This window comes from Carettochelys insculpta, chromosome 1 (genome assembly GCF_033958435.1).
Source record: "Carettochelys insculpta isolate YL-2023 chromosome 1, ASM3395843v1, whole genome shotgun sequence".
Classification (NCBI taxonomy): Eukaryota; Metazoa; Chordata; order Testudines; family Carettochelyidae; genus Carettochelys; species Carettochelys insculpta.
In genome coordinates, this window is record NC_134137.1 from 284,942,257 (window position 1) to 285,180,518 (window position 238,262).

The 238,262-nt window shown below is 43.8% G+C and overlaps 3 protein-coding genes and 1 non-coding gene across 11 annotated transcripts; 1 reads left to right on the forward strand and 3 right to left on the reverse strand.

Annotated features, from left to right (window-relative positions):
* The first annotated feature begins 18,900 nt into the window (after positions 1 to 18,900).
* Positions 18,901 to 23,139, forward strand: LOC142007318 (cytoglobin-1-like). Its single transcript, XM_074983929.1, has 3 exons — positions 18,901 to 18,995; positions 21,307 to 21,538; positions 23,011 to 23,139. The coding sequence occupies exons 1-3, from the start codon at positions 18,901 to 18,903 to the stop codon at positions 23,137 to 23,139; spliced, it is 456 nt and encodes a 151-aa protein (XP_074840030.1).
* Positions 23,140 to 38,262: 15,123 nt separating this feature from the next.
* On the reverse strand, positions 38,263 to 104,351 carry LOC142021549 (putative RNA-binding protein Luc7-like 2). 4 transcript variants are annotated; one of them, XM_075010533.1, is made up of 11 exons: positions 104,083 to 104,351; positions 103,449 to 103,575; positions 76,731 to 76,825; positions 59,364 to 59,462; positions 56,119 to 56,229; positions 54,399 to 54,542; positions 52,927 to 53,103; positions 48,902 to 48,993; positions 45,639 to 45,668; positions 44,526 to 44,714; positions 38,263 to 39,245 (listed from the first exon to the last, which is right to left on the reverse strand). In XM_075010533.1, exons 1-11 carry the CDS (start codon positions 104,218 to 104,220, stop codon positions 39,053 to 39,055), a joined length of 1,395 nt encoding a protein of 464 aa, XP_074866634.1. In that variant the 5' UTR covers positions 104,221 to 104,351; the 3' UTR covers positions 38,263 to 39,052. The 4 variants fall into 4 exon arrangements, with proteins under 4 accessions (XP_074866634.1, XP_074866613.1, XP_074866605.1 ...); XM_075010512.1 differs by lacking the exons at positions 103,449 to 103,575; positions 104,083 to 104,351 and adding exons at positions 78,451 to 78,521; positions 90,760 to 91,111; XM_075010504.1 differs by lacking the exons at positions 103,449 to 103,575; positions 104,083 to 104,351 and adding an exon at positions 90,760 to 91,110.
* A 3,521-nt stretch (positions 104,352 to 107,872) lies between these two features.
* TRNAR-CCU (transfer RNA arginine (anticodon CCU)) lies at positions 107,873 to 107,945 on the reverse strand. The gene has a single exon. It is a non-coding gene; the product is annotated as a tRNA-Arg (tRNA).
* Positions 107,946 to 116,079: 8,134 nt separating this feature from the next.
* Positions 116,080 to 210,287, reverse strand: UBN2 (ubinuclein 2). 5 transcript variants are annotated; one of them, XM_075010553.1, is made up of 17 exons: positions 209,853 to 210,287; positions 205,799 to 205,888; positions 196,301 to 196,402; positions 183,839 to 183,976; positions 182,650 to 182,762; positions 175,464 to 175,962; positions 168,279 to 168,349; positions 167,089 to 167,218; positions 166,434 to 166,552; positions 164,787 to 164,900; positions 162,397 to 162,540; positions 154,424 to 154,474; positions 152,285 to 152,327; positions 148,844 to 150,382; positions 120,807 to 121,053; positions 119,674 to 119,763; positions 116,080 to 118,266 (listed from the first exon to the last, which is right to left on the reverse strand). In XM_075010553.1, the coding sequence occupies exons 1-17, from the start codon at positions 210,285 to 210,287 to the stop codon at positions 118,217 to 118,219; spliced, it is 3,975 nt and encodes a 1,324-aa protein (XP_074866654.1). In that variant the 3' UTR covers positions 116,080 to 118,216. The 5 variants fall into 5 exon arrangements, with proteins under 5 accessions (XP_074866654.1, XP_074866663.1, XP_074866645.1 ...); XM_075010562.1 differs by having other exon boundaries at positions 120,807 to 120,975; positions 205,799 to 205,891; XM_075010544.1 differs by having other exon boundaries at positions 205,799 to 205,891.
* Positions 210,288 to 238,262: the final 27,975 nt, after the last annotated feature.

The following is a 238,262-nucleotide window of genomic DNA, read 5'->3' on the forward strand; positions in this document are numbered from 1 at the left end:
GGGAAAGTACAGAATCTTGTCATTGTGGTTGCAGAAATCTGCATTCTTGATCCTGGATTGAAATGAGCCAGTATTAGCAAACAAAAGTATGCCGTGTCTGGCTACAACCACTGACAACAGGAAGAACTCTGCAGGCAAGTTTCACAACCATCTGTAAAATGAAACTTACATCTCCTGTTAAACATGCTGTGGTTACCCACTGAGTTCCCGTTACCCAACATACCTGCAGGTCTCTCCATAAGCCTGCGTTCTGTGAGCTAGCATCTTGCCCCGTGAAGCATCTGGCTGACTTCTGCCAAGTGTAGGCAAAGTGCTTTGCTCCATGTGTCTATCAGAATAGAAATGTTGCTTCCCTATAGGAGGGGACAGAAGGGAGTGGAGTTGAGTGGAAGCAGGTCCACAGTAGTGTGAGGAACAGCTCCAAGTATCAAGCTCTTTCTTGTCTGCACAAACAAGCAGGGGAAACAGCTGTAACTAGACCACTGGTGTTTTTAAGATTCCTAGTAGCTCAAAATCTCAAGAATTAGGCAGACACATCATTGGAGAATGTAGGCAGAGAGCCCTGGCTCCCACTGCCCTCATCAAAGTTGGCTGCCAGGCTCCTCTTGGTTCAGTCTCTTTCCACATTCACTCATTTATGTCAATTTTGTGCACTGTACTTGGTTCAGTGATTCTGTCTCCTTTCTGTTTGGTTTTATGAGAAGTGATCCCATGTGAGGCACAACCCTTTTCCTGGCACAACTAGACCCTTGCTTGCTTTAAGTTATGATAAGAGGAAGCTGCACACCAAATTCAGTGGTCCTAGCTCTGACCATATAGGAAGATCTCTTGAACAGATAGACAGACTCTCACAAATACACAGGTATGCTAGCAAAAGCTATTAATAAGAAACTTAATGGTCTGGTGCTCTAGACAATGATCTTTGAATAGTCTTGTTCTTCTTGTAAGCCTGCACTGTGGTTGGTCCTGCTGAGACATATGGCCAGGTCACCTGATGCTGGAACCCATTTTGAATATGGTACTTTTCCATACAGAGCATGAAAGTGTTGAAGCTGAACACAGAGGATTCCTGCCCTGGGCAAAATCTATTTATAGGCAGGGAACCAGACAAGAGGAGGCTGGCCATGGGGAGACACCAAGACCTTGGCCTACCACCAAGAGGCCTGTTGGAAACATTTAAGACTGAAAGAGGGGGAAGGATCGGACCCATGTTAGCAGGCTGCCTAGTATGTGAGAAAGATGGTTAAAACTATTGTTGGGGGTAAGAAGTTGCGGATCCAGTACAAGCCTTATCATCAGGCATCTCCAGGGATACAGGATAATAAAATGTGCAGGTTCTTTGGCCACACAACCAGCCTTGTGGCAGCCATGGGAGCCAGCCCCAGCCAGTTAGCCAGCCTGCTGGAAACTGCGGCAGCCTGTCCCAGATGGTCAGCCAGTCCTATCAAAGCTGTGGCAGCCAGTCCTGGCCAGGCAACCTGCCCTGTGGCAGCTGGCCCAGTTGTTGCCACCAGCCCATGACTGGTAGCCCCAGCCAGTGCACCGGTTAAATGAATGGGCTAGCTATCTGGGTGCCAGACAACATGGCTTTCTTTGTAATTAGTTTCTTAAAATAGTAAGCTTAGCTGGCGTGCTTTGGTTTATTTTGCTTAGTAATTTACTTTGATCCATTATCACTTGCAACCACATAAATCCTACTTTTAGATTTAATAAAATCACTTTTGTAATTGCTAAACCCAGTGTAAATGATTGTTACCTGTGGGGAAGAACAGCTGTGCATCTCTTTTTCAATGAAAAAGGGAGTGAACAACTTAGGCGTTTACTCTAAATAAAACTTCTCTACAGAGTGAGATGGCATTATCTGGCACTTTGTTCCCACTGGGGCTGTGCACCTGGGGGCTGTGCCAAGCCCCAGATCTGAGCTGCTCGCAGTGCCTGTATTGCTCTGCTCTGGGCTGTGACCCCACAACTCTGTGCCTTTGCTTCTGGTTCAGCAGGACAAGGCAGATGGCAGGTAGGTGGGCTCAGTAATATGATTAGCCCATGAGGTGACAGTCTCAAGGGGCTCATCACGACCCAGCCCATCACGCAACTGATTTAGGAAACTAATCCAAAATCTGCTGAGTTGCACTGTTAGGCAACACTGGCTTACTTTCAACAGAAATTACCCTTAACCCAGTTTCTTTTTACACATGCGCACAGAGAAACAGAAGCATAAGTTTCTATTTCTCAGAAACTCACCCTGGGTGGGGAGGGTCAGGAAGGGCGGTCAGCAGCAAACAGGGGCTACGTCTACACGTGAAGCCTACATCGAAATAGCTTATTTCGATGTAGCGACATCAAAATAGGCTATTTCGATGAATAACGTCTACACGTCCTCCAGGGCTGGCAACGTCGATGTTCAACTTCGACGTTGCGCAGCCCAACATTGAAATAGGCGCAGCAAGGGAACGTCTACACGCCAAAGTAGCACACATCGAAATAGGGATGCCAGGCACAGCTGCAGACAGGGTCACAGGGCGGACTAGCGCTTCCGGGGCAACAGCTAGCTGCTCCCTTAAAGGGCCCCTCCCAGACACACTCAGCCTGCACAGCACGCGGTCTGAGGAGCCATAGGCACACAGACCCCGGGCGATGCAGTCATGGACTCCCAGCAGCAGCAGCAGCAGCAGCAGCAGCAGCAGCAGCAGCAGCAGCAGCAGCAGCAGACAGAGGTCCACCCAGCCCTCCCGGCAGGAGCAGGGCTTGCCCTGCTCCATGCCATGAGGGAGGCAGCTGAGCACCTCCTTGCTACACCGGAGGAGGAGCTGCCCCCACGGCAGCGGGGCTCAACCCCCAACCCTGCAGCACCCCGCCCCCCCCCGCCTCACATGCCGGCGGCTGTGGAGCTACCCCACCAGCACCGACTGGTGGGAGCGGCTGGTGCTTGAGGAGTGGGATGACGACCGCTGGCTCAGGAACTTCAGAATGAGCCGGCAGACCTTTATGGAGCTGTGCCAGTGGCTCACCCCCGCACTCAGGCACCAGGACACCGCTATGCGGCATGCCCTCCCAGTGGAGAAATGGGTCGGCATCACTGTCTGGAAGCTGGCCACTCCGGACAGCTACCGATCCGTGGGACAGCAGTTTGGTGTCGGCAAGGCCACCGTCGGGGCTGTCCTCATGGAGGTAAGAGAACCCACGGGGGGAGGGCAGGGCAGGGGAGGGGGGCCTGGGCAGAGGAGGGCAGGGGAGGGGAGGGGAGGCCAGGGCAGGGCAGGGGAGGGCGGGGGAGGGCCACGCACACCCTATTCACCCCTCATTGGTGCTGTCCCATGTGCTTTCTCTGCAGGTTGTGCGTGCCATCAACGCCATGCTCCTGCACAGGCTCGTGAGGGTGGGGGACCCAGATGCCACCATCTCGGCCTTTGCCACCCTGGGCTTCCCCAATTGCTTCGGGGCTCTGGATGGGACTCACATCCCCAGCCGCGCCCCACATCACAGTGGAGAACGATACCTGAATCGCAAGGGCTACCATTCTGTGGTCCTCCAGGCCTTGGTGGACAGCCGGGGACGTTTCCAGGACATTTATGTGGGCTGGCCTGGCAGCACCCACGACGCCGGGTTTTCCGGAACTCGGGCCTGTGCCACCGGCTGGAGGCGGGGACCTACATCCCCCAGCGGGAGATCCCTCTGGGGGACACCACCATGCCCCTCTGCGTCATCACAGATGCGGCATACGCCCTCCGGCCCTGGCTCATGCACCCGTACACGGGCCATCTCTCCGCTAGCCAGGAGCGCTTCAATGAGCGCCTGAACCATGCGCGCCAGGTGGTGGAGCGCTCATTTGGCTGCCTGAAGGGACGCTGGAGATGTCTCCTGACCCGCCTGGATGCGGGCCCCACCAACATCCCCCTGATTGTGGGTGCCTGCTGCGCCCTGCACAATCTGGTGGAGAGCAAGGGGGAGGCCTTTTTCCAGGGCTGGGCTGTGGAGGCCGGCAGGGCCGACGTGCAGCCACCCGCTGCCCCCAGTCGCCAGGTGGACCCCGAAGGGACCCGGGTCTGGGAGGCCCTGCGGGCCCAGTTCGATGATGAGGCCGCGGGGTGAACTCTTCCAGGCCCCCCACTGCCTGCCCCTTCCTCCACCACACTCCTGCCCCAACGCCCACACCATGGAGCACCCAACCGCACCCCCCCTCCCACTTTTCCTGGACAAATGACAGCACGCACTTGTGGCTGAACTTAAACTGCTTTTTCTTTGAGAACTTTTTTTTTTAACTATAAATATATAAAACAAGAACAAACTATATACAACATGTGGAACCAAAGTAATATGTACAAATAAAACAATAGTAAGAAAAAAGTGTTCTCATTAATAAAAAGAAAACCAGGGAGGATAAAGGGGAGAACTATTTACATGGGGGGGACGGGGCAAATGGGGGGCACAAAATAATAACCTCAAACTATATACAAGGGGGGGGCCACGTCCTGGGCCCCTCGCCCCTACAGTCCGGCACTGGGCGTGGGCTGCCAGGAGCCCCGCCGCGGCCGCAGCCCTGTCCGGGGCTGGCTGGGGGCGGGCCGGACCGGAAGATATGCCCGGCAAGTCTCAGCTGGCTCCAGGGGTCCCTCGGCGCTCCGGCCCTCGGCGGTGGGTGGCGGGGCGACGGCGGACGGGACGGCGACGGGAGGAGCAGCTGGTGGTGCGGCTGGTGGAGCAGGCACGGCGGGCGCTGCGGCGGCTGGCGTGGCATGGGGGGCCAGGGAGACCACCAGGCGGTTGAAAGTCTCCATGTAGGCCCCCCATGCCTCTTGGCGCCAGGACACCGCCCGCTCCTGCAGCTGCAGGTGCTGCTCCGAACCTCCAGCTGCCGACGGTGGATGGCCAGTAGCTGGGGGGGGGGTCCGTCGCCGTCGGCTGTTGGTGGTGCTGGGTCCGCCATCTAGCCCGCTGTGGGGCCGGTCAGTCCTCGGCCGAGGGGCTGGCCTGGAGCAATGGTCCCGGAGGGCTCTCCGGGACGACTGACGCTTCGCCAGCGCTCTCTTCCGGTCCTTCTGATGGTGCAGGTGCGGGACACAGGAGAGGAGGGGGGGAAGAAGAATGGAGACAGGCGTTAGTGTGGGCCCCGAGCCGTGGCCTTTGTCCCCCCAGCCCTGTGCTGCAGGTTCCCCATCCCCGTCCCCGGGAGATGCTGCTGTGATGGATGGGGTTCAGGGGTCCCCCTGCCCTGCACCCCGTCCCCTGGTGGGAGCGACTCTCACTTCACTCCGCAGGGTCTGACAGCAGGAGAGGTTTCTTAGGCCACAGATGCCCAGTTTCTCCCAGGAGTGACAGCACCAGCTGTCGGAAGAGACAGTCCTTCCAACCCGTCCTGGGGAGAAGACCCCAAGGGGTGCCCCTCAGGGATGCAGCTTTCCCCCTCCTCAGGCTGGCTGCCTTCTAGCTCTCCCTTCCCCTAGCCTCTACCTGTGGCCCCCGCCCTCCCCCCCCAGTTCCAAGCCAGCTCGGCTCCTCCCTCCTCTTTGTTCAGGGCAGAGGTGTCACCTGCCAGCTGTAGCCCCAGGATCATCCTTTGCCCCTGGGAGCTATTCAGCGCTTGTTGCTCATATGTAGCCTGAGTCTCCCTTTTGCACTCCGCCCACTCCATCACATGCTGCTGCTGCTGCTGCAGCAGGGTGTCCCACCCCCTCCTCCCGGGGGCCCCTCGAGGTTCCGCTCCCCCCTGCCCCGGGGATGGGGCATGGCACTGTCGTGCGGGGTGGCGGGGGGCAGGGGCTGATGCACTGCTGTGAGGGCCATGGCCATGTGAGCATGTGGGGGGCCCTGGACACATATCTATTACCCCCACCCCTCAAGCCCAGGGGTGTACACCAGAGGGGGGTACATACCTGTCGGTCCACTCCCACGGTCTGGAGATCCCCGGGGGGCGGAGGCCCGGCTGCTGCTCCCGGATGGCAGGAGGAGGATCTGCAGCCCAGATTCTGTGGAGGAGGAGCCCCCCTCCTCCTCCTCCTCCTCCTCCTGCCGCGATGGCCCGGGGGTGGGCTCCGGGGGGGGCCCCCGGGGTGCGGGGCTTACCTCCGGGGCAGACTCCGGCTGCAGGGCCTGCTGGGGCTCGTCGGCCGAAGTATCAAGGGTGGCCGGAGGGGAGGAGGTGTGCCAGGGGCCCAGGATGTCCCTGAGCTCCCTGTAAAAGGGGCAAGTGACGGGGGCGGCCCCAGATCAGCTGGCCGCATCCCGGGCCCGAGAGTAACCCTGCCGCAGCTCCTTCACCTTACTCCTGACGTGATCAGGAGTGCAGGCAGGGTGACCCCGGGCAGCCAGGCCCTCGGCCAGCCGAGCGAACACATCCGCGTTCCGCCTCTTGCTCCCCATTACCTGGAGCACCTCCTCCTCGCTCCAGACCCCCAGCAGGTCCCGCAGCTTGGCCTCTGTCCAGGAGGGGCCCCGCTGCCGCTTGCCAGCCTGGCTGCCTGCCTGGCTGGGCTGGCTGCCCTGGCTCCCCTTGGGGTGGGTCCCCTGGGGGGGCTGCCGGGCAGCCATCGCAGCTGGGTGGGTGGCTGTGCTGGCTGAGGGACGTGCAGGCTGGCCGCGTGTCTGGGCTGCCGCCTGCACGTTCCCTCAGCTTCCTGCACAGGAAGGGAGGGGGAGGGGACCTTTAAGGGGCCGCTCCATGCAGCCACCATTGAGCTGAGGGGCTGGAGAGAGCGTCTCTCAACCCCTCAGCTGATGGCCGCCATGGAGGACCCCGCAATTTCGACGTTGCGGGACGCGCAACGACTACACAGTCCCTACTTCGACATTGAACGTCGAAGTAGGGCGCTATTCCTATCCCCTCATGGGGTTAGCAACTTCGACGTCTCGCCGCCTAACGTCGAAGTTAACTTCGAAATAGCGCCCGACGCGTGTAGCCGTGACGGGCGCTATTTCGAAGTTAGTGCCGCTACTTCGAAGTAGCGTGCACGTGTAGACACGGCTAGGTTGTGCTCGTGATTAAGCAAGGACCACTTTCTGGCTACGCAGTTTTAACAGCCATCGAGTGCCAGGCTTCCAGCACTTTTCTCCTTTAGCTCTGGGGACACCACTAACGCCCCAGGCACTTCAAGAGGCTGGCTGGCTTTCAGCAGCTGTAAGTTCTGTCAGGGGCAGGGACCTCAGGAAAGAAGGGGAAGTGCCAAAGGTGGGAGTACCTGTGACCATCACACACAGTTATAGGTTCCGTTTCCTTGGCAGGCCCGGAGAGGGGACCAACAAGGATCCATATTATCCACTCTCACTGGCTAGTCCCCAGATACAAACCAGTTATCTAACCCTGAGAGCTCACCCAGGAAGCTGTCTTCCCAGTGCTTCCGCCCCTTTATGGCATGGCTGTGATGGAACTGAATTTGGATGTCCCATTTCACCCACAGGTAGCATACCTGAATGGCCTTCCTATTGGGTAGTGACACTTATTGAATTGCCACACCAGAACAAGCCAGTGGCACAGTGGAGTCCAGTATCCCTTCCCAGAAAATAATTAATATAGGCTATTTCAGAGGAAGCCACAATAAACTCTCCTTAATGCACTTATGCTACATTGTGATAGATTAAGGATGGGGGGGGCGATATCTTTCTGATCCCAGCTGACCAGTTTTCCCGTAAAAGATGAGAAGCACCAGCACAGTTAAGTGTCATCCTAGTTAGGATAATGGCAGAAATTATTCTTATTCATAAACACGTCTAACTGCTCTCAGCTTGTCTGCATCCAACCTCCCTGCAGTACCTCTTCCCCCCGCCCCACCCCAATGGAGAGACATTGCACAAACAGGGAAGGCTCCTTTGGACAATTTTAGCGTCATTAAGAGAACAGTTGAAGAGCTTGGGAGACAAACAGCACAGGTTGGCTTTAATTTGCCCACAACTCTCATTCAATATAGAGTGATACAAATTTGAGAGAGAATTGCAAGGGAAAGCTTAGACAGGTCACTTTACAGAGTTACCAAGCCAACTTTGGGCAAATGCTTCCAGCTGTGACCAACAGAATGAAAAAGCCTATTTTTTAGACCAAGGCAAAGGAGAGGTGGCAGTCTGAAGTCTACCCATGAGAGGGAGATAGGGGTGAGATGTATAACTTTTGCTTTTCTTGCCATTCTTTAACAAGAACTTGGACATCAGAGGGAATGGGGAAAGAGGGCACAAGAGTTACCAGCCTTATGAAAAGATGAAGGCTCCCCCAGGGACTGTGTCACTATTCCAACCTATTCTCTCTCTCTCCCTCTCTCTCTCTCTCTGTGTGTGTGTGCGCGTGCGTGCGTGCATATATATATATATATATATATATATATATATATATATATATATATATAGGGAATAAGGTGCAGAGCTAGGTTGGGACACAAGTATTCTCCTTAGAAAGATGTGCAGGAAAAAATCAAAACCAGTTTGTCCAAAGCAGTAACTACAACAGTGAATGATGAAGAGACACACAAAGGATGTTTCAGCAGAAGGGATGTTGATCTCTTCCGAACATCAGTGTCTAATAGCTTTCCAAGAGGTGTCATGTCTGTCATTATAATTAGGGTTCCATGACTGTCACAGAGGCTATGCACTCCATGACCTCAGTGTCTTCTGCAGCAGCTAGAGTGACTGATCCCCAGCACCACCCAAGCAGCTGGCTCAGGGCACGTTGCAGAGGTGGCCCTGGGAAAAGACAGTTACCTAGCTTTTGTAACTGTTGTTCTTAGAAAGATGTTGCTCATGTCCATTCCAACAGGTAAGTAGGTGTGTGTGTGTGTGTGCACGCGCACGCACTGCATGCACAATCATTGGAAAGTTTTCCTCAGTGGTACCCGTCAGGTCGGCTGTGGTGCTCACTGGAGCAGCGCTAGTATAGTGGCATACATCTGCCACTGCCAATGTGCAATTCCTTCTTGCTGGGTCACTCCGCCAGAGAGGAGACAGGCAGGATTTGGAATGGAAATGAGCAACACTTCTTAAACACCACCACTTATGAAAGGTAGGGTAACCGTATTTTCTTGGAGTGATTGCTCATGTGCATTCTGTTAGGTGACTTACAAGCCGTGCTCCTGGAGGAGGGGTCGAGGTTCAACGGGTCGCTAATTGAAGAACTGCCCTACTGAAGGCAGCATCGTTCCAGGCGTGCTGGCTGATGGTGTAGCATGCCGCGAAGTCCTGCACGTTGCTGCCCTACAGATGTTCTGACTGGGATGTGTGCGAACAAGGCCACAGATGATGCCTGCGCTCTTTAGAACGTGCTGTCAACGGCAGAGGAGGCACCTTTGCCAAGTCACAGCTTGTCGGAATACAGGGTGTGATCCATCTCGCCAGGCACTGAAAGGAAATGTGGAGCCCCCTCATCCTTTCAGCAATGGCAATAAAGAGCTGAGCTTTGTGGAATGGCTGTGTGTGCGCAATAGGGAATGCCAGGTGCATCTGACAGAGAGGGAACAACGCGCTGCCTGTTGTTTGCATGGCGTTCTGCTTAGAATGTGTGGAGGAAAATGTCTTGATTAATGTGAAACTGGGACACCACTTGAAGGAGCAAAGTGGGGTGGAGGTGCAGCTGTACCTTACCTGTATCCAAACATATATTGGGGCTCAGGTATCAGCACCCTTAGCTCGGAGACCCACCCAGTGGAAGTCATTGCCACCAGGAATACTGTCTTCCAGGAAAGGTAGGAAAGAGGAAACGTAGCCATGGGTTCAAATGGAGGACCCATTAATTTGGCTATGACCAAGTTAAGATCCCACATGAGCACTGGTGGATGCACTCATGGGTTGAGCCTGTCCAGCCCCTTCAGGAAGCAGCTGACTGCGAGTTTAGCAAACAGTGGTCTTGCCCCCATCCCCAGGTGAAAGGCAGATAGCCACCAGCTGTACTTCGACTGATGATATTGTGAGTCCTTCTTGGTTGAGGGACAATAGGTAATTCAGGATGGTGGGTGTGGTTGCCTGTTGCCTGGCTAGTTCCTGCAGCAAGGAACAAATGGAAAACTAGTTTCACTTTGCCAGATATGTGGCATTGGTAGAAGATGTCCTGCTGGCAGCAGAACTTCCCTCACTGGGCTGGACCCCTGGAACTCAATGGGCTTCAACCATGGAGTTTCCACACTGTAAGGTGGAGGCATGCCAGGTTGGGATGTCAATGCCCCCCATGCTCCTGATTAAGGAGGTCCAGGCATAGCAACAGGGACAATGGTGGAGACATTCAGCAATGTGAAGGACCAGTGCTGATGTGTCCTCACCAGCACTATCAACATCAGAAATCCTCTGTTCTGGCAAACCTTAATAAGGATGCTGAGTAGCAATAGGATGGGTGGGACAGCATACAGCAGGTGGTTTGACCATGATAAGTGAAAGGCAGCCGCTATAGAGCCTGGGCTGTGGTTTATGAAGGAACAAAACCTCTGACACTTGGAATTGTTGCATGTCATGAATAGGTCCATGAGGAGAAGACCCCACTGCTGGAAATTTGACCGGGCACTTTCAGCTTCAGGGACCATTCGTGACTGAAGAATGAGCAGCTGAGATGATCCACCAACTGGTTGTGGGCTCCTGGAAGGTCTGAGGCCTGTAGGTGTAACAAGTTTATGATGCACAACTCCAAGAGACCTTGGGCTCCTCTGCACAGGGGAGAGGAAAGCGCATCACCTTGCTTGTTTACGTAGAACATTGCTGCTGTATTGTCTGAGTACTGCTACGCAGGCCCCGTGCATATGCTCCCTGATGGCTTGTCTCGGTAGTTGCACAGGCCTGAGCTCCCTCACACGATGTGTAGAGCTAACTTGTCGTGTGACAATAGACCTTGGGTCCTGAACTCCTCCCGGTTTGCTCCCAATCTTAGGACCAAAACATCTGTGACTAGTGCCATCATGGGCTGGGGTCTGACGAAAGGGACTGTGCACAGACCACTTGGTGGTGGTGTTAGCCCAAACTAGTTTAAATTATAGTGTTGCTAGGCAGAAGATGGGCTGCCTGCAGAATTCTACCCGCTTCGCATCTGCCATCGGTTTGGTGTAATGAAAACACAGGTAAGTTGGGTTAAAATAACTGGGTTTTTATTAATGACAAACAAAAATAGGATTTAATAACACAAATTAAACTAGGACTCCCTATAACATAAGAATAATGGCTCAGTTGTTAGCTTGGCCCTGACCCTTACCCTAGAACCGAGAGTAAAAGGAGAAAGCCTATGCCATGTCCGGAGTGACGGAAGGACGTGGGAACTGGACACCAGGGACTGGATACCAGGAACATCAGGAACAGGTGTGTTGGTCTCTTCTGCCTTCTGTTCTTGACTCACCGTCCTGTGTGCAGTGAGTGGGCCCTACCTATGTGGTTTGTGCATGTGAGTAAGAGGCAGGATCCCTCTGGTGTTCTTTCCTCTCAGCAGGCTGTCACTCTGTGGGAGGGTTTCTGTGTCTCACTGGGATGACCTGCCAGTGCAGCGTCCCTGGACACGGAGCCCTGACTGAGTGACAGCCACTCCCCTATATCTGCTCTGCAGATTTGCCATCACATGGCACTCCATGTGCCTGACCTGTCCCTATTTTGACTCAAAAAGCCTGGAGGAGAAGGGCCACCAGTATGGAGGGCAAATTGCTCTTTCTCCCATCCGAGACGACAGCCATAAGCAAAATAACAATAATCTGATTTTTCTCTAACTCTGTAGCCGCCATCTTACTGATTGGAGGAGAGTCAGAGGAAGAGCCCAGAGGATCACTGCTGGGTTTGTGCACCTGTGTTAGCCATGCCGGGACAGGCCTGAGACATAACCTGGCATGCTGGACTACGTATGTCCACACTGCCATGGGTCCCAAGAGTCTCATGCAAGTCTGTGCCATTCTCATGGGGAATTGGCAGAGAGTCAGGATAATGTCTTTCCAAGTCTGGAATCAGGTCTTGGGCAGGGAGAGTCTGGCCACCTGTGAATCGATGAGAATTCCCTGAGCCATGCAGGCATCAAAGTGGACTTGGGAACATTGGGCATAAGGCCCAGTTTCAGGAATGCAGTGTGTGTGAGGGCCACGTACTCCTCCGCTTGCTCCTATTTGAGCTCGTAGCTTTAATGAGTGGCAGCACCACCCTGGAGGGCTCTTCTGGTAACAGGATGTTGACCATGGGCTCTGCTTTCTCATCTGTCACCTCTACCGGGATGTTCATATTTTGGGCCACCTACAGAGGAGGCCCTGGTAGCCCTTCAAGTCCATGTCTGGCAGGGAGGTGGAGGAAGCATGTGCCACAGCCTTATCCAGGGAAGAGGATGAGGAGGCCTTCAGTATGGAGTCCTCCTGGCCCTTCAGATGACCACTGCTGGATCGTGAGCTGGGTGAGGTGTGATAGGCTGAATGCCCTCAGGCGATACTGAAGCCACTGGAAGCACTCCGGAGCCTTACAGCAGTGTCTGATCTGATGAAGGAACCGTGGCTGCATGCAAAGCTGAGGCAGCAGAAGGAGAACCATGAGGCAAGGATGCCACAAAGTGAACCTGGAGCCCTGCTCTTGAGCCTGTCGGTCCCGGATATCCGTACTGTGGCGAAGGTGACCATCCCCGCAACAGGAACAGCTTTCCTCCCTGCTGGACTGGACGTGCCAAATAGAGCACCAGGGAAATCCCAGGTGTCAGTGCTGATGGAGTGCTCACTGTCCCCATAATCACCACTGGTATCAGTGCTACACACAGTGCCTCAGCTGGAGCCGGTGGTCATGTTGCTGTACTGGGGTGACCTCTCTGACTGCAGGGGATTTTGCTGTCAACTCAATGAGGTCGCTTGTGGCCTTAAATGTGTCAGGTGTGTAGGGGAGATTCAGGTTCTCCTCCAGTACCTCCCTGACTAGTGATTCAACCTTGGACCTGAAGTGAACATGACTATCCTGGACGACCACACCCGGAGGTCCACAGAACAGGGCGGCCTTCGCGGAGCTCTTATGCCTGGGCTTAGCTTTGGCCTGACCCTACTCCTTCATTTTCTTTGTGTGTGACCCCCGGAGGATGGGCCCAGTGCTAAGTGCTCTCACCTTCCTGAGCACAGGCCTGCGATGATGGTGCCCCTCTGTGGAGTCCTTCTTGGGTGCCAGGAGTCACACTTGAGGTCTAAGCACCGCCTCCAGCAATAGGCGTTTGAGGTGACTGTCTCTTTCGGTTTTAGCTCTTCGATGGAAACTCCAGCAAATGGGGAACTTGTCTGGGTGATGCCCTTCTGCTGAGCTCTTCAAATGGGAGTCATGCAGATCGTCTCTGGGCATAGCCTTCCCACAGCTCAGGCAGGATTTAAACCCCTGTGACTGTGGCGTGTGGTCAGAAGAAGGAAACGTGGGTGGGTGGCTGGGGGGAAACTTTGAGTCCAAACAGTAATTAACACTAATTAACAACTAACTCCTAACTAGAAAAGCCAGGTGACAAGGTTAACTAAGGTGAGACTTTGTGCACTTGCAGAGCAAGGCAGGTAAGTCCAAAGACCATCCCTGGTGCTGAGAAGGAATTGAGAAGGCGTTGGTCCGGCAAGGGCACATATATCCTGCCATATAGGCGCCTCCCCAGGGGGGCCCCCTCAGCTGACCTGGTGGGTAGTGCTAGGGAAAAGTTTCTGCTGATGGTGCACACGGGGTGTGTGCGCGCAAGCACACGTACACACACACACACACACACACACTAATCAGAATGGACACGGGCAATCATTTGAAGAACAGCTGCACTGGCTGTGGCTGGAGCAGCCCTGAAGCCACCCACACCACGCACTGCTTGGGCAGTCCCAGGCAGCTGGCACTGGGGACTGCCTGAGCAACAGCTGGTGCAGTTAGCCCCGGGGATTGCTCAAGAAGCCGTCCCTGGGACAGCCAGAGCAGCTGCTGCTCTGGCAACCCCCTGAAGCTGGTGCCCTGCATCCTCCCCTCCCCCACAGCAGCAGCAGCAGCAGCCCCCTGGGGCATGTCCCTCCAAGGCAGCCAGAGCAGCCAGTGGTCCCTGGAGTAGCCAGAGCAGCCAGGGCTGCTGGCGCTGCTCCCTGAGCGCCTTTACCCCTTGCGGCAGTGGCTGTCCTGCAGTTTATTCAGGTGTATTTATAGTACAAGTCACGGACAGGTCACGGACCATGAAGTTCTGTTTATTGCCCATGACCTGTCCACAACTTTAACTAAAAATACCTGTGACTGAATTATAGCCTGAATTTTAATGAACAGACTAATAGCTCAGGATCGCAGGTTGTACCTAGAAGGCCTGAGGCGGAAGGGGAAAGCCTGCTACCTAAGGAACCTGCTGCCTACAAAAGGCAGAACGGGACAAGCTGGGGAAAAGAGAACACACTCTGGAGCAATGGGTATTGTTTCCGTAAGTGCTCTGAAGGAAATCCATCCAGATGAGCTGTTGCAGAATTTCAGGCTAGATCCGTTGTGCACTCAGGAAGGATGGGTGCTTGTAGGGGAAAGGGTTGGGGTGCAGTAAGGGCCACCAAAGAGGCAGGGTGGGATGGAGCCATCCTCCCCCCTGTGCTGCTGGGTGAAGGAGAAAGCAGCAGGCTGGGAGAGGGTGGTGGGATGGCATGGAGCAGGCTGCTGGGTTACTCTGGTCCCACTGCCCAGCTGAGTGTGACGGTGGGGAGAAACAAGCACCTCCTGCTGCCCTGTGCCAGGCCACCTTGTTATCCTCACAGCTTGCTTTGCTTGAGTAGTGGGCTTTGGGCTGTGACAGAGGGTTGTCCTGCCTCCTGCAACCCCTGGGAACATCCATGGGCATGTGCGGGGGGGGGTCTCCATTAAGCAATTAATTTTTGAGGGAACATAGAAGGGAGGTGCATCTCCTAAGTGCTACCACAAGTCACCTATGTATGCACTCATCACAGTAGTGTCCTGCCCCACTGGAAGAATGACTGTGTGCTGCTCCTTAGGCTTCCTCTCTGCTACAGGTGACCACAGCTAGACAGGATGGTCTGGGTTCTAACCAAGAGAAACACATAACACTTTGGTCATAAAGAAAATGCAGAAAACTGAGAAAGGGGCATCTCACAACATGAAAGAATATTCAAATGGAAAGAAAACTCTACTTCCACAAGTACCACAGAGGTAGCTGGGTTAGTCTGTATCTTCGAGAACAAGTCCTGTGGCACCTTATAGACGAACAGATATTTTGGAGCATAAGCTTCTGTGGGCAAAGACCTGCTTCGTCAGTCTACCTCCACAAGCATGTCTAACTGTTTAAGTTGAGGAAAATTGAAGTTCCCCGTTCTTTCCTTCAGGAGTCCTTCCTCTCAGGGCACCTTGAAAAGAACCGCTCTTTATAACCAGGAAGGATTACAGCCCTCAAGACCCTCCCTGCACCTTCACTTTGTACTTCTCCTAGGCCCAACACCTGACAGGAAGTTATAGCTCTAAGGCTAGGGGGAGCCCAACCTCTCATGTCATCTGACCTGCCTTCCTCCCTTTGAGCTTCCGTGATCACTTCCTCATGCTGTTGGGCAGCATTTCCCTGACCTCGTTTTGTGGTTCCCTTCAAAGACCTATTTCTGCAGAAAGTCCAAAGGCACAGCAGCTCCCCTGGCCCCTCCCCCCGCCCCCAGCTGCCAACCTACAGGAGCTTTCCTGAAATCCAGGACATTTTGCTGAGGATTTAGTACAAGAAAACAGAAGTCCCCATTCTTAAGGCTCTAGCTCAATCAGTTCTTTGTTGGAACAGGAGGGGGTTTTCACTTTCAATAGAATCATTTGAGATAATCCAGAGTGTCCCGGAGCCCTCCCTTCTTACTTGTCCAACATGACCGTATCCCTTCCAGCCTTTAGGCATAACACACCCGCATAGTCCCACACTTTTCCCCTTCTCTCTAGCCACTCTCCACATAGCCTCTAGACACACCTAGCTGTACCCACAAACACGCACAAAGCACACCCCACCCCTCCCTGTACAAAAACCCAGATCCCCGCTCCGAAACACACCAGCTCCCTTTGCCTTCAACAACGAAGTCCAACCCTGCCCCCTTCTCTACCTTTAACATGTATCATCAGGGAGACTTGCAGGACAGAGGAGGGCTTCACCTCACAGTGTGCTGACATCCACTGACAGAGGTGGACAAGTCTGGAGTGGCACACACGTGACCTCTTCTCCATCCCCCTCCAATGTCACTGAGCTGGCATGAATTTACACTGGCAGGCACTGAAGGTGGAGGAAGACACAAGGAAAATGTAACAGGTGAAACTAATAAGCTCCAGAGCTGTACTGTAATGGCTCAGTGGTGGGGCCCTGAGTCATTGCTTCATTATGAACCTTTATAGTCTCTGTTGGTTTTAACACTGTACCCATCACTGCTGTAACCATAGGTGGGGAAAGTACCCAAAAAGTTACTTGAGTAAAAGTGCAGCTGCTTTCACATCTGGATACTTGAGTACAATGAAGATGGGGGGGGTTGTAAGAGAGAAGGTGTGTGTGTGTGTGAGAGAGAGAGAGACAGAGCCAGCGTGCATGTGTGTACTTTTACTGAAGTAGTTTTCCAGAGGGACACCACTGACTTGTACTTCAGTACATTCCTCCCCAAAGCAGCTGTACTTTTACTCAAGTAACTTTTTGGGTACTTTTCCCACCTCTGGTAGTATCTAGACCTGCTTATACCACGACTGCTGGCTGTGTGTTTGGAACTACTATTTCTCTTTGTTTATGATGCCAGAGCCATGTCACTGTATTGCGCCAGACATACTGACACCTGTTTTTCTTATCATGGTGGATCCCTTCCTTTTCCCCCCCACATCCTCCCTTATAAGTAGGACTTTGACCTCATTTGAACAGCTACAGAAACACTGTTTCCTCCACCTCCTCCCACAACATTTTTTGAGTCCTGAACTTTTCCTCATTAAAATAGCTGTCCTAGCATTTTACCTGAATTATTCATGCAGATGCTTAAGCCTCTTTGCTTTCTGTTCTGCCCTAAGTGACTAATAAGAATAGTCTCTGTCCTCTTTCTACCACTTCATGTGAAGCTTTGATCAGATGCTTGTCTGTCTTTCCCTCAGTTGTCTCCCACTTACCCTAAGCAGGTTTCACTGTTGTGTGCTCATCAGTTTTGTTTTTTTTTTAATTTCTCTCAAACCTCTTATGCAGCCATGTGAGGAGGATCATTACTGTAAACCAACAGGATTAGGGTAGTGAAAGGGAAAGAAACATGTATGTGCTGGATTCGTAATGCTGTTGATTTCCTACTGGGCTAGAATTATTTTGCTCACTGGGGTGCGGAGTTCAGGCAATGGTGCCTGAACTTGTAAGGACATGCCTTCAAAAGACAGAGCTGAGGGCCATAAATGGAAAGTGACAGGGACTCTCAGACTCTACTCCAGCAGATGTTTTGCCCATACAGCAGACCTACAACATGGTCTAACGAAATTCTGTATTTGCTCAGTTCAGGAGCCATTAAGGACTGGAATGGCTGGAGCATTAGAAGAGAAGGTGAAAATGTAGACGAGCAGAGCTAAGGTGAATTACCAGAGAAGCGTGAGGCATCTGAGCAGTGGAACAGCAGAAGTGATGGGAAGTCAGGACTATGGTGAGCTGTAGTGCCTAGGATAACAGAAGCCTTTTCAGACTGAGTGACCACCAGCAGCAGAGGGCTTCAGAGCTCCATGTATGACTCTCCCACTGAAGGATGGTCATCACCACAAAAAACCATCAAAAGAGCTGGAGCAGCACAGGCAAAATGAATGTTCAGACCACGTCCACAGGGACACTGTATTCCTCAAATTGGAGGGCTTGGGCTGGGAAAGGCCAAGATGAGAAGCTGGCTGCCTTGGCCAGATTAATGGGGCTTAGTTCAGACGCCAGTCCTAAGCAAGGGGTGAGTTGAGAACAATCCCCTCCTTGTAAGAGCTGCCAAATATCGGTAAACTGGGCGGGCCCTGTTCTGCCAGAGACAGATGCTGTGCAGTGGAGCTGACAGGTCAGGGATACTCTAGAAAGGAATTACCATAGGTTCCCTGACCCGCTGTGAAGGACTGGGAGACAGCTATGATTCATTGACCCTGTGTCTGCCAGTGTGGTTGGTACTTTGCTATCTGTTACATGGGTGTGGGGTTTGCAGGCGCTTCAGGTCAATGATGGTACCATGCCCAGTGACCAATACGCATTACAGGTATCAAGGTCATTTGCAGGTTTGGCCTCCCCAGCTCTGTTCCATAGGCTCTCTAGGAACCCCGAGAAGTGGTGGAGAGAATTGAAGAGGGACAAGGGAAATGGAAAGCGAGGGAGGGACTGAAATCCTGAGCCCTGATGCTGAGGCTGTTCAAAGGCAGAGTTACTGCTGCGGAAACACAGACCCCTCTCTCCCAGATAAGTCCCAAACCCAACTGGACCATCTGATGAAACAAGATTGGTAACAGGTGTGCTATAGCCTGAGCTCCAGCCTAAAGATGGGGTGAATCTCAGGAGTCTACTGAGAGCCATGCGGGTGGTGGGCCATCACTTGGAAAAGTGGCCACAGAGATATTGAGAGAGGAGTCAAAGGTGTAACTTCCCCTGGAATTGTGCTACTCCCACCCTGCTGCGAGTGTCTTTATGGAAGAAAAGAGCCCACCTGCCATGGCTACAAGCGTTTGGATGGGCCAGCCCAAACTCCAGCCTTGCCCTCTGAAATCTCAACTGCTCTTCTCCTTTGTCCCTCCCTTCACAGCGAGACGTATTATGGTCCTCTGCCTTCACAGAGAGCATGCTACCCCTCCCTCTGCAGGTGGTAACCCCCTTTCCTGATTAGAGGTGATTAGACAGCACTAAAACCTGCAGAAATGTGAGTGACTGAAATGGAAACAAAGAGTCCATTCAGGAACCACTAAATCCCAAGGGCAGTATATAGAGAGCTCTGAAACAGGGAGAAAAAGCACAAATCACACAATCTGCACCTCCCTACCCTTCCTCTCTCATCTCACTGCACTCATCTCAACAGCTGTCTTGCCATGGCATTCTCTGATGCAGAAGTGCAGAGGGCTCGTGGGGCCTGGGAGAAGATATATGCCCATGCTGAGGACAATGGGACAACCGTGCTGGTCAGGTAATGAAAGATCTCATCCCATTGCTAGCCAAGGGAGGGAGGAAAAGAGATGAATGGGACAACGTGCTAGGAACTTGTTTGGTGGACTTTGCAGAATTCCTTGTCTTGTAACATTGTTAGCTGTGGATACCTCACCTAAGTGGGAAACAGATGAGACAAGAGGTACAGAGATATAAAAATGAAACGGATGCAGAGAAGTGGGTTTGAAACGATTAGAGAAACTAGGATGATAGCATTTGGACAGAAGAGAGAACTAAAGCATATACAGTAAAAACAGTATAAAAGAGATGGATGATTAGCTAGAAGCTCCTCTTCTTTCTATCCCATAAACAGCTAATAAGGGGACAGACAAAACAAAGGTAATTGACTTCCCTTAGGCCACATACAAGTCTGCGACAGAATCCAGATCCTATGTTCCTTTACTGAGTTGTTTACATCTAAAGCCTCAAAACTTCGTTTCCAGTTCTCCATGACCCTTTCCAGTCTAACTTTCAGCTATTTCATTCCACAGAAATTGTTCTTACTACTAACCTCCTCTGCTGTAACTAACGGATTTGTTTCTAGTCTTGTAGCCTTTGGAGCTCTTCCTCTAGAATCTTAACACGGGTTTCCCTGCTTCCCAAAAAGTCCAGTGTCTTCTCTTCATCTTCAAGGCAGCTGATAACAACCAGCATTTCTCTGTCTTTTACCGACAACTATAACCTTGCCATGGATCTGCCCTCATGTAACTACTTACTGTTTCTGGTGTCTCTTTCACACACTCCTTCCTTCTGTCATGCCATCAACCACAGTAAATGAACATGACGCTCTTCTGCTCTCCATTGTAGAACATTATAAGGTCAGAAAAGTGGTAATTTAAAGAAATGCTACTGTCTCATTTCAAGAAACCTGTTGCCTGTGCAAATTTACTGTAAGAGAGTTAGTACTTTTTATTACTGTTCACTCTATTGGGTCAATACAGCTCTTGAAGAATGAGCTGGAGTCTATTCCTTTTCAGGCAATAACTGCACAATTGAAGATTAACATCTGAGGCAGTTGGATTTGTTTTTAAACCGGTGATAATACATAAGCCAAGAGTCCTGGCTTTAGTGTCAGATACTTGGCTACACGTGCAGGGCTGGACATTGGGGAGGGGGGAGGAGGGAAATCTTTACTTATAAAATGATATGATGGTCACTGAATCACAAGCACACAATGCCATTTTTAGAGTAACATCTCACTGTGTATATCCCCACTCAACTCAGCTATTCTGTGAGGCATTTCAACTACAGCGACCACCCTTAGCCCCACTTCTATACTGTAATATCTTTTGCCCCTTTAAACCATAATCCCTTCTGCCCAAGGAATCTTCCTTGGCATTACTAAGGCCATATTAAATAGATTATTATTTTGATCCACTGAGGGAAATATTGCACTCAAATGATTTGCCAAGACTCTGCTCAGGTTTGGATAGGACTACAGAAAGAAGCCTCATTTCCTTCACAGGTGACTTCAGCCTAAACCAGCTTTTGAGTAAATGATGCCCATGTTACCTAACATTTAAGTGCAAATCCACCTGAAGGCAGGCAGCAAACTCCCATCTGAGCCTTCCCCGAACAAAGAGTTGTTGAACAAAGTCTACGCTAGGCGTTCCCTCCATCTATTCTTACATTTAGAAAGGGTAAGAAACTACCACTTGAGTTTACATCTGCTTGGTCTCTTGCAACCTCCTTGGTGGGACAGAATTCCCAGATTCCAATGGATTTCAGCACTTTTTTGTAATTCGTTATATAAAACAATGTTTTAAGTGGGCAAACTGGACAAGGCAGGATTTTAATCCAGGTGAATGGGCCTCCCAGCCAAACATTCTGGAGGAATTTTTTGTTACATACTTTTATTAAACCGTGAGTGAAACTAGCTCAGCAGATAAGATGACAAGCAGGGTGTGAACGTTTGGTATGAGCAGCTTTGGTCACTGAGCACCTGGCTGGCAGCAGCCTGAGCGTGTTTTAAAGTGTAGTTAATAAGAAAAAAAAATCCTGGAGACAGTTGAGGGGAGAGACTGGCAAACAGGATACTGGTTGGAGTTAGTAGGGATCTGCTTTTGACATGCTAGGAAGGAAGGGAATGAAATCCAGACAGAGCTGACCCAGAAGAGGGAGCAAGTAATGACTACATTTAGGGAGAGACGTCGAGGAAGTACATGAGCCAAAGATTTCAATGTGAGTCCATTCCCATGTCAATGCCTCCCTGCTCAAGAGCTCAGTAGAGAGGGAAAAAAGTCTCCCAATTGTCTTGCATCCCTCTCCTTTTCTTCTCTGTCCCACTGCAGAATGTTTACACAACACCCAGACACCAAGTCCTACTTCACCCACTTTAAAGGCATGGGCACGGCTGAAGAAATGGAACAGTCAGATCAGGTCAGAAATCATGGCAAGAAGGTCTTCGCTGCCATCAATGACTTGGTCCAACACCTCGACAGCACTGATGCTTTCCTGGGGATACTGAACCCACTGGGCAAGAAACATGCCATGCAGCTCAAGGTTGACCCCAAGAACTTTAGGGTGAGTCAGCTGACTTCTCCCCTCAAATGTACCATGTACTGGATGCATGCCTTTCCCGTGAGACAGACACAGAGCTTCAATGATGCTTAGGGATTTTGGGGAGGCTGAGAGGGGATAATTAGAACTGACAGAGGTGCTGCCGCGAGCGTCCTTTCCCTCATCCCTGCGTTCGCTTGCATCTCATTACCCAGGGCTGTAATATAGAACTATACAGAATGTACCTAGAACTTTTAAGCTTCAAAGCTTATTGGTAGCATCAATTAAATGTGAAGACATGCCTGGGAAGTAGGTCAGTACTATAATGGTATTAAGTATGTATTTAAGAAGAGCTATACACCTTTATTAGTTCAGAGCATAAAACATCTATTAGTGAGGATGAAGAGAAATCTTACCTTATGATCAGGTTACTCCACAATTGTTCAGTACCTCAGTACCTGGTTTAATGCACTGCATGCTGCAACATCTAGGACCAGGGCTATTTTTCTGTGGTACGTGCCAGTACTGCATACTGGCATCTCCTCACCAAGGTGCCTGCAGCTGGGGCTGCCAGCAGGGCTCAGCACCTCAGCCGGCTCCCAGGCATTGGGCTGCTGGAGCCCCCACCAGCCTTGCAGCAGTGCAGGCGCTGGGATCCAGAGCCCTTACCTGCCCGCGGTGGCCCAGAGGCTGGGAGCTGGAGCCCTGGCACCAGCACAGGGTCGGAGCCAGAGCCTCAGTTGGCAGCACTGGGGGCAGGAGGCTCTGTGGGGAACCTTGGGAACCTGGCGCGGGGAGGGGAAGTCGGGAGCCGTTCTGGTTTTTTTTTTCAAACAAAAAAAGCACCTGTCTACACTAGGTACAGCTGTGCTGCTGCAAGATTGCCCATCTAGTTGCTGTGTGCCGATGGGATCGAGTTCTCCCATTGACACAATAAATCCACCTCCATGAGTGACGGCGGCTGTGTGAATAAGAGCAGCTCTCTCACTGACATAGTGCTCTCCGTACTGGTGGTTCTCTTGGCCTAATGTAGGTTGCTCAGCTGGGTGTTTTTTCACACCCCGGAGTGACATAAGACCAAAGGAGTGAAGCCATGGTCTAATACTGCTCACAGATAGGATAATGGACTAGATGAACCACTGATTTAGCTGATATGGCATTTTGTATGCTCCTATGACTATGTATACAAGCTTGGCCACAATGAATCCATTAGATATGGGATACACCTAAACCGCATCAAGGGAATAGAGTGGGATTTCCAACACAGCTCATTTTCATTGCCTATTTTCAATTCGGGATGGTACATTTTGCAAAACTGTTTGTGTCCCTTTTCCTTCCCTCCCACAAAAAAACAAAACAAATAAACAAAAAAAACCTCACAATTTGTTCCTTATTAGAAGGCACCCAGTTGACAAAAAAGTAATTCTTATTCACAGATCAAATGGAGGGAGCTCACACTCTTTTCTCAACCTCCCGCTCCCCGCCTTCCCCTTTAGGTAATCTGCGACATTATCTTGCAACTGATGGAGGAGAAATACGGTGGAGACTGCAAGGCTTCCTTTGAAAAGGTGACCAATGAAATCTGCGGTCGTCTGAACAATGCCTATAAAGAAGCTGGCTGGTGAGCAAGTGCTGTGCCTGGGCTCCTATAATCTTTTGCCTGCACGAATATCCAGCACCGAATCACTGACTTTGAACTTCCAGCCACCGCTGAAAGTGAAGAAAAAATATGAAAAGCCAACAAGAGTATAGGAATGCAAATACATATATCAAAGGCAACCAACAAATCTTAATGCACTTTGCACCTAGGGATGCCCAGTTTGATTCTTCTGTCAATATGTTTGTAAGTTAGCAACAATCTTGGAAGCCAATATAACAACATCTTAAGGTAGATTCTTCTGAGTGGAAGACCTCACCTGTTACCAGACTAGAAAGGAGCCAACCTCCCTATCACTTCTTATATGTCTACCTCTTGCGTGATGGAGCAGTATTCCCTTGTCCTCCGATCAGCAATCTGAGAAACCATCAGGGAAATCACCAGACTGGCCTATGCAAGGGTAGTGAGATTTCCAGTTGTATGGGGTGAGAGGCATCATCTGGCCAAACAACAAGGCCATTCACCCCCTTCCTTCACAGTGGTAAATGAACACCCATCTCAAAATACAGGCCTTAACGCAGAATTTGATACTCTCTAGTGCAGCTCCCACTTTCTTTCCACTAGAGGGAAGCAGTATCCAACATGCTAGCCAGTGTACTATGTAACCTGTTCTAAATAATCCAGCTGGGTCTACTTCACCAGCTGAGTGAGACTTGGCAGGTTTGACCTGGATGTAAATCCCTCCACACTCTTCTCCCCTGTCCCTGGTCAGCATTCCTGTTCCACCACGATGCCTCAGCCTGTCTTCAGGAGTAATAACCCAATGCCTGCTTGATTATTTTTCCTTGTGCATAATGGAAGTGGTGAAATCATTAGTTGCTATATGTAACAGCAGGTTTCCTTCTGCTTAAGTGTAACTGCAGATATCATGTGATTGTGAATAAAAACAATTAAAGGAAGTGACCGTCTCTCCTCACTTGTAAAATCAGAGCAGAATACTTAAAAACACAGAGGCCCTGTAACAGAAGGGAGTAACTGGCTGGGTAGCCTGGTTATAAATGGACTGTTGATGGCAGTAATGTGACATTTATACTAATCCACACAGGGTAAAATACCCATGCACTTAGCAAATCTACAGTGCTTGGATTCCTAAAGAGATGGAAGCGGGAGAGTCTACTTTCTCCAGGGGAAGAATCATGGGATAAAAACAAAAATATAAAACAAAATGAAAGCATAACATGACATTTCTCCCACACTCCATAGTTTTGGCCACAGATCCCATCCACTCAGCAGGAGACTCTGCACACCCAACCGCTAAACTGCTCCTGATGAGTGAGGATTGACTAGATTGTCTTTGTTGCAGTGTACTAGGCTGCCCACTCAATTCATTTATATTCTGGGCACTCAGACACTGAAAATGAGTTACCCATGAGGCAGGAGAGAAGAATGATGAAGAGGTTTTGTCAGAGATCAGGGTCATTCCATTTATCACACCTAGTATGAGCGCACACAGTGTGCTACAGAGCAAAAGGAAAGCGAGTGAAATTTTAGGGTAGCTCTGGAAAGTGTAAAGGAAGGCAGTAGCTAAGCTTTAGGACACCTGGAGATTGGAAAGACTTTCAGACAGGGTGTTTGCAGTTGAGATGGCTGCAGAGCACAAAGCTAGAGTCTGGGAGGGGCAAGAGATGGGTTCAGGTCCTTGGCCTGCAGGTGGAAAACAAGAAAGAGCATTAGGCATTTCTGTCCAGGTCACATTACAAACAAGTGTGTATCACTGCATTTTAAGTGTTAGAAGAAACAAAAAGCATGAAAACTATTTATGGTCATAAATGCACCACAGCTGTTACATACAACATTAAACATGTTGAAACATTATAAATTTCTCCTTTATTTACCTGCTACAAGCCAAAGTTAAGAGTCCTATTTTCTCCATGGTAAAATAAAACAGTCCATCATCATCATCAACCATGGGCTTAGCATCTGTTGGTGTCTGATGCCTTGCTCACTATCTCCTTTAGTCTTTCCCTGTCCAGTGTGGAGTGGGTTAGTTTCTGTAGATTAGCTCTGCACTAATCTACTATATCATCTACCCATTCTCCGTGGGGGTCTGCCTCTCCTATTCGAACCATCCATTAAGCTGAATACTTGCATTGTATAACGTTCTGCAGTAGGTTCTCTTTCGGCTGTATCTTCCTTTCACGTTGGTGACCTCCTGCAGCCATCCTATTCTCAGGATATTTCTATAACAACTTCTCTCTAACCGCAATATTCTTCTCTTCGAATCTTTTGTTATCGCCCATGTCTCACATCTGTACAACATGCTGCTGAATACACACATTTTCAAAATGCTCAGCTTCGTTCCTAAGCTAATCGCTTTGCTTTTCCAGATCTTATCCATCACCTTCAAACTCACTATTGCTTTCACTAGCCTAGCCACTATTTCGTTTTTACAGTCTAGATCATACGTTATGTTGCTCCCCAGATATGTGAACTTCTCTACGTTCTCTAATTCAAACCCACCTACACTGATCTTCCTTCCTATTTCCTTATCTCCAAATACCATTGTTTTTGTTTTATTGATGTTCATAGTCAGTCTGTACTGCTTCCCTTCCTTGTTTAGCACCTGCACCATTTTCGCTAGCTTCTCCTCCTCTTTCTCAATGATGACTCTATCATCCACTATCCTCAAGTTATTAATTCTTATCCCATGCACAGGTAACCCCTTCTACCTCTTCCTTGATCTTGTCTATTGCTCTCTCTAGATGCATGATGAAGATACCTGGAGATATCTATCTCCTTGTATCATACCTCTACTCGTTGTAAACCAGCTTCCCAACTCTCTGCACGTTCTCACTGCTGTCTCCGCGTTGTCACTGATATTCTTCAACAACCTTATCAGTCTGCTATACACGCTGTAAGACTCCAAGAGTCCATGACATACCTTATATGGGCAGAACAACAGATACAGAGGCACAGAAGAGACTAGAACTTTAAAACAGTGGTTTGGGTTTCAAGGTGCTCATTTTCAATGCTCCTGCTGCACTGGGGAGGGAAATGGGCGGTGAGGAGAAGACAACAGAACACACAAAGAATCCCAAATTCAAGGCCTAGCAGGGACTTATTTTCAACCCCTTTGATTAAAAATGTTAATAGGGTTGTAATTTAAGATATGTGTATGTGATGTGATGAGGGGTGTACGGGGTGTCCAGGGAGGGGCAGCACCTCTGGTGTGGGGACTTGTTGTGTCTCTTTGGGGCAGTTCGTGCACCTTTGGTCCCCACCTGGCACCCAGCTCTCACCTGCGGCCCCAAGAAGCTGTACCATGCAGCGGCCACACCCTGATAAACTGCTTCGACAGGCGGGCTAAACCAGGTGAGGGTGGCTGGCAGGGTCTGAAACCTGCGGTGAGACAGGGAATTGCCTGTCCCAGCATCCAAAGTTGGCCTGGGTGGACTGGGCGGATGAGATCAACAGCAAGATCCAACAACCAGGAGGGCGGTTCTGCAACACTCTGTGGAGAGCGAAGGGCACGACAAGGCACCAAAGACGGCCTGGCCGTCCACTGCGGCCTAAGAAGTCCCAGCCGTGACGACTTTTTGTACCACTGGAACCAGGCTTCTGAGGTCAAGAGAGTGGAACTGCCCCTGTGCAACGGCTTTTCCACTTTAAACATTCTCCCGCACATGTTCTTTGCACATTCTCATCACTTCTGTCTACCTCTAAGTCCTGCAGCGATGGCAGAGGGGCGAAGCGACAGGTGGAGGTGACCACTGGGAGTCGTAGCTCCAAACCTGCACGTAGGCGGCCTGTGGACTTTGGTCACTCGACTCTGACCCTGGAACGACAGAGGAGTTTGTCAGCATCCCAGGGCGACTGAGCAGACCTTTTTAGGAACAGCACCGCTCACCTTCAAAGTGAGGGAGGGGACTAGAAAAGGTGTCCCAAAAATTGCTTGTCCCAACCAAAATGGCCAGCATGTCGCAGCTGGCAGTTTTACTCTCACAGCGGTCGAAAAACAGTGAAAAGAAAGATGATATTTGCAGCATGGAATGTTCGCACCCTCTTGGACAGGGAGAATGCTATGAGGCCTGAGAGAAGAACAGCCCCCATAGCAAGAGAACTGGCATGTTATAACATTGACATCACCGCCCTGAGCGAGACCAGACTGGCAGAGGAAGGATCCATCTGCAAAACAAAAGGAGGTTACACCTTCTTCTGGAAAGGCAGGCCAGAAAATGAAGACAGAATCCACGGAGTGGGACTTGCCATCGAGATATCACTTCTGCACCAGCTTCCTGACTTACCAACTTGCATCAGTGAGCGTCTGATCAAGCTCCGCTTCCCCCTCAACACCTCTCACCACATTACAGTCATCCGCGCTTACGCCCCCACACTGACTAGCAGTGACAAAGCAAAAGAAAGTTTCTATGAGGAACTTGACCATCTTGTGAAAGTAACTCCTCCTAGTGACAAGCTTCTCCTGTTGGGTGACTTCAACGCCAGGGTCAGCAAGGGCTGTAGGACCTGGAAAGGGGTGCTGGGGCATCATGGTGTTGGTAACATTGAATGCTAACGGCCGCCTTCTGCTGAGCTTGTGTGCAGAAAACGACCTGACGATTACCAAGTTTCGGAGGGGTAGCTGTGTTAGTCTGGATCTGTAACAGCAACGAAGGGTCCTGTGGCACCTTATAGACTAACAGAAAAGTTTTGAGCATGAGCTTTCATGAGCACAGACTCACTTCATCTGAGCATCTGATGCAGCATCTGATGAAGTGAGTCTGTGCTCACAAACGCTCATGCTCAAAACTTTTCTGTTAGTCTATAAGGTGCCACAGGACCCTTTGTTGCTGCTGACGATTACCATCATTCTCTTCAGGCAAGCCGATAAATACAGGACCACATGGATGCACCAGAGATCAAAACAGTGGCATCTGATTGACTATGTCATCAGTTGCAGGCGGGCCATATGAGATGTTAAGATCACCAGGGCCACGTGGGGAGCTGAGTTGGACTGATCATAGACTCGTCAGATCAGTCCTTAAGCTGCACATCACACCACTGCACTGCAAGAAGCTCAGGGTTGTCAGACCCTCCTTCAACATCAGGAAGCTGCAACATAGTGGTCATCGTGAGAAATTCGCAACCTGCCTTGATGAAGTGCTGACGTCCCATGGACCTCTGACTGGAGACCCAACACAAAAATGGGACCAGTTCAAAACCCTGGTGACAGAGTCAGCCAAGTGAACACTAGGACTGAAAAAGAGAGTTCACCAAGACTGGTTTGATGAAAATGACGAAGCCATCACAAAGATCTTAGAGGGAAAAGAGAACACATTTCTGCTATGGCAAAACAATCAGTCTTCAATCTCCAAACGTGATAGTTTCAAACATCTTCAGAGCCAGGTGCAAACGGCACTTCACAAAATGCAAGATGAGTGGTGGGAGAGTAAAGCTGATGAGGTCCAGTACTACGCTGACACCAAGAACTCCAAGATGGTCTTCAGTGCTATCAAAACTATATATGGATCTTCAAAGCCAAGTACTACACCTCTCCTGTCTGCAGATGGCATGACCCTTCTGAGGGAGAAGAACAGCATCAACAATAGGTGGAGAGAGCACTTCAGCAACCTTCTCAACAGACCCTCCATTGTCAACCCTGCGGCCCTAGACCAGATCCCTCACAAACCCACAATAGACAGTCTTGACCTGCCCCCTACAATGGATGAGGTCAAAAAGGCCATCAGCCAGACCAGCTCTGGCAGAGCCCCTGGGATGGACAGTATGCCTGCTGAAATTTCAAAGTGATAGGATCAGTGTCACTTTGAGCCTTTCACAACATCTTGATCAGCATCTGGGAAGAAGACGACATGCCCAAAAGACTTTAAGGATGCCACAATTATCTTGCTCTTCAAGAACAAGGGCAACAAAGGTGACTGGAAATTACTGGGGCATCTTCCTTCTCTATACTGCTGGAAAGATATTGGCTCAAGTCATCCTCAACCATCTGATCACCAGCATCTGAGAGGAGAACCTAACAGAGACACAGTGTGATTTTCGCCCAGGCCACAGCACCATTGACATGATCTTTGCTGTTCGTCAGGTCTAGGAAAAGTGCATAGAGCAGAACTTGGATCTGTACATCGTCTTTATAGACCTGAACAAGGCATTTGACACCATCAACAGAGAAGCTCTGTGGATTATCCTTTCAAAACTTGGCTGCCTGAGAAGATTTGTTAACCTCATATGCCTGTTCCACAATGACTTGACTGGCTTTGTTCTTTCAAATGGCGAGTCCTTAGATCCATTTGAGATACCCAATGGTGGGAAGCAAAGGTGCGTGCTGGCTTCAGTGTTATTCAACCTCTTTTTCACGTGCGTCTTCAGCCACGCAGTTAGGGACCTGGACCATGGAGTCCACATAAAATACAGACTTGATGGGTCACTTTTCAACCTTCGTCGTCTGAATGCTAAAACCAAGAAGTTTGAGAGGCTCATCCTTGAAGCCCTTTTTGTTGATGACTGTGCACTTATGGCACACAAGGAATCTGATCTCCAGCTCATCGTCAACAAGTTTGCTGATGCCACTCGCCTCTTTGGTTTGACCATCAGCCTAGGAAAGACCAAGGTACTGTTTCAACCTGCTCCAGGATCTGCTGCTCTCCCTGCTTCAATCTTTATTGAAGGAACAGAGTTGAAAACAGTAGAGGAGTTCAAGTACCTTGGCAGTGTGATAGCCAATGATGGCTCCCTTGACAAAGAAATCAATGCCAGAATCTGCCAGGCCAGCCGGCACTAGGATATCTGAGAGCACAAGTGTTGAATCAGCACAATATCCGACAGTCCACTAAACTGAAAGCGTACAAGGCTGTAGTCCTGACCAGTCTCCTGTATGGCTGTGAAACCTGGACCTTGTACAGAAAACATATAGAATTGCTGGAGTGCTTCCACACACGCAGCCTGAGGTCAATACTGCACATTCGATGGCAGGACAGAGTTACGAACCTAGAAGTCATGGACAGAGCAGGAACCACAAGCATCGAAGCCATGGTTCTGAAAGACCAGTTTCACTGGACAGGGAACGTCATACGAATGGAGGAGTCAAGAATCCCTAAGCAACTGCTGTACAGTGAACATTCCCAGGGCAAAAGGAATCAAGGTGGGCCTTGCAAGAGATATGAAGACTGCGTGAAGGCCAACATCGCTCATGCTGGTTTAAAACCAGATCAGCTAGAGCAGCATGCAAAAGACCGAATAGGTTGGTGTGCTCTCGTACAACACACGTATGACAACTTTGAAGAGCAGCGACGCATACGCCTCATTGATGCTCGTGAGAGGAAGAAACAGCCAGCAGCAGCTGCACCAACAGAGCCAGGACAATTCCCCTGCCCCCACTGTGAACACCCATGTCATTCAAAGCTTGGACTCCTCAGCCACATGCGAGTCCCCAGTGATGAGCTTGTGCAAGCTCAAGACTTCATCATCAGACACGACGGACTACCTACACGCATGTGATGTGAATGAGACCACAGAAACTGTTTAGGTTATGCAGGTCATTTTTAAGAGTGCTAGGTTTCAGGTAACTACCACAAAACACGACTGAAGGACATCATCAAGGTACTGGATGGGACACTGACGATCTGGTTTCAAATCTCACCTCTGTCTTTCTTAACTTCAGTTCTTTATCTGTAGAAGGAGGATAATAGTCCTTCATCACCTCACAAGGGCTTCCATATACCAGTATTTGAGGATCAAGCCATATAAAGTTATCTATATCCCGGTGAATGAATATCAATAGGCACATTTCTAAAAACTGTAATCAGTATGGAGAAAAGGTTATGGGGAAAACCGCACATCTAAACATAGCAGGGAGAGAATTTTATTTTTGTGGAACTATTCCACAGTATGATTGCAACTTTCTTGTCTAGTGGCATGGGTTTCACGTAACCCAGGGCAGGAAGCTTTTCAGGAAAAGATGGCTAAGCTGTTAAAGATTATGGCTAACATGACTTTTTACCATAGGCCACAAAAACAAAGTTATACCAGTTTTGTGCCACATAACAGGGTTTGCATTTGATAAGTTTCTCTCCCAAGCCCATGGCCACAATGGGGAAAACAGAACAGAGCACGAAAACCATAGGGAAAGAAGGAATAATCAGAGGACTGAAATCTTCACTTCAATCTCAAACAAAATGTTTTGCCAATAATATTTCTCTTCTTTCCAATAATACGGAGAGGGACCGCATTGATTCTCATCTGCTCTGTAAGAGCACATCACTTATTGGGAGTAATGGTGTGCTACTCTGGGATGCACAGAGAAACCAGGCTGTCAGATGTGGCCTGGGGTGGAGCATGGAACCCTTGTTCTGGGAGAGCAGGTCCGAACAGCTGGGAAGCAAGTAAGGAGGACGAGACAGGTGAAAGAGTAAAGGAAACCAGAACCGTCTGGGCCATGCTGGAGCAATGAGAATGGTTCATGCTCTGTCTGGATTTTCCTGAGGTCTCTGGCGATCAGAGGAATGAAAGGCACACAGGAGGTGAGTATTCCAAGAGAGGAGAAAGGCATCTCCAAGAGATATGCACCCTTTGCCTGCTCTCGAGCAGTACTGACTGCATTTGAAATTCTCCCGTATTGCAAGAGATCTATAGCCAACTGGCCCACGTGTGGAAAAGGCGTTGAATCACTTTGTGGTGGAACGCCCATTCGTGGTCCAGTAAGAAACGGTGACTCAGAGAGTCTGTGAGTGTGTTGATCTTGTCCAGCAGGTATGATGCCATGAAGATGAGGCTGTGACCAATATACCAGCTCCAAAATGTTATGGCCTCTGCACACAACCAGGCACCTCCCTGACAATTAATATAGAACTTCGTCATGGTATTATCTGTGAGAATACGGATGCTCTTGTTTTAAATGTGCAGCAGAAAATGCTTGCAAGCATTGAAAACAATACATAACTTGAGGGGGTTGACATGTAAACTCTGTTCGTCCCTGCTCCATCAACCCTGGAGGTGATACTGTTGATAATGCGCTCCCCAGCCAAGAAGAGAAGTGTCTGTTGTAATTTGACAGGATGATTTGGCCCAATGAAAGGGGACCCTGACTAGGGTGTTTTGTTCTTGGGTTCACCATCGTAAGGACTCAGTTACCGTTCAAGGTAGTGATACCTATCTGTACATTTGACACCTGCTGGGGGTACATACTGATGCCAGCCAATGCTGCAGGCAGTGAATGTGCAGGCAACCATTGGAGACAATGTAAGTGGTGGCTGCCCTGTGACCAAGGACGTGAGTCATTAAGTACAGGAAGTGTAGGGCTGATGGTAAATTGTGATATCAGGCCTTTTATAGCCTCATGGTGCTGAGTAGGGAGACAAGCTCGAGTGGTTGTGGAGTCAAACTGAGCTCCTATAAAACTGATACATGCGGTAGGTTCCAGGGTTGACTTGGCAATGTTTATAAGGAACCTCAGGGATTGCAGGAGATGTTCTGTGGATTGGACCACGGCTCTTGTGAAGCCCTGAGATGGTCCTCAGAGGAGGCAGTCGTTGACATATGGGAATATGGTGATACCTTCCCATCTGAAGTGCACAGCTACTGGAACAAGGACCTTGATGAATACCCTGGGGACAGCTGAAAGTCTGAAGGGCAGGACTCTCTACTGGTAGTGTGCTCAGAGGGCAAAACGCACAAAGTGTCCGTGAGCAGGGTGAATGGTGATGTGGAAATAAGTGGCTTGGAGGTTTAGGTCTGCAAACCAGTCCCCCTCCTCCAGCACAGGGATTATAGAAGACGGCATGATCATCCTGAATCGCTGTTTGCAAATCTATTTGTTCAAACACTAAAAATCTAAGATGGGTCTCCAGCCCCGTCTTCTTTTCTGTTAGAAAGTAGCTTGAGTAAAATCATTTTCCTTGGTACTTTTTGGAACTTCTATGGCTTCGATTTGCAAGAGGTGTAGCACTTCAAGCTGTAGTAGGTTCTTGTGGGAGGGGCCCCTGAAGAGGGATGAGTGAGGGGAGGGATGTTGGCAGGGATGGAGAGTAGAGGGATAGTGTAACCCTGGGGGATGATGTCAAACACCCATCTGTCTATGGTTATTAGTGTCCACTGGTGGTAGAAGAGACATAAGTGGTGGTAGAATATTTTAAAGTTGTGCACTGGAGCATGGGAGATTCGATGAGCCATCAACCAAAACTTCAAACCTGCTGTTTCGAAGCTGGTGGAAGCGCAAATGGTTATTCAGGCTTCGCACTTCTGATTTCTTGACTTTATATTGGTAAGCTTTGTGGGATTGTCCTGCAAATGACTGATCCTTGCAAATGTGGCATGCGTGTATCATTTTTTGGAATAGAGAAGCGTATGTCCCCAAAGTACACAAGGTAGTTCTTGTGTCTTTGCTAGAATATAATAGCTCATCCGTTTGCTGCAATTTTATTCTGTCAAAAGGTAGGTCTTCCACATTTGCTTGGAGTTCTTTTGGAACACCTGCTTCCTGTTGTCAGGAGGATCTTAGAATATTAGCGCCCATGGCTCTGGCTGCTGTATCACCTGAGTCTAGTGCCATCTGCAATGCTGTTTAGCTGCAGCGTGGCCTTTCTGAACTATAGATTTCAGGGTAAGTCTTTTGTCCTCAGGTAGATGAGAAAGCTTAGAGTAATTATCAAAGCACGATTGATTAGTAGTGCTATATGTAGTTGGAGCACAGAAGACGAATAAATCCTTCTACCAAATAGCTCCAAGCGCTTATGCTCCTTGTCGGCAAGGGCGTTTTGCATATTGATGATTTTGCTCTGTGGCTGGCAACATCTATCACTGGAGAGATTGGTTTTGGGTTCAAAAATAAAAAGTCCATGCTTTTTGCTGGTATAAAATATTTTCTCTCAGCCCACTCGTTGGTAGATGTGGCTGTGGCAGGGTTTTTCCAGACCTCATTTGCAGTCTCCAGCATAGACTAATCAAGTGGTAGGAGGTTGTAAATTCTTTAAAAACTTGTGTTTCAGGTCATCAGGAGAAGGCCGGTGAATGGGTGAGAGCTTCTCCTTAGGAGACGGCAGATTCAACTGGTGGTCAGTCCAGAGGAAGTTGTGACTCAATACCACCTGGCAGGTGGGTATCAGCAATTCCATTAGTTCCACGTTGTGTGAAGAAATTGATGAAATAGGCAATGGCTGGTGCTGTCAGAGAGCAGAGGGTGCTTGTGAGTGGCTCGTAATTGGACTGTTGTAGCAGCAGGGTGACCAGTGTAATTGGGACTGGAGACGTAAGGTTTGTGAGGATGACGACCATGGTGACAGTCATAGTAGCAATGTGCTGCCCAGGTGATACTCAGGGACAAATGCTGTGATGAGAAGGTGCTTCTACAATCAAATTATCTGATAGCCCTAGAAGAGCATAGCCATGTAAGGGCTTCTGGAAATTGACCACTTCTTCTGGGTGAACTGTCTCTATAGTCTGCAGAATGACAGAAGCAAAGAGAATTACAGTATCTCAGTGACCTGTAATGATGGTGGCAGCTACTCGCAGTGTCCCCGTGGCGGTAGGGTGGACTGGGGCAATGTGCTATAAGATCCCCGGGGTGACCTGGTTAAGCACCTAGGGTTATGGTTCCCTGAGGGAACTGTTCGTTTTTGCCCAAGCTTTCCGTCGTGCAATGGGTGAGTGCTGCTGCTGTGGGAATTTGGCTTTGATCCACCGGTGCTGGGAGAGAACGCAGCCCCACATGCTCCTCCAGCACGGGTGCGGGCTGAATGTCCACAGGTGCTAGCCACACGCTCGGCACAGTCATCACTGCCTGCCCTGTCAGTGCAAGTAATGGCTGCGCTGCCGTTGTAGGTGCTGCTGATGCCAGGGAACATATAGCCGCTTTTGTTGAGGAGCAGCTTTTAGACTTGGCAGCAGAAACTGGTTTGGGCTTTTGTGTGCCTCAAGTGCCCAGTTTGTCTCCTGTGCTCACTTTGAACGGGGAGCCTACTAGGGACAGCTGTGAGTTCCCAGTGAGGGAGGGGGAGAGTCCCTGACAGCAGGGATGCTGCAAGTGTTGACAGCAAGTCCACCAGCAGCTAGAGAGCTTTGTCAAACCAGAGTATTTTCAATGGGAGCTCACTGTCCTTCCTTGCTGTGGCAGCTAAGCTCTTGCAGTGAGAGCATTTCAGAGATGCATGTCTCTCTGAGGCAGTGGATATATTCTGAGTGCCTGTCCGAGGCAGCCATAGGCTCTCAGCATGTCAAACGCTTTTTAAACCCAAGAATGAGGCTGCATCTATGCTACAAGATAACTTTGAATTTAAGGTAGCTAGCTCAATATTACCGCATGACTGTCTTCACTGCAAATACCATTAGCTTGACTTTGGGAGCACTGATATCGAGATTACAATATCGCAGTTACCTGATGGGTGTAGCGTCAAGCACAAATTCAGAAGTTCTATTAAAGGCCAGTGTGGAAGCCCCACATCTTAAAATTGAATTTATTAGCCTCCGGAAGTGTCCTCCACATATCCCACAAAGCAATGCGCACTGCACCTGACTACTAGTGGGAGCTGGGAAACTGACCAGGGCTGTTGCATTCCTGTGGCAGGGGACCAGGCACCCTGCAGCCAGGCACCCACCCCGCAGATGGCCAAGGGCACCTGCCACCAGGTGCTCCCAGCCAGTGGGCTCTAGCAGCTCTTCCACGGGAACTGGTGAGTGGCAGAGGTTTTTTGGAGAGGGTTTTTTCTGGGGGGGTATGGGGTTGTTTTCAAGAGGTTGTTTTTTGGGGGGAAATTGGGGTTGGATTGGGGCTTGGGGAGTAAACTTTCATATTTAACCAGACTAATAGGAAGAAGGGACAGCCCTTTCCCACATTAGTATGTTAAATGGAAGGTTTACTGTATTAGCAGGAGCCAAAAAACTGACCAGGGCTGCTGCGCTGTCAGTTTCCCAGGCCCCCCAAGCTGTCAGACCCAGGACACTGACAGCACCGCTGCACCCGGCTCCTGGCTCAGAACGAGGGGCTGAGGGAACTGTGGGACAGGTTCCCACACTGCACTGCTGCAACAGTGGATGTTTGGTGATTTCAGTGTGGAAGCAATATGTTGAATTTGTTGGGAGCCTGAGGGAAGGGAGGATACTCAAAATCTAATTAAAAAATGGCATTATAAAATCAATTTTAATAAATTCAAATTTCTCTCTCAGCATAGACATAGCCTGAGACAGCTTTAGGTCTTTCTTTAGCACAATAGTTAGTTCTTTCTGTTCTTGCTCGCCTCTGCTTTTCTTGTTCTCTTTTCTTTTTTTCAATGGGTCATGGCAGCAGTCTATATACAAAAGGCAAGTTTCCTCTCTCTCATACCTTTCCTTTTCTTTTGATTTAAAAAAAAACAAAAAAACCCTCAAATATATATGTTATAAAGATGGGAACAGATGTACAAGAATCAATAATTAACTATGGCCTATTTCCTATCTACAGGTGTGAGGGAAGAGGACAGCCATGCTCCAAATGAAGGACCTGAGGAAAGAGAGAAGGGCTGCACTTGCTATCCATACTGGCATGAACGGAGCAGGCTGGGTAAGTGCATGTGTAGCCCCACTCAGTGCTGCTTGGAAAAGTCTCCATTCTGCGGCTCTGTGCAAGCCCAACACCTACTGTTGAGCACCCCTGTGGACAGCACTCAAAGCATCTCCCCCTTTTACCCTATGGTCCTGTGCAGCAAATTGGATATACCTACCCTACGTCACAGGGTTGTTACAAGGATAAATCCATTAGTGTGTGTGAGGGGCTCACGTACTATAATGAACTCCATAGTAAAGCCCATAAACAAGGAAGAAGTCTGCATTCAATCACCTTCTTACCTGTCCCATAAGAATCTTTTGCATAATGTAACCTTTCCATTGGATTCTGCTAGTGATGGTTTGGAGCAGATAAAATGTTGTTACATTAAACAACTACTGCAAGATAAAAATCAGTGACATAAGAATTAATTCAGTCTCCAGAAACCATGAAGCCGGAAGGTTCTCTCAGCCTTGTAAGAAAACATTTCAGAAGCAAAGGACATAAGGTGGAAGTGGAGTGGTACTTTATAAGATGCTATTCAAACTCTTATTTGGGTGATATGTCATTACCAATAATGCCATTCTTTAGCAAAGATTTAAGGACAGGTAGATTTTTGTGCTAGAGGACCAGATGTTGGTGATCTGTATTTACAGTGCACTTTGCAATATATGCACATTTTATGAAATGTTCCTGATGGATGAACTGTATTCTCTAGATTTAAGAATGGTTTCGTGGCATTTTAAAAACTGTCCACCAAACTGCTGCAACACTTTGTAAGTTCTTGAAGTCATTGACCACAAAAGGATGGAATGTTCCACACAGGGTACAAAAACAATTTCAGTTCTTTGTGAGTATCTTTAAACGCACACATATAGTTTAAGTGTGAATGTGTCCTGCTCATACTGTCTAGCCTATTCTAAAATGCTGCTTGAGCTACACCTGGTTAGGACTGAGCAAATTTGCTGCCCACTGCAGGACTGGAGTACAAAATGAATGGTACAGTAACCTAGTGAAAAAGAAATACAGGCAGTAACAGCCAAATGGTATGAGGGGGCAAAGATATACTATATGTCTGCATTGCAAGGGCTCACACATGCCCTTACCTGAAGGCACAAAGAACACGATGTACTACTTTTTCAAGCTACAGTACATCACTATCACTGTGAAATTCAAGGATGCTGAAATTCAAACAACAACAAAACTTATGTTTCTAAAGCACCTTTCATTGTGCAAGATCCCAAAAGGATCCGTTTTTAAAAAAATCATACGCATGCTAATGACATGAAGCTGCCTCTGGGGTGGAACATAGATAATAATCGTGTCAACAACATAATCCTCATTTTTAGGAGAAGTAGAAACTAACTTTTCCAACTTGAAGCTGCTAAAAAAGGTATGTATTGGTAACGTCCAGGACGCTGATTGTAAGAATCTGTGTGTCTTCATAACCTCAGAGTACTCATGGTCTGTTTTATGTCTCATCTGAAAGAACTTCCAGGAGTAGAATTGTGTATTTAAAACATTTTCCTTCAAATGACAAAGCACTGTACTGCTTCTTTTTGTATAACTGACCTACTAAAGAACATAGACAAATAACAACCATATTGATCTTGAAAGACTATGCAGTTTACTTTTCAAACTTTTATTTATTTTTACAATTAAGGATGTACAGTTTACATCCCACAAGAAAAAGCAGAAAAAGTCCTTATGGAAAAAACCCAAATATACTGAACATATACCAATCAAATGGTACAGAGAGATGGGACTGGCTTTGATTTCAAAATTTCAGTAAAAATTAAAAAAGATGTAATGCAACAGCTGTTCAATTCCCCAGTCTAAACAGGCACTGTAAAATGACATTTCAGCTTTCTCTGGCACATGACAGTCTAAATTCTCTGATTGTAACCAACTCCTAGGTTCCCATACCATCCCTGGGAAACAAATTTAGAATAAAAGTTTAGAACCCACCCACCCTCTTAAAAAAAGGCCTTCAAAACCCTACTGTTTTGACTGGAACAGAATAAGAGACTTTTATAAAGGTTTGAGAGAAACCCAGACAAATAGGACAATATAATTTGTTCACTGTTTAACTTGTTTTGAAAAGGAGAGTAAAACATTGAGATCTGCATCTTGGTACATTTAAAAAAACAAAAAAAACAAAAGCCTTTCATTCTGGATAAAGAGAAATTGTTCAGAAAAGTTTTACAGCTTGGTTGAAGTCAAGGACACAGCTTTAGGCATCATCAAGTGAAGGGGTTCAATTCAGACTTAGTTATAACCACTTTGATATACTGTACAACTACCCTAGTTGGATCAGTTTCTGGAACTGTTCACTGGTGTCCCTTTGAACAACTGTAAACTAAACCATAGTATGTAACTCCATAGGAAGTTAGAGGGTCTGGGGAATGTACAGCAGTTATATTTCCCCTGCTTCACGCTCCTCTGAGCTCCTCCTGTCTTCTGATTGGCCATTAGCACTTTCATATGAACGTTTCCTGTCTTTGTTATCACGGGGCGACCTCTCTCTTGAGCTCCGCTCTTTGTCACGTGATGCTCTGTCATGATCTCTTGACCGTTCTTTGTCTCTGGAAGATCTTTCTTTTGATGCTCTGAAAAGTGCAATACATTTGAGAACCTAAATTACACAGCAATCTATTGCTGCCACAAACATGTTGAGTTAAAATTCTGTATTTATACTTAGCAAACAGACCCCAGTTTGGCTCAATATAGACAGACATATGAGAAGCCATCAAGAGACACATCCGTGTTTCCAATTTCAAAACAGCAGAGACAGCATTTTGAAGTACATTTATTAGGGAGCTAAGCAAGGTCCCCAATACGGTATCTCATGGCAGGACAAGGTCCCCAACAGCGCAGTGCTTGAGAGGGCAGGCACCACCTCCATGTTCACCCTTCTCAAGCAGAGGCATATGCGCTGGCTGGGCCATGTCGCACGCATGACCAAATACTGAAGGACCTCCTCTTCGGCAAACTGGCATCTGGAAAGAGGCCGAGAGGGCAACCTAAACTGTGCTACCAGGACACACGCAAGCATGTCCTCAGCGCTCTCTCTATCAGTGTGAACACCTGGCATTCGCTCACCTCAGACAGGCATGCCTGGAAACAGGAAGTAAAGGAAGCTCTTGCTATGTATGAAACTTCCTTGGTGAAGGAAGCAGAAGACAGGAGAACCCTCCGGAAGATCTGTGCCCGTGATACTAGAGCAACATCTGCCTACTGCTGCTTACAGTGCAGAAAGGACTGCCGCTCTCGGATTGGATTGCACAGCCACAGGAGACGCTGCTCGAATCAGTCCAACTGGGGCGCAAACCCATGATCCCTTGGGATCGAAGGATGCCTACTACTAAGCTTACGGTTGCAACTTTCTTCTCATTAATCCTGATTTTGACACCTTCCTTTGAAATTTTCCTCAAAATTTTCTGCCTGAAATTTCTGATGCATGGTCTCTTGTTCAAGGAGACTCGTCAGGCCGTTTGAGACTGATCAAAGAGCAATTTTAAAATGAATCTGAACATCTTTTCTTGTCTTTCTTTTAAATGAACAAAAAGCAAACTACTGAAGTCTTCTCGTTTTTGGAATGTTCTCTCAAGAACAGTTTGGTTTGTATTCCAGAGTTGTTTTATTCATTTGACCTCTCATGAAAATAAGTAGTTGAGTCATTTTAGCTAGGTGTCAGATGACTATTTGAACTTCCAAGTGCTATGCCAGAAAGAGCCACAGCAGTTTTCCAGTACAGCTTTAATCAAGTACAAATCCATGTCACAGATTCCCAGTCCTTTATAATGGGGTTAGTACTTTTCTTTCTAAAATACTTCGACTCTACAGATGAAAAGGCTCTTTAAGGCTGTCTCTACATGGGCACAAATCTTCAAAATAGCCATATTTTGAATATTACTAATGAGGCACTGAACTGAATATTCAGCGCCTCATCACACGGTGCTTCAAAAAGCACCGCTTTCGAAAGCGCGTGGCTCAGCGCGGCTACACAGGGGTCCTTTTCGAAAGGACCCCCGTGTAGCCACGCCAAGCCGCACGCTTTCAAAGCACCATGGCTGGAAGCAACCTAATGCTAGTGAGGCGCTGAATTGAATATTCAGCGCCTCATTAGTAATCTTCGAAATGCTATTTCAAAGATTTGTGCCCATGTAGACACACCCTAAGTGACAGTACCACTGAAGCTTCAAAAAAATAAACTGTAAAGGAAAATTATAGTGGTCAAGAAATTCTGGGTACTTAAAACTAGGAGGCTGCCCCCTCTCCACTAATGGAAAGATATTGAGTTGTCTTAAATATCTGAATTCTTCAAAGGACAAGACTAAGTACGATCTACAATCCGTTCCGGTTTTGATGCAAACTGTTTTTATGAGCTTGTAGAAATCACAGCCTCAATTCCCTCACCTGTAACACAGTAGTCTTGTGAAGCTTAAAATATTTTTAAAAAACCTCCTGAACCCTTCATGTGGAGGGCCATATAGAAGTAACCAGACAGTCTGAGTTACTCTCTGTAACTAAGAAGTAATAAGACTTGAAACAACCTGGCTCAGTTAACACTCTGTATGGTCATTCTTTTATGAGTGGATCCAATCATCACATCTCATTCTGTTTCTAAATCAACTGGGTCTGAGTATAATCTAGTTACTGTCTCCAGCTTAGGACTACAGATACACTCAGGATACTATCAAAACAAAAAAGCAGTCAAGTAGCACTTTAAAGACTAACAAAATAATTTATTAGGTGAGCTTTCATGGGACAGACACACTTCTTCAGCCTGCTGGGTGATGGCACAGAAGTGGGTCTGTCCACAAAAGCTCGCCTAATAATTTATTTTGTTAGTCTTTGAAGTGCTACTTGACTGCTTTTTTGTTTTGATAATATATAGAGTAGCACGGCTGTCTCTCTTACGACTCAAGATACTGTGACACCCAGACCTGGGATGCCACCAGAAGCCTTAGACCCCCAAAATCAAGGTCTGACCCCTACTGTGCACCTCACACCCCAGTTGCTTACACACTCCCCAGAACCCCACCTAGCCACAAGCTGAGAGTGACTGCTAACTCAAGCCTTCTTGGGCCACGAAAGCAAGGAAATGAAGAAGGTTACTTACCTGCAGCTGGACTTCCTTGAGATGAGTCCCTGCATAGTCACACTCACGAGAATCATGGCATCTGTGCTGTGAGCTTTCAGTACCTTCTAGAAAGTAGCATTTGCTGGGGGTCATTCAACCCTCAACCCATCCTGGAAGGTTCTGAAGGTGGAAAGAGAAACCAGCCCTAACTGTTCTCTGGCTCTGTGCACAAATTTGTGAATTCTTAACCTGGGATATTGCAGGGGGACGAAATGAATTTGAGGGATGAGTGCGTGTGAATATGCAGAGACTCATCCAGAAGAATTCTGGTTACAGGTAAATAACCTTCATTTTTTTCTGCGCACTCATTTGTACGAGATTAGCAAGTAGTGCAATCTGAAAGAAGGTTGGTTGAGAAATTATACGTAAACAGACAACAGAACACTCAAACATTAGCTCTGCATAGAGTGAACAGATGTGATCAAACTCCCTTGTTTTTTTTAAATGAGTTGCACATATTCATTCCAGTTCAGATGCGTCCATGCCCTGAGGACAGCTTCCAGAATTTTTTCTCCTAGTGGTATCCATCAGGTTGGCTCTATACCTGCACCAAGGGACTTAAAGGGCCCTGGCAATCCACCTTCCCTATTTCTTCTTACCAACAGACTATTGTGAGAAGGTACTTACAGTGGGTTTTGGAATGGACATGTGCAATGCATCTCAAAGAACAATAGTAACAGAAAGGTCAGTAAACCTTTGTTTTTTAATTTTAGTGCCTGCATGTGTCTGTTCCAATTTAAGTGACTCGCAAGCAGTTATATAGGAGATGGACTTAGCATTCAAGGACAGGTTAAGTGCAACACTGTACGGCCAAAGTTGGTATCATCTCTAGCCTGCTGGGTGATGGCACAGTGCATTGAGAACATGTGCACTGATGACCAAGCTGCCACTCAGCAGATGCCCTGAATAGTGGCTTGTATTAGGTAAGCAGCTGAAGAAGCCTGCAATCTTATGGAATTAACAGTCAGGCTAGCAGGTAGTCAGGCACCTGTGAGATCATAACATGACTGGATGCATGAAGTACACCAGGTAGGGACAGTCAAGTTAGCAGAGTGCAGATAAGTTGATTCTAGCTATCTAATTCCTGGAGTTACAACTGCATATCTGCAGTCAACTTACTCTGCCAAGTATAGACATAGTCTAACTTCTCTCTTATGACCTTTTCCTCCTAAAGCTCAGAATCACTACTCCAGTCTCCTGCTTGACCTCTGAGTCCTTTGCAACACCACTGACCACACTACACTTTCTGAAACCATGCCCTCCCCGGCTCATATAACTCCCTCTCCTGACTTGCCTCTTCTACACCTCTAATAACTACCATCACCTCTCACCACCTGAGAAGATTCCACGACTCCTTTGTGCCCTCTCTTCTCTCTTTACACCTACTGTCTAACCTCATTGCAAACATAAATTGTTCTACTATCATTATATTGATGATTCATAGGGTCTCCTTTACAAACTACAATCTAATCACATCTCTCTAACATCTGGAGCATGTCTATCAGCTCAAGCCAACATAGCAAAACCAGAGCTCCTAATCTTTCTCCAGGACTTTCCCACGGCCTCCCTTTCTTGATCTCTCTGAACACTACCACAATCCTGTCAGTCAGGCTTATAACCTGGGCATTTCTCATTCAGACCTCTCTTTAAGGTCCTCACATCTAGGCCAAGTCTATGTTTTGCAGATTTTTTTGCGCACCTGTAACATTGCCTTTCTTATCCATCGAAAAGTTCAGACTCTCACCCAAGTGCCCATCTTCTGACCCAATTATTGAAACATTTTCTTTGCTCTTGAAAATGCCGTTTACCTTGACGAGCTATTCAGAATACTGCTGCAAAGATCGGTTTTCTAGCCAGCTGCTTCAACCATATTCTTTGCAAGCTTACACTGGTTGACTGTTCTCTACCACGTTGCATGTAATTTGTTTGTATTCACTTTTAAGGACCATCTATCACCATCATATCTATCATCTCTCATTAGAAAATGAGATGCTGAGCCTCACAAGTTGACAGCCTCCATCTCCCACATATTAAATATTGTAATAGGCATCTCTGTGCTTTCACCTACATGTTTGGGAGGAGCTCCCCATAAATTTCTTCAAAACTAACTGCACCTCCTCGTTCCCAACCCTTTGCAGAGCACTCCTTTGGCAGCAGAAAAACCTAATCATTATTTGGGTACTCATCTGCTGAGACTATTTGCCTGTCAAGCCAACCAATACTACCTCACTGTTTCCTTGTATTTCTGTCTGCCTGTAACCATCTGTTGTCTCTTGTTGTATACCAGACTATGCTCTCTGAGGAAGAAGCTGTTCTGTGTTTGGATAATGCCTTGCACAATGGGGTCCCTAGTCCATAACTAAGACTCCGAGGAGCTATAATAATACAATTGCAACAGATGGATTTCAGCAACGGTAGTTCACCAAGGTATTGAGGAATTTTCCCAGGCAGGACACCTATCTGGAATGCAATACAATAGGTTATCTTCAGGGATGTTCAAGCTTATGTTCACCTCACAGTGCAGCACAGGGTTCACAATTTGATAAATGTATATTGAATTTTGTCACAGCAGTTACCCTATTTCTGTATCACTGCCCATGCTAAAATAATGTGTTTAAAACTACTACACATCCTTGATAAACAACTACATTTCTACCCTGAGTGTTCAGAACCAGTTACAACCATTTTCTGACCAGTGTATCAGGGAATGCGAAACTACTGCTCTCAGTAGGCAAACATTCACCTTTTTTTGCGCTCTCTGCTCCTGTCCCTGGAACTATGCCTGCTTCTCTGGTGGCTGTGGCTCCTGCTGCGGCTGCTGGAGCGAGATTTGTGACGGTGGCGTTTCTCACGGGATTTGGAGCGAGTTCTTCTTTTTCGTTCCCGGGAGGCGGAGCGAGACCTGTGCCTGCGGCGATCTCGGGACCTGGATCTGAAAACAAAGAAAGGACTTATGGTGAACGAGGTAGTTATCCAGCTGCTCTATAAATGCAATTTAGTGCTCTACACATAATAGAGGGTCTGTGCAGAGATCAGGCTCCAATAATCACAGCTATTACATAATTCTACAGAGACAGTCCTGAAGAAGGAAAATGGGAAATCCACCAGAGTTCCTTGTGACTAGTCCAACCAAATTTAGTGCAGATGACGGGAAAGACATTATGTCGTTGGAGCTTTACTAACTCCACTTCCAGGTGTCTATTTGGCAGCATCTATTTAACAAACAGCTAAAATTACAGAATGCTGATGTTGTCAAAGATGCAGTGACAATCAGCCTCTGGGAGGCAGTTTACGGTGCAGTTCTGTCTATGAAGCTTTCTATTTGAAGTCCTGATGTGCTCCACTGAAACAGATCCATGTTTAGGGTCATTAAAATTAGCCTATACCTGCAGGCTTTCAAACACCCCTGAAGTTTTATTGTTATAAAATTCTCTCTTATAGATAAACACAACAGTACAAACTAATGGCTTTCAACTGATGCTTAATAGGCACAATACATTTCCTAAGTAGTGAAAGCTCCAGATGGATTATCCATGGGACCTCTGGATCTAAAAGCACAAGTATCTTAAGGACCTGGACCATTAACTTGCAAGCAGCTGAGCCTTTTGATACGTTCTAACAACTACTACAGGACAAAAACCCATATTGTGGTAGCCACAGGTGAACACTTGTGCATACACAGTCCATTACCACAGAGATGAGTGCAGTATAAATCTGTAGAGAATGGCCAGTATCAATGGTGCTTTACTGCTAATCTACAATGCTGTAGCCCAAATGCTTAATAATGAAATGTAAAGGGTTTAGCTTTTAAAAAGCTGGCTTCACTGCTAGAGTCCTGCTCCTGTAGCTTATATACCTTCTGGGATTCTTGCTATGGGATCTGGACCTGAAACAAATGGAAAACGGCAATCAGTTTTTATTACAGGTCACAATTAGAAAATGCAGAACATTACAATGAGAACAAGCTAATTAATTACTTATAACATTTTTAATTCTCTGAAACTGGTAAGATAAAGTCCCTTTCAAAATGTGAGTTAGTCTCTTTTCATTAAGATTTTCCACGCTACAAAGATCTGTTTAAATGCTTGTCTTTTTTCTTTGAGTATAGTGTGACTGACTCCCAACCCCATGCTTTATGAAAACTGGCTTGTGAATACAGACATGCCTCACTTGGAGATGCTTAGGACGAAGTGTCATATGTAATCTATCAATTTGAACGTAACTATCTGCTGGATCTGTATATTCTATTTTGATGCATGTATCCATCTGAAGTTAGAAATATTACATGTAAGACTGTACAGTTTTAAATGTGCTAATGGCTGCCATTACTGATGTTCTCCAATGCTAAAGACTGATCGATCAACTTAATTATTTGTACACAATCTTGTTTATCCTGCAAGTCTAAAAGTGGTTGGTGCTAGAAAGATGAGACCATACCATCCAGTATTGAGAGCCACTTTGAGCCAGCGTTTTTCCCTTAAGAGGGGGCATAGGAGAACAAAAGTTTCCTGCCCTCTGGGACATTCTATTTAAGCAATAGGAAGCTACCAGGTGCCTTTAGTCTTCAGCCTACTTTTGAATTTGCTTGATATACCCTAAGAAGAAACAAAACTGTAAAAGACTGTTTACCCAAGTAAGAGGAAAAGAATAGCTCTGGTTTGAAAATTTAACCTGACACAAGAACACCTCTTTAGGGTAAGAATCTGTATGCTGTAAAAGTCTCTTAGGAAAGTTAGAACTAGCTATGAGTTTTCTTCTCATTTAATTTTTGTAACGACTTTAATCAGTCTGTTTTCGCTTCCAACCACTTAAATCCTAATGTTTTTGCTTAATAAAACCTTTTGCTTATAATCAAGCCCAGTGTAAGTAATTATTACCTGGGGAGACAGAAGGACAACACTGTGCATATCTCCCTTTCATTGATAAAGGGGGCTCACCTTCGGTGAATTAGCCTCTTTACAGAAAGACTTCCTAGGCCACAATGATCTGTTTAAATGCCGCTTTCCTCTCTCTTTTTTTTTTTCTAATTTTTGCACAGAGACTGATTTGGGAGTTTGATCCTTTTAGGGGATCCTGGGTACTTTGCCTTAGAACTCAACCCGCTCAGAGCTGAAGTAAATCAGTGTCTGCACTGTTGTGCAGAAGGGTGGTAACGCAAACTCTGTACCTTGGCTGTGGGAAACCAGAGGATCTGGCTCAGCAGGATAGGAGCCCCAGGGAGGAAGGAGGAGTGTGTCAGTAGCCTGATCCACACACCAGGGAACATGTCCAAGGGGTCTTCTGTGACAGTAATTCATCAAATATAGCAAGCATAGGCCCACTGACATGAGGCTGTTGCTGTGGGCCTGGCAATTCCAAGAACCAGTAGTCAGCGCCCCAGGCCCTTTAAATCACTGCCAGAGTGCTAAGGGATTGGGGTGGGGAGGAGGTATGCCATGGTACACTCTGCATGGTGATGAGGGTTGGCTTCCTCAGCCCTGTCCCCTTCCCAGAGTTCTGAGCTTTGCCCCTTCCTGCCCAGAGGTCTGTAGAGGCTAGGCTGTCAGCTCCCTTGAGCAGGCCCCTAAATGCCCTATTTAAACTCTTGACCTTAGGCTACGTCTACACGTGCACCCAACTTCGAAATAGCTTATTTCGATGTTGCGACATCGAAATAGGCTATTTCGATGAATAACGTCTACACGTCCTCCAGGGCTGGCAACGTCGATGTTCCACTTCGACGTTGCTCAGCCCAACATCGAAATAGGCACAACGAGGGAACGTCTACACGGCAAAGTAGCACACATCGAAATAAGGGAGCCAGGCACAGCTGCAGACAGGGTCACGGGGCGGACTCAACAGCAAGCCGCTCCCTTAAAGGGCCCCTCCCAGACACACTTTCATTAAACAGTGCAAGATACACAGAGCCAACAACTAGTTGCAGACCCTGTATATGCAGCACGGACCCCCAGCTGCAGCAGCAGCAGCCAGAAGCCCTGGGCTAAGGGCTGCTGCCCACGGTGACCACAGAGCCCTGCAAGGGCTGGAGAGAGAGTATCTCTCAACCCCCCAGCTGATGGCCGCCATGGAGGACCCCGCTATTTCGATGTTGCGGGACGCGGATCGTCTACACGTCCCTACTTCGATGTTGAACGTCGAAGTAGGGCGCTATTCCCATCCGCTCATGGGGTTAGCGACTTCGACGTCTCGCCGCCTAACGTCGATTTCAACTTCGAAATAGCGCCCAACACGTGTAGACGTGACGGGCGCTATTTCGAAGTTACTGCCGCTACTTCGAAGTAGCGTGCACGTGTAGACGCAGCCTTAGAGAGATAAGGAAAAGTCTTCTGATGAATGGAGCACCTTAGTATATGTGGATTTAACAGCTGAGATGTGAGCTCATCAATGTTGTTGTAGAAAGTTTTTCTGGACTTAAATCCACAATATCATACAAATAAACAGCAGCTTGAATAAGTCTACATGTGAATTTCTAGAAACAGTGATTGCATATTTCACTGAGAATATTCAAGGGCACTCAAATCAGATGGTCAACCTCTTTTTAGGTTGGGTTTGAGTACTGCTGGTACTTTTTAATCTATGCTAGGTATTTTCCCTAGGTGACAACTAATGTGTAATTTACTTGTAATTTTCTCTGATAATAGGTCTGAAATCATACCGAAAAGTCAATATTTGCTCACGTGTATACTCACCAAGTTATATCCATTACTTACACAGAAAAATATCAGAGAGGCAGCCGTGTTAGTCTGTATCTTCGAGAACAACAAGTCGTCCTGTGGCACCTTATAGACTAACAGATATTCTGGAGCATAAGCTTTTGTGGGCAAAAACCACATTTGATGAAGTGGGTCTTTGCCCATGAAACCTTATGCTCCAAAATATCTGTTAGTTGATAAGCAGCCACAAGACTTCTTGTTGTTATACAGAAAAAGTATTCTACTAGAAACAAGGAGTTATAGGCTTGAGAAGAGCAGTCAAGTAGAAATAACTTTCCATTCATGTTCAGCCAATGCAGTCTGTTCTGCCACTAAGCATGAAGATGGACACGTACAAAAATATAGTGTAAATAGATTCTAAAATGGCTATTTAATGTATGCTGCCAAGAAGAGCGCAGAACTCTACCTCCTTAGCTTCTCCCTTTCTTCTCTTTCCCTCTCTTCTCTGCGTTTCAGGCGTTCCTGGTTTCGTTTTTCCTGTTTATCAGCCACAACCCTCTAAAAAAATAAAGATACTTTCAATACGTCAGACTCAGATCTTCAGCTGAAATATGATACAAAGTCATCTGAAGAGTTAACATTTGGTTCTTTCACACTTCTTGTGCATGTAATATGCCCACCGCCCTTTTCATTCTCTCAGCATTGTATTTGACTTACTTTGTTTAGAAAGTGGCTATTATTACAAGAGAGCCACAAAGAAGAGAGGTGTCAACACAAAGACCAGCAAGTGGTAGAACTATACTCCTTCAAAATTCTTCATGGCAGTTCAAAGGCAGTGAGTCAGGATTTCAACGCAAGGGTTTCCAAACTAATTCTGTCATACTTTGGCCAATAGATGGTAAAACAGAACAAGAAGAGCTAGGAACTGAGCTTCCTTCATTTACACTAGAAGATAAGCAAGGTTTCTGTCTACATCAAAAATACTGAATGAGCTACTGCATGCTAATTCTGAGACTACTTGTCTCCACACTGCGAACATGATGGTTGCAATCACAGAAAGAATGCCTTAAAATGACTAGTATGTAAGTTGAACTCATTACAGCTAGGGACAGGGACCTCTCAGCAGAGGGCCCTTAGGTATGGAACTCACTTCACCCAGGTATTCAAAAAAAGCCACGTCTTTACACCATCTGGGGATAAATGAAAGACTGATCTCTTTATAAAAGGTCTTCTGAGATGTGGAAATGTCCTAGACCAGCCTGATCGGATCTCAGAGAAGAATTTGAGGAAAAAGAGGTAGTTTGCTCCCCCCTGCCTTTTTTTTTTTTTGTAGGGGAGGGGATAAATGGCACGTTTCAAAGATTACATGAGGTAACTTTAGAGCAACGAAGGGTCCCGTGGCACCTTATAGACTAACAGAAAAGTTTAGAGCATGAGCTTTCGTGAGTTAACTCACTTCTTCAGATGCTGGATCTGAAGAAGTGAGTTAACTCACGAAAGCTCATGCTCTAAACTTTTCTGTTAGTCTATAAGGTGCCACAGGACCCTTCGTTGGTCTACAGATCCAGACTAACACGGCTACCCCTCTGATACATGAGGTAACTTTGTGAATTTGGAATTATCCAGGGACAATTTTTTCAGTTGGTGGAAAAAAGAATCAAGTATGTAATTTCTTATAGTTTTGATGTCAAGTAACTCCTTGTACAAGGATGGCAACTTGCTTATAATTAAAATAAAAACATCGATTGTAACTGCTGTTCTTTGAGATGTGCTGCTCACCTCCATTCCATTCTGCAGGCATGTGTGCCCCTATGTGCAGTCATTGGAGATTTTTAACTTACAGGTATCTGTAGGACCAGCTGTGGCATTTACTAATACATTGAGATACATCAAGCCCTGCCAGCCCTACGCCATCAGTTCCTTCTTGCTGACAACTCCAAAGGAGGGATAGGAGACAGTTAACGGAATGGACATGAGCAACAGATCCTGAACAAGCTATAAACGCAGGTAACAGTTTTTCTTCAAGTGCTTGCTCTTATCGCTTGCATGCTAGGTGACTAAAGAGCAGAATCCTAGGAGATGGACTCTGACTTCAGACTTGCAGACTGTAGAACTCCTCTGCTGAAGCCAGCATAATTTTGAGCTTGATAGGTCAGAGCACAGTGTGAAGCAAATGTGCGGACAGAAGACCAGGTCACAGTCTGACTGATTTATTGGATCGGCATCTGAGCAAAGGGAAGGCTGCCAAGGATGCCTATGCCCTAATCAGATCAGCTGTCACTAACTGGCAGCAGGGGCACCTTTGCTAGCTTCTAACAGTAGCAGATACAAGCTGTGATCCCAGGTGATGATCTCTGGGCAAACACCCAACAGCCTTTCATCCTATGACAAGAGCAAATAAATGCGGTGACTTACAGCATGGCTTTGTTCTCTTTATGTAGAAGCCTAGTGCCTGACTGACATCCAGCATTTCCAACCTGCATTCTTTATCTGTCACAAGTCTTTGGATAAAGACGAGGAAGTATGTCTTGACTAGTATGGAATTGGAAAAATGACCTTGCCTAGAAAAGCCAGGTGGAGACAGAATCACAGGGCTGGAAGGGACGTCAGAAGGTCATTTAGTCCAGTTCATTGCTTCAAGCAGGATCAACCCCCACCAAGTCATCCCAGCCAAAACCTTGTCAAGCTGGGACTTAAAAACCTTGAGGGATGGAGAATCCACCACCTCTCTAGGAAACACGTTCCAATGCTTCACCACCCTCCCCGTGAAGTAGGTTTTCCTAATATCTAACCTACACGTCTCCCTCTTCAACTTCAGACCATAATTGTCTGAGATGCAGCTGGATCATCTCCTTGTAGAAGGATGTATATGTCTGTGCTCTGATTTCAGACACTCAATGAGCCCCAAGTTAAATAAACTAGGAAAGAGACCTTCCAGGATAGGAAAAAAAAAGAGGAAACAGGAAGCTAAGGGCTCGAAGTGGGGACCTGTGAGCCATGGTCTATGCTCCTGCTAAGCGTGAGACTGCACAGCTTCTGATTACGCCCTGTGTAGGGGCTTAGGGCTGAAGCAGGGAGAAGTCTCTCCCCAAGCCACATGGTTTCTGCAGTCTTGCAGAGGAACCTCCTAAGAACTGATGTGGTGATCCAAGGTCTTGGCCCACATGAAGTTGAGAACTGCTCCAATAACCTCTATGCATTAGACTGGTGTTGATGATGATGGCGGCCAGGGAGAGCATGCAGAACTTCAACTTCTTGAGATCACATACGTCCAGAATGGGTCTGAGGCCCCCCCTTAGGCCTTTGGGAATAAGAAGTAGCACGCAGAGAATCCTCCTCCTTCCACGTCCCAAGGAACCTCCTCCACAGCCACCAAGCCCAGGAGCCTCTTGACCCCAGAACGAGGAGCTGTTTGGGAGAAAGATCACTGAAGAGGAACAAAAGGGGTTGCCAAAAATGGCAGGTTATAGCCCTAAGCCACTGTTCCCAAGACCCAGTGTTCCAACATAGCTTAGGACAGGCTGAATGGCAAGGGAAAAGGCGGCTGAGGAAAGGATGGGAAGGATCCAGGCAGATTGCTGGTGCACTGATTCTCGGCACACGTTCATAATGAGCACTTCTGGCCCCTTGGTGCTTTGCCAGGCCAGGCTGTGCAGAAAAGCAGGATGACAATGGACTCCTTGTTATCTCTAGAGTGTGCATCCCTAGAGAATAAACACCCGCATGCAAGCTCCAGCTTGCAGTCACTGGATCTTATTATGCCTTTGTCTGCTAAATCGAAGAGTTCTTTAAAACCAACATATTTTGGGAGAGAGTGGGGTTGTGATCAATATGCCTCAGCCTTTTTTTGGATACATTATATAGACAAAGCTGCTTTCATTTCTCATAGTAAAGCATGACTTCTTGTTACTTTTCTAGATCTCTTCTGGATAACGTTCCCTATTTCAACAACCTTACTGAAGCAGACTCCAGAATTGGAAACCATATTCCAGTAATGGTCCTGCACATGTTGAACAGTGAAGAAATATCACCTCTGCGCTGACTAAATACTCCCCCCAGACTTCTAAAGCCAAGAATCGCATTACATCTCCCCATCACAGGACCATGCTGACGACCTGAGTTCAGTTCATTATCCACCACGACCATCAAGCTGTTTTCAGTGTCAATGCCGTCCAGGATACAGTTCCTTCTTCTGTAAGTATGACCTACATTCTTTGTTCTGAGATGTATGACCTTGCATTTGGCTGCATTAAAATGTAGGTTTTTCATTTGAAACCACTATACCAAGTGACCTGGATCATTTTATATAACTGTTCTGTTATCACCTTTACCTTCCCACTCTAACTTGTAATATGGGCCTGCTTCAAAAGTTATAAATATACAAGATTAATAAATTCAAACATGATAAAAAAAAACTTTACACTAAAATCATCTCACAAGTCACTAAGTAGTCAGTAAAAGAGAAAGAAAAATAAGTTATAAATGATTTACCCTGAGCTCCTCAAGTTTCTCCCTTATTTCGATAAACCCTAAGTGCAGTTTTCCTCCAAAATGATCAGCAAGTCTCCTGTCATTATCATGAAGCCCAAGGTAGGCAGAACACACTTCACAGACACGGAGCTTCTGCTGCTGAAAGCTGGAGGCAGGCATTGAATTCCTGTACACTTCCTGGAAGAAAGACATTAAGAGATTCCTAGTCTTTGATCCATTAAAATATGCACACAAGGACTTCTTACAAGAAGCAACATAATTTACAAGTGTAACTCTAAATGTAAAATGTAGATCTGCTTTAGTATTAATTTTAATTTTACCCATAGATGGTATATATAAAATGTCTCCAACAAAACAAAAATTTCATTTTAAAATGTAACATTTTTGGACATTTACTCCAAGAAATAGGGATATGGAAAATTGTACTTTCAAAACCAAAAACACCCCACAAAAAACAACAAAAACAAAAGACAGATCTGTTCTTAATATTTATACCACAGTAGGCTGCTTTGGAGGAATTCAACATTAACCATCAAATATTAGCAGCAAGCACTGTATGTATGACGACTGCATTGACTACCATTGTGAATCTGTTTACAATGCCAATAGCACCCTGAAAAGACATCGTTCAGTCTTGAGTTCCTTTTAATTGAGCAAAATTTGGGAGAAGGTACAAAGTCACACTTGAGCTTCCATTAAAAAAAATTGCAGTTATTTTAAGCTGTTCAAGCATAAAAATGACTCAGACAGAAAGTAGAAATCTGACATGGAAATAGCTCTCTGTGAAAAGATCCTTTTGAGAACTCTGGCGAAAACCTGCTTGCCTTGTTATCAACTCAATGCATATGGCTTAAAACTAGTCTTCATACCAGCACTAACCACACCACCAACTGGTGTAACAATGGAATCGAATGCAATCTCCATAGAAACTACAAAGCCCAACACAGATCAAACTTAAGTAAAAACTTCACCCATGGAAATAAATACACTTAAAATAGTGCAGGAATACCAAAAAGGTTTTATGTTATCAACTGCTTGGGAATACCAGCAGCCTCCCCAGTGGACTGAACAATGGACTAGTGGTGAAAATATTCTGATATAGGACATCTAACTCTGCGTAAAGTTAGTTTTATAACTGGTTGTCTCATATCCTCAACCAAAATTAAGGAAGTTCTCATGACTTACTAGAAATTGACAAAATTTGTGTTATTTTTTGAATGCCCAAAATATTTTAGGTGATAAAATACACACCTCTAGAAGAAAAAAAAAATCCTCTTTTGTAAAAGTTCAAGTCAAAGACACTATTTCCATTTTGGCCAGTACAAATACAGCTAAAAATCTTTCAATACATATTAAGCATTCTGAACCAAAATGTTCAGAGAAATATGCTTTAAAAGATGCTGTCTCATCTCCTAAAGACCATGTGGAATGAAGCGTCATTGAATTCACAGCTGTAAATACAATATAATTACCTCTGCTTCTCTCTTCTTTGCCCTAGCTTTCTCCACTTCATCCATGACTTTCTGGGACTCCTCCACATTTCCATCAGCTCCCAGCTGTTCTACTTTGGCCAACAGCTTCCCAATTTCTTCATTTAGTTCATGAACTCGTTCAGCCTTGGAAAAAGAAGGGGAGCTCAAGCAGGATTTCAAGTATGTAAGATTTGGTTTTCAAAGAGAAGATAGACTGTGCTTGTTGGAATTAATATCCAGAAGTCAATGCCATATGAAAGAACTTTTCAAGGTAGAGTCAATGGAAACACGTAAATCACACGTATTTTTATATAAAAAGTAGTGTATTCACCTTCCTGTATTCACCAACAAGTATATTTTGTACCTGCATATTCACAAGTAAACAATTTTTCAGGTTAGGATTTTTCTACTGCTGCCTTTGGGTTTTTTATGATAGCTCTTATGACAAGACTCATGCTGCTGAAAGGGCTCCCTGCATTCTACTTGCTTTGTCTCTGGTTATGCTCCACTTCAAGGCTAAGTTTGTTCAGAAATCCTGAACCATACAAAAATAAGGTCATTACTTGGTTGAATAATTAGGTCTGTAAAATTAATATTTTAATATAACCATTTCTACCATCAAATACATGTGCTGATTGGAAAGAGACTGGAATTTTACAGTCACCAAAATCAGATGAGCGAGCTTATCGGGTCATACTCTCTCAACTACTGAGATTCTTGGCAAAAGATGTTATCACTTTCATGGCATCCTCCACCACAGAGACTGATGTTTCCTGAGGGGGAGTGGATGCCCAGGTCATCTCCCTGCTCTTCTCCTTTTAGTCAGTGTTTCTCAGAACACAGGTCCCAAATCACACGTGGGTTGCAGGAATGTATTAGATCTTTAAAGTGGAGCCCAGGCTGCTTGTCAGCAGCTCTCCTTGTTGTCAGTTCCTTTGTTTTGTTTTGTTTCTTTTTAAAAGCTTTCAAAGTCTGATGTTTACAGAGTCTGTTTAAAGACTTCTTACCTCAACTGATCGTTTGGCTGTCTGTTTTTCAAGGCTCAGAGCACGAGAGGGAAATACAACCAGAGCCAGCAACAAAAAGAGAGAGGAACTGAAGTAAAAGGCAACCCCTACATGTGCAGTAGCTGTCACAGGAGTCTCAAGCCTGTGCTCTGTGTGTGTGGGCAGCCAGCTGAGCGGCATTGCTACAAAAATCTTTGGCCCATGGGCACGGCGATGCTGACACACCTAAGGTGGAGCATCCACGGAGCACTTGAAGGAGAATCAAATGATTCATGCCCTGTTACCCATTCCCAGCTTCTGCAAACAGAGGCAAGGGACACCATGCTTTCCCATCCTGGCTAATAATGCTTTTGTCCATGAATTTTTCTAGTTCTTTTTTGAACCCTGTTATACTAGGCCCAGCTCTGCAGAACAGCAAGTCACTGCTGTGGAGTCAGTGTGGGGTAGGCTCACGCTCTAAACCAGAGGTCTCCACTATGTGGAGTGTTCCCTCTAGGAGGATGGGGAGGAACATTCAAGAAGGGCATGGCAGATAAAGGCCAGGCTCCATAAGGGCCAGGAGAAAGTACTATCCAGCCCCTCAGATCTGCTCCAGCTCCACTTCTAGCTGCCGCCCTGTCCCCACACATGGCTGCTTTTCAATCAAGGAAAAATCACCCCAATTACATATATTCCCTTAAGCTGTATGTCAGAAGCCAGTTGTAAATGCTTACTTTAGCTGCAACTTCAGCACTGATCTCTTCTTGAGTTTCTGCTAGTCTTTTCTTTGCCACTTCAGTTCTTCTGTCACAGTCGGCAATGAATGACTGCAGGTGATCCATTGCCTAAAGATGAAAAGATTATCACTACCAGACAGAACAAAGTCAATTAAACCAACAAACAAAAAATCCTTGTCAAAGCCATGGTTGAGAGTGTGTGGGAAGTACCTAATAAAACTTATTTTAGGTCCTCTTCGTCACTAGGAAAAAAGGATCTTTTTAATCCATGTTCATCTCCGAGAAGAGCCTAGAGAGTTTGCCTCACTTGCATCTGATGAAGCAGGTCTTTGCCCACAGAAGCTTATACTCCCAAAAATCTGTTTGTCTAGGAGGTGCCACAGGACTTTTTGATGCTTTTGCGGACACAGGCTAACACAGCTATTCCTCTGATACCTCAACTAAAATGCTTCATCATGGGGATTCTATATTTAGAGTTAATTAACATGGATTAGTTTAGCAAAGGGTACAAATATGCCTTTATTCCTATGGAATAAAAAGGAATTAGGATCTTACAATAGGACTATTCAAAGCACAGATAACTAATCCTGGTACAGTAAAATTCCTTTAATCCAGCACATCCGGAACCGAACAGGTACCAGATTACTAAATTTTCCGGATTACTGGATGTCACCATAACCCCACACCCTAGTTCAAGTCCCCTCCCCACATGGTCACAGCTCACCACCCCACACTCTTGCATCTTCACTACCCCTGTGCATCCCCAGCTTCTTCACCGTTCGCGCAGGCTCTATAGTGCTGCTCATATGTCCAATGGCAGAGGAAAACAGGCACACCTGCCTGCCGCCAACCCCCCCATGAGTGGGGCCCCAGAGGCCTGCAGAGCTTAGCGTGCCCTAGGCTGGTGTCATGGTGCTGGGGACAGTGGCTCCACAGGCTGCTTCACCATGGGGGTAACGGACACCAGAGAGCCAGGCCCCACCCAGCGTGCATGGGGCTGAGCCAGTTAAAAGGGGACAGGCTGCACAATCAGAGTATGCTGAGCAGGGGAGAGGGGCCGGTGTGTTCCGTGCTGAGGGGGCAGAGCCTGGGTAGAACCTGGGCACCGTAGGCTGGGTCAGGCCGAGGCTGCACTTGTAACCCAGCAGCAGGTGCCCACTCTCTCTGTTCCTGTGCGCCCGAGGCTGTCCTGGTCTTTGCATCGTAATGCCTGTACGTGGAGAGAGCAGGCAAAATGGGAAGTATTGCACAGCCAGCTTCTTCACCCCTCCTGCAACCCTTGCGTATCTCAGGGTACTAGAGATGCAGAACCATCAGGATTTCTGGACCACCAGAGGCCGGATTAAAAGAATTTTACTGTATATAATCTGTCACCCTAGATACAAAACAGAAATATACTTTTGATTCTGTGGACAAGAGTAGCACCCTAAAGCCTCTCCTCCAAACATACAAATATTACTCCTAAAGAAACTCTCAGTCCTGTGCACAAGCAGAATTCACGACCCTTCCAAATCTTATCTTTTCTTCACAAAAAATGCATTCTACCAGGGAGGTGCTACAGTTGTGCTTTTTGCACATCAGGGTTTGCTGTGGAACCAAAGAGGGTGGCCACTCACTAGCCTTAACAGTTGATAGGGAGAGAGCTGAGGCTGCCTTCCCCTCAGTGTCCAGCTCACAGAACCAGCTGAGGAGGCACGTATGGGGGAGGTAAAGAGAGTAGGGCACAAGGCACTGCTGCTGAGGAGGGTGTCACTGACTGGGATTCAGAAGGACTGCGGGGGCCTGAATGAGAAAGGGGTGCAAGGACACATGGGGGCAAGGTTGCAGGAACCCACTGGGATGGGAGACAGATTACTACTCAAAGTTTTGTATTAATACAAAAGAACCTCAAAGTTACAAATATCTCAGGAATGGTGGTTGTTTCTAATTTGGAAATGCTTTATACTCTGAACAAAATATTAAGCTGTTCTTTTGAAAGTTTAAAACTGAACATAGACCTTAATACTGCTTTGAAACTTCACTAGACAGAAGAAAAATGCTGCTTTAGCCACCTTTATAAATGAAAAGCGCAGAGGTGATTTTCTTGCCATGTCAAGTTCTTATTTTATATATATATTTTTAAGTTGTTTACCTTTAACACAATACTGTCCTATTGGTCTTTTGGAAGTAGGGAAATCCTTTGTTGCTGCCTGACTGCACACTTCTAGCTCCAAATAAAGGGTGAGATTGACCAGTCAGTTCGTAACTCTGGTGTTTGTAATTCTGAAGTTCAACCACATGCCAAAAAATTTCCTGAATCTTTTTCATTGTCTGTGTTGTTACTGACACATTTATAACACGTATTTTGAAATAAAATTTCCCAAATAACTGAAACTGGCATGATGCTGTGTTTTGACAAATATGCACAAATTTAAAATACTGCACACAGAATTTTTGTTCTCTCGTGCAGAATTCCCTCATAAGTAATTTGTAATTAGCCACTTGTGCACTGTAATGAAAGACAATCAGTTCTGAGACAGGAGTTGGTGGCAATGGTCTGATGATGTTCAGAGTTACAGATAGCAGATATGGGCTACGTCTACACTAGCCCCAAACTTCAAAATGGCCACGCAAATGGCCATTTCAAAGTTTACTAATGAAGCGCTGAAATGCATATTCAGCACTTCATTAGCATGCGGCCAGCCGCGGCACTTTGAAATTGATGCGCCTTGCTGCTGCGCAGCTCAGCCCAACGGGGCTTCTTTTCGAAAGGACTCCGCCTACTTCGAAGTCCCCTTATTCCCATCAGCTCATGGGAATAAGGGGGCTTCGAAGTAGGCAGGGTCCTTCCAAAAAGTAGCTCTGTCAGGACGAGCCGCACGGCGGCGAGGCGCATCAATTTCAAAGTGCTGCGGCCGCCCGCATGCTAATCAAGCGCTGAATATGCATTTCAGCGCTTCATTAGTAAACTTCGAAATGGCCATTTGCGTGGCCATTTCGAAGTTTGGGGCTAGTGTAGACATGGCCATGGAGACTTAATTGTCTAGCCGCAGACAGTACTCATCTCTAGTCACAGACTAGCAATGCAGATTGGAGGCATAGCAATAGTTAGGTAACCATCACTGTAATAATGCACGAGCCCTACCCTTCAAATCTACAGTTTTGTGGACAAAGTTTACATTCACTATACTCAGTACATTACATTTATTGACTGTGCATAACCAGTTGTAATGAAAATAATATATTTGAAGGAAAAAACATACATCAAGCTCAAAGAAAAAGTCTTGCTCTTTGGATGCAATTTCATAATCTGCTCTTAATGCCAGGTCATGCACCTTCAGACATTCTCCAAGGTCCATTCTCTGAAAATAGACAAAAATGATTATTTGGGGGTGGAGTGGAAGAAGAGAAATAGGTTAATTTGAAGCACAAATATTATAGCAAGAGAAATTTGCACAATTTCTTCAACTATTGAAGACTGAACCATTTTTCTTTATGTAATTTATTTTAGTACTGCTACAGATTATTTCGGTATTGCTACAAACACAATGTGGCATTTGAATGAGTACAGCATGCAGGAAGCAGTAGGAGAAGAGAAAGAGCAGACAAATGACCAGCATGGCCAGATCCAATTTGGGCTGTATGTTATGGGAAATTTGTCCCATGCTAGTTTAATATGTTTAACTAAGCAAAGTTCATGAAAAAGACTTTAGCACCCAACATCCCGTACTTAGCTAAACAATTTAAACTAGCTGGGTAATAGATAATCTGCAGTGACCGTTGTTGGCCCACATAAGAAGAGAAATGATTTAGTCTTGATCATCCTTGAAACTGCAAGAATCTAAGCTTAATTATAGCCAAGCATTATTTAAAAATCATTCCTGGACAGGTTAAAGAAGAAGTCCGGACGAAATCTCCCTCTCCCGCAAAGATTTTCATGATGACTAAAGACAAACCAGCAGCTTAAGTGCATGTCTTAAGACAAATTAAAAAACAAACCAAACTGCAGCTCCTTAAATATTTCATCTTTCACCTAAAGCAGCACTACGACTTATGCCCTGGGAAGGTGATGAGCAATAGGAAAGAAGTAGAAAATGAAATGGATGGAGACAATAACCATTTCACCTTATGAAGGAAAAAAACCTGCAAGGAGTAGAGAACGATGCACCAGTCAGGGTACAATAACTAGCAATCAGATTTCAAATCTGAAACAAGATTTAACTACAATAAAGCAAAGTTCTAATGAAATCAGCTACCAGTGGGTATGCAAGCAGGCAAGACAAATCAGTTGGTTCATAACGAGAGAAGGAACAGAGCATTGCCCAAAACACCTTGTTGTCATGAAAAAAAATGAGATTTTGCAAATGCATCTGATCCCTAGATGCGAAAATAAAGAAAAAAAACAAAATAGGTTACCCAACACCTTCACTTACTTGACTAGCCCCCAATAATATTTTTAAAAACAGAATTAGGAGAATTATCTTTACATCAACAACTTAGGATAATGAGAGATATTTCATCAATAAATGATGAAAAGTATCTGCAAAGATGCAATAATTTGTACCATTTAAGCCACTTGTCGGCAGTGGCCATCAGACTGAAAACTTCTCACACATGCACTTGTCAATATTCATGAACAGACATGAGTATGGTCTGAGTGTGGAAACAAGTCACTGCCCTCGTGTAAGAGTGATTTTACATTCAAAATAAAATGTTTAAACCAAGTTTTAAGAATTTGTTTTTTTTTCTTCAAACTAAGCACAGCATTACAAACGGGGGGAAAATTTGAAAGCCACATGATAACTGACTAATTTTCAAGACAATTTCACTTTAACAAGATACCTAATATTTATAGCCAAAGGTTCAGACATTACTGGCCTTGCAAATTACAAAGGTAAAACACTTCAGAGAATAGTCTCCAATAGCTCAGTTCAGTAAGAAGTATGTTTAAATGTATCATTTTAAAACGTTTGTGGAAAAGTAAAGAAAAATATTTTTGGTTAGCTAAAAGAAAACCAAGTTTTTAGTTCTTTACATAGTCATTAATATTTTTTCCCCTTTAGGACTGTATGTAATTATTGGGCTACATAAGAGAAATATTTTCCCTACAATTGCTGCACAGGACTTGGAGACAATCATGGTATTAATTACCACAAGTCACCAAGAGTTAGTGACCATGAAAGTTATTATGCAAGTCTGTTTTCCATGCTAGCAGATTCCAATTCTTCATTTAAACTGGAGTTAAAAGATATGATTAGGAGAATAGTGAATTATGTTTTGACAAATACAATCAACATTAGAAAGTGCCTACGCTTGCAGACTCTCAAAGCACTGCACATTATGTCTACAGCATTCTAGAAATTAGGACTTGGTAGACTATACCAATTTAAAAAAGTTAAAACCTTGGGTTTAAAAGGGAACTACGAAGTTTATCAGCACATTGGACAGCGTTCCCCCTTTCAGGTATATACATGTAACTATCTTGATTTGGTGATGTGCTGTAGAAAAAAAATGACAATATTTCAGCTTATGTCAGTATGTCCAGCATAAGGTTGAATGATAAATCTGAAATTTTTCCAATTAAGAGTACAAGGAAAATTACTTACACTTGAAAATAATATATTAGACTATTAAAGCCATTAAAAACAAAGTTTTGGACATAAGAATACTAAAATTTCATTAAGTTTCTTACACCAACCTTTGCAGACAAAAGCAAAACCTTACTAAGCCAAACCTGATAAGATGATGCACATGTTGGTGTGGCAGACCTCAGCCACATATATTGTGCAGCAGAAAGATACAGGAAAGTCAGGTGGGACATATGGCTGTGCTTCCTCAAGTCACATTTACATTTTGGAGGACCAGAACCCTAAAGATAACCATAATTTTTTAGATCTTGGAATGGAGTTAATATTGGTGCACGGGTCACTCTGGGTGGCTGTTTTTACACAGGGCACTTTCTTCAAAAGTGCCATGGTAACACACAGCCGAAAATATGCTAATGAGGCATGGATGCAAATTCCCTGTGCCTCATTAGCATACGGTCATGTGATTTGGCATCTAGAAGACCATTCTTCAGTACTCCAAAACACCGTGTAGAAGTGCGGCCCCGGGGGAGCTTCCGGAAGGAAGTCCTTCTTCCGGAGGCCCCTTCTTCCCAAACATTTTAGGGAACAAGAGGCCTCCGGAAGACGGGCTTCCTTCCGGAAGACCCCTTGGGGGCCGTGCTTCTAAACAGTCTTCCGGATTCCAAATCACATGACTGTATGTTAATGAGGCGTGGGGAAGAAATGTGTAGAAATGGCCGGTATGTCTACACAGCAAGGTTACTTTGAAACACTGTGTGTTATTTTGAAATAACTTTGCGAGTGTCGACACAATGCAACCACTATCTCAAAATAATTTCAAAATAGCGGTTGGTTTATTGTGAAATTGGTAAACCTCATTCCACAAGGAATAGCATCTCTCTCAAAACAAGGACTGTGCAGAGGGAATAGGAGCTATTTAGAAATAAACTATTCTGGAATACTTTATTTCCAAATAAAGCTGCTGTGTAGACATAGCAGTGCGTCCAGGCTCTCTAAGCTGAATTAGGCTCTATTGTGTGTGAACGCACTATTTCAGAATAAGTTTTGCTTATTTTGGGGCTTCCCTGCAGTGTAGACATATTACTGTAGAATAGCTTATTTTGTAATAGCAATTTAGGAATAAGCTATTCTGGAATAACTGCAGTGTAGACAGACCCTCTGAAACACCAATGAGACCTTTGCTAGACTGACTCGATTCTTCACTGTGCTGAGACTCCAAGGATGACAAAGTTTGGAAGCTTCACTGAAGTTACGACTTTTACACAGGCTCAGGTTTTTACAGCTGTCATATGCCATGAGAACCAGGGGACTATAAAAGTAGTTGAAATAGAACTGGAAATGGAGAAAGAAAATGTTAATCAGGACAGACCTTTTATTGTATGTGTTCTGACCACAAATCACAGATTTCCCATGGGCACAGAGCAAAGTAAACCCTGAATCTAGCAGACCCCATTTTACCTATCATCAATAATAACAGACATCTGCTATCCCCCCTCCAAAGAAAATAGGATCCCCGCAGCTACAGGGTGTCTGGCCCTGGCTCAGAGAACCGCTGCCACCAGGTCCCTCCCATTCCCCATGGCTGGGACTTCCACAGATGCAGGGTTCCTGTTCAGGGCTGGGATTGCAGCTGTCACTGCTGCCAGATCCCCCTGATTCCCTGCAGCTGTGATTGTTGCAGTGGCTGGGTTCCCCCCATGGCTAGGATTGGAGCCTGAGGTATCTCTGCACCCTGCCCTAAGCATGGGTGGCTCAGAGCCAGGAGGAGCCCCCCAGGCTCACCGCAGAGCGTGGGCAGCTCAGAGCCAGAGGAGCCACCACTCCCATAGTAAACCCTCAGATATAACAGACTCTCTCTTTTGAGATTTGTCCCTTCCCCCCCACTACTCCGTTATATCGAGGGTTTACTGTACGTTGTGGTAGTTCATGCTTTGGAGGCTGAAGAAACTTGAGGGTCCAGATGGCTCTGAAGTAATATATAGTTTGCCATCAGATCACACTGAAGGGCTGGGACTGCGTAACCACCTTTTGTTCTCCGTCACTGTTAGTGACCTTTAAATGTCTTCTTAACATCACCCTTATAAGTCATGATGGTTTACAGAAAAATGTAAAAGCACAAACAGAATGGCTATAGCACTGGAAGTTCCCATGTGAATATGATTTCAAATATTCCAGTCACCTGTAAAAGTGCAAGAGACATAAGTCCTTCACCTCCACCACAGCATCTGCTACTTCTCTCACTGAATGTTGGATGGAAGTCCTTTGCTAGCCAAGACCCATGTAGCAATATTGAACTGGGGGCTAGCAACATACTTATATGGTGGGAAAAAATTCTTAAAGGACAAAGCACGTCCTGCTGTGGAGGTCTTGCTTCCAAAACCACAGCTTGTCATCAAATCTTGCCAACAAATATAAAATCCTTCAATTTTTCTAGAAAGATTAGCAAAAAGATGAGGCAGATTATAGGACAATTTCTTGAGTCCTCAAATTTCTTAGTGCCAAGTCAGTCAAGTTTGGGACTTTATCCATCTGTATGAAGAGATCTGATATGTAGGCTCTTTTGGGAAACAGTTTTATCACCCATTTTGTGTAAACATGTACATGAGGCCATGAGAGTCAGTAAGGAAATATGGACTGTATTGAAGTCAATATACTCAACTTTTCATTCATGTAAAAGTAAGCTGGTCCAGTGAAGTGAATAAACCCAATCTCTTTAAAAAGACAAAACAGAGGAGGACAAGCTTGAGTATTAACCAAAACAAAATTGAAGCAGTGATCGTGGGCTGGGTGTGGAACTGAAAGATGAATACAGGTACCCCTCGATGAGGAGAGCATCCACCATTTGCACCCCCAAACTAACTTGTAAAACGATATGATTCATGGCTGCTTTTGGCATTTTAGCCAAGAACTGTAGCTAAAGAGTTTTCCCCAAAATCTGGACCTAGCAAGAGTGACATTTTGGTTCCTTTACAGACTTTGCTATCATTCACTTCTTTGTCACCCTGAGAAAAGACTGATGTAAAACTGCACACTACAGGGAGTTGCAAAAATACTAAGCAGAAACTGGAACTAGTGAACAATGTATACAGTCATGTGATGAGCCAGCCATAATGTAGCAACATATAAACAATAATTCCATGCCCAGCACTGCTTCCTGATAAGTTTCTGGGAGAAGTTCAAGATATCCCTTTCTAGTAAGCCTTAAAGGGATTGATGTCTCAGATATTGTACCTTTGTCTTCTACTGTGGCACTATGGAAGAAAGGAAGTGCTTCTATAAATGAAATGGAGCTTTTTGTGAAGTGTAGTCAATTATGAAATTCAGTTCCAGTTTTGATCCAGTCGAGCCAGAATCTTTTTTCCCCTGGACATACTGGAAAACCCACATTTTCTAGTAGGCACAGGAGGTCCTAGAGACTTGATTTAAAGTTACTTTATGATGTGAAAAGGACAGAGTATCTGCTTCTTGTGAAAGAGGCTACTAACTGGAAAAAGCTCAGGACTTAAAGCAAAAAAAGTATTAGATTTTTAGTTAGGCATCAAATTTAAAATACCCATCTAGTGTCATGCTGACCCACAGAATTAAAAATGCACATTTTACATTTTTCAGATACCTATAGGGTGTGGAATACATGAATTACAACGGCCAATTTTTACCATCCTTCCCTGCCGTATCATACACAGGGTAACTTCAGGACATTGTTGCAAGGGCAAGAGTAAGATTTTACAGCCTTCTGTCTGAATGGTAAGAGATAAAATGGCTGGCCAGCACTCCAAGTGTGACCAATATTGAGCAGGTAAAGTAAAAGTCTAGTCAAAGCTCTGGCCCATTTTAACAATATGTTTTAAGTAATTATATTTTAAGTTATTTTAATTATGCAGCAAAGTATGTTGATTAATGGAATTTAAAGCATAATTGAATACTCTTTTCCCTGCCTTTACAGCCACCAAAATAAACCACAATATTTACCCAGAAATATTAATAGTTTTTTTTTTGCACTGATTTTGGCCTTTATTTTTGTTGTTGTAGTCAGAAACAATGAAATCATAGGAAATGTAAATACAATAAAAATGAAAAAGAGCCATACCTATGTATTAATGACCTTATATTTATTACGTATTGTCTGAAACTTTTCTTATTATTAGTATTCTGGTATTTCATTTATACAGAAATTTAAACAAACTCTGTAAAGCTATGCATAAACTCCATAGGTTTTGATTTGCAAGCCTTGTCTAGTATACAGAGGCCAGTGCAGTGCTTACATTTGCAGGCTGCACTTGTGATCACCGTAAGCGCCATACCAGTAATTACAGATTTAAAACACCACCAACATTGTGAAGAGTTTGTAATTAAGCCCATGTATCAGTTTTTATCTATCTGAAATTCTCCAAGACAAAGTACTGGAGATATAAATGGTCAAAAAAAAAACCTTATACTGCAATTGCTAGTGGGAGAAACACCACTTTTTATTCTGAAAGACTCAAATGGAAAGAGCTGGGTCGATTAATCTCAAACTTCCTAAAAATTCTCTTCCACCTGAAACCTATGGGATTAAGGCCTGCATCCACGGAATGCCTGATGAACCCTGTGCCCATATAATCAGGTTGCAGGAGCAGGGCACCAGTTTGGAAAATGCCTCTCTGAAAGAAGAGATTTGAAGACAAGGGGAAGACTTCAAAACCAGGTTTAGAATGGACATTTTTTATAAACAAATATGAAGTCATTTTCTGGTGAACCATGATAGCTAATATACTACAGCTTACGACATGATCTAGTATAGGGGTCAGCAACCTTACCAAGGAAGGGTAGCGAAGTCTGACCTTTGACCTCTATGTACAGCCCAAGTGGCAGCAATACAATTTAAAGTCACTAATAGTCCTAATTACAACAGTTTCATTAATACAGATGCAGAGATTTACTGTTTAGGTGGTGGTTGGTAGCATTAGCTGGTCTTTTGTTAAGGCACAACTGGCATTGCTTTGAGATGCTCTCAGATGTATGTGGGAGGAGGGGCGGGACTGAGCTCCCAGCTTGACTGCCAATGAAAATTGGCTTGTGCACCACTAGTGGCACATGCGCCAGGGGCTGCTAACCCCTGATCTAGTATCACCTGATAAAAACCTGAAGATTGCTTTGAGTAAACAGACATTCACTGAGACAGAATTTGTTTTGGTTTCGTCCTTTTTTTGGGGGTGGGGGGGGGAGAGTATGTTTAACCTTACTTTTAAACTTTTTCAAACAGGACCTACTATTTTGGCCATTCCTTCAAGGTATTTTCTTACTTCCATTGTTCCTAGAGCAGCGATTACCCAAACATAGATCACCATTAAGATCTTCAATGGGTCACAGCATGGGTGGCTCCGCGCCACATGGCTCTTTAAGGAGCTATTAGCAGTTCCTGCCAGTGCTGACTCCTCCAGCTCCCAGTACCTGTCCTGCCGCACTGAAATGGAACTCAATTTAATTGGTTTGGTGGCCAACAGGGGGGATCTGGCCATTAAACCAATTAAACTGAGTCCCATTTCAGCACAGCAGAGAACTGCCCATGTTGCATGTGGAGGAAGGGAGGAGGGGGGCTGCAGGAGGTGGCAGTGGTCCAGCCAAGGAGCAGCAGGAGCCTGCAGTAGTGCTCGTGTGAGGTAGGTTTGTGTGGGGGGAGCGCGAATCAAGATTTATAAGCTTTTTCTTCCAGGGGAGAACCTCCACACGCGCCCACACCCAGATACATTTTTAAATTGCCTTGGGTCAAAGTCTTACTGAATTGTCAAAATGGGTGGCCATCTCAAAAAGGCTGGGAACCACTGTTAGACTAAGAGAATTAAAAAAAAATTTCTCTTCCCCCTCTCCTATAATGCCAGCTTCTCCTGCTAGAATATAGACATTTGACTGACTGATCCCTCCAGTGGCTTTCAAAGAAGAGCTTGCCATGATTTCTAGGCGAACAGTTTATTCCTCAAAGAGATGTTTTAGGTTGACCAAAAATAGTCATAAATATACTGAACAAAAAGCACACCGAACATTTCAGTAATGCCAAAATAAAACTTTTGTACCAAAAATTGTTCAGACTGTCATTTTGACCAAAGTCAATAAAAGGATTCACAAAACAAACACAGAAGGAGTCTCCTTTGTATGCTTTAGATCACTAGTTAGGGTACATTCACATGAGATGTGGGAGACTGAAGTTCAACTGCACATTCTGTCTAAGGAGCAGAGCTGATGTGAGCTAGTTCAAATCCCTTCACCTCATCAGTCAGAGCAGCAAACTGAATTCAGGTCTCTCACATCCTGGATAGTGCCCCAGTCACTGGCCTAAAGCTTACAAAAGAGGCTCCTCCTCCGGCTGTTCCATGAATCGTTTTCTTTGCTTTTTGCCAAAGTACAAGTCTAAACAAAATTTTACGAGACAAAAAAATGAGACATTTCACTACTACTGAGACATTTCAATTTCAGCTTGAATTTTTTGATTTTTCAATTCAAAATTTTGCTTTCCATTCAAATAAATATTTTTGACCTACTGAAATTGCCAGTGAATTTAAAAAACCCCTTTATTCATCATGGCCTATTACAAAGTTACAGGGACAAAAGATTAGAGAAGCATGTTAATACTCATTTGAATGGCAGGAATGAAAAAGAGATACTGTTTGAATACGTTCTACTGTGTTATTAACATTCTCTCTCTCTCTCCAGTTTAACTCTGACAGCTGAATAGTCATTAACAGAACCTCTCACAATAAACTTTCACCTGGCTACATTAATACATCTTATATACAAATATGAAATTACAAGTAAGAAAACCATTTTTATCCTTTCTCCACCATAGGACTCATCACTTAGCAATAGTTACAGGAAACTGACAGATGTGCTTAAATTCCCTTCCAACAATATGGAAAGATGTAAATTTTAGAGACATCCTGGTCTAACATAAGGAAAACAGAAACAGAGGTACTGGTTTGAGTATTTTGCTTGTATCCCCAATCAAAACAAGATTACAGCTGATGTATAGTGACATCATTTATATAAATGATATGACATACCTTTGCTTTTGTTTTATTAGACAAAACAGAGGCTGCTAGGGGATTCTACACATGAAAACAGGTAAGAGACACATTAAGTCTAAGGAGTTTGTAAACAATATGAAAAGAGGACTTTTCAAATCTCCTGGTTTAGTCATACCAAGCGCTGTTTCTTCCTAATTGCAAAGCCAACAAGTTTGTTGTGGAGTGAGCATTAGCTTCTTTTATGAATTCCTGCTCAGCCTTCAAGTTTTTGTTTAAAGCCATTTGGTTTTAAACAAAATACAGTTTTATACACCTTAGCAACACCAAATACAAAGTTGATATAGCAGCCTGGCTGAACGCTTAGCAACACTGAATGAGGACAGAGATATGAAGTGTTGCCACCTCTCAAGATTTTGTCTTGAGATGAGCAATACTTTGTGGAGTTTGCTGATCATGTTACTTAGAGCACCTGTTCTTAGAACCATTGGGGGGGAGGGGGGAGCTGCCCTCATGGCTGGTCAAAATAGCTTGAAGATACGAGTTCTAAACTAAAAACAGAAGACAGTTAAAAAAATCTCATGGATTAGTTAAGCAACTGATAATTTGGGGTCCAACTTACTTTTGAATGTTTGAGTGCGCTCAGGCAATTATGGAGAAAGAGTCTTTGTATGGGCAAAATCAGAAAAGTCTGAAAATCAGCTTGTCTGAATGTAGAGTCACTTACTAGAGATATACTCACTCACTCTCCTGGCATACAATGGCCACTGACAACAGGGTCAGAACATGATTAATGATTCTACCACTCTGTTCTCCGATATCTTTGACAGAACTCTAATACTCAGTTTTAGGTTGAAAGAAATTAAGCAGTTCCTTGGACCATCCATGGCTCAGAACCACTATCAACATGGATTCAAGGTCATGCATGTAGAGATCTGGACTATTAGAGGACCTGTGTGAATGGTCTTTGATCCTTAAGGAAGTCTATACAGCAGGGTCTCAACATTTGGGAGCGCCACAATCGCAAATTCAATTATTCACAAGTGGCCTCACTCCCCCAGGGTTGGGAGTGTCGTCAGCAGACACCACTTCCCTGGGAGCTCCTAGCCCACTCACCCCCTCATTTGCAAAAATCAACATTTGCAAGGCAGAAGCCTCGCAAATGTTGAGACCCTCCTGCATATTGGGTTTCTGCCAACATATGGAATATTCAGGGATATCAGGAATGCAGGGGCAAGATAAGAAAGGCAAAAGCACAAAATAAGCTCAAACTAGCTACAGGCATAAAGGAAAACAAGACGACGTTTTATAAATACATTAGAAGCAAAAGGAAGACCAAGGACAGGGTAGTCCCACTGCTTAGTGAGGAGGCAGAAACAGTTACAGAAAACTTGGAAATGGCAGAGATGCTTAATGACTTCTTTGTTTTGGTCTTCACTGAGAAGTCTGAAGAAGGAATGCCTAACATAATGAATGCCAGTGGGAAGGGGGTAGGTTTAGAAGACAAAATAAAAAAAGCACAAGTTAAAAATCACATAGAAAAGCTAGATGTCTGCAAGTCATCATGGCTTGATTAAATGCATCCTAGAATACTCAAGGAGCTGATAGAGGAGGTATCCGAGCCTTTAGCTATCATCTTTGGAAAATCATGGGAGACAGGAGAGATTGCAGAAGACTGGAAAAAGGCAAATATAGTACCCATCTAGAAAAAGAGGAATAAGAACAATGCAGGAAACTACAGACCAGTCAGTTTAACTTCTGTGTCAGGAAAGATAATGGAGTAAGCAATTAAGGAAATCATCTGCAAACACTTGGAAGGTGGTAAGGTGATAGGGAACAGCCAGCACACATTTGTAAAAAAACAAATCATGTCAAACCAATCTGATAGCTTTCTCTGATAGGATAATGAACCTTGTGGATAAGGGAGAAGTGGTATACCTAGACTTCAGTAAGACATTTGATATGGTCTCACATGATATTCTTATCAATAAACTGGACAAATACAACTTAGATGGTGCTACTATAAGGTGGGTGCAAAACTGGCTGGATAACTGTACTCAGAGAATAGTTATTAATGGTTCTCAATCCTGCTGGAAAGGTGTAACAAGTGGGGTCCCGCAGGGGTCTGTTTTGGGACAGGTTCTGTTCAATATCTTCATCAACAACTTAGATATCGGCATAGAAAGTACACTTATAAAGTTTGCAGATGATACCAAGCTAGGAGGGGCTGCAACTGCCTTGGAGGATAGGGAGAAGATTCAAAGTGATCTGGACGAACTGGAGAGATGGTCTGAGGTAAACAGGATGAAGTTTAATAAAGACAAATGCAAAGAACTCCATTTAGGAAGGAACAATCAGTTTCACACATACAGAATTGGAAGCGACTGTCTTGGAACAAGTATGGCAGAAAGGGACCTAGGATTTGTAGCGGACCACAAGCTAAATATGAGTCAACAGTGTGATGCTGTTGCAATAAAAAGCAAACATGATTCTGGGATGCATTAACAGGTGTGTTGTGAGCAAGACAAGAGAAGTCATTCTTCTGCCCTACTCTCTGCTGGTTTGGCCTCCGTTGGAGTACTGCATCCAGTTCTGAGCACCCATTTCAAGAAAGATGTAAAGAAATTGGAGAGGTCTGGAAAAAAGCAACAAGAATGATCAAAGGTCTAGAGAACATGACCTATGAAGGAAGGCTGAAAGAACTGGGCTTGTTTAGTCTCGAAAAGAGAAGATTGAAGGGGAACATGATAGCGGTTTTCAGATATCTAAAAAGGGTGTCACAAGGAGGTGGGAGAAAACTTATTCTTCTTGGCCTCTGAGGATAGAGCAAGAAGCAATGTGCTTAAACTGCAACAAGTGAGGTTTAGGTTGGACATTAGGAAAAAGTTCCTAACTCTCAGGGTGGTGAAACACTGGAATAAATTGCCTAGGGAGGTTGTGGAATCTCAGTCTCTGGATCTATTTAAGAACAGATTATGTAAATGTCTATCAGGGATGGTCTAGACAGTACTTGGTCCTGCCATAAGGGCAGGAGGCTGGACTCAATGACCTCTCAAGGTCCCTTGCAGTCCTAGTATTCTATGATTCTATGTTCACATTCAATGCAGAGAAAAGAAATCAGGATGACTATAGCTGTTGATTAACCTTCAGCTCACTTGGAAATTAAGCCAGACAAGATCACACAAGTTCACAGTTCTGCCCACCAGTGAGTTTCTGTGCCTTGGTGCTGCAGGCTTCCTGAGAGGGTCATTTCCCCAGAACCACAAGAAGGTTCATTTAACCTCCTGCTCTGAAAGCAAACAGCAGGAGAGATCATGTCAACTCCTCCCTCTAGGAATTCCTTCACAATTGCTGCAGATGAAGGGAATAAATTACTCAGCTTTTTCATTGGGTTCAGTGCTACACAGTAAGAGACTCTCTTAAGGATTCGGTCTAAATGAAGTAGAAAAAGCATTGCTGATGAAAATGTTTAGGAATAGGTAGCTATGCTTTGAGGGGTTTGGTTCTCCTGTGGTGCCAAATCCTTGGTTAAAAGAGAGGAATGCTCCATGAAATAATCTAACATGTTGGTTCTCAAACTGGGGGTGTGAAGAAATTCCAGAGGTAGGGGGTGCGAGGCAACACAGCCCCCCAAACCTCAAGAAATGCCAAAAATGGAGGCAGCACTAGCTTCCTATGGCTTGGAGGTGGGATGGGGGGCGTCCCGCAGCTGCACGCCAGAGCTGGCAGCTCAGGAAGTGCATGCACTGCTTCTCATCCATGAATACCCGACGTGTTTTCCTGAAAAGTCAGGCTTGTTGCCTGCCAGCGACCTCCTTTTGCCTGCTACCTTCCAGCGCAGGGGAAGGGGGATGCAGTGGCATGCCACGCAGTTCTCAGTAATGATACCTTGAGACCCAGTTGTCTTGAGCAAAACTTGATGAGAAACCACAGCGCCTTGACAGACAAACCAGAAGAGTTTTTGCTGCTAAACTTCAAAATCTGAAATGCACGAAGCTGCACACAACTGGAGCTCTTCGTGTAATATCAGCCACAGCAGTAGAAGCATCTTATGAAACGTCATTGCTCATCGCTAAAGCCAAGACAGCGAGCATAATCAGAACAACTCTTGTGAAACCTTGCCTGTTCAAAGCAGCTGATATTGTGCCTGGTATCAAAAGCAAGAAAAAACTGCCAGAAATTTTGCTTTCTGACAAAATTCCGTGAAATGTTACATTGGAGACCTGGCAAAAGATCTTAAACTTCAAGTTGTAGAGGCAGTGTTGGCCTCTCCTTTTTTTTGCAATTCAGTGCAACTATACCACTGATGTAGCACAATGCTGTCAGCTGCCTGTCTATATTTGATTCATTAACACTGGAACTGTGAAAGAATAATTGCTTTGTGTGAAGGAACAGATGACCACATCAAAGGCTTCTTTTGTTATGAAAACAATTTCTAATGTTTTTGAAGAAAATAGACTATCATTGGGAAAACTGGTTGATGTATATGCACAGATGGTGCTCTGGCGATGCTTGGCTTTTGCTCTGGATTTGTGACATTGGTGAAAGAAAAAAATCCAGCTGTAATCACAAATCAAAATCATACGTTGACAAACATTGGCTGCTAAAACCCTTCCAACCAGGTGACCTACGTGACTTATTGAATTTGGCCATCAAAGTTGTCAATTTTGTGAAGAAAAGCACTATAAATGAGATGTTTTGCAGCTCCTTGTTTAGATTTGGGAGCAGATCATAAAACTCTTTTGTTTCACATGGAGGTATGATGACTTTCCAAATGGAATATGCTTTTGAGATATTTTAAACTGAAAGACAAAGCGGAAATTTTCCTCAAGCAACAGAAAAAGGCAGCGTTATATGATTCATTTACAGACCAAACGTTTCAATGTTCACTGGCACACCCTGGGGACATTTCTGAATCTTTGAACAACCTCAATTTGAAGCTGCAAGGAAACAACATTGGGAACATTATAGAGCGCCACAATGCCATCAAAGCATTTATGGAAAAAATCCAGTTTCAGAAATGTCTAACACAGGCACAGACGCCTAATTTTTTGTCTTTCCTGACATTTTCATCACTCGCTGAAAATGAAGGTTTCCAAAAACTTTGTAAAGAGGATGTAAAGAACAAAATTGTGTTTCATCTGGACTACCTTGGTGACAAATTCATCCACTATTTTCCAGACAAATTTTCTGGCAGCCTCATTCATAAATCAGTACGCAATCCATTGAACGTTGACGTCTATTCATTGCCAGAAGTATTGTAAGAACAAGCATTCAAAATAAAATATGATTCGAGTGCAAAAGGTAATTTTGAAAACTCAAACTTGGAGGAATTTTGGATAAAATATTTCCCAATCTATTTGAACGTTGGAGAAGTGCTAAGTATTATTCTTCCGTTTTCGTCAACGTACCTCTGTGAAAAAAGCTTTTCAAGTTTAGTCACATTAAAAACACAACAAAGAAATTGACTGGATGTCACAAAGCATTTGCGTTGCACACTTATGTTTCAAACCTAGGATTTCCCAACTTGGAGAAAATCCTTCACATTAATTTTTTTTTCTGCTATGTCTGATGTTAAATTATATTTTTATTAAATTTTTGGGCCAAGCAAAAAATATCTGTACCTATTTTTAATTTTAAATAAAATTTTTATACCAAATTTTGGTGTTTATTTTAAATTACAAACTGAATTTTTGTTAAAAGGGGGGTTGGATGATGGTAAAGAAGAGGTGAAGGTGCATGAGAGTTACTCAAAAATCAAAAAGGGGGCGTGATGCCAAAAAGTTTGGGAATCTCTGATCTAATAATACAGCATTTAGAGTAGGGAGGTCCAAAACAAGGCAGAAGCCTTCAAAGCATGGTGACAATGAATGCATTTGAAATCAGAATTAAGCTTTTTCAGTCTTCTTGAATCAGTAAGTTTGGACCACACCCAAAAGGAGTTTTTATGCTGTGTACAGGACTTTGAAGCTCATCTGTAGATTAATGTAAAGCAGGCCAGGAAGGTGCCTGTCAATGTTTTAGAGCTTTTTTTCTGTTTTGCTATGAGGGTGAGAAGGGAAGAATTATCTGAGCAATTAAGTGTTAACAACGTGTCTGAATGCAGAGTTATGGCATAATACTCCAAGCCACAGAGGGGTAACTGTGTTAGTCTGTGTCTTTGCAAAACAAAGCGAGCAATTCTGTAGCATCTTAAAGACTAAAAATTCTCCAAGCCAGTTATACTAAGAGGGATCTGTAAAGAATATCAGACTTGCAGGAAAAAAAACAGATGAGAGAAGCAGGTATTAACTCCCCAGTATTTCCATTCTCCATGTTTCCAAAATAATAAAGCAAGCAGTGGGTAAAGGTGGAGCAATACAAGCCAGTATTCATAGATCATCATGGGTTTCCTGACTCAATGGCACACAGAAGGATTTGAGAAAAAGCGTGTTAGCCATGGTATTCCTGGAGTGCTGCAACAAGTCTGGTTTCTGAACATACCAAAAAAAAAGAATCCTTCTCAAGGTGAGTTAGCGACATGGGGATCAACTGCTTTATCTTTTAGATAACTTGAAGCTGAGGGAGAGAAGGGACCTGTTGAGCTTACTGTAGATTTCACAATGGCTTTCCAGACCAAAACAAAACTTAGTCATGCTGAAGTAAGGAAGAGGTCTGTTTTACGTAATGAGGAAAGACAGCTGGAACACAAATGTTTGTGTAATACAGTGAAGTGACAGATGTAATCTGCATAGGGCCTGTTCTGTTCTAGGTTCACCTCTCTAGCTTTTCTCCTACCAGTATGGAGGGTAATGGATTTCTAAGCCCTCCTAATCACCCCCATATTTTGTTTACTTTGCCCTTTTTCCTTCTCATTATTTTCTGTCTCTGTTTTTGAAAGGGTCCCTCTAGAAAAGGGAGGGAGAAAATTGCTACTTCTAGATCACAAGTACAGAGAACACAAGGATTGCTAAAGGAGAAGTCTGTCTGTGTTTTCTCTGGGAGCCCTTTGTGCAGCTGAGAATACTGTGGAGATGGGCCCTGAAATGTTCTTTGGTCCTCCTTTAGGAGTTAAGGTAAAGTGAACCAGACACCATGGCTACCTGGAAAGTACACTTAAGGACAGGTGAACCAGCCATCAAGTCTACTAATTTCACTTCTTTTAAGTAAGTTCCCAACAAGTTCTTTAATTGTTTCTAAGCTCTATTTAGGAAAGTCTCTCTGAAGGACATGCTTAAATAATTGAAAAAGAATGCAAAGAAAACTGGTGAAGAAATATAAAAACAGGCCCCGCCACAAATGGCCTCACTCAAAAGCCTTTTCCAGAACTGCTACTGATTATCACTCTGAATCAGAAAACATATCCTTCTAGCACTGGGGAAATGCTGCAGGAAATCCATCAGGCCAAAGGAGCCCTTCTTCTACCCTATAATACTTAATAGTTATAAGAGGGAGGGAAGACAGTAAAAAAATCCATCCAGGAAAGAATAAGCAGAGAAATCTCTGGCACATGGAGGCAAAAAACAAAAAAAACAAACAGGATCCCATATGCAGAGCTTCTGAAAACATGGTATATAGTTTTTTGTTCTTTTTTTTTTTTTTAAAAAAAAAAAACAAAACAAACCTCCTCCAAGATCAGTAGAAATGGCAGAGGCAAGCCAAAAATGGAAAGTGCTACTTTGTCTACATGAGACATCACACACACCTAACGACACAGTTTCTATTACAAAATATTTAATACCCAAACATGAATTATTTCTCTCTAACCCTTCCAATGAAATAGAGGTTACCTGAACAATCGGCACATCTCTGTAAGATATAACAGAAATACATGGATGGCAAGTATCTGTCAGGATTATATATACACATACCCACACACATTTTGGCTATGGACAAAACTGTGCCATATTTTGGGCAACATTAGACGGAAAATGAAGACAGACATTTAAAAAAAAACTATCAAGTTAAACGTCAGAAAGAGGAATGGTGCAGGCATATTAAGACTGACACAGAAGAATGGACTTCTGTTTGTGTTCCTGTAAACAACATACAAGATTAAGCTACATACTGTTCCAGAGAGGACATCATGAGGGCAGCAGTTTAGGAGGTGGCTCTTGCATACTCGGTCATCACTGAATTTGATTCGCTGACGGGTTGTGTCCCCTGAAATATAGAAATAAAGACATGCAAGGTTAGAGAAATGGAGGCACCAGGCTGCTTTTGCAAGTTTAATGCTGCAAGTGTTAACAATTCCTTTACCCCAATGAACAAGGAAAACCTAATGGAAGCTAAAATTTAAAAAGGATTAAGTATCCTTTAATTCATAGCCAGACTACGTATTAAACTAAATGTGTTGCTGCTTAAATATAAGCTTCCACTTTTCCCCCCCAAGTATTTTAAATATATTTTTAATGAAAAAGCAGTTTTTTGGGTAAACACACTTGAGTAGGATAGCATCACTGCCATGAAGGTGTGTTTTCTAGATTTTAAGTCAGCTTTCATGATGGATTTGAACTTGGCAGTTAGCATATAACAAACACATAATAATACACACTTAGAGCCTCCATTGAACATCATCTGCCCTTTCTTCCATTACTTTCTTCTCTGATGCAAAGCAGCCCCTTACTTCTGGTGGGGGCAGGGAAAACAGAGGGCAAAAGAATTAAGTTATTTAAACCTGAAAGAACCAGTCATACCAACAGACATTGCCTCTAGGTAACATTTTTACAGAAGCTTGCAACCCGCATGTCATAGATTCCATCTGCTGCATGTTGCTGAACTAGAAGCATTTTAATTCTATTTTCATAATGGTGTAGCTCCTGCATCTCAACAGAAGCATCAACCTGCTTACCACACGATGAGCTCCAACTGCAAATTTAAATAATTCCATCTGTGAACAAGGTTGGGTACTTCAGTTCCAAATAACCAATTATTGAAGGGGGGGAGGGGTAATTGCAGGATTTTTCCTTAAAAAGTCATAATGGAACCGTCGCTATTCCATTTCTGGAAGTGAGGTCACTCAAAGATTGTTTTTTTTTCCTGTAGAGATACAGGAGTTATAAAACATCTCAAAAAAAAAAAAATCTCACAGAGCGCATCTATCTACTAATTAAAATACAATAACCTCCCAAGATCCCTATTAAATGAAAACCTACTGGTGAATTACTGAAGCAAGGACAGCTGTTGGAGTAAGAGTACAATAAGTTCAGTCTGCGACTTTTCCCCACCCCACCATTACCAAAGCACATTAAATAGGGTGGCTAAATTTTTCAGTCATCAATGTAGTCACTTCTCTAGTCTAATAAACCTGATACAGCTGAGAATTTTAAAATCTACGAAATTGGTCACCAAGCCCAAACCATCTGTGTAAGTATACAATAAAATGGCTACAGCCTTCATTCTATTTCATCTTATTTTAAATATCACTGCTATGCACAAAACACTAAAATGTAACATTTTCAGATGGGCTGAACTTCATTCAAGTGTTTAAGTATCTCATGTTTTGGAAATTTTCATTTGTTTAATTTGCCTGTCGGATGCCACAAAATCTTAAAACCAGTAATTCACAGGCTAGAACAGCTTCAGAGCAGTTCAACAATAGGTTTTCTAGAGGCTAAGTCTTGAGTTTTACCAAGTTATTTGTAAAACTAAAAATTTTGAATAATCCCTTATTCAATCACGCCTGCTACTGTGGTAAAAGGTTTTTTTGGGGTGGTCCATGTTTTAAAATACATAACTGCGTTTGTTCCACATTTATTAACACATCTGAAAAGTTAGTTATAACTCACGGCTCGGCGAATGCGGGACCTTTCTGACACTCCCTTGCAGATTGAAGTAGGCAGGCATAGATACATTGAACCTTTATAAATAAAACAAGGGGCCAGATTGTTCAGTTTGTATAGAATAGACTCTGCCAGCAATTTCAACACAGCATCTAGAAATACATGTTGACTGTAAAGATTCTTGTACATAAAAACAAATGAACACCACCAACTGAAATGTTAAAAAAGACAGCTGATCACCTACTAGAACTACTGAGAGGGATACTGAGACTGGAAAGTAGCTAAGGACTTAAGATCCTCAGGTCTAGTCAGATAGGAGTGATTTCAGAGCTGCAATAGGAGCATTCTTTTTACCTTTTCCAGAATCAACAGCTGAGGGTACAGCAGCAAAGTACTCAGTCTCTCTTGCCTTTCCATTACATGGCACGTGAGACTGAGGAAGAAGGGATGGGACAATACAGAGAAAACAGGTAGCTACAAAAATTAATGCATGAGTGACAACAGCTTTAGGAACCTGTTCCACATTTATTTTCTATGCACCACTTATGGACTTTATTACTTCTTCACTTTAGTATCTAAAGGTTTCCTGTGTAAGATGATCTGCATATATTTTGTTCTGCTCTTTCTTGGTTATAAAATACTGGTTTAATATATATTTGGATTTCTTTTAAATTGACACTGATGCCATCATATGACCCTTTTTTCAGCAAAGGCTCTTGCAACAGTCCTAAAGGTGGTTAAGCTCTGAGTTAGTTCAAAGAGGGTTCATTTCGCAGCCGGATCCCTTAAATAAAAAAATACTGTGTCTCAAATGTGTTGTGAACAGGTGCTGTCACAAAGCTGCACAGATGACTTGGAAGAGCATAAAAGGAAACTCAGTCACAGATGTCGCTTGCTCCTAACCCACAGATGACCTTCTGCTTCGAAAAGGTGAGGGCCAATTTATTATGTGCCTTCACTGGGTAAGGTGTGAGAGGGGGGAGAGAAAAGAAACCACCACAGGCCTGTAGCTCAATATGCTGCGAAGAATTATATTATTTTGAGAATTATTTTGTAATGAAACAGATATTCCCTCCTAGAATTTCTCAATGACCAAATAAGTTGGGTGTGAGTAAGCCATGGTTCACAAGAGTTCTAATATTCAAGATGAATATTGCTCTTGGTCTGATTGGATTGATATAAGCAGCCAGAACATTCACATTAACATTACCACTTGAACAGTCACTAAACAATCCTATGCAATATTTATGCATATAACCTTGTATTTTCACAAGGGAAAATCTAAATGCTAGTAGCAATAATTTACAAGTGTTTTAAACTACCTTAATTAAATAAAATTTACTTTCAAAAGGGAACATTAACACTTAGGAAGAAACCAAATTCAGAGCTCACTGCATATACTAATTTCAAAGTGCAGTTATTAAATTAGCTCAAAAGAGGAACTATATTTAAATAGGCTCAGGTAGCTGGTCAACAGACCACTTATTTGGCCCTTAGCAAATATTCCAGCAAAAATGGCCTAACTTTTTGATTGCACCATGCTGCCTTTGGGTGGGAGTTGGGGGAGAGAATTCATTCTGTTGTGTTTCACATTTTTCTCAAATAAAATAACTCAGGTAAGTAACTTATTTTTTCCAACTAGAGATAAAGGTACTGGAGACCAAAAAGCCTTATCAATCTTTGTAACTATTCTAATAAATTTGTCCTTTAAAATACCTGACTGACTATTTTTGATACTGGCCAATTGATGGGGCAATTATTATTTTCATCAGTCAAAACCTATTGTAAACTTTGCCTCTGCAAAGTACAACATGCTTGATCTTCAGGGCTTACACTACTAAATGACCCTTTTAGAACCTTAATAAATGTGTTACAGAGATTAGCATCTATTATATTATCTCTTTTAGTGTTCCTCATCGGACTGTATTTATTCTTTTGTGTTGATTTAAAGTAGATTAATATGGAAACCTCAAATGATTTAATTTAATTCACCTAAAAAAATAGCAGCCTCAGTTTTGTTCAAGGTATCTGACCCAAACCATATTTCTGTGATGTAGTACACAAGGGTGAGCGGGAGATCTTTAAACAGAAATGAAGCTATTCAGTTAAAACAAGCCAAATGTCAATGATGTTTCTCCACCACATTTCCTGAGATGGATGCATACAACACTCCTAGACTAATACACATATCAGGAGGAGATCAGATGCCAAACAAGGGCAGTAATAATGCAATACTAATTTTAGGGAATTGTTTTGCTGCAATAAAAAATTACTAAGATACAAAAGCTAACAGCAAAGACCTAATTATACTGCTGAGCTTTATGGAAAGTCTAAGAGCTCAAAACATCCTTAGTAACCGCAAGCTATCAAGATGAATCTTTGTACGTACAAATAAAAACAAACACCCTCCAAAAAATCAAACTTTGCTGTTAACATCCACTATTTTCCTTCAGTTCATGCTTGAAGGAAGTTATAGTACATTTTGACACTTGATTTTGGCAATATGTTTGCATATAACATATCTTTTGCAATAAAGAACTACCTACAAAATAGTTTCATTCCAATCCATCATCTCTTGCCTGCAGTATTATAACATACTATGGAAAGCAATTTATTTCTTTCCATTTTTAGACACAAATACTCTACCAAGAAGTAACATTCAGCACTAAAGCTTAAAGCAACAATGCACAAGTGCAATGCAACCAAACACAAATGGCAATGTCTCTTTCCATTTGGAGTGCAGGATCGAGCTTAAATTCTTGGTTCAATAAAAAAAACTCTGATACCAAGACAGATTAGTTCCCCCCCGCACTGCACATAACTTATGCACCTAACATCTACATTTAATACCTTCTTCAGTATTTTAGCATAATATATTAATAGGAATAATATATTCTTAGTGCACTACCCTTCATATTTCACACTGTGTCAATATAAAGTTGACATCTATATACCACAGCCAAGAGCAGTGGACTTAAAACTTTCTTCTGAATATGCAATGCATCAAGAGGGAATATTATTCCTATGCATGCCCCAAAAGGCAAGAAGCTACCAATTTACTTTTATAGAGATGTTGTTACAACAGGATCTTCAGTCTTAGATCTCAACTCAGCAACCTGAAACTTACAAAGGTAAGTTCTTAAACATTTTTTATATTTAAGGAGCAACAGCGGCAAGGCTGAGCACAAGTCAACAGCTCAGTCTTCCAATGGCAGATACATGCCATTCGCTAAGTATGACCTCTGCCTGGGGAACCTCCCATCAGTTCCTGATTATGAAGCAAACCTGCCAAAAGAAACAGTCCACTAGATATTAAAAGTGTACACCAAGAAGTGAAATAAAATTAAGCTGAAAAAAACAAAAAAGATAACCTCAATAAAAACACCTTCCCAAGCTCTGAGGGAGCTGTGGGCAGGTGGGAAGAATCCTGTTGGAATTGGTGTCAGAGAAGAACTGCATGCTTCTTTAAAGATTCCATTGAAACAAGCTTCTCACTCCTGGAGAGTTAAAAGTACATGGGATGTCCCAAGAGAGCAAGTCTGCAGAACACATGAAGTCCTGTGGTACCTTATACATTAAGGCTGTGTCTACATGGGCACAAATGTTCAAAACAGCCATATTTTGAAGATCACTAATGAGGCGCTGAATTGAATATTCAGCACCTCATTAGCATTAGGACGCTTTCGAAAGTGCACGGGGGTCCTTTTCGAAAGGACCTGTACCTTTTGAAATCCCCTTATTCTAAATCAATGAGTGGGATAAGGGGATTTCGAAAGGTATGGGGTCCTTTCGAAAAGGACCCCCGTGTAACTGCACTGAGCCACGCGCTTTGGAAGTGCTGCGGCCAGAAGCGTCCTAATACTAACGAGGTGCTGAATATTCAATTCATTGCCTCATTAGTAATCTTTGAAATGGCCATTAGCATGGCTATTTCGAAGATTTGTGCCTATGTAGACACACTTTGTCAGATGCATGAGTGGGGGCAGGTTTCAGAAACCTCCCCCCACTCTTGCATCTGATGAAGCAGGTCTTTGCCCACAAAAGCTTACACTCCAAAGTATCTGTTAGTCTATAAGGTACCACAAGACTTCTTGCTGTTTTTGAAGACAGATTAACTCAGCTACCTCTCTGATACAGAGCATGTGAGTAAGTCCAAAAGCAAACGTGTGACCAGACAGGTTTATAAAGAACAAAATTAAACACATAATGGAGGGATTGCAATCTCCCCTCCTTCCATTATAAGACAGACCTGATCATTAAGATATTGGCCTTGAGAGATCACAGTGACCTTTGTTTCCTTACCAGTCTGCAATGACCAAGGGGATAACAAGGCATCCACCTGAGACGTCAGCTTTTACTATCATATTATCCACACTGAAGGTCACTTATACCTCATGCTGGACCAGGTCTACATCCTTGAGCATTAAGCTTCTGGAGATTTACTGATAGGTTGGAGGTGGTTGAGAAGGGGGATATGACCTATGTGCAAATCACAACAGCAGCTGCTTGCTTGCCACTGTTACATTCATACACAACCAAGCTCTCATTATGAAGAGTGCAGATTTAATGAGCAATGTCCTCTGGAAAGATATACATCAGCTACTTTCAGAACTGCAAGATAAAATAGGTGTGTGGTGGGTCTGCCTGCCTCCTCCCATCAGCTGCTCCAAAATAAAATTCAAGAACATAAGCGTTTCATTGAACAGATGATTTCTGAACCAATATCGAAGTCCAATCGAGCTATTCTATATAGCTTCTGCAAAACACAGAGAAGAGCTTCCCTGCAGAGTTACCTTGATGCTCCTCTCACAGGCTGTGCCTACACTTGCACTCCTCTTTCAAAAGAGGAATGCAAATGAGACACTATTGATCTCTCTCGCTTCAGAAGAGATTCATCCAAAAGGAAAAAAAGCAGCATAGACAGGGTTCTTTTGAAAATAAACCCCATCTTTGAAAGAACCCTTATTCCTAAAATAAAATGAGGAATAAGGGTTCTTTTGTAGACAGTTTATTTTCAAAAGAGCCCCATCTACACTGTTTGTTCTTTTCAAAAGAATCTCTTCTGAAAAGAGATTATGTAAATGAAGCATGAGATATATAAATCAGCGCCTCATTTGCATTTTCAATTTCCCTCATTTGTATTCCTCTTTCAAAAGAGGAATGCAAGTGTAGATGCAGTCTCATGGAAATAAAACTTAGCCTCAAAGAGTCTCTTAGCTCATCATCATAGTCCTGAGCCTGAAAGTACCCAAGTGGCTGCCACTGTTCAGTTCATGAGGAAAGATCTGTCTGGATCACGGAAACTGCCTTGGAAAGCATCAACTTTCTTGTAGTCCGAAGTGCAAGAGATACTTGAAACTGTAGCATCAAAACTGGAGCCATTAAGCACTGAAAGTACTAGCTACAATATAAATAAATACCAATCTACAGAGAGCACTCTGATTATCCCTCAGCTGGGAACCAAAATGGTTTTAAGCTGGTACTAGGAATCTCAAGGAAGATGCACAGAGGAACTGCAGTTATCTGGCTGGTTTGACAAACAGGTCATCAGCGATCCATCAGAGGTCGAGTATGCCTGTCTTCCATAAAATGATAACCAGTTACCACTTGTGGAGCTGCAGGTGGCTGAGACCAAGCCAGGATCCACAGATAATATCAGTAAGAAGAACTTTTCCAATGGAAGAGGCAGGTCTAGATAGTTGGATTCTAGCACATTCCTTCCTGTTTCTCCACTGGATCTCAAGATACTGCTGTCCTTCCAAATTTTCCTTCTTCATTTGTAGAGTCAAGGACTTGAGTTTCTCAGTAGACTATGCTGATACTGTAACTTCATGTTGGCTTTGAGGATGTCTTTTAAGTGCTTCTTCTGCCAGATCCTTGTCTGCAGAATATGGCTCAGTTGTGAGAATATGACTTGCTTTGGGAATTGCTTTTCTGGCATTTGAGGCACATGACCAGCCCAAAAGAGTTGTTGGTAGATGATCAAAGCTTCATGCTTCAATGCTGGTGAGTCTGGCTCAGGACAAAACACTGATGTAGATGTCAGTCATCCCACTTGATTCAGAAGACCTTGCAGAGGCACTATTGACAGCGTTGGCCAAGAACCTTGAGATATCCACTGCATGAACCCAGATTTCAGCACCACACAAGAGAGTGGGGATGATAGGCTGGTACACAGAAGTATCCTTTGATTTTTGATGTCACAGTATTTTGAAGACATTTCTCAAATATCTAAAAGCTGCAGTGGTGCAGCATTTCCTCAATGTCCGCTTTCTGTGACAGATTGCTATTGAAGTAAAGGATGTGCTTTGCATTCTCCAGGATCTCTTATTGATCTTTAGACTATGGGACCAGGATCCTGCTGATGCAGAGGCTGTTGAAACAGTGCTTGCATTTTTTTGACGTTGTGTGAGGCAGAGTTGGTTGTAGACTTCAGGAAAAACTATTTGAAGATCCGCTTTTGAGTGGGAACGCAAGACACACCCATCTGCACATGGGATTTCACTGACTTAGTGATGTTGTCTGTCTTGGATCAGAGGTAACTGAAGCTCAACAGCTTGCTGTCCATTCTGTATTGGATGTCATGGAATCATCAACTCCACCTCAAGAATACGAAGACAAATTAAGTTTGATGATTCCTGAATGAAGTCTGGAGTTTGAGACTTTGGCAACGTGTCAGAGAGCTGCTGATTCTCTCCTACTACCGGAGGGGTAGCCGTGTTAGTCTGGATCTGTAAAAGCAACGAAGGGTCCTGTGGCACCTTATAGACTAACAGAAAAGTTTTGAGCATGAGCTTTCGTGAGCACAGACTCACTTCATCAGATGCTGGTCTTGGAAATCTGCAGGGCCAGGTATAAATAAGCCAGAGCAAGGGTGGGGATAACGAGGTTAGCTCAGTCAGCAAGGGTGAGGCTTACTACCAGCAGTTGATCTGGAGGTGTGAGCACCAAGGGAGGGGAAGCTGCTTTTGTATTTAGCCAGCCATTCGCAGTCTTTGTTTAAGCCAGAGCTGAGGGCATCGAATTTGCAGATGAATTGTAGCTCAGAAATTTCTCTTTGGAGTCTGGCCATTCGGCTGGCTAAATACAAAAGCAGCTTCCCCTCCCTTGGTGCTCACACCTCCAGATCAACTGCTGGTAGTAAGCCTCACCCTTGCTGACTGAGCTAACCTCGTTATCCCCACCCTTGCTCTGGCTTATTTATACCTGGCCCTGCAGATTTCCAAGACCAGCATCTGATGAAGTGAGTCTGTGCTCACGAAAGCTCATGCTCAAAACTTTTCTGTTAGTCTATAAGGTGCCACAGGACCCTTCGCTGCTGTCTTCTAATACCGTGAGTTGACTGGAGCTTGGCAGCAACTGACTTTGAAAGCTGAGGCTCCCAATGTGTGGCAGGGACAAGACACGGTAGGGCACCTGTTGTCTAAGAGCCAAAGATGACACCTGCCAATATATTTGACACTCCTGAACACTGTGGTTCACTCTAGTTGCAGATAACACCAAAAAAAAAAAAAAGCTCATCTGCTACATGGATGTGGTTTGAAGCTTGTGAATGATCTTCTTGGCTCCTTATGTCCTTAAAAAAAAAAAAAAAACAAAAAAAAGAAAACCAAAGTGTTCCACCAAGAACTATTAGGCTCAAATTATGCACCAGATCATAGCAGATGCATCCCAACTGCCAGAGCAGGATGCTAAAGTCATGCTCTCAATTCCAAGAAAACTGCAGGCACTGACACTAAAATATAAGCACATAAAACACGAGGCACATTTAAAATGGATTCAGAAGTGAAGAACAAATGTGAAAAGACCATATCTAAGCGCTAATTGTAGTGTTGCAGCAACTTAGGCAAAAAACAAAAGTACAATTTGAGTCTTGGACCTGAGTGGAAGCACTGGAACACTTCACTATGCAGTGATATTTGACGTGTTTCAAAGAGCCAGAGGAAGAGAGCTGGAGCAATGTCTGGAGAGGTCCCTTGCAGACCACAGTCCAAGAACTGAACTGAAGGCTCCAAAGGCAGTGGTTAAACTCAATAGGATGAAACAGAGGGCTGTCCTCCATGCCACCAGTGATGCCCATATGGACTAAATGTCTTCAAGGGCTTGAGAATTCCTGACAGTCTCATGCTGTTTCTATTAATGGACAATTCCCTTCTTCAGGCAGGTCTAGACTAGACCTGAAAGTCGATCTTAGAAACACGATTCCAGCTAAGATGACTGCGTATCGTGAATTGACATATCTATTTATCAGGCTTTCCACACAGAGAAAGATAAACAGGAGAAACCCTCCTGTCGACTTCCCTTACTTGCGAGAATGAGGAGAACCTGGGTCGACTGTCAAGTCCTGATGGTGCAGTTTAATGCATCCTCACTAGATGTGCTCAAAATCAAACCCCAGGAGACAGAGTCTGACCAGGCTGATCTTCTGGTAAGTACAGATGCATTGATTGTGTACTCTTCTTCTTTTTATAGTCCAATTCTTATCTAAAATGACTCAAAACCCCCCATCCAACTCATTTTAACAGTTTCTTCTACATCACTTGAGGCTTATAAAGAAAATTGGTGATTTAAAAAAAGATCATCAACAGAATACTCAATTTGGATTTTGCATCATCTGTCAGGTTATTTACATACAAGATAAATGTCATATGACTACAACTTGTTACACTTCACCCTAGAGAGAAGTTGGGCTCCATTTGTTCAATATCTTAAATTATTTACCCGGTCACAAGCATTATGTATTTAATACTGGAAATAATTAAAAACTTAAATTTGTAATTACTCAAAGTATTAAATGAAGTAATGACAAAAAACATTATGGGCGATGGGAATAACTGATCAATAAGACAATGGAAGACAAGTTACTACTTTGTCTTAATACTGAAGAACTATTTACATTTCAATAGACTGTTACTGCCTATTTAATCCTAGAGTTCTATTAATAACCAGTATTAAAGCAAAATGAAAACTGATCTTAACATCTTGCTACTGACCATATATGGTCATTGCCAATTTTAGTGAAGGTCCTGATATTCAAATATATTTCAGTTCAAAATTAGAGTGCTTACTCTGAGGACACAGCTACTAACAGCTGCATGACTTAGTGATGTTTCCTTCTAAAGCATTTAATAAGAATCAGCCAACAAAATTTTTTTTTTTTTTTAAAAAAAAGGTAATTTAATGAGCTCAGGGCTAAGTGTTATCAGCCTGAAGGCTGGCCTTCCCCCACTTCCAACAAGCAAGTTTTGAAATACTTCACTTACAACTTAATGCTGATCTTCTCATCCCAATTACTGTTTTGAGATTAAAACCAGCATTTGCAAAGGGAAAAAAAGGCATGCAACAAAACTGTCAGACATTTACTTCCAGCACTAAAAATGAAAATATGAAAATTTTCAAAGTTACCCAAACAATACATACCACTAAATTCAGGAAGCGTCTGTTTTACTTAATACTATGCAAAAATGTATTTTCTTAAACACCTGTGCTGAGGGATACCCATGTGTATCAAAACAATATAATCTAAATTGTCATAATTTAGAGAGAAGGTAATCTAAAATTTAGCTTTTACTTTCTACTAAATTAGGATTATTTAATCTAAGGATGGTGAGCCTAGTCTCAGTTTGCCAGCAACAGGGGATGGACCGCTGTTCTGTTCATTCCCTCTGGGGCACCTGGCACTGGCCACTGTCCAAAGACAAGACACTGGGCTAGACGAATCTTTGGTCTTACCCATTACGGTCATTCTTATGCTCTAAACTTCCATTTTTAAAACAAGGAAGTTTCTAGCCCTTATTGTTGCAAATAAACTTCCTCAATATGAATTTAATACAAATGATTTAACATACCTTGAGCACAAATCTACATATAGTTCCAGTACTTCTGGAACTGGCTGTAGTTTACCAAGCATGAGCAAGACTGAGTTCAGTTTTATTGCTGCTACTTAAAACCCAGAATTGTCAATGACCACATCACTTTTAAGATGTGGATAACTGGGAAACCTACAGAAGAAAAGCAGCACTGCATTATCTGTCAGCTCATCTTCTTTATTTAAATATGAGTTAGTGTCTGACAGTAAACACTAACAACTTGAAAAACCTACCTATTAAGCATTCAGCATTTCAGAAATGGTAATGGATGCTGGAATCTAGTCTGTTGCAATCAGTACCGCTGGTTCTTAAATTTCAGTTGAGGGATTTTGTTATTGAATTTTCAGAAATAAAATTGAATGTGCAGGGCTGGTTGGTTTATATTTATACATATTAATCACTCATTTGCTTGTAAACTGAGAAAATATGACCCACAAGTTACTGGGGCATAGATTCACAGATTCCAAGTTCAAAAGGAATCATTAAGTCTTACTCCTCCCATACAACAGTGTTTTTTAAACTATGTTCTGTGCAACACTGGTGTTTCATAAAAAACTCACAAGCGTTTGGAAAAACAATCCAATGTTTTTCCATAAATAACCATTTTACAATGGTAATAATAATGGGAAATACTGAAAGTTTTATTTGTTTTTCCCCCAAGAGTGGTAGTAGCCATGCAGCAAGGTTGACTAACATTGTGCTAACCTCCTCATCCTCTACTCTTCTAATATTTACATGGCGGCACATGTACTACCCCAGCATGGCGGCTTTGCTGTTAATCAGCTGCTTAATGTCAGCCAATGTGCATGCGTGGCATGTGATGATTTAATGAATTTTTATTCATTATTATTTCTACTAATATGAAGAAACAGCGTAAGTTATACCTTTTTTTTAAAAAAGTTAGAAGTGAGCGAAAATACTACTGCTAAGGAAGCAGTACCATCAACGATGAAAGCAAATTTTCATAGGTATGCCGCAAAAAAGTTTGATGTTCCATGGTCTCAAAAAGTTTAAGATAAACTGCTATGCAACAAGAGCAACAGAACCTCTACTAAATAATTCCTAGATAAGATCTCTCAAAAAAGTCCAATCTTGAGTTAAAAATCATCAGTGATGGAAAAGTAAATTATTCCACTGATTAATTACTCTCTCAATTACAAATTTACATTTCCCGTCTGAATGAAACAAGGCTAACAGTCAAAATAAACCTACCATATTAAAAAATTACAAAACGGGCAACATTTAAGCACTTAAGCACCTAAATCTAAAGCTTTCATTCATTTCAACACCTCTGAAAAATCAGACCACTTACAGTATTTAGTGGCCTATATTTAAAGCATCTTCATTTATAAGCCTGGATTCAGTTGTATTAAACAGTCTTCATAACTGTCAATTTGGTTTTACGTCACTACAACAGCATTTGAACTGTTTTTTTTTAAAATTATGGCATGCTTTGCTACCAACCCCCCCTTTCCACATGTTTTTGCCAACAAGCATTCATAACATGCTTAAAAGCTGAGTCCCTAGGCAATCATTTCTCAACCTCACTCAAGCTGTCATAAAGAGTCTGGGAAAACAGATAAGATTTGCAATGTGGCCTGAAGGTCAAGCTCAGGTACTGATACTTTCTCAATAGTAAAGTATTGCATATAACTTTTAAAATTTCTAAACTGGGTCTCAACAACAGTGCATTATTCTGTCAGCTTCTGACAAACAAACTACTTTAATAAAAGGAAAACTGAATAGCAATATTATCAAATGCAGCATAGGAAAGGTCCTCGCTACAGACTGGTCTGTCTCCTGTGGGATCAGCCTGCAGACGTTAATAATCCCATCTTGTTTCCTGAACAGCTCTCATACGGATGACTCAGCCACGAGGGAGTACATTTTACGAACTTGATTCAAATGCGATCATGCTTCCCGCGTCTTGACTGAAATGATGGTTTGGGTCAGACTTTCCCTGGGCCAGGCCATAACACCAGGGCCACGGCGCCGCACCTGAGGGTTTGAAAGGCTGATTTCCTCTGCCCGAACAAGGCAACCTGACGCGTCTCAGGGCCGCGAGCCAGCAGGAAGGATTTGCAAGTGTTTTAGCCGGCACTGGGGGGTGGGAGGCGGAGACTGACGAGCGCGCGGGCCGGCTCGGAGGCCGGCCGGCAGAGGCAGGACTGTTCCCCGTCCCCAGCCCCGAGAGCCCGCGGCGGCCGTCGGGCGGGCTAGGTTTCAGCGTAGCAGCCCGGCTCCATCCCGCGCCGCCAGTGGAATCCACCCACCTCCGCCCAGCCCCACTCGTGACCTTTAACCCCGCTGGTCCCACCCCGAGCGGCAGGGGGAGCTGGCGCTCGTCCTGCCAATCATCGTAGAGCCCGCTCACTCCCCAACCGTTGCCCCCCCGGGCTGTGACCGCAGGAGCAGCAGCCTCAGCCCCCAGCCGGGTGGCACTTACCGTCCCGGGACGTGCCCATGAGCTGGTCCAGCATGGCGCGCATCTGGGCCTGCGCCGACATCCTGAGCGCGCGGGGCCCGGCCGAGCCGGCGGAGTCTGTGTGAGCTCCGTCAACAGCGGCCTACAGCGCTTCGGGCCTAGTGCGCTCGCCCTTCCCCTCCCCTTTGCGGGGCCGGGCGGGGCCTCTCTCCGCGGCCGGTGGGGGCTACGATGGCGCCTCCGCCTTGCGCTCGCGGTTCGGGCCCGAAGGGCAAAGCGGGAAACTGCCCCGCGCTATCTCGGTCTCGCGACTTCGCGTCCCCCGCGCGCGACCCTTCACGCTTGCTACACGCACGCGCGCCAGCGGTAACGGAAAGCCGCGCGCGCGCCCTCTCCCGCCCCTTTCGACGTCCGAGCTGTCCGCCTGAGCACCCGCTGATTGGGCTAGTCGCCGCCCGTCTCTCTATGACATAAGCTGCTCCGCGGTTCCTGGTTGGATTCTGGAAACTTTCGTCCGGCGGGGCTAGCGAGCGTGCTGATTGGATACGGGGCGCTCGTTCTCATTCTGCGCGACGTCCTCGCCTCGCTGCACCCGCGTCCTCTAGGTGGGCGAACCCAATGGTTGCTTTGCCTCCCCCGCCCCCCCCCCGCCGCCACCAACATTCTACAAATGCTGCCGAACCCGTCTCCCCGCCTCCGTAACTACGGCAATGATCTGAGGAAGGGGGCTCAGTCCTACCAAAGCTCATCATCCAATACGTTATATTTATTGTCCGTCTCTAATGTGCTAAGGGCCCGCTAGTTTGTTTCGATGGTACGATCCGAGTTCCGCTCGAAGAGCAGCAAGCGGCTGCGCGGTCCCCGCACGAGCACGCCGAGGCTCCAGGGCTGCCTGCCTGGGTGGTTACGCAGGTGTGTGGGTGGCTGATCCAGGCACATGGCAGCGCCTGGGGACAGCGGCCCCAGGGCGGCGCGACAGCAATGGGGGCCTTTGCGCGCTGCACAAAGAATCCTGCTGTTACTTCAGAAGCGCAGTCAACTGATTCTGCAACAGTGAGGTAGAGCCCGGCCTGAGTTACGTCGACAGGCTGCGTTAATGGGGACGAACCCACACTAGCCTCCCCAGCTTTGTCCCTCGCACAGGGAGCAGCTCTAGCTACAAGGGCTACGGGTCACAAACAGGGCAAGTCTTTCCTCTTAACCGTCAGGCAAAACCAAATAGCACCTCTTAACCTAGAGGTGCACCTTCCACCTCCAGCAGTAAAGGGTCAGAAGTATCCAAAGTCCAACTCTGTTCATCTCTATCATACGTTCTAGCACTGTACAGAACCCATCTGGCACTTTCATCCAAATACTTAAGATGCTAAACCAAAGTACTGATAATGAGTCAGCCCTGGTTTGCCTTAAAATCATGGAATACTAGAATGGGAAGGGATGTGAAGAGGTCAAGTCCAATTCTCTGCCCTTGTAGCATAGTCAAGCTCCAGCTAAATCAGCCAGGTCAAACTTACATCCAGGGGGCTGCATGTGGCCTGACCAATTTTTTGCAGCCCATGACTACATGTTAATAAAACACCCATGTGTAGGCCACCCAGTGACACAGCCTTCTCTGGCACGCATAAGCTGCAGGGGGTGGGACAAACACTATTCCCAGATCCTCAGGCTGTCCATGTCCAATGCATGCATATTAAATCTCCAGGGAGCCAAGGGGGTTTTAAATATGCATGCACTGGACACAGACAGCCCAAGAAGCTGGGATTGGTGTTTGTCCTGCCCCTCCCCTACTCGTGTGTGCCAGAGGAGGATGTGCAATTGCTCTAAGGAGAGGGGTGGCAAAACCCATGTTGGCCAAGGCAGAGGGGTGGCTGCCTGGGGTAGCAGCACGTAGGGAGCCGCAGGGGGTGAAGCAAGGGGCAGTCAAGGAGTGTGAGGTAGAGTAATATGGGGAAGGGTGCAGTGCAAGTCTCTTTGGGTCTGGGGGTAGTACTTTGGGGGGCAGTGCAAGCCTTGGGGGGCCCGAGGGGTTGGTGCAGTCGGGGCTGCGCTGCGATGGGTGGCAGTGCAATGAGGGCTGCCCTGTAATGGGGAATAGTGCAGGCCTCAAGGGGCCGGGGTTGGTGCAATGGGGGCTGCACTGCAGTGGGGGGAATACAAGCTCCAAAGAGTGAAAGTGCAGTGAACATAGGGCAATGGGGGATTGCAGTGTAAACCTTAGAATGTCTGAGAAGGAAGTGCAGAGAAATTGGGGCGGGGGAGTGCAGTGTAAACTGAAGGGGAGGGAGTTCTCAGAGCGAGAGGGGAGAGCCATATTTCTCCTTTGGTGGAACTGAAAGGAAACTTCCTTTCCAGACTTCAGACAATAGCCACAGAAGCTGTGAGAGCCTCACCCGGTCTCTCTCCCCATCACACAGTCACACCCGGTGCCCTTCCCTCGCTCCCTGCTTCCTCTATGCAGGAAAAAAATGTTGGATTGTGATGTCTTCTATGGCCCACTGAAAGAGAGTGGGGAAAAGAGGAATCTCTAACCTCCATATGGGGAGAGAGGCTGCTCTTGGGGCAGGAGAGGGGTTTCACTGTGTTGTACCCATCCTGTACAAAGGTGAGAGGGAAATACATAAAATCAACCAAAGCATCATTCAAACATGGTCACAACATTTGACAACGCAAACCCTGTACAATAGAAATGTTCCGACTTAAGTATACCCTTAGCAACATAACCTCAGGGGCGTTCCACCAGTGGGCTGGTGGTGATCAGTTTCTCTCAGCCCTGATCTTCATTCTCTGAGTCTGTATAAATCCATTCCCCTCAGACACCACTTCTTTAAGTTAACCCTTGCTGTTGTTCCTTGCAGCCATAAACCTCAAAGCCCATTCATTCATTCATGTTAGTAACTCATGACTTCCCTGTGTGATAAGTTATCCTCATTTTTAGAGATGATGAAACTGGCAGCCCAGAGAGTGCAGAGCTAGCCCTAGAACGCAGGTGTCCTGACACCCGGCTTTGCATGTTTGCTGCAAAACTTCTTGCTTTGAGATGTTTTGGCTTTTCTGATACAGCTTTTCTCCCTAATATGATCTTATCATTAGTGTTTTCTACCTCTTTCTTACCTCACTGCTAGGAGTGTATTTATACTTTTATTAATAGTTTGTAAAATTTGAGAAAACAATAAAATTCATATTAAGTAGTAAATTATAAATTAAAATTATTCATTATATTCAAACAACACTTGAAAAACATTATAAAATATACTGAAAACATAATCTATAATAATAAGTTATTACTACTTTCCAGGAGAAGTACATTTTCTGTGGTGGCCCTCAAAAAAATCAGTTTTCGTTTTTGCGGCCCTCAGTAGGCTTTCAGTTTGACATGCCTGATCTAAATCATCCCTGTTAGATTTTTATCCAACTTGCTCTCAAATATCTCCAATGATGGAGCTTCTAATAACCACCCTAAGCAGTTTATTCCAGTACGTAACCACTCTGACAGGAAATTTTTCCTAATGTCCGATCTAAACCTCCCTTGCTGCAATTTAGACCTATTACTTCTTGTCCTATCATCAGAGGCAAAGAATAATTTTTCTCCCTCCTTCTTATAGCATCCTTTAAATATTTGATAGCTTTTACACTCCTCCTTTTTCAAAAGGCTTTGCACGTCTGGGTCCTGTTGTTGCTGCTCCTTAAGGTTCTACCTGAGCATTTAAGTCAATATCTGGCTGTTGGACTTTTGTCATTGGCAAGGATGGTGTTAAGGCCCACAGATGATCCTCTCCCAGGAGTGTTGCTTCCTTTGACAGGGTGTCAGCCCAATGGTTCAGTCTGGAAACCTCAGTGGAATATTTGCAATGAGCTTTGACCTTGCATAGGACTGTGTCTCCCTTGTGGCCAGACGCCAGCTCCCATGCATGACTCAGGTATGTTACATATTTGTTAGGCTTTCCATCAGCAGACCACATGTTCTGCTGCATCCAGATGGGCATCCATGATGTGAGCGCTCTCACTACACACTGTGAGTCAGAACGAATGCATAAGTACTTGTCTTTGTCCTCCTCATGTAATATTGCTACTATAACCATTACGTCCACAGCTTGTGCTGAATGGCGTTTTACAGTCTCCTGCAGCACTCACTGGGAGGAGGGCTGGCAGGCAGCACATCCAGTTTTGGGGTGGCCATCCTGGTAGTAACTACTCCCATCCACTGCCCATATAACCAAACCTGCTCTTTAGTTTTACCGAAGCTGGATTCAATCTGAAAAGGTGACAAAATGACCAGAGTCATTTGGTACTGGAAGCGGGAACTCATGGACTTCACTCAATAACGTGTTAGGCAGCACACTCAACTGGGGTGGTTTCTGTACTGTAATATCCCTGTTTAAGAGGTTGAGGGTCCAACTGGCTAAGCAAGGGGAGGATACCCGACTCTCATTCACTCGACCAGAGAAAACATACTTAACTGGAACAAAAAAGCAGTCAAGTAGCACTTTAAAGACTAACAAAATAATTTATTAGGTGAGCTTTTGTGGGACAGACCCACTTCATCTGTGGACCTTAACACCATCAGTGGGTCTGTCCCATGAAAGCTCATCACCTAATAAATTATTTTGTTAGTCTTTAAAGTGCTACTTGACTGCTTTTTGTTTTGATAGCACATAGACTAGCACGACTCCCTCGCTGACACTTAACTGGAATGTGGGATGTCATAAGGATGACAGAGGACATTCCCACCAGGTACTCCCCATAGTCAAGTGCCCAAACCAGGGGAAGCACCTCCTGCTCACAGGCACTGAACTGTCTCTCCACCTCACTCAGGACTCTGGAGCTATAAGCCACTGGTTGCAGCCCAGTTCCTTGGTCCTGTAAGAGGACTGCACTGATACCATTGTCCGATGTTCCTAACTACAAAGAGTAACAGCAATCAAGTTTGGGGTAGGCTAAGGCTGGTGCTTTAACGAGAGCCTGCTGAAGGCCTGTTGATGACTTTCTCCCCACTGCCACTGTTGCGCCTTTCTAAGCAGCTGATACAGTGTCTTGGCTATCTCAGCATATCTATCAATAAACTCCCTGGAGAACCCAGTAAGTCCCAAGAATGATTGGAGTGTCACATGCTCCACGTGCTACTGGTCTCATTTCCATCCCTCTGGACTTAAGTGACTCCTCAAGTAAGTTACTGTGTCTTGAGCCACCTGGGCTTTTGCTGGCTTCACCGAAAAGCCCATCTCCTGGATCTGCCGAAGGACCTCCCCAATGCATCTAAGATCTCTTTCCTGGTTGGAGTGGCATATATCTCATCCACATAGCTCAGAATACTACCCTGGTTCCTCAGGGCCTTACACATTGCTGAAACATGTCGGTGGCAAATGGAGGGGGAATTGTGTAGCTCCTGAGGAACCCAAGTAAATGTTAGCTGTTTGACCCCATATTGGAAAGCAAACTTGTGCATTGATGACTGGTGCAATGGGATGCTAAAGAGGGCATTTGACAAATGTAAGACTGAGAAGCACTTGGTTCTTGCTGAGATTGCTGCCATGATCTCATTATACTTTACCACCACTGGAGCCATCCTAGGCATTGTTACCTGCACATATTTCTGTATCCCTTCCACACTTCAGGGACACACACACACACCTTTACCCAATCTGTAGGGCTCAAGGCATGACCCTGTTAATTTAAACTCCCACCCTTACACAATTCCTTGGGCTCAGGGCGTAATTCCCTGCAGGTATGCAGGATCTGTGCCACTGAAAAAGCCTTGCATGGTAATATTCTTATTTTCTTTTGTTTTGATAGTATATAGACTAGCACAGCTATCTCTCTGTTACTATTCAGTATCTTGGTGTCTTTGACAGGGATTTTATTGACAATGGGGTCTCTCCCTGAACAAAGGAAAGAAACTGAGGTGCCAGTGTCCACTAACAGCCTTCAGCTGGTTTGTCCAAAATTCCCGTTGATGACTGCCAATACTGTGGGCCTGCCCCAGGCATCCAGCTGAATGGGCACCATCCTCTGGGGTTGTGGGGATGTTTGACTCCATCACATCAAGTCAGATGATAAGGGCATGGATGTTGCTGCTGGCAGCTCCTTCCTTTTGGTCAAATGCTGCTGCAGCTCCTCGCTTGACAACCTATGGATGTCTTCCTTCTTTTCAAATTGGTGCAGCTGCTTCCAGATCAGGTTGCAAAAATTCTCGGCCTCCTCCTTGGCCAAGTAGCTGCTTGCCAAGCCGGTCATCTTGTGTGACAGGCTTGGGAATTTTGGTGGGCCATGGGCCTATAAAAGTTCACGGGCTCTTGGGACTATTGTGGCCACTGCTTTAGCTGCTAGCTGGTTGCTGCCAGGTGTACTCTCGCTTGCCCATCTCGGTTACCACTGAGATCCTTTTTTTGGAAGCCAGTGGGAAGGCCTCCCGCTGCAGTTCATAAGCCACATTAAGCTGTTCCTCTGGTTCTTTCGGGGAGGTGGCCTGTGGGTATAATGTTCCCACAGCAGTTCTTAGGGTAGAATTTAAACCCTGAATAGCTGCCTCAACAAACTCAGGCATATCACAGGAGGTTGCTCACACCAACCAAATTTTTTCTTTCTGTTTAGGTACCATTCTGGATGCTCTCCTGGGTGCTGATGCTTTGAATAATACCTCCTGACCAGGTTGTGATGGGGAAAGAAAAATCTCACTATGCCCTCGTACAGCCTCAGACAGGAGTCAGCATCCCCTACCTGCAGCTGACATGGCAGAACACTGACATTCCCCTTACCCGTACTCTCTCTGACCAGAGAAACTGCATCCTCTTTCAGAATCCCCAGTAATGCACACAGCTGAGCTAGCCAGTCCAACGCAGTGTCTTAGGTAAGGGGACCCACGCTCTTCCCTACTGCTCGAGGCTGCTCGGGTGTATACATCCTGAGCTCCTGTCTAGTCTCAAGGAGCGTAGCTGACCTCAGCCCATAATTCACAATAGTAGTTGTGATCGGTGCCATGGGCAACTTCGGCCCCTCCTCGCCAGCTTCTGGTGGAGGAGGTGATGGTGTCTGAGAGCAGCTAGTATCCTGCAAGGAGGCATGGCAGAATTCCACCTCTGAGAGGATCGGGCTACTGCTTGCACTCTCACTGGTCTTAGTATTTTTAACAGAGGCCTTATTCAGAGTTTGCAACATCTCTCTCATTCTCCTAAGCTTATCCTGGAGCTTTTCCTTCTCCTGAAGGCAGTTGCTGTGCTCAGTCTGCTAACCTTGACTCAAGCACAATTCCCTCAGGAGCTCCCGGATCGCTGCCTGCGATTCCCCTTGCTGAGCATGGGTAGAAAGCAGTTCCTTCTCCCTTTTGCCCAACATCTTGCTGAGATCTTGGATTTTAAGCTCCAGCCTCTCAACTTGTGATGCTAAGGTGTTGTTCTGTGTTACTAAACCCTCCACCTTAAATCCCAATGTTTCATTCTCGGTGCTCCCATTACAAGTACTGTAATGCAATCTCAAAATTATTCTACATTTGTAAATGCAATTTTATGTATGAAAAACTGCATTCAAAAATAAAACAATGTAACTCTTTAGCGCCTAAACATCCACTCAGTCCTAATTCTTGTTCAGCCAATTGCTCAAACTAGTTCACATTTGCAGGAGGTAATGCGACCTGTGTGGTGATTACATGTCACATGAAAATGAGAACAGGCGTTCACATGGCACTGTTCTAGTCAGCATCAAAAAATATGTACATGCCAGATGTACTAAAGCAGAAGCTGGGAACATTTTTGGGTTGGAGGCCAATGATCCACAGAAAAATCAGTCAGGGTCACATGCAAATGAGAAGCAAAAAACCCACAAACAACTTCACAGATGCGGCCACCAGCTGAGAGGAAGAAAGAAAAAAGACATTCACCTCCCTACTGTCTGGTTCCATCCCAGAACCTAGGTCAGTAGATTGGTGCCTCCTCCCTGGCTATTCGATGGAGCCAAAATGAGGGGTTCAGTGCACAGGAAGGGGCTGCTGGGCGGTGGGCTGGTCATATGGGGTTTGGGCAGGAGTGAGCTTGGAGCACAGGGTAAGTGGGAGGTAGGATGCTGGAGTTGGCTGGGGGTGGGGATTTTGGGCAAGAAAGTTCAGTGCTGAGATGAGATTGAGGGTGCAGGGTTTACGTGGGACATAGGGTGCAAGAGTGGGGTGGAGTTGTGGGGGTCTGGGCATGAGTGAGTTGAAAGTGAGCATGTGTGGGCTGGATGGCAGGGATTGTGCAGGAGCAGGGTCTGGAAGGGATGGGGGGTATGAGAGACAGGTAGTGTGTGATCTGAAAGGGAGTGCAAGAGCAGGGTGAGAGTGAAGGGTCTGGGCAGGAGATAGGGTGCAAGAAGAGGCTGAGGTTCAGGAGCATAGGGGTCTGCAAAGGAGAGGTACAGGCTCCTTTCTGGCACACCTCCATAGAGGTGCAGGGATAAGGGGCTCTACATAATTCTGAATGCTGCTGGGAAGCACTTCCCCCCTCCCCCCAGCACCACCCCATGCCTCTCCCATTGGCCCTGATTTGGGCAGTGGCAGCAGTGCAGGGCAGTATCTGCATGGAGCACTTGCCTGTTGCACACAGACCCACTTTCTCCGTGTCAGGCAGAGCCTGTGGACCAGATCCAGCCATGGCTTGCCTGGATTGGGCCTGTGAGCCTCAGGGCTCCTCCCCACCTCCAGTGGCATGAGCCGGCTGGCACTGGCACTCTAGCCCCAGTGCTCCCCCCAGCCATTCCTGGAGCACCAGCACTGGCTTGAGCCTTTCTGGGCAGAAAAGGGGGACAATCAAGCTCTGAGACTTGCAGGCCAGATCCAGGCAAGCCCTGGGCCGTCTCTGGCCAGTGACCCATAGATTCCCCACCCCTGTGCTGAGGGTTCATATGCCTTCATGCTTCAACCACCATTCCAGAGGGCAGGCGTCCATGCTGATGATGGGTTCCACTTGATGACAATCCAAGGCAGTGCAGACTGATACATGTTCATTTTAATCAGTTGAGCCAGATGCCCTCAGCAGAGGATTGATTTTTTTTTCCAGCAGTTCAGGTTTTTTTAGTTTTCTTATCAGAGTGTTGGTCCTTTAAGACACCTGAAAGCATGCTCCATACCTGGTCCCTCAGATTTTGGAAGGCACTTTAGATTCTTAAACCTTGGGTCACAGGCTCTAGCTATCTTTAGAATTCTCACATTGGTACCTTCTTTGCATTTTGTTAAATCCACACTGAAAGTGTTCTTAAAATGAACAACCTTCTGGACCATCATGCAAGACTGGTATAACGTGAAATACACGGCAGAATGTGGGTAAAACAGAACAGGAGGCATACGATTCTTCTCCAAGGAATAGAGTCACACATTTAATACATTATTTTTTAACAAGCAGCATCAGCATGGAAATATGTTCTTTGAAGTGAGTGTGAAGAAGCATATGAATGTTTACAATATCAGGCATATAAATACCTTGCAACACTGGCTACTAAATTGCCATGCAAACACCTGTTCTCACTGTAAATAAGAAGTAGGCACAATTATCTCCTGTAAGCATAAACAAACTTGTCTAAGTGGTTGGCTGAATGAAAAAGTAGGACTGAATGGATCTGTAGGTTCTAACAATTTACACTATTGTAATTTTTGAATGCAGTTTAAAAAAAAAAAATCTACATTTTACACTTTGCATTCTGTGTTGTGGAAGTCAATACATTTGAAAAAAGTAAAAAAATCTAAACTTAATAAATTTTATTTAGAATTCTAGTGTTTTACAGTGCAATTAAAACTCTAAAACTGTGCTTAATATTTGCAGTTAATCACAAGCTAACAGCAATTAATCAACAGCCCTAGTATATTTATATGTTTGTGTCTGGAGGGTTTCAAGAGATGCAGGAAGGATCACTTCCCCACAAGAGAAAAAAAAAAAACCAAACACTTAGCTGAGAAATGCTTGTCCTAAGTATCCAGTGCTTAGTGCTAGCCAGGAATAGTCAGTTTTAATCTCAATATGCTCTGCTTCTCTACCATTCTATGATGCACCATAAATTTGTCACAAATGCATTCAGCTAATTTACATTGCTGTCTATGTTAATGTGTCACCAAGCTTTTCCATCTGACAAGGAAGATACGGATAGTACAGCTACATTTCATGCCATTCACTGGACCCAGAAGTGAAGCACACTTAATAGCGCTGTGGAAATCAATTACCTTACTTATTTCAATTCTCAGCATATATCCATCTTGGCTATTAACAGCCCTGTGGCAGTCCTGATAAAATCCAAATGCTTATGCTTAGGCAGGGGAAAGCATCTTGAGAAATTAGTGCAAGCTACACCAACCCACACTGTTTATTGCAAATTATGCGCAAATCCTCTCAAATACTGCAACCTTTAGGAGTAGGGGGGTGGCTAAACTCCAGTTGTTTTCATGGAATCAGAAGTAAGAAGAGTACTCCTTTCCATGGGAGTTTGGCTTAGAGATTGCAACATCTCCTCAAATTCAAACTTGGTTAGAGTAATTTGTAATATTTAGACCAGATTACCATAATGAGCTTGGCAGGAGGTTTTACATTAAATCCATTTAGAAGATGAAACTAGAGCAGTAACTGACTTGCTAAATAAAATAGCTTGGCGAGTACATTACATCGGTTGTCTGGGATATGAACACCCAGCTTCTTTGCTTTCAAGTAGTTTGACTTATCACACCCTAAATGCCCAAGGACCTTCAAAATGAGATGGCACCTTGTCCCACAATACTGGAAGTCCTTTCCATCCATGTTTGTGGGTCTGCATATTCACCGTATGCTGTCCTGCACCAACCCAAGCACATGATGCAGCATGCTGCCACTTTTTCAGTGTGTTCTAAGAAAAAAAAAAAAAAAGCGATTGCTAAATTAACACATCCTTAATTATATGGCAAGCAAGTTATGCAGACAGTGATCAAGAGGCTGAAAGCGGGGAAAAGGTGGTAACTTAGCCAGAAAGTTGAATTGTTAGATAAGCTTGTGAGAAGTGGTAATGTGGTCTCAGTAACTAGAATGTATGTCATGAGTCTGCATCATATTAAAAAGGAGAAAACAAATAAGGGACAGTGTTGCTGCAAGTGCCCCAGATTTAGCAAAGGTGTCATGTCTAAGACATGATCTCATAACAGAGATCTCATTAAAGATTGGGTTAGAAAACATGGAGCAAGGATGAGCACCTGTGAATGGCCCTATGATTTGAGAATAGGCTTTGAGCTCGTAGAAGCATTTTGGGTGAGTGTCAGGCACTGAGGGGGTAGATATGACAGTGCAGTTTCATTCACTACAAGCAAGAGCTGGTTTGAGAAATTTAAAAGGAGGCAGTTTACGGAATGTAAAGTTAACAAGGGAATTGGTGTCAGCAGACCATAAAGAAGCAAGGGGTTATCCCCCACAGTTTCTAAAAGTTATCAAGGAACAGGGTTTTGTGCCCCAACATGTTTTCAATGCACACAAAACTGCTTTGTTTTAGTAAAGGGATGCCTTCAGAGCATACCTTTCCAAGGAGGAAAAAACAGCTTCAGGCTTCAAGGTAGCAAAAGGCAGGCTAATCCTGCTCTCTGCTAATATCATGGGAGACTAAGCCTAAGGGCATTAAAGGGAAAGAATAAGCACAGCTTGCTTTTTTGGGGAGTCAAACAGAAAAGGTCTGGGTCACAGCTGATTTATTTTTGGATGGTTCCATGACTTTTGTCTGAGTAGAAGAATATCTAGGTTCCAAAGGGCTGCCCTTCAGAGTGCTCCTCATCATGGACAATGTGTCAAACCACCCACAAACCACTCTGCAATTTGCCCGTCCCCATATGGAAGTGGTTTTCCTACTACCAAACAATTTCCCACATGCAGCCTCTTGAGAATGGTGGAATTGCAGTTTTAAAGTCTATTACATGAGGTACACCTCTGCTCAGATTCTAAATCAGTTCTGTATGAAGTGGATACGTTCTTTACATCCAAACTATTTCTTTTCTCATGGAAGCAAGCTTTAATGTTCCAACACATATGCTAAGCAAGAAACAGTACCCACATTTACATACAGCATCAGTGTCCTTATAACAGTGGCACTCAGGTCTCTTTTGTGAAACATTTAAAATATAGTGTGTAGAAGGCACTAGAGAAAACCCAATTGTATTTTCAGATAAAATTTTTAAAAATCTCAAAATTGTAAACACTGGTGATTAAGTAATTAGTGCTCTTCTCTATGAGGCACTACTGACTGCACGGCCTAACCAGTGAAATTTTTCAGAATACAGATCTGAGTTCTTGACTTCTGGTACTCATTAGGAATCTTCTGCAATTTTTCTTAGTAAGGATGCCTAGAAAGTGTTTGAAGGGTCTTCTAGGAAATACATTAGACAAGTACAACCTTCTCCAAAAATTCAGGAAAATTTCCAGGCAAAAATCAACACTCAAGAGTTGTGACAAGTTTTTCAGAGCATGCCACCTTAGACACCAGCACCTCATAAACAGATTCAATCGCCTTTACCAGAGTCTTTAAGGGTCACAGAAAACTCAAAAGACAAAACTTCGATAAAAGAGTTTCAATAAACCCGACTTTTATTTAACAATAAATAGGAAGTGTAACGAAACAAAAAAAAGTCACTGGTAAGCCCTGGAGAGACAAACCCGCTAGCGGACTTTCCCAGTGCTATGGATCCCATCCTTTCCCCCCGGGCTGCCGAGGGAGTTTAAGGCCCACAAGACCAGCTACTTCCTCGGGGGAGCGCTCTCCTTTGGCGTGGTACTCCCGGTGCAGTGCCAGGTGCTCGCGGACGCTGCGCAGGAGGCAAAGGTAGGTGGCAGCCTGGAAATGCAGCTCGTGCTGGGCCCTGCAGAGCTTCTCGCTGGTGATCTGCAGGCGGGAGGAAGCCAAAACACAGAACTAGGACGGGCCCGGCAGGCGGGCAACCTCCAGGGCCCGCGGCTGGATGAACGCGGCAGCCTCTCGCCCTGCACCCCGAGGACGTGCCGATGCGGCAGCGCGAGGGCACTCGGGCGCCGGCGCCGCTTTCCGCCGCGTGGCGAACCAGCTGGAGACTCCTCCACCTGCTTGAGCGGCGGGCGCCTCGCTCAGCTCCGCAGGTACCGCCCCGCCCCGCCGGAGGAGGAGGCGGCAACCGCGTAACTGGCTAAGCAGGACCCGGAGTACCACCCTCGACACAGCCCGGCTCCGCCCTCCCGGCTGCCCTGGCGCTGCCCCCTCCTGCAGGCGAGGCACGGGCGCGGCCAACGCCCCTTCCAGGCTCCCACTGCAGGGGGCAGCGGAGAGCAGCGGCCTCCCCTGCTCGCGGTGCCGGGGGTGGGGACCGAGCCTGCAGGGGTCTCTGCCAGGGGCGCCCCGCCCCGCCCCGCCCCGTACCTGGTTGGCGCGGAAGGCCTCCCAGAGATACCGATAGGCCGCCATGTCCCGGTAGGGGCGGCCCACTTCGGCGCTCACATAGCGCAGCTCCCGAAGGAGGCTCCGCAACGTACGGAGCGGCGAGCCTAGAGCAGCCATCTTCCCCCTCCGCGCCCGCCTGTCTGTGTACCCTCAGCCAATGCGGGGCGGGCGCGTGGCCATTTAGCCAATGGGCAGTAGCCATGTGGCACAGCATCCGCCTCAATGAGGGGAGACCAGAGCAATAGAGCACCGAGCAAAGTGCGGCATTTTTCGCCGCCGCCCTGGTCCCGGAGGAGGTGGGGCACACGCCGCTTAGTCGCGCTTGTGTGAAACACCGCCGTGGTGCGCTCTGGCGGGCGGCGAAGCCCGACCGTGCCCGCAGGATGGGCTGTCGATCGCCGAGGTGGAGTTGCAATTGGCCGGGGCTGCGGGGCTCCCCGCGGGTTTATCCCCCGCCCCATTTTGGGACGGAGTGGGGGTGGGGACGCGCCACTTTCGCCGACCCACTGTGCTCCCTGCGGTGCGCGTGTCCCTTCCGTGTGCGCACGTGGGGCGGGTTGGGGCAAGGCGCAGCGGGGCGGGGGCTGCAAGGTGGGAGGGTGTCCTGGGGAGAGGTGGGAATAACGCGTTGCGGCCCTCCCCAGGACTCCGGCTACGTGTCTGAGAGCTTCACAGAGACGTGCAGGGAGGATCTGCGCTCCATACCCAGACACGCCACTAGTTGTTCCTGGGCTGTGTAGGTGCAGGATCTGGCACGTGTCACACCCACCTTCCGCCTTAACCCACTTGTAGCATGATGAGAAACGAGAACTCGCCAAAGAGACCTCTCTGGTAGAAGCGATGACAGCTAGAGGTTAAACACCGCCCGGCTGTCAGTGGGTTGGTTTTGTTTTATCTGCCAAAAGCAGCTCTGCCAGAGTGGTGGTGTGGACAAGTAGCATTACACCTGATCCTATAGCACAGTGACTGTAACATAACATTTAATATTCCTGTGTTGGGAAGAACACAGCAACAGTCCAACACTCTGGTATTTAATTTCAAAAAGGGGAATTACACAAAAAGATACCATATTAGAGGCCCAACTTAAATGTATACCCCAAATTAAAAAACACAGTAAGAGACCTAAAAAAGAGCCACCATGGCTTAACAACCATGTAAAAGAGGCAGTGAGAGATAAAAAGACATCTTTTAAAAAGTGGAAGTCAAATCCTAGTGATGAAAATAGAAAGGAACATAAACACTGCCAAATTAAATGTAAAAATGTAATAAGAAAAGTCAAAATAGATTTTGAGGAACAGTTAGCCATAAATTCAAAAAGCAATAGTAAAATGTTTTTAAGTACTTTAGAAGCAGGAAGCCTGCTAGAGAAGCAGTGGGGCCCCTGGACGATAGAGACAAAAGGAGCGATCAAGGAAGATGACGCCATTGCAAAAAAACTAAATTATTTCTTTGCTTCAGTCTTCACGGCTGAGGATGTTAGAGAGATTCCCAAATCTGAGCCATCCTTTATAGGTGACAAATCTGAGGAACTGTCACAGATTGAAGTGTCGTTAGAGGAGATTTTGGAACTAATTGATAAGCAACAGTCACAAGTCTCTGCGACCAGATGGTATTCACCCAAGGGCTCTGAAAGAACTCAAATGTGAAACTGTGGAACTATTAACAGTGGTTTGTAACCTATCCTTTAAATCAGCTTTGGTACCCAGTGATTGGAAGACAGCTAATATAACACCAATATTTAAAAAGGGCTGTAAAGGAGGCCCTAGCAATTATAGACCGGTAAGTCTAATGTCAGTACCAGGCAAATTAGTAGAAACAATAGTAAAGAATAAAATTGTCAGACATGAAGAAGAACATGATTTGTTGAGCAAAAGTCAACATGGTTTCTGTAAAAGGAAGTCGTGTCTTACTAATCTATTAGAGTGCTTTCAAGGGGTTAACAAGCATGCGGACAGGGGGATCCAGTAGACATAGTATACTTAGATTTCTAGAAAGCTTTTGACACAGTCCCTCACCAAAGGCTTTTATGTAAATTAGGTGGTCATGGGATAGAAGGAAAGATCCTTTCATGGATTGGGAACTGGTTAAAAGACAGGAAACAAAGGTTAGGAATAAATGGTAAATTTTCACAATAGAAGAGGGTAGCTACGGGCGTTCCCCAAGGGTCAGTCCTGGGACCAATCTTGTTCAACTTATTTGTCAATGATCTAGAGAAAAGGGTAAGCAGTGAGGTGGCAAAGTTTGCAGATGACACCAAACTCTTCAGGATAGTCAAAACCAAAGCAGACTGTGAAGAACTTCAAAAAGATCTCAGCAAACTGAGGGATTGGGCAGCAAAATGGCAAATGAAATTTAATGTGGGTAAGTGTAAGGTAATGCACGTTGGGAAAAATAACCCCAAGTATACATACAATATGATGGGGGCAAATTTAGCTACAGCAGATTAGGAAAGGGATCTTGGAATTATAGTGGATAGTTCTCTGAAAACATCCACGCAGTCTGCAGCGGCAGTCAGTAAAGCAAATAGAATGTTAGGAATAATTAAAAAAGGGATAGAAAATAAAGAGTATCTTACTTCCCCTAGATAAAACTATGGTACGCCCACATCTTGAGTATTGCATGCAGATGTGGTATCCTCACCTCAAAAAAGATATATTGGCATTAGAAAAGTTTCAGAAAGGGGCAGCTAAAATGATTAAGGGTTTGGAACATGTCCCATATGAGGAGAGGCTAGAGAGACTGGGACTTTTCAGTCTAGAAAAGAGGAGACTGAGGGGCGATATGATAGAGGTATATAAAATCATGAATGGTGTGGAGAAAGTGAATACAGAAAAGTTATTTACTTGTTCCCATAATATAAGAACTAGAGGACACCAAATGAAATTAATCCGTAGCAGGTTTAAAGCTAATAAAGTTCTTTTTCACACAGAGCACAGTCAACCTGTGGAACTCCTTACCAGAGGACGCTGTGAAGGCCAGGACTCTAACAGAGTTTAAAAAAGAGCTTGATAAATATTTGGCGGTTAGGTCCATAGATGGCTATTAGCAAGGGGTAAGGTGTGGTGCCTTTTGTCAAAGGCGGGAGATGGATGGCAGGAGACAAATTGCTTGATGATTGTCTTCGGTTCACCTCCTCTGGAGCACCAGGCATTGGCTACTGTTGGCAGACATGATACTGGGCTAGATGGACCTTTGGTCTGACCCTGTATAGCTGTTCTTGTGTTATGTTCAATGCAGTAATCAGCTCAAGCAGTGAGACACCACACGTCTTTAAAATGAGAAATTCGGGATTATTTTCACATGTGGAAATAAAAGAACCCGCATGTAATTAAAGTATTATTTGAAACCGAACGTCTGGTATGTAAATCCTTGCAGGGGGCATAGCTGGCGCCTCTGTTGCTCAGATGTTAGTCTGTATTCTAACAAAACCAAAGGCAGTCATCTAGCACTTTAAAGACTAACAAAATTTATTAGGTTGTGAGCTTTGATGTGACAGACCCTTTTGTTGGTCTTTAAAGCCCTGCACGCCTGCTCTTCTGCTGTGTTGATCAGGTTCAACAGGGTAGAATGTGTTCTCCCTCCCGGTGGGACAGGCAGGCGCAGGATTACCCTCTAGCGGGCGGAGAGAGGTGTTACCCTTCAAGTGCTCAGAGTTATGCAGAGAGCGAGACGGAGCGCAAGTTAGCTCCAGCGGTTGGAAGCACGGCGCGGTAAGGGTTGTACAACCTAACCTAAGCCATCAAAAGCATGGAGAGGAAAAAACATTGTTCACCCCAGATGGGACTCGAACCCACAATCCCTGGCTTAGGAGGCCAATGCCTTATCCATTAGGCCACTGGGGCTGGTATGAAAAGAGGTTCTTCATTCACATATTTCACTCTGCAGCTTTCCCATTCGGTGCATGCCAACCACTCATTGGTCCGTTTGTCAGCGCTCCTCCCCCCCACCCCTTTGTCAACTGTAAACCGGAAGTTGTGCGCACAGCCTCCTGAGACTCACTCGTCCCCACACCCCCACCTCCTGCACAGCCCTCTGGGAGCGGTAGCTCGGCTCCCATGGAACCCTGGGAAGTGTAGTTTGCCATGCGGCGATGCGTGGCCTCTATGATTGAGTGCGGCGGCCCTGGCCTAGGCGGGAGCTCTGCTGATGGCTAGGGAGGGCAGCGGGTACTCCCTGTAGTAGGCGGGGCGGCGAAGTCTGTCTGGGGAGGCGCCTACCACGTGCGACTCGCCTCTCTCCCACGCTGCTGCGGGCCGGTGGAGCGAGGTCTCTGGCGCACAGGCAGCAGGTCCTGAGCGCTGCGGCTAATTCGGGGCTTGCTCGTCTGCGTGATCGGGCAGGTGCGGTAAAAGTGATGGGACCTAGCAAAGCGCGGTTAGACGGGGCAGACTGGCTGCTGCCTGCGAGACTGGAGCAATGCTGTTAGTCCAGCACTCCCGCCCCCTGCAGAACGAGCCCGCGCTCCTTCAGCGAGAGGGGGTGCAGCGGTAGTGGAACAGGGACAGGTAATACCAGCTGTAGTCTAATATTTCTTCTCCCTCACACGTTTGTCTGTCATAGCCCTGTAGCTCTGAATCCGTTCCAGGTTATTCTTTCCCAAGCAGTGGAGAATTAATCATAGTCCCTGACCGTGGGACTGATGGAACAGTAACTCACTCAGACCATCAGTTGAAATGAAGGCTGTAGGAGAAAGCTAAGAGATATACAGGTTCAACTCTTTATTGTGCTGGGAAGTTCTCTCACAACCACACACACAGCACTAATATGTACATTCCTCTTTATTTAATACAGCACAGACACAACACATACAAAAGAAAAATACACTTATGAAAAAGAACCCTGTCACAATTAAGGGCAGGAAACATCTACACTGAATTGAGTAAGGCTCTTACTTTAGAACACAGGCCTGCTAGCTACACTTGGAATCTCAGCACAGGACTATTGCCAAAAATAGGAGGACCCTATTCCGGGAATTGAAGGGGAGAGAGAAAGCTTGTTTGGAATCTGTGAGACAAGCTCAGAAGATTTAGTTACAACAACAAAATCTGCAAGAATGAGTGCACAAATGTGGTTGTGAGATAGTGCACTTTTTTTTTTTTGCCATTTTATCCTTCAGGGCAAAGCACAGATGAAAGGAATTATGTGCCACCAGCTATTCTTGTAGAATGCCAGCTACACGGCCTGCCCAAAAAAAAAAAAACTGTCCTGCAAAATACAGGATGGTCAACCTGAATATTTGGGAGGAAGGAGAAAACATCACAGTATCCAGATGAAGATCTTTATCAGGAACATCCCAAGTGGACAAACCTCTGCCAGTCACATTTGGGAATGTACACAGGAAACACTAGCTTCCTAGTTAACTGGCTAGCATGTATTAAACTCATCTATAAGCATACACAGCTGGAACTGGTGCAGGCTTTTGTGGCAGCAACTCTCCCAGTTTTCTGCTCCAGCTTAGGATAGAAAATAAGCAGGCACCAGTTCCTGCAGCAAAGAGCCTTACACATAATTTTGTTTAAAAAACTAAAATAGAAAAAAGGGAGACAAGGGTATTTACAAAATCCATGGCTGGTACAGTACATCAAGTACATCATTTTTAAGACACACTAAATGCTACAATCTTTCAGGTCCTGAGATTATTACAAAAAAACTCAAAACTTGTGTTTGGGTCCAGTTTTATAAGGAGAGATAAATCAAAATCCACCTGTTTAAAAATACAGTATCCCTTCAAAGTTACTGGAACGCACCTTTATTAAAAAAAACAAAGAAAAAGCAAAACCAAAGTAATTGGCACCCGTTACCAATACATAGCTGGATTTGGTTAAGGCCCCTCTCCTCAAGGGCTGCTATATATGCTTATTGTCACAGGGGGAAGCATTTTACAGGGAAGTTGATCAGGTAAGCACATAACTTGCTTTCTTCACAAAGCCAAGGGCTCTTCCCTATGTTTTGAAGCAAGCAGGTACTAAGGAACAAGGTGACGAATTTATATGGAATGAATAAAATTAATAGAATCCCTGCTTCAAATGTGTTTGCTGTCTCACAGGAATCCTGCATTCCCTTTCTTGGTATTAAGGATGATCACAAAAATCTATATAGGGACAGTTTATTTTGAATTTAGGTGGTGCACAATAAGCACTCACCTGTCACCTTTTTCTTCTCAACTTGGCAATGACAGAAAGTACCTAGGGCAAGAGCCCTCCACCACCCACTTTAAATCTACATTCTCAAAAGCACCAGCCAGCCAAGTAGAATTAAGCTGATTAACTCTTTCATTATATTTTTAAATGAAACAGCAAACAAAGGCTATTGCAGCCTAAATTCTTTCACTGAGAGGACTGTTCCTGTGATTAGAATAGGCAGCTTTTAAGCTTGAAAGCTCTTCTGTTGAGCAAATGCCTTCACTAGACAGAGGCAAAAAGACTCCCCCATGTCTGTTCACAGGAAGAGTTCTAGCACAGTGCTTTCTCTAAATTTGAAGGACAGATGCCCTCCCATAGTAAGCATCTTTGACTAGTAGCCTAGAAGCTGCCAGATTTTAAGGGTTATTTAACCATAAAATGCATTGGCCCCTGATCCTCAGGGGAAGGAGGCTGGAAGAGGGAGAAAAATCACATAGATAAGGGACTAAATTAACTGCTAAAATATGACAGTGCTCAGCAGAAACTTTTGGGGTGGAAGTAAAGAGGAATAATTGTGTAATGTAGTTTACTTTTTAAAATTACTAGTCCTAAATAAATATGGCAAGAAATAAATCCCAGTTTAAACCTTGAAAATGTATGCAAGGAAATTGCACAAGTTACAGCAAGGTAGAAACACGGACTTTAAAAAGAGCCTAACCTAGTGCTCTTGCCTAAGAGCTGGATTGTTCTTCTGTAACACGTGCAAAAGTGAACAGTGGATGAGAAGGAAGTGGGGGATCCCTATTCTGCCACTATTTAAAAGAGATTCCATCTATAAGAGAGATCCAGTCACTGACTAGCTGAGATTTTCCCTTAATTAGTAGCAGTCAGTTCACTAAACATTGTATTTACTAAATCCTACATCTCCATGGTAGGAAGGGTACAAGAAATCAATCCCACATCTGCCCAAAAGTGTAATCTATATATCAGTTACTTAAGATTACTGTGGTTTCCGGGTCCAGTTCTGCAGAGCTGAATATTGTGCAAGTATCTAGAAAGCTCTCAGAATCAAACCTACTACCAGCAAGACATTTTAGTTTCCCCTCTAAAGCCATTTTATTACACTTCTGACACTAGGGTTTGTACCAGAGAACAGGTCTCTTTTCTTCTTAAATACAAAGTTCATTTTTCATGTTAGAAAAAAATATTTTTTTTTGTAGTACAGACATTCAAAAACTATGCCTATGTTTCTTTGGGTAGAAGTTTAACATTTGTGAATGAGGGCAGGGTGAGGAGCGTACATAACACTGGAACATGTAAAGAATACTTATCTGCATAGTTGATATTCATGACTACTAATCAAACTAAGGCCTTATCTGGAAAAAGCTGAGAATAAAACATTTTTTCCCTCATTGGTGGAAACTAAATCAGTCCCAAGTAAGCGCTGGGTGTTTCATCAGCTACTTGAAATATCAAACTCAGTAGGCTCTCCTAATTTGTTTTGGATGGAGAAAAGCTCTTCCCTCACATCCTTGTGGTGCTGGGCAGTCAAGAACACTGTCAAAGTTAACCAAAGGTAGTGTACCCCACCCGTACAGGACATTTGCATTAGGATTTAAAAATTATTAGCAGCTTGCTGCATTACAGCTAGGAGGGACTGGTGACAGAAGAGAAGTTGCAGTTCATTTCCAAAAAGATGGAGTAAGAAGAAGAGAAAAAAGATTTCCTTCATTCTAAAAATTGCTCTGTAGCGTTAGCGATCACACTGGGTACAAAAAATATAGACCTACATCCTTTTCCTCAGATAAAGTGAGCACAACAAAATCAGGTAGGGGTGCACACATAGCTGGAAGGCACCTTTTTGTTCCCCCCAGTTCTTGGACTGCACACCAGGCTGATCCCTTGACAGATCTAGGAGCAGCTTCATGGATGTTGTAAGTTACCTCAGCTACCAGTAGTCCCAAGGAGCTATTTTATTAGTCAGGGTTTGCTAGGTCTCAGGAAGGGTAGGTAAACCAGCTCTGTAGCTGCTTTGTGCTAGCAGTGATCACTTATATAGATTGGTTCATGATTTAAAACAGGTTAAAAAAAAAACTTTCAGAAAAAAAATCACAGCCATACCCTACTTTCTCTGACAAAACCATACTGTGGTACAGGTTGCACCTTTCAAATCCTGGACACTCATCCATGGATGGTTCCAGGACCAGAGAGACCTGGGGCTGGCATCTTTGGGGCCTGTGTCCAGGGGACTAGCAGGAGCCAGCATCCATGGGGCCCAGGCTGAGGCCAGGAACACTATGTCTGCCCAGCCATGGCTGGCTTCTGGTAGCTTCCTGGCTGCCACACAACCGCGCTCGGCTGGAGGTCAGACCTGGTGTTCCCTGGCTGACCTGTGGCAGTCCCACAGAAGCATGGGGCTGGAGCACAGGCCAACACCAGAGTCCCTGGGAAGCATAAGGTTGTGGCTGTGGGAGCAACATGTTCACCCGGGTGGCAAAAGCCCTGCACCTCTCCTGGTCCAGCAAATTCTCTAGTTTGGCACCCATCAGGTCCTGACTATGCCAGACCATGGAGGTGCAACCTATATTTGACAGCCCACTATGCTCCCTAGACTAACTCTGTTCCTTTTTAGAGCAAACTCAATCCTCTATCTGGTTTCTGGAAGGGGGAAAGCTCACTCTTTTCCCCTCGACACTGCAACGAGAGCAAACCTGTCACTACCTAATAGCAACACCTTACAGAGCTACTATAGCCTACTTAAGTTATCATGGGTTGAACATTCAGTATTAGTCAATATCTGATTTTGGTTTTGATTAGTCAATACTGATTTCTCTGAACATTGTTATGGAAATGTAAGCTAGACATTTGTTCAATTACTTTCAGCATACAGTAAAACCTTGCTAACTTGCATTAAATTACTTGAACAGCCACTAGCAGATTACTTATTAGATAATGAACAAAATTTATCATATGTAAAATTTGATCACTGAAGTTATGATGTACTGTAATTCTTTATCAAGCCAATTAATAGCTCTTTGTACAAGTAATGAAATGTTAACATGACACTTCTCTCCAGTCTGTGCTCAGAGCTGGAAAAATGCATTTTTTGGTGTACAATTTCAGCAGTTTGTGAATTATAGCAAGGTTTTACCAAGACTAATGAGCTGTAATCGTAAGGAAGCCCGCTCCATACATCTATTGCATGTGAGAAGGTGGTACAACTTTGGTGAGTAAGTACTCATGTAAGATAGAGACTGAGGACATGACTCATTCCACGCAAATGTGGATAGCACCATGCAAACTTCCCTAAAATACATCTCAGTTCAGACTTGTTGCAACCAGTATTTTAGCTGAGTCTCTTCTATTAAAGGGGCCTTCAGTTGTGGGGAATTGTGCCAAACTCAAGACGTGGTTGTGAGAGAGACAGTCTAATACCTACAGACAGAGTACCTAACTAATTTCATTTGCAACCTAAACAAGATTCAAACACAAATCTCCAGAGGGAAATACATCACATTACTTTCTCAAGAACCAACTCCCTTCTCTCTGTCTCACACACAGCTACTATCTGTTCCCAAACATCCACCTTTCAGAAGGAAAACAGGATGCTTTGGAGTACTAATGTGTGCGCGCGTGTGAGAGCGAGCAAACAGAATGGACGCCATGGTACAGCAGCTGTAACATATTACACACACGACATCCTTTTTACAAACGGGAAAATAGTATAACAGCATAAAGTCTTCTTGGCAAGTTTAAGATTTTTCTCCCAAATGCCTCCCAGCACTTTAGGATCTCTGAGAACAGTTTAAAGGAAGAGGGTAGGGAATAAAATAAAGAAAAGGCACTTAAACAAAGGACAAAGGCCTGAATCAAGTAAGTCATGGAGGGGTAACAGCCATTTCACCAGAGCTAGGACCAATCAGAATCTACCAACTTTTATTTTTAAACTTCTATAAAATTAAAATTGCATAAAGTGTTAATTAACCAGTCATTTACCTACCACATTTACCTTCTGGTTCATTTTAGGAAAACAAAACAGCAAGTGTCCCTACTGTGATCCCCATCTCAGCAAAACATGGGGAGCTAGAGTCCTGGGTGTAAACCTTCCAGAGCTTTGCTTGACTGCAGGTTTTGCTTTTTCCTGCAATTCCATCTTCAAAGAAAGTCCAAAACTAAAACAGAAGAGGGACCACTGTGCCTTAGCAATGCACTCAGAAAAATCAAACATCCCATCATTCCTAATCCATCCGTGGGCAAAAACTACTTCAAGAACAAACTGTAAACTAGATTAAAATTTGCTAATAAATACAGCCAAAAGTTCATTTTACAAATGTAGCAGCAAATGTGATCAAGTTAGTTGGAGTCCTAAGAGTCAACCCGTGAGGGCTATGCTTTGCGCAACTGATGGCAGCTTGGGAGAGTTGCGGGATTTCTCTGCTTTCATGTCCTCAAGTGTCTTGGACCAAGTGGAGGAGGCATGCGGAGGAAATGTCAGGCAGCTGCACTTGGGAAAAAGGAACAGACCCTGTGTGCCTGCTTTACCCAAAATCTGCAATGAACAGCTTTGACTGGATTCAAACAAAAAGCAGAACACAGGTAATTAAAATTCACTTCTGATTAGCTGAAAACAGATGTTAAACCCACAGCATCCACACTCATGACTCAGTGACACAATATTACTATTGCATTTTAACAGCAGACTAAGAGAATGATAGTAAAAAAAATTATTTAGGCCATTAATATCTTTCTTGGGGAGGTGGCAAAGCAGCAGTCATGAGCCAAATGACCACAAGCTGCAATGTTTCTGGTTCATCTAGTTTAGCTCCTTTCTCTATTTGCAAATATTTCCCAGGAGATTTAAAATTGCTATTTATGCCTTTTGGAGCTTTGGAACATGTAGCAGAAGGCATTACCCAGAGGGTGTTTAGCTTTAAATTGTGTTTGAAATTATTGCTTGCGTTATTTGAGGTTCAGAGAGAGTGTGGTACCTTAGCTCACATACAATCCCCAAATTAAGGTCAGCCCTGCTGCCCAGAAAGACAGCTCTTCTGGCTCTTATTGCTTGTGAATACTGAGGGTTATTTACTATGTACAACAGTTTATATATTATATATATTACCAAAGGCTCTTAAAAGTAAGACTCTAGAAAAACAGCTTAAACAACAAAATGCTGTGCAAGGAGTAGTAAAGTGTATTAGTCTAATTTTGTGTTGGGATTTTGCACCTATCCTTCACTGCATATCCACTCATGCTCCCCGGTTCTGCAAAGATCCTGGGAATTAATCTGTGGCTCAATTTTAACCTGGCCTTTCTGGGTTGAGCAAATAGAGAACACGTACAAAACTGGCATATAGAACTTTTCTCCTCTAGGTTACTTCGCTCTAATGTGGCCTACCAGAGTGGTGGTGGCTGAAAATGCTTCAGTGGCCTACAATAAACGAGTTTGTGATCTCAGTTCAGTTTCACGTCATACAACTATTTCGACAACTAGTTACCAATCTCAGCAAACAGGCCAATGTTTGAAGTGGATGTGGAGACTGAACTCCTCTCAATCCTACAGATGATACCCTGAAAATGAGGCACACTTGCAGAATGGGGAGAATGAAACTTGTGCTGTCATTGTCTGTGCTGTATGGATAAAGGGCTCCAGTCTCCAGGACTGTTAACTGTATACCTGTCACTAGATGTAGCATTTCACTTTTTAAAGACACATGAAAGTAAAGGATAGTAATGAGTGAGACACTTTGAGGGAAGTAATATCGAAGAGGGCAGAATTCTCTTGGGATGGGGCATCTTTTCCACATATTGCTGCTGGGTGGCTCCCCAGCCCCCCAGCTACATGCATTGTTATAAGTGTTGGTATGTTTAGCTTAGGTCAAACTTCTGGCCTCAAAATATCCACTTCCTTCATCCTTTCCCAGCGTAAAAGATCACACAAAAGGAAAATTCAGATGCTACTCTGAATAGTTAATAGAGTCTTGTGCACTGGAGAATTTTCATCTGACTAGGAATGCTATGGTCTGTATGAATCTATACACCATTTTAAAAAATTAACCTTTATGCTAGGAGTTATGATTTCATCTAACCATCAAGCCACCTACAGAATCTTTACATTAGCAGAAAAATATCAATTTGCTTAGTGATACAGGGTGAAATAAAAAACCTAATGGATGTTATTTTGGTTCAATCTGTCATTTACAGAAATTTCTTGTGCAAAATCCTTTATTGCTGGGCTCAACCCAACATTCATTTATTTTTATACTACATATACAATATATATTTTAATTCATGTTTATATATATTTATATATAAAAATTCAAGCAATCTAAATAGAAAAATGAACTGTTCTCTGGTCTTAAGAAAAATAGTTAACATGTCAAAGAAAAGAGGAAGCTAAAAGTTGGTCTAGCAAAAACACTAGCAATTTAACTGCCAGGGTAAAAAGTCTGTACTTGAAGGAGTGAGGTGACTAAGCAGTCACAAGTACAATCTCAGATCAGAACTTTTGGAAAGTTCAGTTCAAATAAGACCAGAATTCCCGTATCTCTGATCGCAAGGATGTACTTACTGGATTTACAAGAGAAAAGGGCCTCAATCAGAAACTGGTGTTCCAAATCAGAAGGTCTCATCCTGTCTTACTCTTAATCTAAGAACCTCTTCTGTTCTATTATCAAAAGTGCAGTATGTGCTAAATGTTTCCTAAACTTTCACATGGACTATCCAGTATATTGCTATCCAAAAATGAAAGCCAGACTTGTAGTCTTGTATTACCATGCAGGGCAGAGTTCAGATCATGAGTATCCCACACCAGCAAGGGGCGGGAGTGCAAAAGAGACTATACAGACAGCCCCAGGAGGAGAAAAGGCACCCCAGGTCGCTTCTGAATGACTCCTCTTTGGCTAATGCTTGAAACAGTATAACCTGGCTCTGAAGTATGCGTGATCCAGCTCTGCTTAGCTGAAGGGTTCCCAACAATGTCTGGCTTTTGAAAACAGTTGGACAGAAGAGGGAACGCATCCAGTAGGGATAAGAATGCCCTGCCCTTGTGCTCTATGAAGGATGTGGATTCCACATTAATAGCAGAGATGCACAAGGAGAACAAATTGAAGAAAACTGAGCAAGTTTAAGAATGGAAAACCAAGGTGTCCCTCTTCCAAAAAAAAAAAAAGTGTTGAAAAATAAGAACTCTGTCTGATCTGGGGGGGGGGGGGGGGGATTCTATTTTACGTAAAAAGACTTTTTTTTTGAAATTCCAATCACTCTGTGCTAAAATTAATTTGGGATTAGAGATTAATGGAAAACCCCCTTCATTCTTCTCCTGCTTCTTCAACATGATTATCTTTTCAAAAGGGAACTCTGTCAAGGGAGTATTGAGACGGCTTTAGCCACAGGACCCAAAAAAAACCAAAAACATGCCTGTATTTCTTAGGCTTTTCCAAAGAGGTTGAACAAATGTCCTTATCAGAAACTATCTGTGCAAAATTAATCCTCATTTATGCCACAGAGCACCCAAGCAGAGACCACCTCTGGTCTGCCACTATATATGATACTCTCAGGGCCCATTTATATTCTTTTACAAGGGCCTTCAACTTGTTAAAGTAGATGACTTCCCATCTCCCAAGACAGATAGAGAAATTTACTCCATCTTCCTTCTTGTTTCCTCCTTATCATTATGCATTACCCAGAAAGAAAACATTGTGCCAATGTGGGTTTGACAACTGAAGCTTGCCAGTCAGAACGGATTTTAAAAGACTGAGTTTCTTTAGGTATGCTCAACCCATAACCAATCTGCATGAAAGCCCTTCCTCCTTTTCCTCCTCTAATTGATCAAGTATTTTCTTTTTCTTCTTTCCTCTCACCACAGTGCTTGGGATCAGAGTATGTAAACATTGACAGAAACAGCAGCCCTGTGACCATGTAAGCATTTTCCCAACTGGGCAGATTCCATCAGCCAATCAGAACCACTTCTTGCTCCCTTGCTCATCCAGAGATCACTGGGGTTTCCGCTGTAACTTAGTGTCCCCTTTACTTTGGCCTCCATCTAGAATTTGGGATGGGGTAGGAGGGAGAAAGAAGAGGAACAAAAACACAGGCATAAATTTCTTTTGTGATCATGTGAGTTACGCTTGAAATAAAGCAATCTGCACTGCAGGAAACTGAACTGCACTCTCGCTGGCTGCTCCAAATACATGCAATTTAGCATTGAGTGGCTGCATAACTGTGACTTGGAGTAAGTGAACGTACTTACTTGCATCAAAGGCTATGAGTGACTGGCAAATTGTCTACAGGCTGTGGGCAGGGTTCTGGGTTTTTAAAAAACAAATTTAAAGTAGGCATGCCCAGATCAAACACTACGAAAATGTGCGGTCTCATGGGGTGAAGGATTCCCTTTTTATCTTCTCGCCATCTTACTGAATTTCAATTAGAATTGCTGATGTTTAACATGCAGCACTATTCTCTCTGCAAAGTAACAGTGCTCCCCCAAGTGACAATTTAGCTAAATCTGACCCTCAGATCTCTTGCACATTTTACTTTGTAATAAAACATATAAAAATCAACCTATGGAACTTACTGCCACAAGGACTTATTGAAGCAAACAGTTGAGTAAGAACACTTGAACTATTTTCACAAGATCTTGAAACAGCACTTTCTTAAAATCTATGGAGCTGAGCATTGTGAGAGTGAAGTAAAAAGCACCCGGAACAACTCTGCCCACTCCCTTTTTCAAGTTCAAAGTAACCAAGAAAATTTTATGTTCCAAATTGCAAAATACTTTACAGCTGTGAAATGACTTTTCAGCCATAACGAGCTTGTAGACTAAAATAAAGATGGAGAATCACTGCTTTAGACCATTCTACCTTAAGAAGATCAATATGCTAACCCTCTCAGAAGGGACAATATTCTTCTGAGCTAATCGTCTGTCAGACATTTTCAGCCTGCTCCGTTATTGGAAGTATGAAGTTTTGTATTTATGAAAAGGATTTAAAGAAAAATTAAAAAGCTAGTGAATGAAAATTCAACTTTGCCTCTGAAGCAGAAGAATGGCTTCACAAGTAACTTCCTCATTCATCTTGTAACCAATACAATTACTATTTACTGGGTACTAATAATTCTTTTTCATTGTAATCGTAGGTCTCCAGCTTGCAGTGCAAGAAAATTCACCACCCCCAAGATTTTTGACCTTTTGAGCCAACAGTAGTGACAACTGATGCACGGAAGGCTCACTCTTCCACTCCCCCACACACAACTACAATAGCATGTTCACCATTTGCCATTACTGCAGCTTGAGAATCTTCTGGTCACTTCCTCCGTTGTCTGATCTCAGAACAATATGAGTCTAGTCCCCAGCAAACAAGCTGAAACCCCGATAAAGTCTCAGGCCAAAAGTTGCTATTTGACCTTTTGGTTTTTAACCTCAGACAGAGAGGAGGGGAAAGGATTTGCTTACCTGTATATGCTTGCTGCAAGTGAGCAGGCAGAGGTGAATGAGACAGCGTCGCTGCATGCTGAGCACCTGGCTGTAAACCCTTCAGTAAATCTGGATGAAATAAAAAGAGTAGAGAAAAGAGCAGGAATTTGGACCCAATTTATACAAGAAGGCTGCCTTGTTTGAAAATAGCAGCCTCTTGTTTTTGGAGCTATGTTGGTGGGCACCACAGAAATAATTAGATGTACAGCAGCACATTCCTGTTACTTTTTTTAAACCATACCCCAAATTAAAATAAGATGTCAAGAATTACACAATAGCATTGTCACATGTGGGTTAAAGGGCCACTGAAGATACATCACAAAAGTCGGTCCATTCAGCCATGGGTTATTCAGTACTGGGATAGGGGCCATGTTACAGATGCAAGCCTTTGGACTATTTCAGGAAACAGAAAGGCTGCATTGCCTCCAATAATAATCCAAGTGAAAAAGCTAAAGAATTTTTCTACATTAGAAGATAATAATCACTATGAACCTGACCAATATTTCCCTTTGCAGTTAAAAATGGTTCTAGCATCAGAGGCCCTGTGTGAGCTGCTAATGAGAGGAGCATGACTGTTGCCTTGACCCAAGTATCTCTGCATTAAACAGAGTGTGTCTGCAGTGTCCTGGTTCATTGCTGTGTAAATCTTATAGCATAGAAACTGCTGTAATAAAACTCTGTTCTCACTTCTAATCCCACTGTATGCTATGGTCTTGAAGAAACTAATTTTTAAAGCATACACAGAGACTTATGTAACACCGTGCTCTGCCCAGTAACAGAGAGGGAGCTGTGCTAGTCTATACACTATCAAAACAAAAAGCAGTCAAGTAGAACTTTAAAGACTAGCAAAATAGTTTATTAGGTGAGCTTTCGTGGGACAGACCCATGGTCTGAAGAAGTGGGTCTGTCCCACGAAAGCTCACCTAATAAACTATTTTACTAGTCTTTAAAGTGTTACTTGACTGCTTTTTGTTTTGAGTTCAGTTTTAAAGTAACTTAAGCAATAGTGTTTCCATCACTGCCTTCCCAATTTGAATTTGCAAGTGGTGAAGTAAGGAAGGATGAAGTTAGCACTGAATTAGACTGTGGTATGAATAACCAGCTTCACTTACTTTGAGCTAGGCTGTGGTGGAAAGCCGCTGAGGTAGATCCCGAGGTGGTTGTTACTCCAGCTGTGTCCGTCCCAAAGCCAAGCAGCTCCAACGGAAACTGAAAGGGCACGGTCACAGGAACAAGGCCACTCAGCATACCAAAGGGAGCCAATGGTGTAGACGTCACATTCTGATTGGTTACAGACAGGGGTGATGTCATAAGAGTCAGAGGTGAGGCATTTGCCAATAATGATGCTCCTGCTGTTGACTGTACAGAAACAGGGGTTACAAATAATAAATTTTAAAAGTATTGAGGTAACACGTAGGAACCCTACTCATGGACCAGACTCCATTGTGTTAGATGCTGTACAAACAGGGAAAAAAAAAAATCAGTTCCTGATCCAGGAGTTCACAATCAAAGCCTTACTGGGGCGGGGGGGAATAGAAAGTTAACAATATTTAAATAATTAAAATGTTTTTATTATATATAGCATTCTTGAAAATGCAAAACTTAACTCCTTGTAAATATCTGCTATCAGTGTTTGGGCTTCCTTCACACCGTTGGCTTGCTACATAAGCAGTGTCCACTCTTGTAAGATTAAAGCATAATGACATTCTTGTTCAATTCTTATGTTTGCTTTAAATAGGCACAGCACCACTCCTTTGTTGGCTGAACACAAGAAAGAGGGTAATCAGAGTTCTAAAGAAATTCCCACTAATATTTTGCATTGTTATTTTTAATCTAACAAGAGTAGCTCGGAATTTTCTTGGAGGTATGCAATCTCTTTCCTTTCAGAAATACACTTTTAAAACACTGAGTCTTCATATGCTAAGGGTCCTGAAAACCACAACTCAACACCATATTTAAAAACAGCTTCCTTTCATGAGATATGTGGCAATGCAAAGTAGTATTCATAATCACCATAATGAGAATTTCAGAGGGATGGCAAAGAAAAAAATCTTGCTTACAGAAAATAACATATGCATAGTATTGAATATCTAAATTAGATTTGTTTTCTCTGGGATGGAAGCAAGAACCACCAAAAATATTTTGGTTGCAATCCTCTCCAAAATGCATTATTTAACCTGCCTTTTAAATAACAGCAACTGTCCAGCTCACTTCCATTAACCAATCTTCCTCTTTCACCAAATAACTTGTACATTGATCTATCACTGTTCATTCAAGACTCAATATTAAAAAAAAAACCAACAGAAACAGAACACAGTCTATTTGAATGGATGCCAACATAGATATGTAACAGGCAACTGAGTCAGAGACACCTCTTGAACAGAATACTAGGAAACAGGATGTTTCTAAATAGTATGCGGATTAAATGCATAACAGTTTTTAAAAAGGAACTTAGATCACCAAGACATAAGGGAACTCTCTCAATTTTAAGTAGTAACTCCAGTAAGAGAAACCAAGTGAGGAAAATTTTTAAAAGAATGCTGAAAGCTTCTGCTAACCACATCAAGAACAAAACTAAGACGAAAGCTGTTAAAGAAAGGCCCATTGCTGCCTACAAAGCAAGCCACTGGAATGCTAGAATACCTGGTGTCCCACGACAAAGAAAAGCCTTGGTGTTGAAAGTTTCACTTGTCCTCATAGCCCTAACAGTGAAAGGCTCTAACTAGAGCGTAGCCTACTGCATTCTACAAGGGGGGGACCACACACAAAAAAAACCAAAACAAAACATGGGTAACAATTGTTTTTTCCATAAAAGTACACATTCCTGCTCCAGAATCTTTAAAAAGGAACGTATCATGTATAAAATCACTTAAGTCAACTATTCACTGCATATATAATTATAATCACTGGTCCTGCAAAGAAACAGAAACCATATTATAATCCCCTGCCCTTACACAGGCGTTAAGCATTGGTGTACCTCGGTCCCTCCTATTCTCTGCTTGCAGCTCACAGATGTTCTCTATGGGCTTGTTTACACTTGTCCCCAACTTCAAAGGGGGCATGTTAATCAGGGTGATGGGAGATTACCCAGATCACCTGTGTTTATCCTACATTTCAGAAGAGAACCGTTGAGGAGTAAAGGCACTTGGAAGTAGCATGGGCACTGGCTACACACATACCGGCACTTTGAAGTTTGACACTTCAAAGTTGCCGTGGGGGAGAAATAGCCTAATGAAGTGCTGCATATTCACCGCAGCACTTCACTAGTAACCTCCCATCACCCTGATCAACATGCCCCCTTCGAAGCTGGGGGCAAGTGTACACCCAGCCAATGAGATGCAATACTTGGTCTAATTTTGGATGTTGGGTTTAGTGAGAGTGTAGGGTGTGTTGGTAGCTTTGTGATACACAGGAGGTCAGGTTAGATGATCCCTCCTGACCTTGCACTTTTTACTCGAATCTCCTGCAACGGTTCTCTTGTGAAATGTCGGATAAACAGAGGTGAGCTTTTCAGCAAGTTCAAAAGTGAACAAATCCAGATGCTGGCAGAGCAAAGGGCAGGGAAGAACATCCCAGGACTGAAGACATACACAATCAGAGCTCCAGCTCAAGTGCCTCTGATCTTACCTACAGCCAGTGCTTTTTCATGCAGGGATTGGTTGGGGAGCTAAGTACCAGCTCCTCTTCCCCCTTCCCAAAAAGCACTGCACATACACCTGCAAGGCACAATGATGAAGCTGAGCTCTGATAATTCAGACCCAAGCTAGTCATTTAGAGTTTTAAAATTCAAAATCAGCAGCAGCTCATGAAGTAGCAGCAGAATGTATCGTAAACTCTTTCATATCCAGCAACCCCTGGACTGGGAGATTGTCAGATATTCAAAAATGCTGCTTAATAGAGGCGTGGCTGCGAAATACCCAGCAGTGGGGGAGAGGACCCTGTCAGCCCCACAGCAGGGACCTGGCTGTGGGGCAGAGCCCTGTTGGCAGCTCCAACCCTGGGGAGCTGGTTTGGGGGAACTGCAGCAGCCCTGGGGCAGGCAGAACTCCATGGGCAGGCAGGACTCTGCTAGCAGCCCAGGCTCTGGGGACCACCACCACCAGGGCTTGCAGCTCCAGCCCCAGGACAAGATAGGTTAACCCCAGCAGCTCCGGGGCCAGGAGAAACCTGAATGCTAGCAGGGGATGGAGCCCTGCTGGCAGCTCCAGCCCCGGTTTTGGCCAGGCTGGGGAACCCAGGCAGCCCAAGGAATGGCAGCTGCAGCCCCAGCTGGGAGAACTCAGGGGCAGAGCAGCAGGGGCTCGTGCTGGTTATTTGAGAGTTCTGGTTTAACAAATACCAGATAAGAAGGAGTTCACTGTATTGTCAACACAAAGCTCCATTTAAAAATCAGGCTGCCTTATTTTGGACTAGCTTCAGCTTTGAATGCTCTCAACATGTAGCCCCCAAATACAGCATGTTATATTATTTGTGTGTCAAGATGACAAAAGCTTAATGGGGTCTATGTCAGAACTAACAAATCACACTTGCTGTACCAACCACAAAAGGGAAAAAAGTTACTAACATTTTGTAACTATTGTTCTTGAATATATGCTGTTCATTACATGCTAACTGTGCGTGCCATGTAAATTGCTGCCAGTGTTCTCTCTTCGGCGGATGTTAGTACCCTTTGGAGCCTTGTGCTTACGTGCCAGTGAGTCTTCACCCTTACAGCTCCTTCTGCCGGTAAATCTGACAGAGGGGTAGGAGGGTGGAGCCATGGAGCACACACAAGCAACCCAGCTCAATGAACAACAATGGGAGCTGTAGGAAGCTGTGGCCTGCTCTGCAGCATTTCCCGCAACTCTCATTTGCAGGGAGTGGTGAACCGCAGACACTTGGAGCTGCAAGCAGACATGCCTGTAGAAGCTCAGGTAAACAAACAATCTGGTAGCCTGCTAGTGGCCAACCTTGACAAACCATACATAGCTAGTATGCCAAAGGTTCCCACCATGAAGATCATCATCAAAGGTGGTTCTGTGTAAGAGCCTTGACAACAGACACCCTTCTGGCTGGGGCAATTGTCACCAGGAAGGCAACCTTTCAGGAGAGACGTGGCAGGGAGCACAATGCTAACAGTACTAAATTTAAATCCCCTGATGGAGGGTATGTTGATTTGCAAATCTGATGACAATCTTTCCAACATCTTGAGACATAAGTCTGCCATCTCATGGGAGAACACTGATCCACTATTCACCAAAGATGGGAATACGGAAAGAAGACTGAAATAGCTGCTCAATGCACCTTAACAAATGAAAGGGCCAGGCCCTGCTGTTTTAGGTGAAGTAAACAGTCCAAAATATATTGAAAGGAAGATTTAAAGACAGAGAGAGAGAGCGAGCATGTTAAGAAGTCCAACAAACAGTGTTCCCAGTTGTCCAAGTAGGTAGCTCCGACAGAAGACTTTCTACTGCCTAGCAAGATCTGCTGTACCAGTTCCAAACAGACCTGTTCTTCAGGGTTCAGCCATGCAGCATCTATGCAATTAGGTGTAGGGAGGCAAGTTTGGGTGAAGTAATTGGCCACGGTCTTGTGAAATTTGGTCTTGATGGGAATGGGAGCAAGAAGGGAGCAGCCACTAAGTCCAAGAGTGTGCTGAACCAAAGCAGTCATGTTGCTGCTATCAGGATAACTTGTCTTATCCAGTTTGATTTTTAGAAGAACATTGTGAACCTAGGAAATCATGGACAGGCATACAGTAGATGGTCTGGCCACAAACAGCAGGGAGGTGTTGGAGAGCCAGTCTGGGCTATATCCATGCAGTGAAAAAAACTGGCATCTTCTGTTCTGCGTGAGGGTGAAGAGGTACAACTGCGCAGACTCCCACTTTTGGGAGATGAATCTGGGAATCTCTGGGTGAAGGGACCATTCATGGAGAGAGAGAAGGATCTGTCAGTACATTCTGGGCTCTCAGGAGATATGATGCTTCAAGATGAAGAGGGATGGTTTCCTGCTTCTGGGCTGAAGACTGAGTGTGTCCTTATTTGGTGGTATAGAACTTTGCAGCTGTATTGTCTGTCAGGACTTGCATTACCTTGCCTGATATCTGAGGGAAGAAACACTTGGCATGGTAGAGTGCACCATAATAAGCTTCCCAATGTTTATGTGCAGGGGGAGTTCCCCCTGGGACCAGAAGCCCTGAGTATCCAGGTTGTCGAGGATGACTCCCCACACTAAGTCTGATACATCCAAGATGAATGATAATGACCGCTGAGGGGCAACAAAGGGCATCCCCATCATTACCAACCTTGGATCTTTCCACGAGCCCAGGAAGGTGAGAATCAAGGAGGGATATTGAGCACTGAGTCCAATGGTATCTGTTCAGGGAGCAAAGAGACACTAGCAACATCTGGAGGAATCTGAAACATCTTTGTGTACTGAATCATGTTACAAGCTGTCCTGTGACTCAGTAGCTCAAGACACACCAAAGCTGTTGTGACTGAGTGGAACATAACCTTGAATATCAGGTCTAACATGGTCTGGAAATGGGTCTCCAGAAGGAAGGCCCTAGCTTGGGTCATGCTGAGCACTGCCTCAAATGAATATTCTCTGAACTGGGACAAGAATTAAACTTCTGCTCATTTATCAGGAGGCCTGGCACTCTGAAGGGCCCGCACTGATGCTGCTCTGTACTTGAGCGCACAATGGACCTCTGATCAGCTGGTTGCCAAGACATACGTAAACTTGTACACCTTACCACCTGAGAAAGGCTGCTATCAATACCATTCACCTCATGAACACCTGCAGGACTGTCAACAGGCCAACAGGGAGTGTAGTGAATTGGCAGTGATGCTGATGCACTCTAAACCTGAGAAACCTTCTGTGGCCATGGAAGATAACTATGTGAAATCATGTGTCCTTTTACTCAAGGGTGGTATGAGGAACACCTCAGGGTTTTACCCCCAGCCAAAGATGAAACATACAGCTCTATCAATCAGTGTCCCTCAGGTCCTTCAATTTACTAAGTCTTATGTCCATCTGCTTGGGGGGGGCGGGGAAGAGATAAAGAGAGGAGTCTTCAAAAGGTCAGGTCCTGGATGGATTGTTGGATCTTGTAGGGAAGGCCTGAGGACTGAAGCCAGGAATAGCACCACATGGTTACCACAGAGGCCACTGTCAGGGCCACCAAACTGGCAGTGTCCAAAGCCACCTGGACATATGTTCTTACCCTCTTCCAAAAGAGCTACAAATTCTTGTCTCAACTCTTGGGGCAGGGAGTTTTTGAATTTATTGTGTGTGCTCCACAGATTAAAATCCTATCACCCCAGCAAAGTCTGCTGATTGAAGATACGCAGTTGGAGGCTACCTGTGGGATAAAGCTCTCTTCTGCAAAGGTCCAATCTCTTGTCATCTTTCTGTTTTGGGATAGCAATTGACTAGCCCTTCCTGTCATTTTTATTCACTGCAGACACCACCAAGGATCTGAACAGTGGTTCAAGTATAGATATTCTAACCAGTTTGTCATTGCATAATACATTTCCTCTACCTTCTCTGAAGTGGGGGCAGAGGAGTTTGCCATGAAGCCTTAACTAGTCCCATCACTACCTTATTGATGGGCAGGACTTCTGTGGATGGAACTGCAGCCAGAATAAGGTTTTATGATGTGTCTGAGGTCCTCAACTTACAGGCCCAGGTTTATAATCAGACTGTTTCAGAAGGCCCTGAAATCATCCTGCAGAAGCAGGCTACTGTTATCTAGGACAGATGTGTCTGGGGACAGGGAGGAGATGGAGGTTTGCACCAGAGGACAGGTTGGGTGGTAACAGAGTCAGGGTCCAATTCTGAGTGGGAAGGAGTGGTAGCCTGTCTTTTGGAGACCACCCCGCAGGAGCAGTGGGAAGAAGGACCCAGTACTGGTGAATGGGGGAGTTCTCCTAGAACTCCCAAAAGTTCTGGGAGGACCACTGCATTGGCTGTGACCTCCTGGCCAGGTGCATGCAGGAAGCTTGGCATTGAAATTTGCTGACAATTAGGTTGGTTAAAGATGGTGGCCCTTTAGCAGAACATAAAAGTTCCCCTTTGGACTCCAGGAAGGATTCTTCTCTTCAAGACAATGGTGGAGAGGTACCTTCTTCCACTCCATATGGTGCTCAGAATCTGGAGCGGTAATGGCCATGCTAGAGAAGGTGCCCGATACATTTTGCTCCCTCCTGCTTCTGGATGCTGGAGCTGGTAGGTGTTCCCCTGGGGTTGGTGGGACCAGAAGAGAGAGAAGACCTTACCTGTTTGAAAAGCCTCTGAAGTTAATGGTGATATCGGTCTGCTAGCCTCATGGTGGCTCTTTGGTGTCAGCAGAGTGTCCTGCACAAGGCTCAAAACTCTTGGCAGAATCAATGGTGCTGACAGATCCAGGCAGAGAAGAGTGGCCCAACCTAAGTCTCACTTAACTGTATTCTCCCCTCATCTATTCTGCACTACTGAGCACCCTCTCTTGGTGCTCTGCTTCTTATGCTTCTTCCTCAGCACTGGAGAGGGAGAATTGTCATGGAAAGAGCTCAGTGCCAGAGGAGCTCTTAAAACCAATACTGAAATACTTGGCGCCACATCAGAGTAACTTGGTTCCGAGACAGCCCTCAGGGCAGTTTCTAGGAGGCTAGCCTCCAGTTTGATCTGCTGTCTGTCTTGGTACAGGATCTAACTCCCCGACAGATCTGGTCCTTCATGTTTTGCCAAGACATTTTAAGCAGCTGGAGTGTGGGTCACTCACAGGCAAAGTCTTCCCACAGGTGGCAAAAGGCCTGAAACCCAGGGATTGGAATATGCCCAGCCCCTTTGGTGAAGAAGTCCTTCTACACTAGGAAATACAGTAAACTGTTTCATATCTGTCAGGCCCAGGACGGGTGAAGGGGAGGTGTTGTTTGCCAAATATTCAAATACTCTGTATTCTGTATAATAAAGAGGTACAATGCATAACACTAAAGAAAAATAAGCTTGGACATTAAATCAAGTAGTATGCATACATCTTTGTTTACTAATGACAATAGCATTGTACACTGTAAACTTAGTGTATTTGTTGTATTCATTTATATTTACTTTCACTACATTGTACTTATGGAAAATGTAACAAATTTACTTATGGCTAAAATGCTGGTTACTTGAGAGTTCCAGATAATAGAATGCCGGATATGAAAGTTTACTGTATTTACATTAACTGCAAACATACACACTATATTAATCATATAGACATTCTATGCACTATACTATCATAACTGTGAATGTAGAAAGAAGTCTGAAAACCACAAGGAAGAAGCCTTGCTGAAACACAATTATTTCAGCAACCATCATGGGTGGTAAGTAGTAACTGCAAAGATATGGGACTCGCAGCACTCATTATACCAGCATAGAAGTGTGTGGCTCCAGAGGGTGCTAGAGCTGCTCAGTGGATACTACTAAGGGAAACACCTATCACAATAAGAAGCCCTGTGGAATCTTATAGACTAACATATTTTGGAGCATAAGCTTTCGTGGGCAAAGACCCGCTTCATCTGCCCACAAAAGCTTATGCTCCAAAATATCTGTCAGTCTATAAGGTGCCACAGGACTTCTTGTTGTTCTCAAAGATACAGACTAACATGGCTACCTCTCTGAAATATATCTGACAATGCTGCATGCAGTGCAAACGAGCGTTCCCTGTAAATTGTGCGCTTGTTCAGCCACTCAGGAGAGATTTAAATGCTGCCCAGCTGATTAGCAGAGCACAGCTAAGTTTCTGCTGGTGATGCCCATTCATACATGCCTCAGTGCACATTAAAATTTTATTCTACATATGAATGGAGAAGATTAGCGGGAACACATCTAACATGGAAGGTTCAAGCCACCACTCAGAGAAGAAAAAGTACTTTCCAGACATGGCTTCTAGATACCCACATTACCATATCCATAAATTTTATGGCCAGAAAAACCATACTGTGATCATCTATGGTGACCTCCTGTACAACAAAGACCATAGAATTTTCACCAACAGATTTCTGCATCAAGCCTGTAACTTCTGGTTGAGCCACAGCAACTTTTAGAAGTACATTGTCTTGATTTAGATCATGGGTGTCTGACCTTTTGGCTTGCCTGGGCCGCACTGAGTGAAGAGGAATTGTCTTGGGCCGCATATAAATATGTAATATAGTTAATGTATATAAATCACATAATAATGTTAAAAGTTTACAATCTTGTGGGGCCGCATTACTAGCTGTCCAGCGCTGCATGCTGCCCGCGGGCTGGACACGCCTGATTTAGATACTTCAAGCAACTGAGAAATTCTAACAAAATTATGTGCCTCATTCCTAATCTGAATTTGTCAAGCTTCAGCTTCCAGCCATTTGATTTTTATGCCTTGTCTGATAGATTAAAAACCCTCCTACCCCGTGAAGGTACTTAAGCAGCAAATCAATTTAGTTGGATCCAACCATCCCTTGGATAACCTAAATAAACTGAGCTTTAGTGTCCCACCATAAAGCAGGTTTTCCAGATCTTGAATCATTATTATAGCTCTTTTTGGAATCATACAATTTGCCTTTTTTGAAGCACAGACACTGAACTGAACTCTACTACAGTAACGTCTCACTACTGCCATACTTTGCTTCCTACTTCCTCTCAGTGGTCCCATGTGCACAACAAAGAATCACTTTTGCCTTCTAATTAGCTACACAGCATTGTAAACTCATGTTTAGTTGGTTAGCCACCATGACCTTGAAGTGCTTTTCTTCAAGTTACAGTTGTCCAAAACATATTTTCCCACCCTATAAACGTGATCGCTACTCTTTGTTCACACATGAATTTAGCTGCAAACACGTTTGAGTGAGCCCAGCTCACGGTGAAATCCACGTTCCTCGAAAGAACTAATCTTTCCCCATTATTTACTGCTCTACTAATTTTAGTGTAATTTACAAAGTGCCAACAATGACTGTTTCTTCCAGATCATTGATAAAGATATAGAACACTTAATTAAGACAATTAAGTCAAAACCACACTGCAAAGAGTTAAAGGGATCTCACAAAACTGGGTGGCTGGGCAACAAAATGGCACATAAATTCAATGATGATAAACGCAAAGTAACATGCACTGGAAAACAATCCCAACTAAGCATACAAAATGCTGCAGTCTAAATTAGTTTTCACCATGCAAGAAAAATCTTGGAATCATTGTAGCTAGGTCATTGAAAACATCTGCTCAATGTACAGTGGTAGTCAAAAAAGTTCATGTTAAGAACCACTAGGAAAAGCACAGAAGATAATCAGGTTTACCCAAGGTTAGTGGCAGAACCAGAAATGGAACACAGGTCTTCCAAATACCAGTTTAGTACTCTATCCATTAGACCTCACTCTCTCAAAAATAAATTGTTGGGTCTCCTCTTGGGAGGTTTCTAAGGAAAGTTCTGATCAGGTACAGTCACTGTGGCTTATATCTGAAGAGACTGCAGCGTCAGATGGGACAGAAGCCATACAATTAAAATAAAAGCAAAAACAAAAACCCATATAGCCATAGCGCACTCAAGTGTTACACTATGAGCAGAATACATGCACCACAATAAGCTACTGGGAACAATACAGAGAAATGTCAATTTCAAGCTTGCAAGAGGATGATTATACAGAAAGAATGCGGTTATTTTGAAAGCTGTGAGAAAGCTCTAAATGCATCTTAAAATGTTTAAGACTGCTGCTTTAGGTTTTACAAATATGATGTTAAAACACACTAAACTTTCCTAGAGCTCCCTGATCAAATATCAATACACAATGGCAGTTCCTTTAAAATGATTTCTCTCTCATATTCACAAAACAGATCTGAAAAGTTGGCTTGCTGGCTGGCTTGTAAGTGCTGCAAGTTTACATTAACGGATGAGTTAATGAATAAGAGGAGGTTACAAACCTGTAAGTAGAGGTTCTTCGAGATGTGTGGCCTGTGTTTGTATTTCAATCATATGAGCCCACCATGTGCTGGAGGGTTTTTATAGCACTGTCAGTTGACCCCACGTGTCATGCATGTCCTTGTGCTCCCTGCTGAGATCTAAACAGGCCATGAGGGGTGATGCCTTGCTATTGATCCTCTTACCACTGAGAACATCAGTGCACAACTAGAGACCACACAGGAACCTCCAATTACAGATAAATAAGCCAACATGATAGCTAGTGCCCCCATAGAATGAGCTGTAACTATCCAGAGGGATGCATCTTGAATACCCATTTTGAGATTTGCTGGATGGAAAGCACATGGCTTTTAGATTGCTCTCCAACTACTATAACCAACCGATTTTGGAGATGCCTGAAACACGTGTTGTCTGGAGATTTGGGACGGTACAGAGGAAGCTTCAGTTTGGGTTGGCCCTGCTTTGAGTAGGGGGGTGGACTAGATAGCCTAAGATCTCTTCAACTGTAATCTTCTATGATTCTAAGATGAATGGAACAACAATACTACCTTCAAGAGCAACTTAGGGTGCAGCGCCAGGGAGACTATATCTTTGTAGAACATGGTATAACGGGTCAGATATTGTGGCTGCCAGCTTACTGATCCATCTATTAGAGGAAATGGCTACCAAGAAGATTACCTGCAGAGGGAGATCTAAGAGGGAGTCTGTAACCAAACATTTTGAAGGGAGACTTTGTCCTATTTGATCCTGCAACGACAGAGGTACAGGCCTGAGTACTGGGGGAAAGGTGTTGAAGAGACCTCTCATGAATTAGATGGCAGAAGGGCGAGTAAAGAGTGATATGCAATCCACCAGAGGAAGCACAGCCAGGTGGACCCACACAGAGCTGAAAGAAAGGCCCAAGGTTTTGGACTCAGAGGCAACAGAGAATGATGGGACCAGAAATCTTACCATCATGAAAGTGATGGCAGTAAGCCCAAGTCATAGTGAAATGTTTCCATTTAGCTTGGCACCAGTAGAAAAGCAGTTTGGCCGGGAGGTGGGGAGAGGAGGTGCATGGAGTGGAGGCCTCGGATCCAGGACAGAAAAAAAAAAAAAAACACTCTTGGGAGTCCTGTCCCAGAGAATAAAGAGGCAGCTTGGGGTTCTTGTAAGTGGCAAAAAGGTCCCGGCATGGGGTGCCCAGATTCAGAAGAGGTACCAGAAAGTGGAGTTGTGCAGTTTTGACTTGTGGGTGACAGGGAGAGCTCTACTGAGTGCATCAGCTGTGCAATTTTGGGTGCTTGGCAGGTGCGTGGCCTGGATTATGATGTGATGATATATACGCCAAAAGTGTATAGCTCTAGTGAATGAGGGGGCTCTCACACCCCATTTGTTGATGCAGGTGAACATTATATTGTCTGACAGGAGCTGTACATGCTGTGATTGGATCACAGGGAGAAATGCCTGTCAAGCTTGTCCAGCTGCTCAGCACTCCAGAATGCTGATGGGGAGCCTGACTTTTCACAGCAGCCAAATACCATGGCCCATATGATTGTGGAGGTGTGCCTCCCAGCCCACAAGGCAGCATCTGTTGTGACAGTAGTCCACGGGATAGGGGAAATAGAGATACTGACCAGGATGTTGGAAAGGTCAGTCAACTGGGTGTGAGAGGCCAGAACTGTGTGAAGGATCACTATCCTGGCTGTCAGATGATCTCTGTGGGGCCTGTAGAAGCGAAGCCAGAGTTGTAAGCAACAAACGTGGGTGCCTATTTGGCATTACATACACACAGGTCACCCCATGACTGAGAAGGAAAAGGTAATAGCATGCCATGGCATGAAGGATGTAATGGAAACTCATCAGCAGGGCCACCAGCATCACAGAACAGTTTAGTATAAGGAAAGTTCAAGACATAATTGAGCTGAGTCACGTGCAAATAAAGTCGACTGTCTTGCATAAGTATAAGCAGCAACTTCTGATTGATGTAGATGCTGTAAGAGGCGTGAAAATGGAAAAAGCAGAAAATGCAGCTGTAAGCGTCTGTTGAAGCAGCACAAAGTCAATATTTGAGGTAGGGGTACACTGAGTAACAGACAGCCCAGACCACAAAGACTTATGGAGCTGTCATTGTACCGAAGGGGAGGACTCACAATTTGTAGCAAAGTCTGATCTGGAAACAGACGATGACTCAAGGGGGCTGGATTGATGTGGACTGGAAGCATGCATCCAACACGTAGAGAACTCTGAACCAGGCCTCCCCGGGAGAAGGGAGGGAGAAACATGGATGGGGATAACAGAAGTCAGTATCATCATACAGACCTTGGATATTCAGATAAAGGTATTTAGTAGACAAAAGGTCGAGAACTGGGAAGTAGTATCCACACTTCCTGGGGGCGCAGAAGTCTCTGCTACATAGGGAGGTTTCACAGGCTGTATCGTACTTTTCGAAAGAGCAGCTTTGGCCTCTTGCTGGAGAAGGTATTGATGGGCCGGGTCTGTTGGAGGTATCTCAGGGGAGAGGTGGGGGGGACAAAAGAACTTCTATGGAGTATATGTAGTAGATACTCTCCAGTACCCAATGGTCTGAGGATCTTGCTCTAATTGTGTACAAATAGGGCAAGGTGACTCCAAATATGATGCGTGAAGCCAAGGATGGCAAGAGGGAGGGTCTGGAACTCTTGACTGACCTGTCCGAAGTGTGCTGCAAGATCCTGATGGGTGAGGGTTGAGGGGCTGCAGCAGAGATTGTGGTTCACTGATGCTGGGACACTAATGCCAGCCAACAGCACTGTGGAGACTGTTCAAGATGCAAACAATAAGGGTTGAGTTGTTGATGCTGCTGTTCACACCATGGGGGCCTTTGATGAGTCCCTTCACATATTAGTTTCTGCATAAAACTAGTCCTCATCAAAAAGCGCAGTCCTCTACGGTTGTTTGGAGCTCTCAAGGGAAATGAAGACTGTAGCCAGGAATTACAGTGCACGATATGTCAGCTGCATTGACTGCTGCTTGAATGCTGACGTTAACTATGAGATGTCCTTCATCCACCAGCATCTAAAATGGGTGCTGTTGGTCGGAGGGAAGCTTGTCTTAGAATTATGCTTATTATGCTTACTAGCATCTCTTAAAATCATAATTGGCCTGATAGTTTGTGACGTGAAACTGCCACACCAAAGAGCAGACCCTTCTCCCTAAAAAGATCTAAATGCTTTACTACCCCGTACGCAGCAATGGACTTTTGGACATGTTGGTGCACTCCCTCCATGACTGCAGGCACCTCAAGGGAGCTATGGGGTGAGTTGGAAAACAAAGTTAGTTGGGGCAAAGATACCTATTTAATTCTGGGAGAACAAGAGGCCAGGATGTGCTACACTGTCCATGTAGGCCAGAAAATGGCATCCATTAATAAAGTATGTCACCCATGAGGTCCCTGAAGTTGGAAAATATAAAGCAGCCGGTATATTTGAAAATGGTCCTGGTACTGCCTGCAATCATCAGGAAGAGACATGGAGGCAGGAATGAGAGCTTCATCCAAAGAGGAGGAAGAAGCTGTAGGAACCAGCAGAACAGACAATACCAGCTTGATTTCTGCCTGCCCCTAGGAGCATGATGGTGTCAGTTGAGAAGCTGGGGTCACGTCAGAGGAGGCCTACAAGAGTGGATGGTGGGGACAGTCTATGTCGCAAAATGGCCAAGGGGATGAGACCCAGGGTGCAATGGGCTCCAGGAGAGAAGGTTACTCATCTGTGCAGCTACTGAGATTCTTTGAGATGAGTGTCCCTGGAGGTTCTCCACTCCAGGTGCTTGTGTGTCTGTGAGCCTTTGCTCAGAGATTTTTGCATCAGTTCCTGTGTGGGTCATGCCTGCATGATGTCTGCCTCACAACTCACTAGTGTTTAAAATACCACATGCATGACGTAGAGCCATCACTCTCTCTCTACTGCAAAACCGGCATTACTCTGGATCAGAGAGGAGGTGGGCATGTAGTAGAGCACCCACAGGGACACTCAAGTTGAAGAACCTGAGTTACTGTATGGGTGAGTAACCTTCTCTTCAAGAGATATTCCTGTAGGCGCATCTCTCCTATTGAGTAGTAGTGTCTCCGAGGATGATGGGGACTTTGGAGTTGGTGGAATAGCTGCACACAGTCCAGATCTGCCCAGCAGGGCATCTGATTAGAAGTTTGTGTACTAGCTTAGTTGGGCAAAACCATGCTATTGCAAGGTCTAAGTGGATGTTTGTATATGTCCATCAATGGAACACTGTTTAGCAAAGCTACAGATGTGGACACTGATTTCATAGAATATGTCTATTGTCTGAGGCAGTTGCACACTTTGGAGTTGATGGCATAGCTGAATACATTCAGCTATCTAGTCAAGAGTGTGTCTGTCTCTGCTGGGTCATCATGAAGAGATCTATGGCAGGAAAGCTCCATTGGCTGAAGACCGTTTGTAAGAGACTGTGTTGCTCATTTTCTACCTGTGGTCTTGTGGACTTTGTCTTCTGAGTTTGTTTGCAGATTTCATTTGTAGTTGAATTCCAGGAACCAGATAGGTAAGAAGCCGAGAGACAGTCATGTCTGATATACCAGTTCCAAAGTTTGATGGCTTCAGCATGTAGGGCATGGGAGTGAGCCCCACCCTGCGTATTTATATAGAACATGCAGGGGATATTGTCTGTCATCACTTGAACCGTGGAGCCTCTGATGAGTGGCAGGAAATTGAGGCAAGCATAACAGACAACATGTAATTTTCTTGGCCTTATTCTTAAAGTGGGGAAGCTCATGCAACAGTAAAACCATGTTGGCACATGACCTGGCACAGCTCAGGGAGGAAACAGACTTAAAAGAAGCCCTTGACAATAAATAAATCATCCTTCCTGTAGGTATGGTCTGCATTCTTTGTTCCTAGACATATGACTTTAAGTTTGGTTATTGAAATACATATTTTGTTTTCATCCCTTTGTACCAATGTATCTGTATCTTCTTCACTATTTATTAACCATCCAGTCCGTTAGCTACAAACTTTGTCAATAATAGTTTTAAGCGGTTATCAATAAAATATCATAGGACCAAGAAATGAACCTGGTGGCACCCGCCTAAAAACACACATGCTTGATGGCTCCCTGTTGAAAATTACGTTTTTAACACCCATCACCCTGTTTTTAATATGTCATCATCATCAACCATGGGCTCAGCACCCGTTGGTGTCTGATGCCTCTCTCACTATTTCCTGCCATCTTTCCCTATCCAGTGCAGAGTGGCTTAGTTTCTGTAGCCTAGTTCCACACCAATCTACTACATCATCTATCCACTCTCTGTGGGGTCTGCCTCTCCTACTTGAGCCATCCATTATGCCGAATACTAGGGTCTTGATTTCTCGTTCGTCCATTCTGCAAATATGTCCAAACAGTTGTAGCTTCCATTTTATAACCATCTGCAGCAGGTTCTCTTTTGGCTGAATCTTCCTTTATAATTCCTCAGTGGTGACCTTCTGCATCCATCCTATTCTGAGAATCTTTCTATGACAACTCATTTTGAACGCCAATATTCTTCTTTCGAATCTTTCGTTATCACCCATGTCTCACATCCGTACAACATGCTGCTGAATGCACACGTTTTCAAGACACCCAGCTTCATTCTTAAGCTAATTGCTTTGTTTTTCCAGATCTTATCCATCGCCTTCAAACTTGCTCTTGCTTTTGCTATTCTAGTCGCTATTTCCTTCTTACTGTCTAGATCATACATTATATTGCTCCCCAGATATATGAACTTCTCTACATTTTCTAGTTCAATACCATCCACACTGATCTTCCTTCCTATTTCCTTATCTCCAAATACCACTGTTTGTTTTATTGATGTTCATAATCAGTCCGTACCACTTCCCTTCTTTAACACCCACACTGTTCTCGCTAGCTTCCCCTCATCTTCCTCAATGATAACTTTATCATCCGCAAACCTCAAGTTGTCAATTCTTTTCCCGTGCACAGCTATCCCTTCTACCTCTTCCTTGATCTTGTCCATTGCTCTCTCCAGATGTGTGATGAAGATACTTGGCGATATTGGATCTCCTTGTCTCGTACCTCTACTTGTTTTAAACCAACTTCCCAACTCCCTGCATGTTCTCACCGCTGCCTGCACATTATCACCGATATCTTTCAACAACCATATTAGTCTGCTATCCACTCCATATGACTCCAACACTGCCCAAGTCACTTTCTGATCTATACTGTCAAATGCCTTTTGAAAAAAATTGACAAAGCAAGCGTATACGTTTTTGTTCTTTCATCGAGCTTTCTCTGCTATCTGTCTTAGTGCCAATATCTGCTGTATGGTACTTCTATCTTTTCCGAACCCTGCTTGCTCATCTGCTCTATGTTCTTCTATCTGCGATCTTAATGTCTCAGTCAGTATCATCAGCACTTTACCTAGATGACTTGTTAGGGCAATCGTTCTGTAGTTCTTGCACTCCAATGTACTTCCTTTCTTGGGTATTCTCACTAGCACAGATCTTGTCCATTCCTTAGGTGCCTTCCCCTCCTTCCATGCTATATTACATAGTTGGTGTATTTCCTGAATCATGCTTTCTCCACCATATTTGATCATTTCTCCCATGATCTTATTTCCAGGGCTCTTGTTGTTCTTTAGTCATTTCACTGCTTTTTCTACTTCCTCCTTTGAAATATCCGTCTCGCTCTCGATGCTTGGGAGAGATCTCTCTTTCAATTCTTTAATCAGTCTCTCTGAGACACTCTGGTCCAACTATGCTTTGTATAGATCAGTGCAATATCTCATTCATCGCTGCACAATCTTCTTCCTGTTCATGAGCACTTCTTCGTTCTCATCTTTGATCGCCATCTGCTTTGGTTGCCATTTCTATTAATATTCCTAATTGTCTTATACACCTCCCTGGCCTTACATTCACCGTACTACCTCTCAATATCTTCACATTGCTCCTCTAACCATTTCTCCTTGTCCTTTCTGGCTGTTTTCCTTACCTCATTGCATTTCGTCCTATATTGCTGTTCTGCCATCTCAGAAACATCTCTTCTGATCTTCAACACTCTTTTCTCCTGAACCAACTTCAGTGTCTTCTGGGTAATCCACTTCTTACTGACCTTTTCTTCTTTTGGAACAGTCTGCTCAATTGCCTCGTCTATAGTGATGGCTATCTCTGTGACTCTCTTGTCTAGGTCTTTCTCTGTGGAGATCTTCTTAATCTTCTCTTCGAGCACTGTTGTGGATGCATTCCCTGTTTCTTACTCACATAGCCTCGCCACATCTCTTCTTTTCTTAAACTGTCTTACATTTTCTTTTGAGTTTTATCTTGATGTTTGTGATCACTAGACTGTGGTCTGAGTCTATATCCGCTCCTTGGAAAGTTCGGCACTGCTGTACTGATGTTTTCCATCTTGTTCTTATCAAAATCATATCTATCATGTTCTTGGACTTCCCGTCATTCGATCGCCATGTCCACTTCCTACAGTCCTTTTGTTGGAATCTCATGTTGCAAATCACCCTCTCATGCTCTGTGGCAAACTCTAACAGTTTCTCACATCGTTCGTTTCTTTCTCCATATCCAAACCTTCCCATGACTCATTCCCAACCTTTGTTTTCTGTTCCAACCTTTGCATTCCAATCTCCTCCGATGATCAACACATCTTTCTTTGGTATCTTCTCCAGTGTCTTTGTCAAGTCTTTACAAAATAACTCACTCTCTTCCTCCATACTGTCCGACGTGGGTGCGCACACCTGAATGACTGAGATGTTGAACGGTTTTGCTTCGTATCGCGCGACCATCATTCTTGCACTCACCAGTTTGTATCCTAATAATGCTCTTCTAGCTGTTTTGCTAAGAAGGAATCCAACTCCTGCTTCATGCTTCGATTCGTTTCCTGACCAAATTTAATGTGTGCCATGTTGATTTTGTATTGATCTAGTTTCTTACTCAAGATGTTGTGGTACTCAGTCAAATGCCTTACAAGGTCTCTTACGTCCATATTACCACCTTTAATTGACCAAACTTCTAAGCTTATCGGAAACAGATTACTTTGGCAAGATTTATTTTCCATAAATACATGTTGGTTATTCCATTTTTGTCTGGGACTAATGTCAGGCTGACAAGGCTTAAAAACTTACTCAGGTCAATGTGGTTACTCTTAAAATATTGGCACAGTAACTTTTTTAATACTTCACAAGTTTCTCAGTGTTCCAAGGCTTACTGTCAACTAACATTAATGTTGCATTCAGCTACTCACAGAGCTCTTTGAAAATTCTCAGATGCATAATATCTGGACCTCTCCTTAACTAGCTGCTGTTCTAAACACCCTTCTGAGTTACTGCTGGAACAAAGAATATTTTATAATCATAGGATATGAAGAAATCATCTGTGTTTGGAAAAAAACAGAACAGAAATATTTAACATTTCCGCCTCTTCTGTGTTATTTTGACATTCCTATCATTTCAATTTAGAAATAGCTAAGTACTATTGTTAGGATTCCTTTTGTTCTGAATATATTAATAAAATACACATAGACCCCCAACCACCTTTTCTTCATTATCCTAATCTCTGCTGGCCATTGATTTCTGTCCCTTGTCCTTTTTGCTTTCCTTTTCCTAAAATTCTTAGTTTCTAATTTATATGGAATGAGGACCATCAGTGGGACACAATCTTACTGGACTATAAAATATATCAGAAGGACTGAATAGGTTGTGCAGGTGGTGGAGTGGCACTGTATGTGAAAGATAATGTAGAATCAAATGAAGTAAAAATCTTAAATGAATCAAAATGTTCCATAGAATCACTATGGATAGTAATACCATTCTCTAATAAGAATATAGCAGTAGGGATATAGTATCGACCACCTGACCAGGTCAGCGATAGTGACTTTGAAATGTTAAGGGAGATTAGAGAGTCTACCAAAATAAAATACTCAACAATAGAGGACTTCAATTATCCCCATATTGACTGGGTGCTTGTCACCTCAGGAAGAGATGCAGAGATAAAGCTTCTCAATGTCTTAAATGACAGCTTCTTAGAGCAGCTAATACAGAAACCCACTAGGGGAGAGGCAATTTTCGATTTAATACTGAGTAGAACACAGGAACTGGTCCAGAAGGTTAACTATTACAGGACCACTTGGGAATAGTGATCATAATACAACATTTAACATTCCTGTGGTGGGAAAAACCCCTCACCAGGCCAACACTCTGGCATTTAATTTCAAAAAGGGGAATTACAGAAAAATGAGGAGGTTAGTTAAACAGAAATTACAAGGTACAGTAACTAGGAGTAAAATCCCTGCAAGCTGCGTGGAAAATTTTCAAGGACACCGTAATAGAGACCCAACTTGAATATATACCCCAAATTAAAAAAACATAGGAAGAGACCTAAAAAAGTGTCACTATGGCTTAACAACCATGTAAAAGAAACAATGAGATAAAAAGGCATCTTTTGAAAAGTGGAAGTCCAATCCTAGTGAGGTAGATAAGAAGGAACATAAACGCTGCCACATTAAGTGTAAAAATGTAATAAGAAAAGCCAAAAAAGATTCTGAGGAACACCTAGCCAAAAACTCAAAAAGTAATAGCAAAATGTTTTTTTTTTTAAAGTACATCAGAAGCAGGAAGCCTGCTAAACAAACAGTGGGGCCCCTTGATGATCGAGATACAAAAGAAGCAATCAAGGATGATAAAGCCATTGCAGAGAGACTAAATGATTTCTTTGCTTCGGTCTTCATGGCTGAGGATGTTGGGGAGATCCGCAAATCTGCACCATCCTTTCTGGTGGTGAATCAGAGGAACTGTTCCAGATTGAAGCGTCATTAGAGGAGGTTTTGGAACAAACAGAAAAACTTAACAGTAACAAATCAACGGGACCAGATGGCATTCACCCAAAGGTTCCAGAAGAACTCAAATGTGAAAATGCAGAATTAACAACTGTTATTTGTAACCTATCCTTTAAATCAGCTTCTGTACCCAAGGACTGGAAGATTGCCAACATAACGCCAATATTTAAAAAGGGCTCTAGAGGCAACCCTGGCAATTATAGACCGGTAAGTCAAACATCAGTACCGGGCAAATCAGTTGAAACAATAGTAAAGAATAAAATTGTCCACATGGTTTCTGTAAAGCGAAATCATGTCTTACTAATCTACTGGAATTCTTTGAAGGGGTTAATAAACATGCAGATAAGGGGGATCCAGTAGATAAAATATACTTAGATTTCCAGAAAGCCTTTGACAAAGTCCTTCACCAAAGGCTCTTGTGTAAATTAGGTTGTCATGGAATAAGAGGGAAGATCCTTTCATGGATTGAGAACTGGTTAAAACACAGGAAACAAAGGGTAGGAATAAATGGTAAATTTTTGGAATGGAGAAGGGTAATAAGTGGTGTTCCCCCAGAGTAAGTCCTAGGACTAATCCTATTCAATTTATTCATAAACGATCTAGAGAAAGGGGTAAGTAGTGAGGTGGTCAAGTCTGCAGATGACACTAAACTGTTCAAAATACTCTCATCCCTTGCTTTACGAGCGCAACTGGTTCCCAACTTTCTGCTCATAGGCAGAAACTCATAAGAGAGACACTAAATTCCTATTAAATTACGTGTAAAAGTCTGATTGGTTCCTAGAGCTCCTAATTCGGGGAAGGAGTGGCAGCAGGTGGTGTTGCTTTTGAAAGGTGAGTGAACCTTCGGGTGGGGAGGGTTAAAGGCTGGGGGTACTTTGGGGCACTGAGCGGGAGGGAAGGTTAAAATCTCGGGGCGGGTTGTGGGGTTTCAGGCTGCAGGGGTGGGTCTGGCTGTTGCAGTTTGGGGCTGCAGGGATTACAGGTGGGGGCGGGTCTGGCCACAGGGGTTACAGGCAGTGGGGAGGATAGGGCGCATGGGATACAGGTGTCAGGGGTTACAGGCTGCGGGGCCACAGGGGTGTCTGGCCCTGGGGGTTACAGGTGGTAGGGGGCTGAGAGGCCGTGGAGCAGTCTGGCTGCAGGGGTTACAGGCAGCCACAGAGCGGTCTGGTTGTGGGGGGCGGGGGGGTGTACAGGTGGCCGTGGGGAGGGGGTCTGGCTGAACGGGGTAGAAGTGGCGGGGGGGTGTCTGGCTGCAGGGCTGGCAGGTGTGTCAGGCTGCAGGACCATGGGGCATACAGACAGCTGTGGGGCCTCCAGGGGTACAGGTGGCGGAGCGGGTGGTTTGCGGGCTGTGGGGCTGGTAAGGGGGTCTGGCTGCCACGGTTTAGGACTGTGGGGGGGGCGGGTCTGGCTGCAGGGCCGGCAGGGGCATCAGGCTGCAGCAGGTTGGGGCTGCAGAGCTGGCAGGGGGGCAGGTGTCAGACTAGGAAGGGGTATATACTATACTATACTCGTAGAGTGAATTAAGGTAGGTACGTGTGTCCTTCGTTTACGCGAGTACTTGTAAATGAAGTACTCGTTTAACGAGGGATGAATGTAGTCAAAAAGATCTCATCGAACTGAGTGAGTGGGCAACAAAATGGCAAACTAAATTTAATGTGGATAAGTGTAAAGTAATGCACATTGGAAAAAATATCCCGAAGTATACATACAATATCGGGAGGCTAATTTAGCTACAACTAATCAGGAAAGATCTTGGGGTTATCATGGATAGTTCTCTGAAAACATCCACACAGTGTGCAGCGGCAGTAAAAAAACCAAATAGGATGTTTGGAATTATTAAAAACGGGACAGAAAATAAGACACACAATATTTTACTGCCCCTTTATAAAACTATGGTACGCCCACATCTTGAATACTGTGTATAGATGTGGCCTCCTCACCTCAAAAAAAGATATTTTGGCATTAGAAAAGGTTCAGAAAAGGCAACTAAAATGATTAGGGGTTTGGAACGGGTCCCATATGAGGAGAGGTTAAAGAGACTGGGACTTTTCAGTTTAGAAAAGAAGACTGAGAGGGGATATGATAGAGGTATATAAAATCATGAGCAGCGCAGAGAGGGTGAATAAAGAAGAGTTATTTACTTGTTCCTATAATATAAGAATTAAAGGACACCAAATGAAATTAATGGGTAGCAGGTTTAAAGCTAATAAAAGAAAGTTATTTTTCACACAGAGCACAGTCAACCCGTAGAACTCCTTGCCAGAGGAGGCTGTGAAGGCTAGGACTATAAGAGTTCAAAGAGCTAGATAAATTCATGGAAGTTGGGTCAATAAAAGGCTATTTGCCAGGGGGTAGGAATGGTGTCCCTGGCCCCTGTTTCTCAGAGGCTGGATATGGACGGCAGGAGACAAGTCGCTTGATCATTGTCTTTGGCCCATCCCCGCTGGGGAACCTGGCACTGGCCACAGACAGGATGCTGCGCTAGTTGGACCTTTGGCCTGACCCAGTAATGGGCGTTCTTATATTCATTACCATCAGCTTCCTCTTTTTTCCATGTATTGTATATTATAACTACTGTCACTTCCCCATGGGCCAGCCTGGTTTTTTAAATCAATATAGTCTATTTTTGGCACTGTGGACGTGGGGGCATTTAATAAAATGTTTTTAAACAGCTCCCTGTTATCACTCACTCTTTTCTCTAAATCTGGCTGATCTGGGTCATAATTGTTTTCAGGAGCTATTTCAATTTGCAGACATATTGAAGATTGAGACTTTGGTCACATGAGAGAAGTATCAAAAACTATTCAATATCCTGTATGCTACAGGCCCTGCCTGAATTGCTCTCTCTATAAATTAGGGGTTACTAGACTCAACTAAAGCTCTAGGCAAACATCAGCCACTGTACAACTAGTGGCAAAGCATACTGACAGAGGATACCAGGTGCTACTCTCATGGTATGAGTATTTTTACTCGCACCCCATCCATGACTCTACTAGTATCCCCCACAGAAGAGAAATTACATTTGGTCAAGAACACCTCAAGAGATAAAAGATCCCAAATAATAGCATCTGTTCAGGAGAAAGTCCTATACCTCAGCATTACTCCACCTGTGAGCAGCCACTTGCCAACCACTCCTAATTAACTAGGACTTTCTAACATGGGACAGAGTGATGTCATTCATCAAATAACTTTTTCATGAGGCTGGAGAGGCATAGGAAAAGAGGAACAACTAGCAGCTTGAAGAGTCATCTTTGCTACTGTTGATGCAGCCGACACCATAGCAAAGTCTTTGGCCTCTGCAGTGGCCATGAGACAATCACAGTTTTGGGCATTCCTTACAAATTGCAAGATGTAATTTGAGGATTTGCCATTTAAAGGATCAGAGTTATTTTGCAAAGTAACATTCAGTACATTACACTTGCTAAAACATTCCAGGAGCCTTTTACAAACAGAAGGGGCTTTGTTTCTTTGGTTAGGAATAAAAGCAAAAATGCTTCTCTGGGTATTTCTTTGTCTAACTTCGCCTTCAGGAGACTGAATAAATGCATACATCCCCTTGGATTCAGGGTTATAACGTCTCCATTATTCCACCGCTCCAAGCCGAAAACTGATTCATGACTCTTGACTTGCAACATACATACTTCCTTGTTGCCATTCATGATGCTTGCAGAAGTACCCAAAGATTTATGGTTGAATCCAAACATTAGCAATACTAGAGATGTTAAGATGTAACCATTAACCAGTGAGCCTCACCCTAAAAAGGTGAAGCATACTGGTTATGCTTAACTGATAGAGGCTGGAGTAGCAACAGTTTACAATGGCCCCGGAGCGGATGGGGTGGGGACAGCTGGTACAGCAGGAGGGGTAGCTGGAGAGGCCACTCCAGCCCTGTGGCGTGCCTGGAGCTGTCACGGATGGGGACTGTTCTGGCCTGGCTGGAGTGATCCTCACCTGTGGCAACACCATGGGCAGGGACACTTCAGTCAGGCTGAAATGGCCTCCCCGCTTGATCCCCCACACCAGTTTAATCAGTTGAACCTAGCATTTAACTGGATAACTAATTAAATGGGATTTTTACATCCCTAAGCAATACAGAGTTCTCTCTTTTGGATTCTCCACAACACAAAGACCTTGTCAATACTTAACATACCAGTCTACTTCAGCTATGCAAACTGTGTAGCTGAAGTCAACACACCTACCATGCTGTCTTCCACGCAGTAAAGTTGACGAGGGTTACTCTTCTCATTTTGCAGGATTACCAACATCAGTGGGACTGAGCTCAGAAACTGATTTATTGCACCTTCAATGATGTGATAAATTGATATCTAGTGGATTGATCCCTCCCAGGTCAATCCCCGGTGTAGTGTAGACATAACCTGAATATGCATCAGTGTCTGGAGTGCTATCAGCACATCTAAGGAGGTAGGGATTTCATATATACCTATCCGTAGGCAACAGCCTGCTGATCTGCTGGAAGTCTCAAGTGAGACCAGACAGCTGTGGAGTAAGTGGTTTATCTCTAGTCACTTTAATCAGTGCTCCTGGTGAAGTATGAAAAATTGCACATCTCACCAACTCAGATGACAAAATTATTAGGCGCACTATTTGACTTCCAGGCAGCATAAGCATACCTGTAGAAAGACAAATTTAGGTCCCAGTCAGTCAGTTTTACATGAAGTAACTGTGAAACCATCTACAACATATGACTGTCTCTCCTAGGACACGCCCATGCACATGTAATGTGATGTCAATTGCCAGATGTGTCTTTGGCCATGTTGGCATAGGCTAAGAAGAGCTTGTTCTCCCTAAATAAACACCATATTTACAGATTTGTAACAGTAATACTCCCAGTCTTCTAGAACAGCGTTTCTTAATCTACGTTCCATGGAACACAGGTGTTCCGTGAACAACTCGCAGGTATGCTACAAGCATCTGGCACTTTTTTTTTTAAGCTCTCATACATGGATGGTGTATATTTTCTGTTATTAAAACCAGATACACTGTTACTTCTTCATTGCTATGAAACTCGATTAAATTACTTAATCTGGTTTTTGCTGTACATGTTTTGGTTTTTTTGGTCTGATGACTTTTTTCTTTTTTAAAGAAAATGTTAATAGGTGTTCTGCATATAAATTATTGTTTGGTGTTCTGTAGTCTCAAAAAGTTTAAGAAACACTGTTCTAAACTTTGCCATGAATGTGAAGGAACTGTCCTTTGCAACCCACTCCTGGACAGCGATGCTTGTTATGAAAACCTTAGACAGATTAAGCTGACTAGCTGAATCACCTCCAAACACTAGAAGTGTGGTTCTTCTTTTGAATGCTCATGTCTACTCCAATCAGGTGTGAGCGCACCATGTGCATGGCTGTCGGAAAGTTTTTCCTTAGCTGCTACCCACTGGGTTGGCTGTGGACCCCCCTAGAATGGCACCAGTGCAATGCCCTATATACAATCCTGACTTCTTGCCGACTACTTGAATAACTTGGAAAGTCGTGGTAGATTTTCCCGTGACTAGACATTTTAAAATCAAAACTGGATTTTTAAAACAAGATCTACTCTAATTCAAACAGGAATTAGAGAAGTCCTATGACTAGGCTAGATCACCACCATAGTCCCTTCTGGCCTTATCTATGAACCAGAATCCTCAGACATCAATCTTCTTTAGTGGAGTACCATATGGGGCAGCAGCTCCTACAGCTCCTCAAGTGTGAATTAAAAAATAAAAAGAGAGGCAGACTCTCCCATAAACCTCCAACCCCAGAATATGGCATGTGTAAGTACCTTTTTATTCTGGAATAAACAATGTTCTCTTGCTGCCAGCTCATGTAGCGAGACTTGGAAGTGCTAAAAGTCTTCAGCTCTACAGGATTTAAATTTGGCTGCTGATGTATTTTGAAGGAGATCATTACAGATGTACATAACATCTGTTTTTAGTTGTCTTTTTTAAATAAAATCTAAAATACTGCGCATGAAAAACCATGTTAAGTTATTTAGGTTGCAAAATCAACTTCTTTGGAGGTTAGAAAAAAACAAAGTTGTGGCTTTCTCAGGACCTTTAAGTCAGTCCAGTTGTGCATATGCATTATGACAGTGTTTTATTACATGACCACAAAGTCTATTTTTAACTGCTTTCTTCAGTTCTTCTGTGCAGCAGGGATAATAGAGGAAAGATGTGTCCCATGAATTTATCAGATAAAATTATAAAAACATAAACAGGTAGGAGTGTGGAGAATAATGTGCTAACAAAAGGCAGCAGTTTACACTGGAGCTTTACACAAATGTTAGCCTGTGAGCCAAAGACCTCAGACCTAGAGAGAGACGATTAATTTAAGAATCTATTTTGCCAAACCTGCCAGTAACCTAATGGGTGAGTCTATACTAGGAACTAGCTTTGAACTTAACTTTGGAGTTAGGTATTACTGTGAAGTAGCCAGGAGAGTCTATACATTTTCCCTTACTTCGACGTTAACTTCAAAGTTAACTTTGAAGTAGGGAGCCCAACTTCGAAGTCCTTACTTTGCCCTACTTTGAAATTTATCTTTGAAGTCGTGTGCATGTAGATGCTCAACTAAGTTGACAGCATTCAACTAAGTAAGCAACTTCGAAGTTATTTTTGTAGTGTAGACACAGCCAATTATTCCTACTAAGTAAAACAGAATATTCTGGAAATTCTCTTCCCTGGTTAGTGGTAACAGATCTCTCTTCAGTTTACCAACTTAAACGCTATTTAATATGAATAACTAGGAAGGCTAATCTTACATGGGCTATTTCTTTCATGTACAAAGCAAATCTTACCCAAGTCTTTTCACTCAGTTCACTCCCAGGATATATGTGCACTACTAAGCTTTCATACTCCTTATGAAAGTACTCCATAGCATATATATGTTTTAGCATATAAATTATGCTACTCAGCCACCAACTTAACAGGAGACATGCTTGCTAGTCTAATGCTACACAACCTAAATCGCATTGTGCAAGTCCATCCTGGAGAGTGGCAGCAGTTGTACTAGACTCCCGAAATCAAACCCAGAAGACAGGAAGAGCCTCAGTCTACAAATGATTGATCCCGCTGTGATTTTCAGAAATACTGTTAACTAGTTGTACTCCACATAATTTAACATCTCTTTTTGCAGTGTTCTAGAGAAGACAAACTATGCTCCCTTATGTCACTGCCCTGCCAGCGTATGCTGTGACGTAAATCCATTCTTTCCTGAGCTCTAAGGTCAGCTGGAACCCTGCCTCTGTAAGAGAACACTCCTTTCCCCAGTGTGAAACCATTTCAGTACATCCATTAGAAAGATTTAGTGAAAACATGTTCACAATCAATCTTCAATTATGTTTATGAAAAAGCATAGTTACCAAAAAAACCCTTCAAACAAATATTGTGAACTCTATCATAGAGTCTCATTAGATACATACCTGCACACTGGCTGCTACAACTGGAGACCCTGAGGCAGAAGATGGTCTGTGTGGAGTCGACAACTGTTTAGTAGCACCCTGTGTTCCACTTCCTGCTCCCCCAGAGAGATTAGTCCTACTTGCTCCGCTTGAATTAGGGTTACTGCCCCTGCTGGCAGGTACATTCATTCCGACCCCACTCACATTATTTTTGCCAACAGTCCCAGAGGGAGAAGAGCTGGACAACTTTGAAGAGGCCTGAGGGTTCTTTGCAGACTGAAGACCTGCAGTACGACTAGAGGGCAGCAAATTCATTGTGGGAGACTGCCTGCTGATATTTACTCCACTGGACTGTTTATGATGGGGGTTGCTGCTGGAGTGACTACTCTGCGGTACTAGTGCACTTGAATTGGAAGAAGTGGGTGATGATGTGGGCCTGGAGGATGAGGTTGATTTAGATGGAAATTTAGGTGATGTAGTGGGCTTGGGTGCCACAGAGGGCTTGGATGCAGTAGGCTTGGGGGAGGCAGCTGGCTTGGGGGAGGCAGCCATGGAGAAGGGAGGCTTGAAACCCTGGGAAGAAACCTGTGACACCATAGCCTTGCCAAAACAGTTACTAGAGGTAGAGGTGCTGGATGCTGTCCGAGAAACTAGTGAGTGGGATACTTGAGAACTAGTTCCAGATGAGGTGTTAGATACTGGAAGGCGGTACATTACTGTTTTATCTGGACTCTTGATGACTGGAGATGAACAGGAGAGCTTGGGATTGCCACTCAGTTTCACCACTGGATTGGTCTGTGATTTACTAATAGTTGCTTGTAAAGGAGAGACATATTTCTGCTGGACAGCTGAATGCTGGTGCACCTTTGTCACTTGTAATGTTGAGGAAGATCCACCTTGGCCCTCTGAAGAAGGTACCAGGATAGCAGCATCCTTACACCTCTGAGATGAAGCGGAAGTTGCTGCTTGGGCCTTGGAGGAGGAAGAAATATGGGTCTGCGAAGAGGAAGCAGCTTGGATCTGGCTTGACCTCTGTAATCCTTGCTGAAGTAACTTAGCTGGCAACGGTTCTAAGGAAACCTTGGGGTTTTGAATTGAAGAGCCAGCTATAAGGCCAGAAGAGATGCCGGTGTGAACTAAATCTTGAGGTTTCTTTGGTACTGGTCCTACGTGACCAGCAATAAGACTCGATGAATGTGGAGTCTGGGACGGTTCGACCTTCTTTGAAGTTGCTAGAGGCAACTTACTCATGATGCTCGCTAGCTTCTCTTCTCTCAGCCCAGGGCGAGGTCTTGAGGTTGGTGTATCTATAGTGGGCCCCATGGGAGAGATCTTGGCTCCATTATTAATAACTGCTAAAGCATCGGATATAGAATCCAAAGAGGGTGGGTGAAAAGAAAGGTCTTCATCCAACGAGTCATCCAGACAGATGGTCTCTGGAGCTGTTGTACTGATAGAGCTAGCTAGAGTGCTGACAGGTGCACTGGAACTCAGTGTAGTAACACAAGCTGAAGTCACCAAAGATATAGACGTTTTCTGCTCTTTCTTTGGACTAGAGTCCTGTTGGAGGAGACAAGATAAAGACAATATGAAGTCACAATGCCCTTCCCAAAGCAAATCAATGTAATTTTATTGCAATACGATCACTCTGCAAATCTACAGGTACAGCACTACTGCTGTGTTTTTTCTTTAAAGATGACCATAGCCCTACCTCATACCCACATGCTGCTGTAGAGAATAATCTGTTCACCAGGCAGTAGGGTACAGGAAGGGTACAACAGCCTATTCAGTCATGAGGAATAGCTGGTGTGCTCGAGAAGCAATCATATTAAGTATGCTGAAGGTAAAAAAAGTGAGTAAAGTGGTAAGACACCAGGAATGGCCTCCATACTATCTTGATGCAAAATCCCAGATACTGGCTATGCTATGAAGAGAAGCCCACATCCTCAAAAAGGTATTTAGATATCCAATTCCAACTATTACAATGCAAGTTAGGTGCCTGAATACTTTTTGACAATGTGGGTTGGAGTTTGTAGAAGACTAAAAGAAGAAATTGACTGTATATGTAAGACATGTATGGCAGACTACCCCAGCTTTCCTCTGCCTGTATGACTGTACACACACAAGGAAGAGCTGGTGCAGTAAGAAAGTAGTTCTAGGCTGCAACATTTTAAAATGTTCAGTTTAATTCAGTCCTGTGTGCATAATATAAAATAAAATGACAACATAATATGCTGTATCATATAGAACCAGGCCTGCATATTTCTGTAGTGTGTTATCAGTACAAGTAATGTTGCTCACAGGAGCAATACCTAGAGCTGCACTTCCACTTGGAATATCAGAGTGAAGAAGAAGAAACTGTATTACAGGGTTGCAAAGCTCATTTTCAATGTGTAGAAAGTTAAGGCAAATCTTAGCAACTATACCTACAACAGAACTCAGGAAATCCAGTAATTTAAAGACTATACTAGCTTACTGCACTGAACTTGCCCATCCAATATGTAGAATTTTCTAGTGCTCATACCTAATGTAACAGGAAAATTAAGTCACCAAAGCACATGCATTTTCTAAAAAAAAATCTAATATTTTAATGCATTTACAATTTTCTCATAGCTCATTTTCAATGGCTATATAACTTAAAATTACAATAAAGCCAAATGGTATGTTACTCACATTAAAACCTATGTCACTGGTCTCCATTGTGGGCAAATGCACGTGGTGCCACCACATGCAATTAAGTGCTGTTTGAAATATCTAACCAATTATTTTCATTTGATATAAAACAGGATCATTAGCAAAATAATCATGCTAAATGGTTTAGCATGTGAACAAAGATCCCATCATGCAATTTGAGGATTCTGCTATGTATCCTCCTTGCCAAAAGAACCACAAAACCAAACACTGCAGAGGTCACAATGAACAGGATGCAGATTTTTTAAAATCTACCTATGCACTTTTTGGGAGGTTACCAAATGAGTCCACTCAAAGAGCCTAGATCAAATGAGTGATTGAAAAGTGCTGATCAAAAAATGGAATTTCTAACCTACAGAAAGAGATTCCAAAATGTGGTTCAATCCTAAATTAGGATGAAAAGTTGACTTTTTTGTGCGAAATGAAACATTCTAAAATATTTCAATTTGCTCTTACTGAAAATTAGACATTTCATTCTTACTTTGTTTTGACTTTCACGTATATCTTATGTCAGAAAACTGACTTTTGTCATATAATTAATATAAACTGAAACAAAACTTTGACTAATATTAGGTTTAATTTTCTATCCAAAATTTCAAGAAAATCTATGTTCCCATGAAACATTTTGATTTCACACAGTCAGCATTTTTGAACGACCATAAAATTTTCAATCAACTGTAGTGATTTAGCTGTGGAAAAAGGAAAATTTTTAATATGCACATCATTAAACATCCTTTCCTGAACATTTGTATGGGTGGTTCCAATATTTACCTTCACTTTGGGCTTAGGTGCCAGAATCACCTTCTTCTTTGCCCTAATGCAGGAGAGAGACATCAAGAGAAAAGGAGGATTAGTCATTCTTACTCTAGAAGAGGTTATCAAAATAAGTTCACAGGACTACAGAAGACTGTTTCTTCTCCCAGTTTAAATTGTAACTTTTGTTTCAAGTACCTTTAAAGATGAGAAGAAAGGCAAAAAGCAGGAAGCAATTAGATCATGGTGCGAACATCATGCCTTGTCATGCTTCCTTCGATAAATCTGATACATTTGCTGACTATCCAAGTTAAAAGTGTCTGTTTCATTTTGCAGAAGAGAATAGACAAAATATTTTTATTCCTATTTATAGAGACTATGCTGTCTAATGTAAACTCATATATACAGCCTATTTCAGGCACAACTGTGTTTGCCTTCTTGGTAGCCACTCTAGCTTTCTGCAATTGGAGTGATATGTGATAGTTATACCCACAGCTGAAAGCCTGTGGTGTTACACAGGTGAGCCAAGTAATTCACTAGTGTACAGTCTGCCTCACAGTGCAGTGTAGTACACTAAGGATGTACAGTAAGGATGGTATTGGGTAAGTTACCGCTGATATCACTAAAAGTACTGACATAATATACATACGTATATCTTATTGTTTTTGGCATAGGTTTAGTTTGAACATTTGTACATTTAGTTTGAACATTTGTAGATTGGATGGCGACAGTCTACACATCCTAGTGATAATTTAATCTGGTGATATTCTGAACAAAGCTCTCAAATGCTTGTAGCAGTTTCCATTCTTTCACATGATCACTGAAGCCTATAACGTCTGAAACAATAAATGAAATACGTACATAAAAGTGGCTCATATGCTGCTGTTCGATTTGAGAACAACCTATGGTATTTTGGTGTTTTGAATTCCTGTCTAATTATGGACATTTTGCCATTTTATAAGCTAACTTTTGGAACTCCCATATTATTTAGGCAACCAGTTTAGCAGGATGCAGGAGAGTTTAAATATTTAAATGGATACGAATAGCAGCTGCTGTTTTACCAACTTAAATAACTAGCAATCCTCAGCTTCAAAGTCTGAGGCTATGTCTACACTACTGTGGAAGACTGACCCACTCAGGGTGAATCTTCCAGGGTTTTGTTTTGCACATGCACAAAACAGAGCTCTGTGGGGTCAAAGTCGACTCTGGAACTCCCTGGGAGCAGCAAGGATTAAGGAAGGTCAACGGGAGAAACACTCCTGTTGACCTTCTTCCGTATGGACAGACATTGAAGTTGACCTCTGATAAGTCATCTACAGCTATGCAACCGGTGCAGTTATAACTGCATATTGGCAGTCAACTTCTGTGTCTAGTATAGACAGTGTAACACTCTCACCTGCGCCCTCCTCCATAAATCCAAATTTGCCCTTCCATTTCATCATGGGATTAAATATTTTAGTGCACCATAGTGTTTTAATGTTTTTCTCTGAAGCATTTCAGAATAGCCATGCTTGAAAAAGGGTACCATACTTGATGGGCCATTGGTCAGTTCTGCTGTTACTATCTGTAATCTTATCAAAGATTTGTTATGTTTTGTTTATTGTAGGACTTACAATTTACTTTGCGTTAATGCTACAAATAACTATCCCAATTCTGGCTGAATAGAGGTGGCAAAAGCAGCAGTGTTTGAGGGCTAGGGAAAGTAGCATTTCACTCAAACCAGAGTGGTATCTTAGGAGATGTGTTTTTGTGGAGCAAAGAGGAAGTGTGAAATGCCCCATGCTACAAAACTTATTTGCCAAGGGTTTTGTGAAGTTTAAGATTTGTAATTCCCTTTGAAATCCTTGAATGAAAGGCATTATACCAGTATTAATATTTAACCATTTCATGCTTGAATTACACAAAGCACAGGGCCTCAAAACCACCCAAGTGGTAGGCCAGAAAGTTAAATCACTGTTAAAAAAAAAAAAAGATCTGGGTTTATTCTAAAGCTCCTCAAGCCAAAAAAGAAAAATCCACAGGAGGCAGAAGCAGTGAAAATAAGCCATAATCCATCTGAACTACTAAAGAACAGAGCAACACATGCAGCTCACCACAGCTACCCAGACAACTGAAACACAAGGCAGAAATACCAGCAGGTGACAGCTGTGTACTCACGGAGCAGAAGTGAGATGATTGTGAACACTCCGGCTTTCTTTAAAGAGCATCCTGAAAGAGAGAGGGAGAAAGAGAAAGACATACAGTGATTCTATATGAGCAACCATGATATGGTCACCAGCAGCTCATCTACCACTGGGTTTCCAGACAGACCATATGTTTACCTGTCCCCACCAAGCAAACATTTTCTCTGTACCACTGTCTTGATATGGTTAAAAAAATCAACTATAAACAGAAGAATGCTGCAAAACAGATTACAATTCACACTCAGTAAAAATAGCTAGTGAGCAGGCATGAAGCAATCCAAACAAGTATTTCCTTCAATGGGCTACAAGCACCCAGTATTTTAAATGTTCCTCTCCTCTTGACAAGGTTCTCCATGCTGCATAAAAAACAAAAAATGCCATTGATATTTCACCGCACTATAATGGTGTTGGCAACCCCACAGTCCTTAATTTAAACTAACTGCTAGCACTCCAAGGGTCTACGCATCATAGTTTCCTCACCATGAAGGAGGAGGAAAACAGAATCCAGAAGACAAGCTAGGTCCCAACCTCAGCATCATGTATAGAATGCCCCCCGCCCAAAAAAGTAAAAAAAGCCCCAACTACAGATGACATCCCTAAGGCTTCTTTGAAATGCCCAAAAATTCACCAATGGAGTCAACAATACAGACCTACGAATGATAGCAGCAGATGTTTTAGTGCAAGAAGGTTTGGGCATTATTACCTTGTCCTCAGATCCTGATCTGAGATGGGTTGGACAATATGGTGGTAAACATACCCACATTCGGTCTGCAACAGAATTTCCACTGTTGCTACTACCATGGATAGAGCTGCTACAGAGGTGAATCATAGCTCCTTACCAAAGTTTCCTGACTGCACCTCCCAGTTTAGGCATCAGGGCTTTAATGGTACCTTTACGCTAGCACACAGCATTCTTCTGTACTTCTTCCACCATCAGGCAACTCACCCAGCATTTTACCTAGTTCTGAAAGGCTTCCACCATTGGTTGCACCCTGTAATGGTGCACCACAGCAGAAAAACATGTTTCCAAATACGTAAGAGGCACTGCAGCATGAAGCACTCATGCAGGTCCAAGAGAAGGATTTTGTCAATCCCATAAGAAAACTCTCCCAGGTATCTTTTCATTACACCACCAAACCTCCCACCTCTCAATTCCATTGTTAATTCTTTAGATTATATTCTCATGGTTTCTCTCCAGTCCAATAATACCTTTTACTGCCATCCATTTCACCTATCTGCATCCTTGTTTCACACCCACCCCACGGTGTTCTTGCTCCTAAGCTCTGACTGTCACTAAAGAAAATCCAGAGAGAACATGAACTTCCTCTTCTATGAGTTTATTTTATTTTATTCTCCTTATTTATTACTATTATCTTCTTCAAACAGTTCTACCTCTCCTCTATCTTCTCCCTGTGCCTCTTCTTTACCTTGAGATCCTTTCCTCAACTGAGACCCACACCATCCACACTCAGCCTGAAATCTGGGGTGGAAATTATAAGGTTCTCAAGACATGAAATAATGGGTCTATATCAAGGAAACTGAAATTAGAGACAAATGATTGAGCACCATAAATTCTAAATGACAGCAACAAAAAACCCTGTTAATATAAAAATTTTTTGAGCATGTATGAAAGCTTAAGATAATGAGACTTTTCAGTTTAAGACTCTCAAAGTAACTAAGCACTTCCAATTATATGGATTTGCACAGGCTGCAGCTCCCACAACTGTAACAGAACACTCGGCAAAAGCTAACTACAAAATTCCTTCCAAGAAAGATGAAAGCTTCACAATAATGGAAATACACACTTCCTGCAGGGGAGAAACAAAAAAAATCAACTGTTTTCCAGTTGAAGAAAAAAAATCCCTATCAATAAACTGAATGTTTATCAAAAGTATTTTACATTTGTATAATGCCTTTCATCCTGAAGGATCCCAAAGCATTTCATCCATACACATGCACATCAATGAAATATAAACCCGGAGTGGAATAAGAATACAGAGACTTATGTTGTTGCCCCATCTCATGGTCTTTCTGCAGAATCTTTGACAAGTCACTTAATTGTTCCACGCTTCAGTTTCCCATCAATAAAATATGGACACCACCTATTTCCCAGGGGTACTTATTAATGCTTAGAAAACAGATTTTTGGATAGAAATACAAGTACATTTCCATAAAGTCTACCATATCTGTCACTGGATCTTTCCTATTTTTGATATTTTGGTCATTATGCTGACCTACATTATGACATATTTAAATACAGGCACAATGCCACACCAGAGTATCTTCATTCCTCCATAGCCTCTCAAATTTATGAATTATCTCCTGCCTACTGGTTTAAGGGAATGCCCAACTTGTCCTTGTAGTAGAGTTGGAAGGAATCAGTTTGGCAACTGCTACCGTCATCTATGGTCAGGGGCTTTAAGACTACTTTACGCTTATCAACTTGGTTGTTTTGTGCTCAGAGACAATCATGGGTCCATCCAGGGGAGCTGAAACAGCTTGGGCAGAGAAGCAGCCTGAAGTCAGATTACTTCTTATATATGGAATTTGTTAAAGATAGGACAGAACAAGAAATGTTCCTTATCCTTAAGACAGGTACACCATGACATGCAGTTAATCTCATATCTACTAGTAGTTCTTATAGTCAAGTATGTTTTCTTTTTAGATAAGGCTGGCCTTTTTGCAGCCTCTGATTGCACTGTTTTTTTTCCCCTGCATACATGCTGGGAACCTGAGGATGCCTGTGCTCTTCTGGGCTCATTAAGACTCACCATTAAGAACCATAACCATTGCCTTAGCCAGTCAGGTTGAATTAATAAAGTGTGGATTTGGTATTATCATCAACAATATTAATGATGATTGTTAGTCACCCTTACACACCGAGGTTCACTTCCTCTTCATGAAAGTATCATGTGACACTGAAATGACTGTTAACTAGCCAAACTAATTTCACCATTATGACTACTGTGAAAACTCCATTCTGGTTATTCAGGTTCATAGATAATTTAAAATTAATGACAACCTGGGTAGATTGGCCCATTATTTTTCTGAAGTTAAAATCATGATTCTGAGAACCTTGCTGGTATTAGAGCAACGTCATATGTTAACAACTCTCTCAGCAATTTTGCTGTGACGAAGTAGGCTGCTTAATGACTAAAACGTTGCTGATGTGTTCTGAAACTACCCGAGTAGAGTGCTAGTCACATCTAACAGTGATGGAAAACTTTGATGTCTGATTTAATAGGATACATCCCTGACATATGCCACACGCTCTCCATAGTTTTCAGTATACATGAGTTCTCTTGGTAAAATAGCCTCTAAAGGCAGATTACAATTGCATCAGTTTGCAGATATATAGTTATGGTGTGTCTTGTTCTGAAGACCAGAAAGTCATTTTTCTGTCATGTAATTACCAGATGGATACATAAAACTTCAGAGTCCTTAACTGTGATTAAAAAAATCTTGGTTTTGGGCAGAATTAATTTAGATAAGACTACTCTTTTCCCTTGTTGCCCCAATTGTTGAGACCACTTGTCTTCAAGTAATAAGATTAAAAATCTTGAAGATACTTTTCACACATTCCTCCCACTGAAAGCCATGTGCCAGATGTGGTATGTTTGCTACTGACAAGTATGCCCAGGCTTCACTTTAATTTATCCTAGAATGACATTACAATAGCATTCAGACACTTCATTTCCCTCACCAATAATCTCTCCTGATCCTCTCCTACCTTATTGTCCTGTATCTTGTCTATCTTAGGTCTGGTCTACACTAGGGATCAAAGTCAATCCCAGATATGCCATTCTAGCCACTCCACTAGTGTAGCTAGAATCAAAGAATCAGGATGGACTTTGTTACCTGGTGTAGATCAGGGCTCTTCAGGCTGGTGCTGACGTCCCTTACGCCATGTGGCAGTGTAGAGTACCAGGGTTGACAGCCAAGCCCCAAGACATTGATTTTGCCATGTCTTCTCTAACACGTCAAAAATTGATCTACTGAAGATCAATCGTGGTGTGTCAAACTCCCCCTTTCCCCACCTGCCCATAAGTCTAGACATCCCCTTAGAGTGCAAAGGGACAGATATATTTACAGCACTACAGAAATACATTAATAAAAAATAAATATACTCATGTGAACATGAAAGTTTCTCTCTAATAGCTACATGTACTCACTAGTTTAAAAAAACCATTACGCCCTCCCTTGTATTCTTTACACTGGCTACTTATGCAAAGGCAGACAGGTTGTAAGCTTGTGCTACGGTTAGATGGTTGGTTATTTATTTCAGTGATAAGTAGTATTGCCTTTTGACTACAGATGATCTCTCCCTCCTACTCAGTTTCATCAAAACTTTGACATGATCCACCTTTTACTACTGCAACTATTATGTTCAGGAATAGCAGAATTAATTTTTAAAAATAATGTTGATAGATAACATTGATACTTATTTTAACATCTTTAAAATTGTTAAAGATGTTTATAGCTGAAGAAAATTATGGGGAGAATCAGACTTATTAAACAAAAGTAGATGACATTGAAAAGTTAGAGCATTATAAATGTTAAATTCTCAACACATTTCAAAGTATACAAATATCCTTAAATCAACAAAACATACCTTTTTTTACTATTAATTTCTTAGTCCATTCAACCCCAACCATCATACACTTATTTAAATTTTAACAAGATTAAGAAACTATTGTGCTCTATGTCATTGCACATCAGAGAAAGTGCACTAGCAGGGGACAGTTTAGAAACAGAAGTATAAAGGATTATTAATAAAATGTTTTGTGCATTCTTGCTATAGTATCAAAGCACTGAACATAAAGTCATAATCAAGTCACATGTCAAACTTGTCAGACATTACAGACAGCTCCACCTCTTGTATCACCCACACCATAACAGGAAAGGTTTCCCCAGCAATTACCTGGTCATCTCTTATCCTTCCCCACAAAATACGTGCTTTGGATCATGCTCTGCATGCTCTGTTGCTGTTTAGCCATCACAGCACTTTTTGGTTCTCTTTTTGTGTTTTTTAAATGTGGGGTATATATTTAAAATGAGCTTCTACTATAATGTCTTTAAAAAGTTCCCATACAGCTTTCAGGAATTTCACTTTTGACACTCTACCTTTTAATTTTTATTTAACTTACCTCATTTTTGTGTCATTTCCATTTTGCAAATTAAATGCTATGGTGTTGGGCTGCTGGGATATTTTCTCCTGCTATATTGATATTAAATTTAATGATAAGATGGTCAGTATTACCAAGTGGTCCAGTTATATTGACTTCTTCAACCAGATCCTGGGCTCCACTTAGGACTAAGGCTACGTATACACTAAGACATTAATTCAAATTTATTAAAATTGATTTTGTAACACTGGGTTTTATAAACTCGAATTTGAGTGCCCTCACCTCCCCACAAAGTCTGCTTATTGCTGCCACACACAATCGCCAAACATCAACTGTTGGCGGCAGTGCATTATGGGAACCTGTCCCACAGTTCCCTCATCCCTGTAGCATTCTGGGTATTTTTGCTGATGCAGCGTCAGAAAAAAATGCCCCACAAGTAGTTGTGAGTATGTGATGTCCTCTTTCCACACTGCATTGCCCTCATTCCCCTACTCTGGAAAGGAAACAGCCATTCTTCCAGGAGGAAGATAGGAAGGAAAAGTAGGGCACCAACAAAGATCTCCAAATTAATTGAAATCTCTTGCTGATACAACTGAATTGCTTTTTGTAACTGTAGCTATAACTGAATTATCAAAGATTTTACAAAAAGCAGCAGATGTCTGAGTCTTCTCAACTGGCCCTCCAGCCACTGTTCACCCCCCTTGATTACATATGATACCTGAAAATTATATAGGAATAATGGAAAGCTTGAAGAAAGAGGACGATAGTAAAGCTTTTGAAAAAACAGATTGTGAGGCAGGGTTTTTGGCTTCCCAGTCCATTACACAGCTTCTGTGCCCTGGGATCACCCAGAAGTCTGTGTCTTCTCAGCTGGCCCTCCACTCACTCTGCCCTGTGTTATGGGGGCCAAAGTTTGAAGAAAGACTTCAGAAAAGATTAGAGAAAAGATTTTGGGCTTCCCACTGCACTAGGGAGTTGTCCAACATGGTGGAGAGGCTCACCAAATTTTAACAAGTAGTGTTGCTCAACTGGTAGGGGGCCATCTCTGACTGTTAGGTGCCAGACCCCCTCATCCTATTGGGGTTGGGTGGATCAGAGGATGAACAGGCAAGTTGACATGGTCCCTGAAAATCATCATTTTTTTTTGGTGGGGGCAAGGAGGGCAGTTCATGGCTCGAGGGCCAGTTGAGATAGCTACCCTCGGTGGCTGCTGCAAGCCCCCGAAAATCTTAGCCACCAGGGGATACTTCCCCCGGGCAACAGCCAGCACCTGAAAATCTTTCCTGCTCTTGGTGCCCTCACCGTACGCAAGCCAGCACATGGTGCTGCCTGACAGCATGATCCACAGTGAACAGCAGGCACGTCCTTTTATTGGGTCGGGACCTACCCCCAGGGTGTGGTTGGGCATAGGAAAGACCCTGACTGCATGGTGTCTGTGGGGAGGGGAGCGGGGGGTGAAGCCTGCACAAATGTAAACCACCAAAAAGTTGTTTCTCGGCCTCTCATACAAGCACAATCCCACAACAGTCTAGCTGCCACGTGGTACAGCAGGGCAGGGGCTGGCACCAGTGCAGAGGAGGAAAACAAAAACAAAAACAAGCGCTCAGCTAGCAGAGGCAGAACCTTGAACTCCGTGTTAGGGCTCTTTTTAATGGGTAGATGCGCTCACAGCTCTGATAACAAAGAAAGACATTTCTTAGCCTCTCAGATAAGCATGACCACACAGCCACAGGCTTGCTGGTGCCAAATTCAAACTGCGGTCTTCCTGTTACCTAATTCCTGCCCACCTGGAGAGCAGCAGAGACAGAAGCAACCAGAGTGGAGCACTGTGGGGCATTGTGGGATACATATGGGACACCTCTGGAGACTAAGGAATTTGATTCAAAGACATGGCACTTCCACACTAGCCTTCATTAAAACTTTTAAATTCGAACTGGATGCTACACCCAACCACTTTTGACAATGAAGACAGTGACGTCGTAATATCGAGCTAACTGCTTTAAATTTGAATTTCTCATTGTATGCACATAACCTAAATCAAGAATTGTCTTTCCTCTTGTGGGTTCCATGACCACCTATTCCAAGAAGCAGTAACTTAAGGTACCAAGAAACTTTCTTTGAGTCCTGCCCTAAGGTGACATTTACCCAGTCAAAAGGGGGCTAGTTGAGACCACTGAGTTTTTAATTTTAATATCCTCTGTAGTCTCCCTGAGCATTTGCAGCAACTATTACCACTCAGGTCAGGCAGCTGATAATACATCACTACTCCTATATTCTTACTTTTAGAGCATGGAATTACTATCCATAGTGATTCTAAGGCACGATTTCATTCATTTAATATTGCTCTCATTTGATTCTATGTTTTCTTTAACATAAGGTTCCGTTCTCCAACCAGCACAACCTGTTCTGTCCTTCCAATACATAATGTACACTTGCATTACTGTGTACAATTGATTACCCTCATTCCATGAAGTTTCTGTGATGCTTATTGAATGAATATCCTAATTTAATACATGGCGCTCTAGTTCACCCATCTTATTATTTGCTTAAGACTTCTAGTATAAGCACTTTAAAAACTTGTCAGTTTTCAACTATCTGCCTTTGAATTATGTAATTGAATGGGCCTCTTTTTTGATTACAGATGTTTTTAAATTTTCAGTTTAAATTACCTAACATGTTATCAGTGATAGGATATTTAAAGGTATTTTAAAATTATGACAGCGTCCCTTTATACCAACACTCTGTAGCAGCATGTCATTCTAAGTGAAACTCAAGAAGCTGTTATATAGTGGCAATTGGAGATATTAAGCAAATATCTTACCTAGCCTGCATCCAGCCTTTAGGCCAGAGGGGTTTCACCTCTGTCTCCATAAAGGTCTTGAGGTAATCCTCTGGAGATTGACTTCTATTTGGCTCTAACTCATAGCATCCCAGCTTGATCTTGACAAGGTTACACAGCAAAGCCCTACAGAGAGAGAGAGAGAGAGAGAGAAGCCTTGCATGAACTGAGGTTAATCTGAATGCTCAGTGGAAAGACTGAAGAATGGAAGTTTTGTCACTACGTAATGGGCTGTTCATTGGCTTCTGTGGTGAAAAGAGCTCAAGAGTCTCAGTCCACTTGCGTATGAAAGGCACTAATATGTAAGAGAGACACTGTGACAGTGATGACCCACCACTGCACTCTCCTTTTAATTCCCTGAAGCTGTTATAACTAAACACCCTCCACCATCTGTGCACTCACACTCTTTAATCCATGTCCCTTTTTATGGGACGTGCCTTCAGGTGGAATATTCTCCCTCACCTTATTTTTCAATGTTCTAATTTCTTCTTACAACAGAGAATGCCTAAAAATTCTGATACACCACATTCTACATCACAGTACACTGTCTACTTAAACCACATGCTCATCTGGGCAGACATCTTGTCTTTTTATTCTTACTAAAGCATTGTGTCCAAAAGCAATGGAACTGATCTCCACATACTCCTCTCCCACAGGATCCCTACCCTCTACCCTCACAGCCAGGCATCCTACCCCCGCATTCCCGGTGACTCACCAGAGCCACTGCTGGAGCAAATTGCGCTGCCCCAAGGCACATCAGCCACCCGAGCCGTCTGCAGCCTAAGCCAGCTGTAGGAAGAGCCACGTCTGCCGCCATGCTTGTCCCACCAAGTGGTGGAAAGAGTGCACGGCATGCACTGCATGTGTGCGGCTCTAACAAGCATAAGCTCTAACGATCAACATTCGCCACTTTACGCTGTCTGGTTCAACACATGGCGAACAGACAGCGTATTGGACGCCGCAGTACTAAAGCATTTGACACTCAGCTTTAGGGCAGACGGACTGCATGAACGGGGCGAAACCCAAACTCCCTTCTTGACCCCAGATGTAGCCTCTCTAGGTTAGTCTGTGATGTATTGGCCATACAGGTAGATTGGCAAAGATCTAATCAATAGTGCCCGAAAATCTGCAGGTATCTGCTTTGTATCCATAGATATCTGCATTCACAGGTGGGGATAGCCACAAAAATGCTCTGAAGATCATACTGGAGATGTGGATACTAATTATGTATCCACACAGGTCTGTGCAGCACACACACAAACAGAGCGAGTGTCATCCTCCCTGCAGGCTCTGGCTCAGCTCTCTGAATCATGCAGCAGCACGCTAGGCATTCTGGGCTTCGCAATCCTCAGTTTGCTCAGAGGCAGGAGGTAAACTACAGCTCCCAAGAGGACTGAGCCAAGCACCAGTTTTGAAGGTCTGGCTGTTATTTAAATGAGTATGTGGTAATAGCTACATGCATTAGAGCCGTCACACCTGTGTAGGGGTGTCTGAGCAACCCCCTCAATGGAGGGTGGTGCTGCAGAGAAGGAACCAACAATTGTGGCCTCCCTGCCAAAGCAGAGGAGGTACAGCAGGGGTTGAGTGGGTGGCAAGACAGGTGAGTGCTTGACAGAGCCCTTGTATCACTGCTGTTCAGTGATCTGTACAGCTATTTAGAGCCCTGCAAATCTGCAGATATCCACACCCATGGGCAATTTTTGCAGCTTGGAGGAGGATACACATTTTTGTATGCATGTAGGGCTTTATTCAACAGTTTCCAAGAGCTGCAAATCCAGCACCTTTCACTAATGATAAATTTTGAGCAGAAACAAAGTCTTACCTACACTGGGAAATGTAACCTTTTTTTAATACCAATTTAATGAGATCCATTTGCTCAAACACAAACCATTTTTGATAACTGCTAAATTTTCTGCAACTGACAAGACATGTTAGGTGAGGTTGTGTGATCCAGAATCTCCAGTCTCAGCACATCCTCTTATATTGGGGTTTTTAAGTTGGGTCCTTGGGATGCAGCTTTTCAACTGCCTTCTGAAATTCCTACATCAGGGATACCCTCCCTTTGGCTGGACACAAGATTTTATATGCAACTGATGGCCCTTTATACTGCTCCAATATTTTGTGTAGCACAAAGGGGCTAGAGAAGTGATAAAGTTCCCTCAAGTTTCACAAACAAAGCTGCATGGCAAATGGAGACACCTTGCATCATACCAAACTATCTTTCTTATAAAGCCACTTTGCTCATCCCTTTCCCCAGCTTCCGTCAACTATGTTTCTGACGGACTGTTTATGAGACAATGCTTTGTTGCTGTGCCCCCACAGGTATGTTAAAAATATTGTGCAAGGTGAAAAAGGGTAGTATCCTGTCACACCTCACTGTATCGTCCCAGTGGAATTTCTTCCTTGGACCAACAATCCTTTTTCCTGGCTTATCATCATCATCTTCCTCTGACCCATTTTTCTCTCGTTCATCTTCTGCTTGTAACCTAGAACAAAATGTTTTGTGAGAGTTATGGCTTAAAGACACAGAAACATGGTTTATTCCCCAAGAAAGCCACGAATTCTCCACTACCAGGCTCAACAAAAAAGGGCGTTGTATTCAGGTTCTCATTATACGACTCCCAAAGACGAAAACATTGGGGTTCTTCGACCCCATCTCTCCATGTGACTCATCACCTCTGGCTGGTAGGTCAAGTTGCGTAAATTCTTTCAGGCCTACTTACTGTCACTCTAGTGCTGTGATTGTGTTGACATATGGATGATGTTCACCAGTCAACATTTTACTCCTCTAAGCAACCCCAAGCCCAAATCCATTTCCTTCATGCAATTAAGACATAACAATTTTAATAATCAGATCAAAAATAATTAAGATAAAAAAATCTCAATTCCAACATTCCCTCTCATTCTTCCACCCACATGTAGAATGAATTTTGTTACATGCACCAAGGCACTTGTGAATGTGCATCACCAGGAGAAACACAAACCTAGCTGTGGGCACTCTGCTAATCAGCTGGATGGCACGGGAGTCTCTCGTAAGTGGATGTACAAGCATACAGGGAACTCAGTTCAGTTCCATTTTCTTTTTATTAGCCACTTTTGATATATGTTACAGCCTCCTTTTACTCCTACTCTTAAAATCTTACCTCAAAGTCATTTAAGGGAACTTCTTTCCAGGGTTAGTTAGCAGTAATTAAGCTGACAGAATCAAAAGAGAGACATCTTTGCACTGTCACAACTTCCTTTTACATCTGTAGTATTTACATTCCAAAACTGAGAAACACAGAAATTTAATCCATGTTTCCTGCATGATTCCCCTTCACTAGGGGTTGGCAACCTGCAGCTCCAGGCTACATGCAGCTCTTTAAGAAGCCACTTGTGACTCTAAGTGCTGCCGCCACTTAAATGGAATTTATTTAAAAATAAATTCTGTTACAGCAGTGGCAGCTCCACAGCTGCTGAGCAGTTGGGGTGGCAGGGAGCCACCCCACATGGGCAGAAGTCAGCCAGCAGGAGAGTAGGAGTGGACAAGCCTGCCCCTGCGGGAACTGCGCAGCAGCAGGGAGCAGCAGAGGAGCTGCATGTGCTAAAGAAAGTTAATCCTGGAGGTGATGGGGGGAGGTTGGTGCTCAGAGGGGTGAATACTGAGGGCGGGGGTTGGAAGGTTGGGGCTCAGAGGCTTTAAGCCTTGGGGGTCAGGGGGCAGGTTTGCAGGATGGTGGGAGGGGGTAAAGCCTAGAGATTGGGGGTGCATTTGGGGGCTGATCTGGGTACAGCCTGGAGATGGGGCTAACAACTTTCTAACTGGTACAAACAATTGTGCGCGCTCTGTCATTAAAACTGGGGTGATAAAAAGCATGGTTTGATGTTATTTATTAAGGACTGTCTCACATTCATGTGCATTGTGGCTCTTGAAGGATTGATTCTGTAACTGAATTTGGAAAAATGGCTCTTCCCATGATTTCGGTTGCAGACCCCTGCCCTTGACAAATACAGCCAACCCTGAATTCAGAAATACGCACTTTGCATTCTTGGCTTGACTGCGAGCCTGACAGTCCTCCTGATATTTGAATAATTGTTCAGGCATGGCATTACTGACAGCCACTCTCAGCTTTTGCAGAGGTTCCCTCAAACGGTCATCCTAGGAAAAGACAACAAAGTAATCTTTGTATATGCACTCTTAAAAGGCTACAAGCAAGACTGTTGTGAGCAGCTGCTCAGATTGTGTATCAGGCCTCTACAGTGATTTCTAATCAATATTCCTATTGAAGCAGTTGGAAACTTTAGAAACAGTTCATGGGCAATTCCAACATGTTTGTCTAAAGTAGAACTGACCTAGCATATTAGGGTTAATGGTACAAAACAATGGTAAATTTAATTGCTAATACAGCTGAGATATTAATAGAATCACAGAAGTAGAAGGAACGTGAAGAGGCCATCATCAAGTCCAGTCATGAAACCAAACAAACAAAAAACCCACCCTAACACACCCTCGTCTGTCTGTGTGCAAGATCTATCATGAGAGAAGAACTAGAAACTAGGCACAGGTACAGCCTCCTTGACTTCCAACCTCATGTACCAATACTACCCAGCAAATTAGCTTTGCCTTTACCATTTCACACTACCCTGACAATTATATACATCACTCCTACAGCTGCCACTCTCCCCCTCTTTTACCTGGACATTGAGGTGTAATTTCTTCAGACGCTTTATCAGCGTGTCCTTATTGCACGGCACAAAAGCCTCAAGATGAGCGTACACGCTGTGGCGGATGACAGGACTTATCTCCTGTAACTGCAGCTCAATACTGACAGAAGCAAAAAACAAAAAAAAAAATGACAGGTTATTAGTGGGGCAATCCTGTGTGAGAATTGAAACTGTGCAGTAACCTAAGCCAGGTGCAGCAGCACCACTCAGACTCTGGAGGCTAAGAAATTCGATTCAAAGACACAGCACTTCCACACTGGTCTTCCTTTGAGCTTTTAAATTTGAACTTGGCGCTACACCCATCCAGTTTCAAAGATGTTATGATAACAATACTAATGCTCCCTACACCGAGCTAATGGTATTCACAGTGAAGACAGTCACTTGCTACAATAGAGCTAATGGCCTTAATTTCAAATTTATCTGGTAGTGTAGACATAGCCTAAAACTAATTGTTGCAAGCAGATGGAAGCACAAAGCAGTGAGTGCATTCAGAAAAACACTTTAATCTAATGCACATTACATGTAGGCAACACTAAGGTTAGTTTTGTATACCATTCAAATTTGCAATCATTCTGCCAATTTCATTCTAGGAGGGATTCAGCTGTGGCTGTTATAGTCATTCAAAAATAATGTTTTATGAAAATATTAATTTTTTGACCTATATTATGTTCATACAAACTTGCAGGTTCATGCGCACGCATGCACCACAAACAAAAGTCACCTTCCCAAAAAAAGACACAGGGCTGGAAAGATTCTTGACTTCTATCCTCATCTACCCTTCACAATGAAGCAGTGACATTTCCATAAAGGTCTTGAAATACTACCTGGCAAACTAGAATGAGAATGGGCTAGTTTTTTTTTTTTGTTTTTTTTTTTAAAAGTAAAACCTGAGATTACGTAATTTTATGAAAACATGTGATTGTAGAGAACTGAGGTATAAACTTCCACCGAACTCTACCTATAAGCTCAAGGCAATGGGCACTGAAAAAATATTTTACACTGGATAAACCATATATCTGCATCTTTGTATGTCACCACCACAGATCTTCAGCTCATCACTAACTGGCTTAGATTAAGTTGTCTTTCCCACCTGTGTGGTTTCCATTTTAAGGTCTTTGCAAAAGTAATCTAAAGATAACATCACAGAACTGAACACTTACTCCAGCAGAATATTGTTCATGTCCTGTGTGAAGAATTTCTTCCTGCCTTCTTCATCAAACAGCTTGGCAGCCTGGAAGGAGAGCAGTAAAAGTACCAAGAAATTTATAGCACATTTCACATAAATATCTTCACTGACTTAAATGGTACACAAACTACCTTTATGGCCATACATCACCCTATCCTGAATTCCACCCATTTTAACAGAGAAATACAAAACACCTACATTACTATTTAGACATGAAGAATATTACTGTATCTAATTGAAACAGCACAAGTGCAAATAGGTAAAACAATCACTCAGAACGTGGCAGTCTCTGGGGTTAATACCCTATTCTCGTGAAAAGTGCCAAATAGCCTTTCACTTAAAAGCTATTAAGGCCTTTGTTTTTTTTTTTTGAATTGGAGACGTTATCACTGTTTTGATGGTGGTATGTTTTGGAGCAGACATTAAAACATACTCAAACAGTGGCTCACTATTCACTTGAAGGAAAGAACATGACTCGGTACATTAACAATAGGAGCAACACTGAAATCCCTGCTTTCATTTCATTAAGGATCTGTTCCTCCTGAGGATTACTAGTCCCTTCTGCAGATCTTCTGCCCTCCTAAGGGGACTCATGTCCACTGCTCCTGATGAAACCCTGTGAAAGAACCATATAGACAGGAGAACATCCATTTCCTCCTTTATACTGTTGTCCAGTGTTCTCTTCAACTTTGGTGTTGCAAAATTAAGACCTCGTCTATGCTCCCTTATGCTGCTCATGTATCTGCCTATGTATCTTTGTAACTCTGTGGGAAGTGTGAGAAAAGATGGCCTTACTCCTCCTCCTTCCCACTGATTTTAATCTAAACAAAACGAAGGTGTGGTTCGCAGCTCTGGTAAGCATACCCACACTAGCTGGAAAAGGGCAAATACAGTGCCCATCTATAAAAAGGGGAAAAAGAACAACCCTGGAGAACTACAGATCAGTCAGTTTAAACTTCTGTGCCAGGAAAGGTAATGGAGCAAGTAATTAAAGAATTAATCTGCAAACACCTGGAAGAAAATGAAGTGATAGGTAACAGCCAGCGTGGATTTGTAAGAACAAATCATATCAAATCAATCTGATATCTTTCCTTGATAGACTAACAAGTCTTGTGGATGAGGGAGAAGCAGCGGGCATGGTGTACCTAGATTTAAGTAAGGCATTTGATAGTCTTGAATGATCTTCTTATTAATAAACTAGACAATTACAACTTAGATGGGGCTACAATAAGGTGGGCGCATGACGCTTAATAACCGTTCTCAGAGAGCAGTTATGACTTTCCAATATGATTGTGAACTGTTAACAAGTAGGGTTCCATAGAGGCTCTGTTTTGGGACTGGTTCTGTTCAATATCTTCATCAATGATTTAGATATTAGCATTGAGAGTGTGCTGATTAAGCCTGCAGATGATACCATGCTGGCATGGGTTGCAACTGCTTTGGAGGAGAAGGTCAGAATTCAAAATAATCTGGAGAAGTGGCCTGAGAAAATGGGATGAAGTTTAATAAGGACAAATACAAAATACTCCACTTATGAAGGAACAATCTGTTGCACACATACAGAATGGGAAGTAACTGTCTAGGAAGTAGTACTGCAGAAAGCCATCTAGAGTCATAGTGGACCACAAGCTAAATATGAGTCAGTGTGACGATGTTGCAAAAAACAAAAAAAAAAAAAAAAGCCCCACCAAACATGATTCTGGGATGAATTAACAGGAATGTTGTGAGCAAGATATGAGAAATAATTCTCCCACTATATTCTGTGCTGAAAAAGTGTGCACTTGGGAATACCAGGAGCAGTGTGCAAATGCGGTATTCTAACATGTGAGACTATAAAATGTGACAATAATTGCAATGCAGTTGATCATACCTAGAGAATGTCAACTTTTTTTTTAAAACTAGAAAATGTTCTCCAACTTATTCCCATAGTCAATGTGTTATTCTTACAGTAACAATTACATTGCAGACAGATGTCTTGAACTGACAATATTCCTTTACACTGAAACATCTCTTCTCATTCCTTTTCAAACATACATGCATTGCAAAGTGAAACAGTTCATTGTTGGAAGGGCGCATTTTGTACTGCATAATAGGAGTTTAATATTCAATAATAAATCATTTACAAAAGCTTTTTGTCTTGCACATTTTATCCTCAATCATGTACAGACAAGCCTATAATTGCAAACCAGTTTAAGGGCTAGACTGTGTCCACTGCTTTACTATTGTACTTTGGAAGTCTGGCATCACGTCTGTCTCTTGTAAAAGCCCTGAAGATTTTGTTTTGTAAAAGACTACTAAGAAAATCCATGAACTTTACTAGTGATATATAAGTAGGGACGTACCAAATTTATGCCCATTCAAAGTGTCAGACTCTGAAATCTGGTGTCCTCCCATGCAATCTGACCTTGTGAGCTTTTACCATTTACTACATAGATTTCACAGGGGAGACGAGCATTTTTCAAATGGGGGGCCTGCCCCAAAAGGGAGATGCAGGAGGATCACAAGGTTATTTAGTAGGGGCACAGTAGTGCTGCCCTTACTTCTGTGCTGCCTTCAGAGCTAGGCAACTGGGGAGCAGTGGCTACAATGCTGGCTGGATGCCCAGCTCTGAAGGTAGCACCCCACCAACAGAAACACAAAAGTAAGGGTGGTAATACCATACCTATGTCACCCTTACTTCTGTATTGCTGCTTTAAGAGCTGCGAGGACAGAATGGCAGCTGCTGATTAAGATCCCAGCTCTACAGGTACGAGCATAGAATTGTGGGCGGTAATATCATAACATACCTTCCTTACTTCCGTATGGCTGCTAGTGGTAGCTTCGCTTTCAGAGCTTGATTCCTGGCAAGCAGCCACCACTCTCTAGCTGCCCACCTCTGAAGGCAATACTGCTGGCGGCAGCAGTGCCACAACCCACTACAAGAACCCTACAACCAACATACAACTCCTTTTTGAGTCAGGACCCCTATAATTACAACATTGTGAAATTTCAGGTTTAAGTATCTGAAAACATGAGGATTTACCATTTAAAAAATCCTACGACTGTGAAACTGACCAAGAGAGACCATGAATTTGGTAGGGCCCTGTGGCAACTTTCCTTACAAAGAGGACAGTAGACTAAATTGTAAGTCTTCCAACCCCAGGGAGTCATTAAAAAAGTTTATTTGTAAAGTGAATTCCACACTAAACTCATGCCTTCTGACAGCCACATCATTATAGAGTATTTCCACCCCCACTTTAACCGTATTTTCAGGGTTTTTTTTAAAAAGTTTCTCTTGCATATTTTTAACCTTGTATCAGAACAGCTGCTGAAAAAGATTAATTTGGAAGGCAAGACTTAAACTAACCAAAATCAACTAAAATGACTAACATACTCTGACCTTATTTCTGAAAAGGCAGCACATATTTGGAGATGGGGAGAACACATACTCGCACAAACCCAAACATAAAAGGTTCAAAGTGATCTCATCGCTCTAGGTCTGCCAAATGGCATACATGATAGTTTTCCACTGGGGGGAAAGGACCATTAGAGGTTTGGATAAATTTTCTCAGACAGATTTCTCTAGGGTAATACTGATCTGTTGACTTGCTAGCAGGATTATATGGCATTTGGACAACTGTTTTCACAGTAGAAAAAGCCATCCTGCTGCCTCCTTTAGATTGGTTTCTGGTATACACCTGTCTGTTCTATAAAGAAGTAGTCATTCCAGTCTCCCAACCAGAGAAACTATTGGGAAATGAGTTACTACTTGTTTGTCACAACACTGGCAATAGTACTGTGGGGAAGGAATTACCTGAATGTATTTTTTAAACAAATTTAGGAATTCACTTATATTTAAAAAATAATGAAATGTTTACTAGGAGCAAGTACTTACTGAAATTAATTTCATGGTTTTTAAAGGTATTGCACTTATATTAATGACATTGTCCACAATCACTGTTATCCATAGTGACATGACTAGGTAACTCATACTGCCACAATCTGAGCATTCATGAAAGGGAGTAAGAACTCTTTATCTTTCTAAGAAACCTTCAGATGATGGCTTTTTAAAAATCTATTATGAACAATTTAATAAGCACACTCATTTTTAAAATTAACACAAGCTCTTCTCCCCAGCCTACAATCTTATGCAAAAAACACACATAAACCAAATGAAAAAAAAAACAAAAACACAAAAAACAAAAAAACAAACAAACACCAAACAAATCCACAATCTACTGACCACAGAAAAACTCTCCTAAAACTGCAACCATGATGGACAAAAACATTTAGTCTATGGAAACCTTTTTCCTTTGTGTCTTTTTAAATCCCTCTCTCCCAACTACACTGTCTAAATAAAGAGATCACATTTCATCAAAGACCAGTTTTCTTCAAATAAAAATCACAATGTAGTTTTCTCTCCCAAATATTAACTGATGTCCAAGCTACCTTCTACTCTTTTCGGAGAGACCTGCGCTCCTAACAAGTTACATAATACTCAGTGAAAAATATCATAAAGGTCAAATGCAGAAGGATGAGACAGTATGAATTATTTCAAAAAGCCTTTTTCAGACCAGCTTGGTGACATGATACACAGTGAAATGTAGGATCAGTTTGAGGCAGAACATTATCACATGCTGGATCTGGCACATGCTGGATCTGGACTGTGTTTATTTCTAGCTGTACTGTACTCAGCCGGAAGGCTTTGAGTTAAGCCACATACTGGAGCCTAGCAAAACTTGGAATAAAAATATTCTAAGCTAGACACAATATTTACTAGCTTTTGCCAGGATATTGTAATAGCTCATTTTTTAAGAAAGCATCAAACCAATTACCCTAGACCAAGTAAAGAGTTTTATAAACTTGGGTACAGAACAAAAGTTAGTGAAGTGAATGATCCTTAGAAAAATCATTTTTCCAAGCATCAGTTAAGAAAGCTTCAACACACCTGGGGAAAGTGGTGAAATTTAATATGGACTTTCACACAATATTTGGTCTAAAAACTGGACTTTAGTAACACTTTTTAAAAACATTAACTTAAGTAGAAAGTATTTCATTTTGTAACTTATATAGAAACATTACTAAATAAATATTCCTCTCTAGTACCTGCCTTCCAAACATTGTCAAGTTTTGCTAAAACAGCAAGTGTTTACCAACCTGTTCTGTACTTCCTGTCCTTCACGATGTATACCCCGATGGAATTTCATGCCACTGAACAATGCAGAATTAGTGTTCCTCACAAAATTTTATTGTCCCCCCACCTTCAGAATTTGTGGTATCCCCACAATATGGTTGCCTAGGGCTAACAGTAAGAATCCCACGTCTTCTTGCACTGACAACAGGAGTGTGATTATACTGTGGGCATTTGACAAATATGCAGAATTGTACAGAATTTTTAAATATTGTGTGTGTGATTTTTAGTTACTTGATGCAGAATTACCCCAGAAGTAGAGATGCTGCACACCTCCAATCCACTTCAGGTATGTACATCCCCATGTGCCCTGGTATTAAAGATTTTCCCTGAGTGGTATCCTTCAGGGTCGCCTGTGTGTACTCTGTCACTCTGGGGAGTGATATACCCAAACTTAATCAGTTCCTTCTTATCCTTCAATGCCAAGGACCAGGGTTGTGCTGTGCTCCTCGGCACTTAAGGTTCTCAGTTTGGACAATGGGAGCACTGGGTTTGGGATGGTGCTTTTACAGTGCCACAGCTCAGCACAAACAACCATGTTATCGCCACAGGCTTGTCATGTGATAGTGGGCAGGCAGCCATATTCTTTGGAGCACTGTGTCTTAGACGAGAAAGGCACTGCAGTCTGCATAAGACGGCACAGCTCTAAATGCCTCTCTACTTCATTTATCCTCCTGACTGCTGAACTTGGGTGCCAGCGATTCTCCCTCCCACCTTGGAGGAAGATCTGTGATGTTTATTCCTTGGCACTGAGGAAGTTGATTATTGCAGGGACTCAGAGAATATAATCAGAAAGCTCCTCACCGAAGCCAAAGTGCTTAGCACCCCTTCTAAAGAAGGGAGCCCAGAGCTGCTTCTCTGAAACAAAATTTAAGCATGCTTGCCCTATCAGTTTTGGTTCTAGGTTTAAAGTCCACACAAAATTATGACCAATTCCTGATGTGCATCCCCCCAAAACACTTCAGGCAACAGGAATGCAAGTCATTCATTGTATCAATTTCTTGAAAGAACAGCAGGACTTGAAACTTAGAGACCAAGATATGCCACTAACAGAAACTGAAGTTTTTGAAAAAACATTTAATAGAAAATTTACCACCACCACTATACACTTACTAGTTAAAAACAGGTACGAGCATGACAACTGTCATGGGTAGCAAGAAGGAACTGAGGAGGGGAAAATTGAGACAGACCCACCTTCTATTTCACCAGGCAGCAGTGCAAGACGACTGGGAACATGTGTCACCTCAATGGGTACCACTGATAGAAAACAGCCTGACAACAATATACTGGTGTACACATCCTGAATGATGTGCACGTAGTCACTCAAAGAAAAATGAACTAGTTTGTTTTTCATCCTTTGAATTGATATGTACAAAGTGAACAATCAACATGACAAAAAAGTTAATAATTTTACATAAGATTACGGTGACAATAAAATCTTAGATTTTTAAAAAAGCTAAATCCCCAAAGTCTCTCTAAAAACATCACAGGTTTGTTCCTTCCTGGCCAAACTTGGCAAGAAGGGAAGAAATGAAAAGACATTAACTCCTAATTCCTTGCTTATTTATTTTGCTAATAAAGATTTTTATTATTAGTCTACCCAAGCCCAAACCTCATTAGAGCTTGATTTTTCCCTACAAAATATTCAAATGTTTTTGTCCAGTCAATTTAGCTTGAGAGGAAAGTACCACTATTTCCCGAGGGAGAGCATTCCATCAGCTATTGTAAGTTGAAATAAATTAAGCAATAGATCTTGCTGCTGGTAAATATTTTCTTGATGCTCAGACTATATCATTTCATTGCTCAGTTTCAGCTAATTAATCTTACTCACATCCCAGGGGCGGGAGGTGTCAACCACACAGTTATGCTCCCATCTTGATATTTCCATCAGCATTTGAAGAGTATGAAGTCACAGTTTAGGTTGTAACTATTACTCTCAGCTCTCAAGGACTGCTGAATACAATCCCTTACCAATGAGTTTACACTTACTATTCGCAGGTCTCCAATGCGCTTTTCAAGAAGTTCAGGCAGGCCTTCTGGAAGCGCGGGCACCTGCTTTGGTGTCATGACCTGAGAGGCATTGATTGGGTGAGTGGCACATCCATTCTCTCCTGATGGCTCAGACCCCGGACTGCCATTAGAGGTGCCATCAAGCAGCTTGTCAAAGTCAATTTCTCCCAGAATCTCCAGGGCACTTTCGGTTTCCTGCAGGAGTTCATGCTCATTTGTGCTACCAAAAATGGAGAGGACAGGATCGGTCACCCTGAGGTTCACGTCAGAGACATCATTTCCTGTGGTAGCAGAGGAGGAAGGGGTTTTACTAGGGGTGGAGGTGGCAATAGTCACTGGGGGTTCTGGATTGGATTCTTTCTTCCTCAGGGCTTCCTTTTCCTTTTGGAACTTCCGAATCATGGCTGCCAGAGAAAGTGAGTCCTTATATAACTTCTTCTTCTTCTTCTCAGATTTGTGAGAATTTAAAGCCATTACTCTGCAGAGAATAAAAACTTTTGTTAGAACGTATATGACTACCAATGCCAAAAAATCATCATCTGCAAGCATGTAGGAATTCACAAAAGCTAAAACTAACCTATGGAGAGAGAACAGCAAAGTCAGCCTTGTACGTGTGAACCATGAGATTTTTACCCAAATCAAGATTACAGACCTCATTACCAACCAAAATGCTCCTTTTCCACGCTGCCCATCTCTGTCATTCAGCACTACTAAATCCTGCACACAGTACAGTATTAACTAAAACTCATCTTAATGAATGTTAAGAGCAAATTATGGAGGAGTCAGTAGACTCCATATTTAAGACAGAATCTAAACTTATATTCTAATGCTATTTTCTGTATTGCCCTCCAAACATGTGAATAGTGATCAGCTAGTTTGTGATTTGGTATATTTAACTAGCGTGAGACACAAACTTTTCCAAAGAACATTCTTCCTCCCAGGGCTGGCAGTAGCCTGGGAGCCTGGTGGCAGGGGCACAGTATCTATGAAGGGAGCAGAGACCAGCAGCCAGGAAGAGAGTCAAACAAAATAGGAAGAAGAATTCTTTCAAAAACATTTTTCCCCCCTGGAAGTAACCCTGTCTACATGGCTGTTTGTTTTTGGAAAAGTCTCTTCTAGAAATGCAATTGCGCAAGATTATGCAAATGAAGCGTGAGATTTGTAAATCAGATCTTCATTTGCATTTTCAATCTCCCTCATTTGCATTCCTCTACCAAAGGGGAACGCAGTGTAGCCATAGCCCTTGTGAAAAAAGATTTTTCATAACTCTGAAAAGTTTTCAACTAAACAAAACATTATGGTTCTCTGAAAAGTTTACAGGTGAACACTAACATAAAACAGGTCCAGAACTTTCTTATGCAGAATAGAAATGCCACTTTCCTTTTTTTTTATTTTTAAATAGTTTATATTTAACACAATGCTGTACTGTTTGGATTTTTGTGTCTCTTCTCGTGCCTGACTGTGAACATTCAGTTGCAAATGAGATGTGTGGCTGACTGATCAGTTTGTAACTCTGATGTTCTTACTTAACTCCATTACAGTAGACCCTCGGTTTGTGTGACAGGCACGCTCCTGGAAAACCAGGCATAACTCAAAATTCGCACAAGTAGCGGGGGCCAGGCCACCAGTTCATTACCAGCAGCAAGGGATTCCCCCCATTAAGGGGGAAGAGAGCTGGCAAAGCACTTTACTCAGCCAGCTGTGCCCTGGGGTGTCGCTGCTGGAGAGGCAGGGGACGGGGATTCCCTTGCTAACAGGGTTCCCTCTATTTAAAGGCTGCTGACTGGCTATGAGCCAGCTCAGCTGCAGCAGCGGCTGCTACTGGGACAGGTCACCGTTGGGTTCCTTCAACACCTCCCTCCTTCCCAATGATGCCACTCAGGGGAAGAGTTGGCTGTGCCAGCTCTGTTCCCTTTTGACAAGGGGATCTCCTCCCCTATTGCCTGTGCATGTATCTCAAGGGTTTACTGTACTCATGTTTCTCTCTTTCCTGATCAATGTTTTGTGGCATACAGATATGTAAACATTAACTACTAATGTAGAACCCTGGAAATTTGCAAAGATCTTTGTTAGCTAACAGATACGGTTGGAAGTGCTACTACAGAGGACAAGTACAATTATTATAAGAAGTAATCCATGAAAATCACCTGCTAAAGCAGGGGTGGCCAACCAGTTAGATGCTAAAAGCTAAAATAGCTCTGGATAGAGTGCAAAGAGCCATATATCATATATAGTTTAGATATACATTATATAGAAATATGGATATATAAAATATCTATATAGATTGATATATCGATATATAAAAATATACAGTAAACCTGATCTCAATCCTCTTCTCCCAACCTACCCTCTCTATTGCCACCCATTCCAGGTACAAGTCTCAGCCCCTCTACATTTAAGTTAAAAGGCTTCTTTCTTCCTTTCTCCCAGAGTTTCAACAAGAGGAACACATATGCTACAGTCTCCCTTCTTTGAAGTCAGACAGTGCCATCGCAGCCAGGAACGGCAACTGCAGAGTAAGTCTTGCTCAGTCCTTGTAGCCCTGCAGCTTTTATCTGCAAAACTCCAACAAGACTCTATTGAGCATGTATGAATTGAGATTATTTTTCAACTCTTAGAATTTAGCCCCATATGTGTAGTTTTAATCCCAGGAACAGCAAGACCATCCCAGGACAGGATGGCACCCCAGCCAAATTTCCAGTCACTGCTCCAAAGCACAATGCCACTAAGCCTCTCTGTGACAAAGCTTTTAGATTTGATTTTAACAGGGATAAACAACTTACTTTTCCTTAATCATATAATCATTTTATTTTATGAAAATACTGAACCATTTTTGCTGAAACAAACAAAACGCCAGCCTGATGCAGACACACAGCTTGGAAAATTTCAGCTCACAGGGCTAAAAATTTGGCATGCTTACAATGAAGCAACCAAAAACAGGGTCTTTAGTTTAGGTTACACAGCCCTTCTGATTATAAAGATGGCACTATTACAAACTACTTTTTGGACTAATAACTCAATGTCATAACACTCTCTCTGTATTTGTCTGTGTACATTAGGTTCTCTGAAACCCTGTCCACATGGCATATAAAAACAAACAGTAATAAAGAATACTGTTATGCATATTGAACCACAGCTGTATTAATGCACATACACCACCTAACATGTTGATTAGTCACAGAGAGAAAGCCATGCTAATCAAAACAAAAAAGTTTGTTTTGACACACCACCTAAGTTTACATCACTCTTCAGACATAAGATTTCACCTTGTAGTACAAACTGCTCAAATTCTTTATGATAAAAATCATACTGAAGGAATGCTGAAGATAGGAATGATATAGTTATGGTAGCAATATACTGAATTTTTACAAAATGTTGTGTGTCCAAACCATGCATTCTACTTACTTCATCCAAAAAGATCAAAGTCTTTCAGCTTGATAAACTCATTTGGCAAGCTAACTGTACAAGCAATTGTCCACTTTAATCAACCAACCCATTAAGTTTGTTAAAAACTGCATTGAGATCAAAACTACTCACAAGACTGCCACAGACGGGGCCTACTCTGGCCAGGCCACAGTGCCCATGCCTGGCCTGCTGCAAGTAAGGATTGCTCTGACCACACTGGAACACCTTCATCTATGGCAGTGCTGCAGGTAGGGATACTCCAGCTAGGCTGCAGCAGCTCAATTCTCAGTATGCTGCAAACAGTGGTTCTTCAGCCCAACCGAAGCAGCCTGTACCCTGGCAAAAGGGGCTGCTCCTGCCAAGATGCCCCCATCCACCCCCCCAACCCATTTAATCAGTTAACCAGTTAAACCCAGCATTTAACTAGTATTCATGTGTAGCTAAGACTGAAAAATTTGTACTGTTTGAGAAAATTTGTGAAAATACAATTAAATATCATCTTAAGATAATGTAAAGGCATATATACCAGGTTAAAAATTAAAATTTGGTACCTAATTTAAAAAAATAACTAATTTTTATATTTCCTGACTTTACTAATTAAATGTGCTTTTTGACAAATTAGTAATATCTTAACAAGTATTTATTTGTATACTAATTTAATCACAAGTCTGGACTAAAGAATATATGAGAAAGTAGGCTTGACAAGCAGGAAAGTTAAACTGTGTTCCAAGTTTTTAATTATTTTGTAAGAAAGCCAACTACATAGTGACTTTTAAAAAGAATGTATTTAAAAGGAAGCTTATGTTACGACTAATTTAAGAAATCCTTACTTCTGATTAATATCACCACTTTGTATCATTAAAACAAAGAAAGCTGTCTGAATTTCCAAATGTTAAGCAGAGTCACAGGCCTGAAATTGAAAACTGAAGACAACACCACATAATAAGGTTCACGGTTAACTTTATGCACTACTGAGTAGTCCACAATGGAACTAGTTCAGTGCATAAAAGACCAGGCATAGATCTTTGCAGAATGCAAGCTTCAGTTTGTTCAGTGACACACTAACCTGCATGTTTTCGCTTTTTGTTTCACATGCATTACAATCTTGTTTGAATGTATTGCAGGGTAAAGTATAAATGCAGATGGAAAATCTCCATTAATTTTCGTACTCTCTTGGTTAGATGAAAACATTTTTGTTCATATTAGGTTTCATAAAATTTTGACAGAAAACTACATCATCAATGCCCATTTTGCAATACCCAAGCAATTAAAAAAAAAAAAAGTCATCCTATTATAGACTGATTCAGTGTTTCCCAATTTTATTTGGCCATGGAACCCTGTTCACCTTGAAAGAATTTTGCTTAACCCCATTCCCAGGCTCCAAACCCTCAGCCCACAAACCCACCCTGCCCTCTAAGCCTTACCTGCCTCAGCCCCCATATCCACATTCCTATCCCCAAGATTGACCCCCATCCCACAAACTGCCCCACCCCCAGGCTTAACTACTCTCAGCCCCAAACCCACCGCCTTATCTCCAGGATTAACCTGCCTCAGCCCCCAAACCTGCCCCATGGACTAACCCATCCATGGAGCTGGCTGGGGAGCCAATGCTGGGCTGCCACATGTGCTTAGTGGAAGGAAGGCTGGCATGGAGGTGTTTCAGTGTTGAGGGGAAGGGGGGCGAGCCAAGCCATGACTACCGGAAGGGTGTGGCCTCTTGGGTAGCGGGATGAGTGAGGGGCTATCTATGGTTCCCTGCCCTGCTGCCCCTGGAATAATGGAACTAAATTCAGTTGGTTTAACGGCTGCATCCCTCCTGCAACCCGCCAGCCATTAATCCAATTAAATGTAGTTCTACTGTTTCAGGGGTGGCAGGGCAGGGAGCTGCAGAGGAGCCAGTGGGAGTTTCTCTCACAGAACCCTTATTTTCACTTTGTGGAACCCCCGGGCTCCACTGAACACCATGTGGGAAACACTGGACTGATTACATGACAATTTTTTTTCTTTTTAAATTTCAGCTATTACTGAGAGGAACAGCCTCAAACATACATTTTAATTTTGTCAAAATTGGGTTTTCTTTCAGCTTTAGGCAACTGATTTTCCCCATATGTGATTAAAAAAATAGGAATGGTAAAATTAAAATTTATCAATCAGACTTGACTAATTGAGCACATACATTATTTGTAAAGCTGCAACCCAGAACAATTTCTTTTTTTTAAATGAAATGGTCACATTTCTTTCAGACCCTGAAGAAAGTGCTTTAAACTGTGAATTGTGATATACAGTAAACTCTCTCATAACCAGCAGCTCTGGGACCAGGAGCTTGCTGGATATGAAAATGTTATGGATAATAGTGAGGGATCCCTTCACCACCAGCCCTCTGCTAGTGGGGCCACGCTACGGCAGCGCTCCCCTACCTAAAGCCCTTGGCAACTCATTCCCTGGAGCACCACCTTCGCCTGCACAGCCTGTTCCGCACTCACCGCTGGAGTTCAGCGGCTCAGGCCCATGTTCCAGCCACCCATCCCACCACCCTTTCACAGGGGTTCACCAGTCCCCAGCAAGTCATGACCCGACCTGTGCTGCCACACACGGGGACTGGCATGCAGCAAAGGGATACTCCCTCCCACACCCCCAACAAACCAATAACGGTGGCTGCTGAGGAGCCCTGGAGCCACCCAGGCCCAGGGAGGGATGAGGAGTGGTGGATGCAGCAGCCTCCGCTCAGCTCCCTACCCATGTCCCAGCACCAGTTCCTTGTTAAGAAAAGGAAGTGGCATCAATGGCTCAGGACAGGATCTCTTAGCCACCTGCAAGCAGCACATCTGCCCTGAAGAAGAAACCCAGGTGCTGGGATAGAGCCTGGTAGCAGTTCTGGTCATTTGAGAGCGCAGTTCATTGAACACCAACTTAAAACAGAGTCTACCGTGAACTTCATTATTATGCTAACTCTAGGAAGTCCCCAGATAGCAACTTAAAGTCTTATAAAAAGGCTGTACCACTAATACCCAGACACACAACACTACCCTAGCCCTAAAATTGTGGAAGATATCCATTTTAGTACAATAAACTGAACCCACTTCTAACCAATTCCCTCACTGCTCTTTTTATATTTGTCTATCACAACTTCACATTTAGGCATGAAAGATTTGATTTTTATCAGTGTCAGTAAATACATCAAATTATCTCCATGTAGAGATTTAGGAATAAATATTTTTATCTATAATAATGGAAATTTACAGAGAGGCAAAGTAAAAAAAAGTTTCACTTAGACTACTTACTTTGTGTATTTTGACATGTGACTTTTTCTCTAATGGTTATAAAGCTTTTTTTAATCTCATTGTCTGTCATTAATTGTTTGACCTCCTCCATAATTAACAAGCAGTCCTCCAGTACCTTAAAGACTACCAAATTTATTTATTAGGTAATGAGCTTTCATTGGCAGGACCAACTTTCTTAGCCACAAAAGCTACAGGACTTCCTGTTATTTGTGAAGCTACAGACTAATACAGCTACCCCGAATATATTCTCCACCACAAACTGTCTACAGCTGTGAAAATTTACATAAAAATAAAAATCTATATTGCTCAAAATAAAAAAAAAAAAAAAAAAAAATTTGCTGAGCCTATTTATGGTTAACTATTTTAGAAAAAATGCCAAGACTGGCAACTGAACTTGATGGGGTGAGGGGACATTAAACTACTACTACTCTTGTTGCATGAGGTGCCCTCTCCTTTACAAACCTGGAAGATAAACTTACCCCAGCTGCTTAGGAACTTTCATTTTCCGGGGCTTTTTCTCCTTCTCTGTCCCCTCCTCTTTCCGCTTGCGCTTCTTAATCCCACGATCCTCTCCTTCTTTTAGTTTGGATACCTAAAGCATCAAAAAGGTGATAGCATTACCTCTGCTTTAAGAAGTTTCATGCTGCAATAAGTGATTCAGCCTCCTCTGAGCTGAGCTGACACGGCTATCAAGGAATTGGTTTAAAAAAAGCATGTAGATAATTTCTTCATCTGTTTAACTCACCAAGAGCTCTTATGGCCCAAGTTAAACATTTTCTTATGTATTTTCTTTTTGCTTTTCACCACTTCATATAATACAATGGTCTTAGACTATGTTTTCTAGGCAGGTTCTTGCTTTCAAATGTATTTGTATAGCACAAGAGGGTACCTGATACAGTCTAATAGCATTCAAGTATTGCCATAGCTAAAAAAAAAATTTTTTTTAATTAAAAAAAAAGATACATAATTGAAAATATTTAACAGCAGCCTTGGGAAAAGCATCACATCTGGTTCCACAATGGTTCTGACAAGTAAAGAAAACTTCCACACAGCAAGAAAAGACGTCAGAGAAGATGGAAAATTCTAAGGAGGAGACAGAATGCATGCAAGCCTGTTGGTTTCAAAGAGGTGGTATAACAGATTCTGGAATCAGCTGTAACCAGTGAGACAGAAACAGCATAAATTTTAACAAAAAGCAACCATTTTTCAGAACATAACTGCACTGAGTAACACATTCAAGAGAAATATTTGGACATGTCTTATAAGGCTGTTTTGGACATTAGGAACAATGTAAAATCTTGCAAAATTTTGTGAAATTGTAAGTGATCTCTAAGAAGTCACTCTGAATTTTCTTATATGGCAATGCTGCTTTTATAGAAGTACCACTAATTGACTTCAGCAACATTTAAAAAAAATGTATGGGTCCCATTTGTTTGCCTGCTTTAAACCGCTGCATTGCCTGCAGAAATCACAGGTTATTTATGTTAGGAAACCTTGTGATTTCTCAATCCCTTATACATGAGCAGCCAGACAATGAGATTGACACAATTTGCATCTATTTATCAGCAATCTCTCAGTCTTCTCATTTTGTTGTAGCCATCTTATGCAGCCCTTCCCCATTTTCAATAAGCCAAAACTTCCAGGGGGAAAGAAACTATGATTACTTACTTTAGGTGGCCTGTGCTTTTTGTCCTCTGCAAAGTCTTCATCCTCTGAATCCGATGCTTGGCGGAATTGCAATGTTCCTGTATTGATATAAAATCCTCCGTATTTGGTTGTCAAGGATGCAGGAACCAATTCATCATACTGGGCAAGAAATAGAAGAGTGAGGTAATTAATCAAATATCTACCACCTAATTAATAGGAAACAATTCACTTATCGAAATACAATCTCTGGACATGAGACATTTAACAAAAATGTGTTACATAACTTGCTAGATTTCAAATCATAAAATATCAGTGCTGTGGAAAAGTTAAAGTCTGTGGAGCCCTAGCATCACAGTACCAATCCACTGCTTTTGAAACAAACCACTATTAGTATTTAGGAAAGGTGACACGGTAACAATGGAGTGATGGCAGTGGCACAGAAAAACACATTACTATTTAGATGTAGTACTTTCAATTAACAGTCGTATACCTAGGTCAATATTCTTTCTCTGCCAGTATCTACTACTGGCAGATTCAGATGTCTGTATGTGAAACCATGAGGCAGACAATTACAGAACACCTCCCTAAAGTCAAAGAATTGCTCTTCCCAACTCCATTGGTCACTAGGTGACTTATAGCCTGCAGTATGCAGATTCAATATACCTGTATATTTTTTTCAAAAGCCTACAGAGATCTCAGTCTTATGGATAGTAGCTAGCCAAAGAATCCATAGAATCGTAAGTTTGGAGAAAAATTTCCTTCACCAAATTTCAATTTCACAGAATTCACTCATCTTTCTATTATGAGAAAAGGTTGCCTAATTTACTGTCTCTATACCATTTCTGTATACCTCTAATGTGATCCTCTCTCAATTTCTCTCTAAATACTCCTTATCTTTCAATGCCTCGTTATTTTTATCACCTGTTCATAGACCATTTCTTTGTTATATTTTTGATATAAGGTGATCAGACTGAAAAGAATATTGCAAGTAAGGGTGTTCATGAATTATGTACAGATTTTATAAAATGTGTATTCTATTTACATAGGGGTTTTATAATATTTGGAATACTACATTTTAATATTTCATTTGCTTTTTCTGACTCTCTGCTCAGTTTAGTATTTGCTTCACTCAGTTGTTCATGAGGATACCTCAGTTTTTATTTTGAATTATTACACTTGATTAGAATTCAGTAATATATATGAATATTTCACACAATTTTTTCAAACAGGCTTTACTTTATCAACATTAGATGCCATCTACTACCATGCTCTCATTCAATTGGATTTGTCATTCATCTGAAGTTCCTTACAATCTTCTTAAGTAGCCTATAGAATGATTACCTGCAAGAGTTCCCACCTCATCTTTCCCTGTTCATAAAGATGTCAGATCCCACCAATGGTAGTGTAAAACTCCAACCACCACACCAAAATTAACCTTATGCCAGATAATTATTGAAATGTAGGGTGGAAAGGAACACTTAAAAAGAGATGACTAATGGGGGGAATATGACAGAGGTGCATAAAATTATAAATGGTGTGGAAGAAGCATTGTTTACTGCTGTACTTAATACATAAACTGGAGTTGACTAATGATATTAATAGGCAAGAAGTTTAAAATAAAAGCCAAGCTGTGGAACTCATTGCCTGAAGACACTGTGAATGCCTGATTTACATCTGGTTTAAAATAAAATAAAAATCATTCAGATAAGTTTACAGAGGACAGATCCACAAATCATGTTCTGGGCATACCTAAACTTTTAGCTGCTAGAAGCTGGGACTAGACAAGAAGGGTTAGATCACAAGATAAACCACCCTGTCCCATTCACTTTCTCTGAAGCACCTAGTACTGCCGAAAGACAACATACTGGATCACTGGTTTGACCTAGTGTGGCCAGTTTTAAGAGTGGCTGCCCCTTTCTTGAGTTGTGGGCTCATTTTCAGAAGTTCAAAATTAAATCAATTGCTGTTATGATTGTCTAAAGGTAGTTCTTTCGCTAATCATGCACTCCAGTCATTTTCTTTTGAAATGCTGTCCAAAGGCTTCTTACTTTTGTTGACTCTTAGAAAGAAATATTTAGTTTTGTCTTTATGTAAGAGAACTAACATAGTCGTAGTTCTGATGCAGTCTAACTAAAAATTCCAATACCTAAACATTATGGATGTGCATTTGGTTTTGAAATGTACATCTGGTTACAGGTTGTGGTACAACATCAACTTTTTACTACATAATACCCTTTGTTGCATCCACAAATCTTTTTTGCTCCTTGTCACCCTCAACCAACTTCCAGACAGTAGGAAACAAAGTGACAGGACAGAAACAGTCACACTAAGCTACACAGTCATATCAATGTTAAGTTCTGAAGATGGTTTGGTGTATACATAGACACCTTGGTTTTTCTTCAGCTCACTGGGGAAAAAAAATCAATGCTGTTTTGCTGCAGTGCTGTAGGACAATGAGAATACATTTCCATGAAGCACAACCTATCCTGAAATCCAGGTGGACATTGTGGTTAAAAGGTTTTATTAAACATGTGCATGCAAGTCATTTGTAGTAAGTGTTAAGTACAAATTTAGAGCTAACCACTGACAAAGAAGAATGTGCTGCATCTCCTCTCTCACTACCTGCATTCGTCCCCCCCTCCAGTCTTAGACTTACTTAACAATCATTAGTTCACCATCAGGACTCAAGAAATTGGAACCGTATGAATGGTGGTTGTCAGACCCTGGTAATCTGGTCTATTCAATCACTGTTTCAAGTACCTAGATTTGATTGTTCTGCAGTTACATCTTTAAAGATCTAGAAGTATTTACTTTGCAGGTTTGCTGCCCCAAAGGATCATTTTTCAGAAATAACTGATAGGACTGTTTTTTCAGCATTATGAAATACAACACAGCACTTTCTAGTATTTCACAAAAGCAGTCTCCTCCTTGAAAAGCAAAGAAGGCTTCAGCCACACTGGCAGTTATGTCCAGTATGAAACACACTGCCTAGGTCTACAGTGGAGAGTTTTGTACACAAAACTCATGGAGCAGTACACACAAAATGTGTTCTGCTGACAAAAAAGTTGTGTACATGCTCCAGGGGGCCCTTTTGTTGACAAAGAGGAGCAAAAGATTGATCCGCTTTTATGTGTACATGCAATCTGTTGACAAATTTTATCAGACCATCTCTTCTGACAGTAACTTCTGTAGACAGATGCTTCCAGTGTAGCCATAGCCAATGGGTCCAAATATCTGCCTGTCTTGATCTCCTTAACTCCGACTGTATGAGCCTCAGTTCAGTTTCTACATGTTCCCAAGAGCCCAGTCATGAATTTTGATCACTGCCTTTTCATGTACTTGCAAGAGCTCTAAATAGAAGTTGCATTTAGCAATTGAATAAGCAATGTTAAACATGGCAACAAACTTCTAGACCTTGTGTTTCATTTTACAGAAGTGAAAGTTTTTTTTAGTGGACAAACTGCAATTTTTGCTTGCACAGATTTCACATGCAGAGCTGTCACATACGTGGAACACTTACAAAAGGTCTACTTTTTTCAGAAGGACTCATGCATTTGGCAAGTTACAAAAAATAATCTGATACTAATATTTAGATTGCCATGAACTGAAAAATGTCTAAATTTTTCATATTGATTTAGCATACCCTTCTGCACCACATGCATTAAGATTACTTGGTCCAGGGCCATCAGTACAACCCCATGGTGGTTCCAGATATTTTTTTAAACCAATGGTTTAAAATGTGTTCCAGACATTTCTCTTTGTAAAAAATAATAAAGATCAAGCAAGTCTGTCCGTAGTTTTTTAAAAAAAAAATACAGACATTTATTTTGGAAATTAATATTTGACACAGCATGTTATGCTACTGGCTGTGACAGCAACAAAGGCTTCAATTAATCAAGTACTTAAAAACATGGCTAACTTTAAGCACTTGAGGTGTCCCACTTAAGTCAATGGAACTGATCAAGTTCTTAGACTTACACACCTGCTCAAGTACCTGGATGAATCTGGGCCAGCTAGTAGGCCCTCTCTCTTCTATGAAGGAAATTAAATTACAATTGATAAAAATAGCAATTTTTTTCTTTTCTGTTCTACACAGCGTACTCAGGCTTCTTTGATAAAAACAACTGCTTTTGAACTATCAGACTAAGTTTGCAATAAATCTTTATTCTTCATCTTAACTAAATTCAATTGTTTGCAACATTTATCAGGTTCTAGAACACACCACCAGACTCTCCAAGGCGGAGTGCTGAAATTTGACCTTTTGACCTCTATGTATGTTCTGTGTGCCAGTGATATTTTTTAAAGTCACTGATAGTCCTACTTACAACAGCTTCATTAATAATGAAATTAAGATGCAGAGCTTTAACTGTTTAGGTGGTTGTTGGTAGCCTTGGCTGGTCTTAAGCGAGCTGCTGGCTGCATGGTGGAGCAGGGGCAGGGCTGTGTTCTGCCTTGCTTGCCAACGAAAGTCAGCTTGGGTGCTGGGGGCTGCTGACCCCTGTTCCAGAAGCTTCTCTACAGCCAAATTTGTCCTGCTTTTAAGGAGTGGGGAGGTGGGAAGAGAAAGAAATTACTTACTAGTAACTGTTCAAGACACACCTTTATGCACGGGATATAGAATTCCTGGCATCGAGCAGCAGACCTGCCCTGAAAAGCTTTGTTTATTGGGGACTACACAACAGAGAGTTTGTGCGAGGGCAACAGTGCACTTTTTTAGGCCTTAGCTACACCACAAAATTTTGCTGAAAAACATTATGCTGCTTTAATTAAATCACTGCTGCATGTCCACACCATGCTCCCTCCTTATATCAGCACAGGGGATACATACTAACATCCCTTGTATCAATGCAAAGAGCAGTGCATTTGGTAGCTATCCCATTACGAAGCTGATCATTGGGTACTTTGGGAAGGGTATGGAGTGCCTCCTTGAGCAAGTACATCATCATATGATGCAGGTTTCTCTATTCCATCATTCCATAGGCATCCTACTAAATTGCCAGCTGCTTTTTAACTGACAGGTATTGTGGGGGCAAGGAGGAGGCGTGTGCGCCAGGAAGATGGCTTGGAAGGGTGCGTTGGGGAAGTGTATATGTGACAGAGAGGGAGAATATATGTTGGGGGAAGGAGAGGGTGTCAACAAGCTGTCTCTAACTTCAAAACAGTCTGTGCAACCAATCCTGGGGAAGAAGTACCCCACTCACATCAGCCCCCAGCTCTGAACAGCACAGCGCCATGTCCCCCCAACCACTTCAACAGCAGTCCACTCTGCCTGCCAGCTGAGTTTTGCCACCAGAAGTAGCTTTTAAGTGCATATAACTTCCACTGTTTTGTCAAAAATAATCTTTTGCTGATAAAACTGTGTAGCATAGACAAGGCTTTACATACAGCAGACAACATCTCCCAATTGCAAAGTCCTAGGTTATTAGCATTCCGATAGAGATGGGAAAAGTAGCACGAACATAGGAGAAAGTAAGAGCAACAGCTACTGGTACACCACCTTTTTCTCCTTTGAGGGCCTCCAAGTATGATGATCTCCTGCAAATTAGAAAACAGTGCTCTACCAGAAGTATGGCAGACAAGGAGTTCTTTGCTAAATGTGCATTGTAGCACTGCTTTCACAAACTACCTTTGGGGCCAGCAGGACCAAAAGCCACCACAGGCCCTGGGGCAAGGTCTTTAAGGTGGGGAGGAGACAGACCAGCTCTATGGCCCCAGAACTGGTGGGGCCTCGGGCAGGCAGGGCAGAGCCAGGAGAGCCGGATCTCAGTGTTCCCAGGACCATGGCACTGGCACCCCCTATACCCAGTCGGCTGAGATCCAGAGTGCGCCCTGCATGGCACTGCAGCTTGGATTCAAATGGGGCCATAGCACAAACCACTGCTGCTGATACAGTAGTTCAGAGCCCCAGACCCCTTAAAATCTCCAGGCCCCAGGACAATTGCCCTTCTCCCTGGCAGCTTCCCTGACTTGTGAACAATGCTAAATCCAAGGAGCACTATCTGAAGAAAGCGAGCAATGAATTCCAAGATGCTGCTCTGCACATCTCCACCAGGGGAGCCTAGCTAAAGTCTGCCACTGACCTAACAAGTTGTTAAAAATAGGCCTTTAAATCAAGGGGGACTAATTTCCTAGCTGAGATGTAGCAATGTTCTATGCACTGCCTAATCCAATGTGAAAGTCTCTTTGATAATGGGTATAAGATGGCTTTTCTCCCAGTACGTTATAAATAGCCCATTAGGATTTTCTAAAGAACACTCTTCTCCGATTGACTAAAAGTGCCCTCACTGTTTAGACAAGTTTCATAGAGTGAGATTGGGACTGGTGGAAAATACATTGACCTAGGAGGAAATCCGAAGCCACCTTATGCATGAAGCTGGAAGGGGGCACTACAATAACATTGTCTTTGTGAACTACATTATATGGTTCAATAGCTATTCGAGCAATAGTTTCACACTTCTAGAAGGGGTAATTCCTAACAGGAAAGCTAGCTTTGATTAATAAATGGTCAAGGGGCTTGCATAAGAAGCTCAAAGAGCTCCCATCAGCTTCATTAGAAAGAGATTTAGGTGCCATGAAAAGAAAGGCAGGCAGTGCATTTAACTTTACCTTTAAGAAATCCGAAGGCCACAGGATGAGAGAAGATGAATTTCTCCTGAACACAAATGCAAAAAGCAAATACTGCTATCAAGCTTATTTATTTATTTTTATTTTTTAAATAGAGGGTATGGGTAGGCCCTGACACTTGAGGTGCAGAAGGTGCTTTAAGACTACAGGGACCTCAGCTAGAGATGGAGAGTCTCTTACTCATAGCTCAGACAGCCAACTGTTTCCATATTGCATTTGAAAATTGAGCACATCCCAGATTGTAAAAGGATGTTTGAGCCCTCCAAAACCTGAACCTGACAAATGTGGGCAGTTATCTAGTCTTCACACTGTAAGATGGAGCATCTCTGAGTTGGGCTGTTGGATCTCCCCTTGCTACTGAGACAGACATCCAGAGATACAAAGCAGTAGGTATGTCATTTCTCTGGCCAGCTGCAGAAGGTCTAGATACCAGTGCTGACGAGGCCATGTTGCAGCTATTAATGCAATGTTGGCAGTCTGACTTAATTTTCTTATGACCCAAGTTATAAGAATTGAAAGGAACACATACAGAAGATGTTGGCTGAACGCCAACAGAAACATACCCTTAAGAAAGTTTTTGTCTCAAAGTGCTTTTGTGCAATATACTTGGCATCTGGTCTTATATTTGTGACTAAACAAATCTGGTTGGGCTCATCTGTGAAACAGCACAATAGGGCTACTGAATTCAAAGAGCACTTACAATGATGATTCTGAGCCTTCCTACTAAGCAGGTCTGCCAACGTGTTCACCTGGTCTACAAGGAAAAGAGCTACTGGGTGGCTTTGGCACTGGATGCCTGTGACAGCCAAAGGCCAGTGGGCTGCAGTAGTCTGACAGGAGGCAAATATACTGGCCACTGGATGAAAAGTTTTCTGTTCCCTGAGTATCCAGAACCAGCAGGCACTTGCCAGCCAAACTCAATCAGGGAAGTCAGACCAATTAATACACCTGAAGTTCATTAAATCATTTTCCAGACTCAACTAAGGTAGGCTGATTAGGACACCTGGGGCCAACAAAGAACCACTTGAGACACATTAAAAAGGAGTCCTTCTGTTAGCTGAGATTTAGTGTGAGGACCTGGAAGTAAAGTGGTGCCCTGAGGAAAAGCTAGAAACTGTTGGGAGGGGCTGTTTGGGGAAACAGCCCAGGGTAGGGCTACACCTCAAGTAGTGGGGGAGGGGGAGACCACCTGTTGCAAGTGCCATTAAGGGCCCAGGGCTGGAACCTGGAGTAGAGCATGGACCCAGGTTTCTCCTAACCCTCCCAACTCCACCACTAGAGACAATCCCCGAGAGGGAGGACTTAGACTAATAAAGGTTCTCACATCACATCCATTGACTGGCCTATGATAAAGTTGGCTCATTAGACTGTAAGCCTTGCCTCCCAAAAGATAGTGCAGCTATGTTGGGGGGGGCAGGGGGGTGTCACAGTAAGCTTCAGAGGTTTTTCCTCTAACTGCCAGTGCAGGACATGTGAGGCAAAGTCAGAACTCTGCTGCAATGCCCTAGAGCTGTTATTTTGTGGAAGCAAGAGACCTATGAATGCACTATTTGCTGCTGTAGTCCATGGGTGTGGTATTGTCTGTAAGCACCTATACTACACAGTGCAGCAGAGATGGTGGAAGGCTTTGCTGGCCCATCAAGGTGCCCTGAATTCTAGTACCTTGGTAAGTGTGGATTCAAGTGTTTCCCAGGCTACATCTTTGACAGTTTGGCAACGCACACTCCAGACCAGATTGGAGGCACTCTTGATAATTATGATAAGGGAGAGGAACGCAAACGATACTCCATGGAGGACATGATCCCTGTGAATTATTTTAATTGCAGCAGCACTGGTTCCTACTAATAAACCTGCAGAAGCACTCGAAAAGGAACAGTTTCCATTGAAGAATGTACATTTGGCATTGCCAGTGGTGCAAAACTCTCATGTTCAGACAAGCAAAGGCATGACAGAGTGATGAAACCATGCGACTAGTGGTGTTGAGGGGTGCGGAGGGAGAATCATCGCCTAGTACATACTGGTTATTTCCTGAGAGTTGCCAGACGACCTTGAATCTGAAGCTTTCTTGGGGAAGAATGGCTCTGGTCTGAGTGGAGTACAAGACTGTTACGATTAAGATGATTCTTCGAACAGGTACAAGTGGCACCTTCTTCCAGTTAATAGCCCCAAAGACTGGAAGATGTTGCACATGTGATGTGCAGAGTATGGATAGTCATATATTCCTTGTTGTAGAAGGTGTGCACCAACCAGTGAGACACACGTAGGGCTACAGACAAGTCAAAAGGAAGGCCTCTGAATTGGCAGCCTTTTGTGCCCCATCTCACATGCTTCATATGCCTCCAGTTTAGAGCTGCACGCTTATTAGCTGGTATTAGGAAAACATGTCCTTAGAGAGCATCCTGAATTTAATGCTTTTACATCTCTGTTCTGGATTCTAAGGTCAAGGATGAGTCTTGTAAAGTTGCTCGTGTTCGGAATAAGGAAACAGAATTTTACTCTCACTTTTCCTCAGTGTCTCTGCAGATACTGTTCAGTTTTTCTCCTCCAAGCCTCCAGTCTTGAAAATGAAACACTCCTCTTCCACCAGGATGCTCTTATACCATGGGTACTCGAAAAGAAAGGGGAGGGTTGAGAGGTGGTCATGTATGGAACTACATAGACTGTCACATATGGAGTCCAGTAACCAGACAAAAATAATCATGCAACAGATGTTGCAGAAAGGCAAAGTCCTAAAGTATGTGTACGTGAAGTGGATACGCAGAGTATTGTGTGGTACATGAGTCTCAAAATACACCATCAAAATTGCTATTTAGAAGCTAGCGTTGAGGACTGAGAATGCACAGGGAGGAAACGTCAGAGTACAGAAGTAGACTATTTGCCAGTAGCAAGTTTAGGAAGTGGCTGACATTACTACACTAGCATTGCAAATGCACCCCTTGGTGTGCTTGGGAGCTTGTCTTTTAAAAAAAATTATATATATCAGTATTATCTGAAAAACCTCTTCAAAGTTGAGGAAGGGGACTGTTAATTACAGGAAGTGGAGAGCAACCATGAACATTTCTAGGTCCTCATTGTTTTGTCACTAAAAGGGGCAGTGCCCTCAAAAGGGAATTCCTTGCCCCAGTATTCAGGCACAAGCTTACAGACTCTCAGCCTGAAGTACCCCTCGAGAACCATTCTTGGCCATTTTTCTTGCTCTCCAGGATGCTCTTCAAGAGCATAAAGCAAATGTGTCTAGTAACCAGAGCCTTGGCCACCTCCTTCTATTCCTTGAGCAAAGATTCAAGGGTGAAGCTTATGGCATCACACAAAGCATAGCTTTTTAACTGGACACTCAAAGGTCTATTGAACCAGGCATGTAGGCTATTCTGCCAAAACATTCAAATTTCATCTCTAAGAGTTTTTGCCCTTACCTGTCCTATAAAATGCTTTGTTCCCCTAAAATCTCCTATACTGCAGATATAACTATGTATGGGACATAACAGGTATAAGATGGCTGCTATCTTGGATACAATCATGACCCCCCCAAAAAAATTTTTTTTGGCTGAAGCGAGAAGCTTGAAGCCAGTAGGCACAGTCAGTTTGTCCCTGGCCTGCATCAACAACATGGTGAACAGGAGAACACAGGGCTTCCCCAGTGTCGTGACTCCTGCATGCAGCTGGAAAAGTAAAAGCACTTACGCTACAGGAGGACATGGTATCAAATGAAATGTTGGTACTTATGTCAGTGGTGAAGGTCTGTGCCTGAGCTGATCTTCCAGCCTCCAGCAAAGCTTTCATAGAGTCCCATATGTAGGGCCACATGAGGTGGTGAAGACTGTCTGGATCTGAGGCAAGGAAAGAGGACCAGAATCTTGAAGTCAAATTGGAGGCCCCCCAACTTCATTTCTGAAGGGGTCCAAAGTACTCTGAGTCAGTTCCATCTTGAAACTGGAGAAGTCAGCAAATCAGGAAGTGTACTATATGCACTGGTTGGCAACTCCGTGGTCCAATTTCCTTCTCCTTCCCCCAGCTATGATTCACTTCTGTTCTCTTTATTGTCTCATAACTTCTGGACACTATCCTCTATGAATTGCAGCTCAATACTGCTGTGCCCGATAAGGTCCCATCTACCCATAAGCCAGCCCCTACTGCCCTTGTCCCACATGCAGGAAGCTCTCCAGGCAAGTAAAAATGTGCAGCTGTTATTCCAGGCATCCAGGCAACAGGATTTTCCTCAGCCTGTTTGCTCTCTTTAATTGCCTGATAATGAATTCCTCACAAGACTACTTTTGGTCTACTTAAAGATTTTCTTGCTGCTTGTTTTTGTGTCTTACTTCTCTTTAAATACCCTCTTACAATGTGTCTACCCTGTAAGCGCTATAGCAGCACTGCAGCACAGACAATTGGTACAGTAACAGATTTTTTCTACCACATAGTAAATCCACCCCCTCAAAAAGGCAGTAGCTAAATCAATGGAAGAATTCTTCTACTGAGCTACTAGTGACTATAATGGTACTTAGGTTGCCTCAACTGCATGTCCCAAGGCTGTGAATTTTTCAGACCCCTTAAGACAGGGGTGAGCAAACTGGGGGGCAGTCCCCCTTGGAGGGGCAAAATTTCATTGGGGGTACAGCAGCTGCTGGGTCTCATGCTCATCCATCTTATTAAAAATGTTGACATATTTTACTGTTTTTATATACGTGTTCACATTTATATACAAACGAATAAAGTTTTTACATTCCACACACTTGTTTTCTTGCCAGTTCTGAATTTTTTTTTCCCTCCACATGAACATAATTGAAATTTCTATCCATTTGGATTACATTACAGAGGTTGGGCAGCACTGCTAATTGCAGGGACAAAAAGTGGGGCCTGATGTAAAAAGTTTGCTCACCCACGCCTTCAGCAACCTAGTTATGCTGACCTAAGTTTTAGGTGTAGACTAGGCCTTATCCCTTCTAATTTCCACTTAAGATCTTATTGGGTTTAATTAATACGTCTATTAACTTCATTTCAACTGAATGTCCAGTTTTTAAAGTTCGGGTTAAATAAGCTGTTATATTCCTCATGTACTTATTTCAAAAACAAAAGTTTTAGGTCAATTAAAACAAGGTGCTTTTATTTGGAGGATGAGGAGAACATAAGCATTCCCCTGAAGTGTTGGAAACCCCAAACATACCAGAATTCTGCTGCTATGTGAGACCCAGTCAAACAAAACTAGTTTAATTTAACCAACAAAGCTGAGTTAAGTATGATAAAGTGAACTACTGCATGAATAGGAATTCAATTTGATATCAACTTTTAATGGTTTTAATCACTTATGAGAGAATAACATGGCAAAGGATTTTGATATGCAATGTACCTTTGCTTGTCTGAAGCACCAATGCCTGTGAATGGCTATAAAATTAATACAGGTTGAACCTCTCTCATCCAGCACCCTCAGGACCTGACTGGTGCCAGATGTGAGAATTTGCCAGGTGACAGGAGGTCAATATTGTTTAGCACATTACCAATACTTTCACTGCTTTCTGGGCTCTGAGAAGACATTTATGGGTAAATTACAGCACAGAATGCTGAAAGCCACAACTGGTGCCTGTAAACAACCTTTATGGGACCACAGGAAACTTGGCCACATCCATGATAAGTGGTCATGCCACTAACTAAAATCACACCGGATTACAGAGTTTGCCAGACAATAGTGTTCCAGATTAGAGAGGTTCAACTTGTATGATAGTTTCTTGGGTGCCTGAAGCCATCTGTCTTTTGGATTCATCTCAGGCACAAAGCAGAGAGTAAAAAAAAATCACATTCCCATCACCCTCCACAGAAACAAGTACTGCCTTATGTCTGAGTTTAGATTAAATCATATCTACTCACAGCTTCAGAGTTATCGATGAAAGGGTCTGTTTCATCATAGCCATAACCTATATCAATCAGATCCTGCAAGCGATCTTTTCGATGTTTGTGAGACTTTCCACCCTGGGAGGGGAAACAACAACTGTGGTAAGCCAGTCTGGGAAGCATGAAGTTCTGATATCAAATGAAGTCTGTGAAACGGGAACTAGAAGCCCACAAAGACAGCTCAGTTTAGTAGACTACTGACCACAGTTCTTCACTTCTTGGACACCTAGGACAACTCTGAACTAGGGACTATAAAAACAAGAGAGTCACTGACATCCATTGGTGGTCTTTAAACTTCTGCAAAAAATCAGTTGGTGATATGTACAATTCTTTATGAAAGCCACACAAGAAACAGTGAATAAAGTTGACATTCGTTAGGCCCTTTGTTTCCAGTCTCAACAGCATGACCCAGAAATGAATAGAGAAACTCCCTTCTCACATTTAGAATGGATTTTTTAAGTCAAGTCTGACATCTTAAAAATATGATCGAAATTAGTAGTGAAGGGTAGGAGGATTGGGAAAGTTCAGGAAGTCTTTGAATGCCAGTACTTTATTTGAACTCTACAAAGCTTGCAGTGACATCTTCTCAAACAATTCACATACAAAAATATATAACCATTAAACCTTCTGTCCTAAAAGTAAAGCCCAGGTTATATGGAATTAACTTAAAGATGTACAGAAAACATCTGCAAACAAAATCAACACATGATGAATTCCAGGAAAGTTGTAGTTATCCACTTCATGCAGTGCAGCAAATAATTGGTGATTATTCAAATATAAAACACTTGTAATTTAGTGGGAAACCTGCCATCGCAAAAAATTACCTTAGTCTAGGTGAAGTTCATTCACTCACCTCCAAAATGTAGCCAACTTCAGAGCAGAACTAAAAAGCTTTTACAGCATATTACAAAAGATACACCAATAGTTCAGGTAAGAAAGAAGGTAAAATATGTCCAATTGAAACAGGGAAACACTTACCAAAGCTAAATGAAATTGGGAAGCTAGCACTTGTTGGAGACCAACATCATTTTATAACATAAATGTACCTTTAAAGAACATAGTGACAGTGCCTGATACTTCCATCCTTTTAAGTCACATAACCCTCTATATCCAAAAGAAAAAGAAAGGTTCTGGGTCAACTCTCCCTCCTACTATATGTAATATATGTGGTGTTTTAAAGCTTAGCATGATTGAAGAATACATAGCTTGGTCATTTGGACAGCAGTGTGAATCATGGACCATAGATTTGATTCAGGCAGGAAAGAGAACTTTTTTCTGTTGGAAGTCAAACATTTTCAAGAGTCAAGCCAGCTAGAAAATTCTACTGATAAACAAGCAGCTATATAAAGCTGTCTCCATCCACATGCTCAAAATTTTATGCATCTACTTTTTGTCAAAAAATTCTCGTCACATGCTTTTTCACCCACCTTCTTTGTACGGTTCAGTGAGACTTATGCTTTTTTTTTTAAATTTATATATACTGTTATATTTAACTACTAACCTATACATAAAGCACTGATGCAGACTAAGTCCAGGGCCACTGGCCTGGCAAGCTCTGTTCTTGGGGCCTCCCTGTCACCCAGGGTAGGACCCCGTGGCTCCAGCTGGGTGCCTTCCCCTGGGCCAGGGCACAGCACCACTTGCCTTCCAGGGCAATCCATCTTGGGGAAAGGGGGCCCTAGAGGAAGATCCACAAAATGGGGCCCTAGTCTTCCTTTCTCCCTCTCATGTCAGCAGAGACTCCCTGCCCAACTGTCCCAGTTCCAATTCAAAATAACCAGGCCCCCGCTTCCTCCTTTACCATGTTTCCCGGGGAAAAAAGGTGTCACCTGGTTGCCTACGTCAGAAATGATTTGGAAGCCCATTGCATATCTGCAAGAAGTCATCACACCAAAACTCCCATCACCAATAATGCACTGATGCTGCTCCAAGGGAAACTGAGGCACTCACCAGGTTTAACTACAGGACAGTAGGAAACACATACAACTTTATCAGGGGGATAAACTCCTCACTTCTGTGCATATCAACTGAAGCAAAAGGGTGTTCCAGTGAAACACAGCACCTAGATCTGTGATCCTCACACTTTTTCAGTCACATGCAACTTAACAGTAATAGAATCTGAGCCACTGTCAATAGGCCAAGTTGCGGTTCAAGGCTATTTTCCAGGCACTCCTTCCCCATTGCCCCTGGGAGCAGGCCCAGACTCTATCACACCCACCCCCCGGCCCCCAAAAAAATTCTTTTGTTCTCCCACTTGTGGCCCTCTGATCTGAGTACTTCAGTGACTGACACTATAACACATAATTAGACCATTTAACTCCATTCTCAACATACACATATGCAAATAGTAACCAATTAATTTTGCAAAAATAATTAACCTTTAAATCTCTACAAACCAGAAGATACTGTAGTTTTCAGGGAAAAAGTTCTACTTCACTGAGAGTCACTTTTTTTTTTAAAGTTACAAGGGAAATGGGAGGTAAAACCTGATCTTATGATAGGAGTTCAGTTGCACCTTTAAACACAGAGAATATGTCTCTCCACACTGCTTCAGGACATTACCAAGGAACTGCATTTCATAAGACAATTACATACCATACAAAATATTTTTCTCAAATTCAGTGACTGCCATGTTGCTCCATCACTACTGGATAAGGTAAACAACAGTATTCAACTGACATTTTCTGTACCTACATCATCTCTCCTCATTAGCAATCTCATCTGCCATGATACATCCAAGGTATTGTGTCTAAAACACAATTTACTTTCATAAAAACATATTGCTCTCTTACATAAACAGTCATTTTTATGAAGGAAACATGCCTTTTTTATTGGGAAAGTTCCAGAAAAGTCTGAAAAGTCATTTTACATGGGGACAATATCAAAAGTCTTTTTTGCTAATGAAAGGCACTATACTAACAACCCCAAATACAGAAGTCTAAGTACAATGAGTAAATTGTTTTTATTGACAGCTCATAATTTATCATCTAAGTCTATCCATGCAAATTTAAGGAGCTGGCTGGGTGTGGTCTTATCTCATGATTTCTACTTTGGCAATTTTAGTAGAAGCTTGTTTCAGGGTGGACTGTTTAAAAATCAAAGCAATTCAAATGAACTGTAATCATGACTTAAATTAGCAGGCAAGGAATCTTGATTTAAACAAGATGTTTTAACCTTGCTTTGCATTTGTGTTTTTTAGTTATTTTCCTAAATAAAAAGATGCTTCTCATTCGTTGATAACCAAACTTGTTTTATTTGCAGCTAAATGTAGTTTTTACATTAACTTTTTTTTGGAGGTGGGGTAAGAGAGATATAGTCTACAGACATTTATAGGCAATTACAGTTTAACATAGAATTCAGATTCTGAATTTTTTTTAATGCTAGCAGATAGTGATTTCCCGTTCACTAGATTTTTTTTTTTTACATGTGATCTGTGTCAAGTTGTGTGTGGACTGAAATTAGAGTAAAAGAAAAGTGCACAAAAACATCACTGTTTCATTATTTAAATATAATTATGTTAAGTGTGCTAGACACAAGAACAAGTTTACTCCAAAGAACTTCTACATTTAAAATTTATCAAACAAAGAAAATACCTGCAGCTAATAAATTAAAGTATTTGTTTATGGTCAAGATTTTAGAACTTGTAGGTATCTTCTCATGTCTAACTTTTATTTACATATTTGAAGACAAAACCCAAGTTTTCCCTGCTTTTTCATTCCCAGATTTTCAGTTCTGAAGGAACTGCTCATTGAACTGCACTAAGAAGTATTGTCTGCGCCTGCAGCTATTGCTGTCAAAAGTTGGTTTAGTACTTCAACATACTCTGGTTCCAGGTGCATAGGCCAAGACTACCTCCAGTTCAGTAGACTGATTTCCTTGAAAATTTCAACAGCAAACATACTGCTCAATATTTAAAATGATTGTAATAGATTATGGTAAATTTAGGCTTTAACATATGTGAAATGATAGCTCTCTTTTTAAATGTTATTTTGATTTAATTTTTAGATCCTTTAATCACTGATTTTTATCCAACCTGGCTTGCTTACCTTACTAACCAGTGTTGTTCAAATACTAAAATACTGAAAGTTTTATGGCCAAAACTAGTGTTTTGTCAACAAAACCCTTGGAGCATCCACATTCCCAAAGCCTTCTGTCAACAGCGTTGTGCTGCCACCCACCATGAGGCAGAACACCTCTGCAACAGATTCTGTCAACAGAAAGCTGGCCTGGATATTCCAGGGGGCTGTATGTTGACAGACAGGACTTCTGGGACACAAGGCAGCCCTGTCTGCTGTACTTCTAGCTGGCTGTTTTGTTGAGAGCGTGGCTGGTAAATCTGGCTGCTCTCTACAGAAAGAGGGGATTGCTCTTTTGATCTGTTTGCTAGTCTGGCTACAATCTGTTGACAGAAGTTTTGTCGGAAAAGATCTTCTGACAAACTTCTGTCGACAGATCACCCTAGGATAGACATAACCTTAGGGTTTGTCCCCAGTAACCCATGAATTTTTTGTGATGGGATAGCTGCCTGGTAAAACTAATGCAATAACTGACATTTGTTATATTTTCCTATAGAAGCTTCTCAAAACAAGTATAGCTGTATCTTGCTACATCTACATGTGCGGTAGACACTAACAACTATTTAGAAGTGCCCAAAACAAGAACACACCAACTGAAGAAAAGAAAATATAGTACCAAACAGGGCTTACAAAACCGTTAGGGAAAAGGGCATGAGTAAGGCTACGATTTCTGTCATGAAGGTCACAGATTCAGTTGTTTTAAGAGATGTACACCCAGTGCTTTTTTTGAACTAGTACTTGCCAATACTGAGTACCGGCACCTCGGCAGCTTCGGCCATGGGAACACCGGGGGTGTCAGGAGGAGCACTGTATGTGACAATAAAAGCATTAGATTTGAGTTCCATGCTCCCAGTTCCACGCGCAGGGCCAGGTAGGCAGGCAGAACTTCAGAGTCTCAATGCGTGGATGAGACGACGGTGTAGGAAAGAAGGGTTTAGGTTTATTAGCAACTGGGGACACTTTTGGGGTAGGGGAGCCTATACAGGAAGGATGGGCTCCACCTAAACCAAGGTGGATCCAGGCTGCTGGCATTAAACATTAAAAAGGTCATAGAGCAGCATTTAAACTAAGAGATAGGGGAAAGCCGATTGGTGCGGAGAAGGACGTGGATTGGACGGAGACTTCTCTTAGGCGAGACTCCATTGATAGAGATTCTCTAGAATTCAGTCAGAAAGAGAAGGGAGATGACAGAGTATGGGCCAGATCAGATGAGAAAAAAATCACACGTAAAAGAATCCAAAACGTCAGGGAAGGGCAGGCATATGAATAGTGGTAGTTTTTTAAAGTGCTTTTACACAAATGCTAGAAGTCTGTCTAATAGGATGGGTGAATTAGAGTACCTCATATCAAAGGAGGAGATTGACAAAATAGGCTTCATGGAAACCTGGCGGAATAAGGACAATCAGTGGGACACTATCATACCGGGATATAAAATATATCGGAAGGACAGAATGGGTCGAGCAGGTGGCGGAGTGGTACTGTATGTGAAAGATAATATAGAATCAAATGAAATAAAAATCCTAAAATGAATCAAAATGTTCCATACAATCATTATGGATAGCAATTCCTTCCTCTGATGGGAATATAGCACTAGGGATATATTATCGAGCACCTGACCAGAACAGTGATAGTGATGCTGAAATGCTAAGGGAGATTAGAGAGGCTATCAAAATAAAAACTCACTAATAATGGGGGATTTCAATTATCCCCATATTGACTGGGTACATGTCACCTCAGGAAGGGATTCAGAGAGAAAATTTCTTGATGCCTTAAATGACTGCTTCTTAGATGCCTCAGGAACCCACAAGGGGAGAGGCAATTCTTGATTTAGTACTGAGTGGAACACAGGATCTGGTCCAAGAGGTAACTATTACAGGACCACTTGGAAATAGTGACCATAACATAACATTTAATATTCCTGTGTTGGGAAGAACACTGCAACAGTCCAACACTCTGGTATTTAATTTCAAAAAGGGGAATTACACAAAAATGAGGAGGTTAGTTAAGCAGAAATCACAAGGTAGAGTAACTAGAGTAAAATCCCTACAAGCTGCGTGGAAACTTTTCAAAGATACCATATAAGAGGCCCAACTTAAATGTATTCCCCAAATTGAGAAACAGTAAGAGACCTAAAAAAAAAAGAGCCACCATGGCTCAACAACCATGTAAAAGAGGCAGTGAGAGATAAAAAGACATCTTTTAAAAAGTGGAAGTCAAATCCTAGTGATCAAAATAGAAAGGAACATAAATACTGCCAAATTAAATGTAAAAATGTAATAAGAAAAGTCAAAAAAGATTGAGGAACAGTTAGCCATAAATTCAAAAAACAATAGTAAAATGGTTTTTTAAATACATTAGAAACAGGAAGCCTGCTAAAAAAGCAGTGGTGCCCCTGGACGACAGAGACATAAAAGGAACAATCAAGGAAGATAATGCCATTGCGGAAAAACTAAATGATTTCTTTGCTTCAGTCTTCACAGCTGAGGATGTTAGAGAGATTCCCAAATCTCAGCTGTCCTTTATGGGTGAAAAATCTGAGGAAGTGTCCCAGATTGAAGTATCATTAGAGGAGGTTTTGGAACTAATTGATAGGCTAAACAGCCACAAGTCTCCGGGACCAGATGGTATTCACCCAAGGGTTCTGAAAGAACTCAAATGTGAAATTGCAGAACTATTAACGGTGGTTTGTAACCTATCCTTTAAATCACCTTCGGTACCCAATGATTGGAAGACAGCTAATATACCACCAATATTTAAAAAGGGCTGTAAAGGAGACCCTAGCAATTATAGACCAGTAAGTCTAACGTCAGTACCGGGCAAATTAGTAGAAACAATAGTAACGAATAAAATTGTCAGACATGTAGAAGAACATGATTTGCTGAGCAAAAGTCAACATGGTTTCTGTAAAAGGAAGTCGTGTCTTACTAATCTATTAGAGTTCTTTGAAGGGGTTAACAAGCATGCAGACAGGGGGGATCCAGTAGACATAGTATACTTAGATTTCCAGAAAGCCTTTGACACAGTCCCTCACTAAAGGCTCTTATGTAAATTAGGTGGTCATGGGATAGGAGGAAAGATCCTTTCATGGATTGGGAACTGGTTAAAAGACAGGAAACAAAGGATAGGAATAAATGGTAAATTTTCACAATGGAAGGGGGTAACTAGTGGCATGCCCCAAGGGTCAGTCCTGGGACCAATCTTGTTCAACTTATTGGTCAATGATCTAGAGAAAGAGATAAGCAGTGAGGTGGCAAACTTTGCAGACGACAAACTGTTCAGGATAGTCAAAACCAAAGCAGACTGTGAAGAACTTCAAAGAGATCTCAGCAAACTCAGTGACTGGGCAGCAAAATGGCAAATGAAATTTAATGGGGGTAAGTGTAAGGTAATGCACATTGGGAAAAATAACCCCAATTATACATACAATATGATGGGGGCAACTTTAGCTACAACCGATCAAGAAAGGGATCTTGGAATTATAGTGGACAGTTCTCTGAAAACATCCACGCAGTGTGCAGCGGCAGTCAGTAAAGCAAATAGGATGTTACGAATAATTAAAAAAGGGATAGAGAATAAGACAAAGAATATCTTACTTCCCCTATATAAAACTATGGTACGCCCACATCTTGAGTACTGCATGCAGATGTGGTCTCCTCACCTCAAAAAAGATATATTGGCATTAGAAAAAGGTTCAGAAAAGGGCAACTAAAATGATTAAGGGGTTGGAACGTGTCCCATATGAGGAGAGGCTAGAGAGACTGGGACTTTTCAGTCTAGAAAAGAGGAGACTGAGGGGCGATATGATAGAGGTATATAAAATCATGAATGGTGTGGAGAAAGTGAATACAGAAAAGTTATTTACTTGTTCCCATAATATAAGAACTAGAGGACACCAAATGAAATTAATGGGTATCAGGTTCAAAACCAATAAAAGAAAGTTTTTTCTTCACACAGCACACAGTCAACCTGTGGAACTCCTTACCAGAGGATGCTGTGAAGGCCAAGACTCTAGCAGAGTTTAAAACAGAGCTTGATAAATATTTGGCGGTTAGGTCCATAGATGGCTATTAGCAAGGGGTAAGGTGTGATGCCTAGCCTTTTGTCGAAGGCGGGAGATGGATGGCAGGAGACAAATCGCTTGATCATTGTCTTCGGTTCACCTCCTCCGGGGCACCAGGTATTGGATACTGTCGGCAGACAGGATACTGGGCTAGATGGACCTTTGGTCTGACCCAGTATGGCCGTTCTTATGTTTGAGAAAAATGGACATCACTAGTTTCTGTTAAAATGTGCAGTAGTGTACAACTGTTGCCAGGCCAGCAACAGTGGGTAACAAGCTGGGCATTAGTGGATAACAAGCGAGTTTACAGACAGTGAGGCTCGGGCTTTGGCTTCTGACAAGAGTGGCAGGGCTCAGGCTTTGGGTTTTGAAACTCTATTAGTAAATCATTTTACACTAAATCTGGTCAATCGATCTTGTCAAAATTATATAATGTTTAATAGGCAATTTAAAAAGCGTCTGTACTGATGCAGTGAAAACCGCATGAGCACATGTACATATCTATGACTGATTATTTACTGCCCATAACCTACCCTTGACATTTACTAAAAATGTATATGGCAAAATCATGGCTTTAAATCACAATAACCACAGTGGCCAGTGCAAGTATCACAGAGGTAGCTGTGTTAGTCTGTATCTTTGAGAACAACAAGATGACAAAGCGGGTTTTTGCCTACAAAAGCTTATGCTCCAAAATATCTGTTAGTCTATAAGGTGCCCCAGGACTTGTTGTTGTTCTCAGTCGTCACTACATAAATTTTTAGCTTTCTGCCAAAAAAAGATACCATCAGATTTTTATGATGTGGCAACTGCCTCAGAAAAAGCATTCAATAACTGACACTTCTGAAGAGCAGGAGAAGTGGTTGGGATGGTAACATGGGGAAAAGAATGCCCTTCGTACAGTGGTCTGCAGCACTGGTACAGCAATAGGAAAAAAACAGAGTACCATGTACTGTCACCATCTTTATATCCTGCAGCACATATTCTTCCTCTGAGATTTTCCATCCAGTACTGAAGAGGTGCAATTCTCTTCTTCCTTTGAGACATCTAGCATAAATACAGACCACGGTACCCGTTCCTGTTGTATTTGCTTAGTGAACTTACTTAAGGGCATGTTCCCAGGCACAAATAATATATAGTGAAGTTTATTTAACTAACTATAGCCTTATGAAAAAGTACGTCCGTCACAAACTATGCAAGTTACAGAAATCTGACCGATGTCAGTATGAGAATCAGCTGTGAAAGAGTAGTAAGCACACCCCCAAATAAAACTAAAGATGTTAACAGATGTTATTACTAATAAATGTGATGTTACAGTAGCTCTGCTAACATACTCACATATTTTGCCTCAAATTTCTTGGCTAGCATTTCCACCTCATATCGCTCGTGTTGTTCATCATTAAATGGATCTTCTGAGTGGGTAGGCTTCTTCTGAGAGAAGAAAGGTGGAAATTACACATTCATTCTGTTTCACAGGAAAACACGACGAAATGAAGCTTTATTTAACATGAAATTGTGATCTGATTGTCTAATTCACTTTGCAGAAACAAACAAAGAATACACGAACTTCTCTACTTCCAACAGCTATTTAAAAGCATTTAGAATGATTCAGATCAGTCAGTTCTACAGCAATTGCTCTTTCATTCATTTCCCTTCTACTGGCACATCTGAAATCTGGCATATTTCAAGTTATATATACACACTAGCCCAAGTGATTCATAATTATCCTACCTGCCAAGCATCAGCATTTGGCAAACATGGGAAAACTGCTGTTTGAGAAGCAACAAAAGAAAGAATTACCTCCAACCAAATTTACTCCCTTGTTGTTTATGAACACAAATTTGGATGTAATGTTTTGTGATAAGATGAATTTGCTATATTCTCAGCATGTACGCAATGCAAAACAACTACGATGTTCAATAAATCACAGCCAAAACAGAAAAAAGAACAATTCCCTTTGCATCCTTTCACCATATCCTCCAAACAACGAGTAACAGTGCATAATGCCTGCATCTCTTCTTCTGGCAGCCTTAGGGATGCTGCAAACTAGAAATTAGGGCATCACTGTACAAATAAGCAGCAGAGAGGTATTAGTTTTTAAAAAAGCCATTTTTACTCAGTCATAAACTACTGGAAGAACTAGTGGGGAAAAAAGCATGGACTAGAACAGATTTTTGTCTGCAAAGACAGGGTAGCACAGAAAACAGGATTACTTTGCTCAGATAAGATTTCATACCCAATGAAAGTGCTGCAACAAAAAACACCCTAAAATGGCCCACAAAATGTTTTTTCAGGCTAAAACAGTTCTTTATGGATGCCAGCTACTGAGCCTGGCCTTTCTACATTTGCATTATGTTTGCATGTCAGGATAAGAAAGTTAGCGACCTTCTAAAATACTGAAAAATAAACACAATTTTAGCCCACAGATGACGAGCTGTTCTCTAATTCAGTGTGATGGTGCCACAGTGAAGTAGGTCTGCAATATTCACACTGCTAAAATTCATAGGGCTTTTGCTATAGTAATGTATGAAACTCAAGGTTTATGTAAGGCTTCATTTGACATTTACAATCTGATATCTTGATAAAAATTATGCTAAATTCCAAAAGCTAAAACCAACACTTAAAAAAATAAAAAACTGCCAATAATAGTTTCAATATCTGCTAGACAGGAAGACTCAGATTTTATTTCAAGAGCCATGAAGCACAAGGATGTTAGTTTCTGAACTTCATCTTAATAAGTTTATTTTCTTCACTGCATTAACTGGTGAAGTGTTAGTATGCCTCTTCTACATGACAAATGCCACGGTTCTGTTCTAACACCATGAAAGCCATTTTCCTGATATTTCAGTTTCCTGTGAAAAATGACATCTGTAAGATATCCAGAAAAGTGAAACAATATCAGATTGAAAAATAGCTGTGTCAAAAGAAATTACCATCAACCCATGGCTTATACTGCCTATATCTTACAGGACTGTCCTCGCGTATCTGCCTGTTTTAAGTGTGTGTGGTGCGTGCGTGTGCATGTTGAGGGGGGAGGAAATCAATACTAGTAGCTACAGAGTCACAAATTTTGCTGCTATTTGGCTGGATTAAATATTTTCTCCCTTTGTGATCCTCGTTTAACCAAGTAGATATTCAGACCAATCTTTACCATAACATCTTTTTTAAGCCTTTACTATTCAACCATTTCAAAGGAAGAAGGGAGCAATGAAAAATCAAAATGCTACTTCAAATGGATGGGAGCTCTTTATGGGCAAAATCTCACCATTTGATGGTTTCACGCTGTTCAGGGGAGAGATGGCATCATAATCTGTTATAAAGTAGGATACTGCAGGGAACAGCACCAATTTCTTAGAGCATGTATAAAGTTTGTCTTTTCTGCTATCTAACATGAAACTTGCTCCTTCTCATTCTAGTGACACTGAAATACACTAACCTGCCAATATATTTTGGTCTACTAGCAAGAGTTGTACTGGTACAACTATATCAGTGAGGGGCATGACTTTTAAAAGAAATAGTAGAGGTATACCAGTACTAGCCGAGGGTGGCTCGGACTAGTATAGCTTATTCACATTTCCTGAAAGGAACAGCTCTAGTGATGTAATGCAGCTTTAAGCCAATACATCTACAACCATGCCAGTAGTAGTTTGCTTTTTAATTATACTAGCACAGCTAAAGCAATACTATTGTTTTAAGTGTAGGCAAGGCCCTTGTCAAGACAATTACTAACAACTCGGGCCAAAACTAATCTTTCATGATTTTCTGCTTTCAAAGAGGGAAAAGAGAAGCATATCAGATCCACTATCAGCCAGATATGAATATTATATGTTGCCAGAATTATATATTAAGACCATCAGCAAAAACTGGACAAGATGTAAACATCCATAAACACAAAAGCTCTGAAGATTTACCATTAATTTTCAATTCTCTCTGCCAACACTCTTTAATGTTCATGCAGGGACAAAAAATGATAGTAACATACAGCCTCATATGCAACATATAGGTTTCCGTCAAAGTGCAGACCAATCACTTAAGTACCTGAACTTCTGCTGTATGCTCACAGAAGCTGGAGAAAGGGACCTACCTCACTATGAGAAACAGATCCCACACAAAGTAGTAGTTTTGAAAGTGCTGATTTTCTAAAATACCGGAAGGTGCCAGTGATACTACTCCTCCCAACAGAGCAGAAAGTCAAGGGGTAGAATGTAAGGTTGTATGTAGTACCATCTCCTTGAAATGCCTTGAATGAGAGCCAGGGCTTATTTACCCAATGCTCTGGATGTCCAAGTCTAGTGATTCTATGGACAATAGCATTTAAGCCTTTTATAATCAGTATATCCATCAAGAATGTCACCCACCCCCTAGCCTCACCCCATGTCTCCAAAAAAGAGAAAACAGAAACCAGAGTTTTCTGTATACCATATGAGAGGGAAAACAAGAATTACATTAGTCCTCTAGTAACTTTACTACTGCCAGCATATTATACAAAGAGGTGCTAAGATACGATGATGATGCACGAAGCATTTAATACTCAAAAACTGGTAAAAAAGGACAAGCCTAGAGTATCTAGTTTAGCATCGTTCCACATACTCATCTCAAATGAGCAGCACGAGTTGCCTGCCTCACAGTCGTGTTCACAAGGTTTTTGTAACCCCCTCCCCAGTGCCAAATGGGAAGCTTTTCCTGGAGCGTTTAAGGGCCCACAAGACCAGACAAGGTTTTTTTTGTTTGTTTGTTTTTGGGGGGGGTGCTCTCCAAAACTTAAGGGTTTTTCACCCATCAAATTACTTGTTTAGCAGAAATAAAATTCCAAATAATCCTGAGTCTACAGGGGCATACCTCCAGCATTACTACTGCTAAGTGTGTACCTTTGCTAAGCACCTCACACAACTCTGCCTCAGTTTCACTCTGCTGCTCAAAACCTTGCAGGCAACTGTAACTTGTCAGGATTTGTCAGTTTCACTCTGCAGCTGTTTAGAAGAGCTCAGAACAGCAAGAAAGGCAGCACTTGACCAACTCACAGGGGAGAAAGATCTGGGAGGGACACGTAGTCATACAGAGGCCTCCCTCACGCAATGGGGCAACACTCTGGAGTGTAAGGAAGGGAACTGTGCTGAAACACCAGCCAGCAGATGAGGAGATGGAGCCTCCTCCTCCACAGGGGGCACACGAAGAACAGGGAAAGTGGGGTCCTCAGCAGCGCGCTGCCTGGTCCATTTCTATCCGGGCCCACCCCGAGCTCGGAGGCGCACAGCACCCTGCCCAGGGTGCGAGCGCGGCCGACTCCGGGCCACGTGCCCTGGTCGGCTCTCGGGACGGAGTGAGGGAGTGGGCCGCGCTCCAGGGGTTGGGGGTGGACGCAGCTCCCCGGGGAGGAGTCCGGATCCCGTACCCGCGGCTCCCCGCACAGCAGCAGCTCGGGGTAGCTGAACTCCACGCAGGTCTCCTCGGTGGGGTCCTTCAGCACCACCTCCAAGCGGACGGTGTGACGCGGCTGTGGCGCCTCGTGCGGCGGCTCCTGCCGGCTATTCTCGCGCTGCAGCTGCGGCGGCGGCTCGGGCCGAGGAGGCTCAGGCTGCTGCTCAGACCGGGGGGGCTCGCGCGGCGGCTCCGGCCGGGGACTGGTCTCGCGCGGCGGCTGAGCCTGCGGCTCCAGCCGGGGGAACTCGCGCGGCGGCTGCTCCGGCGGCGGCACCTCGCGGCCCGGCAATAGCTGCTGGTGCTCCGGCTCGCGGCCCCCCGGCTCGCGCTCCAGCGACGGGCTCTCGCCGTCGCGTCGCCGCACGGGTGACAGGCTAATGAACGGCACCCGGCGCGGCTCCGCCATCCTCCGACTCCCACCCCCCCCGCTCACCGGCCCCCCCACCCGGACGGCGACACTCCCCCACCGGCTCCTCCTCCCGCTCCCTCCCACCCCACCCGCTCAGAGCTGCTCCCTACGTTCTCCTCGCTGCTACCACCGCCGCCATTTTGGAGCCCCCCCCACATAAATAGAAGCAGGCGGCTGGGCCGCGCAGGCGCATGACGACGTGGGCCGTGGGCGAGCCGCCCCTCGTCGCTGTTGTTATTGCTCATCATTACTGCATCACGGCAGTCCCGGCGCACACACGCTGCTGACGCCAGCTCCCGCCCCCAGTTGCCTTGGAAATATGCACGCTGCCTCAGTGCGACTCTTAAAGGGCCACGAGCGCCCAGCTCACCGGGTGAGGGACTGTTGCACGGAGTCCGTCGGACAGCCGGGGAGCCTCCTTCACGCCGTCCCTGTCCCCCCCGCCAATGGCGGCCTTTTCCTCAGCCCCCTTCCCCAGCGAGCAGCGCGGAGCAGGCTTGTGACCCGCTTCTTTCAGCTGCCCGTTGCGGTCCCCTGACGGTGCCACCAGCGGCGGGTGGTCCCGCGACACAGGGAGCCGCGGCCTGGCTGGGGACTGCGGAGTTTGGAGTGGGGGGGTGCCCGGCCCAGTCTTACCCCTACGGCGCAAGGTGGGGGAAGACGGGGACAGCGCAGCTGTCTGCTCTGAAGGGAGGACAGGACAGGGCAGGGCGGTCCCTGCCCAGAGGAAAGGCCGGAGGGAAGGAGATCAATATGGCTGTGACGGGAACGCGCAGCACCCAGACAGGCCAAACAGAACCCTGCAAAAGCTGGCAACGTGGTGGACCGAGTGCCGGGGCGAGCGCAGATTAGCACGTGACTGCAGGGGTGCCACGAGCAAGGCTAAGGCAGCCCCGGTTCCAGCTAGCGAGGGACATAAAAGGCAATAAGAAGCGAGTCTATAAATACTTTAAGAGGCAGGAAAACAAGGACTTTGCGTTACTGGCAGGCGAGTGGATAATGGATGACCCTGAGAAGCTTGAGGTGTTTAATACGTTTTTCCCCGTTCGCTACAAGTATTGTGGCTAAATAGTTATGAAAATGTTAACAATAGAAGGAACATAAGCCAGAAGAGGGAAACAACCAGTTAAAATGATAAAATAGATGCATTCAAATTGTCATGGCCTGATGCAATGGTACTTAAGGAACTATGTAGAGCAATCTTGGCAGCATTAGTTAACTCCAAGAACTTAATGAGTACTCCGATCTTTCCCTTTTCTGTCCTTCTCTTTTGTAAACTAAAAAGAGGGGCAGTTCGACCACTTTAGCAAACAATCATGATGTTGAGAACGTTAATCAAGGACCCAAAAGATAGGAAGTGAATCATTTCTTTCGTTGGCTATACATCAATGTTAGCTAGGAGCCTGGGTAAAATAAATAGACTTGGAATTCCTCGTTTATGAGCCTAAGTTTTGTATATTTAATATTACTGAAACCTAGAGGCATGAGTTGCATATGATTGTAACCTACTTAGGGACCAAATGGGCAAAAAGGGAATGGGAGTGGCACTCCAAAGGGCATTGCAGTTACTGATAACTTGGAAGAAAATCATCACTAATGCTTGTGGTTTGATGTACAAACAGATAAACCACACAATGGGGTATTAGTTCCTGCCTGCTACAGACTATCAATTCATACTAGGGAACAAGGTTATTAGCTCCCAATGTACCACTCTGTAATGAGTAGGAAAAACACTGTGACCATGGAGTACTTTCGTGATTTCACAATGCTACTGCTAAAACAACTTTGCATGAGGAACAAATTATAACAGGCTCCACAGTCTAGCAAAGTCCAGATTGAACCTCTCTAATCCAGCATCCTCGGGACCTGACCAGTGCCAGATGAGAGAATTTGCCAGACCATGGGAGGTCAGTAGTATCTAGCACTTCTTTGCTTACATGTCTCTTAGAAGACATTTAGGAGTAAATTACAGATACTGTACAGAACACTGAGAGCCAGGACTGGTGGCTGGAAACAAACTTTATGGAATGGGATATTTGGGCACATCCACATTAATTAGTCATCCAACTAATTAAAATCATGCCAGATTATGGATGTTGCCAGATGAGAGGCTTCTGGTTTAAAGAGTTTGAACCTGTACAGCATGATGAAATGGCTGGAAGTTGAAGGTAGTCAAAATCAGACAGAAATTTTGTTGGAATGAGAGTAATTAACCACTGGAAAAATTTACCAAAGGTCACAGTGGATTCTCCATCAGTGGCAATTTTTAAATCACGATTGGATTTTTTTAAAGAGATCTGTTTAGGAATTATTTTGATTAAGCTTTATAGTCTGTGTGCTTGGCCTTGGAATCTATGAAAACTCATGGAGTGTTCATGAGAACCTAGAGGATTGCAGAAGAGCAAACGAAGTACCTATCTTTAAAAGAGGAACAAGATGATGCAGGGAATTATAAACTATTCAGCCTGTCTTTGATACTCAGATAATGGAACAAATTATAAATTAATAAATGTTGATAAGTAAAACTTGACATGGATATATTAAGAACAAATTATACCAAACCAAACTGATTTCCTTCTTTGACAGGATTATTTGCCTAGTGGATTGCAAGGGAAGGGACTAGTATGTGTGCTGCATCTTGATTTTAGTAAGGCTTTTGACACAATCCTACATAATATTCTAATAATAAATTAAGAAAATATGGTCTAGATTAAATTACTATTAAGTAGGTGCAAAACTGTACTCAGAGTAGTTATCAATGAATTGCTCTCAAACTGGAGGGACATCTCTGCTAGGGTTCCACAGGACTGTATTGTGTCTAGAACTAACCAATACGTTCATTAACAACAGAGATGATGGAATGGTGAGTATACTTATAAAGTTTTCACATGACACGCTGCTGGGAGGGGCTTACAAGTACTTTGTAGGAATTAGACTTAGAAGGATTTGGGGACTGCAACGTTGCTGCCCTCACTTCTGCCCTGGGGCTGGTGGCTGCTGGCCAAGAGCCCAGCACAGAAGAAAGAGACATCAGCAACAGCAGTGCAGAAGTCAGGCTGGTATGGTATGGTGTTGCCACCCTGCTTTGCCCTGAGTCAGCAGCTACCACTTGCTGGCAGCTCAGTTCTGAAGATAACAGCACAGAAGTAAAAGTGGCATAGTATAGTACAGGAAATAGTGTTGATGGTAAGTGACTGGATTTCAGGAAAGTTAGAGGAAGTTACTTCTTGCAAACAGTCTCAGATACCCTCCTGTTACAAATTATGGCATCTCAGACCTCAGTGAAATAAGAAGTCTGCTTGAGAGGTTTGGTCAGGCAGAGACACCAATTTCCTGAGTTTCTGGATGGTGTTCTTCCCCCACTCTGCCTCAGGCCCTGCCCCAGCTCCACTCCTACCCACATGCCCATCCCACTTCTTCCTGCCCCTGCTCCACTCCCTCTTCCCCAGTACCACCTGCATGTCACTGAACAGCTGATCACCAAAGGGCAGGAGGCCCTAGGTATAGACAGAGAGGAGATGATTGGTGAGGCTGCCTGTAGGCACTGAGCATCTATTACATTTTTTCAGCAGGTGCTCCAGAGCCAGAGCAGCCATGGTGTTGGTGTCTATGCCACAGATCTTCATGTTTGTGTTTTTTCCACCTCTTGACTTGAATTACATGATCACCTTAGTGTTACTTGTTGTGCATTTCTAATTTAAATTGAGAGCTTGTAGCAATATATTTCCTTCAGCCTCTGGTATGAGATAATTGTAATCTTAGGTCGGGCTCTTTGTTTGGATTGAAACTGAAGTTACCAAGAACAACAATTTCAACGTACCTGATGAGGAAAGTGGTCTCTTTTGTTTAAATAGGACTTCTGTTTTGGGGCTGTATTCATTTCATTTTTCTGGTTGAAAACTGCTGGATTAACTCATAGAGACATTTAAATTGTAAGGCTATGTCTACACTATGAGATAAATTTGAGCTTTAGCTCTGAGTTTTATAAATTCTACTTTGACTATCCTCACCTCCCCACAAAGTCAACATTGCTGCCATACTCAATCGCCAAACAGCAATTGTTGCCGCAGTGCATTGTGGGAACCTATCCCACAGTTTCCTCAGCCCCTTAGCATTCTGGGTATTTTTACTGGTGCAGTATAGGAAAAAAATGCCCCACAAGTGGTTGTGGGTATGTGATGTTATCTTCTCACATTACATTACCCTCATTCCCCTCCTGTGGAAAGCAAATGGCCATTTTTCCAGAAGGAAAGAAGGAAAAGTAGGGAATCACAATGCATATATGCTCTGGGATCATCCAGATGACTGTGCCATGTCAACTGGTCCCTCAGCTACTTTTCCCCCCTTGAAACCACAGTACGGTATGACCTGTCTTAAGGAAGCCATTTGAACATAAGAACATAAGAATGGCCATACTGGGTCAGACCAAAGGTCCATCCAGCCCAGTATCCCGTCTGCCGACAGTGGCCAATGCCAGGTGCCCCAGAGAAGGAGAACAGAAGACAATGATCAAGTGATTTATCTCCTGCCATCCATCTCCTGCCCTTGTACTGAAGGCTAGGGCACCATACTTTACCCCTGGCTAATAGCCATTTATGGACCTAACCTGCAAAAATTTATCGAGCTCTTTTTTAAACCCTAATAGAGTCCTGGCCTTCACAGCCTCCTCTGGCAAGGAGTTCCACAGGCTGACTGTGCGCTGTGTGTGAAGAAAAATTTCCTTTTATTAGTTTTGAACCTGCTACCCATCAATTTCATTTGGTGTCCCCTAGTTCTTGTATTATGGGAAAAGGCACGTACTTTTATTGGGTCAGGGACTATCTACATGATGTGGTTGGGCACAGGATAGAGCCCCAACTGCATGGCGCCTCTAGGGCAGGGAGGGGCTGTAAACCACAGAAGAAAAGGTTCTCGGCCTCTTCATACAAGCACAACCCCCACAGCCTAGCTGCCAGGTGGCATGGTGGAGCATGGGCTGGCGCCAATGCTGAAAAAAAAAATCCAAGTGCTCAGTTTACAGAGGGAGAGACAGAATCACAAACTACTTGTTGAGGCTGTTTTTAATGAGTAGATGTGCTCACCTTGCTGACAGCAAAGAAAGAAAGAACTTTGTCAGCCTCTCTTACAAGCACGATCCCACAGGCTAGCTGCCATGGGCTTCCTGGTTTTGAATTCAACTTCTTGGGCTTCCTGTTACCTACTTCTTGCGCCCCTGGAGAGCAGTGGAGATGGAAGCGGCCAGAGTGGACAACTGTGAGGCATTGTGGGGACACCTCTGGAGGCTAATAAAGTTTATTGAAAGACGTGGCGTTTCCACACTAGCCTTAATTTGAACTTTTAAATTCAAGCTTGATGGGACATTGTTTCTCACAGTGTTATAATCCACCTCAGCACTTCCTAAAATTGACCTTATGGTATTTACAGTGAAGATGGTGACACTGTAAACTAACTGCCTTAAATTCTACTTTATTACGTAGAGTAGACATAGCATCAAATGCTGACAGTGACCACTTGTAGTGCTAAAACTCAGTTGAGCTGTCTACCTGCATAACGACAGACATGTGAATCATACTTGGTCATTTTGCAGTTTAGAAGCATCAGGTCATTTTCATGGACAGGAGGGATTGTGTCCCCTCAAGTCTGTCCTATTTGCTGTTTTGCTTATTTACACTACTTCTTTAAAGAAGTTTGCCTGAGTGGAATATCTGATATAAAAAACTATTCTATTAGGACAGCATATCTGGAGGTAGTCTGAGGTTGCAAATCTGTCTTTGAAATGTTGAACTTTGAAGCCAGGATATTATGCCTTATTTATATTCACAGTCAAGCTTTAAACAACTTACATGAGTCACAGTTTTTTTTAAACAGGCACCACACCCATCTGTAACATGAATAAGGAGGACTATCCTTGATAAGGAATCCTTTTCAGCAGAGACTTGAAATGAGAACTTCTGAATGCAAAAGCAGTAGTTGTAAAAGAGAAGCTGTGAACATTCTTGTTTGAGATCTTTCAGTAATACACAGTTCAAAATATATATTTGTATTATAGATGTTTTCCCTCTGAGGGATCTTACTCAAGTAGTGAGCGGGCACAATCCAACTGCTTTTGAAAGTAGATGAGAATAAAATCGGGCAAATTCAGACCAGAACAGACTGTTTTTAAACAGCTAGTGATTTCTTCTTCAATGTCATCTTTAACTGTTACCAGTAGTTCATTAATTGCCAAAGGAATTCAACATATTTACATACTGCTGCACAGGTGACAAAATAGGGAGGGCTGTTAGCTATGTGCTCCCCAAGAGAAAGGACAAGTTCAGATGGATATGTACAAGCTCTCTCAATGAGAACCAAAAATACTAGTAAATCCAAATCCATCTTCTGGGGAGCAAATGGAGTAGGAAATTGGAACTCAACTGCTCAGGTGTTTTCCCAGCTCTATACTGACTTGCTGTGGGATTTTAGGAAAATATTGCAACTGCTTTTTGCCTTAGTTTACTAATTTATTTCCTGTCGTTCTTACGGGGATTTGTAACATGCTTTGTTATTTAAATGATGGACATTTTATAATGGCCAGAACCACAAAGGTACATGGATGCCAAAATCCCCATTTAGGTTTCACTGCCATCCACAACTGCTGTTTCTCTATCACCTAACCTTGCAGGCATGTAACTGACTCATCACCTAATTTTTTCAGTAAACGTTCCACAGCCTTGGCAGAGCCTTCCCATAAATGCAGGGGCCGGATCCCCTACCCCATTCCCTTCCACCAAAGGCCCTGTCCACAATCAAGCTGGAAACCGGAGCAGGCTGGGAGCTGCAGACCTTACCTGTGCTTGGAGCAAGGAGAGGCCCTAGAGTAGTCCCAAGCCCATTTGCATGTCCTGGGGCCCCCCAGGGCAGGTAGAGGGTTTGGATCACCTCACTGCTTTTACTCCAACCCATCCCCAGCCAGGGCCTCAGAGCCACAGCCCAGCCATTAAAAGAGCAGTGTGGCCAGGCAGCTGTGAGGAGCTATGGACTCTCCACTTGGCCTGGGTGGGGACATGGGCCAGGGGCTGCTCTTGGCTTTCCCATGCCAGTCAGGTGGATGGTTTGCATGGCTCCAACAACTGCCTGGGCTCCCTGCCCAGGTTCCAGTTGCCAGCCTGGAGGAGGAAAGGGGCTCAGGAGGAGGAGCAGGTGTGGGTGTAGAAAGGCTCATGGAGAAAAGAGGGGGCTGCATGGCTTCCTGGCCCCTCCCCTATTCCAGTGCCAATACCCAGGCATCTAAATTTCTGCCACTGAGCAGGCACATGGCTGCCCAGTTCTAGCTGATCAGACATTTATCTCGTGTAAGCTCAAGTGCAATCTATGAACCAGGGGAAAGAAATGTAAGGTGCTGACTTAGTACCACATGAACATTGTGATAAAAATTACCACTTCAGAATATCAGTAAAAGCACAAATTAAATGGATTAAGAACTGTCTGAGAGATCTCAAAAAGCAGTTGTTAATGGGGAACACTGACTAGAGGGGTTCCTATAGGGGTTCCTCTGGAACTGACATAGGCTGAACTCTACTCAACATTTTCTATCAGTGATCTACAGTACATAAACAATTACTGCAGATAAAATTTGCAGACATTACAGAGTTTGGCAGATTAGTAAATAACAATGAGAACAGAACAGTCACAAAGTAATCTGAATCACATGGTAAACCAGGCTCACTCAAACAACAGGTATTTTAATGCAGTCAAAAGCAAAGGAACACCTAGAAACAAGGAATGTGAGCCATGGCTGCAGGATAAGGAACTGTATCCTGGAATGGATTTAAGGCTCATAGTGGAGCAACTATGAGATCCCAGTTCCAGCTGTGGTAAAAAAGATTAGTGCAATCCTTTGATGTACAAACAAGACTAGCAAGGAGGAGTAGGGAGGTGGTTTTGCCTCTGTACACAGCAGTGGTGAGCCCAATACTGCACAAAGCTCTGGTGACAACATTTTTAAAAGGATAGTGAGAAGATGGAGAGGGTACTTAAGTAATTCAATCCATCTTATCTAAAATAAAATTGAGAAGAGACATTATGGTGTGTAAGTACCTTCACAGAGAGAAAATACTGGGTATTAAAGGGCTTTGTAATCTAGCAGGGAAAGGCATAACAAGAACCAATGTCTGGAAGCTGCAGCCAGACGTGCAAATTAGATCTTAAGGTTAAATTTTTAATAGGTTGGGTTATTAACAGTGGAACAAACCACAAAGAGAAATGGTGATTTCTCTGTCTCTTGATGTCTTCACATCAAGACAGGATACCTTTCTATGCTCTAAGCAAACAAGTTTTGCTTTAACTAGTTCTTGAGCTTAATATTGGGGTGATGCTGAAATTTAATGATGTGTGACTGTAAGGGAGTGAGAGGAAGGCCTGGCAGTGCAGGGGCTAAACCTAAACAGCCTACTGGCCCAATTAGCCTCACCCTGTTTCACCTGCAGCCAGTGTCAGGCCCAGAGGCAGGATGAAAGGAGGGAAGCTAGCCCAGTTTAGGGCTGACCTAAAAGGAGGCAGAAGCTGCGTCTGACACCCACAGGGCCTGAGCTAGAGCTGCCCCTTGGTTGGCTGCAGGAGGACACAGCCTCGAAACCCTCCCCCAGGCTTGAAGCGGGGAGAACCCCAGCAAACCACTTCCCTAAGGAGGAGGAAACTAGACCCATGGAGCCATGCCCCAAACTGAAGCTACAGACTCTAGGGAGTGGGCTGAAGTCTTACACCTTAGGGCCCTTAGGTGCTGTGGGGCCCTAGCCACTAGGCCACCCTACCACTAGTAGGACCCACCTACATGTGGTGGAGAATGTGGGCATGCCCCAGCCCTGCTGGAAAGGCCTTACAACAGTGACAACCATAGACCCAGCGAGTGTGAGCCCAGCCACTGAAGCACAATGGAGCCCCTGCTGAAGTGGATGGTGGAGCAACATGCTGTCTAGCAGCATCTACAACAGCAGCAGCAGCAGCAAACTGGGGAATTAGCAATGCACAAACAACAGCTGATGCAGCAAGGGACTTCCCTGCTACATCCCGGGACCCCAGCTGAGCCACCAGCACCTGGGCTGGCACTGATCAAGCTTGCTAAAATGGGACTAGACAATGATTCTGAGGCATTCCTGGAGACCTTTGAGTGGGTGGCCACAGTAGCCCAGTGGGCCTGAGGGCAATGGGTGGCCATCTTGGCCCCATACAAGATGGGGGTCGCCCAGACTGTATAGCTTGCCCTTGACACTGTGGCCGCCCAGGATTATGCCCAAGCCAAAGCAGCAATCCCGGATGCCCTGAACTTTTCAGAAGAGACTTTTTGCCAACATGTCTGGGGGAGAAATACCCTTCAGGAGTCTGACCCCACCTAGTCACCCAGAAACTCTGGGATGCCTGCTGCACGTGGCGGAAGTCTGAGATGAAGACCAGAGTGCAGGTGGCTGAACAGATCCTGCTTGAGCAATTCACCCAGATTCTGCCCTCTGTGGGGAAGGGAGGGGTGATGCAGAACCACTCGGAAAACATAACCTGAGTCATCCAATTGATGGAGAACTATATGGCAGCCAAGGTCCAGGGATGGCTCCCGCTTTTGGCCCCAGACCAGCCAGAGGCACCCCAGCATGAAAAGGTGAGAGCAGCCAGGGGTCACAAGGCCAGGGTAGGCTGCTGCCCCTCCCTGGGACCCAAAGGACTCAGGGCTTCTGGGCTACCCCCATACTCTAACCCTTGGGCCTCGAACCAGCTCACCAGCCCCACTGTCGGGAAACCAGGTGCCCCCCAGATGAGGTACCAGGCCCACAACTTGCCCCTCAGTGCAAAGAAACTGTTCTACACCCATCCTGCTGGGCACCTTGAGGAGACCCCCTGCCCCAAGTCCACTCTGGGGCAGAGTGCTTGCTTCACATGTGGAGGCTTTGGGCATTTGTCCTGAGACTACCAGTACATGGAGTGTAACTTTGGGAAGCTCTGGACCCCACAAACACAGGTGCATCCCCAAGACTCCACCAAGCTAACTGTCCCACTGTGCACCAGCGGGACAGAAGCGTTTAGGCTGATTGACTCCGGGTGTGCCCAGACCCTAGTCTGTCAAGCACTCGTGCGCCGGGCTCTCCTCTGGGCACCATCCGACTGCAGTGAGTCCATGGGGACATAAAGGCCTAACCCTGCACCCGGGTGACTTACGGGTAGGGAGGCACGAAGAGCTGTTGATGGTTGGCGTGGCCCCAACCCTTGCCTACCCTGTGATACTGGGCAGAGACTGGAGGTATTTTGAGGGACTGCTAGCAAGAGTCAAGAACCCCTCAGCTAGGGAATGGCAACCCCTGCTTTTGAAGCTTGCTCCAGGGGAAACCACGACTCTTGCTGGTGTAGGGGAAGTGGTGGATCCAGGGGAAGAGACTTCCCGGGGACCAGCAAAGACCACGGTGGACTCAGGCCCTAGCCAGCCTGAGAGAGAGCCGGCCTTGCTAACCAAATCGGCAGTCCTAATGCATCCCTCAGACTTTGTGGGAGAGCAGCAGGCCAGTGAGACGCTGAGCAGAACCTACAACCAGGTGTTATGGCTTCTTCCCCACTTTAGCAAGACAAATGCAGAAGTGGGGGCCAGCAAAAGTACCTCCAAAACCTTATTTACCAGGTTTTGGTATAAACTTTGTCCCAAAAATCCTAAAAACCTTGGATTTTGGGAATAAAATTTGCTGCCAGCACCCAAGTAATAATAAGGAAACCAGGGAGAGACTACTTGGGAAATTTTAGCCCCAAAAGTAAAAACCAGGACACAAACATTAACCAATACCAAGTTAATAAAAAGAAAAAGAACTTTTATTATTACAACTATATTTGAGTTGCAAGTCTTATGATTAGATGGAAGAGTTACAAAGTAAAACACATGGGGAGTCTTCACCATGGGCCTAGAACTTAGTTACAAGGAGAGTAAAAGAACATTTTCAAAAAGTGCACAGACATTAGATCCCACTTCCCAAACCATAAAACAATACAGCCTAATGGATTTATTTAAACTTTACCCTACTTACAGAAGACTGGGGGGCCTGTTTTTGGAAGGAGATATTTTGTCTCTCTCTCCCTCATGGCTGGAAAGAAGAAGAAAAAAACAGAACAGAAGACGGGAGGAGCCAAAATTTAATTTTTACCTACATTCCTATAGGCCAACCCCCCCTGGCTAAGGAGGTTAACCCTTTTACTCCCAGGGTGCTGGTTAACCCTCATAATCATAACACCAGGTGACCATAGTAAATGGGGAGACCACAGGGCCTCATCAAGTGGGACAGTTTCCCCATTTTGAACTCCACGGAGACCTCCTATACTGAGTAGGTAAGGACCCACAGATGGAAGAAGTGCACCATCAGCTCCTGGTGCCCCAAGCATACCTGGGGGAAGGTCATGTGACTTGCACATGCCATCCCCATGGTGGGACACCTGGGGAGGGAAAAGACATTGGCTAGGATCCCAGCCCACCTCTTTTGGCCCAGGATCCACAGGGAGGTCACAGACTTTTCTGCCTCCAGCTCAAAGTCCAAGCTCACAGCACCCCAGTCAGTGTGGAAAGGCCCACTAGTTCCCCTCCTGCTCGTGAGTATACCCTTTGAGTGGGTTAGAGTAGATATAGCCAGCCTTCTGGAGAAGAGTGTGGCTGGATACTTGTTCATCCTTGTGGCAGTCGACTATGCCACCTGGTACCCTGAAGCTGTGCCATTACACTCCATGAGTGCCAAGAGACTCGTGACAGAGCTCATGAACATCTTTGCTCAGGTCAGAGTCCTTGGGGAAATCCTAACTGATCAAGCAATGAACTGAATGTGCCAAACAGTGCAGCAACTCTTCAGACTGTTAAAAATGAAGACTCTTGGGACCTCTGTCTACCACACCCTGAAAGCTATGCTCTGTAAGTTTGTCCTTACAGATATACACCACTGGGACCACCTTCTTGCAGCCTTCATGTTTGCAGTCCAGGAGGTCCCCCAGGCCTCCACTGGTTTTCACCTTTTGAATTCCTGTATAGGAGGCCACTGTGAGGGATTTTGGACTTAGTTTGGGAGATGTAGAAGGAACAACCCTCCCAAGGCAAAAATGTAGTCCAAGGTGTGCTGAACCTCTGGGAGAGACTGGACACACTAGGTACGTTTGCACAGGAGAACCTCCTCCAAGCCCAGCAATTGACAACAAACGGGCAAGCCTCTGAGTACCAACCAGGGAATTGGATACTACTGCTGCTGCCCAGTACAAGTCCAAACTTCTCGCCCTCTGGCAGAGGCCTTAGACTCACAGGGCTGGAAGGGACCTCAAGAGGTCATCGAGTCCAGCCCCCTGATTCTAGCAGGATCAACCTTAACTAAATCATCCCAGCCATGACTATGTCATGCCAGGACTTAAAAACCTCTAAGGTTGGAGATTACACCACCTCTTTAGGTAAAGCATTCCAGTGCTTCACCACCCGCCTCAGGAAGTAGTTCTTCCTAATATCCAACCTACTCCTCTTCTTCTGTAACTTCAGACCTTGTTCTGCTGTCTGTCACCACTGAGAACAGTTTCTCTCCATACTCTTTAGAGCTCCCCTTCAGGAAGTTGAAGGCTGCTATTAAATCACCCCTCAGTCTTCTCTTCTGCAAACTAAATAAGTCCAAATTCCTCAGCCTCTCCTCAAAAGTTGAGGTCATGTGCTCCAGCCCCCTAATAATTTTCATTGCCCTCCACTGGACCTGCTTCAGCACATCCACATCCTTTCTATACTGGGGGGCACAATACTCCAGATGTGGTCTCACCAGTGCCAAACAGACGGGAACAACATCTTCCCTAGATCTGCTCAAAATGCTCCTCCTAATGCAGCCCAATATGCCATTGGACTTCTTGGATACAAGGGCACATTGTTTACTCATATCCAGCCTTTCATCTGCCATAATCCCTAGGTCCCTTTCCATTGTAGTGCTGGCTAGCCAGTAGGTCCCCTTATGAGATAGTTTGGCAAGTGGGCCCAGTAAACTGAGGTATCAGACAGCAACAGATTTACCATGTGAATCTTTTAAAACCCTGGAAAGCCCAGGAGAGGCTACTACTAACTCCCTACCTACCAGACCTGGAGCTGGGGTCCCAGGCGGAAGATGCAGCAAATCCAGGAGAGGTCCTGACTGAGTACAAACTCCTCGCCCCCGCCCGAAACAGAGGGATCAAGCCCAGCAGTTAGTCACAACATTTTCCTCTGTCTCGTCAGTGAACCCAGTTGAACCCACCTGGCTGTTCATCGCATTCAGACCAAACCAGGGGTTAAGGTCCGGAAGAACCCCTGGTCCCCCTCCCCAAAAGTTGAGGGAAGTGGTGAAGCCTGAACTTCAGTCAAGGATTACTTCAGTGACTGGAAAGTCCTAATCCCCAAGCCACATGGAAGCACCCGTTTTTGTATTGACTTCCGAAAAGCGAATGCTATGTCTAAATTAGATGCCTACCCAATGCCCCAGGTGGATGAGCTGCTGGATCAACTTGGGGAGGCAGAGTACATTACCACACATGACTTAGTGAAGGGCTATTGGCAAATCCCTGTCGCACCTGAGTCCAAGGAGAAGACAGCTTTCTCCACTCCCTTCAGGCTGCATGGTGCCCCTGTGACATTCCAGCAACAATGGATCATGGTCTGCATCCCCATAGCCAATACACTCTGTATTTGGATGACATAGTAATCTATAGCCACGACTGTGTATTTGGATGACTGGTAATCTATAGCCACACCTCCAGCATGTGGCAACCATATTGCAGTCCCTCAAGGAAGCAGGCCTGACAGTGAATCCTACAAAATGCCACCTATCTAGGCAACACCTTGGGAAAGGAGACGGGGCATGGGGGGAGGATGAGAAAACAAACATTCTGAATCCTTAGATTGGACATAATGTTCTTATCCATACTCTTGCATATAGGTAGAATTATGGCTAGGTGGCAAGGTCCTGCGGAAACCTGAAAAGATTAACAGGCAGGGCAATGGAGGCAGATTAAATTGTGTGGAGGATGTCAAATTGCTTGTGACATGGTTCTTTAATCTCCTCAAGAGGGATCTACAAAGAGACCACAGTTTTCTTGACTAGTTCTTGAAACTGCCAGGGATGGAGGAGGTTGCAGTATTACTTCATCCAGGGATGAAGAAGAGATGGCAGCTGGTGGAGAAACATCTTTATTGACTCTGCTTTTCTGTTCCTTAAAGGTTTCTTCCTGAGGCTCTGGTCTCCTACAGAGGGAAGGTGATGAAGGCCATCTATCTGTATGACAAGTGGTACTAAAGTCCCCAGAAAATTGCTGATGGTAGGCCATACAAGGGTCGCAATATGGCCAAGGTACATATGATACAGGAGGAGGTATCTATAGTTAATACCAGCAAAATAGTGGTTGTGGCTTCAGACCTCTTGAAAGGGGCTTCTATAAGAATGGAGAGGAGAGTCCTATCCAGATATTTGGGAGACTTAGAAAAGATCATCAGGATTCACCTCTTCTAAATCCCTCTAGACCCAAGGAACACTGAAAGAAGCATGAGATGAAACTGTGGTACCCTGTGAAAGTCAAGAAATCTGGAAGCTTATGGTACCAGGACTGTGTGAGAGCACAGCAACAGTGAGTCAGGCATCTTGAACACCACAAGGCCTTGGGTGAAGTGATGTTTCTGTACACTGAGAGCATTATCAGTAATGCATCCATGGCCAAAGTGATACTGGCTGAGAGAGTTGACAGTTCTATGAATCTTGACTGTTCTGAGAGGAGACCAGAGACATCTAAATGGGCTTTTTCAGTACCAAGAAGCAGAGCTCTTCTTGCACCTTTTGCTGCACTGACAGTACCTCTCAGGGCCTAAGACTTTACAGCGTTTAGGTCTGACAGCAACACCATTATAACCTGAGGAACAAGCAGCCTTGTGGGTACCAGGTTGGTGAGCAGAGAGTGCTGAAGTGGATGGAGTCATCACAGACAATGATTTCTTTGAGGTTGAATCCCTATCCAGAGAACTCAAGAGATGGCCTTTGTGAGTCATACTGGAAAAAACTTGGGTCTTGCTCTGAAATACCCTTGATGAGTGAATCTTGGAGATAGTGGGCTTACTTGGAAGCTGGCATACAGGGGGTGATCCCCTGATCTGAGTCAGGCTGGGTGCAGTGAGATCTCCTTCATAAGGGGGTCAAAATTTGATTTTCCATTTTTTTTTCTGGCTGTGGATTTTAATGCCAGAGAGAAGATGCACTTTTAGGAAATAACAAGAAGTCATCCTATGGCACCTTACAGACTAACAGATATTTGGATATTCTGACGGAACAGATCTTTGCCCACGAAATCTCATGTTCCAAAACGTGTTACTCAATAAGGTGCTACAGGACTTCCTGTTTTTTGAAAACACAGACTAACGTGGCTACCCTCTGATACTTGTCACCATGCAAGGCACTGCATTTAGCCATATTGAGTGGAAATCCATCAACCTTTTAGGAATAAGAGATTTCCCAAGGCACTCACTTTGATTGCCTCTTGGCATGACAGGCAATGTTTGAAATCAGTAGAACTAGGCATCTCCTTTTAGTAAAGTAAAACTCCCAGGACAGAACAAGCTATCTATAAAATTTTTGTAAAGGTTTTTGTTTTTAAAAAAACCCAAAAACCTACTTTAGGTGTGATACACTACACCTCAAAGTAGCATTCGGTAACTCTCATTCATTATTCATTTATATTTGTGATATTTCATGCAGAGACAGCTTTGTAAGATGTTATATGAAAGGTCATGATCTGCTAAAACTCAGTGTTCTCAGTATATAATTATTGTGCATGAAGTTGTGAGATTTTCCTATGTAGTTACTGAAGAAATATGTTGATGGTCTGGGAGATGGCCGCAGCGGGCTCTCCAGTGGCAGCAAGGGCATGACCCACGCCCAACTGGGTGTTAAGTGACCATCACAAGCTATTGAACAGCAGGAGAATAATAAACAAGAGATTTACAGATATGTGAGAGATAGTTACACAAACATCACACAGTGGGGATTGCTCAACTCTGTGACTCTGAAAGATCCATTAGGACATGTCTGGGCCAGCATCTTTCCTGCAACATGAATTAAGAGTATAAAATAAGGGCCAGTGGCATCATGAGATCACCTCTCTCCTCCCCCACTATTCTGAAGGCAACAAGAGTGTTTATATTTTCTTAGGTAACTATCTCTGACCTTTATGCCCACTCCTCACAATCACTTAAAATCTGTCTGTAGTTAATACACTTATTTAATTTTTTTATTTTTACTAGTGGATTTGTCTAATGGGCTTGGGAGTAACCTGTTCAGATTACAAAAGCTGATCCATGTCATCTCTGAAAGAGTAGTGAACTAATGAGCTTGGATTGTTCAAGAGAAAGTCTTGAGACTGTAAGATGGCATATTTCTGGGGTGCAAAGCTAGAGGGATTTGCTGGTGTCTCCCTCTGTTTAGCTCATGAGTGGCTTAGAGAGCATTATGGAACTTAGCTGGGTGTGTCTTGGTATGATGGTGTTAGAGTCATAACAGTATCTGGAGAGGTTTGCAGCTTGTCACTAGTAAAACATCATAAGAGACTGCCAAAGTTGGAGAGTTATGGTGATCCAATTCCAGACTGGGCCCCAGTGATCTCATCAAAATATCTAAAATAAACTAATGGTAGTCCATTGATCCAATGATGACAAATCTGTGCAGATCATCTGTTATTGGTCTAGTGGTGTGCCCTCTGGTGACTGTATAAGCCAATTCTAGAGGTGCACATTTTGCCGCAGATGGTGCATGGGAAGTTAGCAATCTGTGGGTTGTGCATTGCTGATGCTCTGTGATGTCGTTCGCGTGCCTCTTGTAGACGCCGGCAGCGGTCTTCCTCAAAGGCAATGCAGGTATTTCTGACTGTTGCACGCCACTGTGTTCTGTCACTGGCGGCGTCCTGAAGGTCCCTAGGTTTGATACTGCTGTACTGCAGATTGGCTTTGATGGTATCCTTGTAGCGTTTCAGTAGACGACCTATACGCTAGATGTCCTGGGAGAGTTCACCATATAGAAGCTGGTGAGGGATTCTGTTGGCATCCATGCGGATGACATGACCGGTCCAACGTAGTTGTGACTTCATAATCATCATTTCGACGCTTGTCATCTAGGCTCTCTCGAGGACCTCAAGATTGGGCACTTTGTCTTGCCAGCAGATCTTCATGATGTTACAGAGGCAGTGCGTGTTTGGAATGCTTCGAGCTGCTTGATGTGACACCTATATAGTGTCCATGTTTTGTACCCATACAAAAGAGATGAGAGAACAACAGCTCTGTACGCAAACGGTTTTGTTGACATCCAGATGTTATGGTGGTTTAGAACTTTGACACGCAGACAGCCAGGTGCCTGGCTTGCTTTGGATATTCACACATTGATCTCATTATCCAGTGATCCATCACTGGATATGACACTACCCAGGTATTTAAAGTTCTCCACTACTTTAAGCTGAGCGCCATCAATGGAGATACTCGGGACAGGAGCATTTGATCCAGGTGCAGGTTGATGGAGAACTTCTGTCTTTCTGAGGCTGATAGTTAGTCCGAAAAGTTGCAAGGCCTCAGCAAACTTGTTGACAACGTGCTGAAAATCGTTTTCAGTGTGAGCCGTAAGGGCACAGTCGTTGGCGAAGAGTGCCTCAGAAAGGAGTTTCTGCACTGTCTTAGTCTTTGCATTCAGACGACAGAGGTCAAAAAGTGAACCATCATGCCGGTATTTCAGGTATATACCTCGGTCCAGATCTTTCATTGCATGGTTAAGGAAGCGTGCAAAGAACAGGTTAAATAAGACAGGAGCGAGAACACATCCTTGTTTCACGCCGTTGGTGATGCTGAAGGGGGCTGATGTGGCTCCATCAGACAGAACTTTGCCTGTCATGTCGTCATGGAAAAGGCGTATAATCTGGACAAATTTTCTTGGGCAGCCAAGTCATATTAGAATGGTCCAAAGGGCTTCCCTGTTGATGGTATCAACCACCTTTGTCAGATCTGTGAAGACAGCATACAGGTGCATGTTCTGTTCAATGCACTTCTCTTGTATTTGTCTGACAGCAAACACCATATCGGCTGTGCTCCGGCCAGGTCGAAAACCGCATTGACTTTCAGGTAGATTTGCCTCGGAAATATTGGCTATTAGGCGGTTTTATTACTGGTATAGGCGGTATTATGGCTATCTCATCAAAATATCTAAAACTACTACTATGAAAATAACTATAATAAACTAAGTGTACGTAGTTGAGGTAAAAAAGTCAATGTGGACAACTGTGAAGGCTCTGATGAGGAGATCCCGAAGGAAATGAGTGTGCCTGCTCAATGATATATAATGGCTGCATGGTGCATGAGACTGCACAACCTGCCTACTAATGGACCAAATGGACACTGCTATGAGAAATCTCTGATCAGAGGTGGAGGGGGAATGCAAGAATACCTACAGTTCCACATGTACAGGGATACTACTAGAAGAACTTTCTGAACTATACCTTTCAGGTTGTCTTTATACATTTTAAAGCAAAAACTTCAATCCCCTCCTTCATTCAGATCCTCTTTAGCGTCAGCATATGGACTTGACCTACATTAGGGATATGTATTGTGTTGAAAGCCATGTTAAGGTCTTAAAAATGAGTTACAATTAGCCTGTGAATTAACAGTGCCTGACTGAGATAAAACACGACTGGAGTATTGATATAGAAGAGTATAGCTTTAACATAAGGACAAGCAGGGACAAAATGGGGTGGTGTTCCCTTATGTTTGAAAGATGTATACACTTGGACTGAGGCTGAGATGCAAATAGGAGACAGACGTATTGAAAGTATCTGGGTAAGGATAAAAGGCATAAAAAGCAAGGATGATGTCATGGCAGTGGTTCATAATGGCCCACTTGCACAGGAAGAAGAGGTGCACATAGGTGATGTATGGGGGTGCACAGGGAGCACTTGTACTCACTGCGAATGCTGTGCCGCTTCCAATGATTATGGGAGCAGTCCCGCCTCCCTAGAGCGGCGCAGCCCAAAGTGATACTCCTAGGCTATGTCACTCCATGGGAGGGGGACTGCCCCCACACCCTCCAGAAGCTGCATAGTGCTGCTGTTGGAAGAGGTGGTGGGGGAGGAGTGCAAGGGTGGGAGGGGAGGGGCTTAGTCAGAAAAGGGGTGGGCATGGGCAGAGCAGGGGCAGGGAGGGGACCTGGTAGGGACACATGGCTGGTGCCCCTCCACCACATTCTCCGCATCGGTTGCCTCTGGGAGTGGATGAGGCTTTTTTAAACAACTAACAAAATAATCTAAAGCAGGAGAGTGCTTCCCCTCGGGGGCCATAAAATTTCTTGGAGGGGGCACATTGTGATCCCCCTCGCCCCCTCTCCTCAGCCTCTCTGGTAGCCATGGAGACACAGGCAGCTCCATAAGAACTCATAGTGGCTGAAGGAAGCATTTTCAAAGGGAGGATAGCAGCGCTAAAGCCCCTGGGAATACCACAGCACCACCAGCTGGATTCAAGTGGTATACACAAGAAAAGTGCACTGAGTACTAGTCTCAGAGAGGTAGTCCTGTTAGTCTGTGTCTTCCCAAAACAAAACAGCAGTCCTGTAGCACTGTATAGACTAACAAAATAATTTATTAGGTGATGAGCTTTCGTGGGACAGTCCCACTTCTTCAGATCAGGAAAATTCTAGTCTGTACTGCTTCTCTTACTACACAGAAAGAAGGCAGCCCTTAGAGTGACCAGTCTCACAATTTTACAAAAAAGGTAACAATTCCAGTGCCACCTTATCTTGTGTTCAGTCCGTACAGCCCCGGCACAGTGTGGAACATGTGCATCTCTTACAAATTTTACAGCATTTACCTCATGCATTGTGGCAGCTTGACAAGAATAAACAATAGATAAATTCTACTGTTCTAAACTGACTAGCCAGCCAGCTAGCTATTCAGATTAATCAAAATGAGCATAAGAAATGATTCAAAGGGGAAGGGGGAAAAGAAGGAAGAATAATTGGGAAGAGTTAGATAATGCAATATTGTGCCTACAGTTTTTAAAGCAGAACTCCAATTGATTTAAAAGCTGATGGCTAAGATTAGTCCATTCTGTGTTACAGGGGAAAAAAGGAAGTTACTCACCTTTGTGCAGCAATGATGCTTCTTCAAGATGTGTCCCCATGGATGCTGCACCTTAGGAGCTCGCCATGGCACCACAGATCGGACATCTTGATAGCTGTTTCTGCCAGACTGGGCATGTGCGGCTCCTCTGCTCCTCTTCATGCTGTTTTCGTCACGTGCGCGGGCCGGTCTGATCTAGTTCCTTGAAACCACTTCATATCTGAAACATAAAGCATAAAGAAGAATCCGAAGCGGGGAGGAAGTGTGGGTGGTGGAGCACCCTCAGGGACACATCTTGAAGAACCATCATTACTGCACAAAGGTGAGTAACTTCTCTTTCTTCTTCGAGTGTCCCTCTGAGTGCTCCACCTTGGGTGACTGAGTAGCAGTACTCCCTCCCCCAAAAACTAGGAGGTGGGTACCAGATTCAGGTTTTGTCCAGGACAGACAGCACCCCTGTGGACAATGAGATATCCTCAGTCATCTGTTGGTAGACCATGTAATGCTTGACGAACGTGTCATAGGATGCCCAGGTCGCTGCCCTGCAGATATCTTGAAGAGGGACTCCTCTGAAAAACGCCATCGATGCTGCCATCACTCTTGTTGAATGTGCCCTCGGTTGGCACTGCAAGGACACGCCCCTCAGTGAGTAGCAGGTCGTGATGCAGGACATGATAAGGTTAGAGAATCTTTGCGAGGAAATTGCCTTGCCTTTAGAGTGATGGGCTATGGACACCATCAGCCTCTTGGTCTCCTGAAAGGGCTTGGTCCTGTCGATGTAGAAGGCCAAGGCTTTTCTAACATTTACAGAGTGCAGCTGCACTTCTCGTGCTGAAGCATGCGGTTTAGGGTAAAATGCAAGAAGTACTATTGGCTCATTGACATGATATTCTGAGGCAACTTTGGGAATGAAGTGGGGATGTAGCCTGAGTGTCACCCCATCCTTGTTGAAAATAGTATACGGTGGGGTCACCATAAGGGCCGATAGCTTGCTTACCCGTCGGGCTGACGTGATTGCAAGAACGAAGGCAGTCTTTTGTGCCAGCAATTTGACCGAAGTTGTGGCCGAAGGTTGAAACAGGCCCTCAACAGTGTCTCCAAGACCAGGTCCAAGCTCCAAGGGGCCAGCCACCTTGGTGGGTACATGTTTGCCAGGCCCTTGAGGAATCGTGTCATCATTGGGTGCAAAAAGACCGATGTACTGTCAACTGTATATCTGAAGGCTGATATGGCAGCCAAGTCTACCTTTAATGATGCCAGTGCTAAGCCTTGAAATTTTATGTCTAGTAAGTAGTCAAGTATCGAGTGAATTTGTGCCTCACCCGGTATTAGTCATCTAGCAGAGTACTATGTCTCGAATCGTAGCCATTTCACATGGTATGTCTTCCGTATGTTTTCTCATCTACTCTGAATGAGTACAGCTTTCACTTAGTCTGAACAAAGGTCCCCCCCACATTGAACCAGCAATCAGCCAGACTGTGAGGTGAAGGGCGTGCAGCTGTGGATGTATGACAGTTCCCTTTTCCTGAGTCAGTAGCTCTCCAGGACAGGGTAGAGTGACATTCTCCGTAGAAGCAGGAATCAATTCTGATGCGCCCATGGTGGTGCTATGAGTATAAGCTTGGTTCCATCCCCGTTGACCTTCTGTAATACTCTAGGGATCAATACCATTGGTGGGAATGTGTAGAGCAGTGGACCCCTCCAACTGATCAGGAACACGTTGCCTAGGGAGTGCAGTCTCAGGCCCACTCTGGAATAGTATAGTTCGCACTGGCGATTGTCGTGTGTCGCAAACAGGTCTATGGTTGGAAACCCCCACCGATGAAACACCGCAAGGAGGATGTCTTTGTGGATCCCCCTCTCGTGATCTGGTGCAAACTCTCTGCTCAATGCATCCACTTCTGTATTGTTGACCCTAGACAAATAGCAAGCAGTTAGCGTTATGCTGTTGCGGATGCACCAATTCCATAGGCAGATAAGCCTCTGCACAGAGGGACTGAGAATGGGCTCCCCCCCCCGAGAATTGATATAGTACATTGTAGCAACATTGTCCATGAGTACCCTGATGGGCATGTTGCCAATGTTTGGTAGAAAATGCTTGCAGGCATTGCGCACCACCCCAAGCTCTAGTAGATTTATGTGTAGGGTCGATTCCACTATGGACCATCACCCTTGCACAGATTGTCCATTGAGGTGCACTCCCCAACCCAACAAGGAGGCATCCGTTGTCATGAATGCCTTGGGCTGCAGGCACTGGAAGGGGACTCCCGCCAACAAATTGTCTGGCACTGTCCACCATCATAAACAGTTGAACACATTGGTTGGCACTGTCACCCATTTCCGCAGGTAATGTAGCGATCCGTACATGGTCGCTATCCAGAGTTGGAAGCATTGGAAACACAGACGTGCATTTTACACCACACATGTGGTAGCGGCCATGTGACCCATAAGCCACAAGCATGTTATAATCTGCACTTGTGGACCCATCGATACCATGTGAACAAGGTCCTGGATGGCTCAAAAGTGTTGAAGTGGCAGATACGCACGGGCAGTGACAGAGTTCAGCCTCCCCCCGAAAACCTCTATGTCTTGGGTTGGCTCTAGAGTCCACTTTTGTTCGTTTATCAGTAGGCCCAAAGCAAGAAAGGTGGACCTGGTGGCCTGACCTATCGTATGGACAAACCCCCCCAACCCCAGGGAGGGTCCATTTATGAGGCAGTCATCTAGATACGGAAAAATGATGATGTCCAGGTGGCGCAGATGGGCTGCCACCACCACAAGGTTCTTTGAGAATACCCTGGAAGCTGCAGGGATGCTGAAGGGTAGTACATGGTATTGAAAATGCTTCCTCCCCCACTACAAACCAAAGGAATTGCTTGTGTGCAGGGTAGCTAGTCACACGAAAGTAAGCCTCTTGAAGGTCGAGAGCCACAAACCAATCCCCTTGTTCTGGACCATTGGTTGAAGTATGGTCATAGGCAGTGGTGAAGCAGTGTCAGGAAAGGGGATGGAGCTATTGGCTTGGGGGACTTTTGGCTCTCGACGACAGCGCCATCAAACTTGCTGCCTCGGCTGCGGGCTACGAGGCTGCATATGTCTGCGTCTTGGTGGTCTTTGAGAGGACCTGGCCTGCGCATACTGCCAGGGCTGGTACTGCCTCTGGAAAAGTTCTGAGTACCTCCTCTGGTAAGGCCCATATTGCCTACATCTGAATGGTGGCATGTACATATCCAAAGTCCGGAGGGTAGTACATGAGTCCTTGCTCGAATGAAACACCACATCTGTAGTTTCAGTGAAGAGCTTCTGTTTGTCAAAGGGCAGATCCTCCACCTTAGATTGAAGCTCTTTGGGGACACCCGAAGATTGTAACCAGGAAGTCCTTCTCATGACTATGGCAGTGGCTGTGGAATGAGCCGCCATGTCAGTCACATTAAGGGCGATTGGGACACTAGCTCTGGAAGCCACGTAGCCTTCTTGCACTATGGCCTTTAATATTGGCTTTTTCGAGTCAGGCAAGTACTCCATAAATTATGTTAGCTTGGAGTAATTATCAAAGTTATGATTGGACAAGTGCACCACGTAGTTTGCCATGCGTAACAACAACATGGAGGACGAGTAAATCTTATGCCCAAATAAGTCCAATAGTTTAGAGTCCTTGTTCAGAGACTTATATTGTGGAGCCTTCACTCTCTGTAGTGAGGATTCCACCACCAAGGAATTTGGCTGCGGGTGGGTAAATACTCTTTGTCCACTCTCTTTTTCATGGCAGGTGCAGATGCTGGTGTCTGCCAGATGCTGTCAGCTGCCTCTATGATAGCCTTGCCCAGCAGAATGGCAATTTTGGTGGAGACAGGAGGCCTCAAGTTCTTCAGCAACCCTTGTCTCTTTTCAGGCAACTCTGCTAACTGAATCCCCCGGGATTTTCCACCGTTCGAAACAAGTCCTGGAACTCGCGGAGGTTGTCAGCGGGAGAGGTGTCACCAAGGATGACCGCTTCATCAGGCAGGGATGAAGATGGGTTGTGCAGTGAGTAAGGTTTGGGAGGAAAGTCGACATCTGAAAACTGAGCCTCTTCCTCCCCAGACAGTGGTTGGGCACTCAACAGTGGTGGAGGCACCAGAGAGGGGCTAGGAGACCAGGAAGCCATCGAGAGTCTCTCTGTTGGATAATCTGTCGGTTCCTGCACGTATCACTTGGACGATCGAAGCCGCTCATAGTCCTGAAACCTTGCACAGCACAGAGAATGGTAAAGAGTGGATCAGGTGAATGGCACCCATAGTCACGTTCATAAAATGAGTGGGAATGAGAAAGCCTGCCACACTGAGGTGGTGACCTGGATCTGCGACTGCTCCATCGCCCTCTGGTTTTGGCCTCGTGCCAGTGGGGGGATCGCAGTCCCAACACTGGGGTTGGTGATCCCATACTATGGTGTGAAGAGACTCTAAGTGGTGAAGACATGGAGTAGCATTCCAGAGAACTGTGGGAGGTGACAGAGATAGGTGATACTGGATGCTGAGGTGAGGGATCTCTATGATGGCCAGGAGACGATTTGCTTCTCACCCTCCCGTGCCCTGTTGATGACATCAGCACTGATGAACTCAGTGCCGAGAATGGAGGAACCAGCTCTGTATGTTGTGGCACTGGAAGCGTCGGTGCCATTGAAGTATGTTGCAGTGCCATGGTCGTCAGTGTCAGTGCCGGGACCACTGATGCCGTGGTTGTCAGTGCTGATGATTCTGGTGTCAATGTCAAGTGGCTCAGTGCCAAGAATGTCGGTGCTGGGGTTGTCAGTGCTGGTTTTGGTGCTGATGTTGTCAGTGTCAATGAGGAGCAGGCCAGCATCAGTGCTCTAGATTTCGTTGATGCCGCCATCGGTACCGAGGCCTCCGGTGCCACCTTAGGGTGGTCTGGGGGTCAAGTGGCACTGGGTTCTATCCCCTGTGTCGGTAATGAAGGCTCTCTTTTGGTCTTGGCCTTCTTATGAGCGTCAGAGACCTTCATTGAGCCCGTTTCAACTTCACTCATTGCAGCTGCAGATAAACTGGTAGTGATCGATTGAGAGAGACTCACAGGTGCTTACGCACTACCTCTTCAGTGGACGACGCGCTATGCTTGGGCTGGCCCTCATGAGAAGGCTCACCACTTTCCAGTGGAACAGGTTGTAAAGTCTTCTCAATCTGGAGCATGTGAAGACGCAGCAGCTCCCTGTCCCTGCAGGCCCATGTGGTCAACTATGAACAATGTGGGCACTTTGCAGGTATGTGCTCTTCTCCCAAGCTCCAATACAACATGAATGTCTGTTGGAAGCATGCATTGCCTCCTGGCAAGATTCACACTTTTTAAAACCGAGCACAGTTAATGGTTGTTCAAGCAGTAAATGAATCAATAGTTAAGAAGTCCTTGCTCCAATAACAACTTCAAAGAACAATTAACTCAGAAATAAGCATCAACCAATTGGCGGCTTAACGCTAAACAGTCAATTAACGACAATACTAACAACTCTAAGTAATTTTTTATATAAACTGAGAAATGTAATGGAATAATTCAAGCCAAGGAGAGAGCAGTTGGAAGCTCTGTCTGCAGCCATTGGCGGTTGAGAGGAATTGGATCAGACCGGACTGCGCATGTGATGAAAAGAGCGTAAAGAGGAGCAGAGGAGCCATGCATGCGCAGTCCAGTAGAAATAGCTATCAAGATCTCCGATCTCCGGCACCAGGGCGAGCTTGACACCTAAGGTGGAGCACCTACGGGGACACTCGAAGAACATTTAAATACAAAACAAATCTTTTAATTGTTGCCACTGAGTGAATTCCAGTATTTTTAGATCATTTCCTTCATGATTTTTTTAATCTCAGTTTGTGCCACAGACATAATAACCATTTTTTTAGGCTACTCACTTAGACTAAGGGTTTCCTGGTTATACAGGTTTTCTCCCTGAGCTCTGGGGGATTGTGAAGAGATCCGGCATAGGCTGCTTAAAATATTGGGCTTTGGACATTTGGTAGTGCACTAGTACATCCATTTGCTATGGGAATGTGCCAAGTCTGGACACACATCGCAAAAAATAGTGTTTGCAAGACTTCACTGTGTGGTGTATAGAAGTCTGTTTTGGAACTGCAAGCTATCATTGTAAAAGCAGGGCAGGGATAGTGGTAGTTGTCCTATTTGCAAATGAAGGTACACCTCCCCTGGCCTCCGCTGCCTCCTCCCACTCTCTTGCAGCCTCCATCACTGAGGTAACACAGTGCATCACTTCTGGGAGACTGCCATTTGATTTCCAGGTCATCTGAGGGTTGGAGGGGAGGGGATGTCCCTGCTAACTGCAGGGTCAAAAATTGTAAAAAGTTTGCTCACCCCTGTTCTAAAGCTCAGGACTTGGTGGTGAAGGGGGACTTCAACTTCTAAGGCATCTATTGGGGAAATAATATAGCAGGACACTCATTATTCAACAAATTCTGGGATGTATTAGAAGCATTTTTTTTAATTTCAGAATATCAAGGAAGTTAAGGGAGAGGATGCTCTAGATTTGATTTTGACTAATAAGGAGGAGGAACAAGATGAGATTTTCAAAGTGGAAGGCAACTCGGGTGAAAGTGGTCATGAAATGATAGCATTCATGATTTTAAAGAATGGTAGGAGGGAAAACAGAACAATACAGAAGTGGATTTCAAGAAGGCAGACTTAAGCAAACTCAGGGAGTTGGTAGGGGAGATCTTATAGGAATTGCTCAAGAGAGTTGGTAGTTTTTCAAAGAACCATTACTGAGGGTAAAAGAGCAAACTATCCCACAGCATTGGAAAGGTGGAAAATATGGCAAAAGATCACTTTGGCTTAACCAGGAGATCTTCAACAATCTGAAGCTCACAAAAAAGTGTTACAAAAATGAAAGTCAGGTTACAAAAGCTGACTTTAAACAAACATTTAGGGATAATATTAGAGGTACCAAGGCACAAAACAAGATTGAACCATCTAGAGACATAAGTGGTAATGAGAAAACATTCTACAAATGTATTTGAAGCCAGATGAAGACCAAGGACAGTGTATATATCCATTACTCAATGAAAATTTAAAAAAAAATCAGAAAAAATGTGGAAATGGCAAAAGTAGTAAACAACACTTTAATTTCTATTTTTACCTAAAAGGTTAGTAGCAATTACATGTCTAACTTTGGGAATACCAGTGAATGAGAGGTAGGATCTGAGGCTAAAATAGGGAAAAAAGTTAAAAATTAGACTAGTTAGATGACTTCAAGTCAGATATCTTCAAGTCACCAGAGCCTGATGAAATTCATCCTAAAATACTTGTTGAGCGGACTGAGGAGCTCCTCAGTGATTACCTTTGGGGCAAAAAAAAATGCAGGATGGGAGAGCAAACATAGTTCCAATCTATACAAAAGTGAATAAGGACAACCCAGGGAATTATAGACCAATCACTTAAACTCAGTACCCAGAGAGATAATGGAGCAAAGGATTAAACAACCAATTGCAAACACCTCTACAAGATAATAAGGTGATAAGTAATAATACGCACAGATTTGTCAAGAACAAATTCAGTAAAACCAACCCAACAGCTTTCTTTGACAGGATAGCATACCTTGTGAATAAGAGGGTAGCAATAGATGGGGAATATGTTGACTTTAGTGTGGCTTCTGATACTGTCTCACAAGACTTTTTCATAAACAAACTAAGAAATACAACCTAGATGGAGCTACTACAAAGTGGGTACATAGCTGATTGGAAAACTGTTCTTGGAAAGTAATTACCATTGGTTCCCAGTCAAGTTGGAAAGGCAGATCAAGGGGAAGTCCCTCAGGGATCACTCCTGTGTCAAGTTCTGCTCAATAGCTTTATCGGTAATTTA

Excerpts from the sequence above, each read along its gene's own strand:
- LOC142007318 (XM_074983929.1), top strand. The coding sequence starts at position 18,901 with ATGGCATTCTCTGATGCAGAAGTGCAGAGGGCTCGTGGGGCCTGGGAG. Across the intron at positions 18,996-21,306 it reads GGGACAACCGTGCTGGTCAG|AATGTTTACACAACACCCAG; the intron begins GTAATGAAAGAT and ends GTCCCACTGCAG. Across the intron at positions 21,539-23,010 it reads TTGACCCCAAGAACTTTAGG|GTAATCTGCGACATTATCTT; the intron begins GTGAGTCAGCTG and ends CTTCCCCTTTAG.
- LOC142021549 (XM_075010533.1), bottom strand. The coding sequence starts at position 104,220 with ATGGCTGCTCTAGGCTCGCCGCTCCGTACGTTGCGGAGCCTCCTTCGG. Across the intron at positions 76,826-103,448 it reads GTACCACGCCAAAGGAGAGC|GGGACACAACCCGTCAGCGA; the intron begins GCTCCCCCGAGG and ends TCTATATTTCAG. Across the intron at positions 56,230-59,363 it reads ACTTTTTCTTTGAGCTTGAT|GCAATGGATCACCTGCAGTC; the intron begins GTATGTTTTTTC and ends TTTCATCTTTAG.
- UBN2 (XM_075010544.1), bottom strand. The coding sequence starts at position 210,287 with ATGGCGGAGCCGCGCCGGGTGCCGTTCATTAGCCTGTCACCCGTGCGG. Across the intron at positions 182,763-183,838 it reads AAAAGCACAGGCCACCTAAA|GTATCCAAACTAAAAGAAGG; the intron begins GTAAGTAATCAT and ends TTGATGCTTTAG. Across the intron at positions 152,328-154,423 it reads AATCATCTCACTTCTGCTCC|GGCAAAGAAGAAGGTGATTC; the intron begins GTGAGTACACAG and ends CTCCTGCATTAG.